Source organism: Hypanus sabinus, unplaced genomic scaffold, assembly GCF_030144855.1.
Source record: "Hypanus sabinus isolate sHypSab1 unplaced genomic scaffold, sHypSab1.hap1 scaffold_634, whole genome shotgun sequence".
Taxonomy (NCBI): Eukaryota; Metazoa; Chordata; class Chondrichthyes; order Myliobatiformes; family Dasyatidae; genus Hypanus; species Hypanus sabinus.
Genome location: NW_026781490.1, coordinates 1 through 272,500, shown reverse-complemented (window position 1 = coordinate 272,500; position 272,500 = coordinate 1). Strand labels below are relative to the sequence as shown.

The 272,500-nt window shown below is 44.2% G+C and overlaps 9 protein-coding genes and 1 pseudogene across 21 annotated transcripts; 3 read left to right on the top strand and 7 right to left on the bottom strand.

Moving 5' to 3' along the window:
• Nucleotides 1-43,860: 43,860 nt before the first annotated feature.
• Nucleotides 43,861-45,211, bottom strand: LOC132389713 (N-acetyllactosaminide beta-1,3-N-acetylglucosaminyltransferase 3-like). The gene has a single exon (XM_059962278.1). It carries the CDS (start codon nt 45,209-45,211, stop codon nt 44,054-44,056), a length of 1,158 nt encoding a protein of 385 aa, XP_059818261.1. The 3' UTR covers nt 43,861-44,053.
• A 20,980-nt stretch (nt 45,212-66,191) lies between these two features.
• Nucleotides 66,192-87,196, bottom strand: LOC132389712 (zinc finger protein 229-like). The gene is made up of 3 exons (XM_059962277.1): nt 87,186-87,196; nt 79,038-80,547; nt 66,192-70,122 (listed from the first exon to the last, which is right to left on the bottom strand). The coding sequence occupies exon 2, from the start codon at nt 80,222-80,224 to the stop codon at nt 79,085-79,087; it is 1,140 nt and encodes a 379-aa protein (XP_059818260.1). The 5' UTR covers nt 80,225-80,547; nt 87,186-87,196; the 3' UTR covers nt 66,192-70,122; nt 79,038-79,084.
• Nucleotides 87,197-94,531: 7,335 nt separating this feature from the next.
• LOC132389707 (zinc finger protein 229-like) lies at nt 94,532-104,445 on the bottom strand. The gene is made up of 2 exons (XM_059962271.1): nt 104,376-104,445; nt 94,532-99,331 (listed from the first exon to the last, which is right to left on the bottom strand). Exon 2 carries the CDS (start codon nt 98,918-98,920, stop codon nt 97,865-97,867), a length of 1,056 nt encoding a protein of 351 aa, XP_059818254.1. The 5' UTR covers nt 98,921-99,331; nt 104,376-104,445; the 3' UTR covers nt 94,532-97,864.
• Nucleotides 104,446-110,494: 6,049 nt separating this feature from the next.
• Nucleotides 110,495-124,761, top strand: LOC132389704 (zinc finger protein 585A-like). Of its 3 annotated transcripts, XM_059962265.1 has the most exons (4): nt 110,495-110,691; nt 111,649-111,816; nt 117,688-118,680; nt 118,765-124,761. In XM_059962265.1, exons 3-4 carry the CDS (start codon nt 118,090-118,092, stop codon nt 119,650-119,652), a joined length of 1,479 nt encoding a protein of 492 aa, XP_059818248.1. In that variant the 5' UTR covers nt 110,495-110,691; nt 111,649-111,816; nt 117,688-118,089; the 3' UTR covers nt 119,653-124,761. The 3 variants fall into 3 exon arrangements, with proteins under 3 accessions (XP_059818248.1, XP_059818247.1, XP_059818246.1); XM_059962264.1 differs by having other exon boundaries at nt 111,653-111,816; nt 117,688-124,761; XM_059962263.1 differs by having other exon boundaries at nt 117,688-124,761.
• Nucleotides 124,762-127,054: 2,293 nt separating this feature from the next.
• LOC132389705 (gastrula zinc finger protein XlCGF8.2DB-like) lies at nt 127,055-148,240 on the top strand. 9 transcript variants are annotated; one of them, XM_059962270.1, is made up of 5 exons: nt 127,055-127,217; nt 129,808-129,978; nt 132,637-132,809; nt 142,284-142,355; nt 142,742-145,093. In XM_059962270.1, exon 5 carries the CDS (start codon nt 142,895-142,897, stop codon nt 143,990-143,992), a length of 1,098 nt encoding a protein of 365 aa, XP_059818253.1. In that variant the 5' UTR covers nt 127,055-127,217; nt 129,808-129,978; nt 132,637-132,809; nt 142,284-142,355; nt 142,742-142,894; the 3' UTR covers nt 143,993-145,093. The 9 variants fall into 9 exon arrangements, 5 of the variants coding, with proteins under 5 accessions (XP_059818253.1, XP_059818251.1, XP_059818252.1 ...); XM_059962268.1 differs by having other exon boundaries at nt 132,633-132,809; XR_009510648.1 differs by lacking the exons at nt 129,808-129,978; nt 142,742-145,093 and adding an exon at nt 145,124-147,485 and having other exon boundaries at nt 132,633-132,809.
• A 10,718-nt stretch (nt 148,241-158,958) lies between these two features.
• On the bottom strand, nt 158,959-181,559 carry LOC132389709 (zinc finger protein 239-like). The gene is made up of 3 exons (XM_059962274.1): nt 181,447-181,559; nt 176,540-176,723; nt 158,959-159,653 (listed from the first exon to the last, which is right to left on the bottom strand). The coding sequence occupies exons 1-3, from the start codon at nt 181,557-181,559 to the stop codon at nt 159,015-159,017; spliced, it is 936 nt and encodes a 311-aa protein (XP_059818257.1). The 3' UTR covers nt 158,959-159,014.
• On the bottom strand, nt 179,848-188,038 carry LOC132389708 (zinc finger protein 420-like). Its single transcript, XM_059962273.1, has 2 exons — nt 187,985-188,038; nt 179,848-183,648 (listed from the first exon to the last, which is right to left on the bottom strand). Exon 2 carries the CDS (start codon nt 183,318-183,320, stop codon nt 181,860-181,862), a length of 1,461 nt encoding a protein of 486 aa, XP_059818256.1. The 5' UTR covers nt 183,321-183,648; nt 187,985-188,038; the 3' UTR covers nt 179,848-181,859.
• A 9,064-nt stretch (nt 188,039-197,102) lies between these two features.
• LOC132389703 (zinc finger protein 239-like) lies at nt 197,103-206,525 on the bottom strand. 2 transcript variants are annotated; one of them, XM_059962262.1, is made up of 2 exons: nt 206,508-206,525; nt 197,103-198,720 (listed from the first exon to the last, which is right to left on the bottom strand). In XM_059962262.1, exon 2 carries the CDS (start codon nt 198,399-198,401, stop codon nt 197,448-197,450), a length of 954 nt encoding a protein of 317 aa, XP_059818245.1. In that variant the 5' UTR covers nt 198,402-198,720; nt 206,508-206,525; the 3' UTR covers nt 197,103-197,447. The 2 variants fall into 2 exon arrangements, with proteins under 2 accessions (XP_059818245.1, XP_059818244.1); XM_059962261.1 differs by lacking the exon at nt 206,508-206,525 and adding an exon at nt 204,453-204,472.
• Nucleotides 206,526-212,167: 5,642 nt separating this feature from the next.
• Nucleotides 212,168-266,282, bottom strand: LOC132389710 (zinc finger protein 850-like; annotated as a pseudogene).
• Nucleotides 234,092-247,147, top strand: LOC132389711 (zinc finger protein 420-like). 2 transcript variants are annotated; one of them, XM_059962275.1, is made up of 3 exons: nt 234,092-234,241; nt 235,599-235,749; nt 241,486-247,147. In XM_059962275.1, the coding sequence occupies exon 3, from the start codon at nt 241,856-241,858 to the stop codon at nt 243,479-243,481; it is 1,626 nt and encodes a 541-aa protein (XP_059818258.1). In that variant the 5' UTR covers nt 234,092-234,241; nt 235,599-235,749; nt 241,486-241,855; the 3' UTR covers nt 243,482-247,147. The 2 variants fall into 2 exon arrangements, with proteins under 2 accessions (XP_059818258.1, XP_059818259.1); XM_059962276.1 differs by having other exon boundaries at nt 234,113-234,241; nt 235,603-235,749.
• Nucleotides 266,283-272,500: the final 6,218 nt, after the last annotated feature.

Sequence of the window (272,500 nt, the reverse complement as noted above, 5' to 3'; positions counted from 1 at the left end):
AGTGTGGCTTTCATTCTGTATCTGTCAGTCTCTGTTTCAGTGTGAGAGTGTAGGTTTCATTCTGTATCTGTCATTCTCTGTTACAGTGTTAGAGTGTGGATTTCATTCTGTATCTGTCATTCTCTGTTACAGTGTGAAAGTGTGGGTTTCATTCTGTATGTGTCAGTCTCTATTACACTGTGAGAGTGCGGGTTTCATTCTGTACCTGTCAGTCTCTGTTACAGTGTGAAAGTGTGGGTTTCATTCTGTATGTGTCAGTCTCTATTACACTGTCAGAGTGCGGGTTTCATTCTGTACCTGTCAGTCTCTGTTACAGTGTGAAAGTGTGGGTTTCATTCTGTATGTGTCAGTCTCTATTACACTGTGAGAGTGCGGGTTTCATTCTGTATCTGTCAGTCTCTGTTACAGTGTGAAAGTGTGGGTTTCATTCTGTATGTGTCAGTCTCTATTACACTGTGAGAGTGTGGGTTTCATTCTGTACCTGTCAGTGTCTGCTCCAGCTTCAAGTGTGTCGTCTCAGTCCTCTACCTCCGAGCGGCTGATTCAGTGTGAGGGGGATTATTTTTTTTTCCTTCTTTGCCGCTGTTCCTCAAATCTTGCAAATACTCTTAAAATAGATACTGTATTCCTTGAGCTATTTTTAGAACAAGATTCTCCTGCAGTACATTTATTTTAAAATTGTGATATAGACACTGCACTGATGAATGCTGACGGTTGTATTGATTGCTACATTCGGCGCATCAGATTCACATGGCAAAGCGATCATTCGGCCCGGCATCATTCTGCACGCCATTTGTTACTCAACCACATAGAGACAATTGAGCAGCGCTTGATCTGTAACTTTGTGGGTTCGCAACTCAACATTTCAAATTTTGAATGAAAAGAAACAAATTAAATAAGTTCGTTAATTTAAATAAATAAATAAGTTTAATTAAGTGAATTAATCAATTAACCGAAACAAAACGTAAATGCATCGCGATTAATGTTCTAGCAGCATTTATATGAATACATTCCCTCAGCCATTTTAAATTGCTCCACTCACCGTGTATCTCTGCACTGTTATTATTGCCGATTCTGTCACGTATTCCTCAATGTGCACCAGAGTATGAATTGATTCAAGTGATGTCCCACTCATAAATCATATTATATTAATTTCGTTTTTCTTATAACAGCTTCTGGCGTGTCTGTATTTTGCCATCTTTATTTTTCATTGTTTTGTGCTGCACTTTGAGAGGTTGTGACCGGGAATGTGAGGAAAGCTCAAGTTTCACATTTGGAGGCTAGAGGTTATATCTCAATAGGTGACAAACCTGTACCATCAGTTCCCTTGGTTAAGTAAATATCTGAGAAGACAAGATAAAACAGTTATGGATTTAAAAATGGTGAATGCTCTGTTTAGGACTTCCCAGGAAGGCAGCGGTGAGGCTGGTGAGTTAAGGAAACTAGAATCAAGTTGGGTGGTGAAATGGAATCCAGATGACATGGCTGACAGAGAAACCACCAAACTGTACACATATAGAATTAGTCATGACACAGCAACAGGATCGGGAGTTAGCAAAGTTAGAAAGAGGAGCTAACTCTGACTTTGGGAAATATCGAGGGATACAGGCACGGAATGGAACTATAATTAATAATGGTGAATTTGTTGTGCCAGAAAGTGGAAGAAACCAGGTGATATATTGACACGATTACATTTGTGGGCATCAAGGAGCAGATAGAACTATGGAGCAGCTGAGGAACCTATCTGGTGGCCAAAATTGCGACGAGATACAGAACATTATTGTAAGAATTGTTTGATTTCTGCCCGGTGATAATCCACGTAAATCGGCTGGTGAAGCAGTTTTAGGACACGCACTCCTGTCGAAGGACCATGTGTTAAAATGCAGGTTTATGTTACTGGATCTTTATCTGCATCCGCTGGCGGACTGAAATAAATCATCAAGATGGTGGATACGTTCACCCAGCGAATAGAATTCTTCTCAACTCGATAATGAGGATGGCTGAGGATACGGACGGGATTTTGTCCGAGAGATTTTATTACCCGCTAAGGGTTGCCAAGAACGTTGGAATCAGATGAAAGTCCCCACTTCACCTCACAGGTGATACAAAATCTAATGAAAGAGTTTGGGGTAAAAGAGAGGTTCCAGATCCCCTATCGACCACAACGCAGTGCGATTATTGAAGAGATGAGCAGGACTTCAAAAGCAATGTTAGCTAAAATGGTTAAGCGGCACATGGGACACTGTCTTACCCTATGTTCGTATGATAGCTGTTGTCTGTCCCGTTCGGATATGATCGAAGTGCCGAGAGAGAGAGCCACTGTGAGGCGGGTCAAGTTCTGAACCAAACAGGGTTTTAAATATTACGCTCATAGTGGAAAACGAAATGCTTCACTGAGCTGAAAAGAATAACTAAATATAAAATGAACACCGCTCATCTTCAGAGCCAGTTGACTCGACAGCCCAATTTCTCAGGCAATGCGGGATGCAAGCAGGCAACAAAACATTGCTGAGCTTTGCTCGTATCGGTAAGCACAACGACGAAAAGTAATAATTAGCTGATACATGCATATTCACCAGCCCAATTGCCGTAACTGCTGCGCCACAGTTACTGTGTTTCGGACAGGGAATGCCCTCCCTTGGTGAAGCCGCTGAGGCGTCACAGACCTGTGTCCGCTGCAAGTCCTGGATGAGCGACTTGCCAAAGATGTCCTTCGTCAGGAGGCGCCGCACCATATAGACCAGGAAACCAACCATCAAGCGAGGAGGAGGGTGGGGCACAGTGATTCTGGCCAGGCTAATAACATCGTATACTGGGTATATCTTCAGTGATGCTGGTAGGCATAATCTATACGACACCTCGTTAAAAGCCGTTTCCTCTACAAACGGGTCCCATATCGCGCGGTGCCAATTTGCGGCTCCAAACTTTCATGTGAAGATTCCTTGATGCCATCCATAATCCCGCTCCTGGCTTGAATGGCCTTGCCTGTCGAAGGAGCGGATCAGCCTGCCGGATATGTTCTTTCTGGGCGCGCAGCAGAGAAGCCCTGGCTCATCTCCGGGTGCGTTTGTGGCGCTGGGTCAACTGTTGAGCAGCAGGAACCCCTGGATCAGTCTGCTGCTCAGGGTAGAGCGGGGGCTGGAACCTCTTCTGGGATTCAAAGGGCGACTGGAGGATATTGTGGGCGATCTCTGCCTAAACCTATTGTGACCTCCAGGACGGGGGTTTAGAGGAGGCAAAACAATGCCTGGTTGTCTCCAACTCCTGGTTCACTCTCTCAGTCTCGCCATTGGATTTGGAGTGGCCGCCTTCTGAATAGTCTGAGACAGGGTAGTAAAGTTTTGGCTCAGCAGGGCTGCGGTGAGAACAGCCGGAGGCAAGGTAAGTAGGTAAGTTCATCCCTTATGTTGTATTCAGATCTTGAGCGAGTACGCCTGCAGAGCCAGTGTTCTGTTCTGAGGTCAGATGTGGGATATTCCGTAGACTCCGAGTGCCCAGGATCGCCATATCAGCGCCCGATGCACCGAGATGCAGCTCCTCAGAGAGCGTGCTAGGGACTGGAGCTCCAGCTCGATGCCCATCTGTCATGGCCCCGTCTGGCAACACCTCCCCCCTGCCCATCTTGCTATTATCTCCTGGACTGAGCCTTAATCCCCTCGTCTGATTCCCAATTGTTCCCAATTCCATTAATTACGGTACACCTTGTGTCCATTAGCAAACCTAGGACAAAACTCAGGCGTCACAGCCACGTGTTTCCAGTTCGTTGGTCGACTCTAGTGTGAGTAAATCTCGTTTGTTGATTCCTTAGGGCTGTCAGTTCCAAGCTCCGCACCATTTCCTGGATAGTCTACGTAAACCTTGTCTCCGTGTAAAGACTCTCCTGGATACCGGTTCCATGTTCGCGATGGTGCTAACGCCTCACGACTCTGCCGCCGCGTCCGTGTCCTGCACTTGGGTTCGTCCCCAGCCATGTCCTTGCAGGACCATTGGCTTGAGAGGGAGAGTGAGGCAGTGATACACAGGAACTACAAGGAGGTCGTCACAACAATGGTTCAGGAGACAGATAAATGTTTGACTGTCAAATGTGGGAAGGGAGACAAGTCAGAGTGTGGAGTCACTGCGGCCGTCCCTCTCAACAATAAGAACTGTATTTTTAGTACTGTTGGGGAGATGAGCTACCGGATGGAAGCAATCGTTTGGCCGTGACTCTGTCACTGAGTCTGGCCCTCTGGCAAACAGGAAACACGGATTATAGTTTGCCTCGCAGGTGCCAGGATCCAGGGCATTTCTGGACGTGTCCTGAAAATTGAGTGTGAGCAAACAGAAGTCCTGGTACATATTGTAACCACCGAAATAGGAAGAAAAAGGGAGATGGTCCTGATTATAAATGGAATATAGGAAGTTAGGAAAGAAGCAGCGAAGCAGAACCTCAAGGGTAGTAATCTCGGGTTTACAGCCTGAGACTGCGACAGTAAGGATGGGGATTGAATGAAGTGGAAGATATATGCGTGGCTGAAGAATTGAAGCAGGGAGCAGGGATTCGGATTTCAGGATAATTGGGAACATTTCTGTGGCAGGTGGGACTTCTTCCACAGGGAGAGTTGCACGAATCTAAATGAGGGGGGGCATTATTCTTGCAGGCAGATTTACAAGAGCTGCATGCAGTGGTTTAAACTAATATGGCAGGGGGTGCGAACATAGCTGACAGAGCTGGGGATGTGAGAGAAGGTTAACAACCATATGGTGGGTGTTACCTAAATGTAGGAAAGGACAAACCAAGGACTTACTACATATGCAGCCAGAGCAAAGAGTTAATTTGTACCGCAGAGACAAAATTCAAAATGGCGAAGAATGCAGGACTGAGGGTGCTCTGTTTAAATGCGCGTAGCATCCAGGATAAAGTAGGCGATCTCGTAGCGCAGTTAGGGATGGGTGGGTAAGACATTTTGGGCATCAATGAGTCAAGGATGAAGGAAGACCATAGTTGAGAGCTTAACAAAGGATATACTCTGTATGGAAAGAACAGTCAGGAAGGCATAGGCTGTGGTGTGAATCTGTTGGTCAGAGTTGGTATTACATCTTCAGAAAGAGGTGACATGGGGACAGAGAACTTTGCAACTTTTGATTGCGTGGAGTTAAGAAATTACAAGGGTAAAGAAAAAAAACATCATGAAAAACATATAAAGCCTCCAAATAGTAGCCAAAGGGTGGGTTGAGATTGCAAAGGGTGCTCGAAAAGGCATGCAATAGGGTAATGACACAAGTAACGGGGGATCTCAATATGCAGGGCGACTGAGAAAATCAGGTGGGTGTCGGATCCCCAGGGAGTAAAATCGTTAATTACCTACTGGATGGCTTTTTAGAGCAGCCTGTGCTTGAGCCTACTCAGTGAAAGTCTGTCTTAGATTGGGTGTTGTGTAATAACCCCGATAGTTATTAGGCAACTTAACGCAAAGGAACCGTTAGAAGGCAGGGATCATAATATGATTGAAGTCATACTGCAGTTTGAGACGGAGAAGCATAAGGGACATGTATCTCTATCCCAAAGAAATAAAGGACATTGTGGGACATGAGAGACGAGGCTGCGACTCCGGTGGATTGAAAGGGAACAGTAGGGATAACGTCAGTGCAGAGCAGGCTGAAGTTTCTGCGAATAGTTCACAAGGCTCAAGATAGATATACCAAACAGAAGAAGAGGTTTTCAAATGCAGTGGTCAGCAACCGTGTCTGACAAAGTTAAGGGGTGCATAGAAACCGCATCTAAAGTAGGAAAATGGATAATTTCGAAACTTCTAAAATACAACAGAAGGTAACTAAAAAGCTATAATAAAGGTAAAGATGACATATGAGGATAGACTCGTCAATAATATAAAGCAGGATACCAAGCTGTTTTTCCAGTTATATAAAGAGTAAAAGGGATGTGAGAGTTGGTAGTGGAGAATGATCCTCGTGAGGAGGCAGTCGGAGACTGAGAAATGGCAGATGAATGTTATGGGCATTTTGCATCTGTCTTCCCGGTGGAATATACTAGCAGTGTGCCAGAGTTCCGCGAGCGTCTGGAAGCAAGAGCGAGTGCTATTGCAATTACAGAGGAGAACCTGCGAGACAAGCACAAAGGTTTGAATGTAGATCAGACCCCTGGGCCAGGTGACCTCCATTCCGGAGTTCTGAGATATGTTGCTGATAGATTGAATCCTGAAACCAAACCGAAGCATGATCTTTGGAGAATCACTTGATTCCAGCACGGCTGCGGACAACTGGAAGATTGCAAATGTCACTCGACTCTTGAAGACGGGAGGAAGGCAAAAGAAAGGAAATGACTGGCTCGATAGCCTAAACACAAAGGCGGGGAGACTGTTGGAATCTATTATTAAGTATGAGGATACGAGGTACTTGGTGACTAATGATGAAATAAGACAAAGACAGTGTGGTTTCTTTCAAGGGAAATCTTGCCTGTGAAAACTGTTAGCCTTCTTCTAGGAAGTAACTAGCAGTGGACAAAGGAGCGGCAGTGGATGTCATTTCAGAACGCGTTTGATTAGCTGCCACAGATGAGGCTGCTTCAGAAGAAGAAGAAATGTGTTACAGGAAAGGTGCCGGTGTGGATAGCGGAAAGGGTGACAGCCAGGAGGCAGCTGGTGAGAATACAAGGGCCTTTTCTAGTTGGCTGTCGGCAAGGAGAGGTGCTCTTCAGGGGGTCAGTATTGGGACCACTGTTATTCACGTTGTTTGTCAAAGATGATGGAATTTATGGCTTTGTGCAAAGTTTGAAAATAGGTGGAGTGGTAAGTCGTGCTGACGAAACAATGCGATTGCAGAAATTGGAAGAATGGGCAAACAATTGGTAGTTGGAATACAGTGTTGGGAACTATATGCGAATGCATTTTGGTAAAAGGAACAATAGTGCAAACTATTATCTAAATGGGGAGAATGTTCAAACGTCATAAGCACAAAGGGACGTATGAGTCCTCCTGCAGTCGCATTGCTTCCTCTGTACGACGGACCCGTCCACCCAGCAAGAATCCCACACGGTGAAATTACAGCTTGAATCTGTGGAAAGGAAGGCAAATCCAGTGTTCTATTTATTCCCAGGAGTACATAATATGAAAGCAAGGAGATATTGATGAGCATTTACAAGACACTTGTTAGGCGGCACGAGGAGCATTGTCAACCGTTTTGGTCACCATATCTCAGAAAGGATGTGCTGTCAATGGGGAGAGTCAGGGCGAGCTTCCCGAGGAATGAAGGGGCTAGAACATGAGGAGCAGCTCGCAGATTCAGGCCCGTACTCACTGAAATTTCGAAGAATGCGTGGGGATATCATAAAAACCTACGGGATGTTGAAAGAACTAGATAGAGTGGATGTGGGGAAGATTTCCCTCAAGTGGCCTTTTCCAAAACTAAGAGGACAAAGCCTCAGAAATGAGGGGAGACCCCCTTTAAAACAGACGAGGAATTATTTTAGCCAGAGAGCAAAATCATCTGGACTTCTGAGGTGCAGGCGAAGTCCGCGTCTATATTTAAGGCGGAAGCTGATTTTTTTTTCTGATCCGGCAGGGCACCGAATGATAAGAGGAGAAGTCAACTGTATGAGGTTAAGTGGGGTCCTAGATCAGACAAGATGGAATGTCAGAGTAGGCTCGATGGGCTAAATTGCCTTATTCTGTTCCTTTGTCTTATGGTCTTAAAAGACCTTGCAGTAGATTCGGATCTGCGGGCATATCTGGGTCTGAAAACTGGATAGGAAGTTGGGAAATGTGAAGGGTCTGAGGGCACAGAGTTTTTACTGATCAGCAGTGGAGCGGTACGGAGTTTGTGTAATAGATTGTTTTGTTTGTTATATTTATGATCTCACAGATCGTTACTGTGAAGAGAGGATTGTCGAGGAGGAGAGTAAACAGGGAAAATACCCGGAGATGAGCAAGTCGGACAAGGTAACGGGAACGTGACGGTGATGTGGTTTCCTGCGTCAAGGGTATAGGCAAACTTTGCAAGTGAGGAGTTTGCATGAAGATGCAGCTTCCCTGGAGGTGGAGGAAAGAGGACACACAAACAGGTGGAACCAGTGATGGTGAAACATGGTTTACCGGTCTGACAGCGACCTTAATATACCATAACCACGCAGAATCTGAAAACCATATTGAGGCGATTTGAAATGTCAGAAGCAGGGGTGATGTGATCACATGTGCAGAGTGCAGGGTTTCTGTCTCCATCAGACCTGAGTTACAAGTTACAATGTGCAGGGATGAAAGCTCAGCACTGGGGCCCCTGATTTCACCACTGATTCTGACACAGTGAGATGGTTAATTGAGAAACGTTAATTGAAGTGCATCAATTGCCAGAATGATATGTACATTAGTACACACAGTAGGCGTTTCGGGTCGAGATCACTTTTCATGATCAGAAAGGGAGCGGGAAAGACTGGAGAGGACGAGTTACAAGCTCTCTCTCCTCTCAACATTAGTACGGTCAGTTCGGTCTGGCTCTCTCGATACAGATATGTGCCTACAACGTCTGTATGTTTCCCTATGTTTGAAGTAAATAGGCAACTCCGTGTTTGCCTGTCGGGTGTGGGGGTGGAATCGACACCGCCGGCCTCAATGAAGATCTTTATATAGAAACGCAGAAAATGATCGGTGTTAAATGAAATCATCTCATCTGCATTTACTCCTGAGACCGACATAGTTTGTGAGTTCACGGGAGAGGATGGTACTGCCTGAGGCATATCAAAATTAGAATGGATGAAGTGTTGGAGTTTTTCATGAATGCCCTCAGATCCTCGCCATCCTTATCCCAGGATATTATGGGAAGGAAGAGCAAAAAATGTCGTGACATTGGCAGAGATCTTTGTGCCTTCCTTATCAAAAAGTATCGAACCGTAATTCCAGGAAATAGCTAAGTTATGCGGTATTATAAGGGATGCTGAGACAAGCCAGGGATTCTCTGGGAGATGAGATTTACACGGTGGCGAGTCAGCTAATGGATGGGATTCAGACTGGCAGAATTTACCTGCAGAGGCAAATCGTGTCGCCGGCAGGGTGCTAGTTTGACCGAGTGGACAAATAAGGGACAGGTGGAATACAACGTATGGCCGTGTGGGGTGTGCAATATGGAGACATCGAGTAAAATCGATAGAAGTTGCCAACAGAGAAGAAAATTCCGAAATAAAAGATGTATATAGAGATATGAGTCTTTGTCTGGATTCCATGAAGGCTCACCTGCAGGTGAATTCGATGGTAACGTAGGCAAATTCATGACATTCATTTCAACGGGGGTCGAATTTAATGTGACAGAAGGTGCGGTACACAAGCCATTGGATGTAGCAAAGCAAATGGTTGAAACGTTCTTGACTGGTGTCGGGGTCAATGGCTTCCGACAACAAGAAGGATATTGTGGTTGTGCAGGAGAACACACGACAAAGAACTGCTGAAGAGTTCCCTGGAATGAACAGCCCAATCCCGCTCCTGTGTCCTGTCGATTTGACCGTCACCTCATGCTAAATGACCATATGCCTTAACCATCGGGCCTTCGCATATAATCTTACTAAATTTGCTATGGAATGCTTCTGCACTCGGTGTTCGTTCAAAATTCTTTGTTAGCTCCTGTGTGTGTGTGTGTGTGTGTGTGTGTGTGTGTGTGTGTGTGTGTGTGTGTGTGTGTGTGTGTGTATACACACACACACACAAAGAAATGAGAAAAACCGGCGCCTACCTGACAACGAGGGAGCTAGGGCATTACTCGTTGGAGAGAAGGAGGATGACAGGAGACATGATAGAGGTGTACAAGAAATTAAGAGGAATAGACAGAGTGACAGCCAGCGCCTCTTCCCCAGGGCGCCACTGCTCAGTACAAGAGGGCCCCGACTTTTGGTAAGGGGAGGGAAGTTCAAGGGGGATATTAGAGGAAGATATTTCACTCAGAGAGTGGTTGGTGCGTGGAATGCACTGCCTGAGTCAGTGGTGGAGGCAGGTACACGAGTGAAGTTTAAGGGAATAATAGACAGGTATATCGAGTAATTTAAGGTGGGGGTTATATGTGAGACAGGGTTTGAGGGCCAGCACAACATTGTTGGCCGAAGGGCCTGCATTGTGCTTACTATTCTATGTTCTATATCGTGGAAGCTAACTTGAGAAATAGACTTTCTGCAGATAATAATTGGACCTTGAGGAGGCATTCCTTGTTCAGGCAAAACTATCATAAAGTTGATACCAACTCATTGAAGTTAAGAGCTCTGTAAAAGTAAATGCAGTCTGCTCACAGCGCGTTGAAGAACGTGCCGATATTGGCTGTCATCAGCACAATTAACTTGTAACGCTGCCTACTCAAACCGAGCAGGAACCAGGGACGACCTGCTCTCCGCAGCACTCAGTGTGAATTCCTCCATTTATCCTTTCGATCGCAATATTTTCCCGAGGAAATTCGTTTCCTCTCTTGTACCGAGAAGCAACGGCTTTCAGGTCACCTGACCAATGAACAATCGCACTAGAGTGCGGGATTCATCGTGGAAATGGGGTGTGGCGGTAAGGAGAGAGGGCATATCGTGAGAAGATAAACAATTGAAAGGTAGGGTGAAAGGAGATGGAGATCGCGGGCTGCGGGTGCTGAAGGATCTGTTTCCGAGCTGTGTCTCTATCGGGCTCTAAACCAAGTTTATCCTCGCCTCTGCCACGTTTCCTGATGTCCGCCATTTCTATTGTGTCCAAATGGAAAACACCGCAACAGCCTCTGAGAAGATCTCAAGTATTTATTTTATTAATCAGTTGAATAACTGACATGAGCGGATATTTCGCAGCGCTGATGAACTGCTCTCTGAACTTGGACTGAGTTACCCCGTAAATAAACGTGTTTGTGCAGCAACTTAACATCAACAGCATCTGTCCAGACTGTAGAAGTATGTATTCCGAATCGTTGTAATTATTCTGATACAATCGGGCGATGGTGTAATAAAGGAATTCGGCAACATACACCGACCACAGGATGATGAAGCTTCCGGAGATGGTGAGAAGTAAGATCACAGACCTCCTCCTGCTCTCCAGCTCCGGGTCACTGCGGTTCTCCGTCTTGTTCTGACCCCTCAACCCCTTACGGACGCGACTTGTGACTAAAATGTGTCTGACTGTCAGAGCGTTGAACAGTAGTATTAACACGAACGGGAGTAATGGCGTTAGGACTGTGGTAAACCAGTCATATCCCATCCACACGGGATCCGTATAGTAGCCCGGCTTTATAAGACAGTCCCAGGGTATATTGTCAATCACTTTCACCTGATGAAACATGAAGAAGATGGGCACATTTTTAATACAGAACAGAACTCCAGTTGTTGTCAGAACCGCAGCCGCAGTTTTCCCGGTGCAATACTTTGCTTTCCGCTTCTGGCAGCAGATGGCGACAAACCGATCAAACGTGAAAGTGACGGTGAACCAGACAGACCAGTCTGTTGATGCCTTTCCCAGGGTGGAGATCGCACTGCACACCGGGGTGATGTCCTGGAAAGTCCCGGGGAAGTAATAATAACTGATCCGCCACAATATGACCTGAAAGATGATGGTTAGTAGATCCGCCGTTGCCATGGCCACCAGGTAGCGAGTGGTGCAGGTGGAGATGCCACATTTGCCCCGGGACAGGATCACGATCGCCACTAAATTCACTGGGGGAGCAGCAAAAAAAAAAAGAGTTAATGGCCGTTTCCTCGCTCTCTATGTCGCAGGGCAGAAATAAGCGGGTAACTGAGAACAGTGAAACTTTGCAGGTAACTCGTTTCTGGAGGATTCAGATTCGCAGAGCGGGAGACCCCAATGCCTCAGTCGAGCGCAATCTGCGCGATCGGGTCCGATATTCGGTTCAGGGAGAGGAGTAGTGTTTGACCGTGTTTAATAGCTGATCACCGAGGGTGGTTTGGAGAAATCAATATGGATCTCCCACCATCGCGGTTTCGAAGCCTGGATGCCTCAGTAACGTTGTCAAGATGGAGATTTTGCTTGTGTTTTCTTCGAGTTTGCTGTTGTTAATCTTCACACTTAGTCATATCCTTGGCTTTTTGCTCAATGTCTGAATAAGTAGACCGCATAGCTTGAATATATCCGTACAATATACAGAGAGTGCCCAAGCTGTGTTCAAGTCTTGGCCAGAAGATTGCAAAGAAGCACTGGTCAATTGAAAACACTGTTAAGACTTGATCCCACAATATGACCATTATTCCTGTTTCCAGCTTCATCATGGCTGAATGTAATCCATGAGCATGTTGTCGCCAGTGTGCCTTCTGATCATTGTTATTTGAAATGTCATCCATGGCTTATTTTATTACAGAAAAGCTCCTCGACTCTGAATTGACAAGCGTCCACAGGGGCCCAGCATGGCTTTTCTCTTCTAAACTCTCCACCTACTCTCGGCCACTGTTTCCTGTACGCAATGCAAGGCATCCAACGAGAAAACTTCAATTCTCACTTTGAAAGATTTTGTGGACCCTCTGAGTTTTCAGCTATTTTGCACGTTCCTCCTTAAGCCATCCAACTTCCAAAGGAAAGACAATATAGACAACATTTCAAAATATTTGCCACTTTTAGGGGTTACTCCGAATTACAGCGGCATTATTCTAAATGCTTCGACGCGTATGGTTCCAGAGCGGAGTTTCGCATATCCTTAACCCGACTGACCTATAAAGGAAACCCCTCTTCACTTCATGAATGATAAGGCGCGGAGAGAAACAAATCAGGTTGACTAAAATGCAGGCAGACACTTATTCTAATGTTAGAACCTCCTCACGATGATAGGGAGTCAAACTCACAAGTGATTTCTACCGTTCTCCCCGAATCACAGCGGTGATCCGCTTCCCGCATTCCCATCAACTCTCAGCAAATCCTCAGAATACAGCGCAATCCGCTCCAATTGGAATTAAAGCGAGTTTCACTTTAATGCGGAGAAAAGCAAGTCGGCCGTAAAGGTGCCGAGTGCGCAGGATTGTCGGAGTTAACTTCGACAGCGGCTTTACGCTGACAAATGAAAGTTTCCTTCAAGGAATCCATCTCCCAGATCTTCCACTCCGCATCCATTGCAACGGCCAGATGGATTTTATCTGAGGGCACAGATTAAATACCAAGGGAATTCCTGAACAAGCACTGAGTTTCTTCACAATGTCTGCACCGCACTCACTGATACACCGGCCTCACCACTCGGTCACTAACTGAAGGAGTTCAAAGAGCGCGCACATGGAACTGCAAACATTTGTTCACCTATGTTCTTACCAGGAACACCAGTAACGGCAATGATCAAGTAATATATATTTCTCACACGGTAAAACGCTTCAAGCATGCTGTGTGAGATTCCGCCTGTCTTCCAGCTACCCGCGATCTCGCCCAAGGAACTCTGAGCTGATGAATCTCCACGGTCATTCATTTATACTCGCTCCTGCACACTGATTCTTCAATTCTACACAAGGATGACGTGTCTTCCAACAGCTGGGGTAAAAATAAAGATGATGCTATTCAATTAAATTCCCAGTTGAGATGAGGAATGGAGAGGTTGACACGGAATTGCAACATCTCAACGATGAAGAATTGACGATTGGTGAAGTCAGTGAATGTTGTTGTGAAACACTGTCAGACTCAACTCTCGGTGACATGATTGTTATTGTTGATCTTGTCCATTCCGCGGATCCATGGACTTTGTCACCATAGACCAATGTTATACGGCCAATGTGCTGTTCTGTTTCTCTCTGGGAATTGTGCCGGTTATAGATTTTGCAGTAGAAATATAGAATAAGGTATAAGATATTGGTACGTTCCAGTAACACAGTGAAGATCCTTAAACTAATATCATATTGAATGCACATAAACGTTTAATCAAATTTACTGCAACACGCTCAAAATGCTGGAGGAACTCAATAGGTTAGGCAGCATCTATGGAAATGATTAACCTGTCGACCTTTCTGGTCAAGAACGTTCTTCAAACTAATTGACACTTCGTCGCACTTCACCTCCATCAACAGAAGCGAGATTTCCCAGTGGCAAACCATTATCTTTCCGGTCTCCGTTCACGGTCCGATATGTCGACCCGTGGCTTCCTCTCGTGCCACAATGAGGCTACTCTCAGGCCGGATGTGCTACACCTCAAATTCCGTCCCGGTAGCCTACAATCTCATGGCAAGAACATCCGTTGAGTTCATCACCCAGACTGTTATTTCGCCAACCTGGCAACACCCATTCCCTTCTAGCTTGTCCTTCCCTCTCCCCAAGAAGTTCTTATTCTGCCATCTTCCTCCTTCCTTTCAACCCCCTGATGAAGGGTCTTTGCCCGAAACGTCGTCTGTATGTTCATTTCATTAGATGCTGCCTGACCTGCGGAGATACCACAGGCGTTTTGCATGTGAATACAATTGATATGCATGCAGTATTTCGTGTAGTAAACCAGCAGCCACCAATGCTCGCACCGGTATGAAGCAAAGTAAATCAACCGCCGTACACATGACCCTCGAATTTGTGTATATGTTTAAACCGACATAGCAACTGCATTCATTACATTTGTAACAACAATTGTTTGGCAGATGCGCTAAATTGCTAGCGTTGTTGATAGTGTTGTAGACAATGGCATTTGCCTGTTTGATACTTCCATTGTAAACACAACACAACATTGTTTATTCTGTTTTTATGTTCCTAATATGCCACCTCGGTTTACTTACGTAAACGGTCTGAACAGAATGGCTCATGAGAAGAGCCCTTCACTCTCTCTAGATATTCGTTGCAATAAATATCCTATGGGTCGTCTGTTGTGGGATTAAATTAGTCATTTTGTCAGCTAGTCAGCGAAGGGCAGACAGGGGTCAATATTGAGGCACTAGGTAACCTTCCATGGTTGAGTATGGCTGGGATATTCACAAAGAGTGACGGCGTTCTCGGGAGCGTTGATGTGGACACGAAGAAAGAAATGGAAGTCCAAACATCAAAAAAAGGTATGGAAGCAGATTTGTAAATCTGTAAATTTGTAAATGGGGCATCCAATACGTTCTGAACAGATGCCGTCACGGACGGGAAAAGTCATAATGCAATAATATATAATAGTAGCCTGATTTTCTGCTCCCCGTGAGTGATGGACGTGATTGTTGTGGAGCGCTGCACAAGTGTTTCACCAGGAAATTGCCGAACATGGAACTTCTCCGATATCAGCGGAGAATCTGTCATTCTCTCCTTGAAGCGGAGGGCCAGGGGGTGTTACACACAGAAGCTAAACAAGTATTAACGAAATACAGTGGCTTGCAAAAGTCTGGGGCACCAATGGTCAAAATTTATGTTACTGTGAATATTTAAGTGAAGAAAGGTTGAAATGATCTCCAGAAGCCATAAAGTTAAAGGTGAAACTTTGTTTTCAACATTTTAAGCAAGTTTAGTATATTATTTTTGTCTTCTACAATTTTACAGTGAAAAGTAGGACAGGAGCACCATTCAAAAGTATGGGCACAGCAAGAGATTTGAGCTCTGAGATAACTTTGACCAAGTTCTCAGACCTGAATTAGCTTGTTAGGGCTGTGCCCTGCCGACCGGGCCTACTGCACTTTCAGGGTTCACAATGATGTCTCCACTACATTGGAAAATAAAACACAACCTGGATTTGCTCGGACTGCGAGCATGGTTGATCCTGAGCTCATCACAATTTAATGCTTAATCCACTGATATTCGGACTTCTTTCCTCTGTCTGGGGCCTTCTCCACTGCCATCGTCGGCATAACATAAATGAGGAGAACGGAATCTCATCTTCCAACTAGACACCTCACAACGATAGAGAACACACTGCTGTTTTTTTTCATATTCCGGCTGAATTACCTTTCGTTGTTACTCCGATTTTGCCCATGACCCCTTTTTGCCCCGGTACCATATAATCCTAAATAACGGCCAGTTTTTCGCATAACGTTCCATGGTCTAATCGATCTTTCACCGCCTTGTCAACTCCATTTTGAAAATTGTCACACTTGCGCCCTTGACTCAATCTCGTGGGTTAGGGTTAACGGGGATTCACTTTGTACAGACTCTCTACTTTGGAGGTGTTCTAACAGTTTTTTTCTCTTTCACACCTTGGAATGACACCGTAGCGAAACACACTTTGGGGAAAAATAATGTGGTCTACATTGTCAAATCCCTGAGGCCAAAACAGGCCGACCTATGGAAGTGGGTAAAGTGGAGGCATTGGTTGACGTGTAAGCTCGAGGAAATCTGCAGATGCTGGAAATTCAAACAACCACACGCACAAAATGCTGGAGGAACACAGCAGGCCAGGTAGCATCTCTAGTGAGAAGCGCTGCCGACGTTTCGGGCCGAGACCCTGGTTGACGTGGTGTAATGACAGGTGAATCGCATCCAGAAAATCGCGAGAGTTCCTCGAGGATGAAATGCACATTGTGGAAAGCGACTGTGTTATAAAAGAAGAGTAAATACCTATGTTTGAGCCCAGTAAGTTTGTACCCGCCACAAAGAGTCAACGCATGGGAAAGGGAATCCTGGGGGAAAGTAATCCACGCTGGCCGGGCGCTCCTCGTCATCCTGATACAACCTTCAAGTTCGCAACTTTGGGTCATTCACTTCCGTGATGGCTGGTCTCCACAGAGTTGTCGCTGCATGTACTCCTGAAAACCTCTATTCCTTTCTTTCCCGTATCACATTAATTTAATAGGCTTTAGTTCCATTGACTCAAACTTTATGGTCCTTTCCCCCGACATGTGATCTTGGAAACTGATCTCTGTCCTTCCCAACTCATACTGGTTGAAGTCAAACACTCGCGCAGACCACCAGGTCACAGGCTGTTCCTTCTCATCTGAAAATTGTTTGCTTTCGATCATCAAAAATGAAACAACTCATTGTGTCCACCTGTAGTTGCTTTGATGAAGCCATCCCTGAGAACGGACCTCCATTCCTGCGATCACATGGCAAGAACAACAGCATCTTCTTTGTCTATTTCCATTGCCTTTGCCTCGTTTCCGTTCACTGATTTGTGGATCATGGTTTTCTGAACAATATATATGTTCGTCTGTCGATATGCGTGTCTGCACATCTACCTATCTATCCATCTATCTCTCTATCTATCTGTTCTTCTGCCGGTGTGCCTGTCCTCTGTCTGCCAGTTTCTCTGTCTGTTTGTCTGTGTAACTATATATCGTTCATCTACTTCTTCCCAGATATTGTGACTTTGATCAAGCGCATTTCACAAGAGTGCGGACAACGAGAAGACGTTTTGAATATTTAAATACTTATTTTCTCAATCTTACCGGATTGATATCCACAAGGTGGATACGCTGTGACACGGGAGTGATGTCAGTTCATCATTCAGTTGTCAATTCAAGGGTATTTACAGAGGCCGAATGAATTCCATGATCCAGTAGACAGCGAGTCGGCAGAGTGTAATCCCTCACTTGCTGTCCCATTTTTAACTGTACTGATGATACATGGGTTGTTGAACATGGAGTACAACATTGAAGTGAAGGTTCACGTGAACTGGCTGAGACAACCAAGCACAGTGAGTGGACAATCAGCTCAAATGAAAACACAAGATCAAGCCCTAATGTGGCGTCTGGACATACAACGTAATGATGTAAAAGAATGAATGCCGTTCTCCCTTATCAGACTGCCTATTATTGCTGTCATGTTTATTCATGGAAAGTCCCTGCATGAAGTCCTCGTACTGAGCGCTCAGGGCTCAATCGGAAGAGTTGCATTTTTCCTATTACTGTTTGAGATTTCGCCAATGGATTGTGTTTGTATCGTTTTGTTAATTTTGAGTCTGAGCTAATTACAGACTTTACTCTGCATTTGAGTTCATCCTGTTCCAAACCTCTCTCGTTACGTTCACAAGATCATACGGCACCTGTGTCATCCAATCTCAATGTCGCTGTGTCGTTCGTCCCACAACCGATATAAAATTTGACCAGGAAGTGGAGGACTTTTAAGTGGAACCTATTCAACAAATTACTAGTGGCCGCGAACGAAGCAACCTTGAATGGCTCCCCGAAATTCTTTTGAAATTTGGTGGAAAATAAAATGCCCGTGAGAAACACAGACTACTGTAAGTCGAATACGCTGCACAGTAAAATTCTGCGGTCAAGATCTAATGTGATAGCTGAAACTGTATGGTCGTAATTTTGCACGTTGCGACATTCCGTCTCCACTAGCAATCCACTAGCAATGATTGTTCTTGTTAATGCACAAACACACACACACTGGAGTGGATATTTAACGCATTTTATTGTTTTTTTATTTGTTTTAATCGGATAAGATACACACATTTTCTTGCTCTACCCCGATGCAGCTTCATGGGGTGTAAATAAATATCCCCGAGTCTAAAAATACGTCAGCCACCTTGTCAAACTGAAATGCAATATTAGTAGCACCACGTTTCAATTGTAAATTTCTTTTTTATTGACGACGTGCTTTATGGTCCAGTCTATTGGAAGACAAAGCGATGTTTTGCAATCGTCTTCCCGAAATATTATTTATGGATATTTATAATCTATTATATTTATATATTATTTATATTTATTTTAATATATATTATAATATTATAATACCGTATAATTATAGTATTTATAGTCCTTTAGCGGATTTATTTATATTACTAACGCTATTTTCTTCATCTCTGAGACTAGTGAATCCTGTAAGCTCTGCATGTGGTTGTGAATGACAGTATTATGGACCCTTGGTTATGAAAATGCGTTTGACGTATGAGTACGTTTGGCATCTCAGACTTACCGGGTCCGAATGCGCTGCTAAAGAGGAAATTAAGTGAGTAAGGGAGTTGCACCACCGACTGCGGCGAACATGACAGTAGTTGACGGGGAGGATTTCACTTTAAAGGCGACGAACAGCTGGTCCTCTCGGATCAATTTAAACCGGGATGACCATATTCAGAGTTCAAAGTAAATTTATTACGAAAGTAGCCACATGTCACCATATAGGTGGAAAGGACTAGCCACATTTTTGCGGGCATACCCAAATAAACCCAGTAACCATAACCGAATCATGTAACGTACGCACCAACAACGCTAAGCGAACGAGTGCGAAATACAACAAAATGTGCAAGTACAAACATAGTAAATAATAAGAATTATATAGGCCCTCCTCGTGAGCATTGCAATTCTGATAAGAAGTTTACGTGACTAAATTTAAGTGAGAGCACATCCTAGAAAAGACAAAAGTTTCAAAGGTTTCAAAAGCAGAGTATACTTAATGTCGGAGGAATGTGTATAATATACATCCTGAAATTGTTTTTCTTCAGAAGCATCCACGAAAACAGTAGAGTGTCCCAAAGAGTGAGTGACAGTTAAATGTTACAACATACCCCGCAGCTCCGCCCTCCCACGCGTAAGCTGCAGCAAAGCAAAGATCCCACCCTACACCACCAGCAAAAAAAAAAAAATGATCGCAGGCCCCGCTCGCATTCAAACGAGCAACACAACATCAATAAAGACAGAGACTTGCATTGCCCCAAAGACGATTTGATCACCCGGTGTTTCGACAAACCACAGGCTCTCTCTCTCCCTAATAATGGAAAAAGAGTTGGCCCCGAGAATCAAACACTCGCTGATTTATGGTGTTAATAATCGCTTGCTTCACTTTTTCTGCTCAAAAAACTCGGGTCCCGAGGCACACAGCCAACAGCCAACTTGCTGCTTTCGATCTTCTGCCGATCAGGAGACACCGATTTCCTGTAGAAGCACCAAACCCGAGTCCGCCTGCTTCCAGGGCCACGAAATCCGGAAGCTCCGAAGGCGCCCTAATATTCTAGGCCGAGTGGAAGAACGGGCAGTCGTGAGACCCCGATGGCGGGTCCATTCCCGCGAATAATCGAAGTCAGTTTGTAACGCCAGGCCAGGATTTCAAAATAAACCTAAAAGGGAACAAGAGAGATATTAAAGACAGAAATAGAGCTGCTTCCGAAGATGCAAACAAATGAGTCGCCGTTAAACGCCATTTTCTCCTGAGCTACAGCCCCGGAACTACCACTATTAAAGAAAAAGTAAACCAATGGAAGACATCCCCACGATCTAAGCAAGCTCGATAAATTTTAAAAAAAACATGGACAATCGAAAGCATTACAGGACCCTGTAACTGCTCAACACAATCTGAATTGTTATACAGCCGCAATCAAATGCAAACATCATTCATCCAAATCTGGCTTTAAAATGCAAACCTGGAAATGAAGTCACACCTTACATGCTTGCAATTTCATCCATTTTTAGAGTCAAAATACCACAAGTTTTATTATGTCAGATCAACTTATTGGAGATTGGACAATCCATAATAAGAGGTCGGTGCAGTAGTACAGGATAAACAAGCAAGGGCAACTTATTTAATAGATCTTGCCATTCCAAACACACCTAAAATACAGAAATGATTGAGACAGATCCCAAAGAAGAGACCTCGGGGACGCGGATCTCAGTCTAATTTCACAATTTCAGGTTTAACTGTCTCCGAATAACTAGCCTTACACGTGTTATATGTTCCTCCCACCGGTTAGAAAAGGTCAAACTGTCATCGAGATACCCTCACTATATAGCATTGTCATGGCACTGATGGGGCAGTAGTGTGGTTGCAATCTATTTACTAAACACCTCAAGGATGTCGGAACTGTCGGGGGTTGGGACGTATTTGACATCATCAGACGTCACAGTCTCGGTAACTTAATGGAAAGTATTCTAAGAGATGGTATATATAATTATCTGGATAGAGAGGGTCCGATTAGGAACAGTCAAAATAAATTTGTGTGTGTAAGATCATGTTTGACAAATCTTATTCAATTTTTTGCCACATTTCTTCATAGGCATTCTACATATTGTGTCAAGAATCCTTCCTGAACACACCTAACGTGGAAGCATTGGAAAGGGTACAGAGGAGATTTACCAGAATGTTGCCTGGTTTAGAGAGTATGGATTATGATCAGAGATTAAGGGAGCTAGGGCTTTACTCTTCGGACAGAAGGAGGATGAGAGGAGACATTATAGAGGTGTACAAGATATAAAGAGGAATAGACAGAGTGAACAGCCAGCGCCTCTTCCCCAGGGCCCCACTACAGAGTACAAGAGGACATGGCTTTAAGGTAATGGGAGGGAAGTTTAAGGGGGATATTAGAGGAAGGGTTTTCACTCAGAGAGTGGTTGGTGCGTGGAATGCACTGCCTGAGTCAGTGGTGGAGGCAGATACACTAGTGAAGTTTAAGAGACTACGAGACAGGAATATGGAGGAATTTATGGTGGGGGGTTATATGGGAGGCAGGGGTTGAGGGTCGGCACAAAATTCTGGGCCGAAGTACTTTAATGTCCTGCACTAATCTATGTTCTAACAAACTCCACTCCAGGTAAACCTCTGGCTCTAAAGAGATGCCAATCAGTATTTGGGAATTTGAGATCTCCCATCACAACAACTCTGTTCTTCTGACACCTTTCCAGGATCAGTTTCCCTATCTGCTCCTCGAGATCCCTGTGTTACGTACCCGTGACACGTGACAGTGGTGTACTTGTCACGTGACAGGTGTTGAACCTATACTGGACTTGTGGTAATGGTCTTGTGATGGTGGAGTGACGTCATTTTCCCGCCAGTAGAGATCATGTGACACGTTTTCTTAAAGGGTTTAAAAGGAAGACCCCTCCCTGTGAGGAGGGGCAGTTCGTGGCTGGATTTACCATGTTGACTTCATGCCACTGCATGATTTAATGTTATGACGCAGTTCAGTTGAAAGATGGAGTTTTATTTAATGCCTAAAGTTTGAAAGGTCATTGCCAGCAGTTTCTTTATAATTCTGCTAGTTAAAAATCAGTGGAGAGTCAAGATCGGAGTTCGGGAGTTAAAAGATCGAGAAAAGTTGATTTCGAAGGTGAAACAGTTTCGAACTTGTTTGATCCTCATTCGGAAGGAATTCGTTGACTGTGCTCGTGTTGATCCCTGTGAAATAGCAGAAAGGATTGAGTACAGTGTTGGAAAGGAAAGGTCAGTGCCTTTAAGCCGTTTCATTTTCCATCTTCGTAAATTCTTCGTGGGTATAGTGGTTCGACTGGGATTCGCAACAACACGACGTGAAAGAGTATTTAAATCGTCTTAAAAAGTCTCCCCCTTAAATGTACTGTAAGCATTTGAACTTTTGCAATACTACTTTGAAGAACTGTTTTTGCAACATCGCTTTAAGAACTGTTTAAACTTCATTGCTTTAAGAACTGATAAGCTGATTTCCTGGTACGTGAGTGGCTTGTTTACATTTGGGGGTTTGTTTTTCAGTATTTAATAAACGTGTTATTTGTTATGAAAACCCCTGCCTCTCTCATATATTTATTGTTGCTGAATCCGTAACATCTGTTACTATTGGGCCGCCTATATATAAAAAAAACAGTAAAGTTATTGACCCGGTTCAGTATCTACACAATGGAGTAACTAGCGGCGTCACGGGAAATGACAAGATTCATGAAGATTTTCCACATTTCCTTGCACGCGCAATCTGGACTGAGTCTGTCACTTTAACGTTTATACAGCCTGACGGAGATGGCACGTTACGTTGTCAGATATTACTGACACCCGTCTCTGAGTTGGCGTATAGTTAATGAACACAAACGTCGCCTTCAAATGGATCACAACCCAGAGGGGTTGCTGTTTATATTGGATGATTTTGATGAATTCAATGACAAAATTTATTTTGTTGACAGCCGAAGAGGCAAAGAACCCCAATACAGATACATAGTTCCTGAATTTCGGTGCAAGATGTCTGACAATGTGTACAGTTTAATCCAGGGCATGCTGCTCCCAGGGTGTTCAGTGCTGCTGACAACCCGCTCCACTGGGTTACTAACGACGCTGAACCTGAGTGAAAAGAAACTGGGGAGATTTAGGATTGTAACTGGTGTCGGCATCACTGAGGAACTCAAACTGTAAAATACAGACACTGGTGATAACTACCAGACTTTGGGAGATCGCGTTTACAGTCACTGGGTGTCGACACTGAATACTAATGTGATCATTAATTGTGTTCCTGATAAACACTGGGGATTTGTACCGTCTCCTCTCTTTCTGTGTCCTTTACCACCACACTCTCTCTTCTCCAGTCCGCACAATGTCGGCTTCACAGATTCTGGTGCCGAGGATCTTGTCTCCGCTCTCAGTACAAACCCATCACCGACGGTGCTGGATCTGGGATCAAACTGGCTGACAGACCGATCTGTCCCCGCTCTCCACCACCTCATACTGACCCTCCGAATCGGATGAGTGTTTGTGTTAATAATGTGATAAAATTTCAGCCGATCCGTGGGTTTTCTGGCAATATTTGTCAATGAGTGTTATTGAACCATTAACCCACTGTCCTATTACTGAAGCAGATGTGTAATATGCTTATTTCATTTGTATCATTCCATCTGTTTCAGTCCGCCGTTCAGTCAGAAATGGAAGAAGGAACTGAGATCTCTGCAGGAACCCAGACCCGGACTGAGAGTGAGATTGTGAACATCTGAATGTGTGAACCGTGGTTTGGGATTGGGGCATTTTGGCCGCGTCCCCGCCGCCCCTTTAAAGCCATCCTCCCCTTTAACGGCCGCGCTCCGGGTTTCATTCCCAACGGTTCCATCGGACCCGGCTCCAGCCGAACTCTGTAACATTGTGGCAGCCCCGCAGTGAGGCTCATTCCTCATCCCCGCATCACTCACGGGGTCAGACACACAGTGAAGCGCATTCGGCCTCGTCTCCTCGCCTCTGCCACGTTTCCTGATGTCCGCCATTTCTATTGTGTCCAAATGGAAAACACCGCAACAGCCTCTGAGAAGATCTCAGGTATTTATTTTATTAATTAGTTGAATAATTGACGTGAGCGGATATTTCGCTGTGCTGATGAACTGCTCTCTGAACTTGGACTGAGTTACCCCGTAAATAAACGTGTTTGTGCAGCAACTTAATATCATCAGCATCTGTCCAGACTGTTGAAATATGTATTCCGAATCGTTGTAATTCTTTGGATCCAATCCGGCGATGATGTAATAAAGGAATTCGGCAACATTCACCGACCACAGGATGATGAAGCTTCCGGAGACGGTGAGAAGTAAGATCACAGACCTCCTCCTGCTCTCCATCTCCGGGTCACTGCGGTTCTCCGCCTTGTTCTGTCCCCTCAGCCCCTTACGGACGCGACTAGTCACCAAAATATGTCTGACTGTCAAAGCGTTGAGCAGTAGTATTAACACGAACGGGAGTAATGGAGTTAGAACTGTGGTAAACCAGTCATATCCCACCCACCCGGGATCCGTATAGTAGCCCGGCTTTATAATACAGTCCCAGGGTATATTGTCAATCACTTTCACAGAGTGATATATGAAGGAGAACGGCACATTAGTAAAGCAGAGCAGAACGCCGGTTGTTGTGAGAACCACAGCCGCAGTTTTCCCGGTGCAATAATTTGCTTTCCGTTTCTGACAACAGATGGCGACAAACCAATCAAATGTAAACATGACGGTGAACCAAACAGAACAGCCAGTAGCTGCCTCTGCCAGTGCAGAGATCACACTGCACACGGGGGTGATATCCAGGAAAGTCCCGGGGAAGTAATAATAACTGATCCGCCACAATATGAGATTAAACATGATGGTTAGTAGATCCCCCGTCGCCATGCCCAGCAGGTAGCGAGTGGTGCAGGTGGAGAGGCCGCACTTTCCCCGGGACAGGATCGCAATCGCCACTAAATTCACTGGGGGAACAGCAAACAGAATGAGTGAATTACTGTCTCACCGATCAGTGGGTCTCAGGGCAGAGACAAGCTGGAAATTGAGAACAATCAAACTGTGCAGACAACTCATTTCTGGGGTTTTAAAAGGAGTAATGCGGGAATATCAGATACCTCTCACGAATGCATGCGGGGTGAACGGAGAAGGTACTCGAAACTGGAAAAGGAACAGATTTTGGGAAGGAGGCGTTTGAGAGAAATCAATATAAATATCCCCCGTCAGGTTTTGGACTGCTGTGTAAAACCTGGGTACCTCGGCAACTTTCTCAGCGATGCTGATTACCGCGTTCCTGTCACCTATGTCCTGGCACTCTCACTGTGCAGCGAAGTCCCGCTCCCTCCTCCTCTGTCCATCTACAAAGTTCAAACCAAATTCATTTCCACCGTTCCAATGCCTGCGTCTCCTTCTTGACTCCCCGTTTATCACCCGCACACAGGACCCGCCCCACACCCCACCTCCGCTTGGATGGGTTATTTTAAATTCGGCAACTACCCTTGGCCGGGGTTCCTTCACACGCTCTCAACGACTCCGATCAGAAAGTTTCAATTTTCGTTTTTGGGGTTTATGCTTGACCCGCTGAACTTTAAAGTATTTAGCACGCTAGTGCTTATATCATCACAGACAGTGTCGGTACTCCAAAAGATCTGCCTCTTTTGGGGACGCTCTGAATTACTTCAGCATTATTCTAAATGTTTCAAAGCATATTGTACAAATGCGGAGTATCGCGTGCACCTTACCCCATCTGACCACTAACGGACACCACTGGGCTTGCTCTTAACTCCTGCTTCACTTCACGGATAACAGGGCGTGGTAATAAACCCTGGTACAAAACACGCACACAGGCCCTTACTTGACTTATATTCGGAGTCTGACTTACAAATGCAATCCACCACTCTCCCCTGAATCTCAAAGTCCATTCGCTTCCCGCGTTCCCTTCAAATTTGCAGGTATTTCTCTAATCAGAGCACATTACCTTGAATTTTGAATTTAAAGCACGTTGCTCTAATGAAACGGTATAAAACCAATATGCCGTAAAGGTGGCGAGCGCGCTGGATTATCGGGGTTTACTGGACAGCGACTTTGCATTGATAAATCACAACTGCCTGCTATGAATCTACAAAATGAATCCATCTACCCGATCTTCCTCTCTACGGCCGCTTCAGCTGCCGGTTTACTACCAGCAGAAGCCATGAATTAAAAAGTAAGGGAACTTCTGAACGAATACAGAGATTCGTCGCAATGTGAACACCGCTCTCTCTGATACTCCGACATCACAGCGCTGTCGGTCACTGAACGAGTCCACGGACCGCGCACAGAAAACTTAAAATGTTAATTTGCTTGTGTTCTTACCAGGGACACCGATCACGGCAATGACCAAGTACCATATCTTCCTCACACGGTAAAAGGTTTCAAGCATGCTGTCTGAGATTCACCCTGTCTTCCAGCTGTCCAAGATCTCGCTGGAGAAACTCTGAGCTGACGAATCTCCACGGTCATTAATTTATACTCGTTCCATCACACGAACTATTTAATATCACACAAGGCTGAAGTGTTTTCGAAAAGCTGAGGTTAAAATAATCATGATGTCATTCAAGTAAACTCCCAATTGTGATGAGTTATGAATAGCTTGACACGAAATTGCAAAATCTCAAAGATGAAGAAATGACGATTGGAGAAGTCAGTGAATGTTGTTGTGAAACAATCTCAGACTCATCTCTCGGTTTCACGATTGTTATTGTTGAGCTTGTCCATTCCGAGACTCCATGGACTTTGTCACCATAGACCAATGTTATACTGTCAATGGGCTGTTCTGTTTCACTCTGGGAATTGTCTCGGTTATAGATCTTGCAATAGAAATATAAAATAAAGAATAAGATGTTTGAACGTTCCTGTAACATAGTGAAGAACCTTAAATAATATCACATTCAGGCTCACGGAGATATTTTATGCACGTAAACGTTTAATCAATTTTACTGCAATACGCACAATATTATGGAGGAACCAAACAGTTTAGAAGGCATCTTTGGAAATTATTAATCTGTCGACCTTTCTGGCCAAGACCTTTCTTCAAATTAATTAACACTTGGTCGCACCTCTCCTCCATCAACAGAAGCGAGATTTCCCAGTGGCAAACAATTTTCTTTCCGATCCCCGTTCACGGCACGATATGTCGACCCGTGGCTTGCTCTCGTGTCACAATGAGGCTACTCTCAGGCCGGGTGTGCTATACCTCGAATTCCGTCCAGGTAGCCTGCAATCTCATGGCAAAAACATCGATTTCCGTTGAGTTCCGGTATTTTCCCCTCCTTCCTTTCCCCACTTCCGCCTCTTATCGCTCCGCCTGATCTGCCTATCGCCTTCCCATGATGCCCCTCTTCCTTCCCTTTTCCTTGGATCCGCTTCCTTCTTCTGCAGCCCTTTGCCTTGTTCACCTATCATCACCCAGACTGTTATTTCGCCAACCTGGCAACACCCATTCCCTTCTAGCTTGTCCTTCCCTCTCCCTGAGGTTCTTATTCTGCCATCTTCCTCCTTCTTTTCTACCCCCTGATGAAGGGTCTCGCACCGAAACGTCGTCTGTTGGTTTATACCCAGAGATGCTGCCTGTCCTGCGGAGATAGACCCAGCGTTTTATATGTGAATACAATTGATATACATGCTGTCCTTCGTGTAGTAAACCAGCGGCCACCAATGCTCGCACCGGTATGAAAAAAGTAATTCAACCGCCGTACACATGACCCTCGAATTTGTGTATATGTTTAAACCGACATAGCATCTGCATTCATTACATTTGTAACAACAATTGTTTGGCAGATGCGCTAAATTGCTAGCGTTGTTGATAGTCTTGTAGACAATGGCGTTCACTTCCATTGTAAACACAACACAACATTGTTTATTCTGTTTTAAGTTTCCGAATATGCCGCCTCCTTTATGTATTGAATGGTCTGAACAGAGCGGCTCCTGAGAAAAGCCCTTCACTCAATGGGTCGTCGGTTGTTGAATTAAATTAGTCATTTTGTCAGCTAGTCCGCGAAGGGCAGACAGGGGTCAATACTGAGGTACGAGGTTACCTTCCATGGGTGAGTGAGTATGGCTGGGATATTCACAAAGAGTGACGGGGTTCTCGGGAGTGCTGATGTGGACACGAAGAAAGAAATGGAAGTCCAAACATCAATAAAGGTATGGAAGCAGATTTACAATGGAGGATCCAATACGTTCTGAACAGATGCCCTCACGGACGGGAAAAGTCATGATACAATAATATATAATAGTAGCCTGATTTTCTGCTCCCCGTGAGTGATGGACGTGATTGCTGTGGAGCCGCTGCACAAGTGTTTCACCAGGAAATTGCCGAACGTGGAACATTTCCGATATCGGCGGAGAATCCGTCATTCTCTCCTTGAAGCGGAGGACCAGGGGGTGTTTCACACAGAAGCTAAACTATTATTAAGGACATACAGTGGCTTGCAAAAGTCTGGGGCACCACTGGTCAAAATTTATGTTACTGTGAATATTTAAGTGAAGAGAAGTTGAAATGATCTCCAGAAGTCATAAAGTTAAAGATGAAACCTTTTTTCCAACATTTTAAGCAAGTTAATTATATTATTTTTCTTTTGTACAATTCAGGGTGAAAGATTGGAAAGGAGTACCATTCAAAAGTTTGGACAGCGCAAGAGATTTGAGCTCTGAGATAACTTTGACCAAGGTCTCAGACCTTAATTAGCTTGTTCGGGCTGTGCCCTGCCGACCGAGCCTACTGCACTTTCAGGCTTCACAATGATGTCTCCACTACATTGGAAAATAAAACACAACCTGGATTTGCTTGGACTGCGAGCGTGGGCGTGGTTGATCCTGAGCTCATCACAATTTAAAGCTTAATCCACTTATATTTGGACTTCTTTCCTCTGTCTGGGCCTTCTCCACTGCCATCGTAGTCATAACATAAATGAGGAGAACAGCATCTCATCTTCCAACTGGACACCTCACAACGATAGGGAACACACTGCTGTTTTGTTTATTATTCCGGCTGAATCATCTTTCCTTGTTACTCCGATGATGCCCATGACTCCTTCCTGCCCCGGTACCATATAATCCTAAAAAACGGCCAGTATTTCGCATAAAGTTCCATGGTCAAATTGATCTTTCACCGCCCTGTCATCTCCATGCTGAAAACTGGCACAATTGCACCCTTGACTCAATCCTGTGGGTTAGTGTTAACGGGGTGTCACTTTCTACACACTCTGCTACTTTGGGCTAGGAATAACGATGATAGCAGAACCAGGATATGGAACTGGGAACTAGGAGCCTGGGCGTGGACTCCGAGCCAGAGGCTGGACAAGGACCCATAACCTGGGTCTTGACTCGGGGTCGGACTCCAGAAACAGGCGAGGACATAACGAGGCTACAGGACGAGGAGAGGCAACCGGACTGGACGAGAAACTCATGGACAGGACAAGGGAACCCCAGCACAGGACGAGAGAACCCCAGTGCCGGGCTGGGCAAGTTACTCCTGGTCTGGGCGAGGCACATGACAAGACGAGAACACAAAGCCGTGGCTTGGACAGGAGAAGGATCTTGAACGTGACTGGGACTGGACGAGACCCCGAATCCTTGACTTGGTCGAGGAAGAGACAGGAACGCAGAACCTGGGTCGAGGAAGAGACAGGAACGCAGAGCCTGGGTCGAGGAAGAGACAGGAACGCAGAGCCTGGGTCGAGGAAGAGACAGGAACGCAGAACCTGGGTCGAGGAAGAGACGGGAACGCAGAGCCTGGGTCGAGAAAGAGACAGGAACGCAGAGCCTGGGTCGAGGAAGAGACAGGAACGCAGAACCTGGGTCGAGGAAGAGACAGGAACGCAGAGCCTGGGTCGAGGAAGAGACAGGAACGCAGAACTTGTGTCGAGGAAGAGACAGGAACGCAGAGCCTGGGCCGAGGAAGAGACAGGAACGCAGAACCTGGGTCGATGAAGAGACAGGAACGCAGAGCCTGGGTCGAGGGAGAGACAGGAACGCAGAGCCTGGGTCGAGGAAGAGACAGGAACGCAGAGCCTAGGTCGAGGAAGAGACAGGAACGCAAAACCTGGATCGAGGAAGAGACAGGAACGCAGAGCCTGGGTCGAGGGAGAGACAGGAACGCAGAGCCTGGGCCGAGGAAGAGACAGGAACGCAGAACCTGGGTCGAGGAAGAGACAGGAACGCAGAGCCTGGGTCGAGGAAGAGACAGGAATGCAGAGCCTGGGTCGAGGGAGAGACAGGAACGCAGAGCCTGGGTAGAGCGACAGACACAAACATGGAAAACAAGAGCCGGGACCCCTCCTTGGGTACAGTACGTAGGGCCGGGACACATTACACAGAACACTGAAATCAACGAGAAAGGTTCCAAAGCTAGGTAGCGGTAAAACAGCCGGACCCACCTAGCGGAGGCGTGAACTTAAAGAGACAGTTCCAAACAGGGCGTGGCTCCAGACACAGGGAAGGCGAGGCAAAGTTCCAGGCAGAGGCAAAGCTAGACGAGGAAAGGCTCCAGGCAGAGGCAATAGGCAATAGACAATGGACAATAGGTGTAGGCCACTCTGCCCTTCTAGCCAGCACCAGCATTCACTGTGATTATGGCTGATCATACACAATCAGTACCCCGTTCCTGCCCTCTCCCCATATCCCTTGACCCCGCTATCTATAGGAGCTCTATTGAACTCCCTCCCTTGAATGCATCCAGAGACTTGGCCTCCACTGCCTTCTGGGGCAGAGCATTTCACATATCCACCACTCTCTGGGTGAAAAAGTTTTTTCCGCATCTCAGTTCTAAATGGCCTACCCATTCTTAAACTGTGGCCTCTAGTTCTGGACTCACCCATCAGCGGCAACATGCTTCCTGCCTCCAGTGTGTCCAATCCCTTAATAAGACAAGGCGAGGTGAAGCAAGGCTCCAGGCACAGGGCAGGGCAGGGCTTCAAGCGTAGGGAAGGAAGGGAACAGTCCAGCCTCAGGGTAACGGCAATGATGGCCTGACTTACCCAATGGAGGCAAGGACCAGGAGGGACAGATCCCACCGTAGGGTAACGACACGGACGTCCTGACTTACCCCACGGAGGCGACGACAGGATACCGACAGCACGAAACCCACACAGAGGCAAGGACAGGATATTGACGACAGAAACCCCACAGAGAAAAGGACAGGATACTGACAAGAAGAAACAGACACCAGCCTCGAACCCAGAGCCACTTAAAATCTCGGCCACAAGACGAGAATCAGGTACCTCGGATTAAGCCCAAATGAGACAAGGGACAGCCGGAAGATGCGGAGTCTTGAGTCCACGGACCGTGCTGTGAGCCGGAACGCGAATCTCACGGACAGGACCATGGCAGTTACAAAGTAGCGGGGCAGCTTTTATTTTTGAGGTAATCTGAATTCGTTTACCAGAATTTGATCAGGATTGGTCGTTGTCTCCCTATCCAGATACTCCTGACATACTGCGAGGCTGCTTAGCGTCACTAGGTTGAAAGGTCCAATTCAATTCAAAGAATTGTATGCAATATACATCCTGAAATGCATTTCCTTCTCCAACATCCACGAAAACAGAGAAGTGCCCCAAAGAGTGAATGACGATTAAACGTGAGAACTCCAAGTCCACCCTCCCCAGCTCCCCTCTCCCCGAGTGCGGCAGCGAGCAACAATCCCGGCAAAATGCGTCAACACCACCACCGAGCACAAACGTGAGGTCGGCAACTGCAAAGACACAGACTTGCAGTGACCCCAAAGACTTCACGTTACATCCGACATTCGACAAACCACAGGGTCTCTCTCCCCCTAATAAGGAAGAGGGAGGAGTCCCCCATTTTCACGGCGAGTGGGGGACATAACAGCAACCGAGATCCGTGCCCGAAGGCAGTAAAGCTCTCGGGTCTTCTGGCCCACAGCAAAAGTGTTTCCGGCCTCACCGGTGACACACGGGTCTCCTGCCGTGACGCCGACCCTCGACCCGGCCATCTCCAGAGCCCCGAGATCTCAGGCTTCCAAGTGCGGCCGAGACTCTCAGGCCGAACCCTGGGCATATCGGATACCGGACAGTTCCGATACTCCAGTCCCATTCCCGCAAAGAACCGAAGTCAGCGTGTAACTCCAGGTCTAGGTCTTCGAAAGAACCCTGAAAAGGAAAAATGAAAACATGACAGGTAGTAATAGAGCTGTTTTCGAAGATGCGTGCAAAGGAGTCGTTTAGTGGCATCTTAGCTCTGCCTCTACATCCATGCAACTTGTTTCCGATCTGTGACCACTCTCCGTCTGAGGGAAAAATACACATTTCCCACCCGGTCACGGAGTTCTTCATAATAACACATGTCGGGCAAACTAATTTAGACCACAGCCTTTCCAGCAAAAAAAAAATGGCTGCCTATCGTTAGCTGATATTCGTGTCTCTCTGAGCCACAGTTTTCTGTTCTTGTTCAGTACTGGGTCCTATTCTACAACCCAGTTATCATCTGGCATCTCAGAATTGTTCCCCAAAATGCCATAACCTTGGACCAAGTATTCTCTCCTCTTCCTCTCCACAAGCCTCACTCAGCCCCGCAGAGTTGTTCTCATTTAAGCCCATTAGGATATCGGCTACGTTCTGGAGAGTCGCAGCAGAATTTTCCCTTGCCATTTTGAATCCGCCACTGCAAACCCCTTTTCGAATATGAATACCGGCGAAAATTATTAATTGCTGTCTCTACGATACATTCTTTCTCGCCGTCTATTTGCCTCTATTGCTCCTCTTGCTCCAAGCACTTTCTACGACAGGTCGATTGGCCTCAGTATGTTCAGTGTCTGATTGTCGCTTAAACCAGTTTTAACCAAGTTGACCAGTGAACTGTCTTGCTCAGCTCTCTCCATTCTCATTCAATATTGAATATTCCTCTAAAATTTTAAATACACTTGACAGACCCCTCTGACATATAACCCTGGAATTCTCCTTTGAGGCGAAAGTTTCGAGAGATTGGAAAGTTTTATCAACTTCTGCACTCAAAATACTATCCTGAATTGTTCTCGAATTTCAAATCTAGACAGACCTCCCCTCTTATCGGTGCATTAACATACCGCGTCAGAAAAAGAGCAATTCAATAACACAATGAACTCACTGCCCTGTAATCCAGTAGCCACATGGTTCTGTCACTCAATATTTGGGAAATAAAAGTCCCCTGTACCTGTAACATCAATCTCAGAACTTGCCTGTTTTGTATTGTAATTGAGAAGAAGGTAACGCAAAGTCTCAGAGTGGAGACTTCGCTGGTCATGGTGAATGAAGGAAAACAACGAAGCTGTGATAAAGATTTGGATGATTACTCATGGGACAATGTGAAGCAAGGAGGGAAAACGAAACCAGAGAGAAAGGATGCTTAATTGAGAATTGGGTAGAATGGAGGCAGCAAACTGAAGTACAGCGGGACCGATTACAAGAAGCAATAATGCTTTCCATGATGTGGAGACTCTTCTTGAAGAGAAACTGACACCGTAAGGAGAGGGCAACATATTTGCGAGGAGGGCGGGTGCGAGGAGCGAGAAATAATGCATTTGAATCAGTTTCTGATGGTTTGTGAAAGGAGAGTGAGTGATAAGAGGCAGATCAGCTTGTAGCGATGTTGAAGGATTGAGTGCAATGTATACTGATTTAAATCAGGAGTGGTGCAATTCCTCATGGTAATGACTAGGATAGGCAGCCCACTTCCAAACATCTCCTGGCTGTCATTACACCCACGGAGTGGTGACTCAATATGGAGTATGGAGTACTCAGCATGGGTACTCAGTACAAAGTTATCGCGTTTGAAGTAGTAAGTGCAGGCGTGAGTATATGAGGGACGACACACACTAAAGTAATATACCTTTAATTAGGTGATAAAGGCGATAGTTCCGGACCGGATTTGGTAGGCAAATTTTCCCAGTAACACACACAAAATGCTGGTGGAACGCGACAGGCCTTGCAGCATCTTTAGGGAGAAACGCTGTCGACGTTTCGGGCCGAGACCAGTACCCTGTTAAATATATATATTCATTCAGCGGTGGTTATGGGGATTGCTAACCATGATTCTATAAAACAAAACATTCATTTAAATTACATCGTATGTTTGAGCGGAATTTAGAGGTCAGAAGACGTGGAAGTCGCTGGGGATTCGGTGAATCGATGACTGCATGTTTTAAATTGTTGAATATCAACTTGAGACGATACATAGCCTCCAACGTCCATATGCTTGAAACTGGAAAGGATTTCTTAAATGTTTGAAAGATTCTAATTTTTGCTTAGTTGTTAACTGTTCAACACTTAATGGTACGACGTGTTCTGCAAACGCTTATAATGTGAATGCATCGAGATTGTAAAATATTGCACGAGGACAGGAAGTTTGCGGGTTCACTAGAAAAACAAGGAGAGGTAATTCGGTCGTAAATGAACGGAAAGCAGTCGTGTCTTTGTTAGGTTTGTATTAACAGGAAGTATGAATTAATCCTCTGTTTTATCACAGGATATGACTGTCTGGAAAAGTCTGGTTCTTTGAGTGAAATGCATTTCCAGGTACTGAGTTGAATTTCAGAGAGTGGGTCTTTCCGAAATTATATGAAGTGTTAGTGTATGTGGGCCGCAACCACCCCGATCTTTCTTTCCTCTGGTCCTTGAAATATTCGATAAGGGATTACATACTTGTATTTTACTGTTTATTCTGTATGCGCCAGTTATCTACAACGGTTTTGAACGTAGAAAAGCGCATGTTTGCACTTTGTTTTGCATGTACGTGTGTATTTATATTGTGTTCTTTTACTTGTCTACCTAGTTATTGATTTCAGAGGGAGTCGCCGATTTCACACCGGCCAGGTAGAATCCTGGTAAAAAGGTATCCATGTATGATAAACCCACTATTCAAAGGGAAATTGGTATTAGGATAAATGCATTTGTACCGAATTAGGAATTTGATTTTGGGATTTTTGGAATGCTAGTTCACTTGCCTGGTCAGACTTTAATTTGACCATCCTGCAGCACTTAGATAAACGCTGAATCTCAGAATGCAACTGCACGTTATACTACATCATCCGATATATTTGGATAGCTCCACCAGATGCTGCTAAATGTCGACCTTGGGGCCTCCATTGGAAAAGGTTGTTACGATGTTAATGTAGCATCCGCCCTGTTCTATGTAACGGGCGTACAGATTATACAGTATAACGTGCGGTCCCATCCTGAAATTCACCATTTTGCTGACATCAGTGAATTATCCAAGTGCTGCAGGACGGACAGATTACAGTCTGCCTCTCTGAGCACTGTAACAGCAGAGTCGAGATAAACTGGTAAACTGTACTATACCTTCTTGCGGAACATCGCCGGTCCCTGTCCTCCAGGCAGAATTCCCTCCAATTACTATCTAATCTGCCAATTTGCTAATTCTGAGTCCACGAAACCAGGTTTCCCTGGATGGAAAGCCATCTAAGTTTCTGAACGTGCCGACCATGCCGAGCCCGGTCAAACACCTTACAAAGTTAATACATCCCACATCGACTTCGGACTTAAGCGGTATTTTTTTTCAATTTCAAAGAAATCAGTCATGGGCATAAATGATTACCATCCATTACAAAACCATGCTGCCTATCCCCAATCAGAATACGTTTCCCGAGATACTCATTCAAAATCCTCTCCAATAGCTTGCCAACAACTGACGGAAGACTCACTGGCCTGTAAATCTCAGGACAATCCTCACGGAATTCGTAGAACAAAGAAAAAAAACATTTGCCACCCTCCAATCCTCCGGTACTACTTCTGTAGATAGTGAGACCACAAATATCATGCCCCAATTCGCAGCAATATCTTCGCCCGCTTTCAACAACGTATCTCCCTTCTAGCAAAGGCGAATGATTATTTTAATGTTTGATAAGTTTCCAGCGCATAATTGTTACCGTCGGTATATCTGTGTTTTGTTACGCTTAATCCGCATTAATCAAGGTCCCGCTCACGGTTGACTATATAAGTAAAGTATCATTAAGGACCTTCACTATTTACATGCACTTCAGACGAATGCTTACCATTTTATCTCTCAGCTCTACAACCCTCTGTCTCGTCACTCTCCTGTTCTTCTCCTACCTTAATGCGACTTTCCAAGGACGCCTCATGTCCCTTTCTAAGTTCATTGTTCGTTTCCGTCCAGGCTACATTGTGACATTCTATAGCCGTGCCTGATCGTTTCTTCCTGACCCACAAATATCTTTCTTTCTTCTTCTTGACGAGGTATTCAATATCGTTGTCAACCAGGTTTACTTTACACTACCGTCCTTACTTCGCCTCAGTGAGACAAGTCTTTACTCAACTCCAATGCAAGTCGATAAAGAATCACCTGTTGTGCAGTTCAAGGAGCAAACCGTCTCCCGAATTCGGCTCCCAAGTTGTTACCCAATAGCACCAATTAAATACAGTCTACATCTATCCCGGTGTAGTTATCGGACATTTCGAATAGTTGACCTGCGAAGAGATCTATTACCTGATCCTTCTTTTCTGGTGCAGGATCCAGGAGGGATTGCTTCCCATTCCGCCTGTCCGATAATTGTGCTAGGACTCATTTCTGGACGCAACTGCGAAATTCAGTCATATCTAAACTCTTTAACGCGGGTAAGTGCCGATGAAATTTATTGAAATTTAAGCTGCCTGTGACAACAGCTTGTTAATATGGCACCTGTCCAACATATATATCTCCGCATCTCCGCGCGGTTTCTGTATCTATGTGTATGTATACACCACACACACACACACACACACACACACACACACACACACACACACACACACACACACACACACACACACACACACACACAAACACACACACACACATATATATTTTATTTTAGTTTATTTATATATATTTAATTCTTGGTGATGGGGTGCGAGTCTGTGGTCTGTACTGAATGCTCACAAACTAGTGATTGCTCCCTTTCTGCTCTGAGATCTACTCCCAGTCTATCAATAGACAGTCACTCCACGGTTCCTTCCCTTTCGGATTCTGCGTGCCTTCATACTCTCCCCGTGTTTCAATGGGACTCCCTTTACTGTCTTTTATCGGATTCCATTTTGAAACATATATGAACCCGGGAAAGACCAGCAGCCATTCCTGCCCTTGCGGTCTTGCATAAACTCTCAGTTGTGTGCTGGAAGGATAAAAAAGAAAGACAATCTAGCGACCAGTCCGTACCGGGTCTAATATTAGAAAGGGGAACGGATCAGGTGACAGATCTCTCCGCATGTCACTATTTCAGAACGACAGGGCAGAACTCTTCTTCATTTACCGTACATGGGAATATGACCAGGGAGCATGAGATGTATTGAACTGGACATCTGCGATGTGTGATGCCAACTGGCCAGAACATGAAATGGTAAATAAGGAAATAATGTACTGACGGAAATGCACAACAGATATGTGCAGATTGATCAGAAAATACTTACATGGGTTCAATATAGGCTTGTCTCATTGAGGCAAAGGATGATAGCGTAAAGTAACCCTTGCTGACAAGAAATATGGAACAGCTCATCAAGAGGAGGAAAGGTAGATACTTAAGGTTTAGGATCAGATAGGGTTATGGCGACTCACAATGTAGACAGAAAAGAATTTAACAATGGACTTCAAAGTTAGAAGCGGAGTAAAGATGCTCTAAGATAAGTGAAGAACAGGAGGAGACTGTGGAGAGTGTAGGCAGGTCAGAGGTAAAAGAGGAAAACTTGTGTCTGGAGTCCAAGGAGGCGGTGAAGCTCCTCACTGAATACATTGAGCAATGTGAACACAGCGTCAAAAGATAGATATGCTCGAACATGCCGACGCCTGAAAGAGGATGTGATAGAAACTTGGAAAACATGATAGATGATTCCCCGATATCGGAAGGGATATACTCCAGTTAATAGATGATTCCCCGATATCGGAAGGGATATACTCCAGTTAATAGATGATTCCCCGATATCGGAAGGGATATACTCCAGGTGATAGTTGATTCCCCGATACCGGAAGGGATATACTCTAGGTACTATGATTCCCCGAAATCGGAAGGGATATACTCCAGGTAATTTTGGAAGGCGAGCTCAGATATTGTTGAGCTTTTGGACAGGATATTTGTGTCTTCGCCGGCCACGGAAGTAGAACTAGATGATTGGAGGGTGAAAATTCTATTCATTTGTTGACGAAAAATAATAGGGATACTTCTTGGAATTATTGACCAGGGAGTCTTACATCAGTAGTGGGTAAATTACTGGAGGGGATTATTGAAGAAGCAATTTATGAGTATTTAGAGAAACGTTGTCTGGTTAAGGAAAGAACACATGGCATGTTGTCCTTTATGAGTCAGATTGAATTATTTGAAAAAGTGAAAATAAAACAAACAGAAGAATCAGATCAGTCGATGTGGGTGCATTAATTACGGTCAAGTATTTGATCAGTTCCCCAAAGTGGACTCATTCAGATCGAGGGAAACCTGGCTGCGTTGATTCAGAATTGGCTTCCTCACAGAAGGCGGGTGATACAGTAGATAGAGTCAATTCTGGCTGGAAGACAGCGGGCAGCCGTGTTCCGCATGCAGAGTCGAAATTTCGGTACACTTTATAACTTTATTTCGAGTTTGCAGTTAAACTGCTGAAATAGGGCGGAGGGAAATAGTCGATTTAATCTGAACATAGAGCAGCACCTGGATAATTTATGAAATTAAGACTGACGACGTAAGCAAATCGCTGAGTGATTCACTGCACCAGCACGTTGTCTAAACTGACCTGTCATTTACGTATTACAGGGCAAATGCTACATTGACTTGAAAGCACTACAGCTTAAAACCGACATTTCGAAGTGTTCAGCAGCAGCTTTTGCTGCTCATTAAAATAACCAGCCTTTGCAAAATGCCAATTTCAATTTCCCAATTGAAGTACACACCATTTTATCATAATGCCAATTTATCTCTGAATCGTGGTTTTATCGCTTCGAGTGCAGACTCGCTCATATTTCGATCTATTTAACCTTGAATACACATGGCCGGTGTGGAATCTGTGTCTCCATCTGAAATCATTAATAAATGAAACAAACAAATCTACACAAACTAAAATCGCAGCGAAAGCAAAGCAAATATTTAAGCTTACACTTGTCTTCCTTCTAAACCATCATAGGCAATTGGGGAATGCAGAATATCAACTTCCAACGTTTCCACCTTCTCATGCAATAACCATCCCTTTACTCAGTCTCCATGCTTTAATGTGTGCGAGGCCAGAGGGATCGAACAGTATCAACGACTGTCTAGATTAGTCGGTGCTGTGAGACACTAAAGTTCTAACCTGGACATATAGTCTGTCAGCCATAGGAAACCACTGCACAGAAACAGGGTCTCCAGCCCGTCAGGTCCGGGAGGAATTGTTTAAACTGCCTACTGCCATCGGCCCCACCAGGACCGCGGCCATCCATATCCCTTTCATCCGTGGATTTCTCCAATCACCTCTTAAACGTTGACATCGGAAACTCAATTATCATTTGTGTTGGCAACACTCTGACCACCCTCTGAGAGAAGACGTTTTCACTCATGTTTCCCTTAAACATTTCACATTTCACCCTTCACCTATGATTCTCAGTTGTATTCTCGCCCTACATCAGTGGATAAACCCCGCTTGCATTTACACTCTCTATACGCCCCATAATGTTGTATACCTCTATCAACTCTCCCCTCTGTCTTCTACCTGCTCGGAGATAAAACGCTGTCATATGTAATCTTTCCTTTTAATTAAAAACATTAAGTGCGTCACGGCACTAGCCGTGTAATTTTTTTCTGCATTATTTTAACTTTATTTCCATCTTTGCCGCACACAGTATTCCACATTAGGCCCCGATAAAGCCTTAAACAACAGCAAAGTAACGTCACAACTCCTGCACTCAGTACTTTGGTATATGAAGGCGAATGTGCGAAAATCTTTTTTTCTTACGACCCTGTCTAACTGTGGTGCAACTTTCATTGAATTATGGAATTATTCCCAGACTCGTTTCTTCTATCGTCCTCCTCAGTGCCCTATTTTTCATTGTGTCAGACCAACTCTGTCTGGTCCGCCAAAGTGCAAAATCTAACTCTTGTCTGTGTTAAATGCGATCTGAGTTTTCAACACATTTTTCCAGCTGGTCCAGATTCCGCTTCATGCTCCGGTACTCTTCATCACTGTCGAATACACCCGCAATGTTGCTGTCATCGGCAAATTTGCTGATCTTGTTAACGATATTATCATCCAGATAGTTGATATAGATTACAAATAACAACGGGCGCAACACCGATCCCTCATCACAGGTCCGCAGTCACAGAGACATCCATCCATTACCACACTCTAGCTTCCCCACAGCATAGCCAATGGCGAATCCAATTTACTACCTCATCGTAAAAGCCAAAAGACTGATCCTTCCCGAGCATCCTCCCATACGGAAATTCTTTATTGAAGTCTCTTTTAGTCGGCATCCACTGCCTTGCCTTCCACACCATACTTGGTAACTACCTCGTAAAGCTCTGTGAGATGGGTTAGACATGATCTACTACGCACGGGTCCATTCTGACTATCGCCAATGTTTTTGTTTGTCCAGTTACTTCCCTTCATACCCCATGACCAGCGTAGTCTGAATAACGAGGACAATTCATCATTACATAATACTTGGCAAGTCCCTTCCAAGCAAAGCTATCGAGATCATCCTGCAGTTGGGACTGATATTTATGGCCTAATATTTTTTTTAATTCTCCTGCACTTTATTATTCGACGCATTGAGAGTAGTCTGGAAGAGCAAGGCGTTGTAGCTTTAAATAATTAATCGATTTACTTAACTATAGCAAGATACGGTACGCTCGGTCGAACACAGAAGATGGAATACTTCAGCACAATGCACAAGGTTCTGATAGGATTTCAACTAATGTAAGTTCGATCTAACACATCACCCATGCATTTCAATCAGAATCAAAGGTTTAAAAGGTACAATTGAAGAATCAGAACAGATTTAATATCACAGACATACGTCGCAAAATTGTTAACTTTTACGGTAGCAGTACAATGAAATACAGGATAAATAAATATAGAGAAAACAAAACTGAGATACAGTTGGTAGCGGGGAGAAAAGGCTGTTCCTGAATCGCTGATCCCGAGCTTTCAGGCTTCTGTATCTCCCTGCCGGTGGTAACACTGTGTAGAGGGCACGTCCTGTTAGTGGGCAATGTTAATGATGGGCGCCGATGTGACAATAATCATCCCTTGTAACAATGATCAATGAGATACAGAGAATCTGTATTTACCAACAAGTATCTGCTATTATTTCTACTAAAACCACGTAGAGTTACACACTGTCGCTGACAGCAACATTGCGGGTGTAGTCGACAGTGATGAATAGTACTGGAGCGTGAAAAGGAATCTGCACCAGCTGGAAAATGGGTTGAAAACACTTAACAAGTAGCTACACCTCTGAGCATTGTCTCAGGTTTATTGCTCTGATTAGATTGTCCCAGTGTCAAGAATCAGTTCAGAGTCCACGCCCTTCACATAACAAATGGCGACTTGTTTGAGAACGGTGTCAGGTTTAGCAGATCTTTACCTGAAGCTCCCTGTGTCCACGTTCAGTTCCTCTGATTAAATTATTCCAGTGTAAGAATCAGTTCATAGTCCAAAAAATGGGGGAAAACAGAGATAACTGGTTTGTCTGCTTCCCCTGTCCTTGATCAGTCTGTAGTTTCTTTTGGCCAACAATGTTTTATGAGCCATTCAATCTGACACGAATGTATCTTTCTTGTGTCTGATGTCGTCTGTATGTACAGGGGTGGATGATGGAGTTTTTGCGGAAATGACGAGAGCTGTAGGGGTGGAAGGGGTTTACAGAAATACGGTGTGATATAGAGGTTGGAACGGTTTTGTTACGTGCCCTGTAACGGGTTAAAAGTATCAGCATAAATGGAACACACCGGGAGTCTGGTATTGCCACAAATAAAACACTGTTCAATAGTATCTACGTAATCTCGTAATATAAAACCAGATAAATCAAACAGGTTAGCAGAGTTTATGCAAATGTAAGTGTATAAATATGAAACCGCAAGCTTCTTCAGCTTAGCTGGTAAATAATACAGTCTTACGATGGTATAGGAATGACGTCAGTTCAGTTCGTGATAATAAGTTGAGTAGAATTGAGGAGACAGAGAAAGACAGGTGATTTGTTTTCCAAGTAAGCTGATGTCGTTGATCTTTCCGTTGCCTTCCGAAGTCCTGTTAAAGTTTTGTGATCACACAAAAGTGTACCGCCTTCACGCAGTAAAGCTATCAAAGGTTAAACACACCGATAACATTCCACCGGTCACCCCTTTCCCACACTGCGATCAAAACCCAGCCTTTCGTGGGCACTGAAAATTCATCCAGTCTCTTTCTTCTGCATTTCTGTCCGTGACTTCTGTGTGTCTGTCTGAAAAGCCAGTTGACCTTGAATATATCCCAAACATGCTGAACGCCAGCTGCCCATTATATAGCCACGGCCTTCCGTAACCATGGCGACTCACAAGCTGCTCGGTTCTCTCTCTCTCTCTCTCTCTCTCTCTCTCTCTCTCTCTCTCTCTCTCTCTCTCTCTCTCTCTCTCTCTCTCTCTCTCTCTCTGTGTGTCTCTGAATCGGTGTACACCAACTATCTCTCTTTTTAAAGGCACAGTCATATTGTATACACCTCAGCATCTCGTCACAGTCTCGTCACAATTCCAATTGTGGGATTGAGCTTAGTAGCAAAGAGGCAATGTTGCAGCTATATAGGACCCAGGTCGGATCCCACTTGGAGTACTGTGCTCAGTTATAGTTGCCTCACTACAGGAAGGACATGGAAACCATAGAAAGGGTGCAGAGGAGATTTACAAGGATATTGTCTGAATTGGGGAGCATGCCTTACGAGAATAGGTCAAGTGAACTCGGCCTTTTCTCCTTGGAGCAATGGAGGATGAGAGGTCGCCTCATAGAGGTGTACAAGATAATGAGAGACATTGATCGTGTGGACAGTCAGAGGCTGTCCGCAGGGCTGAAATGGCTCGCATGAGAGGGCATAGTTTAAGGTGCTTGGAAGTAAGTCCAGTGCAGATGTCAGGGGTAAGTTTTTTTTTACACAGAGAGAGGTGAGTGCATAGAATGGGCTGCCGGAGGCTGTGTTGGAGGAGGAAACGATACGGTCTGTTAAGAGACTCTTGGATGGTTACATGGTGCTTAGAAAAAGAGGGCTATGGGTAAAGCCTAGGTAATTCTAAGGTAGGGACATGTTCGGCACAGCTCTGTGGGCCGAGGGCCGATATTGTGCTGTAGGTTTTCTATGTTTCTAAGACGACGGTCACTGGGTTTGTTCGACCTTCCTTTAATTTGCACTTGAAAATCTATCCCAAATGCCGATTGGCTACTAGTTGATTGGTCACCGATTGCTCTATTGCACTGCCGTGAGATGCCCCTCGGACAATGAGCCTTATTGAAGTCCCCTCCTCTCCAGATTTCCGATGTCCAGGTTGGCCACTAGTCAAAGCTACTGGACTTAACTCTCAGTGATGACCGTGTCAATACCAGCAACATGACACTGGCAACCGAGTACATTGTCTTAGACACGACACCTGCCAAATCTAATGCCACTCCCCTTCGCACTACATATGGACTGTTGTCTATGTATGCATATTGATCTGTTGTCCCCACATGTTCATTGATCTCTTTCCCCCTCTGCAATGTAAATGCTCCAGTTAAACCCATCTCCTGCATGTGTGCTTCTACTTGATATGTAGTTACACAGACACAATGCAGGCTGACATTTGAGTACAGAAATGATGACCATAAGTTTCTCTATTCCTCCAACCCTGAGACAATTTCAGATCTTGATTCTTTGTTGTTCTCACAGTTCCATTCCAAGAGATGCTTCTGTCTCTTTCACATTTTGCAAGGGACATGTAAGCAACGGCAAGAAAAGAAATGCACAGATAGAACTGTTACTAAAAATTTTATTGGTGGCTTATTATACAAATGCCCCAAGTGAACATGCTGGGCCAATCTGCAAGCAATGCAAAAGGACTGCTCACTTGGAATAACTTTACAATTGACTTAAATTGTGGTGCTCCTGTCAATATTGTAATGTCATTATGGGTGCATTAATAATTAGGCTGAGTGATGACACCTGGCGGCTTTTCAAACATTTGTAGAATGTAGAAAGGCACCAACTCTATAAATTAATATAGCCTCCAATATAATTTAGGAATTAACCTTCTTGCATTGCATAAACAACTGATTATCACATGTGCACAAACTGCATTACATTCCAACAGTTGCTACATTCTCCCATGACTCATGTGGCCCTTTCCGTGGATTCAGACTTCTGGGGAGCACGAACACATTTCAGATTAGCATCATGCACCGCATCCCACATCAATAGCAGTTCGAAAGGCCGAAAATGATGCACTAGCAGCAACTCACGGTAATAGCAAGGATTGAACGATTCATCAAGGGTTGAAGGAACCCTGACTCCAGCTGTCCTGAATCCGCTATGGGAGTGTGGCGCGAGTCCAGCCTTGGCCAGACACATCCCCAAAAATACATCATCAATGGGGAATAGTTCAAGGTCTTGGGCTATGTGGTAAATGATATGAGCTGTATACACAGACATAAGTATGCCCGCTCCACTAACGTATGGTGGGAACGACTTGATGGTGGTCACTATTTCTGGCACATAATACTTCCTTGACTTCTGACGTTTGGGGCCAAACCCATAAACGAGATGGCCCACAAACAGGTGTTGGTGAACCTTCATGCCTAGCAAGTAATCAACCATGTTATCGGTGTTGGCAAATACATCATCATCTCCATTGAAGATGAATTTAGCACTGGGGCAAAATTCACTGACCCACTGCAGCGACTTGTATTGTTTGAGGGTAAGGTTGAAAAAGGTATCCAAGAAATCCCATTGTAGGATATCTCTGTGTTCTCTGTTTTCCATGGCTAACAGCTGATTCAATTTCCTACTTTCATTTTGGTCAGAAGAGACACCAGAAATAAAGACTCTCTTAATTAGGACCCCATTGAATTCGCGTTCTCTGCCCCAGGTCTTCCTTATCATTTCCCGCCGATCATGGTTGAAAGGGTGAGATTTGATCACCAGGAGCAGGAAGACATTCTGAGATCCTTCTCGACCACCACATTGGTCTGGGACATTTTGAATCATGTCAAATTCTCGACAGTGTTTATACATCAAGAAGTTTTTAATGTGCTCTTTCTCTTGATGAAATGAGGACAGGTGCAGCAATGTCTTGTTCGCGTGGCACTTTGGCTTGAGCACTGATTCAGTTGCATCACCAGTAACAACCTTGGGCAGGTCATTGCGATGAACAGTTTCTGCAACAACATCAGTCTCTCGACGTCGGACATTATCCCAGAACATGAAGAACAATCCCAGTGTAATCAGAACACCCAGCACTACTTTCTCATGGAATCGCCGATGTCTACTCATCTTTCACCTGAAATAGAGAAAAATATGGATTAATTCAAAGAGAGCTTTACATCTACATGATGCTTGAGAAGAATGGGAAGTTTAAACTGTAATGGATTTCACTAATGCTTTGTAATATTGACCTTAAAATGGTGGTGAGGTGAGGAATAGGCAGATCCCTACAAGCTGCTGAATGTTTAATTAACCTGAAGCATTCCATCCCAGCAGAAAAACGAATCTACCTATAAGATACCATCACTGTCATTAAACTGAAAATCGCATAGTTTTATTCTGGGCCTTAAAAATATATGATTGCAAAGGCTTTATTCCACCTCGATTCACAGCTCTCATCACTCCTCTCGGGGCTTAAACTGAGCTGGACCAGACATAGCGCAATATAGAACAATGCAGACATTTTGGTCCATGATGTTGCACCGACCTTTTAATCTGCTCCAAGATCAATTGATCCCTACTCTCTCAAATAGCTGTCCATTTTTCTTTCATCCATGTGTCTATCTAAAAGCCTCTTAAATCACACTGACGCATCTACCCTTATCACTACCCAGGCTGTGCATTCCATACAACCACCATTTTCTTTTTGTTAAAAAAATACTACTTCTGACAAACCCCTTTACTTTTCTCTAATCACCGTAACATTATGCCCCCTCATATTAGTAATTTCTGCCCTGGGAAAATGTTGTTTGTTCTCCATTCTATCGATGCCTCTTAGCAGCTTATACACCTCTATCAAATCACCGCTCCCGCCCCCCCCCCCCCACCACCATTGCTCTGAAGAGTAAGGTCCCAGCTCGTTCACCATTCAGGTTGAGTTCACTGGTTACTGATACTATGGAGGATGGTGTATTATTGACCATTGATTAGTAACTGAGTATATGGCTGTGCAGGGAAGGTAACGTGTTCGCATAGCTACTGAAAGCATCTGATTTTCATGGTATTTCAACCTGGTCTATGTATGCCTACAATAGGAGAAACAAAGAGAAGTCTACTCAAGGACCTTGGCCTTTTGCTTCTATTTTAACCAGAGAATTGTATTCAAAGTTAAATTAGCAGTGGCCTACCCACCCTGCCATCCATTGGTCAAGCCACTTTATGAAAGGCTACAACTAAGGCATAACTAGTCCCAATGGCAAGGCTGATTCCACCCAGACATTCAGTCGTTATCAATTGTGACAAGACTGCGAAACCATTGCAGGCCCATATCTATTGAAGGAAAACGGCAGCAGCATCACCTATGGCAGGAATTTACGCTTCATGAAGAGCAGTGAACCTCGGATTCCAGGAGCCCAGAGAAAGCACAGACAACTGATAGCAGAACAGGGCAGATAGTTAGCATGATCCACAATGTGTATAAGTAAAACCGTGGAAACCGGGAGCCCTGAAACGACACCAGTGACTGATAGCAGTACGATGTGTACAAGCAAAGCTATTTGCACTAGAATGCAACTTGTATCATTTTAAAATTATCAATCCTTGAATAATGCAATCTAAACAGGCCCTTCGGCTTACCTGGTCAATACCAACCACAGAATCCTCCCTGCTGGTTCCAGTTGTCTTGTTTGTCCCATAACTCTCCAAGCCTCTCCCATCCATGTACCTGTCCAAATGCCGGTTAAATGTTGCAGTTGAACCCACTTCAACCACTTCCTCTGGTAGCTACTTCCGGGTACTCACTGTCCTCTGTGTACAAAAGTTATCACCAAGGTCTCTTTTCAATTTTTCCCCTCTTCTCTTCTATGTGTGACCTCTCATGTTGGACTCTCCAACTCTCCAATAATGACAATCTACCATATCAATACACCTTATGATTTTAAACTTCTGTGGTCACCTCACATTCTCCAAGGAATAAAGGTCCAGCATGGCCAACCTCTCTGTAACTGACGCCCTCTAGACCAAAAATACATCCTCCTAAATCTCTTCTGCACCCTCTCCAACTTGGCATCGTCTTTCCTATAACAGGGTAATTAAATTGAAGATAATATTCCAAAAGTGGTCTTAACAACAACTTATGTAACTGCAAATAATGCCCCGCCCCTAAACTCTGCACAATAACTGATGAAGGCTAGCATGCTAAACGCTTTTTTCACCATCTGGCTTTTCAGTGAACTATGCATTTGCCAGTGCCTTGCCTTTCATTGCATAAGTCCTACTCCATTTGAATGTCTATCACCTCAGATATTATCATATTACAATTACAGCATGGAAACTGGCCATCTCAGCCCTTCTACTCCGTGTCGAAAGCTTACTCTCACCTAGTCTCACTAGCCCGCACTCAGCCCACAACCCTCCATTCCTTTCCTGCCCATATTCCTATCCAATTTTAATTTAAATGATAATGTTTTACCTGTCTCTACCACTTCTACTGGAACCTTGTTCCACACAGCTACAACTCTCCGGGTAAAGAAGTTCCCCCTCGTGTTACCACTAAGGTTTTGCCTCCTAACTCAAAACTCAAGTCCTTTTGCTTGAATCTCCCATACTCTCAATGGAAAAAAGCCTATCCACGTTAACCCTATATATCCCCCTCATAATTTTAAATACCTCTATTAAGTCTCCCCTCAAGCTTCTAAGCTCCAAAGAATGAAAACCTAACTTGTTCAACCTTTCTCTGTAACTTAGGTGCTGAAACCCAGGGAACATTCTAATAAATCTCGTCTGTACCCTCTCTATTTTGTTGACATCTTCCCTAAAATTCGGTGACCAGACCTGTACATGGTATTCCAAATTTGGCCTCAAAAATATCTGGTACAATTTAAACATTACATCCCAATTCCTATACTCAATGCTCTGCTTTATAAAGGCCAGCAAACCAAAAGCTTTGTTCACCACCCTATCCACGAGATTGCACCTTCAGAGAACTATGCGCCATTATTCCTGGATCACTCTGTTCTACTGCATTCTTCAATGCCCTACCATTTTCCATGTACGTTCTATTTTGATTAGTCCTACCTAAATGTAGCACCTCACACTTATCAGCATTAAACTCCATCTTCCATCGTTCAGCCCACTCTTCTAACGGGCCTAAATCTCTCTGTAAGCTTTGAAAAACTACTTCATTATCCCCAACGCAACCTAACTTAGTATCATCTGCATGCTTACTAATCCAATTTACCACCCCATCATCCAGATCATTGATGCATATGACAAACAATATTGGACTAAGTACAGATCCCTGAGGCACACGACTAGTCACCGGCCTCCACCCTGACAGTTATCGACCACTACACTCTGGCATCTCCCATCTAGCCACTGTCGAATCCATTTTACCATTCAATATTGAACCTTTCTAACTAACCTTCCGTGTGGAACCTTGTCAAAGGCCTCACTGATGTCCATATAGACAACATCCACTGTCAACATTCCCTTTAACCTCTTCGGAAAATTCAATGTTCTGTCAAACATGACCTTCCATGCACGTCCATGTTGACTGTTCCTAATCAGACCCTGTCTATCCACATAATTATATATACCATATCTAAGATTACTTTCCATTAATTTACCCAGCACTGACGTCACAATTACAGGGCTATAATTTCTAGGTTTACTCTTAGAACCTCTTTTCAACAATGGAACCACATGAGATATACGCCAATCCTCCGGCACTACCACCTATTCTAATGATATTTGAAATATTTCCGTCAGAGCCCCTGCTATCTCTACACTAACTTCCCTTAAGGTCCTAACGAATACCCTGTCAGTTCCCGGAGACTTATCCACTTGTATAACCCTTAATGGAGCCGGTACTTCCTCTTCTTTAAACAGCTCAGGTATTTGTAAAGTAACGGCGATAGCGGGGTAACCCACCGACGGGAGTAACGTAAATAGACCCGTTAGTCAGGAAAATCATCTGATTGATAAGTTTATCTATTTCCAGTAAGTGAACACGAATCTGATGGTGAAATATGTTGTACTCTTTTGGACGTGGTTATCTCCAGTTTGTAATCTCCACGTAGTTGCCGTCCTTCATTGTAATGGCCCAATTGTGGACAAATATTTAAGATTGCAGTGTGGAGTTAAATCTGGCGAAAGGGAATGTCCTGTGTTAAAAAAGAAAAGATTATTCTAAAATCATAACTTTTCACCAGAGTACGCATGTCCCATCCTGCTACTGTGTCTTTCCTATAAGCCTACAGCGATTTTTGCCCTCAGCTGTCACTGAAATTTATAGTCTGACAGTAAATTGGTCCCAAAGTAAAGAATAATTTCATGCGAGGACACCACCTGATCTGAACCAGGATGCGAGTCGCAGTTGCTCCCTGGAGCAGATCGATTTGTCGTGAGATACTGTATGTAATCTTTGTCACCGTCTACTGGGGTGCAAAATTAAGCCTGGATCGAACAGCACATCACAACCACTGGCTCGAATGAGTTTTTCTGTCGTTTAGTTCCTGTGCTGTGGAGCAGGGTTTGGAGTTACGTGCTGATGAGTGTGAGTGCAGGCTTCTGTGTGTGTTGTCAACTGAACATTACTCTGATTGTGTTCACTTACTGTTTGGTCCCAAGGAATTCCGGTGCTCGGATTCGCTGGAAGCAGAAGCAGGAGCTCAGCACAGAGTAAACACAGAGACTGTACTGGGTGGGCGACGTTACGATGAGTTAATACGCCCACTTGTGACTGCAGGTTTTCTATTGTTTCTTGTTATGGTCCGGAGCCCCCATTCCGGGTCTTCATTTGGACCGCGGACTCCGGACTCCTGGTCTTGTAGCAGTCCCTTCTTTGAGTCAATAAGTCAAACCTGTGGATCATTGTGGCTTGTTTGGACTCAAGGAGACGCACCTGATGCCCATCGGCTGATAGGTGGATATAAGGGGCTGTGAGACTGTCTAGTTGGGTGGGATACAGAGAGAGAGGATGAGAATTAATCTCAGGGAATTGGGAGTGCAGAAATTGACATTAAAAGGTTTGCTGGGCATGGGTGAGAGAACACAGGTCGGGTATTTTTAGCTTAAGGGGTACAGGGTTTTTTATAGGATATGATGGATAAACAGAAATAGGGTACTAGGATGGGGAGGATAAAGTGTAGGTTAGGGTATGTGTATGTGTGCGATTGGGTGAAGGGATTTAGAATGTGAGTCCATCGCATACTCTGGAACAGAAGGAGGCGGTAATGCACCGTTAAGCTGGGTGCCAACCGGCGTAAAACAAGACAGAGAGAGAGAGAGAGAGAGAGTCTAGTTGGGGGTCGTCCTGCTCTAAACCTGTTTTGTCCTGCTTCCCTGGTAGGTGCTGGTCCCGCGGTTCTGTCCGGTTTGCCCAGCTGGCGCTGTCGCGCTGTCGCGCAGTCCGACCGTCCATCCCGTTTTGACCTCCTCGTCCTGTGTTGCGCTGGTCGCCCTGTTTTCCCTGTGCAGACCCGTGCGTCATGTTTGTCCTGCTGGTGCTGTTCGCCCGGTCTTCGTTCCCTTTCGCCCTGGCTTGGAGTACCCACCGCTAATCATAGTTCTGTGAGTCAGTCTCGGAGTCACACTGGACAATCCCCTTCCTATCCACAAGTATCTGTCAGTGATATTTAAAATTAAACTTTGAGTTCTATGGAATGCTCTGCCTCAGAAGGCAGTGTAGGCCAATTCTCTGGATGTTTTCAAGGAAGAGTTAGATAGAGCTCTTAAAGACAGCAGAGTCAAGGGATATGGGGAGAAAGCAGGAACGGGGTACTGATTGTGGATGGTCAGCCACGATCACATTGAATGGCGGTGCTGACTCGAAGGGTCCAATGGCCGACTCCTGAACCTATTGTCTATTGTCTATAAAACTGCTCCCTCTGGCACCAACAAACATTGCACTCGCAAAATCACTGAGATCACATTTCATCTCCATGGTAATGTTTGTTTGGAGACAGAACGTACCCTGTACTAAGGAATAGGTCACGGAGTGACCCGCTGATAACGCTGTGGGTTTAGTTAATGATTATCACCAGGAGCTGACTGAGCATTAACCAGCGTGTGTTCATTACTTCCAGAACCCGTAACCCAGCCTTACTGGGACAGGGTGGTAACAGAACCTGGAGCCGCGATACACAGTAAGAAGCAGTACATACTGATATATAAACTTCACAAAGGCAGTCAGCCACTTTTATGAACACGAATGGAATTGATATCTTTGATCGACATTAGAACTGTAGCGAATCGCTTTTAAGTGAATTAATAATTCCTTTCGTCTAATTGAATGCATCGACTTCCTATGTATTTCCCGCGGGAAACCGGGGCAGTTGACAGTGTTATTGGAATCGCCGCACTTTCAACCCAGCTCCGAATCATCAGCAAAGGCTCAGGAGCTGCGATCTTCCGGCATCTCGGAACTCTCCGCAGGCTACTGCTTGCCGTCACGGGAAGACCGATCCGTCCATACTCGGGGCTTTACCGATCCCCGACCGAGGTAACTGAGGATTCGCTTTGTTTATTCCCTCACTGGCGGGATTGATACTATCTGTCCATCCTAGACGGCATTTCGGTTGGTGGTCAAAAGCATTGAACCAACCACATTGGAGATTACAGCCGGGGCGGTGGGTGGTCGTGGGGGGAGGCGGTGTAAGGAGTTGATTGTTCCATTACATAGTCGGTTGGTGAGACCTGTTGTAGATCACGGTCTGCAGTGTTGTTTCCCTTCTGTCAGATGTAAGTGGGTAGGTGGGAAACCAGAGGAAGTTTAACCAGACAGCTATCTACCCTTGCGAGTTTGTCTATGAGGAATCTGTTGTGATCTTGACTTGTGGTGTTAAATAAAACAGGGGAGACATGCCTATATACAGTACAGTTTTTTTTTAAATAACAAAGCAATGGATTGTATCTGCGGATATTTAATTTCTTTGGCATCTTGAATTCACTGTAACCAACGCAGATCAAACTGTGATCTCGGCGCATCAATCCTGCCTCTCACCTGTAACATCTCACTCATTTGTGTATCTCTACACTGCAGGATTACAATATTAACTGAAAGACTCTCCTTCTGCTGAATATTGAGGACGGTCATTCCCATGACACACTAGACCAAGAGTGGGGGAGAGGTAAACATCTCGGCTGTCTTCAGCTGGCGGTGCTTGGTTTCAGACCCTCACACAACAGGAACTATTTAGTCCACGTCCCTGTCAAACTCCGCGGCTTACTTTATGTCTCATCGAAGTCCCCCCTCATTTTACCAAATTTCCGCGGATACAATCAAGTGCATTGTTATAAAAAAATGTACACAAGCAGGTATACATTCCATCACCAACTACTGCTCTATTCATGTTGGAGTATGTCCTGCCACACACTGAGCTCCTTCACCAACTACTGCTCCATACATGATGGAATATTTCCTGCCACACCCTGGGCTCCTTCACCAACTACTGCTCTATTCATGCTGGAGTATGTCCTGCCACACCCTGAGCTCCTTCACCAACTACTGCTCCATACATGATGGAATATTTCCTGCCACACCCTGGGCTCCTTCACCAACTACTGCTCTATTCATGTTGGATTATGTCCTGCCACACCCTGGGCTCCTTCACCAACTACTGCTCCATACATGCTGGAGTATGTCCTGCCACACCCTGGGCTCCTTCACCAACTACTGCTCCATACATGTTGGAGTATGTCCTGCCACACCATGAGCTCCATCACCAACTACTGCTCCATACATGATGGAATCTTTCCTGTCACACCCTGGGCTCCTTCACCAACTACTGCTCTATTCATGTTGGAGTATATCCTGCCACACCCTGGGCTCCTTCACCAACTACTGCTCTATTCATGTTGGAGTATGTCCTGCCACACCCTGGGCTCCTTCACCAACTACTGCTCCATACATGTTGGAGTATGTCCTGCCACACCATGAGTCCATCACCAACTACTGCTCTATACATGATGGAATTTTTCCTGCCACACCCTGAGCTCCATCACCAACTACTGCTCCAGACATGATGGAATCTTTCCTGCCACACCCTGGACTCCAACACCAACTACTGCTCCATACATGTTGGAGTATGTCCTGCCACACCATGAGCTCCATCACCAACTACTGCTCTATACATGATGGAATCTTTCCTGCCACACCCAGAGCTCCATCACCAACTACTGCTCCAGACATGATGGAATCTTTCCTGCCACACCCTGGACTCCAACACCAACTACTGCTCTATACATGATGGAGTATGTCCTGCCACACCCTGAGCTCCAACACCAACTACTGCTCTATACATGATGGAGTATGTCCTGCCACACCCTGGGCTCCAACACCAACTACTGCTCCTTACATGATGGAATATTTCCTGCCACACCTTGAGCTCCATCACCAACTACTGCTCCATACATGATGGGGTATTTCCTGTCACACCCTGGGCTCCTTCACCAACTACTGCTCTATTCATGTTGGGGTATTTCCTGTCACACCCTGGGCTCCTTCACCAACTACTGCTCTATTCATGTTGGAGTATGTCCTGCCACACCCGGGGCTCCATCACCAACTACTGCTCTATTCATGTTGGGGTATTTCCTGTCACACACTGAGCTCCATCACCAACTACTGCTCTATTCATGTTGGGGTATTTCCTGTCACACCCTGGGCTCCTTCACCAACTACTGCTCTATTCATGTTGGAGTATGTCCTGCCACACCCTGGGCTCCTTCACCAACTACTGCTCTATTCATGTTGGAGTATGTCCTGCCACACCCTGGGCTCCATCACCAACTACTGCTCCATACATGATGGAATCTTTCCTGTCACACCCTGGGCTCCTTCACCAACTACTGCTCTATTCATGTTGGAGTATATCCTGCCACACCCTGGGCTCCTTCACCAACTACTGCTCTATTCATGTTGGAGTATGTCCTGCCACACCCTGGGCTCCTTCACCAACTACTGCTCCATACATGTTGGAGTATGTCCTGCCACACCATGAGCTCCATCACCAACTACTGCTCTATACATGATGGAATCTTTCCTGCCACACCCTGAGCTCCATCACCAACTACTGCTCCAGACATGATGGAATCTTTCCTGCCACACCCTGGACTCCAACACCAACTACTGCTCCATACATGTTGGAGTATGTCCTGCCACACCATGAGCTCCATCACCAACTACTGCTCTATACATGATGGAATCTTTCCTGCCACACCCTGAGCTCCATCACCAACTACTGCTCCAGACATGATGGAATCTTTCCTGCCACACCCTGGACTCCAACACCAACTACTGCTCTATACATGATGGAGTATGTCCTGCCACACCCTGAGCTCCAACACCAACTACTGCTCTATTCATGTTGGAGTATGTCCTGCCACACCCTGGGCTCCAACACCAACTACTGCTCCTTACTTGATGGAATATTTCCTGCCACACCTTGAGCTCCATCACCAACTACTGCTCTATACATGATGGGGTATTTCCTGTCACACCCTGGGCTCCTTCACCAACTACTGCTCTATTCATGTTGGGGTATTTCCTGTCACACCCTGGGCTCCTTCACCAACTACTGCTCTATTCATGTTGGAGTATGTCCTGCCACACCCGGGGCTCCATCACCAACTACTGCTCTATTCATGTTGGGGTATTTCCTGTCACACACTGAGCTCCATCACCAACTACTGCTCTATTCATGTTGGAGTATTTCCTGTCACACCCTGGGCTCCTTCACCAACTACTGCTCTATTCATGTTGGAGTATGTCCTGCCACACCCTGGGCTCCTTCACCAACTACTGCTCTATTCATGTTGGAGTATGTCCTGCCACACCCTGGGCTCCTTCACCAACTACTGCTCTATACATGCTGGAGTATTTCCTGTCACACCCTGGGCTCCATCACCAACTACTGCTCTATTCATGCTGGAGTATTTCCTGTCACACCCTGGGCTCCATCACCAACTACTGCTCTATACATGCTGGAGTATTTCCTGTCACACCCTGGGCTCGCAGCTTGTAACTCTTACCTGACCAGGTGTTGCATTCAACTAAACCTCTGCTAGTTCTAGCTAACAAAAGGAAAACGATTCCTGGAAAACTCACAATGATGTCAAATATTACAGAAACTTTACTGATGTACTGTACATCATTGAGGTGGGTACACACGGGCTGGAGAGAGGGTGCATAAGATGTGAGTGAATGAGGAGATGGAGCCATGTGGGTGAGAGATCAAGGACAGTCACGTGGTTATTCAGCAAGACACGGGCACTGAATAAAACGTTAGAAAAAGATACTAAAATGACAAGCCTAGATCAAACAACAATGACTTTGGCTTAGGCACATTGCCCCTCCCCAAACCTTATCAAAGCGCCAAAGAAATTATCCCATCCGGATTCAAAACGCCTTCATAAGTCTACCGCTCTACCCTTGACTGCAAGGAACTGCAGAAAACTGTGGGTACAGCTGAGGACATGACAGAAACCAAACTCCCCTCCCTGGACTGTGACTGCAAGCAGCATCAAAGATCCTCATAACCCTCGATATTCTCTCTTCTCAGCAGGGTCGGATATTTAAAATAACATTGAAAACACATAGCACCAGGCTCCAGGAAACCGTCCAGGCTGTTGTTGTAAGCACATTGAATGTTCCCCGGTGATAAGTTGGACTCTTGATCTCACAGTCTAACTCGATGTACACTGTAGTCTTCTGAGAAGCCCAGATAATTGGAAAAGGCTTATTTGTTTCATTTATTGGTGTTATAAAACCGGAATCATTGGCTGCCCTTCGGCAAGTCGGAACAGTGGCATGGATTCAACGAAAATAAACACAACGATGGCCATCCAGAACGAGAGGCCGTGAGAGATCTGGATCTCACTGCCTTGTCTGAACGGGTGAAAGATGGATCTACTCAGACAGACGGAGCAGTGTCCCGAAGGTGCAATTACTCGGTTTAACCTTCTCTGTCTGCAAGAACACAACAGGTGGAAGGGCCGCTTCCCGCGCCCTGGAATGATGTAAAACAATTGTAGACACCGGCTGTCGATCCAGGTGAAGGTTTGACCGATGCGGGGCCGGGTGACGAAGGTAAAGTTCCCGGGATAAACAATGGATGAGTGCGGTCTCGGTATCACCACCCCATCTCGCTCCCAGGACCAGGGCAAGAGGGGCTGAGCGGCGGCTCATCTCAGTCGGTATGTTGTGAAGGTCCCACAACACAGACCGACCCCGGCAGGTTCTGTCCAGCAAGCGCAGAGTGGCCGCCAGATCGGGCAAGTTAACTGGGTGCATTACCTTACATCAGACGTCCACACTGGGGACCAGCCTCAGTACTCACCGATGAGAACTTGTTTTCACGCCCGGACAGTGAACCCTCCCCCGGATTCTCGACTCTGGGGGTGATGGTCGTCTCCTAATCCGGATCCTACAGACGATCCGCCGCCGCCGCCGACCCGCTTCAACATAGAACTGAAGGAAAGTCAGGACTGTAATTTATGTCATCAGAGCTGGGGGCGGAGCCTCGGAAACAAGGCAGATCTGCGGTAAAATGGGAGCAGGAATAGGTTCACGTGACTTACACATACATGTACGTCCATGAAACCTTTGCAATTTTCGCCGTCAGCTTAGAATCTGACAACAAAACCTCCTTAAGAATATGCGAATATATCACAGATCTTGTAGCTCTGTTTAGACTGTGACGAGATCTGAAGGATTATTCTAAAGTGGACTGTTCTTTTAAACGAGAACAGTTTGTGTGCTAATTCAGCAGCAGGGTGACAGAAAGTCTGTGAGTTGCCTTGGAAACTGAAAGGCGGAGCTATATGATGGGCAGCTCGTGTTCAGAACTTGGAGATATATACAAGGTCAGTTGACTTTTTAATCAGACACACACCAGAGACACACAAGGCACACCACAGGAGACACACGACTCCTGAGGCAAGGAGGACACTGGTGAGCTTTGTGTGCCCATGACAAGGGTGAGGTTTTTGCTCACAGTGTGAACAGAGGGATAACCAGTGGAAAGCTATCGGTGTGTTTAACTCTGGTCTGGGTTTGATAACTTCATCACAGAAGATGGAATCCCCTTTTCTGTGGTCAGAAGTTGTTGACTTTTAAATAAGTTTCGGAAACAGGAGGACGGCGTAGAGGATCGGCATCGGCATTGGAGACAAACCAACACTCTCTCTCTCTCCAACTCTACTCAAACCAAATTCCAGAACTGAACTGATTACTTACCATCCCACCGTGAGACTGTATCACCCAGTCACCTGAGCTGGGGAAGCTTGGGCACACACACACACACACACACACACACACAACACACACACACACACACACACACTCACTCACTCACTCACTCACTCACTCACTCACTCACTCAATCACTCACTCACTCACTCAATTATATATATATATATATATATAGATAGATAGATAGATAGATAGGTATACGCACATATATAATCTGCTAACCTGTTTACTTTATCTCGTTCTATATTACTTTATTCACGTAGTTACTAATTAAATAGAGTTTATAACGGAAGACTCAGACTCCAGATGGTTCTGCTAGTTCTTTTTAACCCTGCCGGGTGATTGACTGGGTGAAGGAGGATGTTAAACGCCAGAGTGAAAACACAGAGAGTGAAGCCGGTAAAAGGAGATTCCTGAACACATTGCACTACCTGTTTGAGTCTCAGAATCGTGGACTGGCTCAGGCCGCACTGGGATCTGTGGAAACACTTCCATTCAGTGGAATCACACTGACCCCGATTGACTGCGCGGTCCTGTCTCATGTCATCGGACTCTGTGATAGAATATAACACCTCGACCTGGGAAACTGCCTCATTCAGTGTGAAGGAATCCAGCGTCTGGGACCCGGGCTGCACAAGTGCCAGGAGTTGAGGTAACTTGATTTGCCTCTTCCTTTGAACTGTGAAACCGTTCCATTGTGTTGCTTCAATGTAAAGGAATTTCGGTAAAACTGTAGAAAATCAGATTAAGAAGAATTGTGGCAAATGCCCAGGGGATTGGTCAGTAAATCCCCAAGGCGAGAGGGTTCTGTGGTTCTTTGAGAAGGGATGTTGGAGACTTCATCAGATCAGTGAACAACGGCCATTGGTTTAATGGTAGTAAATCACAGGAATGGCCGTGCTACTCACTGCCTGTGACACGTCCATTGACAATGTTCCTTCTCACTGTTACTGACACCCAGACCGACACTGACTGCAGCAGGTGTGTCAGAGCAACACACCCCCTTCCGGTGAGGGACAAGAGACCGTCAGCAGACTGTCCCAGTGAGAAGGAAAGAAATACCATTGTGAGATTGTCCTCCCTGCCCTTCCCCGTGTGTGACTATCACCATCAGCCCACCTGTGTGACTTTGCTCACTCCCAGATACCCAGAACCCATGGGCGCATCTCCTCTCCCGATTGTGGGCCTTAGGTCACACCCACCCCTCCCGAAAATCTGTTTCAGCGTCATCTCGTCTGTTGGATTATCTTTTTGCCATCGGTACACTGCTGTGGGACCGCTCTTCCCCATCCTGCTTCTTCCTGCGGGATCTCTTTTCCCCATCCCCTTGCTCCTCTGTGGTCTCTCTTCCTCTTCCCCCTTTGGGATCTCTCTTCCCCATCTCCCTTCTTGCTTTGGGATATCTCTTCCCCATCTCTTTTCTCCTGCGGGATCTCTCTTCCCCATCTCCCTTCCTCCACTGGGATCTCTCTTCCCCATCTCCCTTCCTCATGTGGAATATCTTGTCAGCATTCCCATCCCAAGTTCTTGTTCTATCTTCCCCTATCTTTTCCTCAGACGGAGTCTTTTCCACCTCATCCCATCGACCGTTCCACATTCATAAATCTTCCTCACCGTGGGCCTGCCCCTTTGAACCTTTCACATCAGGAACACTTTTGTAACCATCGGGGAATGAGACAGAACATGAGGAGTTTACAAAATCACATTTGCCGACTAAATTGCAGCATTCGGTGAATAACCTGGCCCTGGACAGTGAGGGACATTGACAGTGATGGGAACTCCGATCAGTGATTTACTGAAGTGTTTAACATCTTGAACTATCCGAGTGAGAGAAATTCCCTCCGACGAACGGTTTGAATCACTTTGTTCTTCAATTTGTCTGTTTGTGTTTAGATTTGGGAAGAAAGGACTGGAAGATTCAGGAGTGAAACTAGTGTTTGCGGCTCTGAGGAACCCAGAGTGTAAAATGCAGAAACTGGGTTAAGTACCAGGCTGTGGGAGATTGTGTTTACGGTGACCTTCAGTTCCATAGTAACAAGCTGAAAACACTGCGACGGCCTCTGAGAAGATCTTAGATAGTCTGTTCATTAATCAGTTGAATAATTGACTTGAGCGGATATTTCGCTGCGCTGAGGAACTGCTCTCTGAACTTGGACTGAGTTACCCCATAAATAAACGTGTTTGTGCAGCAACTTAATATCACCAGCATGATTCCAGAATGTTGAAGTATGTATTCCGAATCGTTGTAATTATTCTGATCCAATCCGGCGATGGTGTAATAAAGGAATTCGACAATATTCACCGACCACAGGATGATGAAGCTTCCGGAGATGGTGAGAAGTAAGATCACAGACCTCCTCCTGCTCTCCATCTCCGGGTCGCTGTGGTTCTCCGCCTTGCTCTGACCCCTCAGCGCCTTACGGACGCGACTCGTCACTAAAATGTGTCTGACTGTCAGAGCGTTGAACAGTAGTATTAACACGAACGGGAGTAATGGCGTTAGAACTGTGGCAAACCAGACATATCCCACCCACCCGGGATCCGTATAGTAGCCCGCCTTTATGAGACAGTCCCAGGGTATATTGTCAATCACTTTCACAGAGTGATATATGAAGAAGTCGGGCACATTTTTAACACAGATCAGAACGCCGGTTGTTGTCAGAACCACAGCCGCAGTTTTTCCGGTGCAACACTTCGCTTTCCGCTTCTGACAACAGATGGCGACAAACCGATCAAATGTAAAGATGACGGTGAACCAGACAGAGCAGTCAGTGGCTGCCTGTCCCAGGGCACTGATCACACTGCATACGGGGGTGATGTCCAGGAAAGTCCCGGGGAAGTAATAATAACTGATCCGCCACAATATGACATCAAAGATGATGGTCAGTAGATCCCCCGTTGCCATGGCCACCAGGTAGCGCGTGGTGCAGATGGAGAGGCCGCACTTTCCCCGGGACAGGATCACAATCGCCACTAAATTCACTGGGGGAGCAGCAAACAGAATAAGTGAATTACTGTCTCACCGATCAGTGGGTCTCAGGGCAGAGACTAGCTGGAAATTGAGAACCAACAAACTGTGCAGAAAACTCATATCTGGGGGTTTAAAAGGAATAATGTGGGAATCTCAGATACCTCTCACGAATGCAAGCGGGGTGAACGGAGAAAGTACTCGATACTGGAAAAGGAACAGGGTTTGGAAAGGAGGCGTTATCAGCGGATCGCCGAGAGCGCTTGAGAGAAATAAATATAAATCTTCCCCCGTCAGATTTTGGACTCATGTGTAAAACCTGGGTACCTCGGCAACTTTCTCAGCGATGCTGATTACCGCGTTCCTGTCATCTATGTCCTGGCACTGTCACTGTGCAGCGAAGTTCCGCTCCCTCCACCTCGGTCCATCTACAAAGTTCAAAGCAAATTCATTTCTACCGTTCCAATGCCTGCGTCTCCTTCTTGACGCCCCGTTTATCACCCGCACACAGCACCCCCCCCCCACCTCCGCTTGGATGGGTTCTTTTAAATTCCGTAACTACCCTTGGCCGGGGTTCCTTCACCCGCTCTCAACGAATCCGATCAGAAAGTTTCAATTTCCGTTTTTGGGGTTTATGCTTGACCCGCTGAACTATAAAGTATTTTGCACGCTCGTACTTATATAATCAAAGACAGTGTAGGTACTCCTAAAGGTCTACCTCTTTTGGGGCCGCTCCGAATTACTTCAACATTATTCTAAATATTTCAAAGCATATTGTACAAGAACGGAGTATCGCGTGCACCTTACCCCATCCGACCCATAACGGACCCCGCTGGGCTTGCTCTTAACTCCTGCTTCACTTCACGGATAACAGGGCGTGATAATAAACCCTGGTACAAAACACGCACACAGGCCCTTACTTGACTTATATTCGGAGTGTGACTTACAAATGCAGTCGACCTCTCTCCCCTGAATCGCAAAGTCCATTCTCTTCCTGCGCTCCCTTCAAATTTGAAGGTATTTCTTTAATCAGAGCAGAATACCTTGAATTTTGAATTTAAAGCACGTTGCTCTAACGAAACGGTATAAAACCAATTTGCCGTAAAGGTGGCGAGCGCGCTGGATTATCGGAGTTCACTTGACAGCGGCTTTGCATTGATAAATCACAACTGCCTGCTATGAATCTACAAAATGAATCCATCTACCCGATCTTCCTCTCTACGGCCGCTTCAGCTGCCGGTTTACTTCCAGCAGAAGCCATCAATTAAAAAGCAAGGGAACTTCTGAACGAACGCAGAGAGTGGTCGCAATGTCTGCACTGCACTCTCTGATACTCCGACGTCACAGCGCTGTCGGTCACTGAACGAGTCCACGGACCGCGCACACAAAACTTAAAATGTTAATTTGCTTGTGTTCTTACCAGGGACACCGATCACGGCAATGACCAAGTACCATATCTTCCCCACACGGTAAAAGGTTTCACGCATGCTGGCTGAGATTCAGCCTGTCTTCCAGCTGTCCGCGATCTCGCTGGAGAAACTCTGAGCTGACGAATCTCCACGCTCATTCATTAATACTCGCTCCATCAAACGGACTATTTAATATCACACAAGGCTGACGTGTTTTGCAAAAGCTTCGGTTAAAATAAACATGATGTCATTCAAGTAAACTCCCAATTGTGATAAGGTATGAATAACTTGACAGGAAATTGCAAAATCTCAAAGATGAAGAAATGATGATTGGAGAAGACAGTGACTTGTTGTGAAACAATCTCAGGCTCATCTCTCGGTTTCATGATTGTTATTGTTGATCTTGTCCATTCCGAGCATCATGGACTTTGTCACCATAGACCAATGTTATACTGTCAATCGGCTATTCAGTTTCACTCTGGGAATTTTCTCGGTTGTAGATCTTGCAACAGATATATAACATAACGAAAATCATGTTTGTACGTTCCTGCAACAAAGTGAAGAACCTTAAACTAATATCATATTCAGGCTCTTGCAGATATTGAATGCACGTAAACGTTTAATCAGATTTATTGCTACACGCACAAAATGCTGGAGGAACTCAAAAGGTTAGGCAGCATCTTTGGAAATGATTAATTTGTCGACATTTCAGGCCAAGACGGTTCTTCAAATTATTTAACACTTCATCGCTCCTCACCTGCATCAACAGAAGCGAGATTTCCCAGTGGCAAACCATTTTCTTTCCGATCCCCGTTCACGGTCCGATATGTCGACCCGTGGCTTCCTCTCGTGCCACAGTGAGGCTACTCTCACGCCGGATGTGCTACACCTCGAATTCCGTCCAGGTAGCCTGCAAACCCAGGGCAAGAACATCGATTTCCCTTGAGTCCCGGTATTTTCCCCTCCTTCCTTTCCCCACTTCGGCCTCTTATCGCTCCGCCTGATCTGCCTATCGCCTTCCCATGACGCCCCTCATCCTTCCCTTTTCCTTGGATCCACTCTCCTCTCCTACCGGCTTCCTTCTTCTGCAACCCTTTGCCTTATTCACCTATCATCACCCAGACTGTTATTTCGCCAACCTGGCAACACCCATTCCCTTCTAGTTTATCCTTCCTCTCCCCGAGGTTCTTATTCTGCCATCTTCCTCCTCCCTTTCTACCCCCTGATGAAGGGTCTTGGCCCGAAACGTCGTCTGTTTGTTCATTTCCATAGATGCTGACTGACCTGCGGACATCTACCAGACTGCGTCGTGTCTGTGAATACAATTGATATACATGCAGTCGTTCGTGTAGTAAACCAGCAGCCACCAATGTTCTCACAGGTATGAAGCAAAGTAATTCAACCATGAACTACGCATGACCCTCGAATTTGTGTATATGTTTAAACCGACACAGCATCTGCATTCATTACATTCGTAACAACAATTGTTTGGCAGATGCACTAAATTGCTAGCGTTGCTGATAGTGTTGTAGACAATGGTATTTGCCTATTTGACACTTCCATTGTAAACACAACACAAAACTGTTTATTCTGTTTTTATGTTCCTAATATGCCACCTCCGTTTACTTATGTATTGAATGGTCCGAACAGAATGGCTCATGAGAAGAGTCCTTCACTCTCTCTAGATACTCGATGCAATAAATATCTAATGTGTCGTCGGTTGTGGGATTAAATTAGTCATTTTGTCAGCTGGTCTGTAAAGGGCAGACAGGGGTCAACATTGAGGTACGATGTTACCTTCCATGTGTGAGTATGGCTGGGATATTCACAAAGAGTGACGGGGTTCGCGGGAGTGCTGATGTGGACACGAAGAAAGAAATTGATGTCCAAACATAATAAAGGTATGGAAGCAGATTGACAATCGGGCATCCAATACGTTCTGAACAGATGCCGTCACCGACGGGAAACGTCATGGTGCAATAATATATAATAGTAGTCTGATTTTCTGCTCCCCGTGAGCGATGGACGTGATTGCTGTGGAGCCCTGCACAACTGTTTCACCAGGAAATTGCCGAGCATAGAACATTTCTGATATCAGCCGAGAATCTGTCATTCTCTCATTGAAACGCAGGACCAGGAGGTGCTTCACACAGAAGCGAAACAATTATTAGCGACATACAGTTGCTTGCAAAAGTTTGGGGGAACCCCTGATCAAAATTTATGTTATTGTGAATAGTTAAGTGAAGAAAAGTTGAAATGATCTCCAGAAGTCATAAAGTTAAAGATGAATATTTTTCAACATTTTAAGCAAGTTCAGTATATCATTTTTGTTTGTACCCGCCACGAAATGTCAACGCATGGGAAAGGTGATACTGGGGGAAAGTAATCCACGCTGGCCGGGCACTCCTCGTCATCCTGATATAACCTTCAAGATCCCAGTTTTGCGTCATTCACTTCCGCGGTGGCTGGTCTCCACAGAGTTGTCGCTGCATGTACTCCTGAAAATCTCTATTCCTATCTATCTCTTATCACATTAATCTAAATGCTTTCAATTTCGTTCAATCAAACTTTATGGCCCTTTCCCCCGACATCTGATTTTGTCCTTCCCAACTCAGACTGGCTCAAGCCAGACACTCGGCGCAGACCACCAGGTCACAGGCTGTTCGTTCTCATCTGAAAATGGTTTGCCTTCGATCATCAAAAACAAAACAACTCATTGTGTCCACCTGTAGTTGCTTTGATGAAGCCATCCCTGAGAACGGACCTCCATTCCTGCGATCACATGACAAGAACAACAGCATCTTCTTTGTCTATTTCCATTGCCTTTGCCTCGTTTCCGTTCACTGATTTGCAGATTATAGTTTTCTGAACAACATATATGTTCGTCTGTCGATATGTGTGTCTGCACATCTACCTATCTATCCATCTATCTCTCTAACTATCTGGCCGTCTACCGGTGTGCCTGTCCTCTGCCTGCCTGTTTCTCTGTCTGTCTGTCTGTGTAACTACATATCGTTCATCTACTTCTTCCCAGATATTGTGACTTTGATCAAGCGCATTTCACAAGAGTGTGGACAATGAGAAGCCGTTTTGAATATTTAAATACTTATTTTCTCAATCTTACCGGATTGATATCTATAAGGTAGATACGCTGTGACATGGGAGTGACGTCAGTTCATAATTCAATTGTCACTTCAAGGGTATTTACAAAGGCCGACTGAAGATCATGATCCAGTGGACAGCGAGTCGGCAGAGTGTAATCCCTCACTTGCTGTCCCAGTTTTAACTGTATTGATGATATATGGTTTGTTGGACATGGAGTACAACAATGAAGTGAAATTGTTGTACAGTAAAATTCTGAGGTCAAGATCTAATGTGATAGCTGAAACTATATGGTCGTAATTTTGCACGTTGCGACATCCCGTCTCCACCAGCAATGATGATCCTTGTTAATACACAAAGACACACGCACATACACACATCAAGTCTCCACTAGCAATGATTCAATGATTATTCTTGTTAATACAAACACACACACACACACGCACGCACGCACGCACGCACACACACACACACACACACACACACACACACACACACACACACGCTGTAGTAGATATTTAATGCATTTTTAGTTTTTTTTTAATTGCTGGACTTGAATAAATTTTACAAATTCACCAACCATATGTTAATCTTGTGATCAAATGCACGTGTTTGTTTAATCGAATCCATAATCACGAAGACTTAACGCACAGCCACGGTACGATTAACTTTTAATTGGATAAGATATACAAATTCTATTGCTCTACCCCGATGCAGCTTCATGGGGAGTAAATAAATATCCCCGAGTCTAAAAATACGTCAGTCACCTTGTCAAACAGAAATGCAATATTTACATTATTAGCACCAAGTTTCAATTATAAATTTATTTTTTAATGTCGACGTGCTTGATTGTACAGTCTATTGGAAGACAAAGCGATGTTTTGCAATCGTCCTCCCTAAATATTATGTAGCGATATTTATAATCTGTTATATTTATGTAATATTTATATTAATATTTATTATAATATTATACTATCATATAATTATAATATTTAAAGTCCTTTAGCGGATTTATTTAAATTACTAACGCTATTTTCTTCATCTGTGAGACGAGTGAATCCCGTAAAATCTGCAGGTGGTTGTGAATGACTGGATTATGGACACTTGGTTATGGAAATGTGTTTGACGTATGAGTACGTTTGGGTCCGAATGCGCTGCTAAAGAGGAAATTAATTGAGGACGAGAGTTGCACCACCGACTGCGGCGAACATGACAGTAGTTGACAGAGAGGATTTCATTTTGAAGGCGATGAACAGCTGGTCCTCTCGGATCAATTTAAACGGGGATGACCATATTTAGAGTTCAAAGTAAATTTATTACGAAAGTAGCCACATGTCACCATATAGGTGGAAACGAATAGCCACATTTTTGCGGGCATGCACAAATAAACCCAGTAACCATAACCGAATCAATGAATGTCCACACCAACAGCGCTAAGCGAACGAGTGCAAAATACAACAAAATGTGCAAATACAAACATAGTAAATAGTAAGAATATTATAGGCCCTCCTGGACAGCATTGCAATTCTGATAAGAAGAGCATGCGACTAAATTTAAGAGAGAGCACATCCTCGAAAAGTCAAAAATTTCATAGTTTCAAAAGCAGAGTATACTTAATGTCGAGGAATGTGTACAATATACATCCTGAAATTGTTTTTTCTTCAGAACCATCCACGAAAACAGTAGAGTGTCCGAAAGAGTGAATGACAGTTAAATGTTACAACATTCCCCGCAGCTCCGCCCTCCCACGCGTCATCAGCAGCAAAGCAAAGATCACACCCTGCACCACCAGCAAAAAATAATGTCAGCGCCCCCCAGCTAGCATTCAAACGTGCTGCAAAACATCAATAAAGACATGGACCTGGAGTACCCAAAGACTATTTGTTCACCCGGTGATTCGACATACCACAGGCTCTCTCTCTCTCTAATAAGGGAAAAAGAGTTGGCCCGGGGACTCAGACACTCGCTGATTTATGGTGTTAATAATCTGTTGCTTCACTTTTTCTGCCCAAAGAATTCTGGGCACACAGCCAACAGCCAACTTGCTGCTTTCGATTTTCTGCCTATCAGGAGACACCGATTTCCTGTAGAAGCACCAAACTCGACTCCGCCCGCTTCCAGGGCCACGAAATCCGGAAGCTCCGAAGGCGCCCTAATCTTCTCGGCCGAGTGGAAGAACGGCCAGTCGTGAGACCCCGATGGCGGGTCCATTCCCGCGAATAATCCAAGTCAGCGTGTAACGCGAGGCCAGGATCTTCAAAATAAACCTAAAAGGGTACAGAGGAGATTTACCAGAATGCTGTCTGGTTTAGAGAGTATGGATTATGATCAGAGATTAAGGGAGCTAGGGCTTTACTCTTTGGACAGAAGGAGGATGAGAGGAGACATGATAGAGATGTTCAAGATATTAAGAGGAATAGACAGAATGAACAACCAGGGCTCCTCTGCTCAGTAAAAGAGGACATGACTTTAAGGTAATGGGAGTGAAGTTTAAGGGGGATATTGGAGGAAGATTTTTCACTCAGACAGTGGTTGGTGCGTGGAGTACACTGCTTGAGTAAGTGGTGGAGGCTGATACACTAGTGAAGTTTAAGAGACTTCTAGACAGGTATATAGAGAAATTCACGGTGGGTGGTTTTATGGGAAGCAGGGTTTGAGGGTCGGCACAAAATTGTCGGCGGAAGGGCCTGTAATGCCCTGTACTATTCTGTGTTGTATGTTTTAACGAACTCCACTCCATCTAAACCCCTAGCTCTCAGGAGATGCCACTCGATATTCGGGAAATTAAGATCTCCCATCACGACAACTCTGTTCTTCTTACACCTTTTCACGATCGGTTTCCCTATCTGCCCCTCGGTATCCCTGTTACTATTGGGCCGCCCATAAAAAACACCCAGTAAATTTTTTGACCCGGTTCAGTTCCTGCATAATGGAGTATCTCGCGGCGTCATGGGGAATGAAAAGCTTCATGAAGTTTTTGCACATTTCCTTGCACACGCAATCTGGACTGAGTCTGACACTTTGACGTTTATCCAGCCTGAGGGTGTTGGCCCGTTACGTTGTTAGATATTACTGATACCCGTCTCAGAGTCGGCGTATAGTTAATGAAGACATCCGTAACCTTCAAATAGAACAGAACCCAGAGGTGTTGCTGTTTATATTGGATGGTTTTGATGAACTCAGTGAGAAAATTGATTTTTCTGACAGCTGGAGAGACAGAGAACAACAATACACTTGCAGAGATCCTGAATTCCGGTGCAAGGTGTCTGACATCGTGTACAGTTTAATCCAGGGCAAGCTGCTCCCAGGGTGTTCAGTGCTGGTGACCACCCGCCCCACTGCGTTAATGACGACGCTGAACATGAGTGAAATAAACTGGGAGATTCAGGATTGAAACTGGTGTCTGCGTCTCTGAGAAACCCAGAGTGTAAAATACAGACACTGGTGTCATGTACCGGACTGTGGGAGATCGCGTTTACAGTCACTGGGTGTCTAACACTGAATATGAATGAGATCAGTAATTGCGTTACTGATAAACACTGGGGATTTGTACCGTCTCCTGTCTTTCTGTGCCCTTCACCCTCACTCTCTCTCATCTCCAGGCTGGTCAATGTCGGTGTCACAGATTCTGGTGCCGAGGATCTCGTCTCCGCTCTCAGTATAAACCTATTACTGACGGAGCTGATCCTGAGTGATGATTGACTGGGAGATTCAGGAGTGAAACTGGTGTCTGCGGCTCAGAGGAAACCGGAGTGTAAAATACAGAAACTGCGGTAAGTAGCAGACTGTGGGAGATTGTGTTTACAGTCACTGGGTGTCTGACACTGAACATTAATGTGATCAGTAATTGTATAACTGATAAACATTGGGAATTTGTACTGCCTTCTGTCTCTGTGTCCTTAATCCTCACACTCTTTCATCTCCAGGCTGCACATTGTCGGCTTCACAGATTCTGGTGCCGAGGATCGCGTCTCTGCTCTCAGTACAAATCCATCACTGACGGTGCTGGATCTGGGAACAAACTGGCTGACAGTTCGATCTGTCCCCGCTCTCCACCGCCTCATACTGACCCTCCCAATCGAATGAGTGTTTGTCTTAATAATGTGATAATATTTCAGCCGATCCGTGGGTTTTCTGGCAATATTTGTCAATGAGTGTTATTGAAACATTAACCCACTGTCCTGCTACTGACACTGTTGTGTAATATGTTTATTTCATCTGTATCCTTCCATCTGTTTCAATCTGCAGTACAATCATTTCAGTCAGAAATGGAAGAAGGAACTGAGATCTCTGCAGGAACCCAGACCCGGACTGAGAGTGAGATTGTGAACATCTGAATGTATGAACCGTGGTTTGGGATTGGGACATTTTGGCCGCTTCCCCTCCGTCCCCTTTAAAGCCATCCTCCCCTTTAACGGCCGCGCTCCGGGTTTTATCCCCAAATGTTCAATCGGAACCGGCTCCAGCCGAACGCTGTGACATTGAGTCAGCCCCGCAGTGAGGCTCATTCCTCATCCTCGCTTCACTCACGGGGTCAGATACACAGTGAAGCTCATTCGACCTCGTCACCTCAGACACTGAGTGAAACTCCCTGCACGTTCCATTAAGCATTCCGGGGATAACAAACACAATGAAATTCTGTCCGCACCATCCCACCAAACACGCCCGGGGCCTGACAGAGAGTGAAGCTCCCTCCGCACAAGCCCATCCCACGCTCCTTGTGTCCGAAACAGAAAACAGCTCCATCCGCATCATCCATCACACATTCCTCGTGGTCGGACGCAGAGTGAAATTCCTATACACCGTCCAATCACTCACACCCGGGGTCAAACACTAAGTGACGATCCTTCCGCATCCTAGCTTCAAACAATCCCGGGGTCAGACACAGAGTGAAGCTCCCTCCCCACCGTCCCATCACACTCTCCAGGGGTCAGACACAAAGTGAGGCTTACTCCTCACAGTCCCATCACACACTACCGGGGACAGACACAGAGTGAAGCTCCTTCCACACAGTCCCATTGCACACTCCAGGGATCAAACACAGTGTGAAGCTCCCGCCCACCGTCCCATCACACACTTCCGGGGTCAGGCATAGAGTGAAGCTCCCTCCACACCGTCCCATCACACACTCCACATGTCAGAAACAGTGAATCTACTTCTACAGAGTCGCCATGGATGGAATGATAAACCAATGGATGAACATGACCTTCTATCCACATCCCCTCAATCGGAGCAGAGTAGCTGTCGACAGGAACCGTCCAACGCCTGTTTCAGTGTTGGAGACCTCCTTCCAGAAACGGAGCGGTTGCTGGTGGTAAAAGGGTGTCAGGGGGTTAGCACAAAAATATCAAAATTACACAATAAAATGCCAACAAATTCAAGACGATAAAAGCAGAAAATGCTGAGGAAAGCACAGCAGCTAGCCAACACATTACAGAATCCTGCAACAGTTTAATTCAGTTTGATTTCATACACAGGCTTTCCATGTCCATACCTCAGGCTTTACCAGTTTTAGCTGAGAAATGTGATAAGAATCTTGCGACTGTACTGGAGTGAATGCAGAGGAGATTCGACATGCAGTTTCCTCGGGTCGAAATTTAATCGAAATCGTCAGGTGAGATGACATTCTTTCCCTGGAGCAGAGTGGGCATCTGGGTTTTCCATAGGAATTTCCACAATTATAATTCGAATGCATGATTTCTGCGGTGTTAAATATTTCTCCACAACAGGGCTTCCTAACGCGAAGGACAAGTGTAAGGTTTACTGTAAGTTCGTGCGGAATGTTGACTTTCTTTTTCGTTCTATTATTATGCAAAAGTAACGGATGGCTTACATATCTGCCGATTTGGTCTTAAATGTCCTCAGATCCTGAACAGCCCTATCATTGTCTAAAGGGGTGTGGCTGAAACGGGAGCGGGAGTATGGTGAAGAAAATGTTGGAATGAGTTGAGTAATTGTTAGGAGGTGGAGGTCGCGGGCTGCGGATGCCGAAGAGTCTGTTCCCGTGCTGTGTCTATCTCGGGCTATAAAACAGTTTATTTCTCACCTCTGCCTCGTTCTCCAGTGACCTTCAGTTCCATAGTAACAGGATGAAAACACTGCGATCGCCTCTGAGAAGATCTTAGATACTCTTTTCATTAATTAGTTGGATAATTGAAGTGAGCGGATATTTCGCTGCGCTGATGAACTGCTCTCTGAACTTGGACTGAGTTACCCCATAAATAAACGTGTTTGTGCAGCAGCTTAACATCATTAGCATGAGTCCAGAGTGTTGAAGTATGTATTCCGTATCGTTGTAATTATTTGGATCCAATCCGGCGATGATATAATAAAGGAATTCGGCAACGAATACCGACCACAGGATGATGAAGCTTCCGGAGATGGTGAGAAGTAAGATCACAGACCTCCTCCTGCTCTCCATCTCCGGGTCACTGCGGTTCTCCGTCTTGCTCTGACCCCTCAACCTCTTACGGACATGACTCGTCACTAAAATGTGTCTGACTGTCAGAGCGTTGAGCAGTATTATGAACACGAACGGGAGTAATGGCGTTAGAACTGTGGTAAACCAGTCATATCCCACCCACCCGGGATCCGTATAGTAGCCCGGCTTCGTAATACAATCCCAGGGTATATTGTCGATCACTTTCACAGAGTGATATATGAAGAAGTACGGCACATTAGTAAAGCAGAGCAGAACGCCGGTTGTTGTGAGAACCACAGCCGCAGTTTTCGCTTTCCGTTTCTGACAACAGATGGCGACAAACCGATCAAATGTAAACATGACGGTGAACCAGACAGAACAGTCAGTAGCTGCCTCTGCCAGTGCAGAGATCACACTGCACACGGGGGTGATGTCCAGGAAAGTCCCGGGGAAGCAATAATAACTGATCCGCCTCAATATGACCTGAAAGATGATGGTTAGTAGATCCCCCGTCGCCATGGCCACCAGGTAGCGAGTGGTGCAGGTGGAGAGGCCGCACTTTTCCCGGGACAGGATCACAATCGCCACTAAATTCACTGGGGGAACAGCAAACAGAATGAGTGAATTACTGTCTCACCGATCAGTGGGTCTCAGGGCAGAGACAAGCTGGAAATCGAGTACAATCAAACTGTTCAGACAACTCATTTCTGGGGATTTAAAAGGAATAATGCGGGAATCTCAGATCGCTCTCACGAATGCATGCGGGGTGAACGGAGAACGTACTCGATACTGGAAATGGAACAGGGTTTGGGAAGAAGGCGTTATCAACGGATCGCCGAGAGCGCTTCAGAAATCAATATAAAACTCCCCCCGTCAGGTTTTGGACTGATGTGTAAAACCTGGGTACCTCGGCAACTTTCTCAGCGATGCTGATTACCGCGTTCCTGTCACCTATGTCCTGGCACCCTCACTGAGCAGCGAAGTCCCGCTCCCTCCACCTCTGTCCATCTACAAAGTTCAAAGCAAATTCATTTCCACCGTTCCAATGCCTGCGTCTCCTTCTTGACTCCCCGTTTATCACCCGCACACAGCACCCGCCCCACACCCCACCTCCGCTTGGATGGCTTCTTTTAAATTCCGCAACTGCTCTTCGCCGGGGTTCCTTCACCCGCTCTCAACGACTCCGATCAGAAAGGTTCAATTTTCCTTTTTCTGGTTTCTGCTTGACCCGCTGAACTTTAAATTATTTAGCACGCTAGTGCTTATATCATCAAAGACAGCGTCGGTACTCCAAAAGATCTGCCTCTTTTGGGGCCGCTCTGAATTACTTCAGCATTATTCTAAATGTTTCAAAGCATATTGTACAAGAACGGAGTATCGCGTGCGCCTTACCCCATCTGATCCCTAACGGACGCCGCTGGGCTTGCTCTTAACTCCTGCTTCACTTCACGGATAACAGGGCGTGGTAATAAACCCTGGTACAAAACACGCACACAGGCCCTTACTTGACTTATATTCGGAGTCTGACTTACAAATGCAGTCGACCTCTCTCCCCTGAATCTCAAAGTCCTTTCGCTTTCCGCGTTCCCTTCAAATTTGCAGGTATTTCTTTAATCAGAGCACAATACCTTGAATTTTGAATTTAAAGCACGTTGCTCTAATGAAACGGTATAAAACCAAATAGCCTTAAAGGTGGCGAGCGAGGTGGATTATCGAGGTTTACTTGACAGCGACTTTGCATTGATAAATCACAACTGCCCGCTACGAATCTACAAAGTGAATCCATCTACCCGATCTTCCTCTCTACGGCCGCTTCAGCTGCCGGTTTACTTCCAGCAGAAGCCGTGAATTAAAACTTCTGAACGAACACAGAGATTGGTCGCAATGTGAACACCGCTCTCTCTGATACTCCGACATCCCAGCGCTGTCGGTCACTGAACGAGCCCACGGACGGCGCACACAAAACTTAAGATGTTAATTTGCTTGTGTTCTTACCAGGAACACCGATCACGGCAATGACCAAGTACCATATCTTTCTCACACGGTAAAAAGTTTCACGCATGCTGTGTGAGATTCACCCTGTCTTCCAGCTGTCCGCGATCTCGCTGGAGAAACTCTGAGCTGACGAATCTCCTCGCTCATTCATTACTACTCGCTCCATCACACGGACTATTTAATATCACACAAGGCTGTCGTGTTTTCCTTTCACGTGTTGACGTGAAGGCACGTCACCTGCCAATCAAGGTTTGACCCCTCCTCGCCCATCAATGCACTGTTACGGACCCGCAGGTTTCGTTCACTGTGGACTGTCACTTTAACACAGCGCTTCAGTGAGGCAGGACTATGATGTTGTTCACTGACCGACTCGCAGCTTGTTTACCTTTAAAACAAGGACACAGACACGGTCAGGAGTCGGAAGAGAGAGAGAGAGAGAGAGGAGCGAACCTGGAAAAGGCAGCAGTTCCAGCTTGTCGAGGCTGGGGATTTGGAACTCTGCTACACCCACAAGGGTGGGGTGATCAGCGATCCGGTGCACATCGGATGTGTGGCTGTCACTCCGTATTGTCCAAAGGAGTGGATCTGGGAATGTCCTGTGGGGCCACTCGAAGTTAACCCTTGCCTGGGTGTGTGATGTGGTAACCCCTTGAAGACGGCATCCCTGTGACAGATCACTCTGGTGGTAATTCGTGTGTGGATTTGGAACGGCTCGACGGAGGATCTTCCACCACCGATATTTATTAATTACCACCGTGGAACCCGTGGAATTCGGCGTGATTGCCTTCTCTCTACGTTTGACCCTGGGTTACAAATATCTCTCTCCCATCTTATATTCCGTGGATTAACTGAACTTTCATGTTCTAGCATCTCTCGACTCTAAGCCTTGTTTCCCCCAAGCTCAATAGTTTGGGAATTATATTTACACACACATATTTGCTTCACTCCAGTCTGAGAACCGTGGAACTGCGCTGGAGAAATTGTTAGTGAGCTGTGCATTGAATAGGGTTGGGAGCGTCAATTATTGTCCCGAATAGTACAGAGCCGTGCCTGCACTCGGTCAAGGGGTGGCGGATATCGCATTGGTTGTGTGTGTGTGTGTGTGTGTGTGTGTGTGTGTGTGTGTGTGTGTGTGTGTGTGTGTGTGTGTGTGTGTGTGTGTGTGTGTGTGTGTGTGTGTGTGTGTGTGTGCGTGTGTGCGCGCGCGCGTGTGTGTGTGTGTGTGTGTGCGTGCGCGCGCGGGCGTGTACTTTCTTCCCAGGAGACTTCCCCACGTTCGTTAGTAATTGTCCGTGTGTGTTTTATTGCCGATCCGACTTTCTCCACGACTGCTGTAAATTGTGTGCATGTGCGTGTTGCTTCTGTCGCCATTTCCCCACGTTTGCCTTCTGTAAATAAAATGCTTTACTGCCAAGACTGTGTGTCCAAATTCCTTGTCTTTGAGACCTACCAAGTATTTCCACTTACAACAATTGCTCAGCCAATTTACATTTTCTATGTTCATGCGATATGGGTGTTGTTTAATCGGTTTGGCTTGACCAATATCTACGTCACGTACTGCGACCGTGGTTTGCTTGGGAACATCGGGAGAACATCCTTAAACTTCAGAATCAATTCCTTTCAGCTGTTGTTGTTGCTTTGGCTGCAGATGAGCCAACTTGTTATCAAAGTTTTCTAGAACAACCGAGTTCATTAGCCTAACTGGGACCATGTTTGGCTTGTGAAAAGGCTCAGACGAGTCAATTGTTGCCTTCTCAGGGTTGCCAGATTAATATGTTTTGACAACAACACTCAAAGCCGGTGCCTGCTTGTCAAAATAAGGCTTTATCATATTTATGTGTGCCACCTGAGTTAGTTTACGTCTGTCAGGTGTTTTAATACCATAATTCACATCATTAATTTGAGAAGCTATTTCATATGGTCCATAGAACTTCACCTGAAGTGGATTCATCAACATTGGAAATAAGGCAAGCACCTTATCCCCCACCTTCTATTTTCCTTTGCAAGCCCGCTTATCAAACCAACACTTCATCCTGTTTTGAGAAACCTTTAAGTTTTGTCTTAGTAGACTACAGGCCTGGTGTAGTTTATTTTGGAACTTCAAAACAAAGTCTAACAAGTTAACATGTAAATCCCCATCAATCCACTGTTCCCTTAACAAGACCGAAGGTCCCCTCACTCTATGACCAAATACAAGTTCAAATGGACTAAAGCCCAGTGATTCCTGTACCAACTCTCTTACTACGAACAAAAGCAAATGTATTCCTTCATCCTAGTCTTTTCCATTCTCAACACAGTATGTACTAATCATTGTTTTGAGGGTAGAGTGAAATCTTTCCAAAGCCCCTTGTGATTCTGGATGGTATGCAGATGATGTAATTTGTTTAGTTCCTAGTTCACAAACTACCTGCTGGAATAATTCAGATGTAAAATTACTTCCGTGATCAGACTGGATTTCTGTAAGCAAACCAGATAAAGTAAAAAACTTGGTAAGAGCCTTCGCCACAGTTTTAGCTTTAATATTTCTGAGAGGTATTGCCTCTGGGAACCTGGATGCAGTACACATAATATTTAGCAGTTACTGACGGCCAGCTTTAGTGTTTGGCAATTGGCCAACACAATCCACGATAAATTTTGAAAAAGGTTCAACGAATGAAGGTATAGACCACAGTGGAGCCACTGGGGTGACCTGATTAGTTTTACCCACAACTTGACAAGTGTGACAGGTTCTGCGAAAGGTCACAACATCTTTCCTCAAATTAGGCCAGTAAAATTCTTTCATAATCCTGTTTACAGTTTCATTCACTCCAATATGGCCACCAAAAGGCATACTGTGGCCAAAGTTAAAATTTCAGCCCTATAAGCTTTAGGAACTACAACTTGGTGAACAATTGCCTATTCCTCACTCGCTGGTATAGCAGGTGGCCTCCACTTCCTCATTATCACTCCATCCTTGAGATAATACCCTACTGGCACTTTCTTAATCTCATCATCTGAGAGAGCTGTTTCTTTTAAAGCTTCAATCTCAGGGTCGCGGTTCTGTTCTGCTATAAACTCCTTCCTAGACAGGGATAAATCTTTCTCATCAGACTTACTACCTGAATCATGTTGAAACAATGAAGGCAGAAAAGTCCCTGACAAGTCTTCATAACCTGAATCCCGATTTTGGCTATCATTGGTATCAGAATCATGCTGCACAGAACCGTCTCCGTCGGCAGACTTTCTAGCCATACTTCGAGTTACTGCACAGGAAGGATAAATGTTAAAATCAATCTGTGGGTCGTCAGTGGTTGGCATAGTTGTCAACTGCACTGCAGGAACAACTTCACCATCTGCCAGGTCATTCCCTAACAGCAAAGTGACATCTTCCACCGGTAAAATGGAGCTTAATCCGATCTCAACAGGTCCCGAAACCAACCATGACTGTAAAGTTACCTTGTGCAATGGCACAGAAACCATACCGCCCCCAATGCCTTTTAATAAGATTTACCACACCAGTGTTAGTCTCATCACCAAACTTTAGAACACTGTCTAATATAAGTGACTGAGAAGCCCCAGTAACTCGAAGAATTTTCACTGTTACCGGGGTTGACCCTTCCTTTACTAATACAAACCCATTTGACCTAAAATGATCGAAAGCCTTCTTAACTCGGTCAGACCTCTCAGACCTTAACTGAGCCTCAACAGAATGTTCAGAACCCTGTGGCTTTACAGGTGCTTCAACGTATTGAACACAGGCAATTGGGACTGCCTCCATTTCCTTTTTCTTCTTCAGGATGGAACAATTAGCCATCATATGACCAGCTTTCTTACAATAGTAACAAGTAAGACCAGAATATTTCTCCTTCAACTGCTTCCCTTCATCCTTACTCGTGTCACTAGTCCCAGCTTTAATTACTGGTTTACCCTGGTTATCCCTGGTACTGTTTTGGAAGTTCTTAGTCTGGGTAAACTTAACCTTATGAATTAAAGCAAACATCTGCTAATCTAGCAGACTCCTGCAAAGTGGCAGCATCCTTCTCATCTAAATACGTCTTTATGTTATCAGGAATGCACCTTTTGAATGCTTCAATTAAAAGCAACACTTTCAAGCTGTTAAAATTATCACTTCTATTTTTATATGTGAACCAGTCATTAAAACGCACAAACTTCTCAAAAGCGAATTCCATATAAGTGTGGTTCACAGATTTCCACAAATTTATAAACTTCTGCCTGTAGGATTCTGGGACCAACTCGTAAGCTTTGAACACAGCCTGTTTCACTATGTCATACTCAGCTGCTTCATCGATTGTCAAAGCATAATAGGCTTGCTGAGCCTCCCCCTTAATTACACTTTGTAAGAGAACCAACCCTCTATTGGGCACTTTAAACTCTGAGCAACCTTCTCAAAATGCTGGAAGTATTTATCAACCACCGCCATGTCAAATGGAGGTACCAGTTTAACTTCACAACTGGCCTCAAACTTATCACCAGAGTCTAACGCTGGACCCCTTTGCTGAAATCTCTCTATCTTTTCCAGCTCGAACAGCCTCTGTCTTTCTGCTTCCTCCTTGTGTTTTTCTGCCTCTTCTCTCTGTTTTTCTGCGTCTCTCACCTCAAACTGCCTTTGCCTTTCCGCAGCCTCCATCTTTAATTTTTCTCACGTACAGGAGTTCAAGTTCACTAGGTTTACTTTTAGGATACACCTACAACTCCTCCACTTTAAACAATCCCTCAGATACATAATGTTCAGCTATTATCCTCTGCACCTGTGCCCTCCTCATTGTTAATTTCAACATAGCAAGTTTTAACCTCCGAGCAATACTCAACAACTCAACCTTTCTGGCGTCCTCTAATGCCTCAGAGGTTGGCACTTCCACAAACCTATCAGCATCCGCTGCTGATTTTCCACACACAAATAAATCAAAAGGGATTTCCCCAATGAAATCGATAATTAATCAATACACCCAAAATCTGTTCATATCATGGACGCAGGCCCCAATTTTGTTATGAATCGTAAAGCTTTAGAAACGAACTAGCAGCAATAGGTATACGTGGAGTCTGTTTTTGATGTTAAAACTATCTTTATTAGAATCTACTTTTAATATAGTAACTTAAGCAAGATAAACAAAAGTGAACATTGTTATGTATATATATGTGTGTAAATGTAACTCCAGAACTATTGAGCTCCGGGGAAACAAGGCTTGGAGTCTTGAGATGGTAAAGTACGAAAGTTCAATTCAACCACAGAATAGGTGATGAGAGGGAGATATTTGTAATCCAAGGTAAATGTTAAGAGAAGGCAATTATGTCGAATTCCACAGGTTCCATGGTGGTAAAATGAGAGAACAGTCACTGTAGATTTTATTGGTCGTGTTCCAAATCCACATACGAATTACCACCGAAAGTGACATGTCAAAAGTGATATTGTCTTCAAGTGAATTACCACACCACAACTAGGCAAGGGTTAACACATAAGTGGTCTTCACAGGATACCCCAAATCCGATCCACTCCCAAGGATCAAAAAAGGTGACAACCACACATTCGATGTATGCTGAAACGATAATTAACCCACACTTGTGGGCGTAGGGACATTCTAAACCATGAGCTTTGGCCACTATTTCCCTTGTTTTGAACCTTCCATTTTTCATCCTTCGTCTCCGTCTCACTCTGAGTGTCCGTGTCCTTGGTTAAAATTAAACAAGCTGCTAGCGATGTAAACAAGCTGCAAGTCAGACTGATTCACCTTCTTTATTTCAAAATGACAGTCCACAGTAAACGAAACCTAGGGAATCATAACAACGGCCATTCCCCATTGTGAGCTTACTGGTGTGCCGGTAGTTGGGATGACTGAGCAAATCCTTTCCCACATTCTCAGCAGGTGAACGGCTTCTCCCTGGTGTGAACTCGCTGATGACTCTGTAGGTGGCATGACTGAGTGAATCCCTTCCCACATTCTGAGCAGGTGAATGGCCTCTCCCCAGTGTGAACTCGCTGGTGTCTCTGTAGGGCGGAAGAGTCACTGAATCTCTTCTCACAGACTGAGCAGGTGAATGGTTTCTCCCCAGTGTGAACTCGCTGGTGTTTCAGTAGTTTAGATGACAAAGTGAATCCCTTCCCACAGTCTGAGCAGGTGAACGGCCGCTGCCCAGTGTGAACTCGCTGGTGTACCATTAGGCTAGCTGAAACAGTGAATCCCTTCCCACAGTCTGAGCAGGTGAATGGCTTCTCCCCAGTGTGAACTCGCTGATGACACTGCAGGTTGGATAACAGAGTGAATCCTTTCGCACAGACTGAGCAGGTGAATGGCTTCTCCCCAGTGTGAACTCGCTGGTGACTCCGCAGATAGGATGAATCAGTGAATCTCATCCCACAGACTGAGCAGGTAAACAGCTTCTCCTTAGTGTGAACTCGATGGTGTCTCCGTAGGGTGGAAGAATGAGTGAATCCCTTCTCACAGACTGAGCATGTGAATGGCTTCTCCCCAGTGTGAACTCGCTGATGACTCTGTAGGGTGGAAGAGTTAGTGAACTTCTTCTCACAGACTGAGCAGGTGAATGGCTTCTCTCCAGTGTGAACTCGCTGGTGTCTCTGTAGGTGTGATGACTCAGTGAATCCCTTCCCACATTCTGAGCAGGTGAACGGCTTCTCCCCAGTGTGAACTCGCTGATGATTCTGCAGACTGGATGACTGAGTGAATCCCTTCCCACAGACTGAGCAGGTGAACGGCTTCTCCCCAGTGTGAACAAGCTTGTGTCTCTGTAGCGTGGAAGAGTGAGTGAATCTCTTCTCACAGACTGAGCAGGTGAACGGCTTCACCCCAGTGTGAACTCGCTGATGTGTCAGTAAGCGAGAAGATAAAGAGAATCCCTTCCCACAGTCCGAGCAGGTGAACGGCCGCTCTCCGGTGTGTACTCGCTGGTGAGCCATTAGGTCAGATGACCGAGTGAATCCCTTCCCACAGTCTGAGCAGGTGAACTGCCTCTCTCTGGTGTGAACTCGTTGGTGTGCCATGAGGTCAGATGATGGAGTGAATCCTTTCCCAGAACTTCAGCAGATGACTAGCCTCTGCCCGGTGTTAATTGATTGGTGTGTCCACAGGTGGGCAGACCGACTGAATCCTTTCTCAGACACAGAATAGATGAATGGCCTTGCCCAGTGTGAACTCGCTGATGTACGTTCAGTTCAGATGACCAAGTGAATCCATTCCCACTGTCTGAGCAGGAAGGATATTCGATTGAATCCCTTGCTCTGCTTCTTAAATATCCGGACAGAGACAGCAAAACTGATATGCCATGATTGAGCTTTCTCTAGACAAATTCCTTCTCATTTTTAACCTGTGGAAAGATTTACAAAATCCATCAATGGGTTTAGGACAACACTTCAGATGAGATTACATGAGTTGCCAAAGTTTGATCTGGTATCACACTGTTACAGAGAGGTTGAACCCAAGTTGGACAGAGATATCATCTCCTGACTGGGCAGAGTGCTGGTAGCTGGAATGACCATCAATTCCCTGATACTCTTCCTGTCTCTATAAGAATGGGGCATTTCTGCCATCTCCAATTTGAGCATTAGCTCACTTTGACTCTCTCCATTGGTATTATTCCCTGTTCCTGCTGAGCTGCATGGGTGCCTGGCCCCACAGTAACTGAAACAGTCTCACACAAATAGTGTTTCTTGACGTGCAGCAGGGATTTTCTTTTATGTATTATTAACTTAAAGTGCCACAGTTTTAACGCCATATAAAAAATTCCTGCTGAGATGAATGGTTGGTCCGTACAGCTGTTAAAAGGACTTAAGAGTGAATTTTTGTATTATTTCAGGTTTTTGTCACAGTACAACACTGAAACAGGCTCTTTCGGCCATCTGGTTTGTGCTGAACTATTTAATCTGCCCACTCCCATACCGCTACCATCCAGGCACCTACACAAACCTCTTAAATATTGAAATTGAGCTTGCATGCACCACTCGTAATGGCTGCTCATTCCACAGCCAGATGACTGTCTGTGTGAAGAAGTTTCCCCTCATGTTCCCCTTAATGTTTCACCTTTCACCCTTAACCCATGGCTTCTGCTTGCAGTCACACACCATCTCAGTGGAGAAATCCAGCTTGCAGTTACCTCCATCACAATCAAGTCTCCCCTAAATCTCTAATTTTCCAAGGAATAAAGTCCTGACCTGTTCAATCTCTACATATAACCCAAGTCCTCTAGACCTGGCAACATCTTTGTGAATTTTCTCTGAACTCTTTCAACCTCTTTTACATTTTTCCTGCAGCTTGGTGACCGAAACTGCACACAATACTCCAAATTTGGCCTCACCAATGTCTGCTGCAAGTCAACATAACATCCACTTATTGTTGTCAGTACTTTCGTTCCTGAAGCCCATTGGGCTGAAATCTTGCTTTCCATCACAATCTAACTGTGACACCACTTTCAGTGAAATAACGACTTGTATTCCCAGGTCCCTTTCTTTTACAACACTCCTCCATGCCCGACCAGTCACTCTGAAAGACCTCCCTTGGTAGGTCATACCAAAGTACAACACCTCATACTTGTCTGCATTAAATTCCATTTTCCATTTCTCAAACCATTTTCCCAGCTGGTCCTAATCACACCGCAAGCCATGATAGTCTTCCTCACTGTCCACTACACCACCGGTCTTGTTGTCATCCACAAATTTGCTGATCCAGTTAACCACACTATCATCCAGATTACTGATATAGATGACAAACAACAACAGATCCAGCACTGATCCCTGTGGCACACCGCTAGACACAGGCCTCCGGTCAGAGAGGCAATCATCTGCTACCACACTGTAGCTTCTCACAAAGACCGTGTCTCATCCACTTCACTGTCTCATCTTGAATGCTGAATGACTGAACCTTCTTGACCAGCCTCCCAATGAGACTTCGTCGTGCCTTCCTCAAGTCGATGTAAACAACATCCACTGCCTTGTCTTCGTCCACTTTCCTGATAACTTCCTCAAGTAGCTCCATGAGATTGGTTAGACATGACCTACCATGCATAAAGCCATGCTGTCTATCCTTAATCAGTCCACATCTATCCAAATACTTGTATATCCGGTTCCTGCACACATGTCCCAATGACTTTCTCACTACTGCTGTGAAATTCACCAACATATCACTTCCTAGCTTAATTTTAGAGCTTTTCTTGAACAGTGGAACAACATTGTCTGTCCTCCAATCCTCCAGAACCTCACCTATCACTAAGGATGATTTAAATATCTGTGCTTGGACCCCGACAATTTCTGCACTTGTCTTCCGCAGGGTCACAGGGATCAACATTTCAAGCCCTGGGAATTTATCCACACTAATTTGCCTTAAGACAGCAAACACTTCCACCTCTGTAATCTATACAGGGTCCATGAAGTTGATGCTGCTTTGCCTCACTTCTATAGACTCTTTGTCCATCTTCTGAGTAAGTACAGATGCAAAACTACTATTTAAAACCTCCCCCATCTATTTTGTCTCCCGTATAGATTACCATTCCGATCGTCCAGAGTGGGCATGTTTCTGTTCTGACTGTCTCCATGTTTCTGTGACAGAGAAGCTGGCCAAACTTGTCTGGAAGGGGAATCTGGTAGGAGTGATGACGGAGCAGCAATGGCTGGAGTTTCTGGCAGAAAATCGGAAGGTGAGTGATAGACACATCCCAAAGAAGTGGAAGCATTGGAAAGGCATGAGGACACAACTGTGGCTGAAATGAGAAGCTAAAGCCAACATAAAAGCCAAAGTGAGGGCAAACAAAAGAGCAGAAACTATTGGGAAGCTTTTAAAAACCAAGAGAAGACAGCTGAAAACATTGTCGGATGAGCTCATGGTGTGGAATTATGATATTGTAGTCAGTAATGAGTCTTGGGAGCACCCAACAGTCTGAGGCATTTAGAGGAACAAAATATCCAGGGCCTCAATATCTCTTGAAAACCAAGGTTCCCTGCACCAGTTCAACTTTTAATTTTGCAAGCACGTACAAACTTTACACCCGCAATATTTCACTTCTGAAGAACTCCCACTCAGCAAGTGCACATTTGCCAGAAAACAGCCTGTCCCAATGCACACTTGTCAGATCCTTTCTGACACCATCAAAATTGACCTCTCTCCAATTTAGAATCTCAACCTGTGGTCCAGACCTCTCTTTTCCCATATTTATTTGGAATCTCATGGCATTATGATCACTACTCTGTGTTACCAGCCCTGGATCATTTCTTAACAGCTTATTGCACATTTCTACATTGGGAATTCTACATCCGGATTAAGGGCACATTTGACAAACTCTACTCCAACTAGTCTCAGTCAATATATGGAAAATCAAAATCAGTTAATATATCAACCTTTGATTCTTGGCGTAGTCTGCGATCACTAGAGAAAAATTTGTCCCTCTAAATTCCTCAGACTGTTGGCTGGAACCAAATTCTGATAATGGCTACAATATCACAATATATGGTCCATACATACTGGTTGTGTTGTGCAAAAAACACAACAGTGCCTCTTTCACCTCAGAGCATTGAAAAGTTTGAAATGGGGACCTCAATCCAAAGAACTTTCAACAGGGTCACAATTGAGAGTATTGTGACTGGCTGTGTCACTGCCTGGTATGGGGACTCTGCAGAGATTGGTGCAGACAACTTAAAGCCAGGACCAGCAGGCTCTGGGACAGCTTCTTCCACTAAGCCATCAGACTGACTAATTCATGCTGATACAACTGTATTTCTACGTTATGTTGACTGTCCAGTTGTACATACTATTTATTATAAATTACCATAAATTGCACATTGCACATATAGTCACAAATGTAATGCAAATATTTCTACTCATGTATATGAAGGATATAAGTAATAAAGCCAATTCAATTCTATTCTATTCAATTAACCCCCTCCATTATCTGTTCTGTCATTCTGGCTCCCACCCTGCCTGTAACTTTAGTTTAACTCCCCCACTAGCACTTGCAAGTCTTGCCACTAGGATATTAATCCTCTTTTAGTTATGTTCCCCTAACTATCGAATCCCCGAACACACCTTTGACTTACCTCTGCCAGATAATTCCTCCCCAAACAGTTTCTATATTGGCCCACCTGTTGTTGTGTGGGATGGCCACAAGAGTACTCTGCAATGGCAATTTAACCACATTACCCTTCCGACTCCCAGCTGAACTGGAACTCATCCATTTCAAGTTCCAACTCCTCAAAGTGCAGGGTTACAAGCTGCAGCTGGATGCACATCTTGTAGGTGAGGGTATCAGGGACACTGAAGGTCTCCCCATCTTCCACCAAAGTTCCCTCCAATTTGTAGTCACCAGTGTGCACAAAAACCTTGTGCTGTGCAAATTTGTGCCCAGTGACAACAATATGTACACACTGAATTTTATATAGAGAGGTATTCATTTCTACAGCTAGCAAATCACTGTCAATAAGCACATTGATCTCCTCTGGGTTTCACCGACTTCATCTTCACTCTCACACAACCCATGTAACAGGCCTGTAGCAGTACTGAAGGATTTTCTCACCAGTGCTTTTGCACACCATATATACATTGGCACGCAAAAGTTTGGGAACCCCGTTCAGAATTTCTGTTATTCTGAATAGTTAACAGAGTGGAAGATGAACTGATCTCCAAAAGTCATAATGTTAAAGATGAACCATTCTTTTCAACATTTTAAGCAAGATTAGTATATTATTTTTGTTTTTACAATTTTAGAGTGAGAAAAAAAGAAAGGAGCACCATGCAAAAGTATGGGAACCCCAAGAGATTTGAGCTGTCAGACAACTTTTACCAATTATCTTTTTAATTACCTTGTTAGGGCTATGGCTTGTTCACAAACTTCATTAGGAAAAGCCAGGTGTTGCAACTTTCAAAGCTTTATAAATACCCTGACTTCACAAACCTTGTCTCAACGATCAGCAGCCATGGGCTCCTCTAAGCCCCTGCCTAACTCTCTGAAAATTAAAATACATGATGCCCACAAAGCAGGAAAAGGCTATAAGAAGACAGCAAAGCGTTTTCAGTTAGCCATTTCCTCAATTCGTACTGTAATTAAGAAATGGCAGTTAACAGGAATGGTGGAGGTCAAATTGAGGTCTAGAAGACCAAGAAATCCTTCCGAGAGAACTGCTCGTAGGATTGCTAGAAAGGGAAATCAAAACCCCCGTTTGACTGCAAAAGACCTTCAGGAATATTTAGCAGACTCTGGAGTGGTGGTGCACTGTTCTATTGTGCAGTGACACCTGCACAAATATGACCTTTATAGAAGAGTCATCAGAAGAAAACCTTTCCTGTGTCCTCACCACAAAACAGCATCACCACAAAACTCAGCATCAGAAGTTTGCAAAGGAACATCTATACAAGCCTTATGCATCTTGGAAACCAGTCCTGTGGACTGATGAAGTTAAAAAAAGAACTTCTTGGCCGCAATGAGCAAAGGTATGTTTGGAGAAAAAGTGGTTCAGAATTTCATGAAAAGAACACCTCTCCAACTGTTAACCATGGGGATGGGTCGATCATGTTTTGGGCTTGTGTTGCAGCCAGTGGCACGGGGAACATTTCACTGGTAGAGGGAAAAATGAATTAAATTCAATACCAGCAAGTTCTGGAAGCAAACATCACACCATCTGTAAAAAAGCTGAAGATGAAAAGAGGATGGCTTCTACAACAGGATAATGATCGTAAACAGACCTCAAAATCCACAATGGACTCCCTCAGGAAGCGCAAGCTGAAGGCTGTGCCATGGCCCTTATAGGCCCCTGACCTAAACATCATCGAAAATCTGTGGATACACCTCAAAAGAGCAGTGCATGCAAGACGGCCCAAGAAACTCACAGAACTAGAAGCCTTTTGCAAGGAAGAATGGGCAAAAATCCCCAAACAAGAATTGGAAAACCTTTAGCTGGCTACAGAAGGCAAATAGAAGCTGTGATACTTGCCAAAGGGGTTGTTATTAACTATTGACCATGCAGGGTGCTCAAACTTTTACTTTGTGCGCTTTCCCTTTTTTGTTATTTTGAAACTGTAAAAGATGGATATAAAAGAGTAATCTTGCTTAAAATATTAAACAGTGTCATCTTTAACATTGTGCCTTTTGGAAATCAGGTCATTGTTTCACTCGCTTAGCTGTTCACAGGGACAGAAATGTTGACCAGTGGTGCCCAAACTTTTGCATGTCATTGTATGCAATTTTCTTGTTGAATGATGCTTTAAAAAAATCAGACTTCCAAATATCACTCCCCTTCTTCCCATTTGCAAATTATCCAGCAACTTTTGCATCACCACAATACACACAGGTATCACCAGTTTCTCTATTGTACATAAATATTTCCCCTGAACCCTCCCTCAGGTGACTGACGGTGATGATAATCCCAGTGAATATGAAGGGAAGGACAGTAGTCTGTCTCATTGGAGTCTGGCACATTTGTGATGTGAAAGCTACTTGTTGCCCAGGGCACAGTTGTTTTGATATCATTATGTACCCAGAGAGAATGGGTCAAAACATGTTCTCACCGATAGAACAGTCCAGAGCAAGAGAATGGGTAAAAACATATCCTCACGTGTAGAAAACTCCAGAACAAGAGCAGGCAGAACAAGCAACACACACAAAATGCAGGAGGAACTCAGCAGGCCGGGCGGCACCTATGGAAAAGAGTACAAAAGCTGAGTTCCTCCGGCATTCTGTGTGTGTTGCTTGGATTTCCAGCAGCTGCAGATTTTCTCGACAGCTGATAGAAAGATTTTGTTCACTTTTTCCCAGTTCTTAATCCTTGCATTCAGATAGCTGGAGCTCAGCTCCGTCTGTGAGATCTATCTGTTCCCATTCCCTGATTACCCGGAAGCTCCCCGGGGCCCGTGTACGGATCGTGGGGCTGAGAGAGAAGGAAAAGACCTGCCTGTGCCGAGTTTGCGGGCCACAGTCTCCGGTTCCCACAGCAATTGTCACTCAATTAGAGTCGAAAAAGTCCTTACCTTCTCGATCCTCCATACATTTTGTATTCTAAGCGCATGCGTAGTTATCGGAGACGGCAGCAACCCTGCGCCTGCGCATTTGATTGGTGCTGCAAACGACAACGCAATGTTAAACGCGCGGCTTTATGGGTAATCATGGTGCCATTAAAAATTTCTGCAAGCACAGGTTCCATGTCCATATCACAGGTTTTTTTTGTGTGTAGAAAACTCAGCAGCTTTCTTAACGCAGAAAGCGGCTCCCATAAACGATACACTCAATATCAACAGGCATTTCGTGTATCTAATGCAAAAGTACAATCCTTATACAAATGCAGATGAGAAACAAAAGTGAATCTGCAGTTGCTGGAAATACAGAGACGCACACACACAAAATGCTGAAGGAGCTCTGCAGTTCAGGCAGCAACTAAGCAGAGGAGTACACAGTCTAGACATGCTGAAAGGGCTCGGCTTAAATGCTGCCCATTTATTCGTCTCCACATTTGCTGCCTGATCTGCTGATTACCTGCAATGTTTTGTAGAAATTAACCATTTTGTTTTTCAATTAACCAGTTTCCAAATGTTTCTCATCTTTCATTCACAGCCACATCCTGCTGGTCTGGTTCCTCTTCCTCCTCCTGCTCGTAACCTCCAGACCCCATCTCTTTCCGGAGCCCCAAAGCCCTGATTGGTGCTGGTAACTCTTTGTTTTCTGACTCTGCTCCATCGAAGATTCACTCGCCAGTCTGCTGTCAGGCTTTAGAAGCGCATTGCAACAACCCAGCTGTCTGAGGCACAGTCCTTTGAAATTAGTGGAAATGACACAAAGCTTGAAAAGAGCAGGGAAAAAGGAGTTTAACCACCTTAGTCCAGAGCGCTGGGGAAGGTCAAATACTCAGCGAGCTCATCATGTTAATTAGTCTGGGGAAAATCATGTAGGAAATTCATGCAGGTGTATAAGATGATGAGAGGCATTGATCGTGTGAAAAGTCAGAGGCTTTTTCCCCAGGGCTGAGATGGCGAACACGTAGGGGGCATGGTTAAGGTGCTTGGAAGTAGTTCAAGGGAGATGTCAGAGATATATATTTTTTATACAGATAGTGGTGGGTGTGTGGACTGCACTGTCAGCGATGGTGGTAGAGACGGGTACAATAGAATCTTTTAAGAGAATCTTAGAGAGGTACATGGAGCTTAGGGAAATAGAGGGTCCTGTGGTAGTGTAATTCTAGGCATTTTCTAGAGTAGGTTACATGGTCAGAAAAACATTGTGGGCCGAAGGGCCTGTACTTTGCTGCAGATTTCTCTGATTCTATGAAATTCAAGCAAAGTCTCTTCTCCCACAGAGTGGTGACAAGTTGCAACGGGGATAGTGAGAGATAAGTTTTAAAACACTGATATGGAAAAGAAAACTGGGCAGGGACAAGATAGACTGAATGGCCTCTCTAGTGTACATTGTGAGTTTGGCAGTGACAGTAAGTACCTGCGACATGGGATTTGATACAGATTGGATTTATCTTTCACAGATCCAAAATATTAAACACCAGTCAAATTTATGGCTAACATCAGCAGAACAGACTCCTCCAATGCTCAGTGACCAGGGTTCAGTCCTGGGTGTGATGAGTAGCCGCAAGAACTGCAGAATCTGACAGTAACAGTCCCTCATGAACCCGCAGCTGCCTTCAGTCACCGTGATGGTTAAACATTTAACACAGAGCTGATTTGGACTTCCTCCCTGATGTGAAGTTGCTGCTGCTGCAGCAGCTGGGATGATTGAGTAAAACTCTTTGCTCACTCCGGACAGAAATGTGGCCTCTATTTATTGTGAACTCACCGGAGCATCACAAGGTGGGTTAACTGAATGAGTCTCTTCGCACACACGGAGCAAGTGAACGGCCGTTTCCCAGTACAAAACTGTAGGTCACGGTTTTCAGTCTCGGCCCGAAATGTTCACTGTTCGTTTCCACGGATGCTGCCCAGCCTGCTGGGTTCCTCCAGCATTTTGTACCTGTTGCTTTGCCCACAGCACCTGCAGTGTACTTTGTGTTCAAGCTCTGGTGAACTAACAGATACAGCGGATCTAACGTGCTGTTGTGTTTGTGATTCCCATACACAAATCCTTTGAATTTTCTACACTGTTAAAGGTTTATAAAGCACGTCAGTGGGTGAAGGACAACACTTCAACTGAAATTATTTTAGTCTCCATGGTGCCTACTGATAAAAACACCGTCACAGCTCAACACAATTTGGAGGAACAAAACATCATCTTCTAACTGGCGACAGTTCCTGCATCAGGCACAATATCAAACTCTCCGCTTCCCTCTCTGTGTCAAAATGGATCATTCCTCCCCTTCATCAGTCTGTGACTTGGCTCAGTTTGTCTGTCTCCTTCGCGTTCTGAGCATGCGCCACACACTGACTGAGATCACATTTTATTTACACGGCTGTGACTGGAGACTTTCTGATTATTATGTCCCTCCTGGTATTTGACGGTTGTAATCTCAGAGTCAGCAATGGTATTGATCATCGGGAGTAGGTGATTAGGCTTTTTCGTTGAGATCGATAAACTGCCGGTAGTGTGTGGCTGGATGAGTGGGTCGTTTTCAGACTGGAAGGAGGTAGCGTTTGGAGTACCCCAGAGATCAGTCCCTGACCACAGTTGTTCACATTTTAATGTCCTGGCGGAGGCAGCGAGATGTGAGATGTCCTAGTCTTTGGTGAAGCAGAAAGAGAGCAGTTGGGGGAGGGGAGGCTATTCACGTGAAATTTCGTAGCTTTGCAATCAGTACATAGTGCACTGTGGGGCTGTAGTGGCGGGTTCCATTGCTGGGATCCGTGCACAGTCACTGTGGACTGTGACAATTTTGTGAATAAAGCACCATTCTCCAATTTAGAATCCCAAGCTGGGGAACAAGCCTATCGATTGTATATTTAAGTTGTATAATAATAATCTGATAGCCAGATAGTATAGCTCTCCACGACCTCTCTATCCAGTCCTTTCAATATTCGAATTCATTTGTAAATTTCCCCAGCGGGCCATCAATACTGTCATCCGATGCATTGACAGTGAACTCGCTGATTGAAAAGTAAAATTTTCTCACTAGCAACCCTATGGCTTCTAAGCAAAAACGTTCCTTTACCTGCTTGATATTTATATTTTATGATAATTAGTGAGTGCAACCATGAAATACTTCGTCATATTATTAAATTAAGTAGTATATGTGTTATTGTACCAGTTATACACTGAAATGTAGTGATAGGCTATAATCTTGTTAATGTCTTAACTATCACTATATTTCTGTGGAGCTCTGGAATTCATATATTTCTTTCATCTTGCTTTACAGCTTGACATTATAAGAAGCCCTATTTTATACATACACACACATACATACAGATATATATATATACACACACATACGTGCACACACACACACACACACACACACACACACACACAATTAATGAGCGGGTACACAAATTGGGTGCGACATACGAGGGGTTAAGTCCGTGGCCTAAGGTGGAAGGAGTCAATTTTAGAAAACCTAGCAATTTTCAATTATCTGAAACAGAAATACCACAAAAGTTATTACCTTCAAACTCTCTTCTGAATCACTCAAAGAGTTGAACTGCACGTGCAGGTTCCGAGAGCTGTATAACTTTAGTCCTTCTAACTTAGGACACGAATTTATCAATCACACCTGGTACAGCTCCAGCACCTAAAAAAATGGCACTGCACCACTGCTCCAGCCGTCCGGCAGAGCTCAGGCCCGGTCCTTTCTCAATGCAACCGGCCTCGATTTACACAATCTCGGGATCAGCCAATAATTATCGTCGCCCGAATGGGAGAACCGCCAACAACAGATGCGGAGGTCTGCACATCGCCGCCGGTGGCCGGAGGTCCATGCAGCGCAAACGGGTTGGCGGGTGGGGGGGGGGGGATACTCGGATAGAATATAGGGACTGATCCTGGACCCTGAGGGTGGCCTCATCTTGGCACAAGAGGAGGCAATGTTTCACACGTCGGAATGGGAATGGGAATCGGAATTAAAATGTTTGGACACCGGGAAGTCCCGCTCGGAGCGGATAGTTCAAAGGTTAATTTATTAGCAAAGCAGGTATCCATAAACAACACTGAATTTTTTACTTCTCCAGAGAGCCACGAAACAAATGTCGTTCACAGAGAAAAATGAAATTTCCACACCAACCCCAGCATAAGAACTAACGGCATCCCGATCATCAACCCTCAAAACTCCCCCACTCCCGTACAAAAGGGAACAATAACATCAACACCCCCGAAAATAAACACTCCTACCCGGCACAACTGCGGAGGAGCCGGTGTCACCAGTGTAGAGGCGGCCGCATCGGGAGCAGCGGACACAACGGGCGACCCCGGAAGACTAACAGGTGAAGTGTCGCCTCACCTGGAAGGATGTTTGGACAACGGAGAGAGTTCGGTCGTTCGGCCCTTTCACTGTGACACCCCGAACTCCACATCAAATCCGTCCAAACGAATCTGGGTGAACTTTAATGACCAATAAATATAATTCCTCTCAGCGATCAGCTGTCTGGATGATTCCCTGACTCTGAGAGGAAGGGGTATCTATGGTCCACACTGTCAGGGTGTTGAGTTTACCAGGAGACAAAGACTGCGGGGACGAGAGGTTTTCTGTTGACTAATACACTGTGTGTGGACCCCGCTGGCAATTCTGGTGTTCTGACCCGAATCGAGACAAACACCACGCTGCCCACTCTACCAACAACACGGCACAGCCGGACACATAACAGGGGACTTTCCATCCCACAACACTGGATTCAGTGATGAAACCCGCGATTAATGTTGTTGTCCCACTGAAAAGTCCATTAAGGTGCTTTTAAATGCCAGCGCTCTCCCACAGGTGACGTCACACAGCTTCTCACCCCACGCGCCTGACGTCACACACGCGCTGCTGCGCTCGACCTTTATCGGTTTAACGGCTGGGCTAATGATCACGTGACCAGCCCCATTCCTCCCCCCCCGCCCCCCCCCCCCACCGCTGTCAACGCAGGATTCAGGATCTGCGCTATACCAATTCGTGGGAAGCGATGTCAATCACTGATTATACCCAGTCGCGGAGGCGGACAGGCCGAGTGGGCGTTACCCCGCTGGGTTCGTCTCCCGCTCAAGCGCCGACCGCCTCATCAGAGCGGAGAAAACCTCAAAGTAAATGTCCGCTTTCTGATTTATTTCCATTTCCCTCCGAGGGAAGTTGGGGCGTCTCCTGCGGCCGGAGTCTGATGAGGAGGAGACCATTCGGCCCGTCGGTTCGATGCCGGTTCCCCGGGGAGGGATTTTATTGAAAGGATGAAGATGGTGAGAGAGGGGGCGGACAGGATGTTTGTCCCGGTGGGAACAGGAGGGGCTCATCTGTGGAAATGTCTGAGCCCACGGTGGTGTCGAGCAGAGGGATTCACCACATTGGGGGCAAACACCGGCAGACTGTTGCCCTGCAAGCGGGGCCGATGGTCCGGGCAAAGTGACAATTATTTGTGCTTTGTTGAGATTGTACCTGGAATATGGTGTAAAATCCCTCTCCCCATACTAACACGGGTTATACAGACCGAAGAACAAACTACCGGAGGAACTCAGCGGGTCGGGCAGCATCTGTGGAAGGAAATGGACCGTCAACATTTCGGGCCAAGACCCTCCCTCTGGACTGAGAGTGGACGGGAAATAATCAGAGAAAAGAGGTGAGGGGTGGGGATGGGGCAAGAGCTGGGGAGTGAGAGGTGGATCCAGCTGAGGGGGGAGGTGGGGAGGTGGTATTTGTTATAGAGAGTGCAATGAAGATTCACCTGACTGATCCCTGGAGTGGTGTGGTCATCATATGGAGAAATATCAAATGCGATAACCCTTTCATTTGGTTAATCGAGGACTGAGAGGTGAACACATTGAAATGCACAACATCATTGCCGGTTGAACCAGGGATCCCAGTCTCTGAAACAGGAATGGACTATCCAGGACTGAAATGAGGGGAAATGTCTCCATTCCGACGGTGGTAAATGTCTGTAAAACCCCTCCACAGAGGGCGGTGAAAACTCAGTGATCGTCCCCACGTAAAACAGAGGGCGGCAAATGTGTGGAGACCGAAGGGATAGAGGAAATGAGGACTGGGCAGAAACATGTGGCTGAGATGGGAGAGCAGACGCCATCTTGCTGATGGTTAGAGGGGCTGAATGGCCTCCTGCTGTTTCTCACTTGATGTTTCAGTGTTCCTGTCCAGCAAGGTTCCGGAGGAATGTGAATAAAAATTAAGTGATTTAAATGAAACGTGAACATTTCCTGTTTGGGTCTGAATTATGTTTTGGACCTGGATGGGAATTGAGCCGGTGACTCTGTGACCTAGAGGTGGAGGGAAAGAGATCGGGGAAGATATGGTGTGGAAAAATAATCATGTATCTGGGGTAAATATGGAATAATGTGGGGAATGCGCTGAATGGGTCGGGCAGTGTATGAGGGGCGAGGAGCAGAGTCACCGGTTCAGGAGGGAGACCCTCCACCCGTCACCTGATTCCGTTTCCTGTTCACGTTTTTCTGCAGATCTGCAGCATCTGCGGGTCACTGCTCTACGTGTATGTGTAGCTTCACCTTTCACCCGTTCAGACAAGTCAGTGAGATCCAGATCTGTCACGTCCTCTCGTTGTGGGTGGACAATGTATTTTTTTCTCTGCAATACTTTCTGCATGTTTCATTCCACTGTTTTGTGGTGCTGAAGTGCAGCCGACGGTCCTGGGTGTCTGACCCACTTATGTGAGAATTTAGCCTTTTCTATTTCTCTGAGCTTCTCATAAATGTGTAAAGTTTAGTTCAGCTTCACTTCAGAATTTCCAAAGCAACACCCAGTCAGTCAAACTGCTCCACACAATTAAAATAGCTTATTATTTTTTCTCTATTTTTGTACTATATATATATAGTTCATATATATATATATATATATATATATATATTCTTCTTTAAAAATCACAATTGTTAAAAGCTATTGTTATGAATTAGTTTCTACTACTACCACAGCAACAACAAATTTCATGACATATGCCGGTGCTATTAAACTTGATTCTGATATTGATATGGGAGTCCCACCACTGGTCACCTGATCCCAGTTACCACAGATCGTAATGTGAGATTGAAGCCTTTTCCATATATTTGCATTCCACAGAAATGACAACAGTTCTGTTTCCTTCTGTGGTTCCAGAGCAGAAGCTCAGTCTGCCTAATATTTCCACACAATTAAAATGGGGAATTTGTTTATTATCATCATGTACTGAGCTACAGTGAAAATCTTGCCTGATGTACCATCCACACAGATTGATACATTACGACAGTACATTGAGCTGATATACAACAAAATAATCACTGTAACAAAGCATTATGACTGCAGAGAAAGTGCAGTGCAGATAGACATATGGTGCAGGGTCAAGTCGAGTTACATTGTGAGGTCGGGTCCATTTTATCATTCATTTGACTTATAACTGCAGACAGGCATCCATCCTTCAGCCGGGTGTTACGCACTTTAAGGCTTTTGTATCTCTCCGCCAATGTGGAAGCGGGTTTGCAGCAAGAATGTCCAGGTTATGAATTTTTTTTGTGTACATGGCCTGCTTTCGCGAGCCTGCTTATCAAACCAACACTTCATTTTGTTTTGAGAAATCTTTAAGTTTTGTCTCACTAGACTACAGGTTGGGTGTAGTTTATTTTTGAACTTCAAAACATAGTCTAACGAGTTAACATGTACATCCCCATCAATCCACTGTTCCTTTAACAAGGTCAAAGGGCACACTGCTACCATACAAGTTCAAAAGGAGTAAAGCCCAGCGATTCCTGTACTGACTCTATTTCTGTGGACAAAAGCAAATGTATTCTTTCATCCCAGTCTTTTCCATTTTCAACACAATATGTCTTAATCATTGTTTTGAGGTAGAATGAAATCTTTCTAAAGCCCCTTGTGATTCTGTATGGTACGCAGATGATGCAATTTGTTTTGTTCCCAGTTCAGAAACTACCTGCTGGAATAATCCAGATGTAAAATTACATCCTTGATCAGACTGTATTTCTTTAGACAAATCGAATAAAGTGAAAATCTTGGTAAGAGCCTTCGCCACAGTTTTAGCTTTAATATTTCTGAGAGGTATTGCCTCTGGGAATCTGGATGCAGTACACATATAGTTAGCAGATACTGATGGCCAGCTTTGATCTTTGGCAATGGGCCAACACAATCCACTATAACTTTGGAAAAGGGTTCACCGAATGCAGGTACAGGCCACTGGGGTGAGCTCATTAGGTTTACCCACAACTTGTCAAGTGCCTTTTGGAAACTCTTATTCAGGGTAAACATAACTTTATGAGTTAAAGCAAACAGATCTGCTAATCCAGCAGATTCCTGCATAGTGGCAGCATCATTTCCATCTAAATACGTCTTTCTGTCATCAGGGACACACCTTCTGAATTCTTCAATTAAAACCAACTCTTTCAAGCTGTTACATGTTTTAACATGTAAACTTCATTTACATGTTCAGATGTGCACCAGCGGTCAAAACACACAAATTTCTCATAAGCAAATTCTGTATGTCTGGTTCACAGATTTCTTCAAGTTTCTAAACTTTTGCCTGTCTGCTTCTGGGACCAACTCACAAGCTTTGAGCACAGCCTGTTTCACTAGGTCAAAATGTGTGGTGTGTGACCATGTGGTTAAGGTGTTGAACTAGCGATCTGAAAGTCATGAGTTCAAGCCTCAGCCGAGGCAGCTTGTGTGTCCTTGAGCAAAGCACTGAACCACACACAGCTCCTGCACATTTATAGTCCAGTGGCGATGATTGGGGCAGCATAAATAAATAAATAATAAGCTGCTTCAGCAACTGTCAAAGCAGAATAGGCTTGCTAAGCCTTCCCCTTAATTACACTTAGTAAGAGTATTTTCTTTCTGCTTTTCTGCCTCTCCAGCCTGAAATTGCCTCTGCCTTTCCGGAGCCTCTATCTTTAATTTTTCTCACTTGTACTGGAGCTCAAGCTCACGAGGTTTACTTTCAGGAAACACCTCCAACTCCTCCACTTTAAACACTCCCTCAGATACATAATGTTCAGCTATTATCCTCTGCATCTGTGCCCTCCTCATTGTCAATTTCACCTTAGCAAGTATTAATGTTCTAGCAATACTCAATAACTCAATCCTTCTGGTGTCCTCTAATGCCTGAGAGGTTCACAATTCCAGATATCTATCAACATCCATTGCTGCTGATTTTCCACACACAAATAAATCAAAAGGGATTTATCCAATGAAATCAATATTAAATCAATCCTTAAATTTGTTCATATCCCAGATGCAGGCCCCATTTTGTTACAAACCATAACGCTTTAGAAACGAACCAGCAGCAACAGACTACTCCCAGTGGCCACACATTTTAATTCCACTTCCCATTCCCATTCTGATATGTCTATCCATGGCCTCCTCTACTATCAAAATTAATCCAAACTCAGGTTGGAGGAACAACACCTTATATACCGGCTGGGTACCCTCCAACCTGATGGGATGAACATTGACTTCTCTAACTTCCGTTAATGCCCCTCTTCCACTTCTTACCCCATCACTGACATACTTAATTGTTTGCCTGTTTTCCATGTCTCTCTGGTGCTTCCCCCACAACTTTCTTTCTCCTGAGGCCTCCTGTCCAAAGATCCTTTCCCATCTCGAGCTCTGTATCACGTTCACCCATCACCTTTCCAGCTCTTAGCTTCATCCCACCACCTCCAGTCTTCTCCTATCATTTTGCATTTCACCCTCCCTCCAGGACTTTCAATTCTCTTTGTATCTTTCCTATCAGTTAGTCCTGACAAAGGGTCTCAGCCTGAAACGTCGACATTTCTTCTCCTTATAGATACTGCCTGGCCTGCTGTGTTCCACCAGCATTTTGTGTGTGTTGTTTGAATTTCAGCATCTGCATTCCGCATGAGTGTTATGTGTATAAATAAAACTCCCAAACTATTGAGCGTGGGGGAAACAAGGCTTGGAGTCTTGAGATGGTAAAGTATGAAAGTTCAGTTCAACTACAGAATAAGTGATGAGAGAGAGATATTTGTAATACAGGGTAAATGTTGAGAGAAGGCCATTATGTCGTATTCCACAGGTTTCATGGTAGTTGAACGAGACCAACAGTCACTGTAGATTTTATCTGTCATCCTTCCAAATCTACATACTAATTATCATCCGAAGTGACTTGTCTTAAGGGGTATCATCTTCAAGTGAACTACCACACCACAGCCAGGCAAGGGTTAACACATAAGTGGTCTCCACAGGATATCCCAAATCAGATCCACTCCTATGGGTTAAATGAGGTGATAACCACACATTCGATGTACGGTGAATCGATAATTAGCCCACCCTTGTGGGCAAAGGAAAGTTACAAACAGTGACCCTTGGCCACTAGTTCCCTGGTTTCGATTCTTCCATTTTTCCTCCTATGTCTCCATCTGTCTCTGAGTGTCTGTGTCCTCGGTTAAAACTAAACAAGCTGCTCGCGATGTAAACAAGCTGCAAGTCAGACACATTTGCCTTCTTCATCTCTCTCTCTCTCCACAGCAAACAAAACCTAGAGATTCATAACAATGGCCACTCCCCATTGTGAGCTGACATGTGTGCCAGTAGGTGGGATGATTGAGTGAATCCTTTCCCACATTCTCAGCAGGTGAATGGCCTTTCTCTGGTGTGAACTCGCTGATGTTTCTGTAGGGTGAATGTCTGAGTGAATCCTTTCCCACAGACTGAGCAGGTGAACGGCTTCTCCCCAGTGTGAACTCGCTGGTGAATCTGAAGGGTGGAAGAGTCAGAGAATCTCTTCCCACAGACTGAGCAGGTGAATGGCCTTGCCCCGGAGTGAACTCGCTGGTGACTCCGTAGGTGGGATGACTGAGTGAATCCCTTCCCACATTCGGAGCAGGTGAACGGCCTCTCCCCAGTGTGAACTCGCTGATGAATCTGAAGGGTGGAAGAGTCAGAGAATCCCTTCCCACAGACTGAGCAGGTGAACGGCTTCTCCCCAGTGTGAACTCGCTGGTGTTTCAGTAGGGTAGCTAACTGAGTGAATCCCTTCTCACAGTCTGAGCAGGTGAACGGCTTCTCCCCAGTGTGAACTCGCTGATGTACCAGTAGGGTAGATGACTGTGTAAATCCTTTCCCACATTCTGAGCAGGTGAACGGCTTCTCCCCAGTGTGAACTCGTTGGTGTACCAGTAGGTTAGATGACTGAGTAAATCTCTTCCCACATTCTGAACAGGTGAATGGCTTCTCCCCAGTGTGAACTCGCTGGTGACTCTGTAGGGTAGCTAACTGAGTGAATCCCTTCTCACAGACTGAGCAGGTGAACAGCTTCTTCCCAGTGTGAACTCGCTGGTGTCTCTGTAGGGTAGCTAACTGAGTGAATCCCTTCTCACAGACTGAGCAGGTGAACGGCTTCTCCCCAGTGTGAACTCGCTGATGACTCTGCAGGTGGGATGACTGAGTAAATCTCTTCCCACATTCTGAACAGGTGAATGGCTTCTCCGCCGGGCGAACTCGCTGGTGTCTCTGTAGGGTAGCTAACTGAGTGAATCCCTTCTCACAGACTGAGCAGGTGAACGGCTTCTCTCCAGTGTGAACTCGCTGATGTACCAGTAGGGTAGATGACTGCCTAAATCCTTTCCCACACTCTGAGCAGGTGAATGGCTTCTCCCCAGTGTGAACTCGCTGGTGAGCCATCAGGTCAAATGACCGAGTGAATCCTTTCCCAGAAATGCAGCAGATGACAAGCCTCTGCCCGGTGTGGTGTGAACTGACTGGTGTGTCCACAGGTGGGAAGGCCGATTGAACCCCTTCTCACACACAGAACAGGTGAATGGCCTTGTCCAGTGTGAACTTGCTGATGTACATTCAATTGTGATAACCGAGTGAATCCATTCCCACTGTCTGAACAGGTGAAAGGTCTCTCCCCTGTGTAAAGTACAGGTGTGCCAGTTGGTCAAATGACCGAGAGAATCCCTCCCCACAGTCTGAGCAGGAAGGGTGGTCAATTGGATCCCTTGCTCCACTTCTTAAATATCTAGACAGAGACAACAAAACTGTTGTGCCGTGTTTGAGCTTCCTGAAGACGAATTCCTTCTCATTTTCAACCTGTAAAAAGATTTACAAAATCCATCAATGGGTGTAGGACAACATTTCTGATGAGATTACTTGAGTTGCCAAGGTTTGATCTGGTATCACACTGTTACAGTGAGGTTCTACCCAAGCTGGAGAGAGAAATCAACTCCTGACTGGGCAGAGTGCTGGTATCTGGAATGACCATCAATTCCTTGATGCTCTTCCTGTCTCTATAAGAATGGGGCATTTCTGCCATCTCCAATCTGTGACCTGGCTCAGTTTGACTCTCTCCGTTGGTATTATTCCCTGTTCCCACTGAGCTGCATGGGTTCCTGGCCCCTCAGTAACTGAAACACTCTCACACAAATAGTTTTTCTTGACTTGCAGCTGGAATCTTCTTTTATGTATTATTAACTTAAAGTGCCACAGTTTTAACGCCATATAAAAAATTCCTGCTGAAATGACTGGTTGGTTCACACAGCTGTCAAAAGGGGTTAGAGTGAATTTTTGTATTATTTCAGGTTCTTGTCACAATCATAGAAAATTTCAACATAGAAACAGGCACTTTGGGCCATCTAGTTTGTGCTGAACTATTTAAACAGCCCACTCCCACACCTCTACCATCCAGGTACCAACACAAACCTCTTAAATGTTGAAGTCGAGCTCACATGCACCACTTGTGCTGGCTGCTCATTCCACAGCCGGATGACCGTCTGTGTGAAGAAGTTTCCCCTCATGTTCCCCTCAACATTTCACCTTTCACCCTTAACACATGGTCTCTGGTTGTTGTCCCACCCAATCTTCATGGAACAAGCCAGTTTGCATTAACACTATCTGTGCCTCTCTATCACAATCAAATCTCCCCTCAATCATCTGCATTCCAAGGAATGAAGTCCGGATTTGTTCAATATTTCCTTATAACCCAAGTCCTCCAGACATGGCAACATCCTTGTGAATTTTCTCTGAAATCTCTGAACTTCTTTTACAACTTTCCTGTAGGTAGGTGACCAAAACTGTACACAATACTCCAAATTAGGCCTCGCCAATGTCTTCTAGAAGTCAACAGAACATCCATCTATTGTTATCAGTACTTTGGTTCATGAAGGGCAATGGGCTGAAATCATTCTTTCCATCCCTATCTACCTGTGATACCACTTTCAGTGAATTAAGGACTTGTATTCCCAGGTCCCTTTCATCCACAACACTCCTCCGTGCCCGACCATTCACTCTGAAAGATCTCCCTTGGTAGGTCAGACCAAAGTGCAACAACTCATACTAGACTGCATTAAATTCCATTTTCCATTTCTAAAACCATTTTCCCACCTGGTCCAGATTGCACTGCAAGCCATGATAGTCTTCTTGCACTCCACTGAACCCCCTGTCTTATTGTCATACACAAATTTGCTGATTCAGTTAACCACACGATCATCCAGATTACTGATATAGACTGACAAACAACAACAGATCCAGCACTGATCCCTGTGGCAGCCACTAGACGCTGAGTGACCGAACCTTCTTGACCAACCTCCCATATGAGACTTTGTCAAGTGCCTTGCTGAAGTCCATGTAGACAACATCCACTGCCTTGCCTTCATCCACTTCCCTGATAACTTCCTTGAGAGACTCTATAAGATTGGCGAGAGCCATGCTGTCTATCCTTTATCAGTCCACACCTATCCAAATACTTACAGTATATACCTGGTTCCTGCACACACATTCCAATAACTTTCCCAGTTCTGATGTCAAGCCCACCAACGTATAATTTCCTAGTTTCTTTTTACAGCCTTTCTTGAACATCAGAACAACATTGTCTGTCCTCCAATCTTCGAGTACCTCACCTGTCACTAAGGATGATTCAAATATCTGTGTTTAGGCCCCGATAATTTCTGCACTTGTCTTCCGCAGGGTCCTAGTGAACAACTTGTCAGGCCCTGGGGATTGATGCACAATAATTTGCCTCAAGACAGCAAACCCCTCCACCTCTGTAATCTGTACAGGGTCCATGAAGTTGATGCGGCTTTGCCTCACTTCAATAGACTCTGTGTTCATCTCTTGAGTAAATACGGATGCAAAAAAAATCTCCCCAAGTCTATGTTATCCTTTCATATGGATTACCATTCTGATCTTCCAGAGAATTAATTTTTTCCCTTGCAATATTTTTGCTCTTAACATATCTGCAGAATCCCTGAGGATTCTCCTTCACCTTGTCTGCTGGGGCAACCTCATGCCTTCTTTTATTTCTTTCGTAAGTGTTCACTTGAATTTCCTGTATTTCGTAAGTACCCCATTTGTTCCTAACTGCCTGTACCTGGTATGCACTTCCTTTTTATTGATCTGGGAGAGGAAAGCCAAAGGGGTGATAGATCTGCATGGTGGGAGATGGGGGTAAGGAGGGTTAAACTAAAGTTGCAGGGGGAATGGGAGCCTGAATAACAGAACAGAGAGTGGAGAATTTGTGGAGACAGATGTTGTTCAGGCCTCAGACAAAGTCAGGAATGAAAAAGTTGAGCGTGGTGCAGTGAATATGCTGAGCCCTGTATATTTCAATACAAGGAGCAGCGTAGGAAAGGCGGATGTGTTCAGGGCATGGATCAATACCTGGAATCAACACTAGGATCTGGCAACTGTGGACTGGGACAGGCTGCTTTATGGCAAAGGTGTGCTTGGTAAATGGGAGGCCTTCAAAGCAAAATTTTGAAATTAGTAAGCGGGTATGTCAGAATAAAAGGTAAAGATAGAAACTGTAGGGAAACTTGAATTGCAAGAGATATTCAGACCCTGGTAAAGCACAAAATGGAATTACATAACAGGGATAGGCAGTCAGTTCCTTATGGAGTATAAGAAATGCAACAGAACACATAAGAAATCAATCAGGATGGCTAAAAGATGGCATGAGGTTGCTGTCACAGAAGAGATGAAGGATAATCCTCAGGGATTCCAGTGATAGATTAGGAGCAAAAGGATTGCAAGGCACAAAGTTGGTCCTTTGGAAGTCCAGAATGGCAATCCACGTGTGGAACCAAAGCAGATGGAGGAGATCTTAAATATTTTTCAAACTCTATTTACCTAGGAGATGGACAAAGGGTCTATGGGAGTGTGGAAAAGCGGCATTAACCATTTCAACCCTGGGGGAAAAAACACTTCTCTGGCCACTCACACGCTCAATACCCCTCATCATTTTATACACCAAAAAATGTCTCTAAATATAAACAAGGAAATTATACATTGCACAATCTACTTTCCATGATTCAGTACATTTACACAGACAGGTGTGTAAAAAGGGCCCAACGAATATCAGCGACAAACAGGCCCAATTCACCACAACCACAAACTGTTCCTGCTGCTATCATCCAGGAAATGGTACCACAGCAAAAGGAGCAACAGGCCCCGGGACATCATCTTCCACCAGGCCATCAGACTGATTAATTCATGCTGATACAATTGCATTTCGATGTTGTATTGACTGTCCTATGTACAAACTATCTATTATAAATTACTATAAATGAAACATTGCCCATTTAGATGATGTAAGGTAAATATTACTACTCATGTTTATGAAATATGTATTTAATAAAGTCAATTCAATTCACCCTCTCCACTATCTGTTCTGTCATTCTTCAACTTATTTTAACCACATCACCCCCTCCCCTGCTCACTACCACTAGCAAGTCTTACCACTAGGATATTTGCCCCTCTTGTTCTGTTCCTCTAACTAACAAAACCCCTATCAGTCTTTTGACTTTCATCTGCCAGGTAATTACCCCCACAGCTTCTGAAGTGGTCCACCTGTTGTTGTGTGAAATGGCCACAAGTGTACTCTGCGATGCCTATTTAACCTCATTCCCCTTCCTGACTCTCACCCAGTTTCCTGTGTCCTGCACCTTGGGAGTAACTCACCTCTCTTCATGTCATATCTATCACCCCCTCCAACTGCTGGATGATATGGAATTCACCCACTTCAAGCAGCTCATTGAAGTGCAGGGTTACAAGTTGCAGCTGGATGCACATCTTGTAGGGGAGGGCATCAGGGACACCGCAGGTCTCCCCTCCTTCCCTCCAATACCCCTCTAATTTGTAATAACCAGTGTACAGATAAATCTTGGACTGTGTATTTTTTACCCAGTGACAGCTAGCAAATCACTGTCAATAGGAACTTTAATCTCCTCTGGGTTTGATCGAGTTCATCTGCACTCTCACACAACCTATGTAGCAGGCCTGTAACAGGAAATGCAGGAGTTTCTCACCAAAGCTTTTGCACATTGTCCATATGTGGTTTGCTTGCTAAATTAAACTTTAAGAAGTCAGATTCCCAAATATCACTCCACTTCTTCCCACTTGCAAATTCTCCAGCAACTTTTGCATCACCAAAATGCAAACAGGCATCACTAGTTTCTGTGTTCTACATATATATTCCCCCTGAACCCGTCCCCAATGACTGACGGTGGTGAACTCAGTGAATGAAATCCCAATGAATACGAAGGGAAGGGCAGTAGTCTTTCTGTCTCACTGGAGTCTGGCACATTTGTGATGCGAAAGCTACTTGTTGCCCAGGGCAAAGGTGTTTGATATCATTACGTACCCAGAGAGAATGGGACAAAACATGTCCTCACGTGTATAAAAGTCCAGAGCAAGAGGAGGTAGAGGAAGCAACACACACAAAATACTGGAGGAACTCAGCAGGCCAGGCAGCATCTACGGAAAAGAGTACTAATGCTGAGTTCCTCCGACATTTTGTGTGTGTTGCTTGGAATTCCAGCATCTGCAGATTTTCTCTTGTTTGTGTTGGAGGTAGAACAAAGGTGATTTTCTCAACTGCTGATGTAAAAGATTTTGTTCCCTTTCTCCGAGTTCCTAATCCTTGCATTTAGATAGCTGGAGCTCTGCTCTGTCTGAGAGATCCATCGGTTCCCATTCCCTCATCAGCCGGAAGCTCCCCGGGGCCCGTATACGGATCGTGGAGCTGAGAGAGAGGGAAGAGGGCAGGATTGTCCCGGGATTGCTGCCCACGGTGTCCGAAATTCAGAGGAATTATCCTGAAGTCGGTATTTAAGATAAAAACACAATTAATCGCTCTTACCTGCAACCGACATTTTCAAAGCCTTCTGTGCACTGCGCGCATGCGTGAAACTCAGGGACGTCCTCAGCCTGACGCCTGCGCATTTCATCGGCGCTTCAGCGCCGGCGAAATTCTTAACGAATTGCCCTATGGGTAATCACGGTGCCATTAAACATTTCTGCAAGCACCATTTCAATATCCATACCTCATTTTTTTTATCTTGGGTATAGAAAAAATCTGCAGCTGTTTTAACGCAGAAAGCGGCTCCCATAAGCAATATACTCAATATCAACGTGTATCTAATGCCAAAGTAAAATGCAGATATAAAACAGGAGATTCTGCAGTTGCTGGAAATACTGAGAAAACATTTTCTATGTATTCCTCTCCAAAATTTCTGCCTTATCTGTTGATTTCCACCTGTGTTTTGCAGAAATTAACCACCTTTTTTTTCGATCAACCAGTTTCCACATGCTTCTAATCTTTCACTTTTAACCACATCGTGCTGGTCTTATTCGTCCTCCTCCTCTGGACCCCATCTCTCTCTGGAGCCCCTGACTCTGGCTGGCAAATCTTCGGTTTCTGACACTGCACCATCGAAGATTCACTCGTTAGTCTGCTGTCAGACTTTAGAGGTGCATTGTGTTACGAGACCGCAGGTTCGTTTACTGTGAGTGTCGCTTTAAGTGGCTGAGTGAGGCGGGGCTGTGACATCAGACACAAGCTGCGGCAGCCTGAGGGAGCGGGAGCGGGAGAGGGAGACAAGTTATTGGAAATTCAGCGTGTGACTGCTATAGACTGCAACTCTTCCATGCCCAAAAGGTTGGGTTGATCTGTTCATCGGCACGCAGTGCACAACGGATGTGTGACTGTCAGTTCGTATCATCCATATGTGTGGATTTGCTGGAGTATCCTGTGGTATTACTTTTGTTGGTCCTTACCTGGAATCGGGGTGTTCTGTGGTAATCACTTGAAGACGATATTCCTGTGACTGTCACCTGGTGATATTTCTAAGTGGATTTCGGAGCTAATCGACGGATAAGATCTTTGGCGACTGTTATTTCGTCTATCAAGCGTGGAATGTGTGTGGAATTCTTCGTAATTGCCTTCTCTCTACATTCCCTTTATTAGTAACTACGCTATACAGCAATATAAATGCAGATATATCAAACAGATTAGCAATAATTGTGTGTGTGTGTGTGTGTGTGTGTGTGTGTGTGTGTGTGTGTGTGTGTGTGTGTGTGTGTGTGTGTGTGTGTGTCTGTCTGTGTGTGTGGAAATAGGAAAGCCAAGCTTCTTCACGCCTCGGGGTGAATGGATACCGTCTTCCGGTGATGAGTGAAGTTCGGTTCAGTTCGTGGGATTGAGTCGGGTAGTGATGGAGAGAGAGAGAGGGAGAGTTTTGAGTCTTCGGGTAAGCTGACGCCGTCGATAGTCCCTTCGTCCTCCGAAATCCTTTGGAAGTCACCGACTGTGACACTACAAACGATACCGTTCTTCTGTGGTGGAGTTATTAACCCAGGCGAGGGATGGACACACGAATAACTCCCCACCGGTCACAGCCTTTTCACACTGCGAGAGCCACTGATCGATGCTCCTGATCGATCCTCCAAAGCCCAACTTTTTCTGTGGACACAACAAAGCTCATTCAGTGTCCAAAACCATGTGTCTGGAGGTCTATCAGCGGACCTCCTACTTATCTCACCGTGCTGAGCCCCAGCTGTCCATCAAACAGTTCCTCCCTTCTCTCTCTGTAAGAACACAGAAGCTGACAGTGTCCTTGTAAAAGTGTCAACAAGCTTGCAGAGAAACCATAACACTGTCTCCGAGCAGTCTTCCTCTCTAACTCTCTCTCTCTCTCTCACTCTCTGTCCACCTTCCCTCCCTCCCTCTCTGTGTGTCCGGTGTTGAACATCTCCCTCTCTCTTTTCAAAAACACAGTTCATAGGGGTAATTCAGGACCCCGTCACTATACTAATGAAGAGAGTGGTTTTAACATCGAAACCAGACTCCGTTAGTGATCTATTGCTGCTGGCACGTAACAATTGCAACAACCCAGCTGTCTGAGGCACAATCCTTTATAATTGGTGAAAATGACCCAAAACGTTGAAAAGAGCGGGTAAGAAGGAGTTTAACCAATTTCGTCCGGAGCCCTGAAGAACGTCACAACCACAGTGAGATCATCGTCTTGTTCAGCCCGGAGAAAATCATGCAGGAAATTCATGCAGGTGTATAAGATGATGAGAGGCATTGGTCGTGTGGATAGTCAGAGGCTTTTTCCCAGGGCTGAAACGGCTAACACGAGGGCGAATAGGTTTAAGCTGCTTGGAAGTAGGTACAGAGGACATGTCAGAGCTAAGTTTTTTAAACAAAGAGTGGCGTGTGTGTGGAATGCACCGCCAGCGACGGTAGTAGAGGCGGATACAAAAGGGTCTGTTAAGATAGGTACATGGAGCTTAGGAAAATAGATGGCTATGCGGTAGGGTAATTCTAAGCAATTTCTAGACTAAGTTACATGGTCGGTACAACATTGTGGGACAAAGTATCGATAATATGTTGTAGATTTCTGTGATTCTATGACATTCAAGGGAAATCTCCTATCCTACGGAGTGGTGACTAGATGCAACCTGTCATCTCAGGGAGAGTGAGAGGGAAACGGCGGGGGTAGATTTTCATACACTGATATGGAACAGAAATATGGGCAGGGACCAGCTGGGCTGAGTGGCCTCTCAAGCGAGACACGGGATTTGATACAGAACTGATTTATCATTCACATATCCACAATATTAAACATCAGTCTAGTTTAAGGCTGACATCAGCAGAACGGACTCCTCCAATGCTCAGTGACCAGGGTTCAGTCCTGGGTGCGATGAGCAGCCGCAAGAACTGCAGAATCTGACAGTAACAGTCCCTCATGAACCTGCAGCTGCCTTCAGTCGCCATGATGGTTAAACATTTAACACGGAGCTGATTTGAACTTCCTCCCTGATGTGAAGTTCCTGGTGTTGCCGCAGCTGGGATGATTGAGGAAAACTCTTTGCTCACTCCGGACAGAAATGTGGCCTCTATTTATTGTGAACTCACCGGAGCATCACAAGGTGGGTTAACTGAATGAGTCTCTTTACACACACGGAGCAGGTGAACGGCCGCTTCCCAGAGCGAAGCTGTTGGTGTATCTGCGATGGCCGACGGAATCCTTTCCAAAATGAGAGCCAGTGAATGACGTCACAGTGCTATCAACGTCATGGCGATGTATCCAATCAGATCACGGACATGGACACATGTTCGGGCTCTCCTTGTAGCGAATGGGGCGCTGACTTCTCCAGCATCTCCGCCTCCACATTCAAGGATCGGCGGCATTCAAGCGCTGGTGAACTGACAGATACAGCAGAACTAACGAGCTGTTGTGCTTGTGATTCCCATACACAAATCCTTTGTCTTTTCTACACTGTTAAAAGCTTACAAAGCACGTCGGTAGGTGAAGGACAATATTTCCACTCAGATTATTTAGTTTCCATGGTGCCTTCTGAGAAAAACACTGTCACAACTCAAAACAACTTGGGGGGACAAGACTTCATCTTCTAACTGGCCACAGTTCCGGCATCAGGAACAATATCAAACTCTCTGCCTCCCTCTTTGTATCAAAATGGATCATTCCTCCCCTTCATCAGTCTGTGACTTGGCTCAGTCTGTCTGTCTCCTTCGCGTTCTGAGCATGCGCCACACACCCACTGAGATCACATTTTATTTACACGGCTGTGACTGGAGACTTTCTGATTATTATGTCCCTCCCGGCATTTGACGGTGGTAAACTCAGAGTTAGCATTGGTATTGACCCTCAGGAGTAGGTGATTAGTCTTTTTCGTTGGAGGTCGATAAACTGCCGGTAGTGTGTGGCTGGATGAGTGGGTCATTTTCAGACTGGAAGGGGGTAGCGTTTGGAGTACCCCAGAGATCAGTCCCTGACCACAGTTGTTCACAGTTTAATGTCCTGGCGGAGGCAGCGAGATGTGAGATGTCCCAGTCTGCTGGTGAGGCAGAAAGAGTGGAGTTGAGGGAGGGGAGGCTATTCACATGCAATTTCGTAGCTTTGCAATCACTACATAGTGCACTGTGGGGCTGCAGTGGCGGGTTCCAATCTGCTAATTAGATTTGCTGACCACACTACATTGATCGGCCGAATACCAATTAATAACGAGGCAGCGTACAGAGAAGTCATCACCCCGACACAGTGGTGTCAAGAAAACAACCTCTCCCTCATTGTGACAAAAACAATGGAGCTGGTTGTGGATTACAGGAGGAATGGAGAGACAGGGACCAAATTCAACATTTCCAAGTCTGTTATTGACACAAAATGCACATTTTAATAGTGATCATGACGCAATGTATTTTATATATTGTTGATGACATAAAACATATTTATAGATTGTTACTGACAGAGAATCGTATAATTTATGTTCCGTGTGTTATCTGAAAGTACTTGCCTGTGATGCTGCCACAAGTCAGTGTTTCTCTGTACCTGTACCTTCCCGTACTTGTGCACTTGGCAATAAATTCAACAGGACCTGAGAAATCTCAGTGAGATTTGATTAGTGATGATCATCTTGGCAGCTCGGTAGGTCGAATGTATGAGACAGTACACTGTTAAATGCAAAACCCTGAACAGTGTCGATGATCAGAGGGATCTTAGACTCCAAGTTCATCGCTCCCTGAAAGAGACTGCACAGATTGATCGGATGGTTAAGAAGGCAAATGGCATGGTTGTCTTTATTAGTTGAAGCACTGAGTTCAAAAGTCGGGAAGTTGTGTTGCGGCTGTTACGAGCCTGCGGTCGTACTGTGACTGTTTCTTTAAGAGCGCCGGCGTGAGGAGGCGGGACTATGACGTCAGTCACAGGCTGACAGCGCTGACTGTGGACTGAACCATCAGAGAGAGAAAGCGATCTGCAGACAGGCAGTCGGCCAGTCTAAAGAGAGAGAGAGAGAGAGAGACTGGAAAAACTGATAGCTTCAGTTAGTCGCAGCTGAGGCTTGGAACTCTCCTCTGCCCACAAGAATGGGTTGATCATCGGTACACGGAACCACAACGAATGTGTGTGGCTGTCACTTCGTATAATCCATAGGAGTGGGTTTTGGAATATCTTGTGTTAATCCTTGCCTGGGTATATTGTTTGGTAACCCCTGAAAGACGGTATTCCTGTGACAGTTCATTTTCGCTGATAACTCGTATGTGGACGGATTCAACGGATAAGAACTTCGTCGACGGTTATTTTGAAATAACCGCCTTTTCTCTACATTTCACTCTGGATCACAAATATCTCCCTCCCATCATTTATTCCGTGGATTTCTGAACTTTCCTACTTTACCATCTCAAGACTCTAAGCTTTGTTTCTTCAGGCTCGATAGTCTGGGGAATTATATTTACACATATATCCACTTAACACTGTTAACTTTCGTTAAGTTACTATGTTTAAGTAAATACTAATAAACAGTGTTTTAACCATCAAAACCAGACTCCAGTGTGAAATCTATTGCTGCTGGTTCGTTTCTAAAACGTCACAGTTCGTAACACAGCTTTATAAAACTAGTTAGACCACATCTGGAGTGTTTCATACAGTTCTGGTCGCCCCCATTCTCGGAAGGATGTCGGGGCTTTGGAGAGGGCGGGGAAGAGTTTTACCAGGACCCTGCCTGGATTAGAGGGCATGAGCTATAACGAGAGATTGGACGAACACAAAGTACACTGCTGATGCTGTGGTCAAATCAACACGTACACACACTCTGGAGGAACTCAGGACTGACGAAGGGTCTCGGCCCGAAACGTTGACTGCTCGTTTCGACGGATGCAGCCCGACCTGGTTGGACAAACTTGTGTTGTTTTCTCCGGAGCGGCGCAAGCTGGGGTGAGACTGGATGGACATTTATAAGATTACGAGAGGAATAGACAGAGTGGACACAGACGATATATTTTTCCTGGGGGTTGAAATGTCTAATACATTTAAGGTGAGAGTAGATGTGAGCGGCAAGTTTGCTTCTTTCCACAGAGTAGCGGGTAACAGGATCTCTCTGGGGTGGGAGACCAAAACCGGTCACGTGATGCAGTTTACCCCCCCCCCCCCAATTAAACCGTAGGTGGGCAACATCGCGCTGCCGTTTCTGTGGCCCCGCCCTCCTGATGACGTACCACACTTCGCGCATGCTCACTGTCTCCGGGTGTGCGGTGTATTCCTTAACGCTCGGTGCTGAAGTCTGCGGGATCGAGAAAGGCTTCTCGTCTCGTATATCCGGGAGCCGGGGCTCTGGATTACTGTCTCCGGGCTGAAGATATCACTTTCCTAATGGTGAGTATTGAGACTGATCCCGAGCAGGGAGGTCCGATGTTGTCCGTGAGCCCCGAACTGAGGGCCAATTACTCATTTATTTTCCAGTTATATGGGCTCGGCAAAAATGTGTCGACTTCACTTAATCTGCATTGAACGATTCAAACCAGGAGCCCAGGCTGTCTGTTTCCGCAGAATTGAAATGGGAGACCAACCAACAGGTCACGTGAGGCTGCGTGCCGCAGATCCGCCCCGCCCTCCGCTTTGTGACGGAGGATCACGTGGCGTGTTGGTAACAAGGTTAACATGAATAATATCAGGAACGATCGGCTTCATTTATGAGGAGCATTTGATGTCTCCGGACCTGTGCTCGATGGAGTTCAGAGGGACGGTGGGGGTGGTGGAGGGATGTATGGTTAAGTAAACATACCGAATGCTAAAAAGCCTGGATACAGTGTACATGGAGAGGATGTTTCCATTAGACAGAGAGTCTGTGATTTGACAGCACCATCTCAGAATAAAAATACCTCCTGTTAAAATTCAGCTGAGAAAAATCTTTTGGCCAAAAGGTGTCTGAAGTGTGGAATTTGTGAAGTTTGGTAGAGGCTGCCGTTTGGGTATATTTATGAGGGAGATTAATACATTAAAGATTGTTAAGTAGCTACAGGGTTACAGGAGGAAGGCAAGAATATGGTGTTGGAATAAAAATCAACCATGGTTGAATGATGGGGCAGATCAGAAGGATTGAATCATCTGAATCTGTTCCTTCTGCCTGACCATGACTGAATGATGGCTCCTTCTGATTCCATATCGTTTTGTGACGTGTGTGGGACAATAAAAGATTGCTCACTGAGATCATTACTGTATATTTGCCTTCAATATTTAAATTTCAGTGAGTTTTGTTCTTAATAACATGAATCGGAAATGTTTGGTTCTCTTTGTTATTGTTAATATGCTTCAATATCTTTCAATTTGAAGTTAGACCTGCAGTGAGAGATTTATTGGAAGAAAAACCCCAACTGGAGGAAAACCACGACTGATGACGAGGGAGCAGCAACAAGTGAACCAACCCGAGGACTGGGAGCATCAATCAGAGAGAACCCAACTGACTCGGAGATTCCAGTGATTCAGTCAGGAGAAATTTTGGTGAGTCTTACTTCCTGTTCTTTAGACATTTCATACCTGTACAGTGGAAGGTAGCAAATAGCTGGAGTGAGACTGAACATGTCCAGAAGTACCAGTTATGCCTCCGTCAGACCCAGTTGCAATCACTCCAGGTCTGGTAATGTGCATCCAGCAACCCTTTGAAACCACTCCCATTATGTGGAAGTCGAATCTGGATAAAGTCACTGAGAGACTGCATAAGTACAAACTCTTTATTCCAAGCATCGGGCTTACTCAGTTAGTCGCTCAAACAGGAACAGTTGATGACTGTTCCCGCCCAATCCACTAACTGACTAACAATTCCCCTTACACCACTGATATATCCGTCCAGATACCCTCCACACAAGACATGCTGGAGCCAAAGTTATTTACTACTTGACAAGCTGGAGCCCCTAAAGACAGAGTACAAAACAGTCATAATGGCTTACACACACACAGAACAGACTGAAGCTGTACTATCTCTAGATGTGAATGTGCAAGGAGATAAGCATCCTGAAACCCTAGCTAGCTACCCTCAAGAAGAAATATGGCTCAGCATGGCTTAGCACATCTGTTGATTATCAGCAGTTTCTTTCAGAAAAACAGGCTGCTATTTTTTAACAAAGTGTTAACCCTTTTATGCATTTTATCATTCCCTCTTTTTGATCATTACATGATCAACAAAGCAGTAATTTTTTGCAGGGAAAGCAAATGAGTACAACTTTGACTTATCAGTGGGAAAAAAAACAGTGTACAACAGTATTTATAACATTGATATGGACAACTATTAGGTCATAATGCAATATCCTGTTACATGTATTACTGAACATACCTTCAAAGACCACCACTTCGATCCTTCAGTGAACCGATGTAAATCATGCCCTGCTTTCTATCTAGTAGCTATCAATCACCTTGGCAGTGTGCTTGGAGAGGGATGTAATGTTAGTAGATTCATCAGGGATATAGGTGCAGCATTCTGTGTCAATAATAGCACAGGTGCCCCCTTTCTCAGCTGGGATAAAGTCTACAATTTTGTAGGACTGTTTGCCAGATTGCAATCATTTCAGTAGATATTTCTGTTACTTGGGACTGTGTTTCTGTCAGGGCCCCTGCAGTGTTGTGGCCAGCTCCTCAAGTGCTGTAGGTAAATTGATTGTCTCTCGTGAATTCCTGGCTACTCCATAGGCGAGAAAAGCGATCATCCAAAAGCACTCAATCTGTTATTCCTCTCTGCTGCTGGGCAGCTGCAACTAAGACCAGGATTCATGTTTCCCAGTGTAGGAAATTCCATTTGATGGGAACTTGAGATACCATCCCTCAAAACACTGACAGCCACTGTCATCTCTGACTGGACCGCAGTTCCTCACCTCACTTCCCCGGGTGTTATTTGAGAAATCCCAGGCTTAGAGTTCCTCACTCTGGTTGAGCGGAATTACTGACATTGGAACCATAGTTTTACCATGCTGTGGAATTGCAGCACAAACCCAGCAGGCCCCTAGTTCTACCTGTTTGGCAGAGGTGTGACAGAGAGACAGAAAGGTGTTGACATGGGGCCACGGATATTGTTTGAGCAATAAGGCAAAACACAAAGACCACTATCAACGAATACATTTTCCTTAAGTCCGAGAGAGCCCTTCTCCTCAGTTCCTTCTGTAACACATTTTCAGTATGTTCAATGTATCCATCGAGATTGCCCCTTCGGTTTCACAGCCGTGGGAGTGGTCAGTAGCACCTGATATGGTCCTGTCCACTGAGGTCAGAGTTTTCCTCAATCACAGTTCTTGATTAGGACAAAATTCCCAGGTTCTATGGTGGGATAGTCACTCCTCTCTGTGGGGTAGTTCTCTTCCTTGTAAGCCTGTCATACCTGTGAATGTAATTCTTGGAAAATTTTGGTTAGTTGGCATACATATTTCCCAATCTCTTCCCTTCAGATATGCATATCCAATTTTGCTGGTAGACTTTCTGGGAGCAATGGTACACAAGGCCTTAGTTCCCAGGGTGTCTTCATGGGCCATCTGGAAATGATTTCAGCTGGTGACAACCCTGTTTTCCCCTGTGGGGTAACCCTCATGTGGAATCAGGCTAATGGTAGGACCTTCAACCAAGTGAGTCCAGTCTCCGCTGTTAGTCTGGCCAGTTTACTCTTCAGAGTGCCATTGGCTCTTTCCACTCTGCCAGCGGCCCGTGGGTGGTGTACACCGTGGAATTGTTGCTTGATATCTAGTTCGTTTGGTACCCCTTCGTATACTTTCACCACAAAGTGTGGGCCATTGTGAGAGCTCAGCATCTCTGGCAGGCCATACTTGGGAATTATTTCCCATAATAATAACTTCACAACAGACATAGTAGTATTATTGGTAGTTGGAATAGCTTCAATGCATCTACTAAACACATCTATAATATCTAAGCAGTATCTATAGCAATGTACTCTAGGCAATTCAATAAAATCAACTTGTAGACACCTGGCAAGGGACTCGTACCCAGTGTGCAGGGTACAGGTTACCAACCATTCCCCCCTTTCCCGGGTGTGTCAAATCATGTATATGATCGACCAATATTGGTAAAAACTGTGTAGGAACACAAACCTGTCCCGCTGGAGTAATACAAATAGCTAGGTTGGGTTCTTTCTAGCACCCCATCTGGGACCACAATTTGCGCTGCTGCTCAGAGATGTCCCCATGAAAAGTATGTACCTCCCACATGTCTGGCTAACCTGTTCTGCTTATGTCACAGAGGGTTGCCTGATGGGAACCCGAGGAGACTACAACTACTAGGATTGTGCCACACTTTTCGCTGTCTCATCTGCTAAAGCATTGCATTTAGTGACTCAGTCAACATGTGGGTGTGGGTCGCTCATTAAATAACAGCCAAAGCTCGAGGTAGCTGTAGAGCGGTGAGTAAGTTGTTTACAAAGGTGACATTACTAATGGGGTGGCCAGAGGAAGACAGGAATCCCCATGTTCCCAGAGAGCCCCATAGTCACGTACAATTCCAAATGCATAACGGGAGTCTGTGTAAACGTTCCCACTTTAGTCTGTTGCTGGGATACAGGCACGAATCAGAGCAAACAGCTCAGCCTTCTGGGCAGAGACAGCTGCTTCAAAAGAGGCCTTCTCAATTACTTCACTGTATGTCACTATTGTATAGTCAGAATATCATTTTCCTGATGGATCCACAAAAGAGCTTCCATCCTCAAGGAACGTTACCTCAGGCTAGAGGGGGTTTTGAGGAAGGGATGGGAGAGTCTGTCCTTCTTTCACGGTGATCCAGACCGGGGGCAGTTGGTGCAGTCAACTTCATTGCCTGAAATTGAGCAGAGATTGTGTGCAATGTCTTGGGTTCAGTCAATTTTAAAAGAGAGTCTTACCAGATGTCCCGTCTTCACCTCAATGTCCTTCCAGTATCGGAGTTGGCCCACGGCCAAGTCTTGCCAGTCTCTCTTGGTGCTGGAGGCTTGTTTCCTCAGGGTGAAGGCAATGAACTCTAGGCTCTTTGACTTGAACCCAGGGCAAACCCTAACGATGGTACGGGGAGCCACCAGTCCTGTCTGTCACAAAAGGAAATCCGGAACTTCGGCCAGTGATGTGCTGCCCTCTTTTCCTTAATCCTGTCCAATCACCATGACTGGGAACTTCCCTCGCTCGAGGGGTGCATAATATTGGCTTTCCTCAATGAGCACCCCGTAGTGTCATAGCACAGAATCACATGAGGGTCGGCCGCTGACGGAAGGGGTTCAAACGCGGTGGAGTCCAGATTAAGTGCCCACCACTGGGGATTCAGAAACTGGGGAAGCTGTCGGTTGTTCACTAGTCCCAGGGTGATGCCCTTATCTGTGTCTCCACTCCTCCTGTCCTCCACAATCAGCTCCTTTGTTTTTGTGATAATGAGGGAGAGTTTGTTTTCTTGATACCAGTCAGATATTGTTCAGACCTCAGACAGAGTCAGCAATCAAATGGTTCAGCATGGTGCGATGAATATGCTGAGCTGTGTATATCACAATGCAAGAAGCCTCGTAGGAAAGCCAGATGAGCTCAGGACAGGGAATTATGATATTGTGGCCATTATAGGGGCTTGGTTGCACCCAACAGTCTGAGGGATTTAGAGGAACAAATTTGCAGAGCGGTCACAGACCATGCCAAGAAACAAAGGTTGAGATTGTAAGCGATTTTAACTTTCCATATATTGACTGGGACTCCCATACTGTAAAAGGACTAGATGAGGTAGAGTTTGTCAAATGTGCCCTTAATTGGTACGTAAAATTCCTGATGTAGAAGTGTGCAATAAGCTGTAAGGCAATGACCAGGGCTGGTGACAGAAATTAGTGTTCATAATGCCATGAAATTCAAAATAAAGATGAAAAAAGAGAGGTCTGGACCATGGGTTGAGATTCTAAATTGGAGAGAGGTCAATTTTGATGGTATCAGAAAGGATCTGACAAGTGTGGATTGGGACATGCTGTTTTCTGACAAAGGAGTACTTTGTAAGTGGGAGGCCTTCAGAAGTGAAATTTTGAGGGTGTAGAGACTTTATGTGCCTAACTGTGTAACAGTTGAAACGTAACTGGTGCAGGGAATCTTGGCTTTCTGGTTATATTGAAGCCCCGGATATTTCGTTCCTTTAAATGCCTCAGACTTTTGGGTGCAACCAAGACTCATTAATCATCATCCATGCCCTGAGCTCATCTGAACATTTTCATTGTCTTCTGTTGGTTTCTCGCTTCCCAATAGATTTTGCTCTTTTGTTTGCCCTCTCTTTGGCTTTTATGTTGGCTTTAGCTTCTCAATTCAACTATGGTTGTGTCCTCCTGGTTTCCAATGCTTTCACTTCCTTGGGATATGTCGATCACTCAGCTCCTGAATTGCTCCCAGAAATTCCAGCTATTGCTGCTCCGTTGTCACTCCAACCTTTTCCCTTCCAAACAAGTTTGTCCAGCTTCTCTGTCATAGAATAATGGAGACGTTCAAAATGGAAACAGGCCATTTGGCCCATCTAGTCAATGCCAAAAAAACATTTAAGCTGTCTATTGCAACTAACTGCACCGAGACCATCGCCCTCCATACACCTACCATCCAGGCTTCCATCAAAACCTCTTTGAAATGGTGAAACCGAGCTCGTATTCACCACATGTGCTGACATGTCATTGCACACTCTCACGACCATTTCAGTAAAGAGCTTTTCCATATGTTCCCATTAAATTTTCACCTTCCCCACTTACCCATGACCTCTGGTTGCCATCCCACCCAAGCTCAGTGGAAAAAGCTGCTTGCATTTACCCTATAACCTCATAATCTTGTATACTTCTGACAATTTCCCAAAGCTATGTGTAATTTCCTTGTTTATGTTTAGAGCCTTTTTTACGTGTAGAGGATGATGAGGGGCATTGATCGTGTGGATAGGCAGAGGTTTATTCCCAGGGCTGAAATGGCTAACACGAAGGGGCATAGTTTTATGGTGCTTAGAAATAGATACCGAGAGGATGTCAGGGGTAAGATTTTTACCCAGAGAGTGGTGGGTGCGTGGAATGCACTGCAGGCTATTTGTGTGAGAGTATTTCAGTTACAGTGGGGCCAGGAGCCCATGCTGCTCAGTGGGAAGAGGGAGCAATACCAATGGCGAGAGTCAAACTGAGCCGGGTCACAGATTGGAGATGGGAGAGATGCCCCATTCTTAAAGAGACAGGAAGAGCATCAGAGAGTTTGATGGTCATTCCAGGTACCAGCACTGTGCCCAGTTAGAAGATGATTTCTCTCTCCAACTTGGGTTGAACTTCACTGTAAGAGTGTGTTGCCAGATCACACCGTGACAACTCAAGTGATCTCATATGAAAAGTTGCCCCACACACATTGATGGATTTTGTAAATCTTTTTACAGGCTAAAAACAAGGAATTTATCTACGGGAATTTCGAACACAACATGCCAATTTTGCTGTCTCTGTCCAGATATTTAAGAAGTGGAGCAAGGGATTCACTCGATCATCCTTCCTGCTCAGGCTGTGGGGAGGGATTCACTTGGTCATCTGACCGACTGGCAAAGCGGAAATTTTACACGGGGAGAGGCCGTTCATTTGCTCAGACTGTGAGAATGGATTCAGTGGGTCTTCTCAACTGAATGTACATCAGCAAGTTCACACTGGACAAGGCCATTCACCTGTTCTGTGAGTGAGAAGGGATTCAGTCGTCTTCCCACCTGTGGACACACCAGTCAGTTCACACTGGGCAGAGGCTGGTCATCTGCTGAATTTGTGGGGAAGGATTCACTCGGTCATCTGACTTCATGGATCACCAGCGAGTTCACACTGAGGAGAGGCCGTTCACCTGCTCGGAATGTGGGAAGGGATTCACCTACTCATCCCAACTGAAGATACATCAGCGAATTCACACTGGAGAGAGGCCATTCACCTGCTCAGACTGTGGGAAGGGATTCACACAATTAGCTGGCCTACAAGCACACCAGTCTGTTCACACTGGGGAGAGGCCGTTCACCTGCTCAGACTGTGGGAAGGGATTCACTTCGTCATCTCAACTGAAGGTACATCAGCGAGTTCACACTGGGGAGAGGCCGTTCAACTGCTCAGACTGTGGAAAGGGATTCACACAGTTAGCTAACCTACAAGCACACCAGTCAGTTCACACTGGGGAGAGGCCGTTCTCTTGCTTAGACTGTGGGAAGGGATTCAATTCATCATCTAAACTGAAAGTACATCAGCTAGTTCACACTGGGGAGAGGCCATTCACCTGCTCAGACTGTGGGAAGGGATTCACACAGTTAGCTAACCTACAAGCACACCAGTCAGTTCACACTGGAGAGTGGCCGTTCAACTGCTTAGAATGTGGGAAGGGGTTCATTCGGTCATCTCAACTGAAGGTACATCAGTCAGTTCACTCTGGAGAGAGGCCATTCACCTGCTCAAACTGTGGGAAGGGTTTCACTTTGTCATCTCAACTGAAGGTACATCAGCGAGTTCACACTGGGGAGAGGCCGTTCACCTGCTCAGACTGTGGGAAGGGATTCACACAGTTATCTGGCCTGCAAGCACACCAGTCAGTTCACACTGGCGAGAGGCCGTTCAACTGCTCAGACTGTGGTAAGGGATTCACACAGTTATCTAGCCTGCAAGCACACCATTCAGTTCACACTGGCGAGAGGCCATTCACCTGCTCAGTCTGTGGGAAGGGATTCACTCTATCATCTTGCCTACTGACACACCAGTCAGTTCACACTGGAGAGTGGCCATTCACCTGCTCAGACTGTGGGAAGGGATTCACTCGGTCATCTCAACTGAAGGTACATCAGCGAGTTCACACTGGGGAGAGGCCATTCACCTGCTTGGACTGTGGGAAGGGATTCACTTCGTCATCTCAACTGAAAGTCCATCAGCGAGTTCACACTGGGGAGAGGCCGTTCACTTGCTCAGACTGTGGGAAGGGATTCACTCAGTTAGCTACTCTACAAGCACACCACTTAGTTCACACTGGGGAGAGGCCATTCAACTGCTCAGACTGTGGGAAGGGATTCACTCGGTCATCTCAATTGAAGGTACATCAGCGAGTACACACTGGGGAGAGGCCATTCACCTGCTCAGACTGTGGGAAGGGATTCACACAGTTAGCTGGCCTACAAGCACACCAGTCAGTTCACACTGGGAAGAGGCCGTTCACCTGCATATTCTGTGGGAAGGGATTCACTCAATCATCTCAATTGAAGGTACATGAGCGAATTCACACAGGTGAGAGGCCATTCACCTGCTCAGACTGTGGGAAGGGATTCACTCGGTCATCTCGCCTACTGACACACCAGTTAGTTCACACTGGAGAGAGGCCGTTAACCTCCTGTTAATGTGGGAATGTATTCACTCAGTCATCTAACCTTATGTAACTCTCACTCCGGCTAGCAGCTTAATATAGGGGGTGATAGCCCCCTAGCTCGGCCAAATGTGTGTGGATGCTGCGCCGCGTCCCCTGTTACAAATCAATACCCCAAAATAACAAACAGTACACAAGATGTGATTCATAATTCTTACTTTGACTATATGGTTAGTAAAGTAAAAAAAAGGGCCCACTCTCCCCATTTGTGGCTTCTCATCTCTCCACAACAAAAGCCCATGAAATTCTCTCATTCAGACTCACAAGAAAGAACATTTCTGTCATTGGATAGCCCAGCACTACAAAACCCTGTTATCTCTAGTTGTATCCTAAACATTGCTGCTGCAGAGAAACCACTACCTCAGCAGTGAAACATTACAGAGAGGTCATTACATTAGCAGTGAAACCTTACAGTGTGTTACACTTACAACACACTACCGGATTCACACAGGGGAGAAAGTTTCAATAAGCTTCATGCTGGATATTTGTCCATCACCATTGCTGAATGCTATTTTGAGAGTGATTGTAAGTGTTGAACTCTGCAATTATTGCTGCTGCTCACCACACCCAGTTCTGCACCCTGGTCACTGGGCATGGGAGGAGTTTCTTCTGCTGCATATTCACCTTTAATGGGACTAGATCTGTGACAAATGAATCAGTTCTATCTTAAGCACTGTCTCTGTTACTTAGTGAATTTATAACACACCTAGTGTACAGTAGAGAGTCAACTCAGGCTGGCTGAACCCTGCCAGTGATTCTGTTCCACAACAGATCTTTCAAATCCTCCCCTGTTGTTCACCTCTCACTCTCCCTGGGATGAGGTCCAAACAGTCATCACTCTGTGGGTGAATATGTTTCCCTTGAATTTCTTGCAGACTGAAGAAGTCGAGCTGACTGCAGTTCTGTCTGAGATGTTCTTTGCCCCTCTAATCTCTGGGCTGAGGAAGAATGACATTGGGAGTTAACCTCCTTAATCACGACTCATGTCCACATTATGGGTCACTTTCCCCACTTCTAAAATGTTGTTAGCGAACACCACTGTCCTCTAAAGACTGAAAGCAGAGTGGGAAGTCATCAATTGGATTTTCAATGAAGCTGGGTCAGAAACCAGAGGGAGGTCTGCACAGAGCAGAATTTGGGGCCCTGGACGATGTTCGGGGTGAGAACGTATGATGAGGAGAGGGGATTCAGCAACAGGGCATGTCAACGAATGACATTTGGAAGCAGATTGACAGAGAAAGTAATTAGGTTATCTGACTGATGACACAAACACTACCTGTGGTGAGGTGTTCCACTGGCTGAGGAACATGTGTGTTAGGAATGGTTTTATCTATTGGGGGAGTTGTTCCTGCTTGTTTATCCTGTAATATTATAACCAGATGGATTGACCTATCTGAAATAATGTATTGATGATCATATAATTTGCAATATTTTGGCTCTAAAACTGGATCAGGCTTGAATTTATGGTGTTTTCATGAGGTGATGGAGGGCATTCATGAGTTTGTATTTTAAAGCAAGATTTTGGTGAAAGATATTTGCCACTTGATTGTACCTGCGTAAGTAATCAGATTGAGTTAAACTGCTGCAGGATCCTAGAATGTGTTGGACTGTGTCTGGTTTCTCTTGGCCTTTTCTGCACTTACTGCCTTGTTTGTTTGTATTTCATGAAGTTTCGATTTGTTTTACTTTTGTTACCCACCTCGTCCTGTATTTCCGCAAGGAACTCCTCTGTTTCTGGGAAGAAGTCTCCAACTCTCAGTCAGGTGCTCGATGCTTCCTTGTCACCATCTCGTCTGCTCAGATCATTGGGATGTCTCCCATGGAGGGTCATACACATTTCACTGGTTAATGTTTTCATCCAGAGTGATGATTTATTTTTCTGAGCCAGCTTGTCATTTAAGTTTTATGGTCTGTATTTCTTATCATAATTGCATATACACACATGGAGTCAGTTCAGTTCCTCCGCCATATCCTTATCTCCATTTACAATTTCTCCAACATCATTTTCTTTCAGTCCTATATCTACCTCACCTGTTTTTTTACTCCTTATATACTTGAAAAAGATTTTAGTATCCTTTTTGATATTATTTGCTATCTTTCTTTCATAGTTCTTCTTTTCTCTATTAATGACCTTACTTTTCTTTCGTAAGTTTTTAAAAAAAACTTCCCAATCCTCTGTCTTCACACTAAGTTTTGCTTCCTTGTATGCCCTCTGCTTTGCTTTTACTTTGGCTTTGACTTCTCTTGTCAGCCACGGTTACATACTTTATCCATTCGAAAACTTAGTTTTCTTTGGAATATATCTGTCTTGCACTTTCCTCACTTCTCGCATAAACTCCAGCCACTGCTGCTCTGCCGTCCTCCCTGCTAGTGTCCCTTTCCAGTCAACCTTGGCCAGTTCCTCTCTCATGCTACTGTAATTTCCTTTACTCCACTGAAATACTGACACATCTGATTTTGGCTTCTCTTTCTCAAATTTCACAGTGTACTCAATCATGTTGTCATCACTAAGGGTTCCTTCACTTCCATCTCTCTAATTACCTCTGTTTCATCACACAATACCCAATCCAGTACAGCGATCCCCTAGTGGGCTCAACAACAAGCTGTTCTAAAAAGCCATCTCATAGACATTCTAGAAATTCTCTCTCTTGAGATCCAGTGCAGAACTGATTTTCCCAATCCACTCTTCCAGTAGCGATCTGATTTTCCCAATGATTTTCCTTGCTTTTGATCCCCTGTCAAAAGTTCTGCTAATGTGAATAGATCAGCGAGTAAAAGACAACCTGATTTCCAAAAGGCATAAAGTTAGAGATGACACATTTCTTTAATATTTAAGCAAGATTACATTTTTATTTCAATCTATTACAGTTTCAAAATAACAAAAAAAGGAAAAGGGCCAGAAGCAAATGTTTGGGCGCCCTACATTTTCAGTAGCACCCCCTTTGGCAAGTATCACAGCTTGCAGACACTTTTTTTAGCCAGCCAAGAGTCTTTCAATTCTTGTTTGGGCAAATTTCTGGGTTCGGACATTAGTAGCAATGTACTAACTGTGGAAATTACAAACCACAATATTATTAGAATCACAGAGCCAAGCAGCAATGAAACAGGCCTATCAGCCCTTCTAGTCAATGCTGACCTGTTTTTGTTGTTACTGCCCATTTCCAGCTACCTGCATCAGAGCCTCCATACACCTCCCACCCATGTCCTCACCCAAATCCCTCTTTAGTGTCTAAATCAAACCCACATCCTCCACTTCCACTGGCAGCTCATTCCATACTCTCACCAACCTCTTCACCAAAGTGAAGAATTCCCCTTCAGATTCCCTGAAAATAATTCACTTTCACACGGAACTTATGTGAAATGTCAGGACGAGAGAGTGGACGGGGCAGAGAGGGAAGACAGTAAAGGGAGGGGTGGTTGAATGTGGAGAGGGAAACAGAGCGGAGTGTTTATACTTAATATTTTTTGAGAAAAATTAATCGTTTTAACTTGCTGCAAACCTACTCTCCATATCCTGTATATTCTTAACCAGATTACTGATCCAGATGACAAGTAGCAATGGTTGATGTTCAAAGTAAATTTTATTATCAGAGTACATAACTTTTATATAGTCAGATACCACATAAAACCATGAGATATCTTTTCCTACAAGAATACTTAGCAAATCTTTAGAATAGTAACATGATCGATGAAAGATCAAGTAGAGCACAGAATTCAACCAACTATGCAAATCCAAATATAATTAAATATCAATGAATAATGAGAGCAATGGGGTGTAACCCTGAGGAACCTCATTGGGCTCGGGCCTCGAGTCCAATAAACAGCCTCCTACCATCACTCTCTGCTTCCTACCATCAAGACAACTGTGCATCCAGTTAACCAGCTCTCCCTGGACCCCGTGTGATCTAACTTTCGACAGCAACTTACCATGCTGAACCGTATGAAAGAACTCACTGATGCCCATATCGGCCACGATCCTGGGACAGAGATGTCACCGATCAGAGGGCATGGATTTAAGCAGAGGATGAAGTGGTTCGGAGGGATCTGAGGAGGAGATTTCTCACTCAGAGGGTAGCTGAAATCTGGAACTCACTGCCCGAGGTGGTGGTGGAGGCAGGTCCCTTCACAACATTTACGAAGAGGATGAGCATTGAAACTGCCGAGATACAGTCGGCTGTGAACCAAGTGCTGATAAATGGGACCAGTGTAGACAGTGAGTGGATGGTCAGAACAGGTATGGCCGACCAAAGGCCTGTTTCCGTGCTGTTTGATCCACCACTCCGGACATGCTCAATTAACGATGGTGGCACCGCAAGGCATTGATTGCAAAACTCCACACCCCTCTCCAACCTAAAATAATCCATACTGAACCCCTTTGTCACCATTGGAAGTATCTGTTTCTGTCAAGGTCGCATTGAGATTGGTCACTTTTGCTAAATAACTGGCAATTGATGAAGTTCCTGTGTCTTCCATTAATGTTGCTGCCTTACAGCAAAACTAACCCTCTCACAGTGTCACAATCAGTGATTAAATCCCGCATCAAACACTGTGCTTTCAACCCTGCACTTGATCCATCTCACTGAGGTTCTGTAGACACAAACCCTGCTCTCTGCATATGTGATCACATCTCCCCTGCTTCTGACATTTCAAATACCCTCGGAATGGTTTTCTGATTCAGTCTGAAGGTTATGGTACATTCAGCTCATCGTCAGACCTGACAAACCATGTCTTCCCACAGCTGGTTCCACCTGTTGGTGTGTCCTCTTTCCTCCACCTCCAGGGAAGCTGCATCTCCACACAAACTCCTCACTTGAGACGACTGTCTATACCCGTGACATAGGAAATCACATCTCTGTCACTCTATTCCAGCTGCTACCATCATAACAGCATAAAAGCCAGGACCAACAGGCTCTGGGACAGCTTCTTTCACCAGGCCATCAGACTGATGAACTGACGCTGACTTGAATGTACTCTATATTACATTGTCTGTTTTAATTATTATAAACTCTTATAAATTACTATGATTGCACTTTGCACATTTAGATGGAGACATACTCCTCATGAATGTATGAAATAAAGTCAATTCAATTCAATTCCTGATTCTGTGCCTGACCTGCTCGCCTCTGGGTATCCTCCTTCAACAAGCTTCTTCCTCAGTCACCTTCTGTGAGTTCACACAAACAAAAAATAAATAAATAAAATGATCTATTAGACAGCTCCTGTACCCCTTTACCCCTGAACATGTTCTTCTGTTAAAACTCTGTCCTGAGCCCCTTACTGATTCCCTTTCCCTTTCAGACTCCCGATATGCCAGCATATCAGAATTCACTGTAAGGACATTTATACCTCACAGGAGGATGTAGAAACCCGTGTCACTGACACACCCTCCCCCTTCCCAATCTGCACTCGCAGCCCATGACGGAGACAGCTGTCCTGGACTCTGGGGCTCTGTAACACACAATCTTGTAACTCATAATCTTGTGAACAGCAAGCTTAGACAGTCATTAATATGAAGAGAGAGTTGTTTCCTGAAAGGACACGCGAGCTAAGCTGTCTGATCCAGTTCACCAGATCATCCCTCGTTTACAACTTAGTTTGTCTTGGTACCCTCCTCCCTCTATCACGGAATGTCCAATCATCCCACTTTCTCGCAACAGAACCCAACACGCTTACAACCCCACTCCCACGCTCCACTGATAACCTCTACCCACACACACGGACAGATCCCCTTCACCCCTTGGAGAACCACAAGGAATTGATCCCACAGCCCGGGCTCGGTCGCAAAGTTAAAACCGGGGCTGAGGAGTGCCTGGAGCCCACAGCCACCCGACAGAGCTTGGGCCAGGCCCTTTCTCACTGCTACCGGCCCCCGATTTACACAAACCCGACATCGGCCCCGGCTCACCGCCGCTCGGAGTTGCGAGGCTTAGTGTCGGCAGCGCGCCTGCGCGTCTCCCTCTGCTCAAGACACTGGCCGGTGGTCCCCACAGCGCCACCACTGGCCGGAGCCGGAGGGACAGTGCAGAGAGCTCGGCCGTTCGGCTGTTTCACGGGGACACGCCGAACTCCCCATCAACTCCATCCAGCTGGAATGTAATGACCAACAAATATAATTCCTGTCAGCGATTAGCCGTCTGAGTGATTCGATGACTTTTAGAGGAAGGGGTATCCATGGTCCACATTGTCAGGCTGTCAGTTTACCAGGATACAAAGACGCTGCCTGAGGAACTTAGTGGGTCGGGCAGCATCTGTGGAGGGAAATGGACCGTCAACATTTCGGGCCGAGACCCTCCCTCTGGACTGAGAGTAGACGGGAAATAGTCAGAGAAAAGAGGAGAGGGGTGGGGATGAGGCAAGAGCCGGGGAGTGAGAGGTGGATCCAGGTGAGGGGGGAGGTGGGATGGTGGAAATAGTGACAAGGGTGGGAAGTAAGTGGTTGGACCAACACGGTGCTGCAGAAGATGGAAATTAATTCCACAGAGGATGAACAGAGAGGTTAGAGAGTATTTGTTATAAAGCGTGCAATGAAGCTGCACCAGACTAATCCCTGGAGTGGTGGGGTCATCATATGAAGAACGATCAAATGTGATAACCCTTTCATTTAGAGAAGCGAGGACTGAAAGGTGAACACATTGAAATGCACAACATCATTACCGGTTGAACCAGGGATCCCAGTCTCTGAAACAGGGATGGACTGTCCGGGACTGAGATGAGGGGAAATGTCTCCACTCTGAGGGTGGTGAATGTTTGTAAATCCGCACCACAGAGGGTGGTGAAGACTCAGTGATCGTCCTCACATAAAACAGAGAAAAGCAGATGTGTGGAGACCGAGGGGAATCGAGGAAAAGAGGATCGGGCAGAAGTTTGTGGCTAAGAAGGGAGAGCAGCCGCCATTTTGTTGATGGTTAGAAGGGCTGAATGGCCTCCTGCTGCTGTTTCTCACTTAATGATTCAGTGTTCCTGATCAGTGAGGCCGGAGGAATGTGAATAGAAATTAGTGTTTACTGACATAGACTGATTTAAATGAAACCTGCACACTTCCGGTTTGGGTCTGAGTTCAGTTTCTGACTGGGATGGGAATCGAAACTCTAACTCTGAGCGCTCTGTGACTTGGGGCTGGAGGGAACGGGACCGGGGAAGATATGGTGGGAAAAACTAAATACGTATCTGGTTTAAATTTGGAAATAATATAGGGAAATAATAAAATAATGTGGAAAATGCGGCGGTGGGAAGGGCAGGGTGTGAAGGGCGAGGAACAGTCAACGGGTGACTTGAGAGACCCTCCACTCGTCACGTGATCCCGTTTTACCGCAGATCGGAAGCATCTTCGGGTTTGTTTCCGAGGCCCCGCCCACCGCCTGATGACGCAATTAGCACATTGCGCATGCTCACATTCCCGGGCTTGGCAGTGCTGTTTTTTCGTTCTTTGTGAAACCGGGTCGGTGGTGAGATCGGGATGGGGAGTAGGTTCTCGCCCCCTTGGACGGGGAGCCGGAGACGGATTATTCTCTGCGGGGCAACACCAACAATTTTCCTTCGGTGAGTATTGAAGCCAGTTCCGATCGGGGAGTTCTGACGTTGGGTAGTGAGTTAACTTTCCTGAACTCAAACAAAGAAAATCTGCAGTTGCTGGAATTGCGAGCAACGCGCACAAAATGCTGGAGGAACTCAGCAGGCCGGGCAGCATCTAGGAGATGAGTACAGTCGACATAACCGGCCGAAACCCTTCGGCAGGACTGGAGGTGGGGGTGGGGAAGGGAGAGAGAAACAGAAGGTGATCGGTGAAACCTGAAGGGGGAGGGGATGAACTTTCCCGGACTGGCGGCCTCGCCTCGCTTCCTTCACAGAATCTGCCGGGGTCGGTTCGGTGTGAAGGTCTCACAAGGTCTCTGAGATGAGCCGCCGCTCAGCCCCTGTTGTTCTGGTCCTATTAGCAGGATGACGTAAACATATTTCTATACTGTTACTGACAGAGAATCGTATAATTTGTGTTCCGTGTGTTATCTGAATATACTTGTCTGTGATGCTGCTACAAGTCAGTGTTTCTCTGTACCTGTACCTTCCCCTGCTTGTGCACTTGGCAATAAATTCAACAGGTCCTGAGAAATCTCAGTGAGATTTGATTAGTGATGATCATCTTCGCAGCTCGGTCGGTGGAATGTAAAGAGACAGTACACTGTTAAATGCAAGACCCTGAATAGTGTTGATGATCAGAGGGGTCTTGGAGTCCGAGATCATCGCTCCCTGAAAGCGACCGCACAGATTGATCTGCACAGATTAAGAAGGCAAATGGTGTGGTTCTCTTTATCATTGTGTTCAAAAGTCTGGAAGTTGTGTTGCAGCTTTATAAGATTAATTAGGCCACATCTGGAGTGTTTCATACATTTGTGGTCGCTCTCGTTCTCTGAAGCATGTCGGGGCTTTGGAGAGGGCGCAGAAGAGGTTTACCAGGACACTGCCTGGAATAGAGGGCCTGAGCTATAACGAGAGGTTGGACAAACTTGAGTTGTTTTCTCTGGAGACGTGCCGGCTGGTGTGAGACTGAATAGACGTTTATAAGATTACCAAAGGATTAGAAGCAGTGTCTCAGAAAGGCAGCGTCCATTATTAACGAACTCCAGCACCCAGGGCTGCCCTTTTCTCAAAGTTACCATCAAAGAGAGAGAGAGGTACAGAAGCCTGAAGGCACACACTGAGTGATACAGGAACAGTTTCTTCCCCTCTGCCATCTGATAGCCAAATGGGCATTGAACCCTTGAACACGACCTCAATATAAATATATAATATTTCTGCTTTTTGCATGATTTTTAATTTATTCATAGAACAATAGAAACCCTACAGAACAGTACAGGCCCTTTGGCCCACAAAGTCGTGCTGACATGTCCCTAACTTAGAAATTACTATAGTTACCCATTGCCCTCTATTTTTCTAAGTTAGTTTTTCTCCAGTGCCGCCAGGTTCCTATCCAAAAATCTCCGAAAAGACCCTATTATGCCCACTTCCATAAACATTGCCGGCAGCCCATTACACCACTCCCCACCAATCTCTGGCAAAAAAAAAACTCACCCCTGATATCTCCTCTGTACGTACTCCCCAGCAACTTAAACCTGTGCCCTCTTGTGGTAACCAATTCAGCGCTGGGAAAAGGCCTCTGACTATCCACATGATCAATTCCTCTCATAAACTTATATACTTCTATCAGGTCACCTCTCATCCTCTGTCGCTCCAAGGAGAAAAGGCCGAGTTCACTCAACCTATTCTCATAAGGTATGCTCCCCAATCCAGGCAACATCCTTGTAACGTGCCTCTGCACCCTTTCTAAGGTTTCCACATTCTTCCTGTAGTGAGGTGACCAGAATTGAGCACAGTGGAGTGTGACCAGGGTCCTATATAGCTGCAACAAAACCTCTCGGCTCCTAAACTCAATTCCACGATTAATAAAGGTCAATGCACCATTTGTCGTCTTAACCACAGAGTCAACCTGCTTAGTAGGTTTGAGTGTCCTCTGGACTCAGACTCCAAGATCCCGCTGATCCTCCACACTGTGAAGAGGCTTACCATTAATGCTATATTCTGCCATCATATTTGACCTAATAAATTGAACAACTTCAAACTTATCCAGATTGAAATCCATTTGCAACTTCTCAGCCCAGTTTTGCATCCTTTCGGTATCCTACTGTGACCTCTGACAGCCCTCCACACTATCCGCAACACCCCCAACATTTGTGTCATCAGCAAATTTACTAACACATCGCTTCACTTCCTCATCCAAGTCATTTATAACAATCACGATGAGCAATGGTCCCAGATATACATATACTGTAATTCTTATTATTTTATTTTGTGTTTTCTTTTTCTTCTATATTATGTCATGCATTGAAATGCTGCTGCAAAGTTAACAAAGTTTACACCACACGCCAGTGATAATAAACCTGATTATGAATCTGTGTGGACAGATAATATATTTTTCCTGGGGGTTGAAATGTCTAATACATTTAAGGTGAGAGGAGATCTGAGCGGCAAGTTTGTCTCTTTCCACAGAAGTGGTGGGTAGCTGGACTCTCTGCCTGGGGGGGGGGGGGACCCCACCAGTCACGTGATCCTGTTTGCCCCTCCCATTTATCCACAGATGTAACTAACTCTTCGCGCATGCTCACTGTCTCCGGTTGGGTGGTGTTTTCCTTTCTGCTCAGTACTGAAGCGGATTGTCTGCGGGATTGGGAAAGGGTCCTCCCCTCCTAGGTCAGGAAGCCCGGGATCAGATCACAGTCTGCGGGCCGAAGATATCGTTTTCCCATCAGTGAGTATTGAGACCGATCCCGAGTGGGGAGATCCAATGTTAGCCATGAGTGCTGAACTGAGGGCCAATTACTCATTTATTTTCCAATTATCTGGGCTCTTCAAAAATAAGTAGATGTCACTCAATCTGCATTGAACGATCCAAACCAGGAGCCCAGGCAGTTTATTTCCACAGAGTTGAAATGGGAGACCCACCAACAGGTCACATGAGGCTGTTTAACACAGATCTACCCCGCCCTCTGGTTTGTGACTCAAGATCATGTGGTGTGCGGTCAGAGTCCCCGGATGTGAGGTGATGCTTCCTCCATGTTGTGTTGGGGAATCTGATGTTGGCCACTGAGTCCCGTTAACTTCCCCCAACTTGTCTCACTTCCTGAGCCTCCTCGCATTTGTCTTTGAGCTTTTTGGCTGGTGGGTGAGGAAGGAGAATGCCCCAGGTTGTAGGGATCTTTGATTTCACTACCTGCTTTCCTGAGGGACTGGGAAGTCTAGTGTGAGAATGGTTTCTGTGAAGTGCTGATCTGGACCAAAGGTCTCTGCTGTTCCTCGCAGTCACGGGCAGAGCAGTTACCATGAAAAGCATGAAGTGTCTGAATGGGAAACTTTCTATGGTGTGTTGATAACAATTTGGTGAGGGTTCAAAGTATATATGGCAAAGTTCTTGTTGTTTGTTCTAACTTTGTCATTTTAAGATCCTTTATACAGTAGTGAGTACTATTAATTCAGTATCTGTGTATTGCTGGAGAACCATAATTGATCGTCCTTGATTTCTTCTCCACCTCATTCTATCTGCTCATTCCCTGCCCATCTTGTTCAACCTCTGTCCAGTCTCTCTCCCACCAACATCAGTGACATGCATCAACCATCTGGGTCAACCTTGGTCCACCCTGTATCACACCTCTTCAATGATATATATCGGCAATCATTCTTGTCTTCATTGTGAGGTATTCTTTTACACCTTCGGCCTCGCTGAGTTATTTCCAGAATCAGTTCTTGTCAGCTGGAAAACCAGAGGTTCATCAGGTACCAGTTCTGTTGTGCATTGGTGTGGGAGTGCTATTTTGTGAACTGTGACTGCCTGACACACTTCATCATATTACAGTCAGCAAAGAGTACTGGGAGGGTTTTGTTTGGCTCTAGTCCTGTGATCAGTGTTCCAGCCATATGGAACTGTCGGTGTTTTGGATTTGACTTTGGTTAGTGCTTCTACAGAAGGGGCTGGATGGATGTCCTTCTTCGAGCAGCTGGACATTGGTTGTGGGGAAATCCTGGATTAAACTACCCAGTGTGAGATGTGGGAACAAAGTGTGAGACTCTCAGGGTCGGTGAGTGGCAGATTAAGCTGTGTGAGCCTGTGATGTTGGGTCCTGAGATATCAGTTTTTGATCCAGGTAAAGTGGACCCAGGGATTGAGCTGCTTGGGCTTGTGAGGTGTTGAGTGAGTATTTCTGGTCTGGGATCAGATGTTTGTTTCTGGAATTCCTTTGGAAGCAATGACTGCCAGTCTGAGGAGAGGATGTTCCCATTCCATCCTCACAGGGAGAGGCTGTGAGTAAATGGGCTGTTCCGTGTTTACAACAGTAGAGATAGACCCTGAGTTTGGTGTTCAAACTGTTCTTCGAAATCCCCCCCTCACTGTCTTCTGTCTGTCACTCGGTGGAAATCAGGCAGAATCCCAAGTTGCTGGAGATCTGCAATAAAAACTGAAAATGCTTGAAGTCATTCTGACAAAACATTATTACCCTGAATTGTAAAGTTTGTTCCTCTCCCAAAGCTGTTCCTTACCTGCTGAGAATTTCTGATAATTCTAGTTTCTTTTTATTACATTTACCTTGGAATGGTTTATATTTCCTGAAATTAACCTGGAAATGGAAATGGCACATTCTGTGCTAGTAGAAAAATAAAGAAATCTCAACTTACCCTGTAAATTATCCTGGTATCAATTTATCTCTTATTCCTGGAAATGTGTTCAGTACAATTGCTGCTAACATGGTTTACAAAAATAATCTCAGGAATAATCGATGTTATGTATGAGGAGCATTTGATGGTTCTGAACCTGTGCTCAATGGAGTTCAGAGGGACGGTGGGGGTGGTGGGGGGATGTATGGTTAAGCAAACCTTCCGAATGCTGAAAAGCCTGGATACAGTGGACATGGAGAGGATGTTTCCATTAGACGCAGAGTCTGTGATCTGACAGCACTGTCTCAGAATGAAGATGCTTCCCTTTAAAACTGAGATGAGAAGAATTTTTTGGCTAAGAGATGTCTGATCTGTGGAATTTGTTGCCGCAGAGGTTGGTTGAGGCTGCCATTTTGTATATTTATGACACAAATTAATATATTCATGATTGGTGAGTAGCTCAGGATTACGGGAGGAAGGCAGGAACATGGTGTTGGAATAAAAATCAGCCATGGTAAATGGTAGGGCGGACTAGATGGATCAAATCACATAATTCTGTTCCTGACTGAATGATGGCTCCTTCTTATCCCATATCATTTTGTGATGTGTGAGGGACAATAAAAGATTGTTCACTGAGATCATTATATCTGCATTCATCATTTAAATTTCAGTGAGTTTTGTTCTTAGTAACATTGAGCAGAAATGTTTGGTTCTCCTTTTTAATGTTAACATACTTCATTATCTCTCTGGTTAAAGTTAGACATGCGGTGAGAAGTTTATTTGAAGAAAAACCCCCACTGGAAGCAAACCACAGCTGAAGACTAGGGAACAGCAACAAGTGAATTGGCCCGAGGACTGAGAACAGCAACTGGAGAGAACAACTTTTCATCAAGAGACTCAGATTTCCCAGTGATTCAGTCAGGAGAAAGTTTGGTGAGTCTCATTTACTCATAAACACGTCCTTTGGACATTACGTACCTGTACAAGGGAAGGTAGGAAATAGCTGGAGTGAGACTGAATGTCCCCAGAAGAACCAGTTATGCTTCTGTCAGACCCAGTTGCAATCAGTCCCGGTCTGGTAATGTGCTTCCAGCAGCCCAGCCCTTTAAAACCACTCCCATTCAGTGGAAGTCGAATCCGGATAAAGTACAAACTCTTTGTTCCAAGCACCCGGGGCTTACTCAGTTAGTCACTCAGACAGGAACAGACTGTGAAAGCTCCCACCCTATCCACCAATTCCCCTTACACATTAGATGTATCTGTCCAGATACTCCCCCACACAAGACCGGATGGAGCCAAAGTTATTTACTGTGACAGCCCCTAAAGACAAATTACAAAATAGTCATAATGGCTCACACACACAGAACAGACTGACGCTGTCCTATCTCTACACATGAGTGCACAAGGAGATAAGCATCCTGAAACCGTAGCTCGCTACCCTCAAAAAGAAATATGGCTCAGCATGGCTTAGTACATCTGTTGATCATCAGCAGTTTCTTTCAGAAAAACAGGCTGTTATAGTTTAACCAAGTGCTAACCCTTTTACATACTTTATCATTCCTTTCTTTAGATCATTACATGATCAACAAAGCAGTAACTTTTTTACAGAGAAAGCAACTGAGTACAGCTTTGACTTCTCAGTGGGGAAAAACAACATACATCAGTAATTATAACAATGATATGTACAACTTTTAGGACATAGGATTAGGACTTTGCCCCACATATTACCTTACAGTCCTTTGAAGATCACCATTTCAACCCTTTGGTGAACCCGTGTAAATCCTGCCCTACTTTCTTGATGCTGTCACTCCTTTGCAGTGTGCTCGGAGAGGGATGTAACGTTAGTAGACTCATCAGGGATGCAGGTGCAGCATTCTGTGTCAATAATAGCACAGGTTCCCCCTTTATCAGCTGGGATAAAATCTAAAGTCGTACGATTCTGTACGACTGTTTGCCAGATTGCAATCATTTCAATGGATGTTTCTGTTACTTGGGCCTGTGTTTCTGTCACAGGGCCCCTGCAGCCTTGTGGCCAGCTCCTGAAGTTCTTATAGCCAAATTGATTATCCCTCATGAATTTCTGGCTACTCCATAGGAGAGAAAAACTATCATCAAAAATCGCTCAGTCTCAGTTATTCCTCTCGGCTGCTGGGCTCCTGCAGATATGGCCAGGATTCATGTTTCCCAGCATAGGAAGTTCCGTTTGGTGGGGCCCTGAGACACCATCCCTCAAAACACTGACAGCCACGGTCATCACAGACTGGACCACAGTTCCTCACTCTCTTCCCCGGGTGTTATTTGAAAAAGCCCAGGCAGATAGTTCCTCACTCTAGTTGAGCAGGATTACTGACATTTGAATCATACTTTTATCATACCGAGGAATTTCAGCACAAACCCAGCAGGCCCCTGGTTCTACCTGCTTGGCATAGGTGTGACAGAGAGACAGAAAGGTGTTAACATGGGGGCCCCTGGGCGCTGGGGTGAGCCCTCTTAAAGACATAAACACGAGCAGCACTGTTACGTACCCAATTGGTTTAAATGAACCAGCAGCTATAGACCACACCTGGAGTCTGGTTTTGATGTTAAAACCACTCTCTTTATTCGTATCTACTTATAATATAACAAATTAAGCAAAATAATCAAAAGTTAAAAAGTGTTATGAGTACACATACGTGTAAATATAACTCCCAAACCTTTGAGCTCAGGGAATACCAAGCTTAAAGTCTTGAGATGGTGAACTATGAAAGTTCAGTTCAGCCATGGAATAAATGACAGGTTAACAGTCGCTGTAGGTTCTATCCGTCGTCGTTCTAAATCTACATACAAATTATCACCAGAAGCAGCTTATCACAGGCGTACTGTCTTCAGAAGGAACTACCACACAAGCAAGGGTTGACGCACAGGTAGATTCCACAAGGTACTCCCAATCCAGATCCAACACACAAAGTATTACCGACAGTGATTTCCACAGAATATCCCTTCTCACAAGTGGTTACCACATAACACACCCGAATCCGGCTAAGGGTTAACAAAAGTGGTAGCCGCGAGATACTCCAACAACATCCCCATATGGATTATACGAATTATCACCAACAGTGATTGGTCACAAGGGTACCTCTTCAAGTGAATTACCACGCCCAGGCAAGGGTTAGCACAAGTGGTCTTCACAGGATACTCCCAAACCAACAGATCCACTCCTATGGATCAAAGTGACAATCACACATTCAGTACACGCTGGATCAATAGTCAACACACCTTGTGGGCATAGGAGAGTCCAAACAGTGGCCTTTGGCCACTAGGCCCTTTGTTTCGAACCTTCCATCTTCTTTCTTTCTCTCTGGCTGACTGTGTTTGTGACTGTCCTTGCTTAAATAAAACAAACTGTGAGCTATATAAACACAAGCTGTGAACAAGTGTAAACATGCTGCATAGTCAAATAGTTCTGCCCCCCTCTCTCTCTTAGTAAGAATCAAACAGGAGAATATTAGTTTCCTTCGGGGTTGATCGGGATTCGAAAGTTGGGTCCCAAAAATATGTCGAAGCACGTCACATTCGATTTCGGTCATTGTCAGGCCAATCCATATTATTTGTATTAATAATGTTGGCTAACTTAGTTGGTAAGCATTGGAGCAGTAAGTCATTAATAATGGGTATTTGTCCCCCCAGTTTAAAGGCTTGGTCTCCTGTGAAACTGCCGTAGCAGGCCACAAGTCACATCCAGCCATTCACGCTCCACTTTTAGCGGCTCCCAACCTTTGGAATTCCTTCTGCAGTACATACCTCTATCCCATTCCATTATTCCTCCAACTTGCTGATAATATACTGTTCCACTTTAAACGTATGTCACATCCGGAGCTTTTTCCAGTTAGCCGAGGATTTCCTTCCACGCCGCTGTGCGGTGTTGGGAAATCATGTACAAGGCAAGTTACAGCAGTAGTTTGCCATTGCCTTCTGCTGGGTGAGTTGTTTTGTTTAAGAGATCACCAGCTCTAACCCAGCACGGATGAAAGTGTGCAAGGGAGTCAGCTGGATTCGAACTCGAGACCTCTCGCCTCAAAGTCCAATTCTGAAGCCAGTAGGCCATCAGTGGCATAGCTGGCAAACTTCCATTTTACATCTGCCTTTTCCTTCCATTTCCTTTTCAACGATTTCCACTTCTTTCCTCAGTTCTTTTTCCATATCAGATTTACTGCTTGTTCTCATGAGGTAATAACCCAGGCTCCCCCCCCCACCCATCCGAGGCCACATTTTGTTCCCCAATTTCTTACTCAGTGCTGCACTGAACATTTGAAAATCATTTTCCTTGTCCAGAAAACTCTCACACAAAATTGTGTCGGGCTGCTCCTGGCACACTCGTATCAATCGACTGCAATTAACCGATTATCTCTAAGTAATTTATCAGGCACAAAGCCTCCAGCTCAATTAACAATCAGATAAATTTACCCAGCAGGCACCTCCTGCTCAATTGATGAATTTACCTGACATGTCTACTTCCTGCCCACTTAGTAAAGTTTACCCAGTACCGCCTCCTGGCCACTTAGTAAACTTTATCCAATACTGCCTCCTGCCCACTTGGTAAAATTTTTGCCTACCTTATACTAGTCTCCCGACAGATTTTTTTCCCGATCCTGTCAAGGTATGTGATCAGCCTTGGGCAAGGCACCATACATCCAAAGGAACTAACAGTGAGCGACAAATTTAAAATACCTATTGGGCTCCCGGTCAGTCCCCACAGTCCCCAGAGTGGTTCAGCTGCTTACTCAGCCCATCTTCTCAGTGCTCTGTAGATAGAGATCCTGATCATGATGCCAAATGTTAAAGCTGAATCTGAATAAAACTTGAGATACAAGCTTCTTATCGACACCACAGTTTATTGCACATTCTCCTGCAGGAGTTTGAGCCCCAGTTGTCACAGGGAAGGCACGTAAGCACTTCCACTATCTGACAAGTCGACTGACTTAGGTTACAGCCGTATATTTATACACAGTACACCCCATGCATCACTATTTCAAGATGTTATTTGAACTGGTATGCCCACCAAGTGTGTTGCTGCAAATCTTAATTACTTAGATAACAGAGTTTGTTATATTGAGGTTTTAATTATGGATGGATGTACTGTCCACTTATTCCCTTTGCAAAGCCCTGACTTAATTACAAACAGATGTTCATTCCTGTCCTTATCAGTGAGTCCTCCGCCCCTTACTCAAATGAGGGTAGAATGTATAATGGTATCAACTAACAACGGTACAGTATACAATGTTATCAGCTCTCAGTGTGTCTCTCTGCAAGCCACAGAGAACTGGCAATGAGCCTGCCTTAGCTAACCACTGAAGACAGTGTTTACTTTGGTTCAAATATTCATATTTAGTCCCAATTATTCTTTTAGCCAGAGATTACATAGGTTACATAGGTTTTTTTTTATATATCCTCAATTCCTCAGGAGGGTTCAGGGGAAATATTTATGTCCAATATAGAAACTGGTGTTACCTGTGTGTATTGAAGAATGAATTGGGAGAAATTGTTATGGGAAACAGGGAAATGGCAACAGAATTTAATGCGTACTTTAGATCTATCTTCACCAGGGAGGACACAAGCAATCTCCCAGATGTATGGATGGGCCATGGTCATAAGATATCAGAGGAATATCAGAGGGGACAGATTGACATTAGGAAAGAAACTGTGATGAGTAGACTGGTAGGACTGAAGGTTAATAAATCCCCGAGTCCAGATGGTCTGCATCCGAGGGTTCTAAAAGAGGTGGCTCAGGAAATTGTGGATGCATTGGTAATCATTTTCCAATGTTCCTTAGATTCAGGATCAGTTCCTGAAGATTGGAGAGTGGCTAATGTTATCCCACTTTTCAAGAAGGGAGGGAAGGAGAAAATGGAGAACTATCGCCCTGTTAGCCTAACGTCAGTCGTGGGGAAGATGCTTGAGTCCATTATTAAGGATGAAATAGTGGCACATCTTGATGGCAGTAATAGGATTAGGCTGAGCCAGCATGGATTTACCAAGGGCAAATCATGCTTGACTAATCTGTTGGAGTTTTTTGAGGGTGTAACAAGGATGTTAGACGAGGGTAAGCCAGTGGATGTTGTGTACCTAGATTTTCAGAAGGCATTCGATAAGGTGCCACATAGGAGATTGGTGAGTGAAATCAGAGCTCATGGCATTGGGGGCAGGGTTTCAACATGGATAGAAAACTGGTTGGCAGATAGAAAGCAAAGGGTAGCAGTGAATGGGTGTTTCTCGGACTGGCTGGAGGTGACTAGTGGGGTACCACAGGGCTCTGTATTGGGACCACAGCTCTTTACGATTTATGTCAACGATTTAGATGAGGGCATGGAAAACTATATCAGCAAGTTTGCTGACGATACTAAACTGGGCGGCAGTGTGACATGCGAAGAGGACGTTAGGAGAATACAGGGAGACTTGGATAGGCTGTGTGAGTGGGCAGATACTTGGCAGATGTCATTCAATGCGAACAAATGTGAAGTTATCCACTTTGGAAGCAGGAACAAGAGGGCAGAGTATTGTCTGAACGGTGTAGAGTTAGGTAAAGGAGAAATGCAAAGAGACCTAGGAGTCCTAGTTCGTAGGTCAATGAAGGTGAATGAGAAAATGCAACAGACAGTGAAGAGGGCAAATGGAATGTTGGCCTTTATTACAAGGGGAATTGAGTACAAGAGCAAGGATGTCCTTTTGCATTTGTACATGGCCCTGGTGAGACCACACCTGGAATATTGTGTACAGTTTTGGTCTCCAGGTTTAAGGAAGGACATTCTGGCAATTGAGGAAGTGCAGAGTAGATTCACTAGGTTGATTCCTGGGATGGCAGGGCTGTCTTACGCAGAGAGATTGGAGAGATTGGGCTTGTACACGCTGGAATTGAGGAGATTGAGAGGGGATCTGATTGAAACATATAAGATTATTAAGGGATTGGACAAGATAGAGGCAGGAAATATGTTCCAGATGCTGGGACAGTCCAGTACCAGAGGGCATGGTTTGAGAATTAGGGGTAGGTCATTTAGGACAGAGTTAAGGAAAAACTTCTTCTCCCAGAGAGTTGTGGGGGTCTGGAATGCACTGCCTCAAAAGACGGTGGAGGCCAATTCTCTGGATGCTTTCAAGAAGGAGCTAGATAGATATCTGATGGATAGGGGAATCAAGGGATATGGGGACAAAGCAGGGACTGGGTATTGATAGTGAATGATCAGCCATGATCTCAGAATGGCGGTGCAGACTTGAGGGGCCGAATGGTCTACTTCTGCACCTATTGTCTATTGTGACAATGCAAGAGGTGCTGGAGAATTTGCAAGTGGAAAGACTTGGAGTAATCTTTGCAAACCTGACTTTTTAAAGCATAATTTAGCAAGCAAACCACATATGAACAATGTGCAAAAGCTCTGGTGAGATGATTCTTCATTACTCGTTACAGGCCTGCTACATAGTTTGTGTGAGAGTGCAGATGAATTCCATCAAACCCGGGGGATATCAAAGTATTTATCGACAGTGATTTGCTCGCTGTGAAAATGATTACCTCTCTGTATAAAATTCACTGTGCACATGTCACTGGGCAAAAAAATGCACGGTACATGATTTATGTGCACACTGGTCATTACAAATTAGGGGGGACATTGTGGGAAAGTGGGGAGACCTCCAGTGTCCCTTATGCCCCCACCTACAAGGTGTGCATCCAGCTGCAGCTTGTAACCCTGCACTTTAAGGAGTTGGAACTGGAAATGGATGAATTCCGGATCATCCAGGAGTTGGAGCAGGAGATAGATATGACATGAAGAAAGGTGAGTTACACACAAGGTGCAGGACACAGAAAACTGGGCGAGAGTCAGGAAGCGGAATAAAGTTAAATAGCCATCACAGAGAACTCTTGTTGTCATCCCACACAACAACAGGTGGAACACTTTAGAAACTGTTGGGGTGGGGAGGGTAGATTACCTGACAGAGAAAAGTCAAAGGGGTGATAGTAAATTCATTAGTTAGGGGAACAGAACAGGAGGGGACTGATATCCTAGTGGTAAGGCTTGCTAGTGCTAGTGTGGGTGGAGAGTGTGATGTGGTTAAAATAAGTTGCTGGGGAAATGGGAGCCAGAATGACAGAACAGATAGTGGAGAGGGTGAATTGAATTGAATTGACTTTATTCGATACATCCTTGCTGCACATGAGGAGTAGAAATCTTTACATTACATCTTCACCAAAATGTGCAATGTGTAATTAATAGTAACTTATAATAGTTAGTTTGTACATAGGACAGTCAGTATAACATTGAAATGCAATTGTATCAGCATGAATTAATCAGTTTGATGGCCTAGTAGAAGATGATGACCCAGAACCTGTTGGTCCTTTTTCTGTGGTACCGTTTCCTGGATGGTAGCAGCAGGAACAGTTTGTGGTTGTGGTGAATTTGGCCCCCGATATCCTTTGGGCCTTTTGACACACTTGTCCCTGTAAATGTCCTGAATAGTGGAAAGTTCACATCTACAGATGCGCTGGGGTGTCTGCACCACTCTCTGCAGTTTCCTGCGATTAATGGAAGCACAGTTCCCATACCAGGCAGTGATGCAGCCAGTCAGGATGCTCTCAATTGTGTCCCTGTAGAAAGTCCTTAGGATTTCGGGTCCCCGTCCCCAACTTCTTCAACTATCTGAGGTGAAAGAGGTGCTGCTGTGCTCTTTTCACAACACAGCCAGTATGTACAGACAATGTGAGATCCTTGGTGATGTTTATGCTGACAAATTTAAAGCTGTTCACCTTCTTAACCCCAGATCCATTGATGTCAACAGGGGTTAGCCTGTCTCCAGTCCTCCTGTAATCCACAATCAGCTCCTTTGTTTATGTGACAATGTGGGAGAGTTTGTTATCTTGACACCAGTCAGATGTTGTTCAGACCTCAGATAGAGTCAGCAATCAAATGGTTGAGCATGGTGCGATGAATGTGCTGAGCTGTGTATATCATAATGCAAGAAGCCTCGTAGGAAAGCCAGATGAGCTCAGGACAGGGAATTATGATACTGTAGCCATTATTGGAATTTGGTTGCTCCCAACAATCTGAGGGATTTAGAGGAACAACTTTGTAGAGAGATTGCAGACAATGCCAATAAACAAAGGTTGATTCAGTAAGTGATTCTAACTTTACATATATAGACTGGACTCCCATATTGTAAAAGGACTAGATGGGGTAAAGTTTGTCAAATGTGCCCTTAATCAGTACGTGGAATTTCTGATATAGAAGTGTACAATAAGCTGTTAGGAAATGATCCAGGGCTGGTGACAGAATTTGTGTTCATAATGCCATGAAATTCAAAGTAAATATGGAAAAAGAGAGGTCTGGACCATGGGTTGAGATTCTAAATTGGAGAAAGATCAATTTTGATGGTATCAGAAACATCTGACAAGTGTGGTTTGGAACAGGCTCGTTCCTGGCAACACAGTTCTTGTAAGTGGAAGGCCTTCAGAAGTAAAATTTTGAGGGTGTGGGGTTTGTATGTGCCTGCCAAAATAAAAGTTGAAAAGTTACAGGTGCAGGGAACCTTGCTTTTCAAGAGATATTGAGGCCCCGGATATTTTGTTCCTCCAAATGCTTCAGACTGTTGGGTGCTACCAAGACCCATTAATGATGACAATATCAGGACTCCACACCCTGAGCTCATGTGGCTTTTTTTTAAAGTTGTCTGCTGTTGGTTTCTAAAAGCTTCCCAATAGTCTTTGCTCTTTTGTTTGCCCACTCTTTGGCTTTTATGTTGGCTTTGGCTTCTCATTTCAGTCACGGATATGTCCTCCTGCCTTTCCAATGCTTCCACTTCATTGGGATGTATCGATCACTCAGCTCCCGAATTGCTCCAGAATCTCCAGCCATTGCTGTTCCGTTGTCACTCCTACCTTTTCCCTTCCAAACAAGTTTGGCCAGCATCTCTATCACAGAAACATGGAGAAGTTCAGTCCAGAACCAGGATATTTGGCCCATCTAGACAATGCCAAAAAACATTTAAGCAGTCTAATGCAACTACCTGCACCGGGACCATCACCCTCCATACTCCTACCACCCAGGGTCCCATCCAAGCTTCCTTTAACTGGTGAAACTGAGCTGATTTTCACTACTTATATTCATCTCATTCCACACTGTCATGACCAGTGAAGAGCTTTTCCACATGTTCCCATTAAATTTTCACCTTCCCCACTTACCCATGACCTCTGGTTGTCATCCCACACAACCTCAGTGGAAAAAGCTGCTTGCATTTATCCTATCTATACCCTCATAATGTTGTGTACTTCTAAGAAATCCTCAAACCAGTGTACACTTTCCTTGTTTATGTTTCGAGCCGTTTTCAGGTGTATAAGATGATGAGGGGCATTGATCGTGTGGATAGCCAGAGTTTTTTTTTCCCCAGGTCTGAAATGGCTAACACGAGTGGACATTAGTTTTAAGGTGCTTGGAAATAGATACCGAGGGGATGTCAGAGGTAAGTTTTTTACACAGAGAGTGGTGGGTGTGTGGAATGCACTGCTGGCTATTTGTGTGAGAGTGTTTCAGTTACTGTGGGGCCAGGCACCCATGCAGCTCAGTGGGAACAGGGAATAATGCCAATGGAGAGAGTCAAACTGAGGCAGGTCACAGATTGGAGATGGAAAAAATGCCCCATTCTTATAGAGACAGGAAGAACATCAGAGCATTCAATGCTCATTGCAGATACCAGCACTCTGCCCAGTTAGAAGATGATTTCTCCATCCAACTTGGATTGAACCTCACTGTAACAGTGTGATGTCAGATCATACCTTGACAACTCAAGTGATCTCATCTGAAATGTTATTCTACACCCACTGATGGATTTTTAAAATCTTTTTACAGGTTACAAATGACAAGAAATTTGTCTACTGAAATCTCAAATACAGTTTTGCTGTCTCTGTCCAGATATTTAAGAAATGGAGCAAGGGATTCACTCGATCATCCTTTCTGCTCAAACTGTGGGGAGGGATTCACTCTGTCATCTGACTTACTGGCATGTCCATCATTCTAATCAGGGGGGAAACCATTCATCTGCTCAGACAGTGGGAATGGATTCAGTCAGTCATTTCAACTGAATGTATGTCAGCAAGTTTACACTGGCAAGGCCATTCACCTGTGCTGTGTGTGAGAAGGGATTCAGTCAGTCTTCCCACCTGTGGACACTCCAGTCAGTTCACACTGGGCAGAGGCTGGTCATCTGTTGAATTTGTGGGGGAAGGATTCACTCGGTCATCTGTCCTAATGGCTCACAAGCGAGTTCTCACCAGGGAGCGGCCGTTTACCTGTTCGGACTGTGGGAAGGGATTCACTCAGTCATCTGAACTGAAGGTACATCAGAGAGTTCACACTGGGGAGAGGCCATTCACCTGCTCAGTCTGTGGGAAGGGATTCACCACATCATCTCACCTACTGATTCACCAGTCAGTTCACACTGCAGTGAGAGATTTCACCTGCTCAGTCTGTGGGAAGACATTCACTCGGTCATCTAACCTACAGAGACACCAGCAAGTTCACACTGGAGAGAAGCTGTTCACCTGCTCAGACTGTGGGAAGGGATTCACTCGATCATTCAACCTACAGAGTCACCAGCGAGTTCACACTGGGGAGTGGCTGTTCACTTGCTCAGACTGTGGGAAGGGATTCACTCAGGCATCTCACCTACAGAGACACCAGTCAGTTCACACTGGGGAGAAGCCATTCACCTGCTCATTCTGTGGAAAGACATTCACTCAGTCATCCAACCTACAGACACACCAGCGAGTTCACACTGGGGAGAAGCCGTTCACTTGCTCAGACTGTGGAAAGGGATTCACACAGTTAGGTAGCCTACAAGCACACCAGTTAGTTCACACTGGGGAGCGGCCGTTCACCTGCTCAGACTGTGGGAAGCGATTCACCACATCATCTCACCTGGTGACTCACCAGTCAGTTCACACTGCAGTGAGGGATTACATCTGTTCAGTCTGTGGGAAGAGATTCACTCAGTCATCTAACCTACAGAGACACCAGCAAGTTCACACTGGGGAGAAGCTGTTCACCTGCCCAGACTGTGGGAAAGGATTCACTCGATCATTCAACCTACAGAGTCACTAGCGAGTTCACACGGGGGAGAGGCTGTTCACCTGCTCAGACTGTGGGAAGGGATTCACCACATCATCTCACCTAGTTTCACACCAGTCAGTTCACACTGCAGAGAGGGATTTCACCCTCTCAGATAGTGAGAAGGGATTCACTCAGTCATCTGATCTGCAGGCACACCAGTGAGATCCACTGGGGAAAGGCCGTCGACCTGTGAATGTGGGAAGGCTTTCACACGATCATCTCATCTATTAGAACACCAGCGAGTTCACACCACTGATCGTCTGCTCAGACTTTGGGGAGAGATTCTCTCAACCGTCTCCACCAAGGCTGCATCATTATGTTCCACTGGGGAGGGGCCATTCACCTGTTGTGAATATGGGAAGGGATTCACTCAATAATCTAACCTTGTAACACATGACCGGGTTCACATTGGGGAGAAAGTTTCAATAAGCTGCAGGCTGAATGCATCCCCATTGCTGAATGCAATTTCGAGAGTGACTGGGGGAGTCTAGTACAAGAGGGCATGACTTGTGGTTTGCAGGGGACCCATTCAGAACAGAGAATCAGAGAATTTTTTTTGTCAGAGGGTGATGGATCTGTGGAATTTGTTGCCACGGGCAGCAGTGGAGGCCAAGTCATTGGATGTGTTTAATGCAGAGATTGATAGGTATCTGAGTAGTCAGGGCATCCAAGGTTATGGTGAGAAGGTGGGGGAATGGGACTGAAGGGCAGATTGGATCCACTCATGATGAAATTGTGCAGCAGACTCGATGGGCCGAATGGCCAACTCTGCTCCTTTGTCTTATGGTCTTATGTGATTATTTTTTCTCATGTGCGTTATTCCTCTTCCTCCTTCTGTCCAAGGAAGTGTTAATCTAGGTGGGTTTGAGTGTAAGTAGTCTTTTCTAAACTTGTCATTTCTGTTCTTACTTATCTTTGTAAAATTTACTGATTGAAATGGGACTAAGATATTTTCATTAAAAAAAGTCAATGTCGGTATTGATGGAAGTGTTTATTGCCTTTGTTGTATTTGTTGAGCATAGAGCTCTGTTCCACAGTTTTTTAAAGCCTTGAAATAAATTTTGTCAAAGGTTTTCCCAATATTGCACTACATTCTGTTGTTTTTGCTTGTTGATTTTCCAGATACGTTGTTATCACGAGTCCCAAAGAAGGGTCATGGCCGGAAATGTTGATTCCCATCCATAAATGCTGCCTGACCTGCTGAACTTCTCCAGCACTTTGTGTGAATTTCTCTTGATTTCTTGCATCTGCAGGTTCTCCTGTTTCCCAGATATTTATATGTTTAGTGAAATAACAAGCCAGTAGTGGGGTTGTGTGGCTCTGTTGGTAAAATATTAAATAAAATCATTAGATAAGAGGAGGCCATAGGGTTGGGTAGTGTAGAATCTGTGGGTAGAAATAAGGAACAGCAAATGTACAAAAAAATCCTTGAATGGAATTGTATAGTGGCCCCAAAACATCATGTGGTCCACAATTTACAATGAGAGATAGAAAATGAGTGCCAAAAGAGCAATGTTACAATATTCATGGGGGATTGTCATGCAGGTGATTAGGAAAATCAGGATGGTGTTGGTCTCAAGAGGAGGAATTCCTAGATTGCCTACAAGATGCTTTTTTAGAGCAGCTCGTGGTTGAGCCCACTTGGGGATCAGCTATTCTGGATTGGGTGATGTAACAAACCGGAATTAATTAGGTCACTTAATTTCAAGGAACCCTTTGGGACAAGTGATCTTAATATGATCAAATTCACCCCGACATTAGAGAAGGAGAAACTAATGTCAGATATGAATAAAAATATAATTTGAGAGGCCTGAGAGAAAATTTGGTCAAAATTGATTTGGAAAGAACACGGGCAGGGATGAAAACAAAGCAGCAATGGCTGGAATTTCTGGAAGTGACGGGATATACACATCACAAAGAGGAAGTAGTATTCTAAAGGTAAGGTGACAAAACCGTAGCTGCTAAGAGAAACCAAAGACAACATAAAGACGAAAGAGGGCACAGAACAAAAGTCACCAGGCAGTTAGAGAATTGGGAAGTTTTAAAAATGAACAGAATGCAACTAAAATCATTAAGAAGGAAAAGATGGAATACTTAGGTGAGCTAGCCAGTAATATTAAAGAGGATACCATTTTTAATTTCAGGTACATATAATGTAAAAGTGAAACAGAAATGGATATCAAGCCACTGGAGAATGATGCTGGAGAGGGAATAATGGGGAGAGGGTGAAAGGTGATGGCTGATGAACTGAATAAGTATCGTACTCTTTGGAAGACACTGGCAGGAGTATGGAAGTCCCAGATGTCAGTGGTCAGAATGTGCAATGTCACGTTACTCAGGAGTAAGTAGAAGGAAAGGCAATGGGCTGTGATTTTTTTTAATGGAAGGAGAAATCGATATTCATGCCTTCAGGTTGGAGCTATGCAGTTGGAATATGATGTGTTTCTCTTCAACCCTGAGGGTGTCAAGTGGATCAACTCCTGCCATTGCTATTCTGCCATCATCCCTGCCAGTGTAGCCTTCCAATCAATTTTGGTAAGCTCTTCTCCAGTGCCTCTGTAGTTCCCCTCACTCCACTAATAATGATGCATCTTGTTTTACCTTTCCCCTCTCAAAGTGAAGGGTGAATTCAGTCATGATATTATCATTATCACCTGCTCCCTTTACCAAAAGCTCCCCAATCAAATTTGGTTCATTCCAGAATTAACTTTTCCGCAGTGGGCACAATTGCAAAGGAAAGGTAGGTCACATCCGGGATTTTCAATTTAGCGGGCGATTTCCTCTGACGTATTGGGAAATCGTGTGCGAGGCTAGTTACAGCAATGGCTTCTCATTGTTGTATTTGCCTTCTGCCGGGTGAGATATTTTTTAAGAGATCATCAGCTCTTAAACCAGCATGGATGTAGAGCATGCAAGGGTGCCGGCTGGATTCGAACTCAGGACCTCCTGCCACTGATGCCACTACGCCACCAGCCGGCTGCACAATCCCAATCTGTTCTGAAAGGCATCTCATTGGTATTTTCCAAATTCCCTCTCTTGAGATCAAGCACCAATCTAATTTTCACACTCTACCGTCACCCATCCCACTCATGGACTATTTGTCTCACTCCCATCGGGGGTAGATAAGCAGCGTCCTCACCAGGACTACCAGCCTCCGGGACAGCTACTTTTCCCAAGCAGTAAAGCTGATAAATAGCTCTATCCTCTAACCCACCCTTCCGCAACACCAAACACCTCTGCTTAATCGTTTCCTGTCTGTCATCTTAAATGCAGGCATCCTATGCCGAGCATCACTTTATGAACATACCATCAATCCGTGCACAGTATATAAGCCGTGGCTATATGTTGTTACTGTTGTGTTTCTGTGTTGCATTGGAACCGGAGTAATAATTATTTCGACCTCATTTACATGTGTCTGCTGGAAATGGAATTAAACAACCCTGAATCTTGAATAAACATTTCAGCAGGCTGAAGCGTCACTTTTTTGTCTCTCAGCGTTATTGCGGCAGAGCGCCACCTGGTGACAATGGAGTCCACTGTTACGAAAGTGCCACAACTCTGAGGGGCCGAAGGGTACAAAGTAGCCCCCTCATTATTGAGAATCGCAAGATCGCTATTAATTCGGGTCTGGGACCCAGGAAATGAGAGAGAGACGTCCAGAATACACACGGTTTGGAATGTGTCCTGGCCTCCACAAGACAAAGCCACGGATAACGGCCATTGTCTCTTGGAGACGGAATTGTGTATTGAGTACTGTACTATTCATTGAAGACCTCAGGGAATGACCAGAGTGGGCTGGTTGAGGGATTGCATCATCCCAACCTGATTGACATTTGAATCCCCGTGAGTAAGGATAAAAGAGGGTCTGGGGAACAACCCCTTCAGACGCACCAGGAGAAACGCTAGGAATCCCGTGATAGCGTTTAATAGCGACAGCCGGTGGGGCTCGCGTGCGTCCTTTCCCTTGCCTGGGATTGGCGGCCTTACCACGGAAGAACGGCTTAGCTAAAGGACTGGCTACACCAACGGAACTCTCGTCGGATCGAAATCATAAAAAGGAAAAGCAGGCAAGTTTCTAAAAATCTCTCTCTTGACTCCAACCAAAGGCTGCAGCCTGAATGAACTGAGTGACTTTTATATTTCCATCGGACAATACATTATCCCCTAGACAACGATAGAGCTATTTCTTATTGATTATTATTATACCCGCAATTTTAGTTTTAGTGTTGACGACGTATATTATCTGTATGTTTGTATTGATGTTATTTTTGTTTTTTTTCTAATAAATACTGTTAAAAATAGTACCATCAGACTTCAACGGAGCTCTCTATCTTTGCTGGTAAGTGACCCAGTTACGGGGTTCGTAACACCGCAAATCAGGGGGTCCTGTTATTGTGGTAAATCACCACGATAAGAAGAGGTGTCGGGGCTGGACGCCAACTGCAAGTAGATGAAGTGCCAGAGATGTACCTAACCACTCTCCTCACCACTGGTCAGGGTCCTAAACAGTCCTTCCATTTGAGGCAACTTTTCAACATTGTGCTTGTTGGGGTCATCTACTGTTTCCAGTTTTGCGGGTGTGCCCTCCTCGACATTAGAGAGACCAGATGTCGTCTCTGCTTTCTGCACTCTGTCCCGATGAGATTCTGCAGATGTGGGAGATGCAGAGTAACATACACAAAATGTTGGAGGAAGTCAGGAGGTCCGGTAGCTTCGATAGAGGGGATAAAGCAAAACAGAGATTTCCTGCCGAGACCCTTCATCAGGACTGGAAGTGGGGAGAAGCCGGAATAAGATGGTGCGGGGACTGGAAAGAGTCCAAGCTGGTAGGTGATAGGTGAAGCCAGATAAGAGTGAAGGTGAGTGGGTGGGGGAGGAGGGAGATGAAGCGAGACGCTGTGAGGTGGTAGGTGGAAAATGCTAAGGGCTGAAAAGAAGGAATCTGATACGATAAGACAGCGGACCATGGGACAAAAGGAAGTAAAAGAGGAACCAGAGGGAGCTGATCCGCAGTGGAGAAAAGAGAAGTGGGGAGACAGAATGGAAGAGACGGGCGTGTGGGCTGATGAAAAGAAAAAGTGGAGGTAGTTGTTAAAGACATCGACGTTCATGCCATCAGGTTGTAAACTACCCGGATGTAATATGAGTTGTTTCTCCTCCAACCTGACAGTGCACTCATCGTGTTAGTTAAACAATGAACCGGAAGGGAGAGTGGATTAATAATTGTCCCCCGGGATCACTATTAAATCAATCCTCTCTCACCTTAAACCGGTGCCCTCTGGTTGTTGATTCCACAAAAATTGGGTAAAAGAAAAGTAAACAGAAAAACATAGAAGACGTACAGCACAATACAGGTCCTTCAGCCCACCAAGTTGTGAGGAACATGTCCCGACATTAGAAATTACTGGGCTTACCCATAGCCCTCTATTTCACTAAGCTCCATGTACCTATCCAGTAGTTTCTTAAAAGACCCTGTTGTAGCCGCCTCCACCGTCGTTGCCGGCAGCCCATTCCACACACTCACCACTCTCTGTGTGAAACACTTACCCTTGACATCTCCTTTATACCTACTCCCCAGCAACTTAAACCTGTCCTCTTGTGGCAACTATTTCAGCCCTGGGAAAAAGCCTCTGACTGTCCACACGATCAATACCTCTCATCATCTTATACACGTCTATCAGATCACCTCTCCTCCTCAGTCGCTCCAAGAAGCAAAGGCCGAGTTCACTCAACTGCGCACATTCCCCGTTTCTACACTCATAGTTTGGAACACCTGCATAAGGTCACCTCAATCTCCTGCACTTCAAGGTGCGAAGTCCCAACCTGTCCAACCTCTCTCCGGAACTCAGTGCCTCAAGTATCAGCAGCATTCTCGTAAATCTTTTCTGCACTCATTCTAGCTTAGCGTCCTCTTTCCTATAACTGAATACAATAATCCAGGCGTGGATACCCTAACAATATCCGAACCCTAATGCAACCTCACTGGCCTCTTCTTCAGACCATGAGCCATGAGATATCATACAGGGGCTGCTCAGCCAATCGAGTCTGCTCCGCCATTCCTTCGTGTCCAATTGATTATCTCTCAACTCCATTCTCCTGCCTTCTCCCCATAATCTTTCAACATCCATTTAAAATACACCCAATGACTTGGCCTCTACTCCGTCCGTGGCAATGAATTCTAAAGATTTACCACTCCCGGATTAAAGAAAATCCTCCTCATCTCTGCTGTCAGTGGATGCCCGATACGTTGAGGTTGTGACCTGTGGTCCCAGAATCACACAGTACAGGGTCCATCTTCTTCAGAGCCACGCTGTCGAGGCCTGTCAATATTTAATAGGTTTTAATGAGATCCCCTCTCTGTCTTCTAGACCAGCGAGTACAGGGTCATAGCTATCTATCGCTCCTCATTCGTTACTGGAATCATTCCCGTGAACGTTCTCTGGACCCGCTCCAATACGAGCACATCTGTTTTCGCAGGTTGTAAACTGTTCACAATACACGAAGTGCAATCTGACCAATGCGTTTTAAAGCCACAGTGTCACATCCTTGTTCTTATATGCTAACATTACAGTTGTCATCCTTCATCGATTCAATCTGCAAGCAAACCTTTAGGGACTCCTGCTCAAGGATTCCCAAGTACTTATGCACTTCTGATTTTTGAATTTTCTCCCATTTATTTTTTTTCTCTACGCCCTTATTCCTTCCACAATTGTACATGACCGTACATTTGCATACACTGTACATTTCATCCACGACTTCGTTGTCCGTTCTCCAAACCTATCGAAGACCTTTTACAGACTGCAGCTTTGCTCTAAACTATCTGTCTCTTATCAGTATCAACTGCAACGTTCTGTGGATGCTGGGAATCCAAGCAACACATACACAAAATGCTGGAGGAACCTAGGAGGCCAGGCAGCATAAATGGGAGATAGTAAACAGTCGACGTTTCGGGCAGAGACTGGGAACAAAAAAGATGAGACGTCAGAGGAAAAAGTGTGGGGGTGAAAAGGGTAGAAGAAGTGGTCGGTGATAGGTGAAACTGCGAGAGGGGGAGTAGTGAAGGAAAAAATAACTTCTTAGGATTTTATTTCCTTAACGATCCTCGAAAAATCATTGCTAATGCCTCCACATCTCTTCAGCCACCTCTTTCCGATCTCTGGGGTGTATACTATACTGTACAGGTGACCTGTTTACCTTCAGCCCATCTCTGTTTCCAAGAACCTTCTCCCGAGCAATGTAACTTCACACATTCTGACTACTAACATCTGGAACTTCCGTATTCCTGTCGGTGTCTTCGAGAGATAAGAGTGATGTACAATACTTATTCAGTTCATCTGCCATCACCGTGCACCCCGAGTCCATTAATACCTCTCCATCATCATTTTACAGCGGTTCGTTATCCATTTCCGCCTTTCTTTTACACTAGAATTACCTGAAGAAACATTTGGTATCCTCTTTAATATTACCGGCTAGCTCACTTAAGTGTTCCATTTTTTCCTTCTTAATTATTTTAGTTGCATTCTGTTGGCTTTTAAAATCTTCCCAATCCTTCAACATACTAGTGATTTTTGCTCTATGGCCTCTCTTTGGTTTTTATGTTTTCTTTGGTTACTCGTATAAGCCACGGTTTTGTCACCTTAGCTTTAGAATACTAGAGATTTGAGGGCGAAGAACATCTCAAACAGAACTGTAGTCAGCTCGACTTCTTCGGTCTGCAGAGAATTCAAGGGGAACCTCTTCACCCACAGAGTGGTGACTATTTGGACCTCGTTCACATGGACAGTGAGAGGTGAATAACAGGGGAGGATTTGAAAGATCTGCTGTGGAACAGAATCACTGGCAGGGTCCAGCGGCCTGAGTTCACTCTCTGCTGTACACTAGGTGTGTTATAGATTCACTAAGTACCGGAGACAGCATTTAATATAGAAATGATTCATTTGTCACAGATCTAGTCCCATTAAAGGAGAATATGCGGCAGAAGAAACCCCTCTCATGCCCAGTGACCAGGGTACAGAACTGGGTGTGGTGAGCAGCAGCAATAATTGCAGAGTTCGGCACCGACAGTCACTCTCGACATTGCATTCAGCAACGGTGATGGACAAATATCCAGCATGCAGCTCAGTGAAACGTTCTCCCAGTGTGAAACGGTAGTGTGTGGTAAGTGTAACACGCAGTAAGGTTTCACTGCTAAAGTAACGGTCTCTCTGTAATGTTTCGCTGCTGAGGTAATGGTTTCTCTGTAGCAGCAATGTTTATGTTAGGACTGGAGGAAATAGGGTTCTCGAGTGTGGGGCTATGCAATGACAGAAATATTCTTTCTTGTGAGTCTGGAAGAGATATTTTCACGGTTTTTTGCTGGGGAGAAATGAGAAGACGTGAATGGAGAGAGTGGGCCCTTTTTCCTTTTTTATTCATTTTCTTTACTAACTCTATAGTCAAAGTAAGAAATATAGAGCTGAATCGTTTAATTGCATATTGTGTATCGTTTGTAATTTCAGGGTACTGATCTGTAACATGGGACACATCACACAACATTCACCCAAATGAGATTTCTTAAGTTTGGACGGGCTGGGGGGGGGACTATCACCCCGTATATTAAACTGCCAGCTGAAGCGAAAGTTACGTAAGGTTAGATGACTGAGTGAATCGCTTCCCTCATTCACAGCAGATGAACAACCTCTCCACAGTGTGAACTCACTGATGCACTTTTGGTTGATTTGGCTGTGAAAATCTCCTCCTAAAGTCTGCGCAGGTGATCAGTCTCTCCCGAGTGTGAACTCGCTGTTGTCTCTGTAGTTGACATGGCCAAGTGAATCCCTTCCCACACATTGAAGCCTGAATTATTCTTCTCCGTCGAGGCTACGTCGAAAGCTCTACGTAGCCGCGTACCCGACGCTACACCCTCGGCTGTACAGTATGCCGTAGCCTAACGTGCACATTCCTAAACATGTAACTACTCGTCGCAGCGACGCAGACGACAAGAACTGTGAGTGGCCCACCTGGTAGCAGGCAATTCTCTTTTCCTTTTCAATCTTTTTATTAAGTTTCAAATTTAATAAGCATAGCAATAATAGTAATGATATAAAGAGGTCGGGATTACATTAATAACGGTTAACATGTAAAAACACCAATTCCAAATGACCAATATAATTTAACCTCCCAATCTCACAGCAACTAACCATGAAAAAGATATTCTATACAGGGAAAACACACTAAACTAGAAAAAAAAACTAATCTAAATAAAAAGAAATAGACAAAGTTTGGGCTGTCAAATCACAATGGCTGAAATTATTATTTGTCATTAACTCCGCTCCTCTATACATGAACAAAACCTTATTACACAAGATTCGGAAAGGGTCAACTTACATCATATGAAATTATTGAATAAATGCTCTCCAAGTCTCTTCAAATTTAACCGAAGGATCCACGGTACCACTCGTATTTTTTTTTCTCCAAGGTTAGACATGCTACAGCTTGGGAAAACCTTTACAAGGTAGTTGGGGGATTGGAATCCTTTAAGTAAAATGGGTCTTCTGGCTATTAATGTAACAAATGCAATTAGACGACAAGCTGATGAGGATAGTTGACTAGAATCTATCACTGGTAGTCCAAATATTGCAATAATAGGATGTGGCTGTAAATCAATACGCAGAACTACTGAGATAATATCAAATATATCTTTCCAATATTATTTTTAGAAGAGGACAAGAGCAGAACATACGTTTCAATGAAGCTACCTCGGAATTACATTGATCGCTGACAGGATTTAATGGCAGTAAAAATGAGCTAACCTATCCTTGGACACATGTGCCCTTTGAACCATCTTAAATTGCATGAAGGCATGTCTGACACACACTGAAGAGGTATTTTCTAATTGAAGAATTTTCTCGCATTTCTGTACAGGTAAATGTATCCAAAGTTCTCTTTCCGACCCATTCTTAATTTTATCAGAAGTATCTAAGCGTATTCTCATAATTAAATCATAAATAAATGATAATAAACTCTTTTGATAAGGATTTGAACTTTTTTTTCCCCGTAACTTCAATTTGATGTGATATCGGAACAGAAAGTAAAATAACATTCAAAAAGTTTCTAATCTGTAAATATCAGAAAAAGTGTGATCTAGGGAAATCATATTTATTAGAAAACTGTTCAAAAGACATAAAACAATCAGCCATAAATAAGTCACGAAAACATAATTTTCCCTTTGTTTTCCGTAAAAGAAAAGCTTGATCAATTTAAACGGTTGAAAGAAAAAAAAAGATATAATAGAACTTGAGAGTATATATTTATTGTCCAAAAACTTTACAAAATTGAAACCATATTCCTATTTTACGTTTAATTATTGGATTTACCATTTGTTTATTCAATTTAGTAAGTGCAAAGGGGAGCAAAGCCTCTAAAATAGAAGCCAATGAAAACTCCTGTACAGACTCACACTCGAGGTTCATCCATCCTGGACACTAAGTTTCAACCATCTCTTGTGTCCAAAACGTTAAACATCGTATATTAATTGCCCAATAATAAAATCTAGGATCCGCCTTCCTTTTTTGACTGCTGTAAATATTTCTTCGTTAAGCAGGAATTTCTATTCTGCCGTATATATGAAGAAATTTTAGAATCAATAATATCAAAAAGAAAGATTTAGGGATAAAAATTGATATTGCATGAAATAGATACAGAAATTCAGGTAAAATAATCATCTCAATAGCATTAATGTAACCAATCAAGGATAAGGACAATGGGGACCATTTAGTAAACAATTGTTTAACATGATCAATTAAGGGTAAACATTAACTTTAAATAAATTGTTGCGATTCTTAGTAATTTTAACACCCAAATAAATAATCAGCAGCCAATCTAAATGATGACTGTCTACTCATTGTGAATTGCATATTTAATGGATAAAGCACACTTTTATTCAGAATCAGTTTAAAGGCAGGAAAACTACTAAACTGAGCAAGTCGTGTTATTACTGCAGGAATGGATTTCTCTGGATTAGAAATATATAGTGACAGTTCATCTGCATATTGCGATACTTTATGCGTCCCATTCCCATGAGTAACACCAAATAAGTTGGGTGAATCACGAATAGGGATGCCAAGGGCTGATAGTAAGAGTCTCAAAGGACAGCCTTGTCTAGTACCTTGGAAAAGCCTGAAGAAAGGGGATCTCTGATTATTAGTGAAACAGACGCCAAAAGTATATATCAATTGGATCCAAAATATAAATTTTGGGCTAAAATTAGATTTATCAAATATAGTAAAAAAAAATTCCCATTCAAGTGTATCAAACGCCTTCTCGGTTTCGAGCAAGATAACATTTTGGAGTCTTAGATAAAATAGTGTATACAATGTTCATTAATCTCCAAACATTAAAATGTGAATAATGATTTTTAATAAATCCTGTCTGATCCTCAGAGACAATTTTTTGGCAATACCTTCTTCAATCTAATTGCTAATATTTTAGAAAGGACTTTAGATTCCACATTCAACAAAGATCGAGGTCTGTATGATGCACATTCAGTGAGATCTTTATCATTTTTAGGAATTAAAGAAATAGATGCTTCATAAAAGGACTGTGGTAATTTACCTATAAATGAAGCATCTTTAAAATTTTTACCTAACCAGGAGAAAGTAAATCAGAAAAAGATTTGAAAAATTCAGCAGTATACCATCCAGACCAGGTGCTTTACCAGAATTCATTGACTAAATTGCTTACTTCCCCTTCAGTAATGGGTGTGCCTAATACTAAACGTTCATTAACTGATAATTTCAGAATACTTAATTTCTTTTAAAATTCATGCAATATGGTAGAATCATCAGGAAATTCTAATTGTTATAAAATTCTTGAAAAGATTTGTTAACTTCACCATGGTCAACCGTCAAAATACCTTCCCGTTTGCAAACCCTATTAATCTGAAGTTTTGCCAAATCACTTTTAATTGGTTACCCAATAATTTTCCTGATCTATTACAATATTTATAAAATCGACTCTTAGTTTTAAGTAACTGATCTTCAATCGGGGATGCTAATAACAAATGATGTTGCATCTGAAGTTCAATTCTCTCTTTATAAAGATTTAAAATGGGAGCAAAAGAATATTTTCTATCAATTTCTTTAATATTATTAACCAATGTACATATTTCATTAAGAATTTGTTTTTTCAAACCAGCAGAGTATGAGATAATTTGCCCTCAGATATATGTTTTAAAGGTATTGCATAATATCCCACTGAAAATTTCTTCCATTGAGTTAGTAGAAAAGAAAAAAGGCAATCTGTTCTTTAATGAAATTAACAAAACTTATGCCCTGAAGTAAAATAGAGTTGAACCACCATTCATCATAGGATTCAGACAACAATTAAAATATCCACCCAATATTACCATATATTCATTTAAATTGAGAAAAAAATACAAAAACGTGCTTAAAGAATTCAGGGTAGTCAGTATTCAGTGCATAAATATTAACCAAAACTAATTTATCTTTATAAAGTTAACCAGTGTCTAATAGAGATCTACCATATGGGTCTGAAATTGTATCATAGTGAAGAAATGAGTTTCAGGAGTCTAGAAAAAAGAAACACCTTTCACCTTAGTCAATGAGTGAAACTGTTGGCCTTTCCAAAACCTAAAGAAGTACTGATTATCCATCTTCCTCACACGAGCCTCCTGCACAAACATAATCTGAGCATTCAGTCTATGAAAAACTCTAAAAATCTTCTTGCATTTAATTGGATGATTCAAACCATTTGTATTCCATGAAACAAAATTAATAATTCCAAAATAATTAATGATATCCATTGTCCTTAAATAAACAATGTAGTATGTAAAGTGTTAACCATATTACATAGGAAACTCACGAATCAGGAAGAGGGAAAGTTTAAATAGGAACCAGAAGATATGACAACAGAGACATTTTTGTAGATTCAATTCAGCCCAAAAGAAAAATACTAGACTAATAGCCCTATCCCCCACCCACAAAGACCAAAAACCTGGCCAATAGAGAGCCAGAGAACTATCTAAGAACCTCTCTACCCCCATCTCCCATGAGGAAAAATCTCCAAATTACAAAAATATAAACAAACCATCCATAGTCAAAAAATTATGAGGAATGTCAAACACATTTCAGAGAAAACAGCCTATTGCTGACCGTTTTAAATGACAAGGTCTTTAAAAATGACACAAAATAATACTTCAAGAAAAAAAAAATCAGCAAATCAGAGTCTTATTAATTTTCAAAAGCAAACAATTAAAAATAAAAAACTAAAACAATGAATGTAAAAGAAAGGAACTTTAACATGGAAACATAATAAATATCCGTACATCAGAACACAGTACGACTGTAATCAACCCAAGGGCAAAGTTCTAAAGTGTCCAAATTTATTAACTAATAAATTTGGTTGTTAACTAATAAACCAGATATACACAGACATAAAGGAATGGTAAATTTTATAGACATCCAAACACAAATATTGATCTTCAAAATATTAGACATCTGCATTCAAGCTTAGATCTTCGAGAAATTGTTTTGCTTCATTCATGGATTTAAACCATTTAAATGATCTATGAGGCAGAACAACCCTTAGGTGAAAGGGATATAACAAAGCCAGATGAAGAATCCTCTGATATAATTCTGACATCACCATTTTAAAACGCGATCTTTCTTGCATAACCTGAGGACAACAATCTTCAGCAAAATGAAACTTAAGATGCTGATGCTCAGTAACTCCTTTCTGATGAGCAATCGGAATGAAGAGCTCCTTAGTATTCCCATTGTGACATCGTAGAATTACATGACGCGGTTTTAACCCTTTCGACGGTTTTGGTTTCAGCGCCCGATGTGCACGGTCGAGCGCAGGAAGAGAAGAAAGAACCTCCAAGCCAAAGACCTCCATTAAGAATTGAGAAAAAAACTGAGTAAGATCCCGGCTCTCAACGTCCTCACTGAGTCTATTATTCGCAAATTCAGTCTGTGGCTTCGACTCTCCAAATCAGTAAACCTGACTTTATTCTGCTCCAAAGTATGAGTGGTCGAAGTTCGTTTCTTTTCCAAAGAATTCAATTTGTGATCTCTCTGTTTTCCAGCTTATAAGGCACTGAAATTTGTCACTGCTGTCTTTCATTCTTCTTTTCAAGTGTTGCCAATCCACCTTAGCTCTCCTTGAACCATACTTCCAAAGTAGTAAACCTTTTATCAAGTTTTTCATCCAAAAGATTCGAGATAGCCTGTAAAGTAAGTTGAAACTCTTTAGGCTGTTCAAAGACATCTTCTTTCTTCCCATTTCCATTGCCAGTTTCCTCGCCTTCAGCTAATGCCTTTCTTCCTCTATAAGCCATTTCAGTCGATTAAAATTCAAATTCAAACATATAAAAGTGTTATAAACACTTTGGTAAGGATATTAAAGGGGTGGTAAGTAAATATAAATGAGTGGAGCAAGGCCCGAAAGCTACCCACTCCATGTAGCGCCTCCAAGAAAGTCTTTTACCTAATGAGGCCTGACGTGCACATTCCCAAAAATGTAGCTATGCGTCGTGGTGACACAGACCGCAAGAACTGTGAATGGTTCACTTGGCAGCAGCCAGTTTCCTCCTATGAATTTCCAGTTGCTTCGAAGTTGGGAAGTGGACCAAGTCGAGGAAAGGTTAAGTGATGTAGTCAGAAAATATGTACATTTGCATGACTCTTCAACGGCAGAGAATAAACAGTTGAAAATGGCATCAAATTCGTGCAAAGAAATTTCCACAAACATCGGTTTGGACATTGTGGACTGCACAAAGTAATGGGAAAACTTCTCTTTCCTGCGCTGCAGTAATTTCAATAAAAGTAACTCTTGTTCAACATCGATTAGCTCCACTCCAACAAGATGTAGTCAGCAGTCACCATCGTTCCCAACTCAGCACGAGTCACTGCAACACAGTACCACAGAACCCCAATGCCAACTAGCGTTTTGGCAGAGTGACACAGGCACAAGAACACACAAGTAGCGTCTATGCAGAGGTAAAATTCAGGCTTCAGACGGTGAATGGCTTCTCCCCAGTGTGAACTCGCAGGTGTACCTTCAGATTAGATGACTGACTGAATCTCTTCCCGCAGACTGAGCAGGTGAATGGCTTCTCCCCAGTGTGAACTGACTGGTGTGCTTGTAGTTGGGATGACCCAGTGAATCCCTTCCCACAGTCTGAGCAGGTGAATGGCCTCTCTCTGGTGTGAACTAGCTGATGTGCCTTTAGATGACATGACTGAGTGAATCCCTTCCCACATTCTGAGCAGATGAATGGCCTCTCTCCAGTGTGAACTCTCTCATGTAGCTTCAGTTTAGATGAGCAAGTGAATCCCTTTCCACAGTCCGAACAGGTGAACGGCCGCTCCCCGGTGTGAACTCGCTGGAGAGCCATTAGGTTGTATGACTGAGTGAATCCCTTCCCACAGTCTGAGCAGGTGAATGGCCTCTCTCCAGTGTGAACTCGCTGATGCACCTTCAGTTCAGATGAGCAAGTGAATCCCTTCCCACAGTCCGAGCAGGTGAATGGCCGCTGCCCGTTGTGAACTCGTTGGTGTACCATTAGGGTGGATGACCGAGTGAATCCCTTCCCACAGTCTGAGCAGGTGAATGGCCTCTCTCCAGTGTGAATTCTCTCATGTACCTTCAGTTCAGATGACTGAATGAATCCCTTCCCACAGTCCGAGCAGGTGAACGGCCTCTCTCCAGTGTGAACTCTCTGATGTACCTTCAGTTGGTATGACCAAGTGAATCCCTTCCCACAGTCCGAGCAGGTGAACCGCCACTGCCCGGTGTGAACTTGCTGGTGAGCCATTAGGGTGGATGACCAAGTGAATCCCTTCCGACAGTCTGAGCAGGTGAACGGCCGCTCCCCGGAGTGAATTTGCTAGTGAACCATTAGGTCAGATGACCGAGTGAGTCCTTCCACAAATTCAGCAAAGGACCAGCCTCTGCCCAGTGTGATCTGACTGGTGTGTCCACAGGTGGGATGACCGACTGAATCCCTTCTCACACACAGAATAGGTGAATGGCCTTGTCCCAGTGTCAACTTGGTGATGTCCCTTCAGATAAAATGACCAACTGTATCCATTCCCACTGTCTGAGCAGATGAGCAGATTTTAACAGGGTTCCTCACCTGTTTAAAATGACCGGTGTGCCAGTCGTTCAGATGACCGAGTGAATCCCTCCCCACAGTCTGAGCAGGAAGGATGATCGAGTGAATCCCTTGCTCCACTTCTTATGTATCTGGACAGAGACAGCAAAACTGGTGTTTTGTGTTCGAGATTCCCGTAGACAAATTCCTTGCCATTTTTAACCTGTAAAAAGATTTACAAAATCCATCAGTGTATTTAAGACAACATTTCAGATGAGATCACTTGAGTTGCCAAGGTGTGATCTGACATCACACTGCTACAGTGAGGTTTAACCCAAACAGGAGAGAGAAATCATTTTCTGACTGGGCAGAGTGCTGGTATCTGGAATGACCATCAAACTCTCTGTTGTTCTTCCTGTCTCCATATGAATGGGGCATTTCTGCCATCTCCAGTCTGCGACCTGGCTGTTTGACTCTCCATTAGTATTATTCCCTGTTCCCACTGAGCTGCATGGGTGCTGGCCCCACCGTAACTAAAACAATCTCACGCAAATATCTGGCAGTGCATTCCATGCACCTACAACTCTCTGTGTAAAAAACTTACCCCTGACATCCCCTCGGGATCTATTTCCAAGCACCTTAAAACTCAGCTCCCTCGTGTTAGACATTTCAGCCCTGGGAAAACAAACCTCTGGCTGTGCACACGATCAATGCCCCTCATCATCCTATACACCTAGAAAAGGCTCTAAACACAAACAAGGAAATTACACATTGCTTTGAGGATTTGTTAGAAGTATAGAATATCAAGAGAGTATAGATAGGGTAAATGCAAGCAGCTTTTTCCACTGAGGTTGGGTGGGATGACAACCAGAGGTCATGGGTCAGTGGGGAGGGTGAAAATTTAATGGAAACATTTGGAAAAGCTGTTTACTGAAATGATCGTGAGAGTGTGGAATGAGATGCCAGCACAAGTGGTGAATATGAGCACAGTTTCACCATTTAAAAGAAGTTTGGATGGGAGCCTGGATAGTAGGGGTATGGAGGTGTGTAAAAAGAGCCCAAAGAATATCGGGGACCAAATTCACCACAACCACAAACTGTTCCTGCTGCTGCTACCATCCAGGAAATGGTAAACCAGCAAAAGGAACAACAAGCTCTGGGACATCATCTTCCACCAGGCCATCAGACTGATTAATTGATTTCTATGTTTTCTTGACTGTCCTATATATAAACTAATTATTATAAATCAATTTAAATTACACATTGCATATTTAGATGGTAACATAACGTAAATATTTCTACACATCTATATGAAGGATGTATATAATAAAGTCAATTCAATTCACCATCTCCACTATCTGTTCTGTCATTTTAGCTCCCATTCCCCCTACAACTTACTTTAATCATACCAGCACCCCCCACTACCTCTAGTAAGCCTTACCACTAAGATATTAGTCGCCACTTGTTCTGTTCCCCTAACTAACAAATCCACTTATCAGCCCTTTGAATTTCCTCCCCCCAACAGTTTCTAAAGTGTTCCACCCGTTGTTATAGGGCATGGTCACTAGAGTACTCTCGATGGCTACTTAACCTCATTCCCCTTCCTGACTCTCAACCAGTTTCCTATGTCCTGCACCTTGGGTGTAATTCACTTCTCTTCATGTCATATCTATCACCCCCTTCCAACTGCTGGATGATCTGGAATTCACCCATTTCAAGATCCAACACCTTAAAGTGCAGGGTTACAAGCTGCAGCTGGATGCACATCTTGTAGGGGAGGGCATCAGGGACACTGCAGGTCTCCCCTCCTCCCCTCGAATACCCCTCTAATTTGTAATATCCAGTGTGCAGATAAATCTTGTACTGTGCATTTTTTACCCTGCGACAAGATGTGCACAGTGAATTTTATATAGAGAGGTATTCATTTTAACATCTAGCAAATCACTGTCAATAGGAACTTTGATCTCCTCTGGGTTTGATCCAGTTCATCTGCACTCTCACACAACCTATGTAGCAGGCCTGTAATGGATAATGAAGGATTTTCTCACCAAAGCTTTTGCATATTGTCCATATGTGGTTTGCTTGCTAAATTACGCTTTAAAAAGTCAGTTTCCAAATATCACTCCACTTCTTCCAACTTACAAATTCTCCAGCAACTTTTGTATCACCACAATGCAACAGGTATCACCAGTTTCTGTATTCTACATAAATATTTCCCCTGTACCCTCCCCCAGGTGACTGACGGTGGTGAACTCAGTGATGGCAATCCCAATGAATACGAAGGGAAGGGCAGTAGTCTGTCTCATTGGAGTCTGTTACATTTGTGATCTGAAAGTTACTTGTTGCCCAGGGCAAAGGTGTTTGATATCATTATGTACCCAGAGAGAATGGGACAAAACATGCTCTCACCGGTAGAAAAGTCCAGAACAAGAGGAGGTAGAGGAAGCAACACACACTAAATACTGGAGGAACTCAGCAGGCCAGGCAGCATCTATGGAAAAGAGTACTAATGCTGAATTCCGCCGACATTGCGTGTGTGTTGCTTGGATTTCCAGCATCTGCAGTTTTTCCTCTTGTGTTTGGAGGCAGAACAAAGGTGATTTTCTCAACTGCGGATGTAAAAGATTTTGTTCCCTTTCTCCGAGTTCCTAATCCTTGCATTTAGATGGCTGGAGCTCAGCTCTGTCTGAGAGATCCATCGGTTCCCATTCCCTCATCAGCCGGAAGCTCCCCGGGAAGAGGGCAGGACTGTCCCAGGATTGCGGGTCATGGTGTTGGGATTTCTCAGGAATTACCCGAAATCGGTGTTTAAGACAAAAAGTCAGAGGATCGCTCTTACCTGCTCTGATATTTCCAAGGCCTTCTGTGTACTGCGCGCATGCGTGAAACTTGGAGACGTCACAGCGCTGACGCCTCCGCATTTCATCAGTGTTTCAACGCGGGTCAATTTTTTTTCGCGCAGGCCCTTATGGGTAGTGAGGGTGCCATTAAAAATTTCTGCAAGCAGCGGTTCAATGTCCACACCTCATTTTTTTTCTTGTATGTATAGAAAAATCTGCAGCTATTTTAACGCAGAAAGTGGTTTCCAGAAACAATATACTCAATATCAACGTGTATCCCATAACAGCGACGGTGGCAGATTCGGATACAATAGGGGCTTTTAAGAGACTCTTAGATAGGTACATGGAGCTTAGGAAAATAGCTGGCTATGCGGTAGGGTAATTCTAAGCAGTTTCTACAGTAAGATACATGGCTGGCACAACAGCGTCTGTAATGAGTTGTGGATTTATATATTTCCATGAAATTCAAGAGAAATCTCCTATCCCACAGAGTGGTGATTAGTTACAACCTGTAATCTCCGGGAAAGCGAGAGGGGAACGGCAGGGGTAGATGTACTGAAATGGAACAGAAAAATGGGCAGCGACCAGATCGGCCGAGTTGCCTCTCTAGTATATATTGTGAATACCTGAGACACGGGATCTGATACAGAACTGATTTATCTTTCACAGCTCCACAATATTAAACGACAGTCTAGTTTAAGGCTAACATCAGCAGAACAGACTCCTCCAATGCTCAGTTACCAGGTTTCAGTCCTGGGTGCGATGATCAACCGCAAGAACTGCAGAATCTGACAGTAACAGTCCCTCATGAACCCGCAGCTGCCTTCAGTCACCGTGATGTTGAAACATTTAACATAGAGCTGATTTGAACTTCCTCCCTGATGTGAAGTTGCTGGTGTTGCAGCATCTGGGATGATTGAGTAAAACTCTTTGCTCACTCCGGACAGAAATGTGGCCTCTATTTAGTGTGAACTCACCGGAGCATCACAAGGTGGGTTAACTGAATGAGTCTCTTCACACACATGGAGCAGGTGAACGGCCGCTTCCCAGAGAGAAGCTGTTGGTGTATCTGCGATGCCCGACTGAATCCCTTCCAAAATGAGAGCCAGTGAATGACGTCACACTGCTATTAACGTCATGGCGATGTATCCAATCAGATCACGGACATGGGCACGTGTTCGGGCTCTCCTTGTAGCGAGTTAGGCGCTGTCTTCTCCCGCATCTCCGCCTCCACATTCAAGAATCGGCGGCATTCAAGCGCTGGTGAACTGACGGATATAGCGGAAATAACGAGCTGTTGTGTTTGTGATTCCTATACACAAATCCTTTGACTTTTCTACACTGTTAAAAGTTTACAAAGCATATCAGTGGGCGAAGGACAAAATTTCAACTCAGATAATTTTAGTCTCCATGGTGCCTTCTGATATAAAAAAAACACTGTCACAACTCTAAACAATTTGGACGAACAAGATTTCACCTTCTAACTGGCCACAGTTCCGGCATCAGCCACAACATCAAATTCTCTGCTTCTCTCTCTGTGTCAAAATGGATCATTCCTCCCCTTCATCAGTCTGTGACTTGGCTCAGTCTGTCTGTCTCCTTCGCATTCTGAGCATGCGCCACACACCCACTGAGATCACATTTTATTTACACGGCTGCGACTAGAGACTTTCTGATTATTATGTCCCTCCCGGCATTTGACGGTGGTAAACTCAGAGTCAGCAAGGGTATTGACCCTCAGGAGTAGGTGATTAGGCTGTTTCGCTGGAGATCGATAAACTGCCGGTAGTGTGTGGCTGGATGAGTGGGTCGTTTTCAGACTGGAAGGAGGTAGCGTTTGGAGTTCCCCAGAGATCAGTCCCTGACCACAGTTGTTCACAGGTTAATGTCCTGGCGGAGGCAGCGAGATGTGAAATGTCCCAGTCTGCTGGTGACGCAGAAAGAGTGGAGTTGGTGGAGGGGAGGCTATTCACATGCAAATTCGTAGATTTGCAGTCAGTACATAGTGCATTGTGGGGCTGCAGTGGTGGGTTCCATTGCTGGAATCACCGTATATCATTGTGGGCAATGAGGATTTTTTGAATAAAGCGGCATTCTCCAATTTGGAATCTCAAGTCAAGGACCAGGCCTATCAATTCTATATCTAATTTGTATTTATGGCATTGTGATAACCAAATACTATAGCCCTCCACGACCTCTCTATCCAGTCCTTTCAATATTCGACTTCATTCGTAAATTTGGCCACAGGACCATCAATACTGTCATTCGATGCATTGACATAGAGCATAAAAAGAAACTTTGCCAACACAGCCCCTGTGGACCTCTGGGGTAGTAATCTCGGGATTGCTGCCTGCGCCACGTGCTATCGATGAAAGAATAGCATGATCAGGCGTATTCATATGTGGGTGAGAGACTTGAGTAGGGGGTAGGGCTTCAGGTTTGGGGAATGGGCAAAGAAGTGGCAAATGAAATACAAAGTTGTAAAGTGTATGGTCTTACACTTTGGGGGAAGAAAGAAGAGGGCAGACTATTGTTGAGATGGAGAGATAATTCAAAATGCAGAGATGCAATTGGACTTGGGAGTCCTTGTGCGGGATACCCTAAAGGTTAACTTCCAGGATGGGTCTGTGGTGAAGAAGGCAAATGCAATGTTGGCTTTAATTTCTAGAGGTATAGAATAAAAAGAGCAGGGATGCCATGGTGACGCTCGATATGGCACTCCTGAGATCACACAGACTATTGTGTTCAGTTTTGTGATAATTATTTTAGAAATGATATACTGACGTTGGAGAGGGTTCAGAGAAGATTCACGAGAATGATTCCAGGAATGAAAGGGTTACCATAAGAGGAACGTCCGACCGCTCTTGGGCTGTATTCCCTGGAGTTCAGGAGAATAATGGGGATCTCATAGAAACATTCTGAATGTTAAAAGGCCTGAACAGATTAGATATGTTAAAGTTAATTTCCCATGATAGGGGATACTAGGACAAGAGGGCATGACTTCAGAATTGAAGGACGTCCATTTCGAACAGAGATGGGAGAAATTACTTTAGTCAGTGGGTGGTAAATCGGTGGAACTTGTTGCTATGAGCGGCTGTGGAGGCCAAGTCACTGGGTGCACTTAAGGCAGGGATAGGTAGGTTGTTGATTAGCCAGCGCATCAAAGGGTATGGGGTGAAGGCAGGGAAGTGGGGATGACTGGAAGAATTGGATCAGCCCATGACTGAATGGCGGAGCAGACTCGATGGGCCGAATGGTCTACTTCTGCATCAATATTTTATGGTCTTATGGTCTATTCCACTGTTTCGACCTGCCAAAGTGCAGCCAATATTTCTGGGTATATGACCCATTCATATGAGAATTTAGCCTTTTCTATTTCTCTCAGCTTCTCGTAAATGTGTAAAGTTTAGTTAAGCTTCACTCCACAATTTCCAAAGCAACAACCAGGTCAGTCAAACTGTTTCACACAATTAAAATAGTTAATTACACTTTTAAAAAATATATATTTTTGCACTATTTATATAATTTAACTATTTAATATGTATGCTCTTATTTTAAACCACAATTGTTAAAATCTATGGTTATGAATTAGGTTCTACTGCTGCCGCAGGGACAATGAATTTCATGACATATGCCGGTGCTGTTAAACCTGATTCTGATATGGGAGACCCACCACCAGTCACCTGATCCCAGTTACCACAGATCGTAATGTGAGATTGAAGCCCTTTCCATTTAGTTGCATTCCACAGAAATGACAACAGTTCAGTTTCCTTCTGAGGTTCCAGAGCAGACGCTCAGTCCGTGTAATATTTCCACACAATTAAAATGGGGAATTTGTTTATTCTTATCTTGTCCCGAGATACAGTGAATATCTTGCCTGACGTACCACCCACACAGATCGATACATTACAACAGTACATTGAGCTGATATACGACAGAACAATCACTGTAACAAAGCATTGTGGCTGCAGAGAAAGTGCCGTGCAGATAGACATATGGTGCAGGGTCACGTCGAGTTACATTGTGAGGCCGAGTCCATTTTGTCATTCATTTGGCTTATTGACACAGACAGGAAGCCGACCTTGAGCCGGGTGGTTCGCGCTTTAAGGCTTTTGTATCTCTTCCCCCATGGGAGAGCGGGTTTGCAGCTAGAATGTCCAGGTTGTGAGGGTCTTTGAGTACATGGCCTGCTTTTTCCAGGCAGGGGAAGTGTAGGAAGAGTCCATGGAGGGGAGGCATGTTTCTCTGATGTTCTCTGCAGTTCCTTGCAGTCATGGGCAGAGCAGTAGCCATACGAAGGCGTGAAGTATCAACAAGAAGCTCAGAGACCTCGGCCTTCACCCTGCCTTGTGTAGCTGGATCCTGGACTTCCTGTCAGATCGCCGGCAGGTGGTAAGAGTGGGCTCCCCCACCTCTGTCTCTCTGAACCTCAGCACACATACCCCACAGGGTTGTCTCTTTGCCCCATCCTTTACTCTCCGTATTCCCATGACGTGTCGCCACCCACAGTTCCAATCTGCTAATTAAATTCGCTGACGACACCACATTGATTGCCCTAATTTCAAACAATAACGAGGCAGCCTACAAAAAAGAAATCATCACCGGGACACAGTGGTGTCAAGAAAACAACCTCTCCCTAATTGTGACAAAAACAAAGGAGCTGGTTGTGGATTACAGGAGGAATGGAGACAGGGACCAAATTCAACATTTCCAAGTCTGGTATTGACACAAAATGCACATTTTAATGTTGATCATGACACAATGTATATTATGTATCGTTAATGACATATTTATAGATTGTTACTGACAGAGAATCGGATAATTTATGCTCCGTGTGTTATCTGAATGTACTTGCCTGTGATGCTGCCACAAGTCAGTGTTTCTCTGTACCTGTACCTTCCCGTACTTGTGCACTTGGCAATAAATTCAACAGGACCTGAGAAATCTCAGTGATATTTGATTAGTGATGATCATCTTGGCAGCTCGGTAGGTCGAATGTATCCGACAGTCCACTGTTAAATGCAAAACCCTGAACAGTGTTGATGATCAGAGGGATCTTAGACTCCAAGTTCATCGCTCCCTGAAAGAGACTGCACAGATTGATCGGGTCGTTAACAATGCAAATGGCATGGTTGTCCTTATTAGTTGAAGCACTGAGTTCAAAAGTCGGGAAGTTGTGTTGCGGCTGTTACGAGCCTGCGGTCGTACTGTGACTGTTTCTTTAAGAGCGCCGGCGTGAGGAGGCGGGACTATGACGTCAGTCACAGGCTGACAGCGCTCACTGTGGACTGAACCATAAGAGAGAGAGAGCGATCTGCAGCCAGGCAGTCGGCCAGTCTAAAGAGAGAGAGAGAGACTGGAAAAGCTGATCGCTTCAGTTCGTCGCAGCTGAGGCTTGGAAGTCTCCTATGCCCACAAGAGTGGGTTGATCACAACGGAACCACAACGAATGTGTGTGGCTGTCACTTCGTATAATCCATAGGAGTGGGTTTTGGAATATCTTGTGTTAACCCTTGCCTGGGTATGTTGTGTGGTAACCCCTGGTAGAAGGTGTTTCTCACTTTCTCGTGGAACTAGACAGGGATGTCCATTAAGCCCTTTTTTAGTTATTCCTGTATTGGAGCCTTTCACTACGTGAAGCTAGAAATATTCGTGGTATCTCTATGAATGGAACCATACATAAGATCTCTCTTTATGTAGATGATCTTTTGGTTTTTATTTCAAGTCTTGAGGAATCAATTCCTAATCTTTTGGAAGTACTTAAAGATTTTGGTACATTTTCAGGATATAAACTTTACTTGAATAAAAGCGAATTGTTTTCATTAAATGTCCATGTTAGTAGATATGATGATATTCCTTTTAGAATTGTTAATACACTTAGATATCTCGCTATTTTAATTACTAAAAAATATAAAGATCTTTATAAAACAAATGTAGTTCCTTTAATGGACTCCATGAAGCAACTATTTTCTAGATGGAATCCACTTACTTTTTCTTTAATAGGTCGTATTCATGCTGTGAAGGTGATGATTTTACCTAGATTTTTATATATTTTCGAAAATATACATATCTTTTTAACTAAAAATATTCGATCAAATTGACTCTCTTATTTCTTCCTTCATTTGGAACAATAAGAGACCAAGAATTAATAAGTATCATTTACACAAAGCTAAAAAAGATGGTGGACTTGCACTTCCTAATTTAAGACTGTGAATTTAATTGGGCTGTGAATATTAGACAATTATGTTTTTGGTTCTATTGGCTTGGTAAGAACCAAAAATCATTATGGGCTGATTTGGAATTAAAAGCTGTTAAACAATTTTATTTAACTTCAATTTTACGAGCTCCATTACATATACAGCTCTCTAAAATTCCAGATTTAAATCTTTACCCGGTTATTAAACAATCCCTACAGATTTGTTCAATTTTGTGTTTTTAAAATTTTGAACAATTTAATTTGTCTAGTTTTGTATATCGAAAATTTTCATTTAAACCTTCAACAACTGACGCCATTTATAAAAATAAAGGGATCCATTCTTTTACAGATTTATTTTGTAATTGTCGATTGATATCCTTTGAAGAGCTTTTTAACAAATTTTCTCTCGCTCATACACATTTTCAGCAATATGTTCAGTTTGGGCATTTTTAGCAGCAATATTTACCTAAGTTTCCATTTTACAAGAATCTGATTTGTTGGATACCATGTTGAAATTGAATCCCTTAGGGAAAGATTCCATGAGCAGAATTTATAATTTATTTTTGTTACATAAAGAGAACCTATCACTAAAGATTAAACAAGATTGGGAGAGAGAACTTAATATGGCTTTTGATAATGAAGATTGGCTTCGAGTTTTGAAAAACGTAAGTTCTTCTTCTGTATGTGCCAACCATCGTTTAATTCAATTTAAAATTGTTCACGGTTATTATTTAACAAAGGAGAGACTATCTAAATTATTTCCTTGTATAGACAAATGCTGTGATAGATGTAAAATGAAGTAACTGCTTTGTCACATATGTTCTTGTCATGTTCTTCATTAAAATCGTTTTGGAAATCTTTATTTTCTACATTTTCTAAAGCTCTGAAAATTAATTTACAACCTAATAGATTGGCTGTTCTATTTGGAATAGTTCCGCATCATATTCAGGGTATTTCATCTTCAGATCAACATGTAATTGCATTTGTTACACTACTGACAAGAAGGGCTATTTTATTAAAATACAAAGATATTTCTTCCCCTACATTAATTGAATGGTTTTCTCAAGGAATGTTTTGTCTTAGTTTGGAAAAACATAGAAGTAGAATTATTGATCCTCGATTCGATTTTGAGAGAAGATGGGGTTCTTTTGTAAAATATTATCGTTTATTTTGAATTACTCTATATGGTTTCCTTCCATTTTTTTTATATAAATACGAAATGACGGTTGATGTTTCTTATTTTCATACTTAGATGATGGCCAAATGTGTGTTTCTTATGTAGTTAGTGTTTTTTTTTCCTAGTTAGATGAGGTTCCTTTTGTTCCACGTATATATATAATTTCCCATTTTATATTTTACGATCAGTTTTTTTCAGCTTTATTAATTGCATACATATTAATCTATTGAAGTTGTGTATCATTTTATAGCTGTAGAAGATTCTATACCAATAAAAAAGATTCTAAAAATTTGAAAACAATGAAAACGGCGAAACAATAACTGTAACAAAACATTAGGCTGCAGAGAAAGTGTAGTGCAGATAGCCATATGGCGCAGGGTCACATCGAGTTACATTGTGAGGCCGAGTCCATTTCATCGTTCATTTGGCTTATAACCACAGACAGGAAGCCGTCCTTGAGCCGGGTGGTTCGCGCTTTAAGGCTTTTGTATCTCTTCCCCGTTGGGGGAGCGGGTTTGCAGCAAGAATATCCAGGTTGTGAGGGTCTTTGAATACATGGTCTGCTTTTCCGAGGGAGGGGAATGTAGGAAGAGTCCACGGAGTGGAGGCTTGTTTCTCTGATGTTCTCTGCAGTTCCTTGCAGTCATGGGCAGAGCAGTAGCCATACAAAGGCGTGAAGTATCGACAAGAAGCTCAGAGACCTCGGCCTTCACCCTGCCTTGTGTAGCTGGGTCCTGGACTTCCTGTCAGATCGCCGGCAGGTGGTAAGAGTGGGCTCCATCTCCTCTGAATCTCTGACCCTCAGCACACATACCCCACAGGGTTGTCTCTTTGACCCCCTCCTTTACTTTCTGTGTACCCATGACTTGTGTTGCCACCCACAGCTCCAATCTGCTAATTAAATTTGCTGACAACAGTACATTGATTGGCCTAATCTGAAATACTGATAACAATCAATCAAATGCCTTCTGACAAGGCTCGGTCCAAACAAACTTTTCACCCTTCTTCAGGAGATTGGTCAGAGGAAGAGCGATAGCAGCAAAGTTCTTACAGAACTTACGGTAACATCCATCCATTCCCAGAAACCTTCTGAGAGCCTTCTTAGCAGTCAGAATAGGAACCTGAGAAATTGCCTGAACTTTTGCCCGAACAGGAGCCAACTTGCTTTGACCGACAACATAGCCAAGACAGGTCACACTGGCATGGCCAAATTCACTCTTAGCCAAGTTAACTGTAAGGTTGTCCTAGGAAAGCCTGTCAAACAGCTTTTCTACTGCAGAGATATTCTCTTCCCAAGTGTCACTCCCTGTGACTAAGTCATTAATATAGGCATCTGTGTGTTCTAACCCTCGAATTACAGAATCAATCATTCTCTGGAATGTTTCTGGAATATAGTTGTATTAAAATATTGTATTCACACAAACCAGATGGTGTCACAAATGCAGAAATTTCTCTACCTCTGTCCGTCAATGGAACACACCAATACCCTTTTAACAGATCAATCTTTGTAAGAAATTAGCTATTCCCACCTTATCGTTGTTTTTGTTACTGCATTTACCTTCCTATCATCAGTGCAAACTCTAACACTACCATTAGGTTTGGGCACAATAACGCAGGGTGACTCGAATCTGATGCTGAAGGATTAATAATACCATTTTCCAACATATATACAATTTCTTACTCCGCCAATTTACACTTTTCTACGTTCATGCGATATATGTGTTGTTTAATAGGTTTGGCTTGACCAATATCTACATCATGTACTGCGACCGTGGTTTGCTTGGGAACATCAGGAAATAAATCTTTAAACATCGGAATTAATTCCTTCAGCTGTTGTTGTTGCTTTGGCTGCAGATGAGTCAACTTGTTAGCAATGTTTTCTGGAACAACCGAGTTCATTAACCTAACTGGGACCACGTTTGGCTTGTGAAAAGTCTCAGACGAGTCAAATGCTTCATTCTCAGGGTTGCCAGATTCATATGTTTTAACAACAACACTCACAGATGGTGCCTGCTTGTCAAATTAAGGCTTTGTTATATTTATGTGTACCACCTGTGTTAGGTTACGTTGGTCGGGGGTTTTAATAACATAATTCACATCATTAATTTGAGAGACTATTTCATACGGTGGATTCGTCAACATAAGGCAAGCACGTTATCTCCCACCTGGTATTTTCTTTCGCGAGCCCGCTTATCAAACCAACAGTTCATTTTGTTTTGAGAAATCTTTAAGTTTTCTCTACAGGAGTGGTGTAATATATTTTTGAACTTCAAAACATAGCCTAACAAGTTAATATGTATATCTCCATCAATCCGCTGTTCCTTTAACAAGTTCAAAGGTCCCCTCACTCTATGACCAAATACCAGTTCAAATGGGCTGAAGTCCAGTGAATCCTTCGTCACAGTTTTAGCTTTAATATTTCTGAGAGGCATTGCCTCTAGGAATCTGGATGCAATACACATAATAGTTGGCAAATACTGATGGCCAGCTTTAGCCTTTGGCAATGGGCCAACACAATCCACTATAAATTTTGAAAAGGGTTCACCAAATGCAGGTACAGACTGCAGTGGGGCCACTGGCGTGACCTGAATCGGTTTACTCAGAACTTGACAAGTGCGACAGGTTCTGCAAAAGGTCACAACATCTTTCCTCAGATTAGGCCAGTAAAATTTTTATATAATCCTGTTTACAGTTTTATTCACTCCAAAGTGTGCCAAAGTTAAAATTTCAGTCCTATAAACTTTAGGAACTACAACTTGCTGAACAATTGCCCATTCCTCACTTACTTCTATAGCTGGTGGCTTCCACTTCCTCATTAACACTCCATCCTTGAGACAATACCCTCCCGGCACTTTCTTAGTCTCACCATCTGAGAGAGCTGTTTCTTTTAAAGCTTCAATCTCAGGGTCGCGGTTCCCTTCTGCTATAAATTCCTTCTTAGACAGGGATAAATCTTTCTCATCAGACTTACTACCGGAATCCTGTTGAAACAATGAAGGCAGTAAAGATCCTGAGAAGTCATCGTAACCGGAATCCCGATGTTGGCTATCATGGGTATCAGAATCACGCTGCACAGACCGTCTGCGTCGGCAGACTTTTTAGCCATACTTCGTGTTACTGCGCAGGAAGGATAAATGTTAAAATCCATCTGTGGGTCTTCAGTGGTTGGTTAGTTGTCAACAGCACTGCAGGAACAACTTTACTATCTGCCAGGTCATTCCCTAACAGCAAAGTAACATCTTCCACCGGTAAACTGGAGCGCAATCCGATCTTAACAGGTCCCGAAACCAACCCTGAGTGTAAAGTTACCTTGTACAACGGCACAGAAACCATGCCGCCCCCAATGCCTTTAATAAGATTTATCTCTCCAGTGTTAGTCTCATCAACAAACTTAGGAACGCTGTCTGATATAAGTGACGGAGAAGCCCCAGTAACTCTAAGAATTTTCACTGGTACCAGGGTTGACTCCTCCTTTACTAATACAAACCCATCTGACATAAAATGATCGAATCTATTCTTAACTCGGTTAGACCTCTTAGACCTTATCTGAGCCTCAACAGAATGTGCCAAACACTGTGGGTTTATAGGTGCTTCAACATATTGAACACCGGCATTTGGGACTGCCTCCTTTTCGTTTATCCTCTTCAGGATGGAACAAATAGCCATCTGATGACCATCTTTCTGGCAATAGTAACAAGTAAGATCAGAATATTTCTCCTTCAACTGTTTCCCTTCATCCTTACTCTTGAATCTAGTCCCAGCTTTAATGTCTGGTTTACCCTGGTGATCCGTGCTACTCTTTTGGAAGCTCTTATTCGGGGTGTTAGGGGTAACCTTACTTTGTAACGGGGTCCAAAATAGACCCCATGAACTCTGCTGCTATTAAGAGAGAGGGGGGAGCCGTCCAGAGCGGGGAGGGAGGAAGGGAGAGGGAGGGAGAGAGAGAGAGAGAGAGAGAGAGAGATCAAACAGTGACAGCCAGTCAAACCTTAGTTTACGATCTTGATCCGTCGATGTGTTGTTGTGGCCATTCAGGTATGACCCCTCTCGCCTTTAGCTAGACCGTTCTTCTATGGTGGACTCGTCACCCAGGCAAGCCCCCACCGGCCTCGCTATAAACACTGTGAGTTAAAATTCACCGACCCTTCGTTCGGTCTCCGAAGCCCCACACTTTCTCGTGGGTTCCAACACTCACGCAGTGCTCACTAGTGTGTCTTTTGGTGCGTCAGAAGGGGTGTCCCCCCAGACCTCACTTTATCCCTACTCACGGGGTCTCAGGTGTCAATCCGTTTTGAATGGCTTAGCCCATCAAACCAGCCCACTCCGGCTGTCCACTGAGGAATTTAAATGAACAGAATAGTACCAAGTAAACAGCCCTCTCCGGAGCCATAAGTCTTACAGGAGTCATAATATGGTGGAACAACAAGTCTCTTCCTCCCTGTGTTATCTCTCCCTTATCTGAAGCAAATGTTCCAGTCCCAGTATGTTTTTGTTCCATCTCTTTCTCTCTCATTAGCAGCCTGGCAACAGTAACGGTTTGGAAGTCTCCCAAGGGAGGGGGACATGGGCAACCCTGCACCCTTCTGCCCATCAGAGCTGTTCATCCTTCGTAACACCCCCATCCTTGTAGGAATTTTCATCAAAGGGGAACATTAACTAGTACAGCGTTTTACAGGATTACAGAGTTTAGCAAAAAAAAAAATACAGAAGTGTTCTTAACTATAAAGCAATACAGATATACCTTCACTTAGCATCTGGATAAACAGTCAGCGATTACATTGTCGCTTCCTTTAATATGTTGTATCTGAATATCAAACTCTTGTAGCATCAGACTCCAATTTAATAATCTCCTGTTTTTATTTTTCATGTTAGCCAGCAATACCAAAGGGTTGTGATCTGTATAAACAATTAAAGGTCTTTGTGGTGAACAAATGTACACTTCAAAATGTTGTATTGCCAAAACAAGTGCCAACAATTCTTTTTCTACGGTAGAGTAATTACTCTGGTGCACATTGAACTTCCGAGAGAGATACGCTACCGGGTGTTCCACCCCATCCCCTGCTTTCTGCAGTAGGACTGCCCCTGCAGCCTCATCACTTGCATCAGTCGCCAGGGAGAAAGGTTCTAACGAGTCAGGTGCCTTTAACACAGGGTGATGGCACAGTATGGTTTTTAACTTGTCAAAAGCATCCTGACAAGAATTGTTCCACTCAAATTTTTCTTCCTTCTGTAGGAGTTTTGTAAGCGGGAGGGCGATATCAGCAGAGTTCTTACAAAATTTTCGATAGTACCCCAGCATGCCCAAAAATCTTCTTAAGGCTCTCTTATTTGTTGGTACAGGAACCTCAGAAATAGCCTGTACCTTTGCCTGCAAAGGAGCCAACTGCCACTGCCCTACCACATACCCAAGTAGGTGATTGTGGAATGCCCAAATTCACTCTTTGCAAAGTTCACTGTACGTTGGGCTGCAGACATTCTTTTGAACAGGTTTTCTACAGCCTCAATGTGCTCATTCCAGGTGTCATTCCAAACTACCACATCGTCAATATCAGCCTTGGTGTTTGTTAACCCTTTTATCACCATGTCAATCATCCTCTGGAATGCCCCTGGTGCATTTTTCATTCCGAACGGCAAGACGTTGTACTCGTAAAACCCGGATGGGGTGACAAAGGCTGAAATTTCTCAAGCCCTGTCCGTTAAAGGAAAGCACCAGTATCCCTTTAACAAGTCAATCTTAGTGATGTACCTCGCTTTCCCCATTTTATCAATGCAATCGTCCACCCTAGGGATAGGGTAAGCATCTGTCTGCGTGACAGCATTCACCTTTCTGTAATCGGTACAGAATCTTATGGTACCGTCCGATTTCGGTACTACCACGCGGAGAGGCCCACGCAGAAAAGGATTCACGAATTATACCAGCGTCTAGCATATGCTCAATTTCTTTTTCTACCAGCTTGTTCTTTTCCAAATTCATCCGATAAGGGGATTGTTTAATCGGCTGGGTCGAGGTAACAATGACATCATGCTCTGTTCCTTTACACCTCCTTGGAACATCTGGACATAAATCTGTATGCCGTTTAATGAGCTGTGTTAACTGCTCTCTTTGTTCAGGCTCTAAGTGATTGACTTTATCAGCAAGGTTGGCTGGAATAACTGAGTTCTCTAGTCTGGTGGGTATTATACTTATCTTTTCAAAACGCTCTGGGTCCTCCTCAACACTCCTCTCTACCTCATCAGTTTTCGTGACTGCACCGACCTCCGCGGGGGTCGTTTCATGATAACCTTTCAGCATGTTTACATGAACCAACTGGTTCGGCCTGCGCCTATCAGGGGTTTCAATCACATAGTTCAGCGAGTCTATTTTCTTAACTACTTTGTATGGTCCTTGAAACCTTGCCAGTAGGGGGTGGTAACTACAGGGAATAGGACCAAGACCTTATCGCCCACGTGAAATTCTTGCTCTCGGGTACATTTGTCATACCATTGTTTCATTCTGGTCTGGGAGTCTTTTAAATTTTCCTTTGCCAAGGCGCATACTTTATGGAGTCTTTCCCGGAATTTTAAAACATAGTGAATCGCACTGACTTGAACGTTCGGGCTAGACCACTTCTCTTTAAGTAAGGTCAAAAGTCCTCTGGGCCTGTGACCAAAAACGAGCTCAAACGGACTGAACCCCAGAGATTCCTGAATCGTGTCCCTCACTGCAAATAACAGAAGTGGTAATGCATCATCCCAGTCTCGAACATCTTTAGTGTAGCGTGGAATATTTGCAACGGTCCTTGAGATTCCGGATGGTATGCAGAAGCTAAAATGTGTTTAACTCCCATCTGTGTCATCATTTGCTGAAATGTTCTGGATGTAAATGTACTCTCCTGATCCGATTGTATTTCCTTAGGTAGCCCCACTGTGGTAAATAATTTAATGAGGGCCTTCATCACCGCAGGGGTCCTAACATTCCTCAGAGGCACAGCCTCTGGAAATCGTGTAGCGGCAATCATCATGGTCATGACGTACTGCCGCCCACTCGCTGTTCTAGGCAAAGGTCCCACAAAATCCACAATGATTCGGGAGAAAGGCTCCTCAAAAGCGGGTATCGGTCTGAGAGGTGCCTTAGGGATAACCTGGTTCGGGTTTCCTGCCACCTGACACGTATGGCACCTTTTGCAATAATCAGCTATATCTTTCCTCATTTCTGGCCAATAGAATTCTTTCATAACCCTATCCACTGTCTTCCTTACTCCCAAATGTCCACCTAGAGGTCACGTGAGCTAATTTCAAAATTTCATCCCGATACACCTTCGTTACTACCACCTGGTTCTACGGCCCAGTCATCATTGACTGGCCCGTGGTCGGCCTCCTCTTCCTTATCAACACTCCGTCCTTCAGGTAGTAGCCCTCTGGTTCTTTATCCAGTTCTGTCTCAGAAAGAACTGATTCTCTCAATGCCACAAGCTCCTCGTCACGTCCTTGCTCTTTTATAAGTTCTTTTCTTGCTAAGGGTAGGTCTACCTCCTCTCCTTTATTCTCTTTCACCTCCCTATTCTCCGCTTTATTATCCCCTAACCCCTCTTGTTACAGGGTCGGTTAAAACGTCTCAGCCAAATCAACATTGGACTCATTTAAACTGTCCTCTTTCTCAGCCGCCTTTCTCGACATGCTGCGAGTGATTGCGCATGCGGGATAGATCTTAGAATCCAGGGCCGGGTCCTCAGCACTCACAGGCTTGCTTGTCAGCTTCACTGCTGAACACACGTCACTACCTGCTAAATCATTACCAAGAAGGACGTCCACGCCGTCTCTCGGTAATTCTGACCGCATCCCTACTTCGACTGGTCCAGATACCAAGTCACATTTTAAAATGATCCCATGCAAAGGCACAGCTTCTGTCCCTTTCCCTATACCTCTTAAAACTACCTCTGCAGTCTCAGGACCAAAATCTAGCACTTTACTTAGGATCAATGACTGATCAGCCCGAGTATCTCTCCAGATTCTCATTGAAATTGAGGTCTCTCTTCTGAAATAAATTTCTCACGCCCCTCTCGTACTCTATCTACCTTTGCTGATCGACACACCCTGTAGGGACTACCGTTTTCCCTTTTCCTGCCTCCTTCTTCGGAGCAAAGCACTTAGATGCAATATAACCAACCTTTCCACAATTATAACATTCAAGCCAGGAACTTTCCTGCCAGGCTGCTTGTCCTCCTCCTTAACTTTACCACTAGCTCCCCGCTTATTCTCTACCTTAGCCAGTGGACTTTCTTTACTGTCCCTACTGCCTTTCTGGTAACTCTTATTTGAGGAAAACTTTGTCTTGTGGGTTAGGGCATATTCATCTGCAAAACTGGCAAATTCTGATATGGAATTATTTGGCTTCTTGTTCAGATACATCCTGATATTATGCGAAACACAACCTTTAAATTCCTCAATCAGAATTAACTCTCTGAAACGATGGAAATCCTCCTCCACCTTTTCTGCAGCACACCAACGATCCAAGAGCACACCCTTTTCATAGGCAATCTCTGCATACGTCTGATTCCATAGTTTATTTAAATCTCTGAACTTTTGCCTAAACGCTTCATGTGCCAACTCATAGGCCCGAAGGATAGCCTCCTTTACTTCCTCATAGACTCGTCCATGGACAATGCTGCATATGCCCGTTGAGCCTTACTTTTTAATGCACTTTGTAACAACGCCACCCACCGATCCCTGGGCCACTTCTGATTCACTGCCACCTTTTCAAAATGCAAGAAGTACCTATCAACATCTGTCTCCTCGAACGGATGTACTAACCTAAATTCTCTACTAACATTAAACTTCTCCTCTCTTGAGCCTTCCCCTCGGTCTTTTCCCTGTTGCTTTAACCTCTCCATGTCCAGCGCATGCTGCCTGTCTCTCTCCTTTTCCCTTTCCTCCATCTCCCTTTCAGCCTTTTCCTTCTCCCTTTGTGCCTCCTAGGCAGCTCTTTCCCGCTCCCTTTGCACCTCTAACTCCTTTAGCTGGAGCTCATTCTCCCTTTTCTTCTGTTCCGCGTACAACCTTAATTTTTCCAACTCTAACAGAACCACCCCAACAACTGGTTTCTTTTCAGGGATAAGTTCCAATACCCCCAGCGTGAACACATCCTCGGATATATACTACTGGGCTATGGCCCTATATATCTCCCACTTTTTCATTGACGGCTTCACCTCTGGTAGATTTAAACCTTTTGCAATATTCACCAAGTCTGTCTTTTTGGCACTCTCCAGCGCCTTCAGAGTTGGGTTTTCTATAAATTCATCTATATCCATCTTTGCTGGTTTCCCGTCTGGTTACCCACGCAACCAGAACAAATAATGGATTCCTTATTCACTGCCCCCCCCCCCCCAACTGGGTATCAAATCTCGAGACGAGGCCCCAATTTGTTATGTACCCCATAACTGGGTGTCTAATCAGCAAAGATAGAAGTATCCATTGCAGTCTGGTACTATTATCAAAACAGTGTTTATTAGTAAAATATACAGATAATACACGTTAGCAATACTAAGCCTAAAAGTGCGGGTATAATAATAATCAATAATAAACAAGCTCTCTTGATGTCTAGGGGATAATGAATTGTCATATGTGAATATAAAGTTCAGTTCAGTTCATACAAGCTGAGGTAGTTGTTGGTCGATGTGTTGTAATTGTTGGGGAGAGAGAGAGAGAGAGAGCGAGCAAACAGTGACAGCCAGTCAAACCTTCCTTTACGATCTTGACCCATTGATGTGTTGGCCATTCAGGTATGACCGCTCTGTCCTTTAGCTAGACCGTTCTTCTATGGTGGACTCGTCACCCAGATAAGGGTGGACACACACACAAGCCCCCACCGGCCTCGCTATAAACACTGTGAGTTAAAATTGACCGATCCTTTGTCAGGTCTCCGATGCCCCACACTTTCTCATGGGTTCCAACACTTAAGCAGTGCTCACTAGTGTGTCTCTTGGTGTGTCTGAGGGGTGTCTCCCCAGACCTCAGTTTTATCCCTATTCATGGGGTCTCAGGTGTCAATCAGTTTTGAATGGCTCAGCCTATCAAACCAGCCCACTCTGGCTGTCCACTGAGGAATTTTAATGAACAGAATAGTACCAAGTAAACAGCCCTCTCCAGAGCCATAAGTCTTACAGGAGTCATAATATAGTGGAACAACAAGTCTCTTCCTCCCTGTGTTATCTCTCCCTTATCCAGTCCCAGTAAGTTTTTGTTCCATCTCTTTCTCTGTCATCAGCTGCCTGGCAACAGTAACGGTTTGTAATTCTCCCAGGGGAGGGGGACATGGGCAACCCTGCACCCTTCTGCCCATCAGAGCTGTTCATCCTTCGTAACAATGGTAACTTAAACAAGATAAACAGAGGTTAATAGTATTATGTATATATATGTGTGTAAATAAAACTCCCAAACTATTGAGCTCGGGAGAAACAAGGCTTGGAGTCTTGAGATGGTAAATTATGAAAGTTCAGTTCATCCACAGAATAGGTGATGAGAGAGATATTTGTAATCCAGGGTAAATGTTGAGAGAAGGCAATTATGTCGAATTCCACAGGTTCCATGGTGGTAAAACGAGAGAACAGTCACTGTAGATTTTATCTGTCATCCTTCCAAATCCACATACTAATTATCACCCAACGTGACTTGTCACAAGGGGTATCGTCTTCAAATGAATTACCACACCATGCCCAGGCAAGGGTTAACACATCAGTGGTCTTCACAGGATATCCCAAATCAGATCCACTCCTATAGCTCAAACAAGGTAACAACCACACATTTGATGTAAGCTGAATCGATAATTAACCCACCCTTCTGGGCATAGGAAAAATCCAAACAATGACCCTTGGCCACAAGTTCGCTTGTTTCGATCCTTCCATTTTTCCTCCTTCATCTGACTCTGAGAGTCTGTGTCCAGAGTTAAAGCTCAACAAGCTGCGAGTGATGTAAACAAGCTGCGTCAGACTTATTCACCTTCTTAATCACTCTGTCTCTCTCAAAATAACAGTCCACAGCAAATGAAACAAAGGGATTCATAACAACGGCCACTCCCCATTGTGAATTGACTGGTGTGCCAGTAGTTGGGATGAGTGAGTGAATCCCTTCCCACATTCTCAACAGGTAAACTGCATCTACCCAGTGTGAACTCGCGGATGTCTCTGTAGAGTGGAAGAGCGAATGTATCTCTTCCCACATTCTGAGCAGAGGAACGGCTTCTCAGTGGTGTGAACACGCTGGTGTCTCAGCATGGTGGAAGATTGAGTGAATCTCTTCCCACATTCTGAGCAAGTGAACGGCTTCATCTCAGTGTGAACTCGCTGATGACTCTGTAGGTGGGATGACTGAGTGAATCTCTTCCCACAGACTGAGCAGGTGAATAGCTTCTCCCCAGTGTGAGTTCGCTGGTGTCTCTGTAGTTGGGATGACAGAGTGAATCCATTCCCATAGACTGAGCAGGGGAATCGCTTCTCCTCAATGTGAACTTGCTCATGACTGTGTAGTTGGGATGAATGAGTGAATCCCTTCCCACATTCTGAGCAGACGAACGGCTACTCCCCAGTGTGAACTCGCTGGTGCCTCTGCAGTGTGGATGAATGAGTGAATCTCTTCCCACAGACTGAGCAGGTGAAAGGCTTCTCCCCAGTGTGAACTCGCTGATGACTCTGTAGTTGGGATGACTGAGTAAATCCCTTCCCACATTCTGAACAGGTGAACGGCTTCTCCCCAGTGTGAACTCGCTGATGACTCTGTAGGTTGGATGAGTGAGTGAATCCCTTCCCACAGACTGAGCAGGTGAATAGCTTCTCCCCAGTGTGAACTCGCTGATGTCTCTGTAGGTTGCATGACAGAGTGAATCTCTTCCCACAGACTGAGCAGCTGAACGGCCTCTCCCCAGTGTGAACACGCTGATGTCTCTGTAGTTGGGATGACTGAGTAAATCTCTTCCCACATTCTGAACAGGCGAACGGCTTCTCCCCAGTGTGAACTCGCTGATGACTCTGTAGGTTGGATGGATCAGTGAATCTCTTCCCACATTCTGAGCAGGTGAATGGCTTCTCCCCAGTGTGAACTCGCTGATGACTCTGTAGTTGGGATGACTGTGTGAATCCCTTCCCACATTCTGAACAGATGAACGGCTTCTCCCCGGTGTGAACTCGATGATGTCTCTGTAGGCTGGATAACTGAGTGAAACTGCTCCCACAGTCTGAGCAGGTGAATGGCCTCTCCCCAGTGTGAACTCGCAGATGACTCTGTACTTGGGATAACTCAGAGAATCTCTTCCCACAGACTGAGCAGGTGAACGGCTTCTGCCCAGTGTGAACTCGCTGATGACTCTGTAGGTTGGATGACTGAGTGAATCTCTTCCCACAGACTGAGCAGGTGAACGGCCTCTCCCCAGTGTGAACTCGCTGATGACTCTGTAGTTGGGATGACTGAGTAAATCTCTTCCCACATTCTGAACAGCTGAACGGCTTCTCCCCAGTGTGAACTCGCTGATGATTCTGTAGGTTGGATGGATCAGTGAATCCCTTCCCACAGACTGAGCAGGTGAAAGGCTTCTCCCCAGTGTGAACTCGCTGATGACTGTGTAGTTGGGATGACTGAGTAAATTCCTTCCCACATTCTGAGCAGCTGAACGGCTTCTCCCCAGTGTGAACTCGCTGGTGTCTCTGTAGGCTGGATGAATGAGTGAATCTCTTCCCACAGACTGAGCAAATGAACGGCCTCTCCCCAGTGTGAACTCGCTGATGACTATGTAGTTGAGATGACTGAGTAAATCTCTTCCCACATTCTGAACAGGTGAACAGCTTCTCCCCAGTGTGAACTCGCTGATGACTCTGCAGTTTGGATGGATCAGTGAATCCCTTCCCACAGACTGAGCAGGTGAACGGCTTCTCCCCAGTGTGAACCCGCTGATGACACTGTAGTTGGGATGACTGAGTGAATCCCTTCCCGCAGACTGAGCAGATGATCGGCTGCTCCATTGTGCGAACTTGCTGGTGAGCCATTAGGTCAGATGACTGAGTGAATCCTTTCCCAGAAATTCAACAGATGACCAGCCTCCGCCCGGTGTGGTGTGAACTGACTGGTGTGTCCACAGGTGGGAAGACCAACTGAATCCTTTCTCACACACAGAACAGGTGAATGGCCTTGCCCAGTGTGAACTTGCTGATGTACCTTCAATTGTAATAACCGAGTGAATCCATTTCCACTGTCTGAGCAGGAAGGATGGTCGATAGGATCCCATGTTCCACTTCTTAACTATCCAGACAGAGACAACAAAATAGTCGTGCCATGTTTGAGCTTCCTGGAGACGAATTCCTTCCCGTTTTTAACCTGTAAAAAGATTTACAAAATCCATCAATGGGTTTAGGACAACATTTCAGATGAGATTACTTGAGTTGCCAAGGTTTGATCTGGTATCACACTGTTACAGTGAGGTTCAACCCAAGTTGGACAAAGAAATCATCTCCTGACTGGGCAGAGTGCTGGTATCTGGAATGACCATCAATTCCCTGATGCTCTTCCTGTCTCTATAAGAATGGGGCATTTCTACCGTCTCCAATTTGAGCTTTGGCTCAGTTTGACTCTCTCCATTGGTATTATTCCCTGTTCCTGCCGAGCAGCATGGGTGCCTGGCCCCAAAGTAACTGAAACAGTCTCACGTAAATAGTTGTTCTGGATTTGCATCTAGGATTTTCTTTTATGTATTATTAACTTCACGTGCCACAGTCTTAACGCCATATAAAAAAATTCCTGCTGATATGAATGGTTGGTCCGCACAGCTGTTAGAAGGACGTAGACTGAATTTTTGTATTATTGTCACAGTAATAGAAAATTGCAACACAGAAACAGGCACTTTGGGCCATCTAGTCTGTGTTGAACTATTTAATCTGCCCTCTCCCATACCCCTACCATCCAGGTACCTATACAAACCTCTTAAATGTTGAAATCGAGCTCGCATGCACCACTTGTGCTGGCTGCTCATTCTGCACCCAGATGACTATCTGTGTGAAAAAGTTTCCCCTCATGTTACCCTTAACATTTTAACTTTCACCCTTAACCCAAGGCCTCTGGTTGTAGTCCCACCCAATCTCAGTGGAGAAAGCCAACTTGCATTTACACTATCTCTGCCCCTCTATCACAATCAAATCTCCCCTCAATCTTCTACATTCCAAGGAATAAAGTTCATACCAAAGTGCAACAACTCACACTTGTCTGCATTAAATTCCATTTTCCATTTCTCAAACCATTTTGCCAGCTGGTCCAGATCGCACTGCAAGTTTAAATGCTTTTTTGGCATTGACTAGCTGGGCCTAAGAGCCTGTTTCTTCACTGAACTTCTCTGTGTTTCTATGGCAGAGAAGCTGGCCAAACTTGCTTGGAAGGTAAAGGGTAGGAGTGACAATTGAGCAGCAGTGGCTGGAGTTTCTGGAGCAATTCGGGACCTGAGTGATTCCACAGAATTGGAAGCAATAGAAAGACAGGAGGACACAACTGTGGCTAAAATGAGAAGCCAAAGCCAACAGAAATGTCTAAAAGAGCAGGCAAACAAAAGAACAAAAACTATTCGGAAGCTTTGAGAAACCAAAAGAAGACAACAAGAAAGGTCAGATGAGCTCAGTGTGCGGAATCATGATTTGTTGTCATTAATAGGTCTCGGTAGCACCTAAAAATCTGAGGCATTTAGAGGAACAAAATATACGAGGCTTCAATTTCTCTTCAAAAGCAAGGTTCCCTGATCCAGTTACCTTTCAACTTTCATTTTGGCAGGCACATACAAACTCTACATCCTCAAAAATTCACATCTGAAGGCCTCTCACTTACAGGTACTCCTTTGCCAGGAAACAACCTGTCCCAAACCACACTTGTCAGATCCTTTCTGATACCATCAAAATTGACCTTTCTCCAATTTAGAATCTCAACCCGTGGTCCAGACCTCTCTTTTTCCATATTTACTTTGAATCTCATGGCATTATGATCACAAATTTTGTCACCACCCTGGATCATTTCCTAACAGCTTATTGCACACTTCTACATCAGGAATTCTACGTACTGATTAAGGGCACATTTGTCAAACTTTACCCCATCTAATCCTTTTACAGTATGGGAGTCCCAGTCAATATATGGAAAGTTAAAATCACTTACTGGAACAACCTTTTTTTCTTGGCATGGTCTGCAATCTCTCTACAAATATCTCTAAATCCCTCAGACTGTTGTGTGTAAACAAGCCCCAATAACGGCCACAATATCATAATTCCCTTTCCTGAGCTCATCTGGCTTTCCTCCGATGCTTCTTGCATTCTGATATACACAGCTCAGCACATTCATCGCACCATGCTCAACCATTTGATTGCTGACTCTGTCTGAGGTCTGAACAACATCTGACTGGTGTCAAGAAAACAAACTTCCCCTCATTGTCACAAAAACCAAGGAGCCGGTTGTGGATGACAGGAGGAATGGAGACACTCTAACCCCTCTTGACATCATTGGATCTGGGGTTGAGAGGGTGAACAGCTTTAAGTTCCTCAGCATAAACGTCACCAGGCATCTCAGGTTGTCTGTACATACCGGCTGTGTTGTGAAAAGAGCACAGCAGCACCTCTTTCACCTCAGATAGTTGAAGAAGTTGGGGATGGGGCCCGGAATCCTAAGGACTTTCTACAGAGCATCCTGACTGGCTGCATCACTGCCTGGTATGGGAACTGTACTTCCCTTAATCTCAGGAACCTGCAGAGAGTGGTGCAGACAGCCCAGTTCATCTGTAGATCTGAACTTCCCACTATTCAGGACATTTACAGAGACAGGTGCGGAAAAAGGGCCCAAAAGATATTGGGGACCCAATTCACCACAACCACGAACTGTTCCTGCTGCTATCATCCAGGAAACGGTACCACAGTAAAAAGACCAACAGGCTCCGGGACATCATCTTCTACCAGGCTATCAGACTGATTAATTCATGCTAATACAATTGCATATCTATGTTATACTGACTGTTCTATGCACAAACTATTTATTATAAATTACTATAAATTACACCGCACATTTAGATGGAGATGTAACATAAAGACTTCTACTCCTCATGTACATGAAGGATGTATGTAAGAAAGTCAATTCAATTCACCCTCTCCACTATCTGTCCTGTCATTCTGGCTCCCATTCCCCCTACAATTCATTTTAACCACATCAGCACCCCCCTCCACCAAACTTGCTCTCGCAGCCGTACCACTAGGATATTAGTCCCCTTACTGTTCTGTTCCCCTAACTAATGAATCCCCTATCACTCCTTTCACTTTCCTCTGCCAGGTAATCCCCCCTAATACTTTCTAAAGTGGTCCACCTGTTGTTGTGGGGGATGGCCACTAGAGTACTTTGTGAGGCTATTTAACCTCATTCCCCTTCCTGATTCTCATCCAGTTTCCTGTGTCCTGCACCTTGGGAGTAACTCACCTCTCTTCCTGTCATATCTATCACCCCCAACTCCTGGATGATCTGGAATTCATCCATTTCCAGTCCCAACTCCTTAAAGTGCAGGGTTACAAGCTGCAGCTGGAGGCACATCTTGCAGGTGAGGGCATCAGGGACACTGGAGGTCTCACCACCTTCCCACCAATGTCCCCTCTAATTTGTAATGACAAGTGTGCACATAAATCATGTACTGTGCATTCTATTACCCAGTGACAACATGTGCACAGTGAATTTTATATAGAGAGGTATTCATTTTCACAGCTAGCAAATCAATGTCAATAAAAACGTTGATCTCCTCTGGGTTTGATCGAGTTCATCCACACTCTCACACAACCTATGTAGCAGGCCTATAGTGGGTTACGAAGGATTTTCTCGCCAGAGCTTTTGCACACTGTCCATATATGACTTGCTTGCTAAATGACGCTTTAAAAAGTCAGATTTCCAGATTTCACTCCACTTCTCCCCATTTGCAAATTCTCCAGCAACGTTTGCATCACCACAGTACACACAGGTAACACCAGTTTCTGTGTTGTACATAAATATTTCCCCTGAGCCCTCTCCAGATGACTGACGGTGATGAACTCGGTGATGGCAATGCCAATGAATATGAAGGGAAGGGCAGTAGTCTGTCTCCCTGGAGTCTGGCACATTTCTGATGTGAAAGTTACTTGTTGCCCAGGGCAAAGGTTTTTGATATCATTATCTTCCCAGAGAGAATGGTACAAAACATGTCGTCACGGGTAGAAAAGTCCAGGACAAAGTGAGGTGGAACAAGCAACACACACAAAATGCTGGAGGAGCTCAGCAGGCCAGGCAGCATCTATGGAAAGGAGTACTAATGCTGAGTTTTGCCGGCATTTTGCGTGTGTTGCTTGGATTTCCAGCATCTGCAGATTTCCTCTTCTTTGTGATTGGAGGTAGAACAAAGGTGATTTTCTCTACTGCTGATGCAAAAGATTTTGTTCCCTTTCTCCCAGTTCCTAATCCTTGCATTTAGATAGCTGGAGCTCAGCTCTGTCTGAGAATCCATCGGTTCCCATTCCCTCATCAGCCGGGAGCTCCCCGGGGCCCGTATACGGATCGTGGGGCTGAGAGAGAGGAAAGAGGGCAGGACTGTCCCGGGATTGCGGGTAACGGTGTCCGGATTTCACTGGAAATGCCCGAAGTCGGTTTTTAAGACAAAAACACGGAGAATCACTCTTACCTGCAGCCGACATTTTCAAGGCCTTCAGGGTCCTGTGCGCATGCGTGATACTCGGGGACGTCATCAGCCCGACGCTTGCGCATTTCATCTGTGCTTCAGGGCCGGCGAACTTTTTAACGCACTGCATTATGGGTAATTACGGTGCCATTAAACATTTCTGCAAGCACCGGTTCATTGTCCATACCTCATTTTTTTTTCCTGTGTGTATTAAAATCAGCAGCTGTTTTAACGCAGAAAGTGGCTCCCATAAACACCATACTCAATATCAACATGTATCTAATGCCAAAGTAAAATGCAGTTATAAAACATAGGAGATTCTGCAGTTGTTGGAAATACAGAGACGCACACACACAAAATGTTGGAGGAACTCTGCAGTTCAGGCAGCAACTAAGCAGAGGAGTACACAGTCCAGACATGCTGAAGGGGCTCGGCCTAAACCTTGTCTATTTATTCCTCTTCACATTTTCTGCCTCATCTGTTGATTTCCACTAGTATTTTGCAGATATTAATCCCCTTTTTTCCGGACAACCAGTTTCCAAATGTTTCTGATCTTTCTTTTGTAGCCATATCCTGTTGGTCTGATTCCTCCTCCTCCTCGTAAACTCGGGACCCAACTCTCTCTGGAGCCCCAAAGCCCTGGCTCAGGCTGGCAACTCTTTGGTTTCTGACTCTGCTCCATCGAAGATTCACTCGCTAGTCTGCTGTCAGACTTTAGAGGTGCATTGTGTTGCGAGACCGCAGGTTCGCTTACTGTGAGTGTCGCTTTAAGTGCGAAAGAGGGGTAGAGGGAGGGGGAGAGAGAGAGAGAGAGAGAAGGAGACTGCTGTCAGACTTTAGAGGCGCATTGTTTTGCGAGACCGCAGGTTTGCTTACTGTGGGAGTCTCTTGAAGTGCCTGAATGAGGCGGGACTGAGACTCAGACTGCTTCAGACTGAGAAAGAGTGAGAGAGAGAGAGAGAGAGAGAGAGAGAGAGAGAGAGAGAGAGAGAGAGAGAGGGGGACAAACTGTTGGAGCTCTTCCATGCACAAAAGATTGGGTTGATCATCCGCACTCAGTGCACAACAGATGTTTGAGTGTCACTTCGTATAATCTATATGTGTGGTTTTGCTGGAGTATCCTGGGGTATCACTTTTGTTGGTCCTTACCTGGAATCGGGGTGTTCTGTGGTAACCACTTGAAGACGATATTCCTGTGACTGTCACCTGGTGATATTTCTAAGTGGATTTCCGAACTAATCCACAGATACGATCTTCGGCGACTGTTATTTCATTTACATAGCGTGGAATGTGTGTGGAATACTTCGTAATTGCCTTCTCTTTACATTTTTGTGTGGATTTACAACTCTCTTCTCCCACTCACTTATTCTGTGGATTACTGACCTTTTCTACTTTAACATATTAAGCCTTTAAGCATTGTTTCCCGAGCTTCGTCCGGAGCCCTGAAGAACGTCACAACCACAGTGAGCTCATCGTCTTGTTCAGCCCGGAGAAAATCATGCAGGAAATTCATGCGGGTGTATAAGATGATGAGAGGCATCGGTCGTGTGGATAGCCAGAGGCTTTTTCCCAGGGCAGAACCGGATAACACGAGGGGGAATAAGTTAAGCTTCTTGGAAGTAGGTACAGAGGAGATGTCAGAGCTAAGGTTTTAAAGCAAAGTGTGGTGTTTGTGTGGAATGCACCGCCAGCGATGGTGGTAGAAGCGGATACAATAGTCTTTTAACAGGCACTTAGATAGGTACATGGAGTTTAGGAAAATAGGTGGCTATGCAGTAGAGTAATTCTAAGCATTTTCTAGAGTAGGTTACATGGTTGGCAACCTGTCATCTCAGGGAGAGTGAGAGGGGAACGGCCCGGGTAGATTTTGATGTACTAAAATGGAACAGAAATAAGGGCAGGGACCAGATGGGCCGAATGTCCTCCCTAGTTTGCATCGTGAGTGTGGTGGAGACAGTAAGTACCTGAGCCCGGGATTTGATACAGAATTGATTTATCTTTCACAGATCCACAATATTAAACACCAGTCTAGTTTAAGGCTAACATCAGCAGAACAGACTCCCCCAATGCTCAGTGACCAGGGTTCAGTCCTGGGTGCGATGATGCGCAAGAACTGCGGAATCTGACAGTAACAGTCCCTCATGGACCTGCAGCTGCCTTCAGTCACCGTGATGGTTAAACATTTCACACAGGACTCCGCCTCCCGCTCACGGACATGTAAGACACAGTCGATTTCTGTCCGCCATTAGTCTCTCCCTTTTCCGACTTAAACTTTGAAATTTCAACTTTATTCAGTGGGATCTGTCGAGCAACAGTTATAATTATGGCCCCGAGAGAAACAGAGGATTCAGGCGCTGCGTTATCTCCATTGGTGCGAAGCGATGTCAATTACTCGTTACACCCAATATTACAGGTGAAACAGCCGAGAGATCGTCTCCCCCGCTTCCTCGGCGGGATAAACCTCAAAGTAAATATCCCGCTTTTTGATTTCTTTCCGCTTCATTCCGAGGGAAGTTGGGGGCGCTTCTGAAGCGTCCCCTGCGGCCTGAGTCTGATGTATCGCCGAGAGGTAGGAGGAGAACACTTGGCGAATCGGCTTGTTGCTGACTCCCCGGGGACGGAGGGAATCAACCCAGCAGGGGTGCATTTTATTGGAAAGATGGAATGGTGGCGAGCAGAGGGATTCACCACATTAGGGGTCAAACCGGCAGTCTGTTGTCCTGCAAGTGGAGCCAATGGTCATAGCAAAGTGGGGGGCGAATGGACCAGTACAAGGACTTATTGAATGACAGGACGGTTTGGAGGGGCCGAGTGGCCTTCGTCTGTTCCGGTAGTCGGTCTGTTGAAAGACCCTTCCTGGGCCTGTAAGATGTCCCAGTGGGTGTTGTAGGGAGCAATGCTTGGAACCCAGTTGTTCACAAACTGTGTACACTATTTGGCTCAGAGACCAAATACAACATTTCCAAATCAGTTATTGACACAAAATGCATTTTCATAGAAACCGGGCAGCACAATTCAGGCACTTCAGCCCACAATGCTGTGCCGAACATGTCCTTAACTTAGAAATTACCTAGGGTTACCCATAGCCCTCTAGATTTCTAAGCTCCATGTACCTGTCCACTATTCTCTTAAAACACCCTATCGGTTCCGCCTCCAACACCGCCCCCGGCAGCCCATTCCACACACTCACCACTCTCTGTGTAAAAACAACTTTCCCTCTCATGTTAGCCATTTCATCCCTGGGAAAAAGCCTCTGACTATCCACACGATCAATTCCTCTCATCACCTTATGCACCTCTATTAGGTCACCTCTCGTCCTCCATCGCTCCAAAGAGAAAAGGCCGAATTCACTCACCCTATTCCCATAAGGGACGTTCCCCAATCCAGGCAACATCCTTGTAAATCTCCTCTGCACAGTTTCAATGGTTTCCACATCTTTCCTGTATTGAGGCGACCGGAAATGAGCACAGTACTCCAAGTGGACTCTGACCAGGGTCCTATATAGCTGCAACATTAGCTCTCGGCTCTTAAACTCAATCGCACGGTTGATGAAAGCCAATGCACCTTATGCCTTTTTAACCACACAGTCAACCTGCATAACAGCATTGAGTGTCCTATGGACACGGACCCAAGATCCCGTGGATCCAATACACTGCCAAGAGTCTTACCATTAATACTATAATCTGCCATCGCATTTGACCTAACAAAATGAATCACCTCACACTTATCAGTGTTGAACTCCATTTGCCACTTCTCAGTCCAGTTTTGCATCTTGTCAATGTCCTGCTGTAACCCCTGACAGCCCTCCACATTATCAACAACACCCCCAACCTTTTTGTCATCAGCAAACTTACTGTCCCATCCCTCCACTTCCTCATCCAGGTCATTTATAAAAATCATGAAGAGTAGAGGTCCCAGAACAGATCCCTGAGGCACAGCAGACATACAGCCAAATATACTTTATTGATCCCGAGGGAAATTGGGTTTTGTTACAGTCACACCAACCAAGAATAGGTTAGAAATATAGCAATATAAAACCATAATTAAATAATAATAAGTAAATTATTCCAAGTGGAAATAAGTCCAAGACCAGCCTATTGGCTCAGGGTGTCGGCCACTCCGAGGGAGGAGTTGTAAAGTTCGATGGCCACAGGCAGGAATGACTTCCTATGACGCTCAGTATTGCATCTCGGTGGAATGAGTCTCTGGCTGAATGTACTTCTGTGCCTAACCAGTACCTTATGGAGCGGATGGGAGTCATCCACTAGTCCACTAGTCACCGACCTCCATGCAAAATAGGACCCGACTACAACTATTCTTTGTCCTCTGTGGCAAGCCAGTTCTGGACCCACAAAGCAATGTCCTCTTGGATCCATTGCCTCCTTACTTTCTCAATCGGCCTTGCATGGGGTACCTTGTTAAAGCTCATCTGAAAATCCAAGCAAACAACTTATCTATCTATCTTATCTTATCTACAAATTATCTTATCTTAAATTATCTATGATAATTTATCTATCTTGCCTGTTATTTCCTCAAAATATTGCAAGTGATTTGTCACACACGATTCCCTGCAAAGGAATTCTGCTGACTCTGTCCTACTTCATCATACCTCCCCAATTACAGTACCCAAAACACTCACCCTTAATACACCCGAACATATTCCTGACCACTGAGATCAGACTAACTGTCCTATAATTTCACCGGACAACTATTTTTTTTTCAAAGGTGTTGCTTCCTCAGAATTTTTTTTGTTTATGATAATCTGCTTGAAGATTAACACAAGTATAATTTAAGACTACTTGTATCACGCAGGAATTTGGAAAAAATGACAAATTAACTTTTATTGAACATATTGTTTTTAATTGCATAATGGTGCTGATGCTTTGCAATGGTGCAACCAAGTTAAAAATATTTTGTTAATGATTTGCATTCATACTCAGAGTCTGAGGCTTCTCGCTTAATTGTCCAACACTAATTTGCAGCATTGCTGGATTCAGTTACCCTGGTATCTTTTCTCCATGACCGCAATGTCCTGGTGAAACCTTTCACCATGCTCGTCACTAACAGCACCAAGATTTGCAGGGAGGAAGTCCAAATGTGAATGCAGAAAATGAATCTTTAGTAACATGTTGCATTTCATGGTTTTATATGCTATAAGCATGGTTTCAACCAGCTGCATAAAGCTTGGTGCTCTGTTGATGCCGAGAAAATTTTCAAAACTTCCTTGAACTTCCATGTCATTTTCTCCAGTCCCACTAGAAATTCTTTAATTGCCTGTCATTGATGACCTGTTTGATTTGTGTACCAATAAAAATGCTTATTCTGGGAAGCATCCGTCTTAAATATTAAAATCCTTCATATAATTTTTTTGTGCCTGGTGATATCAAATTCCATCCTTACAGTCCTGAACCCAATAATTATTATTAAAACCTGTCCTGCCATGCAGCAGCCGCGCCGCGTACGCATGCCCAAGCATGCCTGAACAAGATAGGAAACTTTCCAGCTCACATTGCAGGCAACATTTTAATTGACCTGAATTATGAATTGAAATAATACGAGTAATTTCAAAAAATGGTGCATCACAGGGAAATTTCATGGTGATTTTCATGATCAGTAGTCCAAAATTCATCAGATACACCTAAAGGTTTTCAGGAGGCAAAACCTTTGTTGTCCTTTCTTCTGCCTCTCTCTCTTCTTAAAGAGTGGTGTGACATTTGCAACTTTCTAGTCCGCCAGAACCGTTCCAACATCTAGTGATTTGTGATAGATCATTACTCATCACTTGAAGAGAAAACCAAGGGGAAACTTCTTCATTCAGAGGCGGGGAGAGTGTGCACCGAGCTGCCAGAGCAAGTGGCAGGGACGATTTCCATCTTCAAGAGAAGTTTGCTTACGTCCATGGATGAGAGGGATATGGAGGGCTATGGTCCAGGTGGAACTTGTTGGAACTCAGCTGATTAATGTTTTGGCATGGACTAGATTGGCCGAAAGGGGTTTGCCTGTGTTGTAATGTTCTATGACTCTAATGCCTTCACTGTCTCTTCATCTACCTCTTTCTGAACCCTGGGGTGCACACCTTCTGGTCCAGCAGTCTTATCTACCTTCAGGCTTTTGTGTCCGATCACAAGAGAGGGAATGCTTACGAAATGGCTTTTTAGAGCAGCTGATGGTTGAGCCTACTCAGGGAACTGCTATCTTAGTTTTGGTGTTGTGTATTAACCCAGATCTTATTAGGGAGGATAATGTAAAGGAACCATTAGAAGGCAGTGATCATAATTTGATTGAATTCCCACTGCAACTTGTGAGGGAGAAGCATAGGTCACATGCGGAGTATGGGAATGGAATAAAGGGAATTACAGAGGCATGAGAGAGGTGATTCCCCAGGTGGCTGACATCTCTGAGAATAGTCCATAACGTACAGGATAGATATGTCCGGCAGAAGTAGTTCTCAAACAGTGGGGCTGGACTACCGCGGCTGACAAAGGAATTTAAGGACTGTATAAAAGCCAAGGAAAGTGTGTATAAGTTAGCAAAAGTGAGTAGGAAGTTAGATAATTGGGTTTCTTGTAAAATTCATCAACGGGCAACTAAAAACAAAACAAATTATAGTCCAGTTAGCCTAACCTCAGTGCCTGGGGAAGCATTTGAGTTTAATATAACAGATGAGGTTTTGGAGACTAAAAATAAATCAAAGCCAGCATAGGTTCTGTACAGGGAAATCTTGCCTGATAAATCTGTTAGAGTTCTTTGAGGAAGTCATAAGCAGGATGGACAAACGAGAGGCAGTGGATATCATTTACTTGGACTTTCAGAAAGCTTCTGATAAGGTGTCACACATGAAACTGCTCGACAGGATAAATGTCAGAAGTAATACTGGCATGGATAGAGGAATGGCTGACAGCCAAGAGGCAGCGAGTGGGAATAAAAGGGGCTCATTCTGGTTGTCTGGCAGTGACTGGTGGTCTACAGGGGTCAGTATTTGGTCCACTACTTTTCACATTGTTTGTCAATGAGTTGGATAATGGAACTGATGGCTTTGTGGCAAGGTTTGTGGATGATACGAAGGTAGGTGGAGTGCTGAGGAAACAATGCAATTGCAGCAGGACACAGACAAATTTCAAGAACGGGATAAAAAAAAAGGCAAATGGAATACAATACTGGGAAATGTACGATAAAGCACTTTGGCAAAAGTAACAATAGTGAACTATTATCTGATTGGGGAGAAGGTTCAAACAACAGAAGTACAGCAGAAAATGTGAATCCTTGGGCAAGATTCCCAGAAGGTTAATTTACAGGTTGAGCCTATGATAAAGAAGCCAAATGATTGTGGGCATTTATTTAAAGTGAAGTAGAATCTATAAGCAAGGAAACAATGCTGATATTTTATAAGACGTTACTTAGGCCGCACTGAGAGTATTTGGGATGCATATCTCAGAAAAGGTGTGTTGTCATTGCAGAGAGTCCAGAGGGTGTTCAAGAAGATGATTCCGGTAATAAAGGGGTTAAGATATGAGAAGCGTTTCCTTCTTTGGGCCTGTACTCCTGCACTGACTTATGTTTAATAAATGTTGGGGGGGGGGATGTAAAATCTCACTGAATCCTACCGAATGTGGGAAGGTCCAGTTAGTGTGGATGAGGAGAGGACTTTCCGCATGGTAGGGGTAGCCATGACAGAGGGCACAGCCTCCAAACTGAGGAGCAACCTTTCAGGATAGTTAAGGAGGATTTTATTTAGCCAGAGAGCAGTGAATCTATGGCATTCTCTGACACAGACGGCGGTGGGGGACAAGTCTGCGCGTACATTTTAGGCAGAAGCTAATAGTTTACGGATCAGTCAGGGCATTACAGGATATGCCGAGGAGGCAGGTGCATGGGGTTGGGTGAGAACTGGGATCAGCCATTATAGAACGGTGGAGCAGACTCGATGGGGCTGAATGGCCTAATTCTGCTCCTATGTCTTATGGTCTTATACTGCGTGTGTCTTACACAGTGAAGAATGACACAAAATAATTATTACATTCGGCCGCGATTTCTTTGCTCTATTACTATCTCACCAGCATCATCTTCCAGCGATACAATATCAACTCTTGCCTCTCCTTTACTCTTTATGTATGTGAACAACTTCTGAAACTTGATATTACTGGCTCACTCAGCTTACTTTTTCATCTTGTCTCTCCTGTGTGTGTGTGTTTTTTTTTAGTTGTCTCCTGTTGGTTATGTCAAAGCTTTCCAATCCTCTAATTTCCCACTATTTTCTTGCTATATTATATGACCCGGCTTTTGCTCTTATCAAAAACAGGAGAAAATCTGAGAAATGCTGGAAATCCAAGCAACACGTACATAAAATGCTGGAGGAACCTAGAAGGACATTAATAATATTACAGGAACAAATCCCTCGATAGATAAAACCATTCCCAACACACACATGTTCCTCGACCAGTGGAGCACCTCACCACAGGCATTGTTTGTGTCATCAGTCAGACAAACAAAAGATTTTGTCAATCTGCTTCCAAATGTTGCTACTCTGTCATTCGTTGCCATGCCCCACTGCTGATTCCCTTCTCCTCATCATACGTTCTTACCCGAACCATCGTCCAGAGCCCCAAACTCTGCCCTGTGCAGACCCCCCTCGGGTTTCTGACCCTGCTTCATTGAACATCCAACAAATGGTTTTCCATTCTGCTTTCAGTCTTTAGAGGACAGTGGTGCTTTCAACAACCCTTTAGAAGCAGGGAAAATTACCCATAATGTTGAAATGAGTCATGATTGAGGAGGTTAACTACCAATGTCATTCCTCCTCGTCCAGAGATTTGAGGGGCAAAGAACATCTCAGACAGAACTGCAGTCAGCTCGACTTCTTCAGTCTGCAGAAAATTCAAGGGAAACCTCTTCACCCAGAGCGGTGACTGTTTGGAACCCATCACCACAGGGAGAGTGAGAGATGAGCAACAGGGGAGGAATTAAAAGGACTGTCCTGGAACAGAATCACTGGTAGTGTCCAGCTGGCCTGAGTTGATCTCTATTGTACACTTGGTGTGTTATAAATTCACTAAGTTCCAAAGACAGAGTTTAAAATAGAACTGATTTATTTGTCACAGATTCAGAGAATTAAATTCCAGTCCCATTAAAGGTGAATATGCAGCAGGAGGAACTCCTCCCATGCCCAGTGACCAGGGTGCAGAACTGGGTGTGGTGAGCAGCAGCAATAATTGCAGAGTTCAGCCCTTACAGTCACTCTTGACATTGCATTCAGCAACGGTGATGGACAAATATCCAGCATTCAGCTTATTGAAACTTTCTCCCCAGTGTTAACCCAGTAGTGTGTCAAAAGGTTTGATTACTGAGTGAATCCTTCCCCACATTCACAGCAGGTGAATGACCACTCCCCAGTGTGAAGTCAATGACGCACATTTGGTGGAGATAACTGAGAGAATCTCTTCCCAAAGTCTGAGCAGGTGAATGGCCTCTACCCAGTGTGAACTCGCTGGTGTCTCTGTAGATGAGATAACTGAGTGAATCCCTTCCCACATTCACCACAGGTGAACGGCCTCTCCCCTGTGTGAACTGACCGATGTGCCAGTAGTTTGGATGACTGAGTGAATCCTTTCCCACATTCTGAGCAGATGAATGGCCACTCCCCAGTGTGTACTGACCGGTGTGCCAATAGGGTGGATGACCGTGTGAATCCCTTTCCACAGTATGCGCAGGTGAACGGCCTCTCCCCAGTGTGAACTGACTGGTGTCTCTGTAGGGTGGATAACTGAGCGAATCCCTTCCCACAGTTTGAGCAAATGAATGGCCTCTCCCCAGTGTGAAATCGCTGGTGTGCCAACATATCAGATGACTGAGTGAATCCCTTCCCACAGACTGAGCATGTGAATGGCCTCTCCCCATTGTGAACTCGCTGGTGTCTCTGTAGGGTGGCTGACTGACTGAATCCCTTCCCACAGTCTGAGCAGATGAATGGCCTCTCCCCAGTGTGAACTCGTTGGTGACTCTGTAGGTTGGATAACTGAGTGAATCCCTTCCCACAGTCTGAGCAGGTGAACAGCCTCTCCCCACTGTGAACTCGCTGGTGTTTTTGGAGATCAGATGACCAAGAGAATCCCTTCCCACAGTCTGCGCAGGTGAATGGCTTCTCTCCAGTGTGAACTCGCTGGTGTGCCAGTAGGTGAGATGACCGAGTGAATCCCTTCCCACATTCGGAGCAGTTAAACGGCCTCTCCCCAGTGTGAACTGACTGGTGTGCCAGTAGTTCAGATGACTGTGTGAATCCTTTCCCACATTCTGGGCAGGTGAACGGTCGCTCCCCAGTATGAACTGTCTGGTGTCTCATTAGGTGAGATGACAATGTGAATCCCTTCCCACAGTCTGAGCACATGAACGGCCGCTCCCTGGTGTGAACTCGCTGGTGAGCCATTAGACCAGATGACCGAGTGAATCCTTCCCCACAACGTCAGCAGATGACCAGCCTCTGCCCAATGTGAACCTTCTGAAGTACCTTCAGTTGAGATGACTGAGTCAATCCATTCCCACTGTCTGAGCAGGTGAACAGCCTTTCCCCTTTTTTAAAATGACGGGTTGGCTAGTTGGTCAGATGACCAAGTGAATCCCTCCCCACAGTCTGAACAGGAAAAATGGTTGATTGAATTCCTTGTTCCTTAAATATTTAGACAGAGACAGCACAACTGGTGTGTTGTGTTTGAATTCCCATAGACAAATTCCTTGTCGTTTTCAACCTGTAAAAAGAGTTAAAAATCCATCAGTGGTTGAAGGACAACATTTCAGATGAGATCCCTTGAGTTGTCAAGGTGTGATCTGATATCACACTGTTACATTGAGGTTCAATCCAAGTTGGATGGAGAAATCATCTCCTGACTGGGCAGAGTGCTGGTATCTGGAATGAGCATTGAACACTCTGAAGCTCCTCCTGTCTCTATAAGAATGGGGCATTTCTGCCATCTCCAATCTGTGACCTGGCTCAGTTTGATTCTCTCCATTGGTATTATTCCCTGTTCCCACTGAGCTGCATGGGTGCCTGGCCCCACAGTAACTGAAACACCCTCACACAAATAGTCTTTCTTGACGTGCAGCCGGGGGTTTCTTTATGTAATGTTAATTTAATCTCCCACAGTTTCAATGCCATGTAAGTATCTCTTGACCTGGACGGTGGCGTAGTGGCATCAGGATTTCAGGACGAAAGGTCCTGAGTTCGAATCCATCCGGCTCCCCTGCACGCTTTCCATCCGTGCTGGGTTACGAGCTGGTGATCTCTTTGGAAACTCACCCGGCAGAATTGAGCTCACAAGCACCACTTGTGCTGGCTGCTCATCCCACACCCAGATGACTGTCTGTGTGAAGAATTTTATTCTTGAATGTTTCACCTTTCACCCTTAACCAATGTAGTCCCAATCCATCTCAGTGGTAAAAGCCAGCTTCCATTTACCCTATCTATAACCCTCGTAACTGTCATATGCCTCCATCAAATCTCCCCTCAATCTTCTGCATTCCAAGGAATAAAGTCCTGACCTGTTCAATCTTTCTTTACAACCCAAGTCCTCCAGACCTGGCAACATCTTTGTGAATTTTCTTTGAAATCCTCCAAAGTCTTTACAACTTTCCTGTAGGTTGGTGACTAAAACTGCACTCAATATTCCAAATTAGGCCTCACCATTGTCTTGTACAAAGTCAAGATAACATCCATCTCCTGTACTCAGTACTTTGGTTTATGAAGGCCAATGTGCCAAAATCCTTCTTTCCGTCCCTATTGAACTGTGACACCACATTCTCTGAAATATAGACATGTATTCCTCGATCCCTTTCCTCTGCAACACTCCTCAGTGCCCAACCAGTCACTGTGTAAAACCTAGTTCCTACCAAAATGCAACACCCCACACTTGTCTCTATTAAACTCCATTTTGCATTTCTTAACCCATTTTTCCAGCTGATCAAGATTGCACTGCAAGCCATGACAGTCCTCCTCGCGGTTCATTACACCCCAATCTTGGTGTCGTCCCCAAATCTGATGATCCAGCTGACCATGTTATCATCAACATTACTGATATACATGACAGTCCTCCTCGCGGTTCATTACACCCCAGTCTTGGTGTCGTCCCCAAATCTGATGATCCAGCTGACCATGTTATCATCCACATTACTGATATACATGACAATCCTCCTCGTGGTTCATTACACCCCAGTCTTGGTGTCGTCCCCAAATCTGATGATCCAGCTGACCATGTTATCATCCACATTACTGATATACATGACAGTCCTCCTCGTGGTTCATTACACCCCAGTCTTGGTGTCGTCCCCAAATCTGATGATCCAGCTGACCATGTTATCATCCACATTACTGATATACATGACAGTCCTCCTCGTGGTTCATTACACCCCAGTCTTGGTGTCGTCCCCAAATCTGATGATCCAGCTGACCATGTTATCATCCACATTACTGATATAGATGACAAACAACAACAGATCCACCACTGATCCCTGAGACAACCACGAGCCACAGGCCTCCGGTCAGAGAGGCAACCACCTGCTACCACACTCTGGCTTCTCCCAAAGACAGTGTCTCATCCAATTTACTGTCTCCTCTTGAATGCTGAGTGACTGAACCTTCTTGACCAACCTCCCATATGAGACTTTGTCAAGTGCCTTGCTAACATCCATGCAGACAACATCCACTGCCTTGCCTTCATCCACTTTCCTTATAATTTCCCCGAGAGACTCAATAAGATTGCTTAGACATGACCTACCATGCAGAAAGCCATGCTGTCTATCTTTAATCAGTCCACATCTATTCAAATACTTACATCTCCAGTTCCTGAACATAACGTGCAATAACTTTGCCCCTACTGATATCAAGCTCACCAACGTACAAATTCTTAATTATTTTTAGAGCCTTTGTTGAGCATTGGAACAACATTGTCTGTCCTCCAATCCTCCAGTACCTCACCTGTCACCAAGGATGAGTTAAATATCTGTGCTTAGGCCCCGATAATTTCTGCACTTGTCTTATGCAGGGTCCCAGGGAACAACTTGTCAGGCCCTGGGGATTGATCCATGCTAATTTGCCTGAAGACAGCAAACCCCTCCACCTCTGTAATCTGTCCAGGGTCCATGAAGTTGATGCTGCCTTGCCTCACTTCTACAGACTCTGTGTCCATCTCCTGAGTGAATACGGATGCGGAAAAAAATCTCCCACATCTATTTTGTCTCCTCATATGGATTACCATTCGGATCTTCCAGAGGATTATTTTTTTCCCTTGCAATCTTTTTTGCTCTTAACATATCTGCAGAATCCCTGAGGATTCTCCTTCACCTTGTCTGCTGGGGCAACCTCATGCCTTTATTTCTTTCATGAGTGTTCACTTGAATTTCCTGTATTTCATAAGGACCCCGTTTGTTCCTATCTGCCTGTACCTGGTATGCACCTCCTTTTTATTGATCTGGGAGAGGAAAGACAAAGGGGTGATAGAGCTCAAAGCTGGGAGGTTGGAGTGGTTGGGGGGGGGGGGGGGGTTAAACTAAAGTTGCAGGGGGAACGGGAGCCTGAATAACAGAACAGATAGTGCAGAGGTTGTGGAGACAGATGTTGTTCAGACCTCAAAGTCAGGAATGAAAAAGTTGAGCATGGTGCAGTGAATATGCTGAGCCCTGGATATTTCAATACAAGGAGCAGCGTAGGAAAGGCGGATGTGTTCAGGACATGGATCAACACCTGGAATTATGACACTAGGATCTGGCAACAGTGGACTGGGACAGGCTGCTTTATGGCAAAGGTGTGCTTGGTAAATGGGAGGCCTTCAAAGCAAAATTTTGAAAGTACAAACCAGGTATCTCATCAGAACAAAAGGCAAAGATAGAAAATGTAGGGAACTTTGGTTTGCAAGAGATATTGAGACCCTGGTGAAGGACAAAATGGAGTTGCATAACAGGGATAGACAGGCAGTTTCTTATCGAGTATAAGAAATGCAAGAGAACACATAAGAAATAAATCAGGATGGCTTACAGAAGACATGAGGATGCCCTCACAGAAAAGATGAAGGATAATCCTCAGGGATTCCAGAGATAGATTAAGAGCAAAAGTATTGCAAGGGAGAAAGTTGGTCCTCTGGAAGACCAGCGTGGCAATCCATGTGTGGAAACAAAGCAGATGGGGAGATCCTCATTTTCTCTCATCTCTGTTTACTCAGCAAACGGGATACAAAGTCTATGGAAGTGTGGAAAAGCATCATTAACATCATGGACCCTGTACTGACTAAAGTAGATGAGGTGTTTCCCATCCTGAGGCAGATTAGGGTGGATAAATCTCTAGGGTATGGCAAGGAGCTCCCTCAGACCCTGTGGGAGACAAGCCCAGATATTGTAGGGGCCCTAGCAGAGATAATTTAGTCATCCTTAGTGGCTGGGCTGGTACTAGAGGATCAGCGAATAAACAAACCTCCTTAACATAGAACAGAGATACCTACAGCACATTACAGGCTCTTTGGCCCACAGTCCTGTGCCGACCTTGTGACCTACTCTAGAAAATGCCTAGAACTTCCCCAGCACACAGCCCTCTATTTTTCTATGCTCCATGTACCTATCCAAGAGGCTTTTAAAAGACCCTATTGTATCTGCCTTGACAAACGCTGCTGGCATACATTCCACGCACCCACCACTATCTGTGTAAAAAAAACCTTACCCCTGACATTGCCTCGGTATCTATTTCCAAGCACCTTAAAACTATGCCCCCTCGTGTTAACCATTTCAAACTTGGAAAAAGAAAACCTCTGGTTATCCACACGATCAATGCCCCTCATCATCATATGCAACTAAAAAAGGCTTCAAGCATACACAAAGAAATTATACATTGAATTGACGACTTGCTAGAAGTACAGAATATCTTGAGAGTATAGATAGGGCAAATGAAAGCAATTGCAACTAGAGGTCATGGGTAAGTGGAGAAGGTGAAAATTTAATGGGAACATGTGGGAAAGCTCTTTACTGAAATGGGTCATGAGAGTGTGGAATATGATGTCAGCACAAGTGATGAATATGAACTCAATTTCACAATTCAGAGAAGTTTGATAGGTACCTGTATGGTAGGGGTATGAAGGGCGATGGTCCCAGTGCAGGTCGTTGCACTAGACAGCTTAAATGTTCTTTTGGCATTGACTAGACAGGCCAAATAGCCTGTTTCTTTGCTTAGCTTCCCCATGTTTCTGTGACAGAGAAGCTGGCCAAACTTGTTTGGAAGGGAAAGATAGGAGTGACAACGGAGCAGCAATGGCTGGAGTTTCTGGGAGCAATTCGGGAGCTGAGTGATCAATATATCCCAAAGTGGAAACATTGGAAAGGCAGGAGGACACAGCAGTGGCAAAAATGAGAAGCCAAAGCCAACATAAAAGTCAAAGAGAGGGCAAACAAAAGAGCAAAAACTATTCGGAAGCTTTTAGAACCTAACAGAAGATGAGTAAAAATAAGTCAGATGAGCTCAGTGCATGGAATCCTGATATTGTAGTCATTAATGGATCTCCGTAGCACCCAACAGTCTGAGGCATTTAGAGGAACAAAATATCCGGGGCTTCAATTTCTCTTGAAAATCAAGGTTCCCTTGACCAGTTACCTTTCAACTTTTACTTTGGCAGGCACATACAAACTCTACACTGTCAAAATTTCACTTCTGAACAAGTCCCACTTACAAGTACTTCGTTGCCAGGAAACAGACTGTCCCAAACCACACTTGTCAGATCCCTTCTGATACCATCAAAATTGACCTTTCTCCAATTTAGAATCTCAACCCGTGATCCAGACCTCTCTCTTTCCATAATTACTTTGAAACTCATGGTATTATGTTTACTAAATTTTGTCAGCAGCCCTGGATCATTTCCTAACAGCTTATTGCACACTTCTACGTCGGGAATTCTACGTACTGATTAAGGGAACATTTGACAAACTTTACTCCATCTAGTCCTTTTACAGTATGGAAGTCCCAGTCAATATATGGAAAGTTAAAATCACTAACTGAATTATCCTTTGTTTCTTGGCATGGTCTGTGATCTCTCTACAAATTTGTTCCTCTAAATCCCTCAGACTGTTGGGTGTAAACAAGTCCCAATAATGGCTACAATATCATAATTCCCTGTCCTGAGATCATCAGGCTTTCCTACGAGGCTTCTTGTATTGTGATATACACAGCTCAGCACATTCATCGCACCATGCTCAACCATTTGATTGCTGACTCTGTCTGAGGTCTGAAGAACAACTGACTGGTGTCAAGAAAACAAACTCTCCCTCGTTGTCACACAAAAGCAAAGGAGCTGATGATGGATGACAGGAGGAATGGAGACAGTCTAATCCCTACTGACATCATTGGATCTGCGGTTGATACTGACATCAATGGATCTGGGGTTGAGAGGGTGAACAGCTTTAAGTTCCTCAGCATAAACGTCAGCAGGCATCTCAGATTGTCTGTACATACCGGCTGTGTTGTGAAAAGAGCACAGCAGCACCTCTTTCACCTCAGATGGCTGAAGAAGTTCAGGATGGGGCGAAATCCTAGGAACTTTCTACAGGGAAACAATTGAGAGCATCCTGACTGGCTGCATCACTGCCTGGTATGGGAACTGTACTTCCCTTAATCTCAGGAACCTGCAGAGAGTGGTGTGGACAGCCCAGCGCATCCATAGTTGTGAACTTTCCACCATTTAGTACATTTACACAGACACATGCGTAAAAAGGGCCCAAAGGATATTGGGAACCAAATTCACCACAACCACAAACTGTTCGTGCTGCTACCATCCAGGAAACGGTATCACAGCAAAAGGAGAAACAGGCCCCGGGACATCATCTTCCACCAGGCCATCAGACTGATTAATTCATGCTGATACAATAGCATTTCTATGTTATATTGACTGTCCTATGTACAAACTATCTACTATAAATTCCATATTGCACATTTAGAAGGAGATGTAATATAAAGTTTTCTCCCCCTCATGTTTATGAAGTATTTGTGTAATGAAGTCAATTCAATTTGATTCACCCTCTCCACTATCTGTTCTGTCATTCTGGCTCTCATTCCCCCTACAACTTATTTTAACCATATCACCCCTCCCCCCACACCACGCTACATCTAGCAAGCCTAAGATATTAGTCGCCTTTTGTAGTGTCCCCCTAACTAACGAATCCCCTTTCACCCCTTTGATTTTCCTCTGCCAGGTAATTCCCCCCACAACACATTCTAAAGTGGTCTACCTGTTGTTGTGGGGGATGGCCACAAGATTACTCAATGATGGCCATTTAACCTCATTCCCCTTCCTGATTCTCACAGTTTCCTGTGTCCTGCACCTTGGGTGAAACTCACCTCACTTCATGTCATATCTATCACCCCCTCCAACTCCTGGATGATGTGGAATTAATCTACTTCAAGTTCCAACACCTTAAAGTGCAGGGTTACAAGCTGCAGCTGGATGCACATCTTGTTGGTGAGGGTATCAGAGAGACTGGATGTCTCCCCTCCTTCCCTCTAATATGTCATCTAATTTGTAATAACCAGTGTGCACATAAATCTTGTACTGTGCATTTTGTAGCCAGTGACAACATGTGCACAGTGAATTTTATATAGAGAGGTATTCATCTTAACAGCTAGCAAATCACTGTCGATAGGAACATTGATCTACTCCGGGTTCAATCCAGTTCATCTGCACTCTCACACAACCTATGTAGCAGGCCTGGAACTGGTAATGAAGGATTTTCTCACCAAAGCTTTCGCATACTGTCGTAATGTGGTTTGCTTGCTAAATTATGTTTAAAAAGTCAGATTTCCAAATATCACTCCACTTCTTCCCACTTGCAAATTCTCCAGCAACTTTAGCATCACCACAATGCACACAGGTTTCACCAGTTTCTGTATTCTACATTAATATTCCCCCTGAAGTCTCCCCCAAGTGACTGACAGTGATGGCAATGCCAATGAATATGAAGTGAAGGGCAGTAGTCTGTCTCACTGGAGTCTGGCACATTTGTGATGTGAAAGTTACTTGTTGCCCAGGACAAAGATGTTTGATATCATTATGTACCCAGAGAGAATGGGACAAAACATGTCCTCACCGGTAGAAAAGTCCAGAACAAGAACACACACAAAAAGCTGGAGGAACTCGGCAGGCCGGGCAGCATCTATGGAAAAGTGTACTAAAGCTGAGTTCATCCAGCAATTTGTGTTGCTTGGATTTCCAGCATCTGCAGATGTTCTCTTGTTAGTGATTGGGGGTAGAACAAAGGTGATTTTCTCAACTGCTGATGTAAAAGATATTGTTCCCTTTCTCCGAGTTCCTAATCCTTGCATTTAGATAGCTGGAGCTCAGCTCTGTCTGAGAGATCCATCGGTTCCCATTCCTCATCAGTCGGAAGCTCCCCGGGGCTGAGAGAGAGGGAAGAGAGCAGGACAGTCCCGGGATTGCGGGTAACGGTGTCCGGATTTCACAGGAATCGTCCCTCAGTCGCTGTTTAAGATTAAAACGTAGAGAATCGCTCTTACCTGCACCCGGTATTTGCAAGGCCTTCTGTGCACTGTGCGCATGCGTGATACTTGGGGACGTCATCAACCCTGACGCTTGCGCATTTGTTCGGTGCTTCAGAGTAAGCGAAATTTTAAATGCACTGCCTTATGGGTAATCACACTGCCATTAAAGATTTCTGCAGGCACTGTTTCAATATACATACCTCATTTGCAGCTGTTTTAACGCAGAAAGCGGCTCCCATAAACAATATACTCAATATCAACGTGTATCAAATGCCAAAGTAAAATGCAGTTATAAAACACAGGAGATTCTGCCGTTGCTGGGAATGCAGCGACGCACACACACACACACACACACAATGCTGGAGGAACTCTGTAGTTCAAGCATCAACTAAGCAGCGGAGTGCACAGCCTAAGCGTGCAGAAGGGGCTCGGCCTAAACGTTGTCCATTTATTCCTCTCCACATTTGCTTCCGGATCTGTTGATTTCCACCAGAGTTTTGCAGAAATTAACCACATTTTTTTTCGGTCAACCAGTTTCCAAATGTTTCTGATCTTTCTTTTGTAGCCACATCCTGCTGGTTTGACTCCTCCTCTTAAACTCTAGACCCCATCTCTCTCTGGAGCCCCAAAGCCCTGACTCAGGCTGGCAACTCTTTGGTTTCTGACTCGAAGTTTCACTCGCTAGTCTGCTGTCAGAATTTAGTGGAGCATTGTGTTGCGAGACCGCAGATTCGTTCACTGTGAATGTCGCTTTAAGTGCCTGAGTGAGGCGGGACTGTGACGTCAGTCACACACTGCGGTAGCGAGAGAGACAGAGAGAGAGAGAGAGAGAGAGAGAGAGAGAGAGAGAGAGAGAGAGAGAGAGAGACAGAGACAGAGACAGAGGCAGAGGCAGAGACAGAGAGAGAGAGAGAGAGAGAGAGAGAGAGAGAGAGAGAGAGAGAGAGAGAGAGAGAGAGAGAGAGAGAGAGAGAGAGAGGGAGAGGGGAGAGACAGACACACACACAGGCACAAGCTGTTGGACCTTCAGCTTGCCACTTCTAAGGTTGGAGCTCTTCCACGCCCAGAAGATCGGGTTGATCATCGGCACGCAGTGCACAACGGATGTGTGACTGTCACTTCGTATCATCCATATGTGTGGATTTGCTGGAGTATCCTGTGGTATCACTTTTGTTGGCCCCTACCTGGAGTCCGAGTGTTCTGTGGTAACCACCTGGAAACGATATTCCTGTCACTGTCACCTGGTGATATTTCTAAGTTGATTTCGGAACTAATCGACGGATAAGATCATCGGCGACTGTTATTTTGTTTACCCAGCGTAGAATGTGTATGGAATTCTTCGTAATTGCTTTCTCTCTACATGATCGTGTGGATTTACAAATCTCTCCTTTCACTCACGTATTCCGTGGATTACTAAACTTTTCCACGTTACCATCTGGAGACATTAAGCATTGTTTCCCAAGCTTGATAGTTTGGGAGCTATATATACGCATTACACTGTTAACTTCGTTTAATCTTTTATATTTGGAGTAGATACTAATAAAGATAGTGGTTTTCACATCGAAACCAGACTCCATTAGTGATCTATTGCTGCTGGTACGTAACAATTGCAACAACCCAGCTGTCTGAGGCACAGTCCTTTAAAATTGGTGAAAATGACCCAAAACGTTGAAAAGAGCGGGGAAGAAGGAGTTTAACCAACTTCGTCCGGAGCCCTGAACAACGTCACAACCACAGTGAGCTCATCGTCTTGTTCAGCCCGGAGACAATCATGCAGGGAATTCATGCTGGTGTATAAGATGATGAGAGGCATTGGTCGTGTGGATAGTCAGAGGCTTTTTCCCAGTCTGAAACAGCTAACACGAGGGGGCTTAGATTTAAGCTGCTTGGAAGTAGGTACAGATGAGATGTCAGAGCTAATTTTTTTTAAGCAGAGTGGTGTGTGTGTGGAATGCACTGCCAGCGACGGTGGTAGAGGCGGATACAAAAGGATCTTTTAAGAGACTTTTAGATAGGTACATGGAGCTTAGGAAAATAGGTGGCTATGCGGTAGGGTAATTCTAGGCTGTTTCTGGAGTAAATTACATGGTCGGCACAACATTCTGGGCCAAAGCATCGGTAATATGTTATAGATTTCAGTGATTTTATGAAATTCAAGGGAAATCTCCTATCCCACAGAGTGGTGACTAGTTGCAACCTGTAATCTCAGGGAGAGTGAAAGGGGAACGGCATATACTGATATGGAAATGAAACTTGGGCATGGACCAGATGGGCCGAGTGGCCTTCCTAGTACACAGTGTGAGTGTGGTGGAGACAGTAAGTACCTGAGACGCGGGATTTGATACAGAACTGATTTACCTTTCACAGATCCACAATATTAAACACCAGTCTAGTTTAAGGCTAACATCAGCAGAACCGACTCCTCCAATGCTCAGTGACCAGGGTTCAGTCCTGGGTGCGATGAGCAGCCGCCAGAACTGCAGAATCTGACAGTAACCGTCCCTCATGAACCTGCAGCAGTCTTCAGTCACCGTTATGGTTAAACATTTAACACGGAGCTGATTTGAACTTCCTCCCTGATGAGAAGTTGTTGGTGTTGCTGCAGCTGGGATGATTGAGTGAAACTCTTTGCTCACTCCGGACAGAAATGTGGCCTCTATTTATTGCGAACTCACCGGAGCATCACAAGGTGGGTTAACTGAATGAGTCTCTTCACACACACGGAGCAGGTGAACGGCCGCTTCCCAGAGCGAAGCTGTTAGTGTATCTGCGATGGCCAACTGAATCCCTTCCAAAATGAGAGCCAGTGAATGACGTCACAGTGCTCGGAACGTCATGGCGATGTATCCAATCAGATCACGGACATGGTCACGTGTTCGGGCTCTCCATGTCGCGAGTGGGGCGCTGTCTTCTCCAGCATCTCCGCCTCCACATTCAAGGATCGGCGGCATTCAAGCGCTGGTGAACTGACAGATACAGCGGAACTAACGAGCTGTTGTGTTTGTGAGTCCCATAGACAAATCCTTTGCCTTTTCTACACTGTTAAAAGCTTACAAAGCACATCAGTGGGTGAAGGACAACATTTCAACTGAAATAACTTTAGCGTCCATGGTGCCTTCGTATAAATAAAGCATTTTCACAGTTCAAAACAAGTTGGAGGAACAAGACTTCTAACTGGCCACAGTTCCGGCATCAGGCACAACATCAAACTCTCTGCTTCCCTCTCTGTATCAAAATGGATCATTCCTCCCCTTCATCAGTCTGTGACTTGGCTCAGTTTGTCTGACTCTTTCGCGTTCTGAGCATGCGCCACACGCCTACTGAGATCACATTGTATTTACACGGCTGCGACTGGAGACTTTCTGATTATTATGTCCCTCCCGGCATTTGACGGTGGTAAACTCAGAAACAGCTATAGTATTGAACATCGGGAATAGGTGATTAGGCTTTTTCGTTGGAGATGATAAACTGCCGGTAGTGTGTGTCTGGATGAGTGGATCGTTTTCAGACTGGAAGGAGATAGCGTTTGGAGTACCCCACAGAGCAGTCCCTGACCACAGTTGTTCACAGTTTAATATCCTGGCGGAGGCAGCGAGATGTGAGATGTCCCAGTCTGCTGGTGACGCAGAAAGAGTGGAGTTGGGGGAGGGGAGGCTATTCACATGCAATTTCGTAGCTTTGCAATCAGTACATAGTGCACTGTGGGGCTGCAGTGGCGGGTTCCAATCTGCTAATTAGATTTGCTGACCACAGAACATTGATCGACCGAATCCCAAATAATAACGAGGCAGCCGACAGAGAAGAAGTCATCACCCCGACACGGTGGTGTCAAGAAAACAACCTCTCTCTCATTGTGACAAAAACACAGGAGCTGGTTGTGGATTACAGGAGGAATGGAGACAGGGACCAAATTCAACATTTCCAAGACTGTTATTGACACAAATGCACATTTTAGTATTGATCATGACACAATGTATTTTAAATATCGTTAATGACATAAAACATATTTATAAACTGTTACTGACAGAGAATCGTATAATTTGTGTTCCGCGTGTTATCTGAATGTACTTGCCTGTGATGCCATAAGTCAGTGTTTCTCTGTCCCTGTACCTTCCCGTACTTGTCCCCTTGGCAATAAATTCATCAGGACCTGAGAAATCTCAGTGAGATTTGATTAGTGATGATCATCTTGGCAGCTCGGTAGGTCGAATGCATGAGACAGTACACTGTTGAATGCAAAACCCTGAGCATTGTCGATGATCAGAGGGATCTTAGACTCCAAGTTCATCGCTCCCTGAGAGAGACTGCACAGATTGATCGGGTGGTTAAGAGGGCAAATGACATGGTTGTCTTTATTAGTTGAAGCAGTGAGTTCAAAAGTCGGGAAGTTGTGTTGCGGCTGTTACGAGCCTGCGGTCGTACTGTGACTGTTTCTTTAAGAGCGCCAGGGTGTAGAGGCGGGGCTATGACGTCAGTCACAGGCTGACAGCGCTGACTGTGGACGGAACCATCAGAGAGAGAGAGAGAGATCTGCAGACAGGCAGTCGGCCAGTCGAGAGAGAGAGGGAGAGGGAGAGGGAGAGGGAGAGAGAGAAACACAACGAATGTGTGTGGCTGTCACTTCGTATAATCCATAGGAGTGGATTGTGAAATATCTTGTGTTAACCCTTGCCTGGGAATGTTGTGTGGTAACCCCTGGAAGACGGTATTCCTGTGACAGGTCACTTTCGCTGATAACTCGTCTGTGGACGGATTCAGCGGATAAGAACTTCGACGGTGGTTGTTTTGAAGTAACGGCCTTTTCTCTACGTTTCACCCAGGATTACAAATATCTCTCTCCCATCATTTATTCCCTGTATTACTGAACTTTCCTACTTTACCATCTCAAGACTCTGAGCTTTGTTCCCTCAGGCTCGATAGTCTGGGAGTTATATTTACACATATATGCACATAACACTGGTAACTTTCCTTTATTTCGTTAAGTTACTATATTATCAGTCGATACTACTAAAGATAATGGTTTTAACCTCAAAACCAGACTCCAGTGTGAACTCTATTGCTGCTGGTTTGTTTCTAAAACGCTACAGTTTGTAACACAATTTTATAAAACTAGTTAGACCACAACTGGAGTGTTTCATACAGTTCTGGTCGCCCCCATTCTCGGAAGGATGTCGGGGCTTTGGAGAGGGCGCAGGAGAGGTTTACCAGGACACTGCCTGGATGAGAGGGCATGAGCTATAACGAGAGGCAGGACAAACTTGTGTTGTTTTCTCCAGAGCGGCGCAGGCTGGGGTGAGACTGGATGGATGTTTATAAGATTACGGGAGGAATAGATAGAGTGGACAGACGATATATTTTTCCTGGAGGTTGAAATGTCTAATACAGTTAAGGTGAGAGGAGATGTGAGCGGCGTTTGCGACTTTCCACAGAGTAGTGGGTAAACGGACATCTGTCTGGGGGTGAGAGACCAAAGCGGCCATGTGATCCCGTTTCCTGTTCACGTTTTCTGCAGATCTGCGGGTCACTGCTCTACCTATACGTGTAGCTTCATCTTTCCCCGTTCAGACAAGGCAGTGAGATCCGGATCTGTCACGTCCTCTCGTTGTGGTGGACATTATGGTTTTTTTTCAGCAATATTTTCAGCATGTTTCATTCCACTGTTTTTACCTGCTGAAGTGCTGCCGATGTTTCTGGGTGTCTGACCCACTTATGTGAGAATTTAGCTTTTTATAATTATCTGAGCTTCTCATAAATGTGTGCAGTTCAGTTAAGCTTCACTCCACTACTTCCAAAGCAACAACCCAGTCAGTCAAACAGTCGGCACAGTTAAAATAGTTTATTACATCTTTTTTTCATTTTGTACTATTTATATAATTTAACAATGTGATTTTATATTCTTATATTAAATCACAATTGTTAAAATCTATGGTTAAAAATTAGGTTCTACTTCTGAACGTATTTCATGATATATGCCGGTGCTATTAAACCTGATTCTGATATTAATATGGGAGACCCACCACTAGTCACCTGATCCCACTTACAGCAGATCGTAATGAGAGATTAAAGCCTTTTCTATTTATTTGCGTTCCTCAGAAAGAGAACTGTTCAGTTTCCTTCTGTGGTTCCAGAGCAGAAGCTCAGTCTGTCTAATATTTGCACACAATTAAAATGGGGAATTTGTTTATTATCATCATGTACTGAACGACAGTTCAAATCTTCCCTGACGTACCATCCACACAGATCGATACATTACAACGGTACATCGAGCTGGTATACGATAAAACAATAACTGTAACAAAGCATTATGGCTGCAGAGAAAGTGCAGTGCAGATAGACATATGGTGCAGGGTCACGTCGAGTTACATTGTGAGGTCGAGTCCATTTTATCATTCATTTGGCTTGTAACTGCAGACAGGAAGCCATCCTTCAGCTTGGTGTTACACAATTTAAGGCTTTTGTATCTCTTCCCCGATGGGGGAGCGGGTTTGCAGGAAGAATGTACAGATTATGAGGTTCTTTGTGTACATGCCCTGCTTTTCTGAGGGAGAGGAAGTGTAGGGAGAGTCCATGGATGGAGGCTTGTTTCTCTGATGTTCTCTGCTCTCCAAAGTTCTCTGCAGTTCCTTACAGTCATGGGCAGAGCAGTAGCCATACAAAGGCGTGAAGTATCGACAAGGAGCTCAGAGACCTCGGCCTTCACCCTGCCTTGTGTAGCTGGATCCTGGACTTCCTGTCAGATCGCCGGCAGGTGGTAAGAGTGGGCTCCATCTCCTGTCTCTCTGACCCTCAGGACACATACCCCACAGTGTTTTCTCTTTGGCCCTCTCCTTTACTCTCTGTGCACCTATAACTTGTGTTGCCACCCACAGCTCCAACCTGCTAATGAAATTGGCTGACAGCACTACATTGATTGGCCTAACCTCAAATAATAACTTTCAATCGATCAAATGCCTCCCGACAAGGTTCGGTCCAAACATACTTTTCACGCTTCTTCAGGAGATTGGTCAGAGAAAGAGCGATAGCAGCAAAGTTCTTACGATAATATCCATCCATTCCCAGAAACCTTCCAAGAGCCTTCTTATCAGTCAGAATAGGAACTTGAGAAATTGCCTGGACTTTTGCCCGAACAGGAGCCAACTTGCTTTGACCAACAACATAGCCAAGACAGGTCACAGTGGCATGGCCAAATTCACTCTTAGCTAACTGTAAGGTCGTCCTGAGAAAGCCTGTCAAACGGCTTCTCTACTGCAGAGATATGCTTTTCCCAAGTGTCACTCCCTGTGGCTAAGTCATCAATATAGGCATCTGTGTGTTCTAACCCTGGAATTACAGAATCAATCATTCTCTGGAATGATCCTGGAGCATTTTTCCTTCCAAAAGAGAAAACATTGTGTTCATACAACCCAGAAGGTGCCACAAATGCAGAAATTTCTCTACCTCTGTCCGTCAATGGAACACACCAATATCCTTTCAACGGTTCAATCTTTGTAAGAAATTTAGCTTTTCCAGCCTTATTGATGCAATCATCCTCCCTAGGGATAGGAGAGGATTCTGTTTTTGTTACTGCATTTACCTTCCCATAATCAGTGCAAAATCTAACACCACCATCAGGTTAAGGCACAATAACGCAGGGTGACTCCAATCTGATGCCAATGGACTAATAATACCATTTTCAGCATATATTCAATTCCTTGCTCAGCCAATTTACACTTTTCGACGTTCATGCAATATGGGTGTTGTTTGATCGGTTTGGCTTGACCAATATCTACATCATGTACTGCGACCGTGGTTTGCTTGGGAACATCGGGAAATAAATCTTTAAACATCAGGATTACTTCCTTCAGCTGTTGTTGTTGCTTTGGCTGCAGATGAGCCGACTTGTTTACAATGTTTTCTGGAACAACCAAATTCATTATCCTAACTGGGACCCTGTTTGACTTGTGAAAATTCTCAGACGAGTCAATTGTTTCATTCTCAGGGTTGCCAGATTCATATGTTTTGACAACAACACTCACAGATGGTGCCTGCTTGTCAAAATAAGGAGTTATTATATTTATGTGTACCACCTGTGTTAGTTTACGTTGGTCGGGTGTTTTAATAGTATTATTCAGATCATTAATTTGAGAAACTATTTCAAGCACCTTATCTCCGACCTGGTATTTTCTTTCTCAAGCTCACTTATCAAACCAACACTTCATTTTGTTTTGAGAGATCTTTAAGTTTTGTCTCACTGGACTACAGACTTGGTGTAGTTTATTCTTGAACTTCTAAACAAAGTCTAACAAGTTAACATGTACATCCCCATAAATCCACTGTTCCTTTAACAAGGACAAAGTTCCCCTCACTATAAATTTTAAAAAGGGTTCACCGAATGCAGGTATAGAGCAGAGTGGGGCCACTGGGGTGACCTGATTCGGTTTACCCACAACTTGACAAGTGCGACAGCTTCTGCAAAAGGTCACAACATTTTTCCTGAAATTAGGCCAGTAGAATTATTTCATAACTGTTTACAGTTTTATTCACTCCAAAATGTCGACCTAATGGCATACTGCGGGCCAAAGTTAAAATTTCAGCCATATAACTTTAGGAACTACAACTTGGTGAACAATTGCCCATTTCTCACTCGCTGGTATAGCAGATGGCCTCCACTTCCTCATTAACACTCCATCCTTGAGATAATACCCTACTGGCACTTTCTTAGTCTCATCATCTGAGACTGCTGTTTCTTTTAAAGCTTCAATCTCAGGGTCTCGGTTCTGTTCTGCTATAAACTCCTTCCTACACAGGGATAAATCTTTCTCATCAGACTTACGACCTGAAATTGAAACAATGAAGGCAGAAATTCCCTGACATCATAACATGAATCCCGATTTTGGCTATCATGGGTATCAGAATCATGCTGCACAGAACTGTCTGCATTGGCAGACTTTTTAGCCATACTTCGAGTTCCTGCGCAGGAAGCATAAATGTTAAAATCCCTCTGTGGGTCATCAATGGTTGTCTTAGTTGTCAACAGCACTGCAGGAACAATTTTAGGTCATTCCCTAACAGCAAACTAACATCTTCCAATGGTAAAATGGAGTATAATCCGATTTTAACAGGTCACAAAACCAACCCTGACAGTAAAGTTTCCTTGTACAACAGCACAGAAACCATGCCACCCCCAATGCCTTTAATAAGATTTACCTCACCAGTGTTAAGTCTCATCACCAAACTTTAGAACGCTGTCTAATATAAGTGACTGAGAATCACCAGTAACTTGAAGAATTTTCACTGGTTCTTGGGTTCACCCTTCCTTTACTAATACAAACCCATTTAACATAAAGTGATCAAATCCTTCTTAATTTGGACAGAACTCTCAGTCCATAACTGAGCCTCAACAGAATGTTCAGAACCCTGTGGGTTTACTGGTGCTTCAACAGACTGATCACAGGTATTCGGGACTGACACCTTTTCCTTTTTCTTCTTCAGGACAGAACAATTAGCCATCATATGACCAGCTTTCTTACAATAGTAACAAGCAAGACCAGAATATTTCTCTTTCAACTGCTTCCCTTCATCCTTACGCTTGTCACTAGTCCCAGCTGTAACTTCTGGTTTACCCTGGCGATCCCTGCTACTCTTTTGGAATCTGTTATTCTGGGTAAACTTAACCTTATGAGTTAAAGCAAACTCATCTGCTAATCTAGCAGACTCCTGCAAAGTGGCAGCATCCTTTTCATCTAAATATGTCTTTATGTCATCAGGGACAAACTTTATGAATTCTTCAATTAAAACTAACTCTTTCAAGCTATTAAAATCATCATATATTTATCATCATCATATATATCATCATATATGTGCACCAGCGATCAAAACACACAGACTTCTCATAAGCAAATTACAGATGTCCGGTTCACAGATTTCCACAAATTTCTAAACTTTTGCCTGTATGATTCTGGGACCAACTCGTAAGCTTTGAGCACAGCCTCTTTCACTATGACATAATCATCTGCTCAATCAACTGACAAAACAGAATAGGCTTGCTAAGCCTCCCCCTTAATTACACTTTGTAAGAGAACCAACCCTCTTTTGGCCACTTTAAATTCTAAGCAACCTTCTCAAAATGCTGTAAGTATTTATCAACCTCTGTCTCATCAAATGGAGGTACCAATTTAATTTACTAAATGGCCTCAAACTTATCACCAGAGTCTAACGCTAGACCACTTTGCTGCAACCACTATCTTTTCCAGCTCGAATACCTCTGTCTTTCTGCTTCCTCCCTCTGTTTTTCTGCCTCCTCTCTGATTTTCTGCCTCGATAGCCTCAAATTGCCTCTGCCTTTCCGCAGCCTCCATCTTTAATTTTTCTCACTCGTACTGGAGCTCAAGCTCACGAGGTTCACTTACAGGAAACACCTCCAACTCCTCCACTTTAAACACACTCTCAGATATATAATGTTCAGCTGTCACCCTCTGCATCTGTGCCCTCCTCATTGTCAATTTCAACATAACAAGTTTTATCCTTCTAGCAAGACTCAACAACTCAATCCGTCTGGCATCCTCTAATGCCTCAGAGGTTGCCGCTTCCAAACAATAATCAGCTTCCGCTGCTGATTTTCCACACACAAATAAATCAAAAGGGACTTCCCCAATGAAATCGATAATTAATGACTATGCCCCCATAGATGTTCATATCCCAGATGAAGGCCCCAATTTTGTTATGAATTGTAAAGCTTTTGAAATGAATCAGCACCAATAGACTACACCTGAAACAACACACACACAAAATGCTGGTGGAACACAGCAGGCCAGGCAGCATCTATAAGGAGAAGCACTGTCGACATTTCAAGCCGAGACCCTTCGTCAGGACTGCCTGGAGTCTGGAGTCTTGAGATGGTAAATTATGAAAGTTCAGTTCCACCACGGAATAACTGATGAGAGAGATATTTGTAATCTAGGGTAAATGTAAAGGGAAGGCAATTATGTCGAATTCCACAGGTTCCATGGTGGTAAAACAAGAGAACAGTCACTGCAGATTTTATCTGTCATCCTTCCAAATCCACATACTAATTACCACCCAAAGTGACTTGTCACAAGGGGTATCATCTTCAAATGAATTACCACACCACACCCAGGCAAGGGTTAACACATCAGTGGTCTTCATAGGATACCCCAAATCAGATCCACTCATACGGATCAGACAACGTGACAACCACACATTTGAGTACGCTGAATCGATAATTAACCCACTTTTGTGGGCATAGGGAAATTCCAAACAGTGACCTTTGGGACCTATTTCCCTTGTATAGATCCTTCCATTTTTCCTCCTTCATCTCTGTCTGACTCTGAGTGTCTGTGTCCTCAGTTAAAACTAAACAAGCTGGGAGTGATGTAAACAAGCTGCAAGTCAGACTGATTCACCTTCTTAATCTCTCTCTCTTAAAATGACAGTCCACAGCAAACAAAACCTAGGGATTCATAACAACTGACTGGTGTGCCAGTAGTTGGGGTGACTGAGTGAATCCTATCCCACATTCTCAGCAGGTAAATGGCTCCTCTCCAGTGTGAACTCGCTGATGTCTCTGTAGTGTGGAAGAGCGACTGAATCTCTTCCCACATTCTGAGCAGGTGAATGGCCTCTCTCCAGTGTGAGCTCGCTGATGTTCCAGTAATCTGAATGACTCAGTGAATCTCTTCCCACAGACGAAGCAGATGAATGGCTTCTCCCCAGTGTGAACTCGCTGATGACTCTGTAGGTCGGAGGAGCGAGTGAATCTCTTCCCACATTCTGAGCAGGGGAACGGCTTATCCCCAGTGTGAACTCGCTGGTGTTCCAGAAGGTGGGATGACAGAGTGAACCGCTTCCCACATTCTGTGCAATTGAATGGCTTCTCACCAGTGTGAACACGCTCATGTCTCAGTAGGGTGGAAGATTGAGTGAATCCCTTCCCACATTCTGAGCAGGTGAACGGCTTCTCCCCAGTGTGAATTTGTTGATGACTCTGCAGGTGGGATAAATGAGTGAATCTGCTCCCACAGTCTGAGCAGGTGAATGGCCTCTCCCCAGTGTGAACTCGCAGATGACTCTGTACTTGGGATAACTGCGTAAAACTCTTCCCACATTCTGAACAGGTGAACGGCTTCTCCCCAGTGTGAAGTCGCTGATGACTCTGTAGGGTGGATGAATCAGTAAATCCTTTCCCACATTCTGAGCAGGTGAATGGCTTTGCCCCAGTGTGAACTCGATGATGTCTCAGTAGGCTGGATAACACACAGAATCCCTTTCCACATTCTGAGCAGATGAACGGCTTCTCCCCAGTGTGAACTCGCTGATGTCTCAGTAGGCTGTATAACTCACTGAATCCTTTCCCACATTCTGAGCAGGTGAACGGCTTCTCCCCAGTGTGAACTCGCTGATGTACCAGTAGGTTGGATAACTCACTGAATCCTTTCCCACATTCTGAGCAGGTGAATGGCTTCTCCCCAGTGTGAACTCGCTGATGTACCAGTAGGTTGGATAACTCACTGAATCCCTTCCCACAGACTGAACAGGTGAATGGCTTCTCCCCAGTGTGAACTCGCTGGTGTCTCTGTAGGTTGGATGTCTGAGTGAATCCCTTCCCACAGACTGAACAGGTGAATGGCTTCTCCCCAGTGTGAACTTGCTGGTGAGCCATTAGGTCAAATGACTGAGTGAATCCTTTCCCAGAAATTCAACAGATCACCAGCCTCTGCCTGGTGTGGTGTGAACTGACTGGTGTGTCCACAGGTCCAATTGAATCCTTTCTCACACACAGAACAGATGAATGGCCTTGCCCAGTGTGAACTTGCTGATGTACCTTCAATTGCGATGACTGAATAAATCCCTCCCCACAGTCTGAGCAGGAACGATGGTCGAGTGAATCCCTCCCCACAGTCTGAGTAGGAAGGATATTCGATTGAATCCCTTGCTCCACTTCTTAAATATCCAGACAGAGACAGCAAAACTGGCGTGCTGTGTTTGAGATTCCCGGTGACAAATTCCTTCTCATTTTTATCCTGTGAAAAGATTTACAAAGTCCATCAATGGATTTAGGACCACATTTCAGATGAGATTACTTGAGTTGCCAAGGTTTGATCTGGTATCACACTGTTACAGTGATGTTCAACCCAAGTTGGACAGAGAAATCATCTCCTGACTGGGCAGAGTGCTGGAACCTGGAATGACCATCAATTCCCTGATACTCTTCCTGTCTCTATAAGAATGGGGCATTTCTGCCGCCTCCAATCTGTGACCTGGCTCATTTTGACTCTCTCCGTTGGTATTATTCCCTGTTCCTGTTGAGCAGTATGGGTGCCTGGCGCCACAGTAACTGAAACAGTCTCACGCAAATTGTCTTTGTGGATGTGCACCTGGGATTTTCTTTTATGTATTATTAACTTAAAGTGCCACAGTTTTAACACCATATAAAAAAATTTATGCTGAGATGAATGGTTGGTCCGCACAGCTGTTAAAAGGGGTTAGAGTAAATTTTTGTAATATTTCAGGTTCTTGTAGAAAATTACAACACAGAAACAGGTCCTTTGGGCCATCTAGTCTGTGCTGAACTATTTAAACTGCCACTCCCACACCCCTACCATCCAGGTACCTACACGAACCTCTTAAATGTTGAAATCGAGCTCGCATGCACCACTTGGGATGGCTGCTCATTCCAAACCTAGATGACCATCTGTGTGAAGAAGATTCCCCTCATGTTCCCCTTAACATTTCACCTTTCACCCTTAACCCCTGGCCACTGGTTGAAGTCCTACACAATCTCAGTGGAGAAAGCCAGCTTGCATTTACACTATCTATGCCCCTCTACCGCAATCAAATCTCACCTCGATCTTCCACATTCCAAGGAATGAAGTCCTGACCTGTTCAATCTTTCCTTATAACCCAAGTACTCCAAACTTGGCAAAATCCTTGTGAATTTTCTCTGAAATCTCTGAAACTCTTTTAAATCTTTCCTGTAGGTAGGTGACCAAAACAGCACACAACACTCCAAATTAGGCCTCTTTTACAAGTCAACATAATATCCATCTATTGTCAGTATTTGGTTCATGAAAGCCAATGGGCTAAAATCTTTCTTTCCATCACTATCTAACTGTGATACCACTTTCAGTGAATTAAGGACTTGTATTCCCAGGTCCCTTTGTTCTACAACACTCCTCCGTGCCCGACCAATCACTGTGAAAGACCTCCCTTGGTAGGTCAAACCAAAGTGCAACAACTCACACTGGTCTGAATTAAATTCCATTTTCCATTTCTCAAACCATTTTCCCAGGGGGTCCAGATTGCACTGCAAGCCATGATAGTCTTCCTCGCTGTCCACAACACCACCAGTCTTGGTGGTCATAAATCTGCTAATCCAGTTAACCACACTATCATCCAGATTACTGATATAGATGACAAACAACAACAGACCCAGCACTGATCCCTGTGGTAACCACTAGTAACAGGACTCCAGTCAGAGAGGCAACATCTGCTACCACACTCTGGCTTCTGCCAAAGACAGTGTCTCATCCAATTTACTATCTCATCTAGAATGCTGAGTGACTGAACCTTCTTGACCAACCTCCCATATGAGACTGTGTCAAGTGCCTTGCTAACGTCCATGTAGACAACATCCACTGCCTTGTCTTCAACCACTTTCCTGATAACTTCCTCAAGAGACTCTGTAAGACTGGTTAGACATGACCTACCATGCACAAAGCCATGCTGTCTATCCTTAATCAGTCCACATCTATCCAAATACTTATATTTCCGGTTCTTGCACATACGTTCCAGTAATTTTCCCACTATTCACTACTAGTCACCACTCCGTTGGTTTGGAGATTTCCCTTGAATTTCATAGAATGATAGAAATCTATAGCACATTACAGACCCTTTGGCCCACAGTGCTGTGCCGACTATGTAACTTACTCTAGAAGCTGCCTGGAGTTTCCCTAGCGCATAGTCCTCTATTTTTCTGAGCTCCATGTAACTATCTAAGAGAGTGTTAAAAGTCCCTGTTGTATCTGCCTCGACAACCGCTGCTGGCAGTGCATTTGACACATCCAACACTCTCTGTGTAAAAAACCTACCCCTGACATCCCCTCCGCATGTATTTCCAAGCACCTTAAAACTATGCCCCATCCTGTTAGCCATCTTAACGCTGGGGAAAAATCCTCTGGCTATCCACACACTCAAAGCCCCTCATCATCTTATACACCTAAAAAAGGCTCCAAACATAAACAAGGAAATTATACATTGCTCTGAGGATTTGTCAGAAGTAAACAAAATTATGAGGGTATAGATAGGGTAAATGCAAGCAGCTTTTTCCACTGAGGTTGGGTGGGACGACAACCAGAGGTCATGGGTAAGTGGGGAAGGTGAAAATTTAATGGGAACATTTGGAAAAGTTCTTTGCTGAAATGGTCGTGAGAGTGCAGATTGAGATGTCAGCACTAGTGGTGAATATGAGCTCGATTTCACCATTAAGAGAAGTTTGACAGGTACCTGGATGGTAGGGGTATGGAGGGTGATGATCCCAGTGCAGGTAGTTGCAGGTAGCTTAAATGTTTTTGTGGCATTGACTAAATGGGCCAAATAGCCTGTTTCTCCACTGAACTTCTCCATGTTTCTGCGACAGAGAAGCTGGCCAAACTTGTTTGGAAGGGAAAAGGTCGGAGTGACAATGGAGCAGCAATGGCTGGAGTTTCTGGGAGCAATTCGAGAGCTGAGTAATCGATACATCCCAAAGACGTGGAAGCATTGGAATGGCAGCAGGGCACAACGTGCGTTAAATGAGAATCCAAAACCAACATAAAAGCAGAGCAGAGGGCAAACAAAAGAGCAAAAGACCATTAGGAAGCTTTTAGAATCCAACAGAAGACAACTAAAGGAAAGTCAGATGAGTTCAGGAGTGGAATTATGAAATGGTTGTCATTAATGAGTTTTGGTTGCACCCAACAGTCCGCGGCATTTAGAGGAATGAGATATGCAGGGCCTCAATATCTCTTGAAAACCAAGATTCCCTGCACTAGTTACCATTCAACTTTTATTTTGTCAGACACATACAAACTCTACACCCTTAAAATTTCACTTCTGAAGAACTCCCACTTACCAAGTTCTCCTTTGCTAAAAAACATCCTGTCCCAATCCACACTTGTCAAATCCTTGCAAATATCATAAAAATTGGCCTTTCTCCAATTTAGAATCTCAAGAGAGGTCCAGGCCTCTGCTTTTCTGTATTTACTTGGAATCTCATGATCAGTAGATACAAAGTGTTCCCATACACTAATTTCTGTCACTCGCCCTAGATCACTTCCCAATAGCTTATTGCACACTTCTACATAGGGAATTTTACATACTGATTAAGGTAGATTTGATAAGCCCTACCCCATCTAGTCCTTTTACAGCCTAGGATTCCAGTCAATAAACGGAAAGTTAAAATCACTCACTTTATCAACCTTTGTTTCTTGGCATAGTCCGCAATCTCTCTACAGATTTGTTCCTTGAAATCCCTCAGACTGTTGGGCGCAAGCAAGTCCAAGTAATGGCTACAATATCATAATTTCATGTCCTGAGGTCTGAATGACATCTGTTTGGTGTCAAAAAAACAACCTTGCCCTCAATGTCACTGAAACAAAGGAGCTGGCTGTAGACGACAGGAGAAATGGAGACAGGCTGACCCAGGATCTGGGGTTGAGAGGGTGAACAGCTTTAAGTTCCCTGGCACACACAACACCGAGGATCTCACCTGGTCTGTACATACTGGCTGTGTGGTGAAAAAGGCACAACAGCACCACTTTCACCGCAGGCGGTTCAGGAAGTGTGGGACGGGGCCCCAAATACTAACAACTTTCCACAGGGGCACAATTGAGAGCATCCTGACTGGCTGCATCACTGCCTGGTATGGGTGCTGTACTTCACTCAGTTGCAGGACCCTGCAGAGAGTGGTACGGACAGCCCAGCGCATATGTAGATGTGAACTTCTCACTATTTAGGACATTGACAAAAACAGGTGTGTAAAAAGGGCCACTGTGTAAAAAGGATCATTGGGGACCAGAGCCACCCCAACCACAAACTGTTCCAGCTGCTACCATCTGGGAAACGGTACCACAGCCTGAAAGCCTGGATCAAAAGGCCTAGGGACAGCTTCTTCCACCAGGCCATCTGATTGATTAATTCATGCTGATACAATTGTACTTTTATTTATCCTGACTGTCCTGTTGTACATACTATTTATTATAAACTATTAAAAAATTTAACATTGCACATTTAGACAGAGACATAACATAAAGATTTCTACAACTCATGTATGAAGAATGTAAATAATAAAGTCAATTCGATTCAATTCAACCTCTCCACTATCTGTTCTGTCATTCTGGCTCCAATCCTCCCTGCAACTTTAGTTTAACCACCCACCCCACAGGGGAGCACCAGCAAGCCTTGCCAATAGGATACTCATCCCTTTCTAGTTCTGTTCCACTAACTAACAAATCCCCTATCACCCCTTTGACTTTCCTCTGCCAGGTAATTCCCCCCAACAGTTTCTAAAGTGTCCACCTGTTGTTGTGTGGGATGGCAACAAGAGTACTCGGCGATGGCTATTTAACCTCATTCCCCTTCCTGACTCTCACCCAGTTTCCTGTGTCCTGCACCTTGGGTGCAACTCACCTCTCTGCACGTCATACCTATCACACCCCCTGACGCTTGGATGATGCGGAATTCATCCATTACCTACTCCAACTCCTTAAAGTGCAGCTGGATATACACCTTCTACGTGAGGGCGTCAGGGACACTGGAGGTCTCCCCGCCTTCCCACCAATATCCCCTCTAATTTGTAATGACCAGTGTGTGCAAAACCTTGTACTGTACAATTTTTACCCAGTGACAACAACATGTGCAAACTGAATTTCATATAGAGAGGTATTCATTTCAACAGCGAGCAAGTCACTGTCAGTAAGATCTTTAATCTCCTCTGGTTGAGTCTTGATTGAGTTCATCTGCACTCTCACACAACCTATGTAACAGGTTAATGAAGGATTTACTCGCCACAGCTTCTGCAAACCACCTATTTGTGATTTTCTTGCTAAATGATGCTTTCAATTTCAGATTTCCAAATATCACTCCACTTCTTCCCACTAGAAAATTCTCCAGCAACTCTTGCATCACCACAACACACACAGTATTGTACATAAATATTTCCCCTGAAGTCTCACCCAGGTGACTGACAGTGGTGAACTCAGTGATGGTAATGCCAAGGAATACTGCCTTTAAGGGCAGTAGTCTGTCTCCCTGGAGTCTGGCACATTTGTGATGTGAAAGCTACTTGTTGCCCAGGGCAAAGGTGTTTGATATCATTACGTAGCCAGTTCTCACTGGTAGAAAAATGCAGACCGAGAGGAGGTAGAACAAGCAACAGACACAAAATGCTGGAGGAACTCAGCAGGCCAGGCATTATCTATGGAAAAGAGTACTAATGCTGAATTCCTCCAGCAATTTGTGTGTGTAGCTTGGATTTCCAGCATCTGCAGATTTCCTCTTTGTGATTGGAGGTAGATCAAAGATGATTTTCTCAACTGGTGATGTAAAAGATTTTAGAGCCATAGAATAGAACACGACAGCACAGTACAGGCCCTTCAGCCCTCCATGTTGTGCCAACCCATATAAACCTTAAAAAAAAGAACTAAACCCACACTACCCAGTAACCCTCCATTTTTCTTTCATCCATGTGCCTGTCCAAGAGGCTGTTAAATACCCCTAATGTTTTAGCCTCCACCATCACCCCTGGCAAGTCATTCCAGTCACTCACAACACTCTGTGTAAAAAAAAACTTACCCCTGATGTCTCCCCTAAACTTCCCTCCCTTAATTTTATACATATGACCTCTGGTGTTTGCTGTTGGTGCCCTGGGAAACGGGTACTGACTATCCACCCTGTCTATGCCTCTCGTAATCTTTTAGCCCTCTATCAAGCTCTAGACCTTTCATATTATTTCACATTTCATAAAGATTGAAACAGAATAGGCTGAAACACAATGTTCAAAAGTGCTGGTGTTCAATCCACTTGGTGCATTGACTCATTACATTTTTTGGGTGTATGTTTGTCAGAAACACATCCAACAGATTTCCCATCAGAAGTGCAGGTAAATTCTGGACCTGATTTCAATGAACCACTGAGCACTCTGAAAAAAAGGTGCGGCAGAGGCCGATTTCTCCCTTGTGCTTTTATTTTCAGTGTGAACTATGTCACATTGATGGTGATTAATGATCATTACTTTCAGGCGACAGCCCTCCAAACATGTGACCAACCACAGTAAAACTTAGTGAACCTGCCATGGTTGGGTCTTGGGTGTCGGACCAGCAGATTTTCTGTATTATTAGATGTTCTCATATTAATGCATCATACCTCACTTCCAAATCACTGTTTTTAGACATCACATTACAGAATGATGTGTTCCACATAACCTCCAAGTTTAAAAGAAGCTCAGAAAATAAGGTTAAAGTAAGTTTCAAAGTCATCTGGGAAACAGAAACGTGCAAGTTTAAAGGGAGCAGAGATACCTGACTGACCTGCTTGAGGTGTTGAGCTACCTAAAATGCATTCTTGAATGTATAGTGTAGATTTAAAGCATTAATTGGATTTAAATGATTTCATTAAATTAACATTATCTTGGATCTCTTAATCCTAATTCACAAGTTTAACGTAGGATTAACCCTTCTGCATTTGGATAACTACAATCTTTGTTCTTTTTTTTGAAAAATGCAGTCACATGATAACACTATTCAAACTTCAGACCAAAAGTCTTTTTTTTCCCCACTTCTATTTTTTCCCAGGAAAAAAATACTATAAACTTTTTGCTATTTAAAATTGGTAACATTTGTCAATTCATGCTGTTGTTTAAAATTAAATTGCTTAACTCCCTGAAGCAAACTTGTAAGTTCACGAGCTAATAAAGAATTGAACAAAGAGGATTGTATATTTTACGCACAAAGCAGCATAATGTCAATGCTCCTACATCATAAATTGGGAGACGAATGTACACATCCCAACCTTATTAGGTATTTGTACTCAATTTTTCCCACAGATGGTGAACTGCTAATCTTGGCTGGTTCACCAGGCATAGCATGGAGTAGATTTGAAGGGAGGTGGGGTGGTTTGTGTATTTGCGGCAGTGCTGGGAGGAAAAATCAGCATGAATGATGAATGTCTTTAATGTCCCTTCCTATAAAATACTCTACAAATGTTTCACACTTATTTGACCTTGAGCTTTTTTTTTCAAACATTAATACACTTTAGTCAGGATTACTTAGAATTTCAACATCTCTTTTCCAGCAAAAATAATAAGTGGGAAGGTGTATAATTTAAAGATCCTATATATTCGGTTTAATCTACCCCATTCTAATGAAATGTTTATTCAGTTATTCATGCTATTGACAAGGCTCTGAATAAACCAAATGAGGACCAATAGGTGTGGTCCATTCTTACAACCAGTTCAATGGCATAATTTTAAACTCACTTCTCCACGTCTTCACATTTAGGAGCAGAATCACAAGAAGAGGTGGCAAATGACCAGGGAAAGCTTCACACAGAATCACAGAACAATTTTATAAAATTATTGTTGGCATGAAAGGAGATCATCAACCAGAACTATCCTCTCAACTCCAATCCTTTTCTCTTGCCCTGCATCACTCAAAAATTCCCTCTCATTTCCTTTCCAATGCTATTTGAAAGTACCATCTTAGTCTTTGACAGTACTGTCCTGTGGATATCCAGTAACTGTGCTCTGGAAGTCCAATCCACAGTAGAATCTTTGCTAATCTACAATGCTAGCACTGCACCTCACCATACTTTATGTCCGGTAACTTAACCAAGATTCCGGTTTTCTAATCACAGAAAAGAGTAGGTACTAATTTAAAACAAAGGCTAAGGTTTAAACTTTCATCTTATGCTGATGATCATCTAATGTTATACTGCTTTTCCATATATATATAAGATAGATAGATAGATAGATAAATAAATAAGGAATGACAGATAAGGTTGTGGCCTAAGGTAGAAGGAGTCAATTTTAGAAAATCTAGCACATCTATTTTTCAACATAGTCCACTCCTACATTTACACACTTAGTCCAGCGGTCGTGTAACATACGAATCTTGGACCTCCAGAGAGTGTCCACAGACGGGTTTTGTTCCCTTTCTCCGAGTTCCTAATCCTTGCATTTAGATAGCTGGAGCTCTGCTCTGTCTGAGAATCCATCGGTTCCCATTCCCTCATCAGCCGGGAGCTCCCCGGGGCCCGTGTACGGATCGTGGGGCTGAGAGAGAGGGAAGAGGGCAGGACTGTCCCGGGGTTGCTGCCCACGGTCTCCGAAATTCAGAGGAATTATCCCGAAGTCGGTGTTTAAGATAAAAACACGGAGAATCGCTCTTACCTGCAACCGACATTTTCCAGGCCTCGTGTGCTGCGCGCATGCGTGATACTCGGGGACGTTGTCAGCCTGACGCCTGCGCAGTTCATCAGTGCTTCAGTGCCTGATAAGAATTATTCGCGCAGGGCCTTAAGGGTAATAACGGTGCCATTAAGCAGTTCTTGAAGCACCGGTTCAATGTCCATATCTCATTTTTTTTCGGGTATATAGAAAAAATCTGCAGCTTTTTTAACGCAGGAAGCGGCTCACATAAACAATATAATATCAACGTGTATTTAATGCCAAGGTAAAATGTGGATATAAAACGCAAGAGATTCTGCAGTGGCTGGACATACAGAGACGCACACACACAAAATGCTGGAGGAGCTCTGCAGTTCAGGTAGCAACTAAGCAGCGGAGTCCACAGTCTGGGCATGCTGAAGAGGATCGGTCTAAAAGTTGTTTATTTATTCCTTTCCACAATTGCTGCCTGATCTTTTGATTTCCACTAGTATTTTGCAGAAACTAACCATCTTTTTTTTTCGGTCAACCAGTTTCCAAATTTTTCTGATCTTCCTTTTGTAGCCATATCCTGCTGGTCTGATTCCGCCTCCTCCTCGTAAACTCTAGACCCCATCTCTCTCTGGAGCCCCAAAGCCTGACTCAGGCTGGCAACTCTTTGGTTTCTGACTCTGCACCATCGAAGATTCACTCGCTGGTCTGCTGTCAGACTTTAGAGGTGCACTGTGTTACGAGACCGCAGATTCGTTTACTGTGAGTGTCGCTTTAAGTGCTTGACTGAGGCGGGTCTGTGACGTCACACAGGCGCTGCGGCAGAGACAAAGAGACAGAGGGGGGAGGAGAGAGGGAGGAGAGGGAGGGGTGAGAGAGATAGAGGGAGAAGAAGAGAGAAAGAGTGAGAGAGACTTCAGCTTGTCACTGCTATGCCCAAAAGATTGGGTTGATCATCGGCACGCAGTGCACAACGGATGTGTGTGGCTGTCACTTCGTATAATCCATAGGAGTGGGGTTTGGAATATCTTGTGTTAACCTTTGCCTGGGTATGTTGTGTGGTAATCCCTGGAAGACGGTATTCCTGTGACAGGTCACTTTCGCCGATAACTCGAATGTGGACGGATTCAACGGATAAGAACTTCGTCGACGGTTATTTTGATGTAACGGCCTTTTCTCTACGTTTCACCCTGGATTACAAATATCTCTCTCCCATCATTTATTCCGTGGATTACTGAACTTTCCTACTTTACCATCTCAAGACTCTGAGCTTTGTTCCCTCAGGCTCGATAGTTTGGGAGTTATATTTACACATCTATAACACTGCTAACTTTGCTTTATTTCATTAAATTAGTAGATACTAATAAAGAGAATGGGTTTAACATCAAATCCAGACTCCAGTGTGAACTCTGTTGCTGCTGGTTCGTTTCTAAAACGTTACAGTTCGTAACACAGTTTTATAAAACTAGTTAGACCACATCTGGAGTGTTTCATACAGTTCTGGCCGCCCCCATTCTCGGAAGGATGTCGGGGCTTTGGAGAGGGCGCAGAAGAGGTTTACCAGGACACTTTTGTAAATGGTTCTATTACCGGTATCTATAACTTGTTGATTGATTCTAGACAAGACTTCTTTGATAAAATAAAAAGAGCTTGGGTGGATGACGTAAATTGTCAGATTTCTGATGATAGATGGAATAGAATTCTTAAACGGGTTAATAAATCATCTTTCTGTGCTCGCCATTCTCTTCTACAATTTAAAGTGGTTCATAAAGCTTAAGATTCTGAACAGAAGCTCTCCAGTTTTTACCCGACTGTTTCTCCACTTTGTAATAAATGCAACACTGCTGATGCCTCTTTAATTTATATGATTTGGTTTGGCCCTACAATTGAAAAGTTTTGGTGGGAAGTATTCCATACCTTTTCACAACTTTTTTGGGTCCAATTTGACCCAAACCCCCTTACTGCCTTGCTTGGTATACCTATCTTTTTAACTAAAATTTTTTTCGATCAAATTGACTCTCTTATTTCTTCCTTTATTTGGAACAATGAGACCACGAATTAATAAGTATAATTTACAAAGATCTGCAAAAGATGGTGAACTTGCACTTCCTAATTTAAGACTGTATTATTGGGCTGTGAATATTAGACATTTATGAGTTTGGTTATATTGGCTTGATATTAAAACAAAAATCATTATGAGTTGATTTGGAATTAAAAGCTGTTAAACAATTTCATTTAACTTCAATATTAGCAGCTCCATTACCTTTACAGCTCTCCAAAATTCCAAATTTAAATCGTTACCCGGTTATTAAACTACTCTTATCGATTTGGGTTCAGTTTCGTTATTTTTTTAAATTTGAAACAATTTAGTTGTCTAGTTTTTTATATCGAAACTTTTCATTTAAACCTTCAATAACTGACCCCATTTTTCTCCTATGGAACAATAAAGGGATCCATTCTTTTACAGATTTATTTTGTGATGGTCGATTGATGACCTTTGAAGGGCTAATTGACAAAATTTCTCTCGCTCATACACATTTTTTGGAATATGTTCAGTTTCGACATTTTTTACAACAATGCTTACCTAAGTTTCCATATTTACAAGAATCTGATTTGTTAGATAACATTTTGAAATTGAATCCCTTAGAGAAAGTTTCCATTGGCAGAATGTATAACTTATTTTTATTACAAATGAGAACATATCACTATAGATTAAACAATATTGGGAGAGAGAACTTAATATGACCTTTGTTAATGAAGATTGGCTTCGAGTTTTGAAAAACGGAAATTGTTCTTCTATATGTGCCAACCATTGTTTAATTCAATTTAAAATTGTTCACCGTTATTATTTAACAAAGGAGAGACTATCTAAAATATTTCCTCGTATAGACAAATACTGTGATATATATAAAACTGAAGTAGCTACTTTGTCACATATGTTCTGGCATGTTCATCATTAAAATCGTTTTGGAAATCTTTATTTCCAACAAAATCTAAAGCTCTGAAAATGAATTTACAACCTGACAGGTTGACTGTTCTATTTGGTATAGTTCCACATCATATTCAGGGTATTTCATCTCCAGATCAACATGTAATTGCATTGGTTACACTATTGACAAGAAGGGCTATTTTATTAAAACACAAAGATACTTCTTCCCTTGAATTAATTGAATGGTTTTCTCAAGGAATCTTATGTCTTATTTTGAAAAAAATTAGGAGAACTTTTGATCCTCGATTCGATTTTGAGAGAAGATAGTGTTCTTTGCCAAATATTATCATTTAATTTGAACTATGCTATATGGTTTCCTTCCAATTTTATTTTTTTATAAATATGAAATGGCGGTTGATGATTCTATTTTTATATTTAGATGATGGTTAAACGTTTTGCTCCGGGGGGTTGATTCCTAATGGGTTTTTCCCTTTTTTGTTGTTAGTGGGTTCCCCCCTAGTTAGATGGGGTTCTTTATTTCCTTCCTTTTCCTATATATATTTTCCATTTTTATATTTTACGATTAGTTTTTTTCTTCAGCTTTATTAATTTTATACATATTAATCTACTGAAGTCTTGTTTCATTCTATAGCTGGAGAAGATTATGTACTAGTTAAAACGATTCTAAAAATGAAAAATGTAAATGACAAAACAACAATGTAACAAAGCATTATGGCTGCAGAGAAAGTGCCGTGCAGATAGACATATGGTGCAGGGTCACGTCGTGTTACATTGTGAGGTCGAGTCCATTTTATCATTCATTTGGCTTATAACCACAGACAGGAAGCCGTCCTTGAGCCGGGTGGTTCGCGCTTTAAGGCTTTTGTATCTCTTCCCCCATGGGGGAGCGGGTTTGCAGCGAGAATGTCCAGGTTGTGAGGATCTTTGAGTACGTGGCCTGCTTTTCCGAGGGAGGGGAATGAATGTAGGAAGAGACCACGGAGTGGAGGCTTGTTTCTCTGATGTCCTCTGCAGTTCCTTGCAGTCATGGGCAGAGCAGTAGCCATACGAAGGCGTGAAGTATCGACAAGAAGCTCAGAGACCTCGGCCTTCACCCTGCCTTGTGTAGCTGGATCCTGGACTTCCTGTCAGATCGCCGGCAGGTGCTAAGTGTGGGCTCCCTCACCTCTCTCTCTCTCTCTCTCTCTCTGTCTCTCTCTCTCTCTCTCTCTCTCTCTCTCTCTCTCTCTCTCTCTCTGTCTCTCTCTCTCTCTCTCTCTCTCTCTCTCTCTGTCTCTCTCTCTCTCTCTCTCTCTCTCTCTCTCTCTCTCTCTCTCTCTCTCTCTCTCTCTCTCTCTCTCTCTCTCTCTGTCTCTGTCTCTCTCTCTCTCTCTCTCTCTCTCTCTCTCTCTCTCTCTCTCTCTCTCTCTCTCTCTCTCTCTCTCTCTCTCTCTCTGACCCTCAGCACACATACCCCACAGGGTTGTCTTCTTCCTCCCTCCTTTACTCTGTGCACCCATGAGTTGTGTCGCCACCCACAGCTCCAATCTGCTAACTAAATTTGCTGACCACACTACACTGACTGGCCTAATCTCACATAATAACGAGGCAGCCGACAGAGAAGAAGTCATCACCCCGACACAGTGGTGTCAAGAAAACAACCTCTCTCTCATTGTGACAAAAACAAAGGAGCTGGTTGTGGATTACAGGAGGAATGGAGACAGGGACAAATTCAACATTTCCAAGTCTGTTATTGACACAAAATGCACATTTTAATATTGATCATGACACAATGTATTTTAAATATTGTTAATGACGTAAAACATGTTTATAGATTGTTACTGACAGAGAACCGTATAATTCGTGTTCCGTGTGTTATCTGAATGTACTTGTCTGTGATGCTGCCGTAAGTCAATGTTTCTCTGTACCTGTACCTTCCCGTTCTTGTGCAATTGGCAATAAATTCAACAGGTCCTGAGAAATCTCAGTTAGATTTGATTAGTGATGATGATCTTGGCAGCTCGGTAGGTCGAATGTATGAGACAGTACACTGTTAAATGCAAAACCCTGAACAGTGTTGATGATCAGAGGGATCTTGGACTCCAAGGAGGCGGGACTATGGACTGTGGACTGAACCATGAAAGAGAGAGAGAGCGATCTGCAGACAGGCAGTCGGCCAGTCTAAAGAGAGAGAGAGGCAGGAAAAGCTGATCGCTTCAGTTCGTCGCAGCTGAGGCTTGGAACTCTCCTGTGCCCACAAGAGTGGGTTGATCATCGGTACACGGAACCACAACGATTGTGTGTGGCTGTCACTTCGTATAATCCATAACAGTGGATTGTGGAATATCTTGTGTTAACCCTTGCCTGGGCATGTTGTGTGGTAACCCCTGGAAGACGGCATTCCTGTGACAGGTCACTTTCGCTGATGACTCGTATGTGGACGGATTCAGCGGATAAGAACGTCGTCGACGGTTATTTTGAAGTAACGGCCTTTTCTCTACGTTTCACCCTGGATTACAAATATCTCTGTCCCATCATTTATTCCATGGATTACTGAACTTTCCTACTTTACCATCTCAAGACTCTAAGCTTTGTTCCATCAGCCTCGATAGTCTGGGAATTACATTTACACATATATACACTTAACACTGTCAACTTTCCTTTATTTCATTAAGTTACTATATACTAATAAAGAGAATGGTTTTAACATCAAAACCAGACTCCGGTGTGAACTCTATTGCTGCTGGTTCGTTTCTAAAACGTTACAGCTCGTAACACAGTTTTATAAAACTAGTTAGACCACATCTGGAGTGTTTCATACAGTTCTGGTCGCCCCCATTCTCGGAAGGATGTCGGGGCTTTGGAGAAGGCGCAGAAGAGGTTTACCAGGACACTGCCTGGATTAGAGAGCATGAGCTATAACGAGAGGCTGGACAAACTTGTGTTGTTTTCTCCAGAGCGGCGCAGGCTGGGGTGAGACTGGATTGACGTTTATAAGATTACGAGAGGAATAGATAGAGTGGACAGACGATATATTTTTCCTGGGGGTTGAAATGTCTAATACATTTAAGGTGAGAGGAGATGTGAGCGGCAAGTTTGCTTCTTTCCACAGACTAATGAGTAGCTGGAGTCTCTGCCTGGGGGAGGGGGGGGGGAGGTGTCGCCAATCCCGACACGTGATCCCGTTTGCCCCTCCCATTTAACCGCAGATTGGCAGCATCTGCGCGTCTGTTTCCGAGGTCCCGCCTCCCGATGATGTAACAATCTCTTCGCGCATGCTCACAGTCTCCGGGTGGACGGTGTAATCCTCTCCGCTCAGAGCTGAAGTGGGCCGGCTGTGTGATCGGGAAAGACTTTCGTCTCTTCCGTCGGGATCAGTGTCTGCGGGCCGAAGATATCACTTTCCCATCGGTGAGTATTGAGACCGATCCCGAGCGGGGAGATCCGATGTTGGCCGTGAGCCCCGAACTGAGGACCAGGAACTCATTTGTTTCCCAACTATCTCAGCTCGTCAGAAATGTGTCGACTTCACTTAATCTGCTTTGAACGATACAAACCAGGAGCCCAGACTGTCTGTTTCCGCAGAATTGAAATGGAAGTCCGGCCGACAGGTCACGTGAGGCTGTGTGTAGCATAGTCGTCCCGCCCTCCGCGTCGTGACGCCAGATCACGTGGTGTGATTTTGGCCACTGAGTCCCATTAACTTCCCCGAACTCGTCTCGCTTCCTGAAGCTCCTCGCGTTTGTCCTGGAGCTGTATGGCTGTTGTGTCTTCTCCCGGACTGGGGTGGGTGAGAAAGGAGAACGTCCCAGGTTGTGGGGATCTTTATTTCACTGCCTGCTTTACCGAGGGACTGGGAAGTCCAGGGGGAGAATGGTTCGAGCCTCAGCTCCACGCAGCAGAGCAGAGCCACACGTTACTCCTGCAAGCCCAGCGACGGCGGTCGGTCCAGTATAGACAAGACCGGATCTGTAATACAAATTTCCTGAAATGGTCCTGTTTTAATCTGGAAATGGAGTGATAGTATAACAGTAAAGGAAGCACAACTTGCTGGAACCAATTTGTCTTTTATCCCTGGAAATGTGGCCAATGCAGTTGTTGCTAATGAGGTTCACATGAATAATCTCATGATCGGTGTTACGTGTGAGGAGCATTTGATGGTTCTTGACCTGTGCTCGATGGAGTTCAGAGGGACGGTGTGGCTAAGTAAACCTACCGAATGCTGAAAAGCCTGGATACAGTGGGCATGGAGAGGATGTTTCCATCAGACAGGGAGTACGTGATCTGACAGCACAGTCTCAGAATAAAGATGCTTCCCTTTAAAACTGAGATAAGAATTTTTTTTTGGCTAAAAGATGTCTGATATGTGGAATTTGTTGCCACAGAATTTGTTTGAGACTGCCATTTGTGTATATTTGTGACAGATTAATATATTGGTAATTGCTGAGTAGCTTCAGGGTTACAGGATGAAGGCAGGAATATGGTGTTGGAATAAAAATCAGCCATGGTTGAATGGTGGGACAGACCAGATGGATCGAATCACCTGATTCTGTTCCTGTGTCTTATGTCTTACCATGACTGAATGATGGCTCCTTCTTATCCCGTATCGTCTGTGTCTTGTGAGGGACAATAAAATATTGTTCACTGAGATCATTATATTTTCCTTCAATGTTTAAATTTCAGTGAGTTTTGTTCCTAGTAACATTAAGCAGATATGTTTGGTCCTCCTTTTCATTGTTAACGTGCTTCATTATCTTTCATGTTAAAGTTAGACCTGCAGTGAGAGATTTATTGGAAGAAAAACCACGACTGAAGACAAGGGAACAGCAACAAGTGAACCAGCCCGAGAACTGAGAGCATAAACTGGAGAGGACCCATCTGACTCAGGGTTTCCATTGATTCAGTCAGGAGAAAGTCTGGTGAGTCTCATTTACTCAAACACTGGTCCTTTAGACATTACATACCTGTGCAAAGGAAGGTACAAAATAGTTGGGAGTGAGACAGAATGTGCCCAGACGAACCAGTTATGCCAGTACCAGTCAGACCCAGTTGTGAAGAAGCCCCCCCCCACCTCCAATATTCCCTTTAAACTTTTTGCCCTTCACCCTTAACCCATGTCCTCTGGGTTTTCTTCTCCCCGAGCCTCAGTGGAAAAAGCCTGCTTGCATTCACTCTATCTATACCCATCCTAATTTTATACACCTCTATCAAATCACCCCTCATTCTCCTACGCTCCAGGGAATAAAGTCCTAACCTATTCAACCTTTCTCTGTAACTCAGTTTCTCAAGTCCCAGCAACATCCTTGTCTCTGCACTCTTTCAACCTTATTAATATTCTTCCTGTAATTCGGTGACCAAAACTGCACACAATACTCCAAATTCCCCCTCACTAATGCAATATACAACCTCACCATTACATTCCAACTCATATACTCAGAACTTTGATTTATAAAGGCCAAAGTACCAAAAGCTCTCTTTACTACCCTATCTACATGTGATGCCACTTTTAAGGAATTTTGTATCAGTATTCCAAGATCCCTCTGTTCTAGTGCACCCCTCAGTGCCCTACCATTTATCTTGTATGTTCTGCCTTGGTTTGACCTTCCGAGTGCAATACCTCACACTTGTCTGTATTAAACTCCATCTACCATTTTCCCAGCTGGTTCAGATCCCTCTGCAAGCTTTGAAAACCTTCCTCACTGTGCACTACACCTCCAATCTTTGTATCATCAACAAGTTTGCTGATCCAATTTACCAAATTATTATCCAGATCATTGATACAGATGACAAATAACATTGGACCCACCACTGATCCCTGTGGCACACCACCAGTCACAGTCCTCCACTCAAAGTAGCAATCCTCCACTACCACTCTCTGACTTCCCCCTTTCTCAGTTCCCATTCAAATTTACTACCTCACCATATATACCTAGTGAATGAATCTTCGTAACTAACCTCCCATGCGGGACCTTGTCAAAGGCCTTACTGAAGTCCATGTAAACATCCACTGCCTTGCCTTCATCCACTTTCCTTGTAACCGCCTCGAAAATCTCTAATATATTTGTTAAACATGACCTACCATGCACAAAGCCGTGTTGACTCTCCCTAATACGTCCCTGTCTATCTAAATAATTGTCGATCCTATCTCTTAGTACTCTTTCCAATAATTTACCCATGACCGACATCAAACTTACCAGCCTATAATTTCCCAGATTACTTTTAGAGCCCGCTTTAAACAACGGAACAACATGAACTATCCTCCAAATCTCTGGCACCTGACCCGTAGATAATGATATTTAAATATATCTGCCAGGGCCCCTGCAATTTCAACACTAGTCTCCTTCAGGGTCCCAAGGAATAACCTGTCAGGTCCTGGAGATTTATCTACTCGCCTCAAGGTAGCAAGCACCTCTTCCTCATCTATCTGTATAGGTTCCATGACCTCGATACTTGTTTGCCTTATTTCCATTGACTCCATGCCAGTTTCCTTAGTAAATTCAGACACACAAAAAAAAAACATTTAACATCTCCCCAATTTCTTTTGGTTCCATGCATAGTCGACCACTCTGATCCTCAAGAGGACCAATTTTATCCCTTAACTATCCTTTTGCTATTAATATACCTGTGGAAGCTCTTACTGTCCTTCAGCTTGACTGCCAACGCCACCTCATGTCTTCTTTCAGCCCTTCCTGATTTCTTCCTGAAGTATTTTTTTGCACTTCCTATACTACTCAAGTACCTTGTTTGCTCCCTGTTTCTTACACATGTCATGCATCTCTCTCTTCTTTATCAGAGTTCCAATATCCATCGAGAACCAAGGTTCCTTATTCTTATTCACTTTGGCTTTAATCCTGAGACTTTGTTCCCAGGGTGTCCTCATGGGCCGTCCAGAAATGATTTAAGCTGGTGACAACCCTGTTTTCCTCTGTGGGGTAACCCTCATGTGGATTCGGGCTAATGGTCGGACCTTCAACCAAGTGAGTCCAGTCTCCACTGTTAGTCTGGCCAGTTTACTCTTCAGAGTGCCATTGGCTCTTTCCACTCTGCCAGCGGCCCGTGGGTGGTGTACACAGTGGAATTGTTGCTTGATAGCTAGTTTGTTACATACCCATTTGTTTACTTTCACCATAAAATGTGGGCCATTGTCAGAGCTCAGCATCTCTGGCAGGCCGTAGTGGGAATTATTTCCCGTAGTCATGTACGTGAATATGTGTGTTCCGTGTCATCGAACCCAGACAGAGTGATTGTCGTGTCTGATAGCTGGAATCCCTTTTCCAATACTATTTCCTGATCGAGAGTGGTTGCGATTGCCCCCACATCAGCCATAAACAGAAATGAAATTCCAGCAACTTGCAATATTACATTGGGCTCTTCCTCAGGGGTGGAACTCACAGTAGGAGGCATCCTTGCTTGTCAATTTCTAAACGGGTTGTTGACCCCACCTGTCCGTTGGTAGGTTTTTGTTCCCATTTCTGATCCCCAGATGTCGCCCACTCACATCCTCCTTTCCACTGAACATAGTCACCTTTAATATTAGTTCCCTTCAGGGTTGATCGGGATTCGAAAGTCGGGTCAGAATGATATGTCAAAGCTCATCACATTCGATTTCGGTCATTGTCAGGCCAATCCATATTATTTGTTTTAATCATGTTGGCTAACTCAGTTGGTAAGCATTGGAGCAGTAGGGCATTGAACAGGGGGGACAGATTCCAATCATTAAATGTTTGGTCTCCTGTGAAAGTGCCGTAGCAGGCCACAAATCACTCCCAATAGTCTGGTCCCGATTCCCCAGGCTTAGGTTTGCATTCAAGTACTTTAGTGATGTTTACAGGTTGCTGGAGAGCCCTTTCCAAGGCTTGAATGATCTGGCCTGTCTGTTCATTCTCATTATGTTTTCCCACCTGTAACTCCTGATAGCTTTGGTATCTCAAATCTGCCTTCCATTTTCACCCCTCGTCATGCAGCAGAGACCAAATAAATCTTGTGGAGTCGCAGTAAACATTTTTGTACTGCGGACACACTGAGCAAACTGTGCTGGGTTTTCTCTTCTGTCTGGGGCCTGATTCATGATCATTATCATTTCTTGATGCTTCCAGGGTGCATACACAGGAATCACTGAGGGCTGTCCCTCCTCCTGCTCGTGGATTGGGCAGCATTCGGGTGGGTAATTGTCTTTGTGGAGCCATTAACTCTGTGGTTTTATTGGATTCTTCCCTCCCTGTCTGGAAATAATCCTCAGTATTCCCATTCGGGATCTGAGAGTAAAGAGAACCTCCCTTCCCTGTTACCCGAGCAGTCACCATTGGGGTTTTGGGGCAATGGGTGCACTTGGCCCCTGGCAAGGTAGGAGAGGTACGGGTGGTGCCCACTCCTCATCATGGTCACTGTCCTCAAACAGGGTTGGTATGACAGACATGGGTTTGGGATCCCTTGTTTCCCTATCAGTATGTAATGAAACCCAATTTCCTTTGGGATCAATAAAGTATATCTGTCTGTCTGTCTGATGTTCCTGCCCTTCTCTCCTATCTAGGCTGGCCTTGGTTTGCTTACTTTGTTTTTCCTGCTCTCGTTTTCAGCATCCATGCACCCATTCACACTTCACTTTTAGCATCACCCAACCTTTGCAGTACATACCTCTATCCCATTGTCACATGCATTCTTACTCCAACTTGCTAATAACATACTGTTCCACTGCACATCTGCTTTTCCTTCCATTCCCTTTACCACAATTTCCACTTCATTCCACAGTTCATTTTCCCTATCAAATTTACTGCTTGTTCTCATGAGGTAATATCCCAGGTTCCCCCCCAGTGGCCACATATTGTTCCCCAATTTCTTATTCAGCGCTGCACTCAACATTTGAAAATCGTTTTCCTTGTCTGGAAAACTCTAAATCGATAGCAATTGACCCATGTTCTCTTTGTCATTTACTCGGCACAAAGCCTCCTGCTCAATTATCAATCAGGTAACTTTACCTGGCTGGCACATCCTGCGCAATTGATTAATTTACATGGCAGATCTGCCTCCTGCCACGAGGGACTGTACCTGCGAAGGAACTAACGGACAGCGACAAAAATTAAAATAACTATTGGGCACCCGGTCAGTCTCTGCAGTCCCCAGAGTGGTCCAGCCAGTTGCTCAGCCCGTCTGCTTGGCACTCCCTGTATTGGGGTCCTGTTCATGATGACAAATGTTAAAAGTTGAATCCAAATAATACACAGAAGCCCAGTTTCCTATCATCACCACAGTTTATTGTGCATTCTCCTGCAGGAGTTTGAGACCCAGTTGTCAAATGGAAGGCATGCAAGCACTGCCACTATCTTAACAAGTGGACTGACTTGTTATTGACTCAGGTTACAGCTGTATACTTGTACATAGCAAGCCCATACATTACTTTTGCAAGATATTATTTGAACTGGTACACCCAACAAGTTTGTTGGTGCAAAACGTAATTATTAGAATTGAGAGTTTGCTAAATCAAGGTTTTAGTTCCAGTCCTTGTCAGTTATTCCCTTTGCAAGGCCCTGGCTTAATTTCAAACAGAAGTTCATTCCTGTCCTATCACTGAGTCCTCCTCCATTTACTCAAACAAGAGAACAATCGTTATCAGCTAAGGTATAATGTATAATGTTATCAGCTAATGAGAGTACAATGTATAATGTTATCAGTTCTCAGTGTGTCTCTCTGCAAGCTGCAGAGAACTGGTATTGAGCCTGTCTTAGCTAAATGCTGAAGACTGAGTTCACTTCAGTTCAAAATTCCTATTCAGTACCAATTATTCTTTTAGTCAGAGATTACATAGGTTCAAAATGATTTTTTTTTAATATATCCTCAATTCCTCTGGTGGGTTCAGGGGAAATATTTATGTCCAATATAGAAACTGGTGTTACCTGTGTGTGTTGTGGCAATGCAAAAGTTGCTGGAGAATTTGCAAGTGGGAAGAAGTGGAGTGATATTTGCAAATCTGACTTTTTAAAGCATAGTTTAGTAAGCAAACCACATATGGACAATGTGCAAAAGCTTTGGTGAGAAAATCCTTCATTACCTGTTACAGGTCTGCTACATAGGTTGTGTGAACATGCAGATGAACTCAATCACGTATAATGTGGTATGTCCTTATTTATGTTAAGACCCGTTTTTAGGTGTATAAGATGATGAGGGGCATTGATTGTGTGCATAGCCAGAGGATATTTTCCCAGAGCTGAAATGGCTAACACAAGGGAGCAGAGTTTTAAGATGCTTGGAAATCGATGCTGAGGGGATGTCAGGGTAAGTTTTTTTTACACAGAGAGTGGTGGGTGCATGGAATGCGCTGCTGGCTTTTTGTGTGTGAGTATTTCAGTTGCTGTGGGGCCAGGCACCCATGCAGCTCAGTAAACAGGGAAAAATGTCAATGGAGAGAGTCAAACTGAGTCAGGTCACAGATTGGAGATGGCAGAAATGCCCCATTCTTAGAGACACAGGAAGAACATCTGAGAGTTTAGTGGTCATTCCAGATACCAGCTCTCTGCCCAGTTAGAAGATGATTTCTCTCTCCAACTCGGGTTGAACTTCACTGTAAGAGTGTGTTGCCAGATCACACCGTGACAACTCAAATGATCTCATCTGAAATGTTGTCCTACACCCATTGATGGATTTTGTATATCTTCTTACAGGTTAAAAATGACAAAGAATTAATCTATGGGAATCTCGAACACCACACACCAGTTTTGCTGTCTCTATCCAGATATTTAAGAAGTGGAACAAAGGATTTCCTCGATCATCCTTCCTGCTCAGACTGTGGGGAGGGATTCACTCAATCATCTGACTGACTGGCACGCCTGACATTTTAAACAAGGGAGGAAACCCATTCACCTGAAGGGACATCACCAAGTTGACACTGTGATGAGGCCATTCACCTACTCTGTGAGTGAGAAGGGATTCAGTCGGTCTTCCCACCTGTGGACACACCAGTCAGTTTACACTGGGCAGAGGCTGGTCATCTGCTGAATTTGTGGGGAAGGATTCACACGGTCATCTGACTTCATGGCTCACCAGGGAGTTCACACTCGGGAGCGGCCATACACCTGCTCAGAATGTGGGAAGGGATTCACTCGGTCATCCGACCTACTGGGACATAAGTTTGTTCACACTGGGGAGAGGCCGTTCCTCTGCTCATTCTGCGGGAAGGGATTCATTTCATCATCCAACCTGAAGGTACATGAGCGAGTTCACACTGGGGAGAAGCCATACACCTGCTCAGACTGTGGGAAGAGATTCACTTGCTCATCGGAACTGAAGGTACATCAGCGAATTCACACTGGGGAGCGGCCGTTCACCTGCTCAGACTGTGGGAAGGGATTCACTCAGTCATATCAGCTGAAGGTACATCAGAGAGTTCACACTGGAGAGAGGCCATTCACCTGCTCAGACTGTGGGAAGGGCTTCACTCGGTCAATCGACCTCCTGGGACACAAGTTGGTTCACACTCAGGAGAGGCCGTTCATCTGTACAGACTGTGGGAAGGGATTCACTGCGTCATCTCAACTACAGAGACACCAGCGAGTTCACACCGGGGAGAGGCCATTCACCTGCTCAGAATGTGGGAAGGGATTCAGTCGATCATGTCAACTACAGACACACCGGCAAGTTCACACTGGCGAGAGGCCGTTCATCTGCTCGGAATGTTCAAAGGGATTCACTCAGGCATCTCACCTACTGAGACACCAGCGAGTTCACACTGGAGAGAGGCCATTCACCTGCTCAGACTGTGGGAAGGGATTCATTTGCTCATCCCAACTGAAGGGACATCAGCGAGTTCACACTGGAGAGAACCCATTCACCTGCTCAGACTGTGGGAATGGATTCACTTGCTTTTCCCAAATGAAGGTACATCAGCGAGTTCACACTGGAGAGAGGCCGTTCACCTGCTCAGACTGTGGAAAGGGATTCACTCGGTCATCCCATCTGAAGGAACATCAGCGAATTCACATTCGGGACAGGCCATTCACCTGCTCAGACTGTGGGAAGGGATTCACTCAGTCACACGAATTACTGGTACACAAGTCAGTTCATACTGGGGAGTGGCCATTCACCTGCTCAGACTGTGGGAAGGGATTCACTCTGTCACACGCACTACTGGTACACCAGTCAGTTCACACTGGGGAGAGGCCGTTCAACTGCTCAGTCTGTGGGAAGGGATTCACTTGCTCATCCCAAATGAAGGTACATCAGCGAGTTCACACTGGAGAGAGGCCGTTCATCTGCTCAGACTGTGGGAAAGGATGCACTAGTTCATCCCAACTGAAGGTACATCAACGAATTCACACTGGGGAGAAACCGTTTACCTGCTCAGACTGTGGGAAGGGATTCACTTGTTCATCCCAACTGAAGGTACATCAGCGAATTCACACTGGGGAGAAGCCATTTACCTGCTCAGAATGTGGGAAGGGATTCACTAGTTCATCCCAACTGAAGGTACATCAGCGAATTCACACTGGGGAGAAGCCATTTACCTGCTCAGACTGTGGGAAGGGATTCACTTGTTCACCCCAACTGAAGGTACATCAGCGAATTCACACTGGGGAGAAGCCGTTTACCTGCTCAGACTGTGGGAAGCGATTCACTCAGTCATTTCAACTACAGAGACACCAGCGAGTTCATACTGATTAGAGGCTGATCAACTGATCAGACTTTGGGAAAAGTTTCTCTCGGCCAAATCAACCAAATTGTGCATCATTGAGTTCATACTAGGAAGAGGCAGTTCACCTGCTGTGAATGTGGAAAGGGATTCATTCACTTATCTATCCTTACGACACACTACCTGGTTCACAATGGGAAGAGGCAAATCAGCTGCTGTGAACGTGGAAATGGAGTCATTCATCTAACCTGATGTAAATCTCGCTTCGGCTAGCAGCTTAATATATGGGGGTGATAGCCACTCAGCCTGGACAAACATAAGAAATCTCGTTTGGGTGGATGCTGTGTGGTGTGTCCCATGTTATAACTAAGTACCCTGAAATAACAAATGATACACAATATGTGATTTAATGATTGATCTTTATAATTCATTCTTTGACTATAGGGTTAGTAAAGAAATCAAAAGAAAAAAGGGCCCCCTCTCTCCGTTCACATCTTCTCATCTCTCCCCAGCAAAAAAACACAATAATCTCTCTTCCAGACTCACAAGAAAAAAAAAATTCTGCCATCGGAAAGCCTTGCACTCCAAAACCCTGTTATCACTAGTCATAACCTAAATATTGCTGCTACAGAGAAACCATTACATCAGCAGTGAAACCTTACAGCGTGTTACACTTGTGACAGACTAGCGGGTTCACACTGGGGAGAAAGTTTCAAAAAGCTTCATGCTGGATATTTGTCCATCACCATTGCTGAATGCTATTTTGAGAGTGACTGTAAGTGCTGAACTCTGCGATTATTGCTGCTGCTCACCACGCCCAGTTCTGCACCCTGGTCACTGGGCATGGGAGGAGATTCTCCTGCTGCACATTCAACTTTACTGGGACAGGAGTTTAATATTCTGCATCTGAGACAAATAAATCTGTTCCATTTTAAACCCTGTCCTTGGTACTTACTGAATTTACATTACACCTATTGTACAGTAGAGAGTCACCACAGGCTGGCTGAACCCTGCCAGTGATTCTGTTCCAGGACAGTCCTCTTAAATCTTCCCCTGTTGTTCACCTCTTCCTCTGTCTGTAGTGATGGGTTCCAAACAGTCACCAATCTGTTTGTGAAGAGGTTTCCCTTGAATTCTCTGCAGACTGAAGAAGTTAAGCTGACTGCAGTTCTGTCTGAGATGTTCTTTACCCCTGAAATCTCTGGACTGAGGAAGAATTAATTTTGGAGTTACCCTCCTTACTCATGGCTCATTACCACATTATTGGTCATTTTCTCTGCTTCTAAAGGGTTGTTAGAAAACACCACTGTCTTCCAAAGACTGAAAGCAGAATGGTAAGCAGGACGTTCAATGGAGCAGGGTCAGAAACCAGAGACAAATCTGCACAGGGCAGAGGTTGGGGCTCTGGAAGATGGTTGGGGTAAGAACATATGATGAGGAGAAGGGAATCAGCAGTGGGGTATGGCAACAAATGACAGAGTAGCAACATTTGGAAGCAGATTGATGGAGAAAATCTTTTGGTGGTTTGACTGATAACAAACTATACCCGTGTGACATCTATGTGTTTGGAATGGTTTCAATTATTGAGGGTGTTGTTCCTGCTTGTTTATCCTGTAATATTATGTCTGGATAGTTATTATAGATTGTCCTATCTGTAACAATGTATTGATTATCATATCATTTGTAAGATTTTGACTCTGAAACTGGATCAGGCTTGAACTTACAGGCTTGTCTGAAGTGATGGAGGGCAATCATGAGTCAGTATTTTAAAGCAAGAATTTGCTGAATGATATTTTATCTTTATAAGTAATCAGTTTGAGTTAAATTCCTGCTGGATCCTGGAATGTGTTGGATTGTGTCTGGTTTCTCTTGGCATTTCCAGCACTTACTGCTTTCAATACAAACAATATTGTATGTATTTTTGATTTTATTTTCCCCTTTTGTTAACCAGCTTGTCTTGTATTCCTGCAAGGAACCCCTCTGTTTCTGGTAAGAGGAGTCCAACTGTCAGTCAGGTGCTCGATGCTTCCTTGTCAACATCTCATCTGCTGAGATTATTGCGATGCCATACTCATACCACCTGCTAATGATTTCTTCCAGAGTGATGATTTATTTTTCTGAGTTGGCCTCTCAGTTAATTTTTCTGATCTGTATTCCGTATCACAACTGTATATACACACATGGAGTGCTGAATCCAGTTCATTTTTCTTGAAAATATAGAAGTTTTATCTGACTGTTGTGTGATCTTTCCTCGTGTGTTATTCCTGTTCCTCCTTCTGTCCAGGGTCGTGTTAATCTAAGTGAGTTTCAGTGTAAATACTCTTTTCTAAAGCTTTCTAAAGTTCTTATTTACCTTTGTAAGTTGTACTGATTGAAATGGGACAAATATATTTTTCTTATTAATAAGTCAATGCCGGTATTGAAGAAAGTGTTTATTGCCTTTGTTGTATTTGTTAACTAGTGAGCTCTGTTTGACAAGACTTCTTAAGGTGTGAACTACATTTTTTCAAATGTTTTCCCTATTTTGCACTATTTTCTATTGTCTTTGCTTGTTGATATACCAGATATGTGGGTATCAAGAGTCCTGGTGAAGGGTCTTGGCCTGAAATGTTGATTCCCATCCATAGATGCTGCCTGACATGCTGAGCTCCTCCAGCACTTTGTGTGTAGTTCTCTAGATTTCTAGCATCTGCAGGTCCTCTTGTTTCTCAGATACTTATATATTTATTGAAAGAACAAGACAAGAACAAGCTGGTAGTGGGGTTGTGTGGCTCTGTTGGTAAAATATTAGATACAATCATTAGAAAGTGGTGGCAAAGGGTTGGAAGTTGTAGAATTAAAGAGCAGCAAATGTAAAAAAAAAATCCCTAATGGGAATTGTACAGAGACCTTCAAACAGTAGTAAGAATGAGGTCCTGAAATTACAATGGGAGATAGAAAATGCGTGCCAAAGGGCAATGTTACAATTGTCATAGGGGATTGTCATGCAGGTGATTAGGAAAATCGGGATGGTGTTGGTTTGAAGAGGAGGAAATCCTAGAATGCCTACAAGATGCTTCTTAGAGCAGCTCGTGGTTGAGCCCAGTTGGGGATCAGCTATTCAGGATTGGGTGTTGTAATGAACCGGAATTAATTAGGTCACTGAATTTCAAAGAACTTTCAGGGGTAAATGATCTTAATGTGATCAAATTCACCCCAACATTAGAGAAGGAGAAGTTAAAGTCAAATGTGGAATAAAAAGAATTAGAGAGGCATGAGAGAAAAATTGGTCAAAATTGATTTAAAAAGAACACGGGTAGGGAGAAAACAGTGCAGCAATGGCTGGAATTTTTGGAAGTAATTTGGAAGGCATAGGATATACATATGCAAAAGTTTGGGCACCCCGGTCAAAATTTCTGTTACTGTAAAATAGCTAAGCGAGTAAAAGATGACCTGATTAGAAAAGGCATAAAGTTAAAGATGACACATTTCTTTAATATTTTAAGCAAGATTACATTTTATTTCCATCTTGTGGTGAACTACATGTACCTGTCTGGACATGCCCCCCCCCCCCCCCCCGCTGATTGTTCCTGTGGCTCCTCCCACAGACCCCGGTATAAGGGATTGAGGCCTGAGCCCTGGCCTCAGTCTCCAGGATGTAACATGGTGGTTAATTGCTTCTTGTTCTTTCTTCCAGTCAATAAAAGCCGATATCTCGCCTCACGTCTCAGAGTTATTGATGGTGCATCACATCTTTTACAGTTTCAAAATAGCAAAAAAAGATAAGGGCCAGAAGCAGAAGTTTGGGCACCCTGCATGGTCAGTGCTTAGTAACACCCCCTTTGGCAAGTATCTCAGCTTGTAAATGCTTTCTGTACCCGTCAAGAGTCTTTCAATTCTTGTTTGGGTAAATTTCTGGGTTCAGACATTAGTAGCAATGTACTAAATGCGGAAATTACAAATCACAATATTATTAGAATCACAGAGCCAAGCGGCAGTGAAACTTCTAGTCCATGCCGACCCGTTTTTGTTGTTACTGCCTGGTTCCAGCTACCTGCACCAGAGCCTCCATACACCTCCCATCCACGTCCTCACCCAAATTCCTCTTGAGTGTCTCAATAAAACCCATATCCTCCACTTCCACTGGCAGCTCATTCCACACTCTCACCAACCTCTGAGTGAAGAATTCCCCTTCAGATTCCCCGAAAATAATTCACTTTCACCCTGAACGTATGTCCAATGTCAGGGTGAGAGAGGGGAAGGGGCAGAGAGGGAAGACAGTAAGGGGAGGGGTGGTCGAGTGCAGAGAGGGAAACAGAGCAGAGAGTTTATACTTAATATCTTTCAGAAAAAGTAATTGTTTGAACTGGCTGCAAAACTGCGATCCATACCCTGTACATTCTCAACCAAATTATTGATCCAGATGACAAGTAGCAATGGTTGATGTTCAAAGTAAATGTTATTATCAGAGTACATATATGTCACCACATGCAACCCTGAGACTGTTTTTCCTACAGAAACACTTAGCAAATCTACAGAATAGTAACAGGATCAGTGAAAGATCAACTAGAGCATAGAATTCAACTGTGTAAATATCATTAAATATGAATGAATAATGAGATCAATGGGGTGTAACCCTGGGTAACCTCACTAAGCCCAGGCCTCGAGTCCAATAAACAGCCTCCCACCATCACTCTCTGCTTCCTACCATCAAGACAACTGTGCATCCAGTGAGCCAGCTCTCCCTGGATCCCGTGTGATCTGACTTTCCACAGCAACTTACCATGTGAACCTTATCAAAGGCCTCACTGATGCCCATATTGGCCACTATCCTGTCGCAGAGGTGTCTCAGATCAGAGGGCATAGATTTAAGCAGAGGATGAAGAGGTTTAGAGGGATCTGAGGAGGAGATTTCTCACTCAGAGGGTAGCTGAAATCTGGAACTCACTGCCCGAGGTGGTGGTGGAGGCAGGTCCCTTCACAACATTTACGAAGAGGATGAGCATTGAAACTGCTGAGATACAGTCGGCTGTGAACCAAGTGCGGATAAATGGGACCAGTGTAGACAGTGAGTGGATGGTCAGAACAGGTATGGCCGGCCAAAGGCCTGTTTCCGTGCTGTGTGATCCACCACTCCGGACATGCTAAATTAATGATGGTGGCACCGCGAGGCATTGATTTCAAAACTCCACACCCCTCTCCAACCTGAATTGAACCAGACTGAACCCCTTTGTCACCACTGGGAGTATCTGTTTCTGTCAATCTAACATAGAGATTGTTTACTTCTGCTAAACAACTGGCAATTGATGAAGTTCCTGTGTCTTCTTCCATTAATGTTGCCGGCATACAGCAAAACTAACCCTCTCACTATGACAGAATCAGTGATTAAATCCGGCCCCAAACACTGTGATTTCATCCCTGCACATTGTAACTTGAACGATCTCACTGACGGTCTGATGGAGACACAAACCCTGCCCTCTGCACATGTGATCACATCTCCCCTGCTTCTGACATTTCAAATACCCTCAGAATGGTTTTCTGATTCAGTCTGAAGGTTATGGTACATTCAGCTCGTCGTCAGACCTGACAAACCATGTCTTCCTACAGCTGGTTCCACCTGTTTGTGTGTCCTCTTTCCTCCACCTCCAGGGAAGCTGCATCTCCACACAAACTCCTCACCTGAGACGACTGTCTGTACCTGTGACACAGGAAATCACATCACTGTCACTCTCCTGATACCGTGTCTGACCTGCTCACCTCCGGGTCTCCTCCCTCACCAAGCTCCTTCCTCAGTCACTATCTGTGAGATTATATAAAAACACAATTACTGTAAAACGATCTATCAGACAGCTCCTGTACCCCTCCACCCCGGACGATGGTTTGCTGATTAAAACTCTATCTCCTCAGCCCCTTCCCTATCCCCTTTCCCTTTGCAAACTCCAGCTATGCCAGCTGATCCGAATTTATATCATTTATATCTCACAGGAGGATGTAGAAACCCGTGTTGTTCTCTGATACAGAGGTCACTGACACCCCACCGCCATCCCAATCTGCACCAACAGCCCATGACGGTGACAGCTCTGCCAGACACTGGGGCTTTGTAACAAACACAATATTAGCAGCAAGATTAGACAGTAATTCATTTGCAGAGAGAATTGCTGCTTCCTAAAAGGACACGCGAGCGTCCGACACAACGGAGCAGATCCTCCCCTGTTTACAACTCTATTCGACCCAGGTCACGGAACGTCCGATCATCCCACTTTCTCACAACAGCAACCTCACCCCGCATCCCCCCTCGAATACGGTCCCCCAAAACGTCACTCCTCTCACCCCACACCCACAGTCCACCCATAACCTCTACCCACACACACAGAGACAGATACCTTTCACCCCATATCCCTCCTCGCCTGGGAACCACAACTAGCTGATCCCACAGCCCGGGCTCGGGCGCAAAGCTAAAACCGGGGCTGCGGGACCGGAGAGCCCGGAGTCTCCAGCCGTCTGGCAGAGCTCGTTCCCGGCACTTTTCATAGAAACATAGAAAACCTGCAGCACGATACAGGCTCTTCGGCCCACAAAGTTGTTCTTCCACGGCAGCCCCCGATTTCCACAAACCCGAGATCAGTACCATCTTCACGGAATCCTGAACAGAAGAACCGCCGGCGACAGCTACGGTCGGCACTGCGCCTGCGTTTAGCAGGAGGTTCTGGGCTGCACCAGCCGTGGCCAGATGTCCCTATCGGGGGACCAGTAGCCGGAGGCGGGAGGGACAACGGAGAGGTAAATCACAAACAAGACAAAGTCTACAGATGCTGGAAATTCAGAGCAACACGAACAAAATACTGGCGGAACTCAGCAGGGCTGGCAGCATCTATCGAAAAGAGTCAACAGTCGACGTTTCCAGTTGAACCCTCCTTCAGCACTGAGATGGGATGGGAGAAATATCTGAATAAAATCGGGGCGGGCGAGGAAATGTCCCGCTGGAAGGTGATAGGTGAAACCAGGTAGGTGGGAAAGCTCAAGAGCGGAAGAAAATAGAGTCTAATAGGAGAGGAGAGTGGAGAATAGGAGAAAGGGATGGAGCAGTGGATCCAGAGAGAAGTGATAAGCAGGTGAGAGGACGTGAAAAGTCAGAGAGGGAGGGAGGGGTGTGAGGGAAATTTGTTCACCGGAAGGAGAAATCGATATTTATGCTATCAGTTTGTGTGTGTGTGTGTGTGGGGGGGGGGTGCCCAGACGGAATATAAGTTGCTGATCCTGGACACTCAGGGTGGACTCGTCTTGGCACAAGATGGGCTGACACGTCGGAACGAGAATGGGAATCGGAATTGAAATCTTTGGACACCGGAAGTCCCGCTCGGATAGTTCAAAGGTTAATTTATTATCAAAGTAGGTCTCCATAAATAACTGAGTTTTTTTCTCCAGAGAAGCACGAAACGAAGAAAGAGCATGAAAGTCGTTCAGAGAGAAAAAAAATCAAATCCCACCCCACCCCACGCATAAAAAAGAACGACTTCCCGATCATCAACCCCCAAATCCACCCCTCCGGCACAAAAGGGAACAATAATATCGACCCCCGATAAAAAAAAAACACTCCTACCCCGCACAACTGCGGAGGAGCCGGTGTCACCACTGTGGAGGCGGCCGCATCGGGAGCAGCGGACACAACGGGCGACCCCGGAAGATTCACAGGTGAAGTGTCGCCTCATCTGGAAGGATGATTGGTCAACGGAGAGAGTTCGGCCGTCCGGCCCTTTCACTGTGACACCCCGAACTCCACATCAAATCCGTCCACACGAATCTGGGTGAACTTTAATGACCAATAAATATAATTCCTCTCAGCGATCAGCTGTCTGAATGATCCCCTGACTCTGAGAGGAAGGGGTATCTATGGTCCACACTGTCAGGGTGTTGAGTTTACCAGGAGACAAAGACTGCAGGGACGAGAGGTTTTCTGTTGACTAATACACTGTGTGTGGACCCCGCTGGCAATTCTGGTGTTGTGACCCGAATCGAGACAAACACCACGCTGCCCTCTCAACCAACAACACGGCACAGCCGGACACATAACAGGGGACATTACATCCCACAACACTGAATTCAGTGATGAAACCCGGGATTAATGTTGTTGTCCCACTGAGAAGTCCATTGAGGTGCTTTTAAATGCGAGCGGTCTCCCTCAGGTGACGTCACACAGCTCCTCCCCCACGCGCCTGACGTCAGACATGGGCTCCCCACACCGGGATCTGCCCTCACGTGCGCGGTGTCTTACGTCACCCACGCGCTGCTGTGCTCGAGCTTTATAGGTTGAACGGCTGGGCTAATAATCACGTGACCACCCCTTCCCCACCGCTGTTATGGTGCGAAGCGATGTCAATCACAGGTTACAACCAGTCGCGGAGGCGGACAAGCCGAGTGGGCGTTACCCCGCTGAGTCCGTCTCCCGCTCAAGCGCCGACCAGCTCAAAGCGGAGAAAACCCCAAAGTAAATGTCCGCTTTCTGATTTATTTCCATTTCCCTCCGAGGGAAGTCGGGGCGTTTGTAAAGCGACTCCCGCGGCCGGAGTCTGATGTATCGCTGAGAGGTACGAGGAGGACACTCGGCCCGTTGGTTTGATGCCGGTTCCCCTGGGAGGGAGGGGGGGATTTTATTGAAAGGATGAAGATGGTGAGAGAGGAGGCGGACTGGATGTTTGTCCCGGTGGGGACAGGAGGGGCTCATCTGTGGAAATGTCTGAACCCACGGTGGTGTCGAGCAGAGAGATTCACCACATTGGGGGCAAACACTGGCAGTGTTGCCCTGCAAGCGGGGCCAATAGTCCGGGCAAAGTGACAATTATTTGTGCTTTGTTGAGTTTGTACCTGGAATATGGTGTAAAATCCCGCTCCCCATACTGACACGGGTTATACAGACCAAAGAACAAACTGCCGGAGGAACTCAGTGGGTCGGGCAGCATCTGTGGAGTGAAATGGACCGTCAACATTTCGGGCCGAGACCCTCCTTCTGGACTAAGAGTGGTCGGGAAATAGTCAGAGAAAAGAGGTGAGGGGTGGGGATGGGGCAAGAGCTGGGGAGTGAGAGGTAGATCCAGGTGAGGGGGGAGGTGGGAAGGTGGAAATAGTGACAGGGGTGGGAGGTGAGTGGTTGGGGCAACACAGGGCTGCAGAAGATGGTAATTAATTCCATAGAGGATTTACAAAGAGGTAAGAGAGTATTTGTAATAGAGAGTGCAATGAAGATTCACCAGACTGATCCCTGGGGTGGTGGGGTCATCATATGAAGAAAGATCAAATGTGATAACCCTTTCATTTAGAGAATCGAGGACTGAGAGGTGAGCACACTGAAATGCACAACATCATTACCGGTTGAACCAGGGATCTCAGTCTCTGAAACAGTGATGGACTGTGCGGGACTGAAATGAGGGGAAATGTCTCCATTCCGAGGGTGGTGAATGTTTATAAATCCCCACCACAGAGGGCGGTGAAGACTCAGTGATCGTCCGCACGTAAAACAGAGAACGGCAGATGTGTGGAGACCGAAGGGATCGAGGAAATGAGGATCGGGCAGAAACACGTGGCTGAGATGGGTGAGCAGCTGATGGTTAGAGGGGCTGAATTGCCTCCTGCTGTTTCTCACTTGATGTTTCAGTGTTCCTGTCCAGCAAGGCTCTGGAGGAATGTGAATAGAAATTAGTGTTTAGAAACACAAAACTGATTTAAATGAAACGTGAACATTTCCTGTTTGGGTCTGAATTATGTTTTGGACCTGGATGGGAATTGAGCCGGTGACTCTATGACCTGGACGTGGAGGGAAAAGGATCGGGGAAGATAAGGTGTGGAAAAATAATCATGTATCTGGGGTAAATATGGAATAATGTGGGGAATGCGGTGGATGGGTCGGGCAGCATGTGAGGGGCGAGGAGCAGAGTCACCAGTTCAGGAGGGAGACCCTCCACCCGTCACGTGATCCCGGTTCCTGTTCACGTTTTTCTGCAGATCTGCAGCATCTGCGGGTTACTGCTCTACGTGTACGTGTAGCTTCATCTTTCCCCGTTCAGACAAGGCAGTGAGATCCGGATCTGTCACGTCCTCTCATTGAGGGTGGACAATGTTTTTTTTGTCTGCAATATTTTCTGTTGTTTCATTCCACTGTTTTGAGGTGCTGAAGTGCAGCCAATGTTTCTGGGTGTCTGACCCGTTTATGAGAGAATTTAGCCATTTGTATTTCTCTGAGTTTCTTAAAAATGTGTAAAGTTTAGTTCAGCTTCACTTCAGAATTTCCAAAGCAACACCCAGTCAGTCAAATTGCTCCACACAATTAAAATAGCTTATTACATTTTTTCTCTATTTTTGTACTATATAAATGTATATTCTTATTTTAAATCACAATTTTTCAAAACTATTGTTATGAATTAGGTTCTGCTGCTACCGCAGGGACAAATTTCATGACACATGCCGGTGCTATTAAACCTGATTCTGATATTGATATGGGAGACCCACCACCGGTCACTGATCCCAGTTACCGCAGATCGTAATGTGAGATTGAAGCCTTTTCCATATATTTGCATTCCTCAGAAATGACAACAGTTCAGTTTCCTTCTGTGGTTCCAGAGCAGAGGCTCAGTCTGTCTAATATTTCCACACAATTAAAATGGGAAATTTGTTTATTATCATCATGTACTGAGCTACAGTGAAAATCTTGCCTGACGTACCATCCACACAGATCGATACATTCCAAAAGTACATTGAGCTGATATACAACAAAATAATCACTGTAACAAAGCATTGTGGCTGCAGAGAAAGTGCGGTGCAGATAGACATATGGTGCAGGGTCACGTCCAGTTACATTGTGAGGTTGAGTCCATTTTATCATTCATTTGGCTTATAACCACAGACAGGAAGCCGTCCTTCAGCGTGCTGTTACGCACTTTAAGGCTTTTGTATCTCTCCGCCAATGTGGGAGCAAATTTGCAGCAAGAATGTCCAGGTAATGAGGTTATTTGAGTACATGACCTGCTTTTCCGAGGGAGGGGAAGTGTAGGAGTCCATGGAGGGGAGGCTTGTTTCTCTGATGCTCTCTGCTCTCCAAAGTTCTCTGCAGTTCCTTGCGGTCATGGGCAGAGCAGTAGCCATACAAAGGCGTGAAGTATCGACAAGGAGCTCAGAGACCTCGGCCTTCACCCGGCCTTGTGGCGCTGGATCCTGGACTTCCTGTCAGATCGCCGGCAGGTGGTAAGAGTGGGCTCCATCTCCTCTGTCTCTCTGACCATCAGCACACATACCCCACAGAGTTGTCTCTTTGGCGCCCTCCTTTACTCTCTGTGCACCCATGACTTGTGTTGCCACCCACAGCTCCAATCTGCTATTTAAATTTGCTGACAACACTACATTGATTGTCCTAATCTGAAATACCGATAACAATCAATCAAATGCCTTCTGATAAGGCTCGGTCCAAACAAACTTTTCACCCTTCTTCAGGAGATTGGTCAGAGAAAGAGCAATAGCAGCAAAGTTCTTACGATAATATCCATCCATTCCCAGAAACCTTCTAAGAGCCTTCTCAGCAGTCAGAATAGGAACTTGAGAAATTGCCTGGACTTTTGCCCGAACAGGAGCCAACTTCCTTTGACGTACAACATAGCCAAGACAGGTCACACTGGCATGGCCAAATTCACTCTTAGCCAAGTTAACTGTAAGGTTGCCCTAGGAAAGCCTGTCAAATAGCTTTTCTACTGCAGAGATATGCTCTTCCCAAGTGCCACTCCCTGTAACTAAGTCATCAATATAGTTATCTGTGTGTTCTAACCCTCGAATTACAAAATCAATAATTCTCTGGGATGTTCCTGGAGCATTTTTCCTTCCAAAAGGCAAAACATTGTATTCATACAACCCAGATGGTGTCACAAACACAGAAATGTCTCTACCTCTGTCCGTCAATGGAACACGCCAATACCCTTTCAACAGATCAATCTTTGTAAGATATTAGCCATTCCAACCTTATCGATGCAATCATCCACCCTAGGGATAGGATAGGCATCAGTTTTTGTTACTGCATTTACCTTTCTACAATCAGTGCACAATCTAACACTACCATCAGGTATGGGCACAATAATGCAGAGTGACTCCAATCTCATTTTGAAGGCCTAATAATACCATTCTCCAGCATATACTCAATTCCCTGGTCAGCCACTTTACACTTTTCTACGTTCATGCGAAGTGGGTGTTGTTTAATCGGTTTGGCTTGACCAACATCTACATCGTGTACTGCGACCGTGGTTTGCTTGGGAACATTGGGAAATCAATCTTTAAACTTCAGAATGAATTCCTTCAGCTGTTGTTGTTGCTTTGGCTGCAGATGAGACAACTTGTTATCAATGTTTTCTGGAACAACCGAGTTCATTAGCCTAACTGGGACCATGTTTGGCTCGTGAAAAGTCTCAGACGAGTCAATTGTTTCATTCTCAGGGTTGCCAGATTCATATGTTTTGACAACACTCACAGATGGTACCTGCTTGTCAAAAAAGGCTTTATCATATTTATGTGTACCACCTGTGTTAGTTCAAGTCTGTTGGGTGTTTTAATAACATAATTCACATCATTAATTTGGGAGACTATTTCAAGCGGTCTATTGAATTTCGCCTGAAGTGGTTTCGTCAACATAAGGCAAGCACCTTATCTCATACCTGGTATTTTCTTTCGCGAGCCCTGTTATCAAACCAACACTTCATTTTGTTTTGAGAAATCTTTAAGTTTTGTCTCGCTAGACTACAGGCTTGGTGTAGTTTATTTTTGAGCTTCAAAACATAGTCTAAAGAGTTAACATCAATCCACCGTTTCTTTTAACAAGGTCAAAGGTCACTCTGCGACCAAATACAAGTTCAAATGGAGTAAAGCCCAGTGATTCCTGTACCGACTCTCTTTCTGTGGACAAAAGCAAATGTATTCCTTCATCCCGGTCTTTTCAATTTTCAACACAATATGTCTTAATCATTGTTTTGAGGGTAGAGTGAAATCTATCTAAACCCCCTTGTGATTCTGTATGGTACGCAGATGATGCAATTTGTTTTGCCCCCAATTCAGAAACTACCTGCTGGAATAATCCAGATGTAAATTTGCATCCTTGATCAGACTGGATTTCTTTAGGCAAATCGAATAATGTGAAAATCTTGGTAAGAGCCTTCGCCACAGTTTTAGCTTTAATATTTCTGAGAGGTATTGCCTCTGGGAATCTGGATGCAGTACACATAATAGTTAGCAGATACTGATGGCCAGCTTTAGTCTTTGGCAAAGGGCCAGCACAATCCACTATAACTTTGGAAAAGGGTTCACTGAATGCAGGTATAGGCCACTTGGGTGAGCTCATTAGGATTTTTTTTTTTTGAAAACTTTTTTTATTGCATTTTTAAGTAATTACAGAGTAAAATATGAAAAAATGTATATAACCCTTCCCCCCCTCCCCTTAACTCCTCCCCCCGACTACCCTATAGAAAAAAATGAGAAAGAAAGAGAAAAAAATAGAAAGAAAGAATGCCTGGTTGTTGGTAGATCTCCACATGCTCCATGGAGTTCGTAATAACTTTAATATATATATTTATTTCTTTCCCCAAATAACCAATTGTTTCATCTTCAGAGCATCTATATATTTAGTCCTGTCTTTTGTAAATAAGGGCTCCAAATTTTCAGAAATGTTTCATATTTATCTCTTAAATTATAAGTAATTTTTTCTAATGGAATACAGCCATAGATTTCTTTCTTCCAAGAGTCTATACTTAAATATGTATCCGATTTCCAAGTAACTGCAATAGCTTTTTTGGCTACTGCCAGTGCAATTTTTATGAATTATTTCTGATATTTATTTAGTTTAAGTTTCGGATTTATCCCTTCAATATCACCTAGTAAGAGTAATATTGGATTATGAGGAAATTGTGTTCCTGTAATTTGTTCCAGTAAAAGTCTTAAATTTGTCCAAAAAGGGTGAATTTTAGAACAAGACCATGTAGAATGTAAAAAAAGTACCAGTTTCTTGGTTACATCGGAAACATTGATCCGATAAATGTGGATTTTATTTATTTATTTTTTGTGGTGTAATATATAATTGATGTAGAAAATTATACTGCACTAATCTTAACCGAACATTTATTGTATTTGTCATACTATCAAGACATAGTCTTGACCAATTTGTTTCTTCAATTTTAATATTCAAATCACTTTCCCATTTTTGTCTTGACTTATGGACTCCTTGTTTAATTGCCTGTTTTTGAATTAAATTATACATACAAGATATATTTTTTTTAATATTTCCTTTTTGAATTAAAATTTCTATTTCATTAGATTTCGGCAATAACATTGTTTGACCATTGTTTGACCTTAAATAAGCCCTTAATTGAAAGTAACAAAGTAAAGTGTTATTTGATACTTTATATTTATTCTTTAATTGATCAAATGACATTAATATACCTCCTTCAAAACAATCTCCTATATATCTAATCCCTTTTTATAACCAATTATATCAAAGTTGATTGTCCATTGTGAAAGGAATAAGCCTATTTTGAATTAAAGATCTCTTTGCTAATAGAGATTTTTTTTGTCTCATCATCAACATTTATCTTATTCCATAAGTCAATCAAATGTTTTAATATAGGAGATTCTTTCTTTTCCCGTATCCATTTAGATTCCAATTTATATATAAAATCTTCTGGTACGTTTTCTCCTATTTTATCTAGTTCTATTCTAATCCATGCAGGTTTATCTTTCTCGAAAAAAGATGCAATAAATCTAAGTTGATTTGCTTTATAATAATTCTTAAAATTTGGAATTTCTAATCCTCCTAGATCAAATTTCCATGTCAATTTTTCCAATGATATTCTTGACATCTTACCTTTCCAGAGAAATTTCCTCACATATTTGTTTAACTCTTGAAAAAACTTCTGGGGTAATTGTATTGGTAATGATTTTAATAAATATTGTACTCAAGGGAATATATTCATTTTTATAGTATTTACTCTACCTACTAAAGTTATTGGTAATGCCATCCATTTATCAAGATCTTCCTGAATTTTTTTCAAAAGTGGTGAATAATTTAATTTGTATAAGTTTTTTATGTCATTATCAACTCTTATACCTAAATATTTTATACCGTTTGCCGGCCATCTAAATTGAGTTATTAATCGACATTGATTATAATCTCTTTAGTAAGAGGTAAAATTTCACTTTTATCCGAATTTATTTTATAACCCGATATTTTCCCATATTCTTCTAATCTATAAGATAATTTGCGTAGTGAATGTAATGGATCTGTTAAATAAAGTAGAACATCATCAGCAAATAAGTTAATCTTGTATTATTCCTGATTAACTCTGAAACCCTTAATATCTGAGTCCATTCTAATTAATTCAGCTAGTGGCTCCATTGCCAACACAAACAAAGCAGGTGATAATGGACAACCTTGCCTAGTTGATCTTGTTAACTGAAATGATGTTGAAATTTGACCATTTGTCACTACTTTAGCTTTGGGATTAGTATTTAAGGTTTTAATCCATTTTATAAATGATGTTCCTAATCCATATTTTTCCAATACCTTAAATAAAAAAATCCCATTCCAATCTATCAAATGCTTTTTCTGCATCTAAAGCAACTGCCACACTCGTTTCCTCCCTCTTTTGCGCTAAATGGATTATACTAAATAACCGGGCTACATTATCTGCTGATTGTCTATTTTTAATAAATCCTGTTTGATCCATATGCACTAATTTTGGTAAGCATTTAGATAATCTATTAGATAAGAGTTTTGCTATTATTTTATAATGTGTTTAATAAAGAAATAGGTCTATATGATGCTGGTTTTAAAAGGTCTCTATCTTTTTTTGGCAATACTATTAAAATAGCTGTTGAAAAAGATTCTGGAAGTTTATGCGTTCTTTCCGCTTGCTGTATTAACTCCATAAAAGGAGGGATTAATAAATCTTTAAACTTCTTATAAAATTCAGGCGGAAAACAATCTTCTCCTGGAGATTTATTACTTTGAAGTGATCCCAGAGCTTCTTCAAGCTCCTTCAATGTAAAAGGCATACCTAATCCCTTCTGTTCTTCTGTATTTAATTTTGGAAGAGTTATTTGTGATAAAAATCCTTCTATCTTAACGTCATCATTCTTTGATTCTGATTTATACAACTCAGAATAAAAACTCTTAAAAGCCTCATTAATTTCTAGAGGCTTATAAGTAATTTCATTCACTTTTGTTCGATTTGCATTTATTGTTTTAGAAGTCTGATCTGTTTTTAACTGCCAAGCAAGGACTTTATGTGATCTTTCACCTAGTTCATAATAACTCTGTTTAGTTCTCATAATTGCTTTTTCTGTTCGATATGTCTAGAGTGTATTGTATTTTAACTTCTTATTAATAAGTTGTCTTCGTTTTTCTTCTGTCATATTTCTTTGAGATTCTTTTTCTAATTTTATAATCTCTTTTTCCAATTGATTTATTTCTATCATATATTCCTTCTTAATTTTAGAAGTATACCTTATTATCTGGCCTCTCAAATATGCTTTCATTGCTTCCCACAATATAAATTTATCATCAACTGAATGTAAATTTGTATCTAAAAAGAACTGAATCTGCTTTTTCATAAAATCATAAAAATCTTGACGTTTTAGTAGAATTGAATTAAATCTCCATCTATAAATTGATTCCTCTTTATCTATCATTATCATTGTCATTATTAAAGGAGAATGATCAGACAATATTCTTGCTTTTATTCCACATTTTCACTCTATCTTGAATATTCGTTGATAATAGGAAAAAATCTATCCTTGAGTAGGTTTTATGTCTATTTGAATATAATGAATAATCTCTTTCTTTTGGATTGATTCTTCTCCATATATCAATCAAATTTAAGTCTTTCATCAATGATAGTTAATTTTGCTACTTTTGATTTTGTAATAGCCTTTGTTGATCTATCTAAAACTGGATCTAAACAAAAATTAAAATCTCCACCTATTAATATTTTATCACGTGCGTTAGCCAAATTCAAAAAGACCTCCTGTATAAATTTTACATCATTTTCATTTGGGGCATAAATATTCATAAGAGTCCATAGTTCTGAAAAAATTTGACAATGTATAATTAAATATCTTCCTGCCGAATCAATTAATACATTTTGTATTTTAATTGGTAAATTTTTATTAACTAAAATTGCAACTCCTCTCGCCTTTGAGTTAAATGAAGCTGCAATAACATTTCCAACCCAGTCTCTTTTTAATTTCTGATGTTCTATATCCGTTAATTGAGTTTCTTGTAAGAAAGCTATATCTATTTTCATTTTTAAATATATGTTAAAATTCTTTTTCTTCTTATTGGTCCATTAAGCCCATTAACATTGAAACTTAAAAACTTCAATAAATTAGTCATTATTTTTAATTATGTTACTCCAATCTATAATAATACCTAATCTTTCAACTTTCATGGTATCCTGGGAAATCTTTTTTGAAGTCTCCATGTTGCTATGTGTGTCGCCACCAATCATCCAGGCAAAAGAATAAAAGAAAAATAGAATATAAATAAAAAAACAAAATACCTCCCTACTAATGTTGTGAAAGAAAAAAACACAACATTATCCCCCCTCTGTTGTACGGGTCATGGCAATCGCCATGATTACACACGTGAATCCCGTAGTAACCGATACAAAGCTCCCCAGCGCCCCCCCCACAACATAAAAAGTATATATATAAAAAAAGAAAAAAAATACTATTCTCAATTAATATTTCTAAAATTTTACTTTTCTCCCTTATATCATACTTAAATGTCCATCAATTCCATTCACTATCTCTGTCTTCGTCTTTAACCATTACATTTAGAAGTCTCTACGTTTAATTAGTGAATAAATGGAAGTTTTTGTGCGAACACCTCCGCATCTCGATAATCGGGAAAAAAATCTTTTTCCCTCCGCCAAAAAAATTATCATTGTTGCTGGGTGATGCATTAAAAACTTACAACCTTTTTCCCATAAGACTTTTTTAGCTGGATTAAATACTTTCTTTCTCTTCAAAAGGTTATAACTTATATCAGGATAAAAAAGAACGGGTTTCTCTGCTATCATCAATGGACCCTTTCTTCTTTTGGCACTTTGGGCAGCTGACCTCAAAATCTTTTCTTTATCCTGGTATCGTAAACATCTAATCAAAATTGATCGCGGATTTTGATCATCTTGAGATCTTGGCCTTAAGGCTCTGTGCACCCTTTCAATCTCAATTAAAGTTTCTTCTCCCATTTCCAATTTTTCAGGAATCCATTTTGGAAAAGATTTATTGGGTCTTCTCTTACGGTATCTTCTTTAAGTCCAACAATTTTAATATTGTTGCGTCTACCAAAATTTTCAAGCTTATCAATTTTTTCCACGAGTTGTTTTCTTTCTGATGTCCAGGCATTATTATCATATTCCATATTCTTCATTCTTCCTTCCATATCTTCCATTTTGACTTCCAAATCTGTAATTTTCTTTTCCATTTTTTGCTGTCTGTTTGTCATTTTATCAAACATAGCTTCCATATTTATTATTTTTCTTTAATTACTTTTAATGCATTTAATTTATGCATTATTTGCCTCAAAGTCTTTTTTGTATTTTCAGAGGCACTTTCATCTTCATCTTTGTCTGATTTTTCCAGAGAGTCCGGCTCTCTCTCAGATTCACTTTCACTGTCGGTTTCAGTCGCTGCTGGGTTTTGTAGTTCTGGTTGCTCTCGTTTGCGCATGCTCATTCCTTTACGCTTGCACAGTTCTCGTTGAAATTTTCCTTTAGAAATGGCCGATGCTGCCACAGTCTCCTGTTCTGTTTCACCGGTGGTGTGTTGTACCTGAGTCCGTGGTTCTTCAGTAGAAATAGGCCTTGATTCTGTTCCAACACGAGCTGTCTTCACGGTAGTAGTTTTCTTCGTCCTCTGTTTATGAGGCATAGCTTAAAACAATCCGGAGTAGTTTATAAGTAACCTTAAAAAAGTATTGATTAACTTTTCTTCACTTAAACATTGATTTATTAACTTTTTTACGGGAGGGCTGGGTTCCACCGTCTCGATCCTACGTCATCACGTGACGTCCCCAGCTCATTAGGTTTACCCACAACTTGACAAGTGCCTTTTGGAAACTCTTATTCAGGGTAAACATAACCTTATGAGTTAAAGCAAACTGATCTGCTAATCCAGCAGATTCCTGCATAGTGACAGCATCATTTCCATCTAAATACGTCTTTCTGTCATCAGGGACACACCTTCAGAATTCTTCAATTAAAACCAACTCTCTCAAGCTGTTAAAATCATCATTTACATGTTCAGATGTGCACCAGAGGTCAAATTTCTCATCAGCAAATTCCGTATGTCTGGTTCACAGATTTCTTCAAATTTCTAAACTTTTGCCTGTCTGCTTCTGGGACCAACTCGTAAGCTTTGAGCACAGACTGTTTCAATATGTCATAATGTGTGGTATGTGACCATGTGGTTAAGGTGTTGAACTAGCGATCTGAAAGTCATGAGTTCGAGCCTCAGCCGAGGCAGCATGTGTGTCTTTGAGCAAAGCACTGAACTACACACAGCTCCTGCACATTTATAGCCCAGTGGCGATGACTGGAGCAGCATAAATAAATAAATAATAAGCTGCTTCAGCAACTGTCAAAGCAGAATAGGCATGCTAAGCCTTCCCCTTAATTACACTTTGTAAGAGAATTTTCTTTCTGCTTATCTGCCACTCCAGCCTGAAACTGCCTCTGCCTTTCTGGAGCCCCCATCTTTAATATTTCTAACTTGTCCTGGAGCTCAAGCTCATGAGGTTTACTTTCAGGAAACACCTCCAACTCCTCCACTTTAAACACACCCTCAGATACATAATGCTCAGCTATTATCCTCTGCAGCTGTGCCCTCCTCATTGCCAATTTCACCTTAGCAAGTATTAACATTTTAGCAATACTCAACAACTCAATCCTTCTGGAGTCCTCTAATGCCTGAGAGGTTCACACTTCCAGATATCTATCAACATCCATTGCTGCTGATTTTCACACACAAATAAATCAAAAGGGATTTCCCCAATGAAATCAATCCTTAAATTTGTCTATATCCCAGACGCAGGCCCCATTTTGTACAAACCGTAATGCTTTAGAAACGAACCAGTGGCCACACTTTATAATTCCATGTCACATTCCCATTCTGATATGTCTATCCATGGCCTCCTCTACTGTCAAAATTAATCCAAACTCAGGTTGGAGGAACAACACTTTATATACTGGCTGGGTAGCCTCCGACCTGATGGGATGAACATTGACTCCTCTAACTTCCATTAATGCACCTCTTCCCCTTCTTACCCCATCACTGACATATTTAATTGTTTGCCTGTTTTCCATGTCTCTCTGGTGCTTCCCCCCCACCTTTCTTTCTCCCAAGGACTCCTGTCCAATGATCCTTTCCCATCTCCAGCTCTGTATCACTTTCGCCAATCATCTTTCCAGCTCATAGCTTCATCCCACCACCTTCAGTCTTCTCCTATCATTTCACGTTTCACCCTCCCCCCCCACCACTTTCAAATCTCTTAGTATCATTCCTTTCAGTTAGTCCTGACGAAGGGTCTCAGCCTGAAGCGTCGACAGTTCTTCTCCTTATAGATACTGCCTGGCCTGCTGTGTTCCACCAGCATTTTGTGTGTGTTGTTTGAATTTCTAGCATCTGCAGATTTCCTCGTGAGTGTTATGTGTATAAATATAACTCCCAAACTATTGAGCTTGGGGGAAACAAGGCTTGGAGTCCTGAGGTGGTAAGGTATGAAAGTTCAGTTGAACCACAGAACAGGTGATGAGAGAGAGATACTTGTAATCCAGGGTAAATGTTGAGAGAAGGCAATTATGTCATACTCCACAGGTTCCATGGTGGTAAAATGAGACCAACAGTCGCTGTAGATTTTATCTGTCATCCTTCCAAATCCACATACTAATTATCACCCTAAGTGACTTGTCATAATTGGTATCGTCTTAATGAATTACCACACCACAGCCTGGCAATGGTTAACACATAAGTGGTCTCCACAGGATACCCCAAATCAGATCCACTCCTATGAATCAAATGAAGTGACAGCCACACATTCGATGTACGGTGAATCGATAATTAGCCCACCCTTGTGGGTAAAGGAAAGTTCCAAACAGTGACCCTTGGCCACTGGTTCCCTGGTTTCGATGCTTCCATTTTTCCTCCTTCGTCTCTGTCTGACTCTAAGTGTCTGTGTCCTCGGTTTAAATTAGCAAGCTGCACGCGATGTAAACAAGCTGCAAGTCAGAAACATTTGCCTTCTTAATCTCTCTCTCTCTTAAAATGACAATCCACAGCAAACAAAACCTTGGGATTCATAACAATGGCCACTCCTCATTGTGAGCTGACAGGTGTGCCAGTAGGTGGGATGACTGAGTGAATCCTTTCCCACATTCTCAGCAGGTGAACGGTCTTTCTCTAGTGTGAACTCGCTGGTGTCTCTGTAGGGTAGATAACTGAGTGAATCCCTTCCCACAGACTGAGCAGGTGAACGGCTTCTCCCCAGTGTGAACTCGCTGATGTACCAGTAGGGTAGATGACTCAGTGAACCCTTTCCCACAGACTGAGCAGGTGAATGGCTTCTCCCCAGTGTGAATTCGCTGGTGTCTCTGTAGGGTGGATGAGCGAGTGAATCTCTTCCCACATTCTGAGCAGGTGAACGCTCTCTCCCCGGTGTGAACTTGCTGGTGACTCTGTAGGTGGGATAACTGAGTGAATCCCTTCCCACATTCTGAGCAGGTGAACGGCCTCTCCCCAGTGTGAACTCGCAGGTGATTCTGTAGGTGGGATGTATGAGTGAATCCCTTCCCACAGACTGAGCAGGTGAACGGCCTCTCCCCAGTGTGAACTCGCTGATGACTCTGTAGGTGAGATGAATGAGTGAATCCCTTCCCACAGACTGAGCAGGTGAACGGCTTTTCCCCAGTGTGAACTCGGTGATGACTCCGTAAGTCAGATGACCAAGTGAATCCTTTCCCACAGACTGAGCAGGTGAATGGCCTCTCCCCAGTGTGAACTCGCTGATGACTCTGTAGGGTGGAAGAGTCAGCGTATCTCTTCCCACATTCTGAGCAGGTGAATGGCTTCTCCCCAGTGTGAACTCGCTGATGTTTCTGTAGGCTGGATAAATTAGTGAATCTCTTCCCACAGACTGAGCAGGTTAAGAGTTTCTCCCCAGTGTGAACTCGCTGATGTCTCTGTAGGCTGGATAAATTACTGAATCTCTTCGCACAGACTGAGCAGATGAACGGCTTCTCCCCAGTGTGAACTTGCTGATGTACCAGTAGGGTAGATGACTGAGTGAATCCTTTCCCACAGACTGAGCAGGTAAATGGCTTCTCCCCAGTGTGAACTCGCTGGTGTCTCTGTAGGGTGGATAACTGAGTGAATCCCTTCCCACATTCTGAGCAGGTGAATGGCTTCTCCCCATTGTGAACCCGCTGGTGAGCCATTAGATCAGATGACTGAGTGAATCCTTTCCCAGAAATTCAGCAGATGACCAGCCTCTGCCCAGTGTGGTGTGAACTGACTGGTGTGTCCACAGGTGGGATGACCGACTGAACCCCTTCTCACACACAGGACAGGTGAATGGCCTTGCCCAGTGTGAACTTGCTGATGTACCTTCAATTGGGATAACCGAGTGAATCCATTCCCACTGTCTGAGCAGGTGAAAGGCCTTTCTCCTGTGTAAATTATAGGAGTGCCAGTTGGTCAAATGACTGAGTGAATCCCTCCCCACAGTCTGAGCAGGAAGGGTGGTCAATTGGATCCCTTGCTCCACTTCTTAAATATCTTGACAGAGACAACAAAACTGGTGTGCCATGTTTGAGCTTCCTGGAGACAAATTCCTTCTCATTTTTAACCTGTAAAAAGATTTACAAAATCTATCAATGGGTGCAGGACAACATTTCAGATGAGATTACTTGAGCTGCCAAGGTTTCATCTGGTATCACACTGTTACAGTGATGTTCAACCCAAGTTGGACAGAGAAATCATCTCCTGACTGGGCAGAGTGCTGGAACCTGGAATGACCATCAATTCCCTGATGCTCTTCCTGTCTCTATAAGAATGGGGCATTTCTGCCGTCTCCAATCTGTGACCTGGCTCAGTTTGACTCTCTCCATTGGTATTATTCCCTGTTCCTGCTGAGCTGCATGGGTGCCTGGCCCCACAGTAACTGAAACACTCTCACACAAATAGTTTTTCTTGACGTGCAGCTGGGATCTGCTTTTATGTATTATTAACTTAAAGTGCCACAGTTTTAATGCCATATAAAAAATTCCTGCTGAAATGACTGGTTGGTTCACACAGCTGTCAAAAGGGGTTAGAGTGAATTTTTGTATTATTTCAGGTTCTTGTCATAATCATAGAAAATTTCAACACAGAAGCAGGCCCTTTAGGCCATCTAGTTTGTGCTGAACTATTTAATCAGCCCACTCCCACACCTCTACCATCCAGGTACCAACACAAACCTCTTAAATGTTGAAATCGAGCTCGCATGCACCACTTGTGCTGGCTGCTCATTCCACAGCCGGATGTCCGTCTGTGTGAAGAAGTTTCCCCTCATGATCCCCTTAACATTTCACCTTTCACCCTTAACCCATGGCCTCTGGTTGTTGTCCCACCCAATCTTCATGGAAAAAGCCAGGTTGCATTAACACTATGTGTGCCTCCATATCACAATCAAATCTCCCCTCAATCTTCTGCATTCCAAGGAATAAAGTCCTGATTTGTTCAATCTTCACTTATAACCCAAGTTCTCCAGACATGGCAACATCCTTGTGAATTTTCTCTGAAATCTCTGAACTTCTTTTACATCTTCCCTGTAGGTAGTTGACCAAAACTGCACACAATACTCCAAATTAGGCCTCACCAATGTCTTCGAAAAGTCACCATAACATCCATCTATTGTTATCAGTACTTTGATTTCAGCCCATTGCCCTTCATGAACCATTCTTTCCATCCCTATCTACCTGTGATACCACTTTCAGCGAATTAAGGACTTGTATTCCCAGGTCACTTTCTTCCACAACACTCCTTCGTGCCCGACCAGTCACTGTGAAAGACCTCCATTTGTAGGTCATACCAAACTGTAACAACTCACACTGGTCTGCATTAAATTCCATTTTCCATTCCTCAAACCATTTTCCCACCTGGTCCAGATCACACTGCAAGCCATGATAGTCTTCTCGCAGTCCGCTAAACCCCCAGTTTTGTTGTCATCCACAAATGTGTTGATCCAGTTAACCACACTATCACCCAGATTACTGATATAGATGACAAACAACAACAGATCCAGCACTGATCCCTGTGGCAACCACTAGACACAGGCCTCCAGTCAGAAAGGCAACCATCTGCTACCACACTCTGGCTTCTCCCAAAGACAGTGTCTCATCCAATTTACTGTCTCATCTTGAATGCTGAGTGACTGAACCTTCTTGACCAACCTCCTATATGAGACATTGTCAAGTGCCTTGCTAAAGTCCATGTAGACAACATCCACTGCCTTGCCTTCATCCACTTCACTGATAACTTCCTCGAGAGACTCTAACAGATTGGCTAGAGCCATGCTGTCTATCCTTTATCAGTCCACACCTATCCAGATACTTACAGTATATACCTGGTTCCTGCACACACATTCCAATAAATTTCCCAGTTCTGATGTCAAGCCCACCCACGTATTATTTCCTAGTTCATTTTTACAGCCTTTCTTGAACAGCAGAACAACATTGTCTGTCCTCCAATCCTCCAGTACCTCACCTGTCACTGAGGATGATTTAAATATCTGTGCTAAGGCACCAATAATTTCTGCACTTGTCCTCCGCAGGGTCCTAGTGAACAACTTGTCAGGCCCTGGGGATTGATCCACACTAATTTGCCTCAAACCCCTCCACCTCTGTAATCTGTACAGGGTCCATGAAGTTGATGTGGCTTTGCCTCACTTCTATAGACTCTGTGTTCATCTCTTGAGTAAATACGGTTACAAAAAAAAATCTCCCCAAGTCTATGCCATACTTTCATATGGATTACCATTCTGATCTTCCAGAGAATTAATTTTTTTCCCTTGCAATCTTTTTGCTCTCAACATATCTGCAGAATCCCTGAGGATTCTCCTTCACCTTGTCTGCTGGGGCAACCTCATGCCTTCTTTTATTTATTTTATAAGTATTCACTTGAATTTCCTGTATTTCATAAGTACCCCATTTGTTCCTATCTGCCTGTACATGGTATGCACCTCGTTTTTATTGATCTGGGAGAGGAAAGCCAAAGGGGTGATAGATCTGCATGGAGGGAGGTGGGGGTAAGGAGGGTTAAACTAAAGTTGCAGGGGGAATAGGAGCCTGAATAACAGAACAGATGGTGGTGGGGTTGTGAAGACAGATGTTGTTCAAGCCTCAGACAAAGTCAGGACTGAAAAAGTTGAGCATGGTGCAGTGAATATGCTGAGCCCTGTATATTTCAATACAAGGAGCAGCGTAGGAAAGGTGGATGTGTTCAGGACATGGATCAACACCTGGAATCTACACTAGGATCTGGCAACTGTGGATTGGGACAGGCTGCTTTATGGCAAAGGTGTGCTTGGTAAATGGGAGGCCTTCAAAGCGAAATTTTGAAAGTAGTAAGCGGGTATGTCAGAATAAAAGGTAAAGGTATAAACTGTAGGGAAACTCGGATTGCAAGAGATATTGAGACCCTGGTAAAGCACAAAATGGAATTGCATAACAGGGATAGGCAGTCAGTTTCTTATGGAGTATAAGAAATGCAAGAGAACACATAAGAAATCAATCAGGATGGCTAAAAGATGGCATGAGGTTGCTGACACAGAAAAGGTGAAGGATAATCTTCAGGGATTCTAGTGATAGATTAAGAGCAAAAGGATTGCAAGGCACAAAGTTGGTCCTCTGGAAGACCAGAATGGCAATCCACGTGTGGAACCAAAGCAGATGGGGGAGATCTTAAATATTTTTCCATCTCTCTTAACTCAGGAGATGGACAAAGGGTCTTTGGGAGTGTGGAAACTCGGCATTAACCATTTCAACCCTGGGGAAAAAACACTCCTCTGGCCACTCACACGCTCAATACCCCTCATCATTTTATACACCAAAAAATGTCTCTAAATATAAACAAGGAAATTATACATTGTTCAATCTACTTTCCACGATTCAGTACATTTACACAGACAGGTGTGTAAAAAGGTCCCAACGAATATCAGGGACAAACAGGCCCAATTCACCATAACCACAAGCTGTTCCTGCTGCTATCATCCAGGAAACGGTACCACAGCAAAAGGACCAACAGGCCCCGGGACATCATCTTCCACCAGGCCATCAGACTGATTAATTCATGCTGATACAATTGCATTTCGATGTTATATTGACTGTCCTATGTACAAACTATCTATTATAAATCACTATAAATTACACATTGCCCATTTAGATGGAGATGTAAGGTAAATATTTCTACTCCTCATGTTTATGAAGTATGTATCTAATAAAGTCAATTCAATTCACCCTCTCCATTATCTGTTCTGTCACTCTGGCTCCCATTCCCCCTACAACTTATTTTAACCACATTTTATTTAACCCCCTCCCCTGCTCACTACCACTTGCAAGCCTTACCACTAGGATATTCGTCCCCTCTTGTTCTGTTCCTCTAACTGACAAATCCCCTATCAGCCCTTTGACTTTCCTCTGCCAGGTAATTCCCCCCCCCCCCAACAGTTTCTAAAGTGCTCTACCTGTTGTTGTGGGGGATGGCCACTAGAGTACTCTGTGATGCCTATTTAACCTCATTCCCCTTCCTGATTCTCACCCAGTTTCCTGTGTCCTGCACCTTGCGAGTAACTCACCTCTCTGCATGTCATATCTATCACCCCCTCCAACTGCTGGATGATATGGAATTCACCCATTTCAAGTTGCAGCTCATTGAAGTGCTGGGTTACAAGCTGCACATCTTGTAGGTGAGGGCATCAGGGACACTGGAGGTCTCCCCTCTTCCCTCCAATACCACTCTAATTTGTAGTAATCTCCCCTCTAATTTGTAATAACCAGTGTGCAGATATATCTTGCACTGTGCATTTTTTACCCAGTGACAAGACGTGCACAGTGAATTTTATATAGAGAGGTATTCATTTTAACATCTAGCAAATCACTGTCAATAGGAACTTTGATCTCCTCTGGGTTTGATCGAGTTCATCTGCACTCTCACACAACCTATGTAGCAGGCCTGGAACAGGAAATGGAGGGTTTTCTCACCAAAGCTTTTGCACATTGTCCATATGTGGTTTCCTTGCTAAATTACACTTTAAAAAGTCAGATTTCCAAATATCACTCCACTTCTTCCCACTTGCAAATTCTCCAGCAACTTTTCCATCACCAAAATGCAAACAGGCATCACTAGTTTCTGTATTCTACATAAATATTCCCCCTGAACCCTCCCCCAATGACTGACGGTGGTGAACTCAGTGAATGAAATCCCAATGAATATGAAGGGAAGGGCAGTAGTCTGTCTCACTGGAGTCTGGCACATTTGTGATGTGAAAGCTACTTGTTGCCCAGGGCAAAGGTGTTTGATGTCATTACATACCCAGAGAGAATGGGACAAAACATGTTTTCACCGGTAGAAAAGTCCAGAGCAAGAGGAGGTAGAGGAAGCAACACACACAAAATACTGGAGGAGTTCAGCAGGCCAGGCAGCATCTACGGAAAAGAGTCCTAATGCCGATTTTCTCAATTGCTGATGTAAAAGATTTTGTTCCCTTTCTCCGAGTTCCTAATCCTTGCATTTAGATAGCTGGAGCTCAGCTCTGTCTGAGAGATCCATCGGTTCCCATTCCCTCATCAGCCGGGAGCTCCCCGGGGTCCGTGTACGGATCGTGGGGCTGAGAGAGAGGGAAGAGGGCAGGACTGTCCCGGGGTTGCTGGTCACGGTGTCCGAAATTCAGATGAATTATCCTAAAATCGGTGTTTAAGATAAAAACACGGAGAATCACTCTTACCTGGAACCGACATTTTCAAAGGCTTCTGTGTACTGCGCGCATGCGTGAAACTCAGGGGCGGCCTCAGCCTGACGCTTGCGCATTTCATCAGCGCTTCAGCGCCGATGAAATTCTTAACGCATGGCTCTATGGGTAATCACGGTGCCATTAAAGATTTCTGCAAGCACCGGTTCAATGTCCATATCTCATTTTTTTTTATCTTGGGTATAGAAAAAATCTGCAGCTGTTTTAACGCAGAAAGCGGCTCCCATAACCAATATACTCAATATCAACGTGTATCTAATGCCAAAGTAAAATGCAGATATAAAACACAGGAGCTTCTGCAGTTGCTGGAAATACAGAGACGCATACACACAAAACAATTCAGAGAGCAACTAAGCAGCGGAGTACACAGGCTAGGCATGCGGAAGGGGCTCTGCCTAAACGTTTTCTATTTATTCCTCTCCAAAATTTCTGCCTGATCTGTTGATTTCCACCTGTGTTTTGCAGAAATTAACCCCCCCCTTTTTTTCGATCAACCAGTTTCCAAATGCTTCTAATCTTTCACTTTTAACCACATCTTGCTGGTCTTATTCGTCCTCCTCCTCTGGACCCCATTTCTCTCTGGAGCCCCTGATTCAGGCTGGCAACTCTTTTGTTTCTGACTCTGCACCATCGAAGATTCACTCGCTAGTCTGCTGTCAGACTTTAGAGGTGCATTGTGTTGCGAGACCGCAGGTTCGTTTACTGTGAGTGTCGCTTTAAGTGCCTGAGTGAGGCGGGGCTGTGACGTCAGACACAAGCTGCGGCAGCCTGAGGGAGAGGGAGCGGGAGAGGGAGACAAGCTGTTGGAACTTCAGCGTGTGCCTGCTATAGGCTGAAACTCATCCATGCCCAAAAGGTTGGGTTGATCTGATCATCGGCACGCAGTGCACAACGGATATGTGACTGTCACTTCGTATCATCCATATGTGTGGATTTGCTGGAGTATCCTGTGGTATCACTTTTGTTGTCCCTTACCCGGAATCGGGGTGTTCTG

Bases quoted from the DNA above. Each gene is read 5' to 3' on its own strand.
- LOC132389704 (XM_059962264.1), top strand. From the start codon at position 118,090: ATGGATCACCAGCGAGTTCACACTGAGGAGAGGCCGTTCACCTGCTCG.
- LOC132389711 (XM_059962275.1), top strand. From the start codon at position 241,856: ATGGCTCACCAGGGAGTTCACACTCGGGAGCGGCCATACACCTGCTCA.
- LOC132389712 (XM_059962277.1), bottom strand. From the start codon at position 80,224: ATGGCACACCAACGAGTTCACACCAGAGAGAGGCAGTTCACCTGCTCA.
- LOC132389707 (XM_059962271.1), bottom strand. From the start codon at position 98,920: ATGGCTCACCAGCGAGTTCACACTGGGGAGAAGCCATTCACCTGCTCA.
- LOC132389708 (XM_059962273.1), bottom strand. From the start codon at position 183,320: ATGGCTCACCAGCAAGTTCGCACAATGGAGCAGCCGATCATCTGCTCA.
- LOC132389709 (XM_059962274.1), bottom strand. From the start codon at position 181,559: ATGCTGAGACACCAGCGTGTTCACACCACTGAGAAGCCGTTCCTCTGC. The intron at 176,724-181,446 runs GTAGATGCAGTT...TATTCCCTGTAG, and splicing joins CATCCGCGAGTTCACACTGG to TTACCACCCCCTACTGGCAA. The intron at 159,654-176,539 runs GTAGAGAGGAGT...CAGTCATCTGAA, and splicing joins CAGTCACGAAAACTGATGAG to CTGAAGGTACATGAGAGAAT.
- LOC132389705 (XM_059962269.1), top strand. From the start codon at position 142,895: ATGTCCATCATTCTAATCAGGGGGGAAACCATTCATCTGCTCAGACAG.
- LOC132389713 (XM_059962278.1), bottom strand. From the start codon at position 45,211: ATGAGTAGACATCGGCGATTCCATGAGAAAGTAGTGCTGGGTGTTCTG.
- LOC132389703 (XM_059962262.1), bottom strand. From the start codon at position 198,401: ATGGCTCACCAGCGAGTTCACACCAGGGAGCGGCCGTTCATGTGCTCA.